This window comes from Lycorma delicatula, chromosome 11, assembly GCF_047948215.1.
Source record: "Lycorma delicatula isolate Av1 chromosome 11, ASM4794821v1, whole genome shotgun sequence".
NCBI classification, from domain to species: domain Eukaryota; kingdom Metazoa; phylum Arthropoda; class Insecta; order Hemiptera; family Fulgoridae; genus Lycorma; species Lycorma delicatula.
Genome location: NC_134465.1, coordinates 49,805,309 through 50,063,761, shown reverse-complemented (window position 1 = coordinate 50,063,761; position 258,453 = coordinate 49,805,309). Strand labels below are relative to the sequence as shown.

General features: G+C 29.3%; 4 protein-coding genes across 4 annotated transcripts; 3 read left to right on the top strand and 1 right to left on the bottom strand.

Moving 5' to 3' along the window:
* Positions 1 to 20,341: 20,341 nt before the first annotated feature.
* On the top strand, positions 20,342 to 160,452 carry LOC142332527 (uncharacterized). The gene is made up of 8 exons (XM_075378976.1): positions 20,342 to 20,525; positions 74,577 to 74,639; positions 84,996 to 85,086; positions 126,049 to 126,252; positions 130,256 to 130,397; positions 133,423 to 133,622; positions 135,294 to 135,446; positions 151,881 to 160,452. Exons 2-8 carry the CDS (start codon positions 74,606 to 74,608, stop codon positions 154,018 to 154,020), a joined length of 2,964 nt encoding a protein of 987 aa, XP_075235091.1. The 5' UTR covers positions 20,342 to 20,525; positions 74,577 to 74,605; the 3' UTR covers positions 154,021 to 160,452.
* Positions 160,453 to 174,053: 13,601 nt separating this feature from the next.
* On the bottom strand, positions 174,054 to 189,678 carry MCTS1 (malignant T-cell-amplified sequence 1 homolog). The gene is made up of 6 exons (XM_075378662.1): positions 189,527 to 189,678; positions 186,636 to 186,788; positions 183,426 to 183,526; positions 179,570 to 179,703; positions 176,301 to 176,368; positions 174,054 to 174,527 (listed from the first exon to the last, which is right to left on the bottom strand). Exons 1-6 carry the CDS (start codon positions 189,535 to 189,537, stop codon positions 174,446 to 174,448), a joined length of 549 nt encoding a protein of 182 aa, XP_075234777.1. The 5' UTR covers positions 189,538 to 189,678; the 3' UTR covers positions 174,054 to 174,445.
* Positions 189,679 to 191,379: 1,701 nt separating this feature from the next.
* IleRS (Isoleucyl-tRNA synthetase) lies at positions 191,380 to 246,510 on the top strand. The gene is made up of 22 exons (XM_075379106.1): positions 191,380 to 191,592; positions 197,585 to 197,741; positions 199,702 to 199,852; positions 202,455 to 202,643; positions 207,265 to 207,393; positions 209,470 to 209,612; positions 211,025 to 211,237; positions 211,717 to 211,907; positions 218,251 to 218,451; positions 218,543 to 218,740; positions 219,245 to 219,383; positions 221,617 to 221,793; positions 221,889 to 222,098; positions 226,274 to 226,455; positions 229,471 to 229,573; positions 231,505 to 231,723; positions 231,823 to 231,981; positions 233,299 to 233,580; positions 239,133 to 239,212; positions 240,743 to 240,866; positions 244,572 to 244,750; positions 246,156 to 246,510. Exons 1-22 carry the CDS (start codon positions 191,474 to 191,476, stop codon positions 246,334 to 246,336), a joined length of 3,726 nt encoding a protein of 1,241 aa, XP_075235221.1. The 5' UTR covers positions 191,380 to 191,473; the 3' UTR covers positions 246,337 to 246,510.
* A 6,250-nt stretch (positions 246,511 to 252,760) lies between these two features.
* Positions 252,761 to 253,796, top strand: lsn (vacuolar-sorting protein SNF8). Its single transcript, XM_075378831.1, has one exon. The coding sequence runs from the start codon at positions 252,886 to 252,888 to the stop codon at positions 253,633 to 253,635; it is 750 nt and encodes a 249-aa protein (XP_075234946.1). The 5' UTR covers positions 252,761 to 252,885; the 3' UTR covers positions 253,636 to 253,796.
* The last annotated feature ends 4,657 nt before the right edge of the window (positions 253,797 to 258,453 follow it).

The following is a 258,453-nucleotide window of genomic DNA, read 5'->3' as shown; positions in this document are numbered from 1 at the left end:
TACTTCAGGCTGCTTTATTGTGCATTTATCACTTAATAGATTTAATTTTTAATAAATTGTTAGTTGTTAATTGTTTTAATAAATAATAAGTCTCTGGGATTAGAATTAATAAGTTCTTATTTTAATATCTTAAGCCGATTCACATAAAATTTAATTCATTTAATTTTAAGTTAGTCGATTCACATAAAGTGTTACTGTAATGTATATTAAACATTTCTAAATATCTTCTAAAATAGCAAATTTGTATCTTAATTTTTAAATGTACCAAATTTAATTATTTTCCAAAGCAAATAAAAGGCATTGTGTTTTTCAGAAATCTCTTTTTGCTTATTATGAAGTTGCATAATAGCTTGAAATACTGATTAAAATGATCTAGTATTTGTTCTTTTTAAAACCCTTGTTTACTGGGAAAAATTGTTTGTACATATTTTGGTGCTATGATTTAAGAAAGATAAACATTGCTTCAACTCACCTTTTATCAGCATTTTGAACTGTTTTGCATCTCTATAACTAAAAAGATTTTTTGAAAATACAATAGACACATATTCAGAAATCAAGCTCTGTTTGTTTTGTCATAATATTTCATTATGGGTTTAATTAATTATAGTTCAGTTTTCAAATAAATGTTATGTCTATATTCTTATGGTTTGTATTTCATATATTTTAATATGTGCAAGTAATTTTTTTGTTTCACTTTTAGAAAGTAAGGGACTTATATTTTCTTTCGTTGTTTTTTTATACGATTCTGTGATTAATCATTAATTGATGGGTATGTATTATTGTTTTTTTTTAATTTAATGTTCTCTGTGATAATAAATGTTACCAGTTAGAAAAAACTATCTCTTTGTAATTATTTTTGTTTTATTTAGATGATAAATTAATTCAAAAATCTTTTTTTAATTTTTAACTCTGTGTTTGAGTATGCTACAAGTTGTATAATGTTAATAGAAGGAGTACTTGCATTCTTATTATTGCCACCCAAATGATGCCTTCATCTCACTATTAATTACTATGATCAATTAGGAATTGTTATAAGAATTGATTGCAATCTACTCAAAATAAATGATTGCATTAAAGTCCACATGTAATAGCATCATCTGTTTTTCTCACTTTGCTTCAATTAACTTTTCATAAGTTTTATTATTACATTAGTTTCTACTATGAGCTTTCCCAAAACTATTGTTCACTGTATGAATAAGGACATTTAACTCAATGAACACGAATGTAGATTTCATTTGAAGATGCCAAAGAAGACTAATTTTATAAAGTAAAAAGAATTAATAAAAGTAGATAAAAAAAGGAATTAATAAAAGAAAAAGAACAGAAAATCTGGTGGAAAAAATGATATCATCTTACTAAAATGATATTAATCGATTTTTGGCTTTTTGTTGAAGTATTATGTGTTTTAGCCAAAGTAAACTAATCCAGAATTTAACTTTATATGTGAATTGTATTTAAAATGTTAAAAGTACTATGAACTTAACAAAAACAAAATTACAAAGCAAACCAACTAAGCAACATTTCAAACTCTTAAAAAACAAAATCAACTGAAAAACCTTTAAAATAGCCTTTTTTTTATATGTTTCTATTTTAATTCCTAATCCAAATTTGATAGAATGTTTTGGATCAGTATAAATACAGTTTACACACACATGGACTGTACATACATTCTTTTTAGATTTTATGCACAATTGTGCAAACAGAAAGAGGTGGTTTCTTCAGTGATTCTACTTTCATTGAAACTAAAAACATGAACATTTATGCTAATCTGGACCTATACTTTATACAGAATCACAATGTTTTAGATAATTTTTTTTTTTTAGTGTGTTGCATCGAATGCCTAGTTGTTTTTTAAAATGTTTTATTTAAAGGGATTTGTTTACCTATATAAAAAACTAGTTGGTCTGTCTAGCCAGAACCTGGACCCTTAGGGCTCAAGTTAGCCCAGGCAAAGTGTGTTGCATCGAATGCCTAGTTGTTTTTTAAAATGTTTTATTTAAAGGGATTTGTTTACCTATATAAAAAACTAGTTGGTCTGTCTAGCCAGAACCTGGACCCTTAGGGCTCAAGTTAGCCCAGGCAAATCCTGGAGCCAATTCAGGGGCTCCTTGAGTCCAAGGGGCATACACTGTATGTTACCCTGATGGTTGTGAAGATATTACTGATAAATAATAATTATAGTATTCAGGCTTTATGGAAACCTGAAAAAGAAACTAAATTACAAAAGACAGAATAATAGTAACTATGTTAACTAAAGTTCACACCTGATAACAAAAAATTCATAACATATTTCTTTGTCGTGGTCTGCAGAAGTATAATAATGAAGTAAAAGGATTAATCCATTTTTTCATTAAGCAGTATCTTTAATTCACAACTTCACCCTTCTGAATGAATATTTTTTTATATTTTAACCTTCAAGGGAGTTAGGGCCTTTGTTGATAGCGTAAAACCTTCCCTGGGATAACAAGAATGTATCCTGGAAATTTGAAAGTAATTTGTTGGTTGGTTCGTGCATGATGCAATAACAAACAGGCAAACTTTGGAAATTGTTTGTATATATATATATATAAATAATTGTGATCTATTAGATCAAAAGTATACCTTATGCATACAGAAGTTAGCCTTTAACCTAGTAACAAATAGCCCATTTGAATTTGAAGATTGGACAATTGTTTGCAGAGATATAAGAACATCCTATTCCACCCCCCAAAACAGTGCCCCAGGGGCACCCCATTTGAAGATGATTGGTCTAGCCTCACATGCAGTCCCCATGGGAGGGAAGTTATTGATAACAGAAATTTTTTAATATTATTTAACATAAATTTAATTCAATTATTTTTATATCATTCATTAGATTGATTCAAATCATTCTGTTCAGACCCAGATTGCACATTGGTAGAGACTCGCAGTTCATTAATTAAATTCATTAAAGTTTGTGCTTGAACTGGCAAATCACTGCTAATATATATATATATATATATATATATTGAAATATATCTAAAAAATTTCCTCAGCCAAGAAACATGGGTAAAAAAATTTGATTTCGATTGATAGAGTAGTTTTTTGATCATCCTGGACAAACAAAAACTCTCTTTCTCTTTAATAGTATAAATATTTGTGTATTTAGAATAAGAAAATACGGACTGAAGAAAGCATTTTTAAGGTGTTAGAAGATATTTACATTCTATACGTTGCTTATGAGATAAAAGTTTGAGTACAAAAATTGAAATAAAAAATTATACTACAGAAAATTAAAATAATCAAAAAAATATGAAGTAACTTTAACAGAAATTGAGAAAAAATATATGGCTTAAAACCGAATTTTGCTGTGAACATAAAGAAAATGCAGACTTCAAAGGAAGGTAGTAAAATTTTCCAAATGAGAATACCCACTAGTTTGGATATCAGCCACTATTATTTCAATAATCAAGGATTATGATTCATTATATCAACAAGGATTTATTATTCTGTAGGCAGTGTAAACATTGGCAAAATAAAAACCCAAAAAAATAAGTAATTTTTTTTTAAGTTTATTTGTTTTCATTTTGTTTTTTCATAATTTTACATGAGAAAAACTATGAATAGGAATATTTGCATGAAATTGCACCCACAGCCTACACAAAATAATTTGTCCTTACCTTGCAACTTTTCAAAGTATAATCTGTAAAGATCCAAGGCTGGCTAGAATTATTAATTTCTTCTCTTGAAAGTTAAAGGAATAAGTTGTCAGATTCCTCTCGATCAAAAGTATCATGAGGCAATTGTAGAATCTGCATTTCTGTGAAAAAAACTGTTAAGTACACACTTGCCAAAAGTTATATTTTAATTTTATTGAAATGCAAACCACCATAGTAATAAAACGAAATTCATTATGCCAAAAACATTTTCAATGATGCTACATGCTCTGTTCAGCCTATAATTAAACTACATTCCGCTGATGTACTCCCAGGGTTTGGTAAGGTTTCATAATGTTAACATCATCCATTATGAATATAGATGATACCTTGCTTGTTTTTGTCGAAAAGCTTTCACCAATCACAACTGCTATGTTACTTTCTGCGTTTTTTCATACAGTACTGGTGTATTTGAAGACACCATTATTTGAAATTCTGCCCTGACATCCAATATCAGCATATATAATTTTGTAGATTGTTTCTGCTAAAACGCTTGCTTGTTTCTAATTTGTTATATGCTTGCCAACCAGATCATTCCAGATCAGTGAGAAAATTCCATCTATTTGAAAATGTGTTATTTTTTCCATTCATTATTTATTGATGGTATCAGAAAAAAAAATTTAGTTTCAATCTGGTATTGCATCTATTTAAACAAGAAAAAGTGTTTTTATTTTTTATGAACATCTCAAGTGTATCCCCCGAAAAAAAAATAAGGGTAATTGAAATCAAGGTGAAGGTGGAAAAGTGTATACCGTAGTATACACTGACATATTCTCTGAAATATTGTTGCCCAGTGGCTTCGATGGCATGTGGCACTTAATAACCTTATAGTAGCCCGGAGAAGAGCGTTGTCATTGATTGGCTTCAACAACTCATTGTAACTAATAACCTTCTGGTAGCCCTGAAAAGGGCCGTTTTTATCATCAACGGCTCGTAATTTATAACCTTATATGATAGCCCTGAGAAGGACTGTTGTCATCGAATGGCTTTGAGACCTCATAATTTATAACGTTGTGATTAGAGCTGTCGGGTCCGGAAGCTAGTCTCCGGCGAAGTCAGGGAGTTGCGGCTCGTCTATTGACATTAGACCGGACTTCCTCTCAGCGGTAGTTGGGTCCCCACTACAGCATGGCAGTGGTGGCCCCCAGAGCCCCGCAGTGTCGGGTCGGCGTCGGTCGTCTTTCGCCAGTGTGGCCAAGCTGGTTCTTTCGCCAGCGTGGTTCTCCCCAATCGCTCCCACGCTGGGCCGGCTCCTGCTGCTGAGTCCGCCGGCCAGGGCGATTAAAGCCCTATGAGCTGGAGTGGGAAGGTAGCGTCGGTGTCCAGCGGCTCCCTCGGCGAGCCGGCCAGGCCTGGTGCTCCGGCGGGGATGTTGCATCCGCCGGGAGGTCCGACGTTGAGGCGGCCAGGGAATTTGTTCTTCTTGGTCTTCTCCAAGTGGGGGTTGATGATGAATTAAGAATTCATTCTCGTGTACGCACTTTTATTAGAGCCGCATTGGTGAGAGAACTGCGCGGCGTGAGTGACTCTTATATCAGCACGTACTTATATTGTGCTTCAGCTGACATCTGAGCTGCTACCGTTGTCGTTTGCCGATATTAAATTAGATATATATGTGATGACAACATATATAATTTTCGGTAATAAAATTACAATTTTTTTACTTTTCAAATTAAATAATTGTCAATTTTTCAGAAACCATACATCATAAAAATTATGCCAATATGAAATTACAAAATTCAAATTGTAAGTAGTTATTTTTAATTAATTTGAAACATTTATAGATTTTGCAAAACAAATTCAGGATTAAGTAAGTAAGAATAATGGGAAGTAAGTAATGGGAATATATTACTTATTTTGCCATGACAGTTGCACGAATGTACATCTACGATTGTTAAAACATTTCTTAGCTTTTTTTTCTGTTTAGCCTCCGGAACCAGTGTAAGGTATTACTTAAGAGGATGATATATAAGAGTGTAAATGAAGTGTAGTCTTGTACAGTCTCAGTTCGACCATTCCTGAGATGTGTGGTTAATTGAAACCCAACCACCAAAGAACACCGGTATCCATGATCTAGTATTCAAATCCGTATAAAAGTAACTAGGTACTAGTTACCTATAAAAGTAACTAGGATTTGAACCTTAGAACTCTCGACTTTGAAATCAGCTATTTGTGATGACGAGTTAAGCACTAGACCAGTTCGGTGGGCTACATTTCTGAGCTGCAGAAATGTAGCTCAGAAAAGCTGTAGAAAGGCACCCCATCATTTTTTAATATAAACAGGTGTATCAATATTTAAAAAAAAAATGCCATTACACAATTCGCCTTACGGAATGGAACTTAGTAATCGGGATCCCACTAAATTTAAACCAATCACAACTCTTTTCGCACCAATCATAGCACAGAAATATATCGACCTATCACAGCGCACTAAATGTCAACCAAACTACCATTCCTAGAATTTACTTTAATTACTTTGGCGTGTTTGAAATTTCTACTTTTTCTGTTTTGTCTCAGCAGTATCTATAATCAGATTTAAGGAAATGCCAGCTATAGCATATTAATTCTCAGATTTTAGTAATATAAATTACGATATGTAGTTAAATTCATAACGATCTAATAAAGGCTAATATTGAAGTAAAAAGATCCTTTGAATCAAGAATACGTTTTTTCAAGAATTTATTATAAAACCTGAAGATAATAAACAAAACCGACTACTTAAAATCATTACATTTAGTTATATACAATTCTTATAGATAGAGCTCACTAACCCACCGGGTTGATTTAGTGGTAAACATTTCTTTTCTAAGGTTCAAATCCTAGTAAAGGCAATTACTTTTATACGGATTTGAATGTTCTTTGATGTTTGGGTTTCAATTAGCCACACATCTCAGAAATGGTCGACCTGAGTATGTACAAGATTACACTTCATTTATATTCATACATATCATCCTCTGAAGAAATCTTGGACGGTGGTTCCGGAGGTTAAACAGAAAAAGATAGCGGTCACTATGTAATTTTACGTCGTTCGACTTAGAATGGAAACAACCAATTCCAATAACGATTATTTTCAACATAAAAAAAAATGTAGCAATATATATTTCACCAATCTCGGACAAAACGTTAAACACGCACTAAATTCTGTTGTTTTTTAACGATATCAGAATACGTTTTTTTTTCTGTTTAGCCTCCGGAATCGCCGTAAGGTATTACTTCAGAGGATGACATGCATGAATGTATGTAATGAAGTGTAGTCTTGTACAATCTCAGTTCGAATATTCCTGAGATGTGTGGTTAATTGAAACCCAACCACCAAAGAACACCAGTATTCACCGATCTAGTTATCAGATCCGTTTAAAAGTAACTGCCTTTACTAGGATTTGAATCTTAGAACTCTCGACTTCGAAATCAGACGATTTACGAAGACGCGTTCACCACTAGACCAACCTGATAGGTGATGAGAATAATAGCTTGGTTTTTTATCAGTGACTAACTGATAATGATACCATAAATGCTTGGAAATTTGGTAGTGTGTAAAATTCGTTTTGATGGTAAAAAGTTTATTCATATGTTTTTTATATTCAATAATCTCTTGATTTATATTTTTCTTGACAGCTTGCGTCATGCCTGGTAATTAATATTTAAAAGAAAAATAAAGCGGCCATTTTAAAAACTAAATTAAAGAAATAATATATATTTTTGCATTAGAGCACGTTCCGTGATTAACGTGCGTTGAAACGTATTGAATATTAAAATGTCTCCTTGAAAATATTGTAAACCGAAGGATTGAAATCGGAAAGTTACAGGACATAATGCATAAATTACTTTTTCCATGTGACAGTTTGAAAACATTCCAAAATTATAGTGTTATATTTTGTTTGTATTAGCAGACAAAGAATTTTAATGTTTTGATGTAAAATTGTACAAGTTTTTGCTAAGATGTCATCGTGCAAATTACTACGTCTACTATAAATAAATTTTTACTTAATGAGTTCTTGTTGACATTTTGCGTTATGACCTAAAATAATTTTAATTTAGGTTTGTACTTGGAACCAACAAAGAACATGCATGTAAAACATGTAATCGAATAAATTATACTAAAAAACATAATTTTTGGCACGTTTTAGTGTGTTCCTAATGTAACTTTGTATGCTGAATTCAAAAATGAAATCAGAATTTTTCCGTTATACATATTTTTAGGGAATTCAACTTATTTTTTAGGGATAATTTATGTACATAAAAATTGCTTTAAATGATTTCTAACAGAGTGGCAGGGTACAAACATAACATGATGGCAATAAGCTATATATGCATGATTCATTTAGTGCAGGTTTTGACACGTCAACACAGAGCAGTCTTCTGAATCGCACCGGTATTTTTAAACATTCGCTGTGTATTCATATGTTACGGTTTCATGGTTTTTTTTTTTTTTTTATTTACGGTTACTGAGAGTTTGATTTATTTAGGTTTTCAAAAAATTGCTACTGACAAATGATGCCGTAAAATAGCATTAACATGACGGCTAGTCTTAACACTTTTAAGCACTAGTCTTGTATTAACTAAAATAGATAAGACAAGTATAAAGTTCTTTCACTGCAAATACGAGGCTCGACTGGTAAATTTTGCTTATATATGCGTAGCATGGGAATGAAAAGAGGTATTGGAATGAATAAAACTTCAATACCTTAGCTACAAAATGCAGAATTTACTTTTCAATATAATCCACGTTTACACTGATAAAATGTTCAGTATTTAAAAAAAAATTAAGGTTCAAATACAAAGATAGAAGAATTGCTAACATTTACAGGAACCAAACAGCAACAGTAATAATTTAAGAACATAAGAAAGAAGCCGTAATAAGAAAGGGAGTGCGACAAGGATGTTCCCTATCCCCGTTACTTTTTAATCTTTACATAGAAAACTAGCACTTCTTGCCGAGAGTAAAAAAGATTTAGGAGAAATAATGAACACTATGGATGAAGTCCTACGCAAGAACTACCGCATGAAAATAAATAACACGAAAGTAATGAAATGTAGTAGAAAGAAGATGGACCACTGAATGTAAAAATAGGTAGAGAAAACATTACGGAGGTAGAAGAATTTTGTTATTTAGGAAGTAGAATTATTAAAGATGGACGAAGCAGGAGCGATGTAAAATGCCGAATAGTAAAGGTGAAACGAGCCTTCGGTCAGAAATATTATTTGTTTACATCAAAAATTAATTGGAACGTCAGGAAAACATTTTTGAAAGTATATGTTTGGAGCGTAGCGTTATATGGAAGTGAAACTTGGACGATCGCAGTACCTGAGAAGAAAAGATTAGACGCTTTTATAATGTGATGCTATAAGAGAATGTTAAAAATCAGATGGGTGGATAAAATGGCAAATGAAGAGGTGTTGCGGCAAATTGATGAAGAAAGAAGCATTTGGAAAAATATAGTTAAAAGAAGAGACATATTTTTAGATCATATATTAAGGCATCCTGGAATAGTCGCTTTAACATTCGAGGGACAGGTAGAAGGGACAAATTGTGCAGGCAGGTAACGTTTGGAATATGTAAAACAAATTGTTGGGGATGTAGGGGGTATTCCGAAATGAAACGATTAGTACTAGATAGGAAATCTTGGAGGGTTGCATCAAACCAGTCAAATGACTGAAGACAAAAAAAACGCTGATAAACGTTTTCCAACGTGTGACAAGTTTTTGTATTCCGTCACTGAAAAATTCTGGCGGTCTTTCTCGGATCGAAGTGGCCACATCTTCGTCGGTGGTATAACGATTACGTTTTAGATCCCTCTTGAGATGAGGGAAAAAGTGGAGGTCGCACGGAGCCAAATCAGGCGAGTATGGCAGATGCGGAATAGTATCAAACTTCAGCTTCCGGAGAGCCATCAGAGTGTTTGCGCGGTACTCATCGTGCACAGATTTTACGGTAACCCAATTACTTCATAATATTGCTTACTCGTTTTTTAGATATGCCTAATTGAATAGCGATGCGTTGATGGTTGATTTGTCGGTCACTTTGAAGCAAATCGTCCACCTCCTTTCGATGTTTCTCGTCATTCACAGAAACTGGTCGTCCGTTGCGAGGTGCGTCCTCAATTGTCGCTTTACCAACTTCACATTCGCGAAATTTCAACGCCCACCTATTCACAGTACTCCTGTCAACAGTTTTATTACCGTAAACCGCTTTTAAACGATGAAAAATATTCGTAGGATTCACATTTTTTGTTAAAAATTCGATCAGTGCACGCTGTTTTAACCGTGTTGACATATTGGTCGTACTCGATTCCATTTTAACTGTTACTGAAAACGAACTGGTAAACGGATTTCAACGCATTATCGCAGGTTTGTAGAGGGGGATTTTAGCTATCATGTGCTGTCACGCCCAACTCGATAGTACCTTTTGTCTCCGTGTAGCAGGCTAGTGTGTAAAATTTATCAGCCGAGCCTCATACCTTTGCTGTTCACAAACAAAACTACCACAACAGTCCATGAATGAAATTTAGTACATTTATCTCTTTCACTTATAGTCTAACAGTAACTCACCGAACCATTTCTTATTTTCCTGTACTGTAATTACTCGTGACGTCACCTTAATTTTGTCGAACTTAAGTCACTAGAAATTCGCTCCTTTACTGACCTCCTCGCAGAATACTCTTGCTTCAAACGCGCATAAAACTCTCGCTGACTCTTTTTTATTTAACCTCCGGGTCCACCGTTACGTACTGCTTCAGAGGATGAGATGAACGATTTGCAACGTGTGTGAAAATGCCATGCCTGACCGGGATTCGAACCCGGCACCTCCGGATGAAAGGCCGAGACGCTACCACTCGCGCCACGGAGGCCGGCTCTCTTGCTTACGTCTTGCTTAGACCGATTGTCAGCTGATCTTCCCCAGAGTATTTACACTCATATCTTTGTTACCTGCAGGATCAGACCCCAGTTGAACGTGACAATGATCGACCGAGCCATTTCTCATCCATTTCTACCCTGGTCTGGTTACTCTTTTCACGGAATAACATTTGTTTAGATTTGTCAGTGGGCATTATTACAAAGGACAATTATTAAATAGACCTTTTACTTTTACTAAAAGGGTTTCTTTTAGCTCCTTTCTGAATTCCTCTCATTATTATATTTTCTACTACTTTCTTCTTAATTGGTAGGTGTCCGTTACTGAGGTCCGTTATACCAGTCTTGTTACAATATGTTCTAATTTGATATTTGCAATACTTCCATCATATTTTTGTGATTGTAGATTTGCTCTGCCAAGCAGAGTTGTTTATTTTTCCTAAATCCACCCTGATGTTCACCTAGTTGAGGTTCAGCACGATTAAGAAGAGTTTTAAATAAATTTTGTATGTAATTTGCAAAAGCAAAATTCCCCTGTAGTTATTTGGGTCTGTATTGGATCCTTTATTGGGGTGGATGAGTGCAGTCTTCCACCCACTTGTTTGTACTTCATTTTATACAACTGTATTATACTATTTGAAAACACTTTTTCTAAACATTGTCAAATGTACTTAGGCTTTAATATAAAATTAAAAATTAAGATTTAATCTTTATAAATTGAATCCATACATCTTTATATAACTAAGTTAATAAAGATAAAAATATTAAAAATAGTGTACCATATAAACCTCGACAGTGAAACTTAGTTAACTCTAAACCATTCGTTCTCAAAGTGGGCAACAACGCCCTCTTTTGGGCGCTGGGGACCTTCAGGGGGGATTGTAGAAGGCCCACAGAAAAACGGGGGCGTTCAAGCGATCTAGGAAGGCGATGGCCGATTAAAAAAAAGGCAAAAATTATGTTTTCCTGATATTTCAAACTAAAATTAAATTACTGTTGTACAAACAAACAGATGTGTATGCCGCGTGACTTCCTTATACACTTATTAAATTACATATACACTTTTTTTTTTGTAAAAATTGAAAGTACATAAAATTTTATATCATTAATAACTTCTGATATTTTTCAATTTTTTATTTTATTGTTGAATTATTATTAATTGTAATTTTTTTTACAATCAGAGGTTAATAATTATTAATAAATCATTATATTTAAATTAAAAAAAAGGAGATGAAGTCAGATTTGAACCGATGTGCCTTTCCCTTGTAAGATCCAAATATTTCATTAATTAAAATTTTATTTGGGTATAACTCTGGAACCGATGAAAATAAGTACCACTTATGACATATCGTTGAAAAGCTCTCAATGATGGCTTATTACTGCAGTTAAGAAAAACTCCAAAATCAAATTGTTGGGATTTTGGAAACTTTTGGTCCAGTCGATTGCAATGAAAAGGGGAGGTGCACAACTAGATGTTACGACAGTCCTAAATCCAGAATTTCAACAACCTACGGCTAATCGTTTTTTGAATTATGCGAGATACGTACAGACGTCACGCCGAAACTAGTCAAAATGGATTCAGAGATAATAAAAATGCATATTTCCGTTGAAATCTGAAAACCGAAATTTTTTGCGATCACAATACTTTCTTTACTTCGTACAAGGAAATAAAAATTAAAGGGACACACCTATATTTTATGATTAAAAATGATTGTATTCAAACTACTTTAACTTTGCAAACCAAAAGGCTTAGAAAAATGAATAAATAAAAAATTAAAGCTTGAATACTCTATTTTTTGACAGTATACTTCAGATTTCAAAATCATCAAATTAAAAAAAAATTCCTTTCGGCACGCCGGAAGGTAGAGATAGATTTCACCGGTGCTAAGTAGGGAATAAAAAACATTTCCACCTTAAAGTTAAGAAAAACTTCAAATTTACTCAATACGACAATGGTTGCATGTGAAAAAAAGTTTCACATGTTTAGCATAGCCTATGACAACCCCCATCTTACAACATTTTCAGCAACATGTTGGTCATCCCTTGCCGTAAGAGTTGATCATATCAAAAATTGTTTCATACAAAAATTTTAGGTAATGATTAGAGGACTAATGACCCACTTTAAACCGATTCGATACTGTCCCTATTAAGGAAGGTTTGTCTTCCAAACCCCAAGGAGTAGTAAGAATTTTAAACGAATTCGATATTTTACTTAATAAAAAAGTTATAGTGATATTTTATTTTTTTCGAAAAAACCCCTAATTTCCATCCCTATGGTCCGATTTTGCCCATTAACGAACTCGACCGAGATTTTTGGTCATTATATTTTATATATCAATTTGAAAGTGATTGGCGCAAAATTACGGCAGTTATCGTGTCCACAAGAAATTGAAATATATATGTATATATACAGGGTCATTCACGGGAACCGGATGTTTTTAAAATAATCATAAAAAATTGAATATTTACTTTAAAAAAGTTTTATTGGTACTGAAACACTTGTTAAATCAAAGCATTTGTTACTTACTCATGAACGAAAAATTATGTCCGGCAAGTGATGTCCATTTTGGGCAATACATTGTTGTAGCCTTTCACAGTAACTGGCCTCAATTCTTTGCAGCATGTCTACATCAATCTGGGTAACGTGATGACGAATTGCGATCTTTAGGTCCTCCAATGTACGCGGTTTATTGCCGTACATACGCGATTTTAGAAACCCCCACAGAAAAAAATACAACTACTCAAGTCGGGGGACCGAGGGGCAAAGGAATGTCGCCGAATCTGGAAATGATCCGTCCCGGAAACAAGTTACGGAGAACAGCCATCGTTGCCCTCGCTGTGTGCGCTGTAGCTCCATCCTGCTGGAATAACACATTTTGAAAATCGATTCACCGGTTTCGTAACTCGGGGATGAAAAACGTATTCAACATCGCAATGTAACGATCAGCTGTTACAGTTACGGCAGCGTCATTTTCTTAAAAAAATATGGTCCAATAACACCGACCTTTCCTATTGCACACCAGACAGTCACCTTTGGGCTATGAAGTGGTCTCTGGTGCAGCTGATGCGGGTTTCTTTCTGCCCGATACCGGCAATTCTGTTTGTTGACGAAGCCATTCAGTTGAAAATGGGCTTCGTCACTCATTAACAATAACAAATTTTCATTTTCTTCAAAAACGGTAAGCATTTGTCGACAAAATTGTAATCGCTGCGTGAAATCTTGCTCGTTTAACTGCTGCACGACGGCTATCTTGTAAGGATGGAAATGCAGGTCTGTATGCAGAATTCGTCTTACCGTACTTGTGCTCATTTGAAGCGCTGCTGAATGACAAGAGCGGCGTGGGCTTCTGACAATGGCTTCCCTTACTCGTCCGATGTTCTCCGGAGTGCTAGTAGTTCGTCGGAGACCCGGTGGGGTTTTCTTCAATATTGAACCGCTTGTTCGAAGGTTGTTTACCCGTCGCAATATTGTGTTACGAGAAGAGACACTTGCATTAGGATGGATATTAAACTGACGGCGGAAATCTCGCTGAACAGCAGTTACGGATTCGTCATTTCGCACAAAACTGTCATACGCGTACAGGCGTTGGTCTAGCGTCCACGGCTCCATCTCAACGACTAAAATGTAAATGCTATGAACAAAGGAAACGTCAGACACCAGCCACGTGCCCCTCCCACCACGAACGCACGAGTACAACCCACTTCAAAAACATCCGGTTCCCGTGAATGACTGTATATATAAACTTTTGAACTGACGGTGGTTTTGGGGTCTAGGGATGTGAAACTCGAAATTTTACGAAGTCGAATCATGGTATCCATTACAATAGGTAGCTTTCTTATGAAATCTACCTAAAATCAGTGAGAATAAAAGTTTTAAAAATTTGAAACTTTTTCTTCGTGTTTGAACGGGCGTATGGGGGAATTATATTTCTGCATTAAAATCGTTTAAAAAAGCTTTTTAGCTTTAATTTCTTTTCTTTTTGTATGTCTACGATATTTCTGAACCGAAATATTCCGCTTTAAAGAGAAATTGCCAATTTTTTAAAGCGAAAGCAATTTTAATAAAGATACTTCCAAGTATGATTAAATATGCGTTTTAATTGTTCTCATTTAAAATGTAAGTTTCAACTTAGAAATATAATATGCCGCGTTTAAAAACAATAATCGCGATTGCCTTTTTCAAAAGAGCACATCTTAAAAACAGTAATTGTAGTTATTATTTTTAACAGATGGTAAATTTAAAAATTTTGGGGAACTCTAGAAAATTCTTGTTTCTGTATGGGCGGTGGGCAAAAAGTTTGAGAATCAATTCTCTAAACGGTGAATATTATTTAATATGTTAAAGAATGACTATAATTTATTTTTTTAAATTTGAACGATGTTCTACAGCAGTAATATATAAGCTTTGTATAGATATTTTTTAAAGAATTCAAGATTGTTTATTTATTCATATATTTTTTTTATCACTATAAATTATTGATACAAGGAAAATTGCATCATAAATTTGATCAACTGAGTTAAAAAGTTATTAGACTAAACAGTTACAATCAATTGAATGAAACTTGGTTCTGTAATGGTATAATAATTTTGTAAACTAGCTCTGTCGTAACCCACACTAGATTTATTATGCTGTAGTTAGTAATAGCACCGAGGGCAGCAGTTTAATTACTTCATATCTATAACTAACCAACATTGCGTTGTAATAGAAAAAAAAAACAGTAGTATTTCTGTTTGTCAGAGTAGTTACCAGAAAATATTCGCCATTTTTATTCCAATTCGGTAAAAAAATTATTCTTGTAAGATTATCGTTTTTAAAATAATATTTATTAAATTGCATTATATCATATTATTTATAAATAATTATAAAACCGATTATAGAGATTTCGATTATCCGGCGATAAATAGTTAATTTGTTTTATTTTATTTACGGTTTCATTCGATTGTTAAACATCGATTGCCTAATTATTTAATAAACCGAAATATATATAATCAAAAATTGATATCGAATACAAGAGTTGAACTCAAAAGGTAGCGGATTCAGTTTTAGATACAGTTTATTATGAATTGATCAGTGATCATTAGCAATAATTTTTACTACGTATATTTATAACTATTTTAATTACAAAAAAGAATATATGTATATCTTAAGTCATGTACCGCGTGATGTTTACTAAAACATTCCGAAGGAAACAAAAATAAATTATTACTACATCGTTAATATAATTAAAACTTTGATAAGATAAAATAATTTATAACCTGTTGCAAAAATTAGTGCACATAACCTTACTTATATAGGTAAATTTAACGTGATGGTTTTTCTTTAATTAAGCTATTTCATTTATCCGATGTATTTATAATGATGTAATATTTTATATTTTTGCACGAAAGCTTTTTGAATTTGATAACGTGTATATATATATATACTAGATTTTCAAAATATCAGTAATTAAAAAAGATGAATGATTAATTGTTTTTTAAGGATTCCACAACCCCTGACCGTGCCACCACGGACGTTCCCAGTGAAACGAGTGTCCAGAAATTCTAAGTGATTTACTTACCCTAAGGATTGTAAAACCCCTGATCATTTCATCAACTTCCAGTTGAGTGAAATGCTCGCCCTGAAAATAGCATCACTTGTCACCTTATATATATATATTTTTTAGGGATAATTTCACACCCTTCGGTATTCTAATTATACATCAAAATCCAGCATTCTCATGAGATTAACCTTTAATTAATTGAATGGGGCTTGAATTAAGAACAATGGATTTTTGTTAGGCAAGAGCTTTTTAGGAGCATACGGTAACCCACCGGCTTAGTCTAGTGGTGAACGCGTCTTCCGAAATCAGTTGATTTGGATGTCGAGAGTTCCAGCGTTCAAGTCCTAATAAAGTCATTTATTTTTATACGGATTTGAATACTAGATCGGGGATACCGGTGTTCTTTGGTGGCTGGGTTTCAATTAACAACACATCTTAGGAATAGTCGAACTGAGATTGTAAAAGATTACACTTCGTTTACAATCATGCATACATATCATCCTCCTCATTTATCTTCTGAAGTAATATCTGAACGGTAATTCCTGTAGGCTAAACAGGAAAAAGAAAGAAAGGAGCTAATGGAAACCATTATTCGCCGTAAGGCGAATTGTGTAATGGCATTTTTTTTTTAAATATTGATACACCTGTTTATATTAAAAAATGATGGGGTGCCTTTACTTCTGTAGCTCAGAAATGTAGCCCACCGAACTGGTCTAGTGCTTAACTCGTCATCACAAATAGCTGATTTCAAAGTCGAGAGTTCTAAGGTTCAAATCCTAGTTACTTTATACGGTATAGTTACTTTTATAGGTAACTAGTTACCTAGTTACTTTTATACGGATTTGAATACTAGATCGTGGATACCGGTGTTCTTTGATGGTTGGGTTTCAATTAACCACACATCTCAGGAATGGTCGAACTGAGACTGTACAAGACTATACTTCATTTACACTCATACATATCATCCTCTGAAGTATTATCTGAAAGGTAATTATCGGAGGCTAAACAAGAAAAAGAAAAAAAGGTGTCAAAATGTCAAGATCCGGTGAAAACTTCGTATGCTCAAACTGGACCGATTACTATAATTTGTTTTCTAGAAGTACGACGCTATCTAAACGGGAAAGTAAAAATTATCTTTATTACTTAATTTTTTTATAAATAAAATATTATATTTATTTTTCAAATTCCTGTTGTAATCCATTATAACACCTCAAAAGAGATAACTTCAGAGTACATGACACCTTGGATAAATTCTTTATTCTTTTTTTTTACTATAAAGATAACGTATACGTTTTTAATTTAGTTCAATAAAACAAAGAGGTTATCAGTTCGACCGGAATTTCTTTTCAAGCCGTAATCTTCAACAAATAGACCGACTTCAATCATTTTTTTTTTTAGTTTTAACATATTTTCCTCTGATAGCCCAGTTGTAAGATATTACGAATAATTTTAGTGGATGATTTTTTAACCAAAAATGAATCATTTACGAAAATGATTATGGAAGGTATCTCTTATCGTTTTAGATATCATTTCTTAATATCGTATTTTTATTGTTTTAATGCCATCATTGTGATATTTTAATTATTACAATGGGAAAATTAAAAAAAAAGAAATTAACTGAAAAATCCTTTTTTTTCAGCCTCCGGAACCACCCTTTGGTATTACTTTAGAGAATGAATTGAAATGACAATTTTGTAGCTTGTGAAAATGTCATGCCTGACCGGGATTCGAATTCAAGAATTCCGAATGAAAAATCGAAACGCTACCGTTCTGAAAAACTTAGGGTAAAACAAAAATATATATTCCTGTACTCCAAAGAGACTTAAATATACTAATTGTGTCTATTCCTTTTCATATTTTTATCAGGATATTTTATATTTTATCCAGGTTTCTTTCTTTCAGTTTTTATTATAAAAGTCTTTTTTATACGGTTAGATTTTTTATAATCATATCCGTATTTAAAAAAAAACAATATAACCAAAAAAAAAAAAAAAAATAAATAAATAAAATCTAAATGGTAATATAATAATTAATTTTCAATGTTACAACTTTCGACTTTTTGACACTTTCTCACTAAATTATAGTTTTTACTCTAATTAAATTTTCTAAAATCAATTCTGTTTGCTTATTTTTACTTCCTTGTACAAAGCAAAGTTATTGTGATCGCAAAAAATTTCGGTTTTCAGATTTCAACAGAAATATCCATTTTGATCATCCCTGAATCCAATTTGACTAGTTTCGGTGTAATATCTTTACGTACATATGTATCTCGCATAACTCAAAAACTATTAGCCGTAGAATGTTCACGTTATGGATTTAGAACTGTTGTAACATCTAGTTGTGCACCTTCCATTTTGATTACAATCAACTGGACCAAAAATGTCCAAAAAAACACAAAATCCAAAAAAATTAGATTAATAAGCCCTCATAGACGGCTTTTCAACGATTTTTTTTATTTGTTTAGCGTATGACACCAAAACACAACACCAATTACAGTCAAAAATTACAAACAAAGCTATAACAAATTAATATAAGCAACTGATTCTGGAGTCGCCATCAGGAAATCTTCAGAATTCCTTCATAAGCTGTTCTTCTGTGTTGTATTTAACAGTTTGATTTTCACCACACTCGCATAGGGGCGTCGGTGTTTTACCCTATTTTTACAGTAAATAGGCGCACTTTCCATGCTGTGTTCGTATTCTGTTTTTGCGTTGGCCATGTCTTACGTGGCAAGACAAAGCCCGGCAGCCTTTGAGTAATGGGATTTGGTTAATCTGCTTTGTGGTCCATTTTTGAGGCCAGGCGTCAGTTAGGTTAAATCCATCCTCTGTGGCAGCAATTGCTGTTATGATAGGTGGCTTTCTAGATCGAAGGCGACCACGATTGGCATCCTCAGTGTTCAACGATATATCATTCCTTAACGTAAGGGTTGGTCATATCAAAAATTGTGTCAAAGGTTTTAGATAATCTTTAGAGGACTGAGGACCACTTTAAAATGATTCGATACTGTCCTATTAAGTGAGGTATGATTTTTTTTTTGTCTTCGAAACCCCTTTTTTTCCACCCCCTGGGTCAATGATTGGTGATATGAAAAAACTTTACTTAGGTAGGTTTTAGGCTCTTATCCAAAAAATAGTAGGAACTTTAAACGAATTCGATATTTTACTTAATAAGAAAGTTATAGCGATATTTTGTTTTTTTTCCGAAATAGGCCTCCATTTCCACCCCTATAATTTGACTTTGGCCATTAACGAACTCGACCGAGATTTTGGGTCGTTATATTTTATGTATGAATTTGAAAGTGATTAGCACAAAATTACGGCAGTTATCGTCTCCACAAGAAAGTGAAGTATGTATATATATATATATATATATATATATATATATATATATATATATACACGAGCCCTCATTGAGAGCTTTTCAACGATGTATCATAGGTGGTACTTATTTTCATTGGTTCCATAATTATAGCCAAATAAAATTTTATTTAATAAAATATTTGGATCTTACAAGGGGAAGGCACATCGGTTCGAATTCGACTTAATTTCCTTTTTTTAACTTTTTTTAAAATTTAAATATGTTGATTTATTAATAATTATTAACCTGCGATTGTAAAAAATAATTACAATAAATAATAATTCAATAAAAGCAATAAAAAATCAGAAATTATTAGTGAAATAAAATTTTATGTACTTTTAAAAATGTGTATATGTAATTTAATAAACGTACAAGGAAGTCATGTGCTGTCCACATCAAATTTTTACGAAGTTAATTTTATTTACGATTATTTTCAAAATTAAAATAGGTCAAAATTATTGGTTTATTTTTTTATTATTTAATAAAATAAAAGAAACAAACTTTAAAGCATGCATAATGTTGTGTTGACACACGAAAGTATGTCAAATATATACGTATATTATACGCATTCCAATTAAATGATGATTTGACTTCATTATATATGAATATTTTGTTGAATTAGAAGTTTATTAGGGTAAGAATTAATAATCAGTTCCTTTCCTTGTATATTGTAAATTTATCAAATATTTAATTTATTTATATCTGCAACACAATACTACTACTAGATTAATTTATTTTTGATTATTTTCTTTATGGAATTATTATTATTAGTATATAAAATTATGTAATTTGTTTTCGTTTGCGGAATAAAAATGGCGGATAACATAGTTATGTACGTATATTGTTTCTTAGATGCAATACGTATTTATATCATATACACATTATTTTTTAATTTTATTAGAAAGAAAACAACAGCGCAACACCCGTATGTCCGTTCACGAGCAACGTGGATCATGAGGTGGGTCCCAGGCTATGCTAAATCGGTCCATCGGTGTCTGGAGGTGAAGGCGTAGCGTCGCCGTACCACACACGTTCGCGCTCGCCAGTAGCGTCTGATACATCTTACCCTTCTGTACACGTCTTATATCAGTCTATAATTGTAAGTAGTTTTTTATATAAATTATATTTTTAGTTATAATTGGAACTAGTAATTCTTATGTTTGTTTTAATTTTTAAAAAAATATATAAAAATAAAATAGTTTTTATTAGATTATAATTAAATTTAATTGAAATACTTCCTTAGTTTCTAAAGTATAAGGAAATATGATTTACGTCTATTTTATATATATATATAGACTACATATTTCAAATACCAGAAAGAAGAAAAAATGTCTTCATTGCATCCATAATTGGTTGAGGGTCAGATTCATTAAACAAAATGTAAATGTTTACAAATTTTTATTCTTTAAATAAATAAGTACATATTTATTTTATAGTACAGAAATTTCTACTTTAAAGGCTAAATATGTAGGCCAACCTTTGAAATGTTTCAATGCCACCTTTATTTGTTAGTATAATTTTTTTTTTTTATGTAGTAAAAATTAAATTATGGCTGCAGTATTTTTTTTAAATTTAAATTTTAAAAAATTGTAATGAATATGTATTTTATTTTGATTGCTAAAAAAAAAAAAAAATATATTTAATACCTTACATAGATTATATTATGAATGGACAGTCGAAAGTTGTAAGATTCAAATCCTAGTAAGGCAGTTACTTTTATATGGATTTGAATACTAGATCGTATATACAGGTCAATGTTCTTTGGTGGTTGCGGTTCAGTTAATCATACAACTCAGGAATGGTCGACCTGAGACTGTACTAGATTACACTTTATTTACATTCATACATATCATTGTGCGCCTATTTCCTTTATAAATGGGGTAAAACACCGACGCCCCTTTGTAAGTGTGGTGAAAATCAAACTGTTAAACACATCACAGAAGTTAGCCCTAGGACAGCTTATGAAGGGAATCCTGAAGATTTCCTGATGGCGACTTCAGAATCAGTAGCTTATATTAATTTGTTTGTAATTTTTTACTGTAATTGGTGTCGTGTTTTGGTGCCGTACGCTAAATAAATAAATATCATCCTCTGAGACTACACTTCATTTACATTCATACGTATTATCCTCTGAGGATAATATCTTTATTCATATTATCCTTTTACAGTGGTTCCGAAGGTTAAACATAAAAAAAGAGAGAGAGAGGAGGTGTAAGTTATTAAATTGATAAAAAAGAAATTAACCCAGCATTTGCCTGAATGGATCAAGGAAAACCGTGTTAAAACCTTGATCAGAGTATCACCACAAAGTTCACAATTAATTGTAAAAATAAAAAACAAAAATATATAAAGTATAAATATGTGAAATAATAATAAAGATAATAATAAATAAAATAATTATAAAATAGACAAGATTTCAGAATGCGTTAATAAAAATGATTTTAAGAATTTTCTACATAAAAATTAAATAAAGATACAAAACTCTGTCATACAAATATTGTTAATGTAAATGAAGGTTTTTAATTTTACTTAAAATAAATTTGTTGAAAGATGTTTTGGATGGTACAGTAATTTATTAAAAATGCCTACAAAAGCGTAATTAGGCTCATCATTGTAAACTGATACATTATCTTGTGATAGATGAAAACAGTTTTGTTATTTGATTTTGTAGAGTTAGATATTATGTTAAGATTAATTGACTATCATTTTTTCAAAGATTGCACATTCATAAATATAAACATATAATTAAATAATTTTTTTTCTTTTTGGAAATTTATAATTGTACAGTATTTAATAAATTTCAAGATCTTTATCAATATTATTTAATATTTAATTTGAATTTGAATTATTTTATCAAAATAGTATTGCTTGGGCATTTTTTTTTTTTTTTTTTTGCTATATTTAACCCATTTATTAGGTTTAGCGATTAACTCATTATCGCAAATCTATTGTTTAACAGCTGATGTTTGAAGTTGAAGGTTCTCAAGTTCATATCCTAGTAAAAGTTAGTTGTTTTTACATGGATTTGAATACTAGACAGTAAACACCTGTGTACTTTGGTGGCTGGGGTTCAATTAATCATACGTCACAGGAATGGTTAGCCTGAGTCTGTTCAAGACTACACCTCATTTACATGTTACACATATCATCATCTCATTGCACCCTGGAGGGGGGGAGGGTTGTTTGCTTATTGTTCACTAGTTGAACAGATTGCAATGTATACTTTACGGGAAAAAAAGAAAAAATATTATTATATTTAAATAATTATTTTTTTTAGAAAAAGGTGCTTCTCGGTTGAACCTGTATTTCATCAATAACCGTGATTTTGATGATTTTTTGTTTATTTTTTAAAATTAAAATGATAGTTCTACTGTAAGTTCTTATAGATAATTTTGGAAAATATATTTTAAGAAAAAATACGTAATCTTCTAAACAATTTAATCATTTCTTATTATTTTTTTGTTGTCATCATCAGTGTTTAAGTATTGATTTATTATAGTATAATTGAGTGAATGAATATTAATAAATCTTTATTTCCATTGTATAAAATATGACATAAAAAAGAATTACAATATATAATTATTAAACAAAATACCTGCTAAGAATAACGTGTGTGCTGATATAAGCCTTTTTTATAATATTAAAATATAAAAATTAAAATTATTTTTAAAATAGATAGTGGTAACTAAAAGTTCCTAATAAATAAATAAAGTTCTTACAAACAAAAACTTAAAAGTTAAAGATTGAGATAAATTAAAATTTTAACTTATTATCTTAAAAAAATAACAAAAAAAAAAACTGAACATAATACTATAACAAATGAACACCCGCACCTATGCATTAAAATTCAATAATTTAGATTTACTAATATCAAAAAGATACAAGAACATGAAGATGATGTAAATAATATTTATATTGTACACTTTTATGTTTAGTATATTGTATAAATTTGAAAAAAGTGAATTATTATTTCTGTTATGAAATAATAATTCACTAATAATAATTTAATACTATACTAACACTATACTGTTAACAATATAAAATAATACTACAAAATAATCTTAGTATTAATATTATGACTATAATTATACTTATAAATTTACCCTTCCTTAGTTTGGATTAGCTCCATTGCACGATTTTATGTAAAAAACTAAAACGTTATTAAGAATGAATTAGAATGTGTATGTATGTATTAGAATATGTTTCATTTAGACAGGATGACAAAAAATGTTTAGAATAGTGATTCCTACTCATTATTTGTTGTTATCCACTCATCTAATTCTTAAAGGAATTTTTTGTTCACTCTGCTATACATAAATTTAGCAGGAATAAAATTTATTAGTTTAGCAGACATATACATGAAATGTCTTCTGTGGACTGATAGGTCATTTTGAGGTATTATAAAGACGATACTAGATAGCCTCAGATTATGTGATAAATCACCAGTATTAAAGAGGTTTATGTTTTTATTAATATATAAAACAATGCTTTTGATGTAGAGTTGTCTCATTGTTAACAGGTAAAATTCCCAGAATAGGTAAGCTGTAGGGTAAAGTCTGGGCCTATTTAAGGCTGCTTTTATTAAGTGTTTTTGAAAGCACAAATTCTTTATTAAAGTGTACATTCCTTGCTCCCCTCCTAAACGTATTCCATACTGCAATATTGATTGGGCAAATGCCCGATGTAAAAATATACAAGTCTAGTGATGCTGTTATTCTTTAGTTTACTAATTAAGTAAATTGCTACTTAAAGATTAAGTGTTTAATTCTTTTGCACGTATTGTTAATGTACACATCCCATTATATATGGAAGCGTAATTGATTTCAATGTAATTTATATAAATTTACATTGAAATGAAAATTTCAATGTAAATTTTCATATAAAGTATTTTTATATGAAATTTAAAGAATTGGTTGGCTATTGATTTATGTTAATGTGCTTTAAAAAAAAATAAAATTCAAAAGACGTAAAATAAATAAACTTTTTTGATATTAATAAAAGTTAATACAACCCTAAGTTAAAAATATAATTCATATCAATTCATTCCTGAGAGTCTTACCTCATTACAACTAGTGGTTGGAGTCTATTTTCCCTAAATCTTGTTTTTCTAGATTCCTCTTTCTTATTTTTATGAAAACAAAAATTTCTCACTTTTTGTATTTCTTGTGAATTGTTTTTTTTTTATAAAGGGATAACTTTTTTTATCTGTTCATTTTTAAATTAAAGAGAATACTAGTTTAAAAAGTCTTTTAAAAAGTAAAAAATAATACTTTTACATTTCTTAAAATAATATATTTTTTTTTTAAATTGGCCCTAAATTATGGATTAATAAATAAATTATTTGTATTTCATTTTATTTTTTTTATTTATTTTTTTTTTAAATTTGATTGTATCAAAAAATGAAAATTAGTTTTATCAAATCGTGTGTAGAGAGATTGTATGGAATTTTTTATTTCCATGTAGAATTAAAATACTTTCTCCTCTTAATTTTTGGATTTTCTCTTCTTACCAATAATTAATAAAATAACCCTGGATATCTTAACACCTACTTGGATACTTCTTCTTGGATACTACTTCTTATATGAAAAAATATTTTGTTCACATCAGTACAAAATAATATGTTACTTAACTTATGCATAATATCAGGAATGGTTAGGTTTGTTATCTCACAAATAATAAAAGGAGTTGTCGTAATACTTGTCTGGAAAAAACAATTGAACTGTGGCAAAAACTATTAAAAAAATTTCATTAATGAAAGAGAAGAAATGTAAATCACTTAATTATACGTATCACATCTTGGTATTCGTCTTGCTGTTACATTTAAATTAGAAAAAAAAATTTAATTTAATTTAGAAAAAGTTTATAAAACTATGATATGAATAATGTACTACCAGATAATAAATTATTTAACAAATATTTATTTTTATTTTCTTATTTTTTACAAGTTATTATAATATTAAGTTTTACTTGTTTGGTGGATTTTTATGACCAGTTATTCTTCTAGTTACACTTGTTATAATAATTTGATAAAAGCAAAGTATAACATAGCTAAGGTCATTGACTTATGAAATAAATATATGTATATTGCTTTCTCCCATTCCTATTCATCTTGTTTTTCATCTAAAATTGAAGTATTTGTTGAAATTTTTCTGGCAAGAATTCAGTCAAAAAGAAGATTCTTGATTTTAAATTAATCTTTTAAAAAATCATAAACTTAAATTATTATTTCTTAATGGTCATCAATCTTGCTTCCCTCTCTCTTACTACACACACACACACACACACACACACACACACACACACACACACACACACACACACACACACACACACACACACACACACACACACACACACACACACACACACACACACACACACACACACACACACACACACACACACACACACACACACACACACACACACACACACACATGCATACACACACACACACACACACACACACACACACACACACACACACACACACACACACTCACTCACTCACTCACTCACAAAAAAAACCATTTCCTCACTAAATCCAAAAATTAAATTAAATTCTGATTACTGGTAACTGAAGTTTTAAATGACAACTGTTTCAAAACTTTTATATTTTTTTACAATAATATTTACTGATTTTACATGTTTGCATGATTTAGATAAAGATTTATTTTAGTCTCATAAATTTTTCAAGATTTATTCTGAAGATTTAGGTTACACAGTTTTTATGAGTACAATTTTATCCTAGAAATAATCATTTTTATTTTTTCATAAAAAATTTGTGGTTTTAACCAACTGCTACTCTGGTTGAGATATCCTAAACCTTAGAAATGAACTGTTGGGCATCTAACCTAAACTTTATTTTGGTTAGATAACAATTCTAATCAAAGTTCTTCAAAATTCCAATCAGGCAGTGGGTGTTCCAGTCTCTTGAAAGATCAATTTAGTTTCCCAAGAATAAAGTATTATGTTACTGATTAATTATTTTTCACCAACCTTCTCAATTTTGTGCTGCAACAAAGTGATTTTCTAAAGATCTACCTAAAAACAGTCTCAAACTTCCTTAAGGAAACTATTGCAGATTCCCAGTATTATGCAGAAATTTTGTATCTCTTCTTTAACGATAAATTCTGGTAACAATAGTTACTTGATTTCATAAGAAATAAAATTAAACAATATTATTTTACTTTGAAGTAACTGTGTAAATTGCTTAGCTCAACATCATTATTTTGACCTCCTTGACAAAGTGGTAGTGTCCAGTCTTTCATCCAAAAGGTTCCAAATTTAAATCCTGCACAGCTTGGGATTTTTCATGTATTTAAAAAAAATGTATCTTTCATAAATGATTGTAATTGCATGGTTAGCCACTTTTAAATTAAATAAATAAATTAATCACAAAATATTTATTATGCATACATATGTTGTTATCTTAAATGTATTGTCTCTTGGGGTTCATTTATAAAGCCAGAACAAATTTTCAAAATTCATAAATGATCCATCAGACCATTATTTGGCATCTATAAATATGAATCAAATAGATTGATCAATACTAAATTAAAATAGTAATTTATTCCTAGGCAATAATAAGGTTTCTGTCCATTAAGCCTCACAACAAAATTTCATAGAACTTTATTTTCATAGAACTCACACAAAACTTTGAAATATAAGAAAGGGTTCCTTTTTGTTATTATTAATAAATTCTTTTTCTTTTGATTAGATTCTTTTACATCTTGTTGCATTTTCTTTCCTCTTTTCCACTTTTTCTGTTGTTTCCACTATTTTTCATCTTCCGTAAATTTTTTTACAGAAGATTTTACTCGTCAGCAAATTTTCTGAAGGTATTTGTTTTTTCCATTTCGTTTAATTTGAAATCCCCATTGTTTTTTGAAACTACTTTATACCTATTATTATTTTTTCCAATCTTTATTTAGTTTTTCTAGGTCTTCGTTTATTGCTGGTGCCAACCTATTTTTGTTTTTCTATCTTTATAATAGTTAAATAATTGTTTTGTAAGTTTATTACCACTCATTTCATAAATATGATCAAAAATCCTCATTCTTGTTTTACACATTTCCGTTTCTAAATCTCTTAATTCTTGGTAAATTTTTTTGTTAGATTTTAGCCATTCTTTTTGGTAAGAAAAAAGATTTCTTTTATTAAAATTTCATAAACACTCATTTACATATAAGACTTCTGGGCAGATTACAGTTTGTAGTGTTGTAGTTTAGCTGTTTAGCTAAAGAATTCCTTATTGTAAACATTCACCATCAGTATATGTTTCCATTTTACAAACCTACTTTAATTCCTTCTTTTTCGAGTACAGTTGGTGTTATTATCTCCCCAAGATATTTAAATTTGTCTACTTTATGTATTTTTGTCCCTTTTCAAAGACTATTTCTTCTATTCAGTTTTTATCATCAGTTATAAATTCTATTTTTACATAGGATATTTCTAAACCTATTTTTTGCTGTTTTCTGCCAATAAATGTACTTTTAATTTTCCTTCTTCTATATTTGTGGTTAGGATAACTACATCATCTGTGAAGGCTAAATGATTAATGGCTAATTTCTTTTTTGTGTTCCTAAATGTACTAGATTCTGAGATTTGATTTTTAACCAGTTCTTTATTCCATTTTGTAATTACTTTATCTAAGGCAGTGTTGTATAGAATTGGGGAGATTCTATCACCCTACCTGTTTTTATCTCAAATGTTTTCGTCAATTCTCCAAGTAGTTTAATTTTTATATTTGGTGTTTATTAGTGTTTGTTTAATCATGCTATACTTTTCTTATCTATTTCTGCTTCTTCTACTGCTTTAAATAACATTTTATGATGTATGGAATAGTAGGCTTTTTTAATATCTACAGAACTGCAACATATTTTTTACTATTTTTGATAAGATAATTTATATACTGAAATTTGTTCAGCGCAAAACTTCTAGGGTGAAAACCCCGGAAGTCCTGCACTGAACAAACCATACTCTCTTAAATAATTCTCAACTTTGTTTTATTCTGTTTTGTTAGTGTTAATAAATTAACTGGGGAACAGAAAAGATTTTTTTTTGTCTTGGGAAGAAAAATATGTGATTCTGATAGTAGTTTTTCTCCTGAATTCAAATATGATATTGTTTTTTTTCCATTACCCAAGGTTTTTGGAGAGACCGGCAATTTACAATTTCAAATATTTTAATACTTTCTGCATTCTTAACTACACAATATTCAAACATTTGACTCACCTAGAAAGTAAGAAATGACAATATTCTGCTATGTTTCACCTATGGAGAGCCCTCTTGATGGTCCAACAATAATCGGCCAGCATATTAGGATTCCATTAACCTTGATACCTCTTTTCTGTAACTGGAATCTCCTGATGAAAGTGTTTTTCATGCTCATTGCTCACTACACCAAGATCTTCTGGAAAGAAATCTAGGTGCGAGTGCTGGAATTGTACTTTTAAGGATATATTACAACCAAAATTTTTATAAGATGTTATAAAATCGTTGACAATATCTTGGTAATTTTCCGCCTTTCGATTTCCCAAAAAAACTGAGTAACATTTTTGAATGCTTGCCTAACTGCTTTCTCCAATGGATTCATCAATAGTTCCTCAAACTTTTCATCATGCATTAGTGATCATATTTGTGGACCCACAAATATTCCTTCTTTAATTTTTGCATTACTAATTTTAGGAAACTTCTGTTTTAAGTACATGAAACCTGGAATAATGTCCATGGCTGTGACGAAAGTCTTCATTAATCCTACTTTGATTTTTAACTGTGGTAGATACACATTTTTAGGATTATACAGTGGGTCATGTCTCATACTTTTCTGTTCAGGAATGATTAATTCGCGTTTAGGCCATTCTTTTTTAATGAGATGGTTTTTTCTGTCCCTACTATCCCATTCACACAAAAAACAACAGTACTTTGTATAACCAAGAGTAAGTGCAATTACCTTCAAATCATCACAAATATTCCATTCATCCACTGCATGTTGATGCTTTTCCAATATAAATTTAAAGATTTCATCTGTTTCTTTCATACTAGCAAAGTGTGCCACAGATACTGATGGGAATTTATTGCCATTATGCAGAAGCACAGCTTTTAAACTAACTTTACAGGAATCAATGAACAAGCACCATTCTGTTGGGTTATGTTCATTGCAAGATGTCTCCATAAGAGAAGAAATGTCATTACAAAACAGTAAACCATTTTCTTCAGAAAAATAGTCTTTAAATTCAGAATGACGATTACAATAAGTACATATCTTTTTATTCTTTTGAAGGAGATTTCATCCTTTTAACTGGGAAACAAGCATTTCAGACTATTGTTTGGATAACTTTAAATCTCAAATGAGATTGTTAAGATTTTCTTGGGTCAGTAAATGAGGCCCAGATGAACTGCTTTGTTCAAAAGTTGTATCACCAGAATGTGTTTCTTTTTCTTCCATCAGACGCTGAGCTCTCTTCATCTAATGTCACATTTTTCTGAGGCTTTGGTATGGGCAATTCTTCGCAGTGTGAAACTGATCTCAGTGCAGATTACAAGTTAGAGTACACCATTGTAAGTTTTGATTTTGTCATAATCCCTTTAATGTTTGTTAAGCAGAAATAACAGTCAGAGTAGTGATCCTTGGGTTCCCTCCAAATCATAGGGATAGTAAATGGCATGTGGCATGTGCCATTTTTCCATGCAGTGAGAAGCCTAAAGCATGATAAACAACACCCAGGTCCTTGTTTGGTCCCTGACATTTACACCCAAAATAAAGTTCATAACACTTTTTTACTAATGTAGAGTAAGGTTTCGCATTTGGAACTTGAGTGCCACTTCACCACATACATAACAAAAATTGTTATGTTGTATCTCACAACTGGCATCGTTCTGATGAATGTATGTTACACTAGATCATGTTTGTACATGTCTACTACACATGTCTGAACTGTACAACAGTAGCAATGCTACTCTTTGAGTTAGCCGATTCGGTTCCATCATATTTAGAATACTTGACATTGGACAAAAAGACAAAAAAACTTTTTAAAGTATTTAAAAAAATTAAAATAACAAAAAAACTGTGGATGATAGAGAAATTCTGAATACTTATTTGAAAACAGGATAAAAAACTGCATTAAGTACACCTACTGGTACTCGTGAGACAAAAATCATGTTGACCAGTGTTATTAATTCATTAAAAAAAAATTTCAATCTCTTTAAAATAAAATTATTTCTTTTCCTTAATAGAAGCCTTAATATTACTTCATTGATAGGTTTAAAAAAATAATACTATTTAAAAAGAAGGAAACCCCGAATTTAATTTACCTTTATGTATACAATTAATTTATATTTAAACAATTTCCTATTGCTTTCTAAATTGTTATTTTATTGCAATTATTTTATGCTGACTTCAATGGTAGAATGGTAGTGTATCTCTTTCAACCAAAGGTTCTTAGATTCAAGTCCTGATCAGGCACAACATTTTTTTTAGACATTAAAAACTCATTATCATCATCAGTAGGTGTTTTAGGGCTTTAGCATGATGCTGAATAAATAGATTTGTTTAGTATCTTCATATATTTGATTTTTTATTATTGTATATATGTTTATTTCTTATAATATTTGAATTGATTTTAACTACTTCTACAAAATTACAATTTTACCACGATTTACATTTATCCATTCAGGTAAATACGGAGGGAAGTTTATCTACGCTCTAGTATACCTATATGTCTATGAGCTACATAGTATATATTGTACTATAAATTGTTCTGATAAACACTCAACCCAGAATATTAAATCTTTTAAAATATAGAAATTATTATTCATAAGTAATGTGTAAGTAATAAATAAATGTTGATCGTGGAATAAGTCCATGTTTCCTGTATATATTAACTACATTCTCCCTATCGAAGGCAAAAGAATGTTGAGAAAAAAATTTGAAGAATTTTTGCTACTATTATTTTTGGCCTGGTCAAGAAAAAGTATATTTATTTTAGTTATTGTGATAACCGAGAGAATGGTTTATTAATAGCTTGATATGATTTATAATTTTCATACATTCTTTAATCTTACCCGTTATTATGCATTTATTAAAAAATCAGTATTATTTATCTATAACAAATATATTATGATGAATAATTATTATGTGTTAACAAAGGACAAATTTATTTGAATGTTTTTTATTTTTCCTATTTGTTTAATGTAAAACTAATTATACATAGCTGAATTTCAATAATTGTTTTGAGTTTATGATAATTTTTGATTTTTAAAATAAAAAACAAACAATTCGGTTAACTACCAATATATTCTAAATATAATATAATATCTTAATAAAATGCAAAGTATCAGCATTTTTTCTTAATTATTATGTTTATGTATATATAATCCAGAGTAAAATGCTGACTTTATCATTGATTTTTTAGTAGAATAAATTACTGTTAGAATGTAGTTTTAATATTATTAAATTATTAATTAAAATTTACGTTTCATATTTCCTTGAGAATTTTTTTCTATACTTTGCTATATATTTAAATGTTTGTGTGTTAAAATTTTTCTCAATAATATCTATCTGTTGTGTTAAACTACAAATTTTGTTTTGCTACCAAGACGTATTTAGTAATTAAGCAGTAATGATTTTAATCATAAAGCGTCATAGGGATTCCTCATCAGTAGGTAATAATCTTTATTTATACTTAAACTATTTTGTGATATATTTTAATTTTATTATCTATATATATAAAAATGAATGTTTGTCTGTATGTCTCTTATGCCTTCGTAAACCGTTTACCCGACTGCAGTGAAACTTTGGTGAGTTGTGCGCACGCCCGCAAAGGTTTCAGAATTAATCTGGACCCGCTAGGTAGCGCTGGGATCGAGATATTGCGAAAAATTGTATTTATTGTACGATTTGGCTCATATTCAGAATATGTGTTACTTATATGGAAAGTAATACCTCTGCAAAAAATGGACATGCTAGATGGCGCTGGGGTTGAGATATTTTGAAAAATTGCATTTATGGTCTGATTTGGCTCATATTCAAATTATATTATTAATTACGTGAAAATAAATATTTTTGCGAAAAATGGACTCGCTAGGTGGCACTGGTGTCGAGATAATTACGAAACAAATATATAAACTGTCTTTCTTCTTCTATGTATATAAAAGGCAATGTTTTTTAATGTTCGCTATAGAAAAAACTACTTGACCGATTTACGTGCGAGAAAAGGGGAAATTGGAAACAGGGATAATAGAAAAACGGAAATGTGATGGGGAAAGGGGAGGAGAAATGGAAAAGGAGATAAAGGGAAAAGAAACAGGGGAAAACCGAGGAACGGGGAGGGGGAAAAAGGGAAAAGTGAAAGATTAAATTTTGTGAAGATCCGTAATGTTCAGTTTTTAATGTTTTATCAAACTTTCAATTTTGTTCATTTAATATATATATATATATATATATATATATAATATACTCAAATATAGCAATAGCGAAGCATTGCCGGGTCTGCTAGTTTGGCCTACTGATGTATTTTTTTTAGCTTTGTTGAATAACATAACAAAATGTGATAATGTTTTAAAATTATTATTAAATATTAAACAATACATATTACAAATTAATGGAAATTTCTCTTCCGATAACTTTTCATTGCTAATTATCATCTTCCTCAATGAAATATCCAAGAATATATAATGGATTATAAAATTTAAAAATAAAAGAAAATTCTACAAAAAAATTGGTTTAATGAATAAACACAGCATAGAATGTATTATTAAATTATCTACTTAAAAGTTTTTTAATATTTTTAAGACGGGGTGCCATTAACAATAATCTTATTATTATTTATAATTCCGTTGAAGAAGATTTTGTGAATTGTCACTGGAAAGGATTTTTAGAGGAAAAAATTCCAGTAATTTGAAAATAAGTTGTTTAATATTTAATAGTTTTTATATTAATCTAGTTGTTAAACCCCTTTTTCGCAAAATCAGCTGATTTTCAAAGTCGAGAATTCTAACGTTTGAGTTCTTGTCAAGGCAGTTGCTTTTGTACGGATTTGAATGCTAGACTGTGGATACCGATGTTCTATGGTGGTTGGGTTTCAATTAATCTCACATCTCAGGAGTAGTCAACCTGAGTCTATTCAAGACTACACATTTACTGTATCTTGACATTTACATGCCAGACTACGAACAAATGCCTTGGCACCTTTGAAGAGTACTGTTACTCTGTAACTTGGTATTACATAAATAAATATTAAGCATTTCTTGTTATTATAAAAACATCATCGGTTTAGTTTTTAAATGTATATGTAAATTCTTATTCCTAAATAATAAAATTTATCCTTAATACTTTTGGAATACCGTACAGTGAATTTTACATAGGACAAACATAGGATGTCTAATAAACAATCTTAAATTGATTGATGATTAAATTCTGAATATCATTATGGTATATGAAAAATAAGATTTAGTTCTTTGCATCAAGTGAATATATAATTAGTTACATGAATTAAAAAAAAAGAAATGATACTGTGAAAAAATAAAGTAGAAATAAAGTTTATTATTAATAAGCAGGTGACTAATCTGATAAGTATCAGTGAATGAAAACACTAATAATAATTTGTTATTAAATATTTTTTTAAATCATAAAATAATTATGTACTATTCCCTGCTTAGTAGAGGGAATGTATACAATCCATTATTTTTCAACAGGAATGTAATATTAAATTATTTCTTTTAAAATTATCTGCCACAGTCCTTATAGCTATAATGCTGTCATACATCTTTGGTACCAGTCATGTTGCTTTTTCTGAGACTAATGACGTTCACTAATCTGACATTCTCTGTGGTGGACAGAGTAAAGGTTCTGCTTGTAAGGTTGAGAACATGTCCTTCATTTTGGACAGCATGGTATTAATATGTTCGGTTTAGAAAAGATCATGATTGAAAACCAATTTGTTGCTCAAAAACCTTAAAAGCTCAAAAAGCATTCCAAAGTATAAAATATATCAATAAAAATGAAATAGAGTTATTTATTTATTTTAAATTGCAGTAACTACAGGTCTTCCTCCCAAATAATAATTACCCATGAGGTTTTTTTTTATAATGAGAAGAGACTTGTTTCATGAAAGGTAGAAGATGCTATCACTCTACCATTAAGGTTGTTGTAATCCATATTTAAATAACAAAAAAAGTGGTTGTATGAAGTATCAATGATGTAACTAGATGAAAATTATAAGTAATTAATATCGGTACAGAAAATGATAGAAATTAAAAAAAATTACATTAGCATTATCATGTAATAATTTGTCGACCAATGTAGTGGAATGGTAGTGTTTTTGTTTTTCATCCAGTAGGTACTGGGTTTGAATCCCATTCAGAATTGGTATCTTTTACATGCTACAAAAGTTCATCTCTTATTAATGGGTGTAATTTGGCAGTTGGCCTGCAGTTGTTTGAAAAAGAAAATAAATACTATAATAAAAATCAGTAATATTGAAACTTATAGGCATAATTTTATGTAGATTACAATAAACAATAAAGTATCTTTGATTTAATATTAATATTATTTTTAATAATCCTCTTCTATTAAAAGACTTGAATATAATAAACTGAAGAGGAGAAGCAGCATATCCTGCTGCAACTTGAATGTCATCATGTCATGTCAGAAAAGAAAACAGGATGTATAAATGCAACAATTGGAATGAAATAATTGTACTTCTTTATCTCGGCAGAAAATGATGAAAACATCTTGGTTCTAAGAAAAAAGTGATGGGGACAGTCTTCATGAGCCTGCATTGCTTCATTTTAACTAATTTACTTGAATAGGGTTAAAAAATAAAAAGTACTCATTATGTTCAGACATTGAAAAAAGCTGTCTACAAAGTTGTAGGACTTTTCCATCACGCAGCTAAAGCCATGTTTGAGAATGTACTACAACTGTAGGTTGTTTCTAATGTAACCACACATAACTTATTTTAATATATTTATCATCTTATTTAAATATAATATTCTTTTGTTTATTTAATTCAATGATTCTAACTTAAGTGTGCACACATATTTAATTCGCTTAAGTGTGGTGGTACTAGCTATGATGGTGGGCCCTAATGCAATTTCACAACTTATATAGAACAAATTTTGCTTGTACGGTTGGTATCTGGTGTAGCTGCAAGGCTTAACGCACCAGGTACCAAGTCAAATGGGTGATCAAGTTCGAGACCGAGCCAGACCGAGTTATTTTTTACACTTTAGATATATTACTCATTTATTTAATTCTACCGCACATCTGTGATGTCACCTGAAATGAATACAACAGCATTTTTTGGAGTGGGGATGTGATTTTGCAATATTTTTTTGCAGATATTGTTATTTTTTAATTGTTAACAAATGTGCCTAAGAAAAATATGACCTTAATTAGGTGAAATCTCCAGATACTGAGGGTGACTTTGCTCTACAGTCTCATCTCCTTAACATTTTAAGTTGAAAATTTAATGGCATCAGTCTATATGGCCCTTCATATATAGAAGTAATCTGACCAAGTTTGATCAAAATTGGCCCAGCAGTTCTGAAAATATAAGGTGATTTAGAGGCCAACAGTGAACACATATACATATTAACATCAACATCCAGAAAATTTCTATCTGGTTTTTTGGGTTTCTTAGGTGTCAAAATGTCAAGATCTGATGAAAACCACATATGGTCAAATCGAACCAATCGAATCAATCGAAGGGAAAAACCACTTTCCCTTCTAGAGCTATAGCTCATGCTGCAGCACTATCTAAATGGGAAAGTAAACGCATAAGAAAGTTATCAGAAAGAAAATAATGCATGCCCCCATATCTAAATATTTGTTTCGGATGAAACAAGACAATCTGGTTCAAATTTAAATTTTAGATTCATTCAAAGATACATTTGGAAGCAATATCTTTCATAATCATCAGTATCACTGATCGGCTCCACTTGATTGAAAGTAGTTAAAACATCTCATTGTAATTACTTCCATTGTAATCCTTAGCATCCTTCCTCACCTGTTTTTCTTTGCTTCGTCTCTTCCTTTCTTTAACCATAGTTCTGCTGCTCTACTATGGTTTAACCATTTTATATAACTAACATTTTAATTTGCTTTAAACAATTCTTTTGTTACATTACTTTCTCTTGGTCAAAAATGTGTTGCTTCTTGTAGTTTCTCATTTGTTGTAGTAAAAAATTAAAAAGAAATTTAATCGGTATAAAATTTTTAATTTTTATATAAAACATTTTATGATACTTTAATTTTTTTAAGTGTTATTATTTCCAAGGGACGTTCAGTCACATTTCATGCATAATGGTCTGCTATCAATATATCTTCTCTTCTCACTCACCATCCAGCTGGCATCTGTTCATTGCCACCAATTATTAGTAGTATTTCAGTACTATCTTGTTAACATGTTTGTAACAATAATAAATTTAGAAGCATTCTGAAAAATATGAATATCTTCTATATTATATAACATTTATTTTAGTTATAAAGTATTGCATACAATACTATATAATATATTCATTTTTTACTACTAATCTGTTTATTTATATTCTGTACATTATCTATTTTTGTTTATTAGTATGTTAAAATATATCCATATCAGCTAATCACGATGCATCTTGAAAAAAATTTATAAACATAGCTTCGATCAGATATATACAAGTACATTCACAAAAATAAATGCTCATCTGTCTACTCATTTATTTCTTGTCACTCTTCTAAAATTTCCATTATTAAGAACATCTTATCCAATTTTTATGATTCTTGCTGAATTATATTATACTTTATTTTTATATTATATTATAATTATATTTAATTTATATTAATTATATTATATTTTCCTGATTTAAAATTAAGCTAAATTTAAAAAGAATTTGATGGAGATATATCTATGATTTAAAAAAAAATATAATTCATAATCTGCATTAAGAAAGGAATTTATATAAGTTTATATTAAATATAATTATTTTAAATTTGTTTTTGTAAATCTTAACTAATCTACATCAATTAGCTAAGTTGGATTAATACTTACCTCCTAGTAAAAAGACATAAAACTACAGTTATTAAAAATTTCCCTGTAATTAAACAACTTTGTTCAAACCACTGGAATTGTCTTCCTTTTGGAATTATTAAGTACCTATTTCATGTGTCATATTTTGCTTGCTGATTTTTACTTTCCCATCTAGATAGTGCTGCTGTAACTTTAGAAGGGAAAGTTCTTTTTTATGTATTTAATTTATTATCATTTCATAGTATGTATATTTGAAATTATTAATTCATACTTTGATCAATTCCATTTCTTTATTTTATAAAATGGTTCTGTATTTTGTGGAAGTACTTTGAATCAGGATTTTACCATAGTTTCTCTAGATACAGCAAGACAAATGATACATTTGTCTCCTTTTATCTGTGTAATTGATGTTATCTGTAATAGTGTTTTATGATTCAGTCAAAATAAAATATTTGTTTTTTTGTAAAACAAATTGTTCCCATCGCCAGGTAAAGTCAGGAAATATAGACTTAATCAGGAAAAATTAGGAATTTTTGGAAAAATTGCCTGTTAGAGGTGGCTTTCCATTAACAAATCTCTTCTTGTGGAAAATTTTCATGAAGAGTAAATAATTTATCAACAAAAAATTTTTGATGCAATTGTCCTTCCCGCCAAGGCATTCTCTTTGCCCCCAAATGCTGGGGGCAAGGAGAATTTTTATTACAAAAAAAAATGCTCACTGCAATGAGAAGTTCTAGAAAATGATATGAAGAATGTCTTGTAGAAAAAAGAAAAACTTCTCTTTAGAAGAACAGAGTAGAGCCCTGAAAGAAAAATGCAAGCAGAAATGAAAAAAACTGGAGGAAGAAAGGGAAACGTTGAGAGTTACAATCTTAGCAGAAGAACAGATAGCCACCAAAATTAAACTTTTAGAAAAGGGCTAACCATTAGGAACCTAAAAACACTGAAGAAAAATTGCCCAGTTTTTTATATGTACATTATATACATTCGTAGTGAGATCTCATAATATTATTTTGGTATAGATTAGAATAATAATAACAAAATAAATTGGTCAGGAAAACTCGGAAAAAAATTTTTTCCTGAGTTTTCCCAATTTTCCAATTCAATGCAAACCCTGTATGTAGATGATACTGTACTGTAGACCTTCCTAACCCACCGAGTTGGTCTAGTGGTGAACGCATCTTCCCAGATCAGCTGATTTGGAAGTTTAAAGTTCCAGTGTTCAAGTCCTAGTAAAGTCAGTTATTTTTACATGGATTTGAATACTAGATTGTGGATACTGATGTTCTTTGGTGGTTGGGTTTCAATTAACCACACATCTCAGGAATGGTCGAACTGAGACTGTACAAGACTACACTTCATTTACACTCATACATATCATCCTCTGAAGTATTATCTGAACGGTAATTACCAGAGGCTAAACAGGAAAAAGAAAGGTCAGTGTAGACCTCCCTAAAATATCATAGGTTGACTTGTTTTAAGCTGCAATTGAGCCTTATGTTTGAAAAAACTACAATGGTATTTTGATTAAAAAAGTATAGCTGATATTTTAATAAAATATATAATGTATAAATATTAAAAGTTACTTATACATTTTAAAATAATTAAGTCTCAAAAAACTATAAAGGATGGATAGTAAAAAAGCAGAAAAGCATTCTTAAAATCTTTTATAGCCTTTTTAATCCAGAAAATAGTAAAACGAAAATTATTTTTATCTGTTTATTAAAATAACAACCCCCAATGATATTAAAATATAAACATTAACTTTTATTGAAGAATTTTGGCATTGACATAAATATTCTTTTCGTAAAGAAAAGGTTGACCTAATAATTTTTGTAAAAAATTTTATTTTCTTTATTTAAAAAAAAAAAATTGTAATGTCAAATTATGATGGAATAAAGTTAAAATTTGATTATGATTGTTTTTAAAGCATTATTTATTTTGCTTTAACTTTGACCATCATAAACAAAATAATGGAGTTTTGTCTGTTTAACCCCATTTTGTTTATATTTCTCTTCTAAAATAGACATCATGTGGTAGTGATATGATAGGGTAATATATATGAATGTGTCCTTAATCTATTTTAAACTCTCCATGTGTTTGTTCCAGTTTCTCTCGTTCAGTTATTAACTAATCAGTATTCTAAAGAATTTTTTTCTTCTTTTTATCTTGCATTATGATGATGGTAATGAACTTCAATTACCTAAATCTTTATTATAAATAAAATTCTGATGTGATGATTACATAATTTAAAAAAAAAATTAATTAATAATATATTATAAATAATATTAAAATGACAAGTCATTATTTTCTGGTTAATTATATTTTTTTTTAAATTTATTTTTTATTCCTAATGTGTACATTACAATCAGTTCATCTTGTGAATATAAGCAACCTTTGTGGCCTAATTAGATTAGAATGATTTGAATGACTTGTAAACGAGGTGTATTGTACTACTGATCGCAGTTAATTATATTTCTTGTTAACTAAATTAAACATAATTATATTTATAAGTTAACCTACTTTTAATTCTATTGACTGCACTAAAAAAAAAGAATCAATAATTGTATATACGAGTATGTTTGTCTTACTCCACCTGAACTTATTGATTTTGGTGATTCATTTTTTATTATTTAGAAGTTTTAGTTATCCCACTGTAAGTATTTATCTAATAACTTGGCTGAAAGACATGTTAAATGAAAAATTATATTCTAAATAGTTGATTTTCATTTTCATCTTTACTGTTCTGGTTGTATAGTTATACTGTAAAGTTGTGTAATATACTTATAAGGGGAAAAGTATGCTTCTGATAATTTTCCTCTTCAAATTTGATCCAGATCAAGTTGTGTCTGGGTCAAAGTTTGCATGTCAGGATTATTTCAGATCTTTATCTAATAAAAAAAAACAATTTCTTGCATTGAAAAATTCTTGAAGGATGTATATACAAATACCTACAAAGGGCCCTAAGAAAGTTTTATAATATGATGAATGGATCATCAAAGGCTAAACAAGTTAGCACTTGTTTAGACAGTCTCAACCTGCACTATAGCTGCTTTAGTCACTCTCTCAGTGGCATTTGCTTTTTAGCTATGTTAGTGAAAAGAGATAGTGATGTTGTCATGGTCGAAAACTGCATACCAGAAACGTTTGCACTTGGGTTAATTTTTTATCAATGTTTAGAGGAAATGCTTGCTGTGCTTGGAGAGAATTGTTCTCATCGTACAGCAATATTTATGTAATACCAAAAGTTTGAAAGAAGAAATTTTGGCCTTGAGAACTTTCCAAGGTCAGGTCAACTGTCTTCGTCCGTGACGTAGAGGAACAACAATGCTACAGTACGAAAAATGCTTTAGACAGATAGGTGTGTGACCTACTATTAAATAAAGGTGTCCTTGAGTATTAATATACCAGCAGTTTGTGCTGCTCAACAAAATCACCTTCAAGTTAGAAAGCTTTGTACCCTTTGGATACTGCATAACTTGACCGAAAATCAAATGACATATGTTTTGTAGTTCCATGAAAAAAAGAAAAAGTTTGAAAATGGGAAATTTCCCTTTCTGAACAGTATTGTGACAGGTGATGAAACTTGGCTGTACTATTATGATGTCTCAACCATGGTTCAGAACAAAGCATGGGTATTCGAAAATGAGGAGATCTTTGTGGTTGTCTGAAAATTCAGATTAGTGAAGAAGAGAATGGTGGCCGTATTTTTTAGTGTAAGAGAAATTTTAGAGCAAGTTATGTAAAGTTATTAGCAAGTTATTATCACAGATATAATGAGGAATGTCTCCTTGAAGTTGTTGAAGCTCTCAAGAAGCTGCGCCCAAACTCAAGGATCGACACATGGTTTTTTTCACCACAATAATGCTCCAGTGTACCTCTCCAATGATTGCTCTGATTATTAGGCCAGCATTCGCATAGAACTGTTACAGCACCCTCTCTACAGTCCTGACCTTGCTCCATGTAACTTTGTGCTATTCCCCAGATGAAGATCAGACTGAAAGGGAATGAATGATGATGTCCTAAGGGCTTGAGACGATGAGTGTGGCCAGATAACCTATGAAACATGGCAGGGTTTCTTTTAAGACTGGCTTCAAATATTGTAGAAGTGTATAATGTGTGGTGGATATTATTTTGAAAAATTATAAAAAATAATTCATGTCTCTAGACTGGATGCTTTAGATAAAATTTGACATCATGATTTCTGTGCATGGGACATTAGTAAATTAATGAGTTCTGATTACTAAGTTGCAGGACTGTTTGTGTAGTTATTAGAATAGATTATTAGTTTAAGTCCCTCACTTTCTGACCATCCTTCATTCTTATATTATGATTCTGTTTTATAAAATAAAATAAAATAAATTGTTGTAATGATATCTAGAACAATATCATTTTTATATTCAAAGTATTATAAAAATTCAAGAAAATTAGTTTGAAAACTTATTAAATATTGCTACATTCTAGAGATCCTTTGTTTACACTTGTAGTAGTCTTTAAATTGTTCCTCTTCTTTGATTTTGTTATTTTTATCAAACACAGGATTTTCACTTTCATGTTTCTTGCATTTTTTTTTTTTTTAATAATTATTTATAAAAGCTTGTATAAAGCCTACGTGTTTTTTATACTGATATTTTTAAAAAAATTATATAAATTAAATTGCTGATCTCCATGGGAGAATGGTAACATCTTGGTTTTTCATCTGGAGGTCCTGGGTTCGAATCCCAATCAGCCATGGCATTTCTCACATGCCACAAAATTCTATTTCTGTATCCCACGCACAAGCTTCAAGCTTATGTGCGTTAATTATGAAATAAAAAATAAAAAATTAAATTTAATAAAACTGCACCAACAATTTTTTTTTAAAGTGGAATTTAATTGCTTATTTCTACGATCACCTATCGTAAACTGAACTCGATTTTTGGCCTAACAAAATGACTTTTACCATCTCTTCTTCCTGTCTGCTACACTATTTACATCTCCTTCTATCAATCGGAGCACATTTGGTTGTCTCAGCAGTCCAGTTATCTGGAATAATAATCTAGCTTGAACATGCTCTGCTTAGCTCAACCTTCTACATTTGATTTTGGCAACAACATCAAGATCTGTATGTAATTTTCTGATTTGTCTGTTTTTCTTCTTTGCTATATACATCACGGACCAAAATATATATATTTTTTAAAATCTTTTTTTTTTCACTTTCATACTAAATTTTGAAAGCTTTATGGCAGTATTTCAGTATTTCTCTGTTACAGGTGTGTACTCCAAGATTCAAATTGCATACTTTTATCTCCTATATATTTTTAAGTTGCCTTGATAGCTGACATTCTATTTTATTCATTAAGATAGAATCTATGTATTAATTATACTAATTGTACATTTGTATAAGTCTGTAGTATTAATTTATGGATTTACCTAACTAATTTCAAGAATTTAACTTACATTTTATCATATAAAACTGAATATAATTCTTTTCATATTATTTTATAAAAAAATATAAGTTTTTATTTATTTATATTAGTTAACTTGTTATTTAGAAAAATTAGGTGAAACATAAATAAATTAATTTAACAGAAGAGTGTTTTTATTAATTATGTAAATATATTACAGGAATAAGTCTAAGAAAAATAGTGGGTATTTATTCAGCATTTCAATACTTAAGTAGGTTTAATTCATATGTTTATCTTGGCATGTTTTCAAATATATATACACACATATATATATATATATATATATATATATATATATATATATATATATATATTCTATAATTTGTTAAAATTGTAATGTTCTTTAATGTGAAATATTTTTTACATTCCTCGCATATTATAAAAAGGGGAAAAGTTTGGTAATCGTACCAAAGTCAGCTGATTGCAAATCAGATGATTTCGAAGTCGAAAGTTTTAAGGTTCAAATCCTAGTAAAGGCAGTTACTTTTATACAGATTTGAATACTACATTGTAGATACCAGTGTTCTTTGGTGGTTGGGTCTCAATTGTCGTTGGGTTTCTATTAAACACACATTTCAGGAATGGTTGACCTGAGTATGTACAAGATTACACATCATTTACATTTGTACATATCATCCTCATTCGTTCTCTGAAATAATACCTTATGGTGATGCCAGAGGTTAAACAGAAAAAGAAGAAAAGAAGAGGGAAGGTAAATTATGTTAATGCTTGTGGATGCATGTGTGGATGTAAGCAAAATGAGGTGAAAAACAGCTGCATATGAGTAAAATGATGTCTGGGTTAATAATTCAGGAATGACTGAACTAAAAATCATCATATTCAACATAGTATATATATATATATATATATGTGTGTGTGTGTGCACACACATGTGTATGCATTGGGAATTAAATATTGCTATTATTATTTGGAGTTTGTCTTAAAGGGATATGGTAGTACGGAAAGGTTGGTGATAGGGTGGGGATATTCCATATTGGTGGGAAAGTTTAATAATGCTCTTGTTTTTTCTTAATTTTTTTTACCATCTACAGTTATTTATTTCATTATTGTAACTGTTAATTTATTTTTATAAATATAAATATTGTGTTTATTTATATAAAAGTACAAGAATATGGTAGTGGAATATATTATCGTTGTTCATGGTTCGACCAGGATATTTAGAAACTAACAACTTAAATTTCTTATAAATTCAATTTATTACTCTAACGATACATAAACAAAATAGATAATAAAAATGGTAATAATAATAATAATAATAGTAATTACAATAAATAGATATAACATACAAAATAGTAAAATAAAAAGCACTTGTTTTGTTTAGTGACAATTAAACTATAAAAACCAGAATACAGTCCAGTTTACTAAAAACATTATAATGTCCGCTAATATTAATACCTAAAATTGCAACGTAACTCTAGAAAAGTCTAAATTTCATACAATTCAATTTCTACAAATATTATTACTTTTACTGTTTAAAATAGAACTTTTCTACACTTTATGAATGAGTTCTCTCATGACTCTTCAAGTGAACTTTATTGTCACTTTCACTCTGTTTACAAATAACTTCCTGCATTCACCCACTGTTTGCAATGGAATGCTTATGATGTACTCTTCATTCATTACCACACGCTTACTGATATCGCCAAACTCAAGCTTGCAAAACTACTCTGATATTTTTTATCACGACTATTCCAAACACAGCCTTGTAGAACTACTGACTTTCTCTACTAGTCCCTGGCAGTATTAGTCTCTTCTTGCCTGCAGAACCAGTATCTGCCTCATCTCTTGACTGTTGAAGCGTAATAATTTTCATTACCTATGTCCGTACATTTTCCCATAAATTCTTATTCCAATCCAGTAATCCTTCTGGTCGAACAATAGCTTCTAGTGGTGCCATTATCTGTATTACAAAGAACAGATCTTCAGACGGACCTGTCAGTCTGAGAAAAGAATTTGTTCCTTCTGGATTCTTCTTTTCATTATTATTTTCTCATTCTTTTTTCTTAATTGAAAGAAATCCATTACCCTGATTCATTATACTTGAGCTGTTACAATATATATATAGTAAAATTGTTGACAACTGGTTTGTGATTCACATGAGGCAAAATGTTGAGATATTTCTTTTGAAACTAGAAAAGAAAGTTTTTACTTTCAGAAAAAATTGCCTTTAACAGTCAGTCCTGTATTATAATAACTGAGGTTTCTTTTTATACATTTAGTTTAATCACTTTTATGAAATGATTGTGTAAATTTAGAGTTTCATTAAAACTAAAGTAAGGTAATGTAAATTGCTGGTGTTTGATATTCATATGGTTTATCTTAAAATTAGCAAAAAAGAAGAATAAGAAATTGTTTTTTAATTCTCTGTTAATACAGTTTGTGGTTATCTTTATGATTTTTAATGCATTTTTTCTTTTTTTACTTTACCAGTTTTTTATAGTTATTCTGTGCAGCTATATAGTAAACTATATATGGGAAGTATACTAATGGGGTAATTTTTTTTTTAATCAGGATATTGCAAATCTTTATGTTTCATAATTTCCTCTGACCAAAAAAGCATGATTTTAGCATAGAAAAATTTATTATTAAACCAATTTGGATGAAATTTGGCAGAATAATTTTTGCACAGAGCATTGATGTTATTTAACTTTGGTCACAATTTGTTAAAGGGCCAGGCAAATAAAGACCTTATAAGTTCCTTATTTTAAAATTTAATTGAACGATTGGTAAAATTTTTCACATAATTTAATGACCCTTAAGTAAGTAAGATACTTTCCGTTGGTGTTTGGTCATATTCAAACCCTATAAAGATATGGAGAAACTGTTTTTTTTTGTTGTTTCTGGACTCAAATTCAAATCTTGTATTGAATTCCATTACATTAGTATGTCATTTTGGTTATATATTTGGATTACTTCAATCTGAAGTAGAACATAATAAGCCTAATTTTTTCCCCTTTTTTTTCATCAGTTATCCTTTGGTTTGAATAACAGATTTTTATGAAATTTTATGCAATTGCTTTAGAATATGGGTCATTGATGCCATTTAATTACAATTAGTCAACGGGTTGGAAAGAAATATTTACCATGAGTCCTGGGTATCTCAAAATTTTACTCAGAGTAGAACAATTTTTTTAATATATTTCTTTACTTATATACTTTGATGTTCTACTTAATTTTCCTTCCTTTCCAAGTAATAATCTGTCAACAGTGAAGCCCTCAGTAGCTTGAGTGCATAACTTAATGGCTAAAAAACTGGCAAAAATAATTAAAAATTATCTTTTTTCAGTTTGCATTTAATTTCCGTAGTATGATCGACAGTATGTATTCATTAGCATCAATGAATGAAAGTAAAAAGATTTTGTATTTTACAGTAATTTAGATCCATTGTAAAAAAAAGTAATACAATTACTAGTTATCACCTATATAGACTGGCAAATAATAAATCAATTAAAATAATAAAAATTATTATTATATATTATTTGTAGATTCCAATACTGATTTTTAGAACTTTTAAATTTTCATGCTTCATTTCTCCTATCATTAACAACAATAAAGTTTACAAATTACTTGTTATATTTATACATACTTATAATCATGTTAATGGAACATATTTTAATACATTTATATGACGAGTTTTTGATGGAACAAAACGTCATTCGTTTATTTGTCATCTCCAAAAACAGTAGTAGAATTATAAAATAAGATTGTAAGATTTATATAAAAATAATAATAATTTTAATTTAAAAAAATTGATTTTTATTAAAACATTTGGTAAAATAAAATCATATCAGTTTGTACTATTGTTATACTGGCCCTGAATTATTATAATGTAATCTTAACCCATCAAAAACAAGAGCAGTATATTAAATGCTCCTTCCTCTCATTATCACTTGATTATTTGTATCTAACCACTGAAAAATTGTTTATTTTTTAATTTCTTAAATTTTTTAGGTATTAATGATGATAACCATGAGAAAAATAGCATGGTCTATAGCATAGCTTTATTATACTGCCACGCCATGACTGTAAAAGTAGCCAAAGATGAGATATCTGTACTCTATAAATAATTATTACGAGTTGCACTTAACGTAGCGTATAATTGTTTTATGCATAAAATTCGTAAAATTGTCTTTTTTTTCCTTTTTTTATTCTCAATGTTTCCTTCCAATATTAAATAAACTAACAATGAATTATTTAATGTATCTCTATATATATATTATATATATATATTATTTTACTAAAATCAATCCTTTCAAGACCCATATCACCTCTGTACTAATAAATATATAATGTAAATCAACTTGATCCACCTAAATACAAAATTGAGAAATATCTTAAACCTTATTTTGTTGTTTTTCTACAAGAGTACTTTCGCAGGGTCCCGCATCATCAGTTACATATAAAAAATTTTAATTTAAATTTTCAATTTTTAATTTTAATATGGTTTATGTTTAATATGTAATTATAAAAAAAATCTTTTACATACAGCTGATAATGCAAGATCCCACAAAAGTATTCTTGTAGAAAAACAACAAAATAGGGTAAGATATTTCTTAATTCTATACTTGGGTGGATCAAGATGATTCACATTATGTGTACATATACACACATGGTATATATATATATATATAGGTGTTTCTAAATTTCTAAAATGGTGGGCTGGCTATACTTTTTCGGATTCTACTTGTAAAACTAAACAAAAAATATTCTTAGGAAAAATGGTAATTTCTTCTTTGTTCTCTCCCTGTTTGCCACTTTGTAATTTTTGTATAAAAATGTTTCTCAAGTTCAGATAGAGGAATCACATTAATATTTGGTAAGCACCTTGGTAAAAATGTTTTAAAATTAGCAAAAAATCAGGACTTAAATACCTTTGCAAATTATAAAATGGCAGCCATGTTTATTTTCCAATCCATTATCTATATATATAAAAATGAATGTTTGTCTGTCTGTATCTCTCTTATGCCTTCCTAAACCGTTCATCCGATAGCGATGAAACTTTGGGGAATGGTTGGACGCATGCCAGGGAAGGTTTCTGAATTAGTTTGGACCCGCTAGGTGGTGCTGGCATTGAGATATTTCAAAAAATTGTATTTATGGTCCAATTTGCCTCATATTCAGAATACATGTTACTTACATGGAAAGAATTATCTCTGCAAAAAATGAACTCGCTAAATGGCGCTGGGGTTGAGATATTTAGAAAAATTATATTTATAGACCGATTTGGTTCATATTCAGAATATGAATATTAATTATGTGAAAAGAAATATTTTTGCAAGAACTATACCTGCTAGGTGGGGCCGGTGTTGAGATATTTACCAAACAAACAAATATACAAACAGACTTTTTTATTCTATATATATATATATATATATAATATATATATAATAAAAGGCATGTTCGTATGTGTGTCCGCTAAAGACCAAAAAACTAATGGACCGATTTACACGCAGGCAAAAGGGAAAAAGGGGAAAACAGGAAGAATAAAAAGAAAACTGGGAGAGGGGTTAGGGAGAAGGGTGAAAGGGAGAAGTTGGAAAGAGAAAAAGGGAAGGAGAATTAGTGAAAGGTAAAATTTGTGAAGTTCAGTTTTTAATTTTTTTATTAAATTTTCAATTGTGTTCATTTAAACTCTCTCTCTCTCTCTCTCTCTCTCTCTATATATATATATATATATATATATATATATAGCAATAGCGAAGCATTGCCGGGTCTGCTAGTATCTCTATAAATATTAGTTTTTTCAAAATGTATGTTTTATAAAATATTAAGCCTATTATTTTGAACAAAATTACATTTTATGTTTTTAAATCTATTATCAAACAGCTGTCAAGACGGGAAATTGGTGTAATTTTGTGTCTCTTTTCATCTCCTCCACTTTACGTTCAATTTAATTAAATATTAATTGTTCTTATCTACTGTTAATTCTAGTACTGTAAATTAGTATAAAATTAAGTAATAATTTTCTCACAGTAATAGACCTAATAATCTGATAATCTTACGTTAATTGTTGTAGAACATTAGGTGTATTTTTTTTAATAAACAATTAACAATTATTAAAAGTTATAAAGATGAAAAGCACAAAGAATATGTTATGATTAATGCTGCGTTCCAATATTATTATGATTATGGTATGCAACCATAAAAATTCCTTATATTAACTGATCTTTAACATATCATATTTCAAATACCTCTTATTGAGACTCCATTATTCATATTATTATCTAATTCAATAGTTTTTGTACTATTATAATAAATAACAACCAATTATCTGGCCAATTAAGTGCAGTTTTTAGCATGCATGTTTCTAAATTAGTCGGTCTCAGGTTTGATTGCTGGCAAATGTTCTTTTCATTTACCATTCCATTCTTCATATCTTCCCTGTTAAATTACATGTAGAAGTATGTTCAAGGATCTTATAATGAATAAATAAATAATAATTCAAGGGAAAATTAATTTTAAAAAAATAAACAATTTTAAAAAATTGAATTTTTAAAATAACTTATCAAACTTCTGTTTCAAATTTTTATGTCATACAGTATATGCTGATTTGAGCAATTTCTATATAGTTAAAATTTGTGAAGCTCGTAACTATTCAGTCTAGAAAATACTTTTCATTAGAAATAATTTGGGTTTCCTCTTCCTTTTATTAAAGATAAAAAGATAATTGGCCAAAATGTACCATTCATTTATAATTGGATTTTTACCAATTTAGATATCTATTTTTTGTGGCTTTTAAAAATATATGTAGATGCAATTTTGCTATACATACCATTTTTTAGCAGTAAAGTAAACTATTGTTTGGCAAAAATTTTGTTTATTTATTACTTTTTGATTATGTGTGTATTGTTGTGTGTGTGTGTGTGTGTGTGCATTATAGGTGCAAAAATGTAAATTATAGACTATATATATATTTTTAGAAGTTTAAATACCATTCTAAAATGATTCATTAAATTTTTTCCTTGTCTTTTTCCTTAAATAAAACTGTTTGAAGAGTCAAGGTCTATGATGAAACATTTAAATGAATACACACATATATACATAACTTACACACTAACATACAAATATATATGCCTATTAATACATGTACACAAGCATCATAGTGGTGTTCGATTCAAGGTTCAGTTTGACAATTGTTGCTGAATAAGAAAAAGAAGAACAACAAAGAATTAGAGAACGGAAGTGCTCACTGTTGCCAATGTTTCAGTGCCAATTACTTGACAAACATCTACCTTCTTTTACTTTTCTTCCTTTAATTAATCTATCTTATATATTATATATATATATATATATATATATATATATATATATATACATAAAAGAATAATATAACATATATGTATGTGTGTGTACAGCTGCAGTTTTAGCTTCCTTTTAATTTGTTTTATATTATGTAATGTGTATCTATGTTTATATTTATACTTTTTATGTTTTTATTTTCATGTTATGTAACATCATATTTCAAAATTATAAATAATTTTTAAAAATAAAACCGTTCTTGTTTAAAAATAATTAAACTTGTCTAATATAATTTTAAAAAACATTAACAGTTTAGTTGTGAGAGATTCTACTGATATATTTCATCATTTTTTTTTAAATGATACTTTGAATTAGGTATGCTTTGATTTATAAGGTTAATAAATCTTTTAACATTCATCTCATTTTTTTCACAAAAGTGTTTATTCAAGACATTTTGAGAAATAAGAAAAAGAAAAAAAAAATTCTCTCTCTCTCTCGGTGTGTGTGTGTGTGTGTTAATATATACACACACTTGTGTGCACTTGTGCACACTTGTCCATATTGACAGTAAAATAATGAATGAATTTATATAGAACTCTAGATAAAGTTCTTATTTTCAAGATAATTTTTTTTTTAAGTTTGTGCACATTTGTCTGATGATTTTGTTGTCACTAAGGGTTTATGGCAGGGCTGTTGTATTTCCCCAGTGTTATTTAAGATTTATTTGCAGAAGGTGCTTAAATATTGCATTCGTAGTTGTGGTCAAATGGGAGTTCTGATGGAAGAAATCTATATTTGCAATTTATTGTTTGCAGATGATAAAGTTATTTTGGCAGAGGATAAGGATGATATTTTGTATATGATGGAGAGCTTAATTACTGAATACAGGAAATAGGGACTGAAATTAATATAGAAAAGACACAGTATATGGTGGTCGGAGGAAAGGAAGAGGATTTAGAAAAATCGTTAGGAAGTATTGTAATCATGAAAAATATCGGTTTTCAGATTTCAACGGATTTCAATCTGTTTTGATCATCCCTGAATCCACTTTTACTAGTTTTGGCGTGACATCTGTACGTATCTCCCATAACTCAAAAATAATTAGCCATAGAATGTTGAAATTTTGAATTTAGGACTGTTGCAACATCTAGTTGTGCACCTCCCCTTTTGATTGCAATCAACTTGACCAGAAATGTTCAAAAAAGCCCAAAATCAAAAAATTTAAGATTTTGGACTTTTTCTTAACTGCAGTAGTAAGCTCTCATTAATAGATTTTCAATAATGTATCATAAGTGGTACTTATTTTCGTTGGTTTGAGAGTTATAGCCAAATAAAATTTTAATTAATGAAATATTTGGATCTTACAAGGGGAAGGCATATAGGTTGGAATCAAACTTCATATACATATATTTTATTTTAACTATTTTATTTTTAATTTTAATATATTGATTTATTAATAATTATTAACCTCTGATTATATAAAAAACAATTTAAAAAAATATTTAAAAAATCAGAAGTTATTAGTGAAATAAAATTTTATGTACTTTTCATTTAAAAAAAAAAAATGTGTTTATATAATTTAATAAGTGTACAAGGAAGTTATGTGTTATCCACATCAGATTTTTTTCTTAAGGATCCAATTTAATACAGACATTTTTTTCCTACAATGAATTTTACAGGATTAATTCAGTAAGAATACAAAACACAATAAAGAATTCTATTTAAAAATAAGTTGTGATACATGTTGTTCATCACATCTCTTTCGTTGAGATCTAATATATAAATGGTTTGAAAAAAAGATATTAGCTCAACATAATTATGTTTAGACATAGAGTTGTATATAGAAAAAAGTCTTATATTGAAATATAAAAGAAATTTCATGTAGTAGGAAAATGATCGAATGAAAGTTTAAGTTTGACAGAATGTGTTTTGATTTGATTTTTTGGATAAAGATTTTGTACAGATGTATATGTAGTGAATAAAAATGATCTTATATTAAAATAAAAATGAAACTATGTAGAAGGGAAATGTTCGAATCAAAGTGTAATCCACAAAGTATTGCCAACTATAAATTCTTACTTGCTCATAAATAATCTTTTTTGTAAAAAAAAAGAATAATCACTAATTTTGAAAATAAATTTGGAGGAAAATTTCTGTTTTGAAAAAGCATGATTGTATGTATGAACATTGTTCAACATAAGTATTAAATAAATCATGAAAAATACTTGATGGGATGTGTTTTATATATATATATATGTCTATGCATAAAATTTTAAGGCATAAAATTCATCAAATTTCTACATCAGTTTCATTGAAATCTAGATATGCATGTTAAAATTTGAAGAAAATTGATTGAGTCGTTCTTGACTGATAAGGATCAGTTAATCTCAGTCAGACCACTTCTGAAATTCGAATATTTTTAGATTAATAACTGTGGGACTATGATACGCTCCAGTAAAAAAACAAGAATGGTGATTGAAAAACTGTTTTGCACATAAAATTAAATTTTTATTCAGGATTCTTAAACACAATTCATATATACAAAATCATTCTTATTTATTTAATAAAATAAATTTGAAGGAAAAACCCTATTTTAAAGATTGTAGAGGTAGTGTCTCTCTGTCAAGTTAACATACTTGCCAGAGGAGGTGCTAACGATGCCCCTTGATAGATTAATTTAAATAATAAACCTAAGCCTAGCCAAATTCTAACTAAAGTGAATAGTTGGTAGGTCATATATTGAGCCAGCAGGGTTAGTTAATTTGACCCACCGGGTTGGTCTAGTGGTGAACGCGTCTTCCCAAATCAGCTGATTTGGAAGTCGAGAGTTCCAGCGTTCAAATCCTAGTAAAGCCAGCTATTTTTACACGGATTTGAATACTAGATTGTGGATACCGGTGTTCTTTGGTGGTTGGGTTTCAATTAACCACACATCTCAGGAATGGTCGAACTGAGAATGTACAAGACTACACTTCATTTACACTCATACATATCATCCTCATTCATCCTCTGAAGAATTATCTAAACGGTAGTTACCGGAGGCTAAACAGGAAAGAAAGAAGGAAGGGTTAGTTAATTTAGTAATAGAATGTAGTGTAGAAGTAAAAAACCGTAGGAGGGGAGTTGCAAGGTTAGATACATAAAGAAAAAATAAAAAATAAATACTTTATTCAGAATGCAGTGTAATTTTATATTACAAAAGACTACGTCAAGAATAGTAGATTTGCTATTGTATGTATAACAGTGAGGAACTGTTTCAGAATTTTTTTGAAAGAATCAGTGAAAACTGCAGCACAACCTTGATCAGAGCCAGTATCACAAAATATGCAATTAATAATAAGTGAAAAGTGGAAAACATTGATTCATACATCCCTCTTCCAAGCTTGCTAGACATATTGGTGACTGGAAATGTCAATGGATGGGGAAAAACACAAAATGTTATTTGCAGCTCATATGACATGTGGGTAAGATAAGGTTAGTCAGTGCCCTAACTAGGTAAAAGCTAATACTGTATTCGTCAAGAATCATGTGCAATTGCACTCAACAGATAAAGTGAGTAGCAAGGTCAACCTAATAGGTTTAGACTTAATTGTTGTTTATTTTGACATTGTTGACTTTCGTGCGGTTGTGTAACGTTGTGTTTTACTGCTTCGGCGAAGTTCTAAATGGCAGATTTTAAAGAGCAAAGTACCTGCATCAAATTTTGCTTCATGCTTAAAAAAACCGGTGCAGAAACCCATCGTATGCTTGTGGAAGCATTTGGTGACAATCCTATGAGTAAAAGTACAACCTTTTTGCGGTACAAACGATTCAAAGATGGACGAACGACAGTCGATGACGATGAGCGTTCAGGAAGACCATCAACAAGCGCAACACCGGAAAACATCGCGAAAGTGCGAGAGGCTATTGTTGCAGATTGTAGACAAACAATCCATGATGTTTGTGCAATCGTACAAATGTCATATAGGTCCGTGCAACGCATCTTGTCGGACAATTTGAACATAAAACGCATTGCTGCAAAATTCGTATCGAGACTGTTGAACAGCGACCAGAAACAAAATCGCGTAGCTGTCTTAGTGAATTGAAAAAATCAGCAAGACATGATCCTAACTTCATCTCCAACATCATAACCGGTGATGAGAAATGGGTGTACGTGTATGATCCTGAAACTAAGCAGCAATCGTTGCAGTGGATGTTGTCAAGTTCAACGCGGCCAACAAAAGCATGCCAAGTTCGCAGCAACGTGAAGTCTATGATGATTGTTTTTTTCGACATCAAAGGCATTAATCATAAGGAATTTGTTCCTCTTGGTCAAACTGTCAATGGGATGTTTTATTGTGAGGTTTTGAAACAGTTACATGAAAGCATTAGACCCAAACGTTCAGATCTGTGGGGGTAAAAACAGCTGGGCATTTTCACACACGCTACAAATCATTCATCTCATCCTCTGAAGTAATGCTTAACTGTGGACTCGGAAGTTAAAAAAAAAAAAAACAACAGCTGGGTTCTGCACCATGACAACGCGCCCGCGCACATATCGCTAACCGTTCGGAATTTCTTTGCTCCCCACCCACCCTATTCGCCTGACCTTGCTCCGTGCGACTTTTTTCTCTTTCCAAAAATAAAATTTAACGTTTTAACACAATTGAGGAGATTCAGGAAGAAACGCAGAACGTGCTTCGAACACTTACACCTCTAGACTTACAGGGATGCATGGAATCATGGGAAAAACGCTGGGATCACTGTATCAATGCCCAAGGAGACAGTGGAAATTATAAGTTATGGCAAGCTATTTTATTTTTATGGTAAAATTCCCCGAACTTTTGGGTTTCACCTCGTATTTCTGTATTCATTGAATGGAGGACAAAATTCAGATTTGAAAAATTTTTTTAATAAATATTATTTAAATATTCATAAACAGAATTATTACATTTTAAATAAATGAGTAGGAGGATTTTTTAAACGGTTTGATAATTTAATAAAAACTTAATACAGAAGCACACCACAAGTTAACATAATGTTAACTTGTGTTGTTATTTTTTTAAGAATAAGTGACTATTTTATTTAAAGAAAAAAACTGCACATTCATAAATTTAGCACACTTATAAACATTATAAATTAATATTTTTAATTTTGTAATTATCGAAGACATGATTCATATTTATTATTTCTGATTCATATTTCTGTTCTCAGTCCCTTGTGTGGAACCTGGTCTTTGACGGATTTCTGGGATTGACATTCCCAGATGGGGTCATGGCCCAGGCTTTCACCAATGACTGTCTCCCATTAGTTCATGGTAACTCACGATGGCAGCTAGAAGATCGAGTGCAGATGGCTTTGTTAACTGCAGAGGGCTGGATAGACTTCCAAAATTTAAAGATTTCTGTACCCAAGACGAAGTACATGCTTCTCAAGGGTGCAGACAAATTATCATACAGTCAGAACCCCCACATTAAGTATAAAGTCTGTGTAATCAGCCGAGTTAGAGTTCATAAGTACCTAGGTATTTTGTTGGATGATAAGTTGCTGTTTAGCAACCACATTAAGCAAGTAGTGGTGGATGCAGTCTCAGTGATGCACAAACTTGGAAAGACTATGGATTGTTGGACCATCAAATGTACATGGTATACCGAGGTGTCTTTGAAAGCATGACCTCTTACGCAGTGCCCATTTGGACGCATAGGTTGGATATGAATAGAGCACTTCATCAAAATTGAAGGAGTGTCCAGCGCAGGGCCTTAATTGTATGTACTGGTGTTTTTAAAACAATCTCCTACAAGGCTACCATCGTATTGGGAAAGGCTCTCCTAATCGATTTAGTGGTGAAAGTTTAGGAAGCCAAGTGGAAATTGTGAAAAGGTCGGGAGGCCGAGGTATTTGGGATGTGGTTTCGAGTCGAACCAGTACCAGAGCAGAACGGTGATCACAATGCAGCCGATCTAAATTTCATTCAATTGCATATATCCCACCTGTAGAAAAGGCTGCAGAGCCTCACTATGGGTGCATGGCAGCTGGAATGGCACACTGCGACTAAGGGAAGATCCTTGCATAAATTTATACAGGATCTGGGGGATGGTATGCCTCAAGCTCGTTTTTAAGGGCAACGGGTGACCAGGTGCTCACTGACCATGTTAATTTAAACCAATATCTGTTTCGGTTCCAACTGGCAGCTAATTAGCTGTGCATCTGCTGGGATGCCTAGTCAAATAAATACCTGATGTTTGACTGCCCTGCTCTTGGGGGGGGCCAGAGACCGGGCCATCCTAGAACTTAGAGGTTAAGGGGAAACGTGGCCACTCACAAGCGATGAGTCAATGTGGCGAGAGCTGCATTGTCGGACTGTGTGGGAATTCCTTGATGTGGTTGCTTTGTCAATCGACATCAGTAGTCTACCTAAGGGAAAAGACTCTTACTGCACTGCTGTGGGAAGCTAACCTAGAGATATATATAGCTGACCACCAGCTAATTAAGGCTCCAAGTGCTTTAATATGGTGGATAGGTACTTGCTGGCATTCAGCAACCTAGGCATGGCAGCGAATTGCTGTCTTGACGAAATAAATTGTAATTTATGGATGTCATATGTATTTTTAGTAGTTGACATGGTGCGCCTACCCATTTTAGCAAATATATGACAAGTGAGCAGTTGGGATATGTAAGCCGGTGGTGTCTGGCACCGTGCTTAGTCCGCTTATGCTGTTAGGTAAGCTGTAGAAGCTATTTAGGATACTGGTCGCTAAACTGTTTGAAGCTCAGTAGCCATTTCTGGCACAGACGTTTGGTCGTATACTTTAGGGCGACTGAATGGGGTGGTGGTGGAAGAAATGCCAAGCAACAACCAATTGAATATGCAGAAAATGTAGGTTTATCTGATTAGTAACTTTATATAAAAATCTAATCAACAAAGTAATATTGTTTTTTTTTTAAAGAAATTACTTTAATATAATTTAAAATAAATTGGTTAGAAATATTTTTTAGATCAATTTCTAAATTATTTAAACATAAAAATTCATTCGTATTAAGGTCCTTTCTCTTAACCTGAAGTAATTTTCTGTTTAATGTAAAAATAAATTTCTTATACCTGGAAATATTTTAATTTTTACTTTCCTGGTGAATATAGCTAGAATATCTGTATTAAAGAGTAAAGTATAGTGATATCAAAAATGGTGTACTGGAGTTTTGCAAATATTTAATTATTTTTTAGGATCCAACTAGTTTACCAGACCAGAAACACATATATTGGTATGTACGTGGGTCTGAACTGATTTTCTTCAAATTTTGCTCAAATATTTCTATATATGGGGCATTAATCATATTAATTCTTTTTCAAAATTTGTTAAGAGGTGGAGGATATTGTGAAAACCGCAATTTTGATTTTCCTCAGAGGCATTTTAGAGAAAATTTTATTAAAGAAATTGTCTTTACTACAATGGATTTATAAATAATCCCAAGAAGACTTTTCAAAAAATTCAACCACCCCCTACCCTTAAAATTAAAATATATGTTTTTCCTCTTATGTTCTATCTCCCATTTGTTTAAATAATTTTCAGAAATTTTTTCAATAATTTTCAAAACACATATGCTTCATATAGAGAGCTATCAAGAAATGCCTACAAGTTTTAAAAAATAGACCTAAAATGTAGAAAATTTTTTGAAAAATAAAATTTTTTTTTATGCTTTGTTGAAGGGAAATTAGATTTAAAGAAAAATTTACTTAAGCAGATTTGATGAGCTTAACCTATTTATGAATATTTTTAGAAAAGTTTTTCTTAAAACTTATTCTCTACCTCTAAAAAATATATTTTTGTTTTTTGGCCCTAACCCATTTAATTTTAATTATAAAAAAAATTTTTTATATATTACTTCATCACGTTAAAGGTATTAAAATTAAAGTAGCTAGTAGCTTTGGCACCTACTTTATATTCTAGAACCAAAATAGAAGTAATTTTTTTCATTACTTTCATAAAAGTTATACTGTTATAGTTGACTAGCATGGCTGGGAAAGTCATGCAATACTTTGCCAGCTTTTTTTACTTTATTAAAATTGAATTTAAATTAATAATCTTTATTGGTATCAAACACAAGTCTTATAGATCTTTTTTATATCCTGAAAATTCACTCTGACTTTCAACTATCTTCACAGTATAATTATTATATTTGAGACAGAAGAATACATAGGCCTAATAAATATTTAACTGGCTTAATAATTGATTAAAACACTTCAAAGTGAAACAATAAGTTTTGATCTCATCACAAAGGAAACTAATTTGATCATCCCACAAAAATGTTCATTTAATAGGATCCCAAAAATTTTTAAATGTGGACAACAGTAATACTATTTTTACTTAGCAGGAATAACATTCATGTAATCAGCATTAGTACATCTATTTGACAACTACATTGCAATGATGTTATTCATATTTAAGGCTAAAGTAGTTATTATTCATTTATTGAATAATTTTTTCAATTTTTATGGCAAAATTTTATTATTCTGCTGAAGGATTATCTTCCGGTTTAGTTATACCAGGGAGGTATCAGACCATGGAGGAGCTGCCCAGACCAGATCATGGGTCTCAAGCTAATAATGGATTATAACAGGAAAATAAACAGAGACATGGTAATAACATTTGTAGATTTCAAGAAAGCTTAAGACTGCATCCACAGAGAATCCCTACTAAAAATTCTAAGACACCCTGGAATGTATGCCAAATTAATAAACATGATAAAACTTACCCCCACAAACATTAAGTTGAAAGTAAAATTCAGAGGTGAGCTCTTGGAACCATTTGAGATCAAAACAGAACTGTACCAAGGCGATGGACTCTTACCGCTATTATTAAACTGCACTCTAGAAATGGTAATGAAGGAATGACTCAAAAAATGCCCTCTAAAAGTAAAAATAGGTCGAAAAATCAAAACAACTGTCTTGGTTTCACCAACCACTTGGCATTGCCAACAAATGACATCGACGAAGCTAAATCACAGATGTTAGAACTTCAAAAGATTGTAAATAAAATTGGCCTCTATATAATATCGTTTGAAAAGACAGAAATTATTCCCCAAAAACCAACACGATTAAAAGAAGTAAACATAAACAGTAATAATATCAAAATAGTAACCCAATTTAATTACCTTGGAGAAATAATAACAAAAACTGAAATGAAAAAAACCACAATCCAAATAAGAAGAAACAAACTAAGTAAGCTCAAAAATTAACCTGATACACTTACAATAAAAAATTCCTATCAATAAATGCAAAAATAAGACACTACAACACAGTTAAAAACCAGAAACCACTATGCAGCAGAAACACTTTTCCCGCTGAAAAAACAATCAAAGACAGACAGACTAGAAAATCTAAAGAAGAATCAGAAGAACCTGTATCAATAAGAAGTATCAGAAAGACGGGAAGTGGTGGATTGTGTCCAACAGAATCGTATTCGAAGAGTTAGAACCCATCACTGATACCATGCATAAGAGAAGACTAGGATTGTTTGGATATATCATAAGGATGCAAGATTCAAGACCTTTGAAACAGATAGTACAGTAAAATCTTGACTCGAAAAACACCAGACAGGATGCAGATGGATCAGAGAATCTGAAGGAAATTGGCCTTACACCAGAAGACACCACAGATAAGAGAAAATTAAACAAGAAAATCAAGAACAAAAACACTCACTTTATACTCTCTTTAACTCACTTTAACTCTCACAAGAAAAAACTTACAAAACAAACATTTTCAACACTAGAAAGAGCACGAAGATCAAACGTATGAAAATGTGCTGGGAGGACCACAAGGCCCAAACAGTTCCATCAAAGAGACTTGGATAATGGACTGACTAAAGTGTTTCTATGCCATCATAAAAGATAATAATAGATGTCATTTTTTTGTAGTAGTAAGGTAGCTAACTAAACTTTTTCATGGTTTTACTCAAAGGTAGTCCACCGATATTTAAAATCTGAGTTGTCTCCAAAGGACATTTAAGAATGAAAACTGAATTTATCTCATTTGTCAATAGTTAATTTTTTTACATCAATTAGTACTTATAAAATCTCAGTTTTTCATCCTTTAAGTTATCTATCTGTTCCTGGACTTTTGGATGTGCTGTCTAATAAAATTTATAATTTTTCTGTTGATTCTACATACGCAGATTTTTAATTATTACATTGCAGTCATTACAATTTAATTCAGATTAATGAAAGTTGCGCATCAATAGGTTTCTTATACGATTCTTCAATTAGATTTTCATTTACATCCTAATTATAATGTATCTCCTTTTTTATTTATAAAATGGACAATAAACAAATTTAAATATTTTAAAATAATAGTTTAGAATATAAGTATTGTTGGCAGTGGTTATAAGTTCTAATTTACAGCATAACTTAACTTCGATGTCACATTCTTGGCATGATACTTATATACAAAAACATACTTACATATACATACAGATTTATACATATATATTATACTGTATACATAAGTTTAAGACGCACATACAAGGCGGTTGAGGGAGAAATTATTTATTTATTTATCTTTCTAGCTTATATTCAAGGTCTAAATTATTAAAACTGATCATAAAGAAAAAAATATGAATAAACATTTGAATGAATGAAAATACTAAATATATTAATGATTTAAAGGTGAAAAAGGTGAAAAATATTGTTCTGTTAATGTATATGCTTTGTTTTTATATTTATGATATTTACTGTGTGACATCTGCATCTGTTTCTTTGTTTAATATAACTGCTTATTTAATTTGTATAACCCTAGGAATTTTAAGGTGTGTAATAACATTTAGAAGCCCGTACAATAACTGACAGACGTAAGACACAAATACAACAAAATAGATTAGTTTAGTAATTTTTCTATGTTAACTTTAATAAGATGAGTACTTAATTTAAAACTCAGATAATTGTAGTGACAAGTGGTATAATTATTATTAAGAATTTAAACTTTTGTCATGGGAAACCAAACCAAATTCTATTATAAAATGTTTTTAAAAAACTTACCTATAATCATCTTCATTGATTGTGCTGTTGTTTTCATAGTGCTGTTAGCTGATGTTACTGCTAGTCGTTTTTTTGAATACATGTATTAAGATTGTGGTTAATTGAGCGTGGATTTGAATTATGTCGATTTCATATAGTGTTGTTTACATATTTCATAATGTTGAAGTGTATCATACTGTTTAAGAGTGTGTGTTTATATATCTGTTGTGTATCAAGGCTGTTTTACTAATGTCAGTATAATTTTCTTTTATTAAATTAAAAAAAAAAACAATGTAGAAATTTCTTTGTATTAATTCATGAAGCTGTTGAATATATATTGTTATTACATTGATATAAATTAATTTAATAAAAAGAGATTTAACAAATTTTAAAAGAGGTAAAGAAGGGATTTTCACTTGTTTTTAAAAAGCTACTAGGAAAAAGGCTACTAGGTAACATTTAGGTGGTTTATGTTTTATTACTCATGAGTTTTGTTAAATGTTTCTACCAACTGTAACTAAATAAAGTTCATGAATTTAGCGTACTAACAGCAAAAATTTTAACAACGAAAAGCTTTAAAATCCTGAACATTTTTAGCTGTTGTTGTGATTTTAAGTTGTGATTTTTTAACACAGCTGTAACCCCAATGTTTTCTTTTTTATTCTCAAAACACAAATATAATTTTAGATAAATCGTTTGTATCAAGAAGTATAAATTGTTCAAACAAATGAATTGTTCATGCGCTTCATTCATTGTAAAAATATGGGCATGTACAGCAAACAAACCAACGTACAGTGTTTTTTATCAGAGAAAAAGATTAAACAGAATAATAAAATAATTCATTAAAAAAATTTAACATTAGTAAGAGTAAAACACACATTATGCACGGATAAAAAAAAAATATAAAAAAAAATCAAAGACAAATGATTCCTAACCTATAGAAAAATTTTTTTTTCTGAATGTCACTTCTTGTAAGATTTATAATATGAGTTGATTTATAAACATAGTATCCAGTCTTAAGTATGAATAATGTTAATTGAAATAAATTTTTAAAAAGCTGCCAAAGAGTTGTATAACCTTGTTTTGCTGGGAAAGTTATAGAACTCTGGCTATTAAGAGCTTTGTCATCAACAGACTACTACTTAAAAGGAAAGTTAAGTGTAATTATGAAAGTATATTAATATGTAGATAAGGAATTATTATACTCTGTATAGAAAATTGTAAGATACAGAACCCATGATAACCATATTTCCCCCTGCTCTTGACTGATTGTAGCCAAAATTAAATGGCATCAACGATCCATATTCACAAGTCAGTTGTAAAAATATTTCACATAAATTGGTAAATCCAGTCTAACGAAAACAAGCAAAAACTGACAAAAAACCTAAAAATCAGGCTTATTCCCCCCCCTCCCCCTATGAATAAAACTGCCCAAATACATATCCAAAATGTTATACTAATGAAATGGAATATAAGGATGTGACTTTAAGGCCCAGAGTTGTCAAAAAAGAAAAAAGAGTTTATTTCCCCCACCCCTTTGTTTTAATAAAATTGTTAACATCATCAGAAAGTATTTTAGTTATCTAAGGGTTATTAAATTATGTGAAAAAATTTACCTAACTTTTGAATGGGATTTTATTTTGTTATGGGACCCATAAGGTTCATATTTCCTTGCCCCCTTGATCAATTGTGACCAAAATTAAATAAAATCAATGCCCCAAACAATCATTGTAATCATTGTCTCAAATTTTAATCAACTCAATCCTTCCAGTTTAAAGATATGAAGCAAAGGACAGGCCAAGATATGTGTGTACATATATATATATATATATCCTTCTGGAATTTTACATGCTACAATTGTGTATTTTAGTCAACGGGAGGGTCGTGATATGACAAGATCTACATAAATCCTGACATACAAAATATGATCTGATTAGCATTAATTCCCAAATATAGTATAGTCAGGTAAATAATAAAATTTTTATCTAAGTTAAATCAATGCGTATTTTATAAAAAATTTAAAACTAAGTAAACAAAACATGTATTTTTTATTTTTTTCATTAACATTAAAAAAAGAACTGAAATAAAATAGTTCTATTATAAAAATACAAAAAGTCCATATAAAATCATCCTAAAAAAAAATAAAATTGTGAGATCAAACCTGGTCATTTGCCAAGAATTGCCATAAATCTTACAGCATTATAAGTGTTGGAGAGAAAAATATGATTTTTTTAATTTTATCAACCACTTCAAAATACAAATAGTTAAGTGTCATGTTTCGTTCATAACACCCATAACACTATAAAACTTATGGCAGTATTTGGCAGGTACCCAAGTTTAATCTCGCAATTTTTTATTTTAATGATTTCTTGGTAGCAACTTTTTGTAACATGAGTTGGTTTTTTTTTTTAATATGTATTTTTAATATTATATATAATTAAATCAACATATATTTTTTTTCTACATCCTCTTTCTTGCCTATTATATTTTATCATATTTTGATTTTGGGATATTCTCTTATTACTCTGTATGAAATGATTTATTAACCTTACTACTCATCCAATAACAGAATTATGGACAAATTTATGCTTAAAACATTTCTAAAAATTGAATAATTACAACAGTAAAAAAAATAAAATCATTAGATCATCCAAACAGTTCCTGATTTTAAACAAGCATCGCTACAAACAGACATTTGTAGTTATATATAAAAATTATAATGTTTTTGGAAAAGTTAGTATTAGTAATTCAAATCCATCTCTTTAAAAAAAAAAAAACAGCATCAACTAAACATTTTATGTAGGCCAAAGTACATGAAGGAATATACTCTATGACATTGGTTTTTCTGAGAAGGCAGGAAAATGTTTAGAAATAAAATCATCAGTTGTAATGATTGTTGTGGATATGCAGTGAAGTAGAGAAAAATACAATTTCTGGTAAGGTAGTTGATAATTACAAAGAAATAAGAGAAAATTCTTTGATATTAAAGCTAAAATGTATTATTAGTTGAGTTGGAAATTAAAAACCTTTACTAGGAGAAGATGTAACCAATGACGGAAATATGAGGAAGACGTATTAGAAATTAGAAAAATTATTAAATGAAATCTTGGATGAAGAAATTAATGATAATTTCATTGGAGACTAAACATCTAAATTTCACAGAACTATGAAAGACTTAAAAATTAAACTGGGCTTCATAGTTTATCATCTGAATTAATATTCCGTGGCATCTGAGAAAAGAGAAAGTGAATAAGATTTACAGATTAGTATACAAAATTTATGAAACTGGAGAAATATTCTCAGATTTTGAGAAAGAGTTTAATTGTTATTATACATTTGAATAGATAGAACAATAAAATTAATAATTGAACAAATTGAATAATTGTTATTATACAATTGAATAAAGAAACAAGAACAGGGAAATCTGAGAATTATTACACAATCAGTTTAATATGTAAAAAAGTAGTGTTCAAAAAGTGATGCAGCCTTATGGGAAAATGAGTAAGTTACAATAGTTGTTGAAAGTGGCCTCCGTTATGTAATTCACATAATTGAATACAATGTTGCATGCTTTTAAACACATGTAACATTTATTGAGGAATTGCAGTGATACATCAATTTCAAATTCACTCTGCAATTAAGGAATGGTATAAGGATGAGTTTTGTAAGCAGCATCCTTAAGGTATCCCCACAAGAAAAAATCAGGAGACCAAAGAGGCCACAACCCCTTCGAAATCACTTGTTCATGAAAACACTAATGCAAGAAAGTCATAGTGTTGTTGGCTGTATGAGCTATAGCATTAATCTGCTAAAACCACGTATACTCTAGCCACAGTTATCTGCGGTATACTCTACCACAGTAGAGTAACCGTGTATACTCTGCAGGTATCATGTTTACAGATTGTTACACCATCTGTATGTAATGCTCACTGTTCACTCTGCCATGAAAGAATGTCATGGAGATTCGTCTATGTGATATTGCACACCAAATGTCCACTTTTTGTCTGTGGAGAGGAGACTCGTCCAGCGATGTGGATTTTCCATACATCAATTAAGTGAATCCCGTGCATTCACATATCCATCAAATGGAACTATCCTCATCAGAGCAAAACCAATAGTTGTGTTTGTTCTTATCTGGCACTACAGATGACATGAACTAGCTATATGTTTTGCCAAGTCTGCAGGTAACAACTCGTGAACAACACGAATTCTGTATGGATGCATCTTTAAACACCTGTGCAATGCCATATGGGCACTATCAATGTAGAGATAATGAGACAATGGTGGTCTCCCCATTAGATAGATTAGTTTACATTAGATTAGATAGGGATCAGACAGACTTCTTGGGACTAACAGAATATGCAGGTTGCACATTGATCAAATTTTCTGGATCATCTGCCACATTCCCTGTCTCTTGGAACTTATTGTACAGCTGTATGATGAAGGAGGACTTGTTTGGTGCATACACACCATACTTTTCTGTGAAGGCATTCTGAGTCCGGGCATAACTGGCACATCTAATGTATTGGGAAACACTGATTATTTTCTGCTGCATTGTGTTACCCATTTTACCTCAATTAAGTCTGCAACAAAAGAAGGAAATGTTCTTCCATAAGGTTGCATTACTTTTTGAATACTCTGTATTACAATAGGGTAAAAGATGTTGTAGAATGAATACTTGATCAGAGAATCTTGATTAGTACAAGGGAGCTCATTCCGATTGGTTTTAGAAAGCAGTGTTAAAAAATTCAAAGTCATCTAAATTACATTTTTAGGTGTACAAAGAATTTAAAAATTAAAAAAAAAATTGGATTGAAATGTAGAGAAAAGACTTAAATAGAATCTGAGCAGCACTTGGGATGCAGTGATAAGAGTAGAAGACAAAGAAAGACGACTTCTGATTTCAGAAAGAAGTAAGCAAGGATGTTATCTGTCCCTATTACATTTCAACATTAATATAGAAGCAATTCAGTAGTTGAAAGATAAATCTTTGATAGTAGAATAACTAGCCTAAGGAGAAAGTATAGAAATGTTAAAGAGTTTCCAAAAACATTATCCTTTTGGAAAAATAAATTTGAAGAAATTCTAAATTTCTGATGTATTGCTACAAAAGAAATTCAGTTTAAAAATAAATAAAAGGAATAATTGTCATCTGTCAAATGTGACAAAAAGGAGGATGAATTAAAAATTAAACATTAAGATAGAGAATCATAATATATCATACCCACTCTCATATGGGTGGATTTTGTTATTTAACTAGTATGTCAAACATTTTGACATCAATCTGACCAGAAACTTTTTTATGCTCCTATATTCATGAATCATAAAACCATAACATACCTTGGTTATCATTAATTTTTCAGAAATATTATTAGATATAATTTTCCAAAATGCCAAAATTAGATCATTCACATAATAAAAAATTTCAGGAGTTGTCACTGTTGAAGGATTCCTTAAACTTGCTTCATCTTCATTCTCAAAATCTCTAGCCTAAAATTTTAGCACAGTACTTGTTTATAATTGAGTGTGATGGACAGTCATAATTTAATGATTGGAATATTACTCACAAATTTCTTTCAGATTTTCTTCAGAAGGAACAAGAACCTAATGATGTACTTCAGAAACTAAAAATGCTATACTCTACACTGATTCTTCTATCAAAGATCTAAAAAAAAATTACTATTTGTCTCACAAATATTAACTATTTATTAAACTATGGGGAAGTTGAGTCACACCAGGAACTTGTAGTATATCCTTATGTTGTAATATGTATGTTAAGGAGTAGATCTTTATTAGTTTCAGATTAACCAAAAAACATTATCATTAATGAATAATATATCATTAGTAACGCCAACTAGAAGTAATTTTATCTTTAACACCAATTGATCAGTAAATTATGTAGTTGTGTAAATAAATATTCTGATTATATTTTATGATAGTTGTTTAAAACTATCAATATTTAAAATGTGAAACCAAATCAAATTTATTAATTTCATAAAGTTTTTTAAACTAATGATACAGCACATTCATTCATTATTATGGCCATCTTCAGCGGTTGGTATTTCTGTTCTTACATTAGCGCATCTCATCCGTTGGTGTTAAGTGTTGATGATTTTTTTATTAAGGCAAACGTATTTAGAATGTGGTTAAAAATTTGTTGGATTTGAACTGTGTTTGCTCATTTAGAATGCAATTACTTTGTGTTTGTATAATTAATTATCTTCAAGTTTGTTTAAATATATGGTTTTTTTTAATGTTTTGGTTGAATTCCATCAATATTTTTTTCAATATTCATAGGCTCTGATTTATATATCAAGGGCGTTACATTTTTTATTATATATTATTTTTAAGAATGATGTTTATTCTTTATCAGATTACTGTGATATGATTGATTAATTTAACGGTACTTTGGAAGTCTCCAGGGATACTTGTGCAGTTTTGTTGATTTTGGCCCATACACTACATCACTTTTCCATGTAGAGTGTATTGTATCTTATATCTTTGGATCAATAAGCCAGATGTTAATTATTTATTTTTGTATTCCCAAAGCAAAAGATGGTTTACACCCAATTACACTTACGTTGCCATAGATGAATTTTTGTAGCTTATGAAAATGTTAAGCGTAATTGGGACTTGAACTGAGAATTTTTAGGATGAAAACAAAGTCACAAACACTCACCATGTAGGTTGGTGGAGTGGTAGAATCTAACAATAGAATGGTGCTCTGGTAAGAGCATTGAGAAATTATTTGGTTAGCATAAAGATTTAACAAATCCAACTTTTCCTGTCTATTTACTGTCCGAGTAGGCAAACACTAATCCTCAACAACATTCTAACAAACATTATAAAAACTAGTGAAGTGAATTTTAAATAAATATATAACTGCATAATTATTATATGGCAGGATTATTAATAAAATAGAACTTTTTAAAGTTTATTAATATTGTTAATTGTTGCTGCTCAACAGAACTTGCGTGTGGCATAACTATTATTATAGCTTCTTACTTTTATCATTTTCGTTTACAACTTCCACCTGTTGTTCATTGTGATTCTTTTATATAACAAAAAAAAAAATTCCTGATCAGTAATCTATACTGTATTATAAAAATTAGTAACAGTGTTAAAGGGAATTAAAGAAGATATAGAAATTAAATAATATTAATAATAATACTATAAAAAAGAAAAAACTATGGATAAACAATTTTGACTGGTTGCCATTTCTTGGTAGTGTTGAAGCATTTTTATTGTTGTTATTATTTTGGTCGGTGTTGCTTGGCCTTTGGCCATTGCTAGTAGACACCATCGTAGAATAATTTCCACTGATACCAACTTAACAAATAAAATTAATAGTTACAATATTACCAATTGCAAATTGTAATTTTTTAAAATACATTTATTCGTTTTAAAAATATTTGTTTTTATATTGGAATGTACCAAGATTTAAGGATTTATTATAAAAATTAATTCATAGGCTTTTGTTTTTTATTGATCAAAAAATTTTTTCAACTTGATAATTCTTATGTATTTCTGGGTGTTAACCTCTGTACCATTCTAAGGTACATTATAAAAACTAATGAAGTGAATTTTAAATAAATTTGTAACTGCATCATTGTTATACGGTAGGATTATTAATAAAATACAACCTTTTAAATGTAAATTAAGGTCATATTTGATATCAAACTTTTCTCCATCACGTAAGGATTTTCACAAAAAGGTTTCAAAATTTTTTTTAAATATAAAAAGCAATTTTTAATTAAATTAAAAATTTATAAGTGATATGAAAAACAAAATTACTTAAAAACTAATGAAAACGCAGTAAAATACTATCTATTGCCCTAAAAGTCCTTATAAAATCTTTTTCTTTTTGTTTTATACTACTTTTGGTGCTTTTTCTTCTATGGTGTCGCAGCAGATGCTACTTTTTTAACATCCAACAGTAATCAGTATAATGGTCATGTTCCATCTTCCTTTGGTATCTTCTTTCCATTTCTTTCATGTCTTGGTGGAATCTTCCTCCCTGCTCCTCACTGCACCAAGATTCTCAGGAAAGCAGTCAAGGTGTGAATCTAGAAAATTTGTTGCCAAGAAACTTTTTAACTGTATCTTTGAATGCTTTCCAAGCTTGTTTTTCTGCTTCCTCAATTTTAGATTCAAATATTTTATCTTTCATAAACTTCCTTATATCCAGCCCAACAAAAACATCATCGTTTATCCTTGTTTCTGATAAACCTGGAAACTAACTGAAAAGATACTTGGAATATTCTCTGATTAATTCATTGTGATTAATTGGAGTTCACTGATTAATTCATTAACCATAGTTTAATATGTAACGAAGGAAGCAAAACCTTTGCTTTTCTCTACTAAACCTTCTCTTTCAATGTTTTTCATACCAACTTTTAAAGTTTGTCTTAGTGGCATTCTTTTTTATTATAGTGCTACTTTCTATCACAACTACACCATTCATACAAAGAAATGGATATTTGTTAAGACCACTTTGTTGTCCAAGTAACAAAGAAAACACCTATTCAATTGTCACAAATTGCCCAATCTTGATCCTTATATGGAAGTTTAATTAAAAGTAAATCAAGATTTTCTAACACTCTTTCGTATGAACTGAGTATCCCACTGGTAAAGAAGCAAACTTACTTCAATTGTACAAAATATTGCCTTAAGACTCCTTTTCAACGAATCAATGAATAGTCAACATTCAGATATCTTGCAGTCAATGCGGAATTGTTCCATGAGTCCAGGTACATCATTACAGTAAACTAATGCATCTTCTTGAGAAAAATATTAAACAAAGTCTTTTTCTTTGTTCCTAAAACAGTAAAAAGTAGTGCCAGGAGCTAACAAACATTTTTCCTTCAACTTTCAACCTAAAAGTTCAACAAGGTCCTTAGGAAGGTTTAAGCCCCTTACCGCTAATCACTTAATTTGGATTGCTTTAACAGTTCTGGTTTATCATTTCCAGGATCATAATCATCATCCAGTTCATTACCACAGGTCTGTGAAACCATTTCTTCCTATATCACCTAATTTTCTGGTGGTAAAAGAACAAGTAATTCTGGTCCATGAAGTATTGAAGGTTTGAATTTCTGTTTTTTTTTTTTGTTTTTTTTTAACTGAATCCCTGTATTACACATGAACAAAAGTAATAATCAGTGCTATGATTGGTTGGTCTCTCCAACTAATAGGCACTCCAAAGTGGAAAAACTATTTTTTTTCTTTGTGACTACTGGCAAAGCTCTTCAACACACACACTAAACAAACCTTATGAGGACCCAAAGATTTATTTTGGTCTCCTAATTTCACACTAACATATGCAAAATATACTTTTTTTTTAACAAATTCTATAATGTTTCTTTCTTGTTTTGTGACATTAAATTTTCCACAAATAAAGCAAAAAGAGTTAGGTACGTTGACACAGCCCCTTAACATAGTCATTATAATTTAATTTAATAAAACTTGTAAAATATAAGTATAGTTACATGGTAAAAATAAGTACATAAAAAAATTATAATATAAGTTGAATGAATAAAATTGTTACAAACTAATAGAACAAAAACGCACACCACAGTTGTAAAAAAGGTATTTTTTTTTTTTTTAGAGTAGCTAATGGTGGTGGAGGGGAGGTAGACTCTGTGTAATAGGAAAATGATCAGACATGTAGTAACAAGAAAGTGGCTGTTTGTACAGTTATGTTGTATATTTATTACTGTTTTTAATTTCTTTATCATAAATTCACTATTTTTTTATTTAAAATATTAACTTCTTGCATTTTCGTATGTAAAAACAATTATGACTGTTTATTTAAACAACAGTGTTACAAAATGTTCCTTTATAATAGGCTGACATCAATAAATAGAACAAAAAAATAACAAATGTTGAAAAAACCTTACGCGATGGAATTTTAAAAATTTCTTTACCTTTTCAGTGCCAAAAAATCTATTGAAATAATTAAATAGATTCCAGACATTTTACCATTGCAAACCAGTGTTATCATTTAAAATCTAAATATCATTTTATCAAATAGTTAACATTAATTATACACACACACACACACACACACACACACACACACACACACACACACACACACACACACACACACACACACACACACACACACACACACACACACACACACACACACACACACACACACACACACACACACACACACACACACACACACACACACACACACACACACACATATACACATACACACACACACATATATATATATATATATATATATATATATATATATATATATATATATATATATATTTGTTTCATTGAAATTAATCGTTAATATTCATATTATACCTCATTACTGTTAAATTATATTTAGATTCTATTAAATAAACCACTTAGTACAAAACATTAAATTAAACATATCTTAATTTTTCATGAAAATACTTTCGCGGATCCTGCATTCTCAGTCATGATTGAAATAATTCTTTATTACATAATAAAAATTTAAAAATAATGATGAAAATTGCCTATTAATTTAAGGATAAAATAAATTAATACGCAATTTTCTTTATTTTAGTATTCTTATTTTTAAATTTTTATTATGCAATAACGGAATTATCTCAACCATGACTGAGGATGCGGAATCCTGCAAAAGCAGTTTCACGAAAAATTAAGGTAAGATATGTCTTACAAGCTCATTCAACATGTAAAAATAAAGAAAAACGTACATGTAAACATCGGTCCGGAAACACTTCGTTAACTAGTTACGGCTGGCGAAAAATTTCGCCCAGATTTCATCTCCTCCAGTGAAATGAAGCTATACAGAAATTCTCGGGACGCAAAAATGTAACTTAATTTGATGATTTCATGAGAAATTCGAGCTGACAAATTGAAAAAAATAAGTCCGTGAATTGTACCTTCAGTGGTTTTTTAGAAAAATGCAAAAACGGTTGTCAAAAAACGCACTTTTTTACGTTTGTCTTGTAATTACTTTGTTAATTGCTAATAAACTGATAAAACTCTTTAATAAAGACTTGAAGTAAATTTAATTTTAAACAGAATAGTATATAAATAAAGAGCAGGGGAATAACAGTTGATAAAATGGACTTTTATTTAGAGTAATATAAAGCTAAATTTAACGAGAAAATGATTTTTAACGATAACTGATTTATTTTTGAAAACTAGGGAAAAATGATAAAAAACAGTCAATGTGGTATTAAAAATTAATAAAAGAAGTTTCAAAATAAATTATTTCATACTGGATAGTACTGGATCATCGATCGTAGCGATGTATTTAAGTTCTTTTAAAAACCAATGATTCTTGTTTAAATCAAATTAAAATAAGGAATAATTTTTATTTAAAAAGTTGGCAATACAATAACAGCTGTCCAACAGATAAGTTTTTTGAATATTTGTGTTGTTTTGTAAGCTTACAATCGAGTTTCAGTTCATTAGTGCAATTTTCCTGTTAGTATAAGTAGATGGCGTACTGCATTTCTTTTTTTTCTGTTTTAGCCTCCGGGAATTACCGTTCAGATATTACTTCAGAGGGTGATATGTATGAGTGTAAATGAAGTGAATGGTCAAACTGAGATACTGAATATACTGATTCCTGACCAGTTTGAGTTTTTGAGTTCAGTTTTAAGTTTTGATTCCTGAGATGTAAGGTTAATTGAAACCCAACCACCAAAGAACACCGGTATTAACGATCTAGTATTCAAATCCGTATAAAAGTAACTGCCTTTACTGGGGCTTGAACGCTGGAACTCTCAACTTCCAAATCAGCTGATTTGGAAAGACGCGTTCTCAACTAGACCAACCCGATGGGTTGTACTGCATAACCCTTTTGAATCTGGTTGGTTATTAAAGTAATGTTTATTTATGGTGTGTGTGAAGGCAGTGCTATGGCTGCTGTTGAAGATTGTCGACAACGTTATCCTAATCGCACGATTCCAAATCCAAGAACTATTAGTGCAGCATTTCTAATGTTACGGGAAACAGGATCTCTTCCTAGCAGTAATCGTATCCCTTATGACCGTCCTCTCCAGTATGATGTTAATGTCGATGAAAACATTATTGTTGCTATGCAGCGTAATCCCAGTGTCATTACATGTAAGTTTATGTCTTTCTAACTGGTTGAGAATTTCACAACTAAAGTAAGGATACTTAATAATAACAGCCTTTATCCGTATCATAAACAAAAAGTACAACAAAATTCTTGACGTTCTACAGTTGGTTAAAAGTATTTATGTTTTGGTGGTTTTTATTCCATATATATACATCAGAAAGTTATGGTAAAACCACAACTTGTATTCTTAATACATAATTGGGAAATTTTCTGTATGATCTTTTTAAGAACTATGATCTAGTCTCTTCCTTGGTGTATTGATTTCTAAATAGTAAAACCATGGAATGAGATTGGATCACGGTCCTGAAAAGATCTTATGAAAATATATTTCCAGTTATTTAGAAAGTAAATTCTGATTTTTTGTTTTTTTAAAAGTATGAACATCAGGTTGTTATGCTGCTGCCATTTTAATTTATAAGAATACTTTGTAATTAAAACATGTCAGTTTTTTGTTTGTGAAAACCTAGGTACAAGATTTAATTAATCACAAATAAATGCTATAAATATACTCATTGGTATATCCCTTAATTGGTAATAGTTATTATCATTAGTTGGTGATCATTATCATTAGTTGATTTCAATCAGCAAACAAATATAAAATTCTTAGGGACTTATAAACATATTTTGAAATAAAAATTTACTTTAATATGTAAATCTTCACTCCTAAGATATTTAGTTATGTTTTAAATATATGGTCTAAGATATAATTTCATTTTACATTCTAAAATATTAGATCGTTTTTTTAATCCCCAAATGAAATTATGATTGGAGAATTTTATTCCTTTTACATTGGACTTACTACATGATCACTGCCCAAGACTCTATTGGAAGTTTGCCACTGGGATTGTGCAAAGAAAGAAAGATGTAAATATGAGCAGTTCATTCTTTTTATCTTTATCTACTAATGAGACGCAGTGTTACTATAGGATAATTGTCCCCTCAAATAGGGAAAAAATATATGAATATTTTTTCCCTATTTGGGTAGATGATTTGATTTTGGGTCACCTTCCATCTTGGTTCCATCAGTTTACATGCTGGTGCTTTCTAATAGCCGTCAGAGTAGCTGCTTCTATTGGGGTTAAGTGGGATGGTAACTGCTTTATACCTGAGCAACTACTGGCCAAGAACTCAGTTTTTTTAATTTAAAGATGCACAAAAAGTCAAACTGGCAAATAAGTTATGTACTGGGTAAAGGTAGGTTTTTTAGTAAAGTACATTCTAATATGTATTTGCTGTTGGGAATGTAAAATTCACAGTTCATATTCTGACCTAATCCCTGTTACATTAAGTTGTTAAAACTGTATATATATTTATAATTTTTATTTTTGTTTCAGATTGTATCCCAAAAAAATAATTATATAAAATGATAAAAGTGGATGAAAATGATCCTGTTGGTGGTAAGTTAATATATTTATATAGTTATTTTAAGTTATTGATCAATTCATTGTTGAAACAAAAATATTGAGTTGTATGACTTTTTTGTTGTTAGAACATTATATTGTTTTTTCTTTTATTGTGATCTCAGATATATATTTTCAATTTATTTTAAGGAAGAAATTGAATGAATACTATAAGTGAAAAATTATCAGACCCTTGCCAGAAATTGTATCCAAGAGTAGCTAATTTAGTATTGATGTGGTGAGAACTTGCATTGTCTGGCTGCAAAACAAAGTATGGAAAAAAGTTTTTCCGTTCAAAATTTTTTAATATTTCAAATAAAAGTTGCAGTTGTCTTTGTCCAGATTTATTGATTAAATTTCTGATGATATAATAATTTCTGTACTTTGTTTTAATGCATAACTTTTTCCCATAGTTTAGGTGGTTACTTGTATGCAAAGTGACAACAAAATTGGTTACTTGTAAATAATTTTAAATCATTTGTGTTAAAAAACCTTATATTATGAATTAGAAATAATACCATTTTTGCAATATTCTCTTTGTACAATCAGTAATGAAAATTTATAATGTTTTAAAGACAGGTAAACCAACTAAAAATTCATATTTTACAGTAGCTTTTTATTTTCAAAATAACTTTTGTGATCTTCATTGTTTCTGAAAGATTGTGGTTGAAATAATATAAATATGCGATAAGAAGTCATCAAGTATAAGCCTTTTTTAGTTTGTGATTAAAAGGTAATAGTTTTTTAACATTTCTAGTATTTTCTAAAGATAAAGACGAGCTGGAATACCAAATTTAAAAAAAGTTCATGTTACCAGCATCAGTTTTTTTAATAAATATAATTATAGATTAATCCTGCTGTGGTATATATGATATATATAATGCCAATCTCCATGTGTCATTTTTCACTCGCTACACAATTTATCTATCAATAACTATTATTGGTCATCAGTTTGTTATTGCTGTATGGATTAATAAATTTTATATATATATATATATATCTATATATATCTTGAAAAGAGTTTCTACATGTGATTTCTAAAACAGTTTTGATATCTGTAGATTACATTTCCTTGGTAAATTCTATTTGCTCCTTTAGTCTTTCATTTTTACATAGCTTCATTAAAAAAAGCCTGTACCAAAAAAGTTTTTAAAAAAATGTTTAATTTTACTTTAAATTTTTACATTTTTAGAAGTTAATGTCAAATCAAAAAACAAATAACCTTTCACAACTTCCTAATTCTTAATTTAAATTTTAAGTTAAAATTTCATTAAAAGAAGAATCAAATGGTCATTATTTTTTTATTTTTTGTATGGTTATTTTAAGTTTATTTTATTCTTTGAGGGTTATTTTGTATATTATTTTAATTAAAACCATTTTTCAAAAAAAAGCCTAAGAAGACTTTCCTGAATTAATATTCTTCTTATTATTATTATTATTACTATTACTGTTAATTATATTTCCTAAGTGATTTAAGAGTTTTGAATAGGACTTTCATTATAATTAATAATTTTCACTATTTTATAAGTTAATTATTGTATATTAAAATTACATAAGTCTTTAAGAGATTATTTTTTTTGTTATAAAGTTCCCTTAGGTCATGTAACCAGTATTTGGTGGCCGATCAAATCAGTCCTCACATATTATGTTAATCATAATTTATAGTTTTATACGACGTTAGTTCATTTTCAGTACCTGTTATAGTTAAAAAGTTATACATTTTTCTAATTTTAAATTGGCACAAATAACTTTGTTATGGTTTTAATAAATCTCTATTGGGTTCCTACATATGCTAAGATAATATAATTTATTTACCTTATGGTATTTTTTATGTGGTTTTATGTTATAAATAAACTTAATGTGGTTTTACGGCATTTTTTCCAATTATTAAAAAGTTAGTTTTACCACCATTTTGGGTGGGGTCTTATACTTGATTTACGAAATGGATGTTTATATATTTTATGCAGTTAGTAAATCATACATTACTGTGTTTGAACCAACTAGATAGCTTACACCATTTTATAATGATTGTTACAAAATTTTAATTTTGGTGGCCATTTTGAGGTGATCTGACAGCCAATCATAACCATTCGTGTATTTCTGTAATCCTCTAACAATGCTCAGTCCGAATCGAAAATCACAATCCAAGACAAAATGTGTACACACACATATTGAATTCAGCAATGAATTGTTTGTTCATTGAAAATATCTACAATAAAACCTCTTGCCCATATGAAAAAAATAATTTTAAGAAAAGTTTTTACAAAGGCAAGAACATTAGTGTTGATAAAGGTAAAAAAATGAAAGGAATGTGAAAAAATGATGTTAAAAGACTTCTGCCATGGATGAGCTAAGGCCCTGCAGTAAATGGAAACATGTATCAGATTTTAATTTAAGTTTCAATAAAAATATTTGTAAGAAAAAACCTTGGAATATTAGATTGACATAAGTTTAAATATTATTGTACTATAACAATCCATTATTAAGGAAAAAAAGGAAAGTGTCATTAAATCATCTAAGTAAATAATAGATATTTAATAGATTTTTTCACAAAAAAAAGTCTTCCACTTAAGTTTTCAACAAAAACATAAATTTGAAACATCAGAGGAGTGAGCTTCTTCTATATAATAAAAAACAAGAATCATTGAAATTGGTCCATTTAGTGAAGAGTATGGCTTGAATATCCAACAAACAAAAAAATAATTTTAAATTGCAAACATTACCTTTTATTGCGCCAGTTAAAAAAATTATCAATGTGTAGTTTTCAAAATTAGATTTTGGTAGTGCATATCTTTAACTTCTTATGTTCTTTTGATTTTGGGATCAGTAGCCAAAATTGCTAGCAGAATGCAGTTCACCCAGCCAATTGAAATTACAGCCAGAATTAATTAACTGCAGTACTGTACAAGAATTTACTAATTCAAGATAAACACTGCTTCAGTTGTTGAAATTTCTTTCTTATTTATTTCATTTTTTTCTTTTTTGTTTAAATGGTACTTCTTGATATAAACAAGAGCTTGTGAAACTGTCAAGTTGTACCAAAATTTTGTTTATTGTGTCTTACCTTAGACCAACCATTTTAATTCTTTTTCATGACCAGTCTGTTTGTTTCCTTGTGGGGGGGGGGGGAGGAAGAAGGATTTTACAAATTTATTATCGACCAAAAAGTTATTAAACAGCATTAAAACATGAAGAGTTCTCATTAACGTTTTGAAAGTATGAAATATTAGAACTTTAAAAACTATATACTGTATATAGCATGTAGTAGAATATGTACTAAATATTTTAAAAACAATTAGAACTTTAAAAAATATGTAATTATAACTTTTCCGCTAAAGTGTTGTCCAATCAACAAACAGTATACATTCATAAGTAGTAAAATCAAAAATTAAATTTTAAATTACAAATTCATTGAATGATCTCATCATAGATAAGATTAAGCTTTTATAATTCTTTAGAGAAAGTCAGTAGGGGACAGTTGGAAATAATGTAGACCATACTTTGTCTGTTGCACCATTGACAACTACCATAACTTTCAAACGTAAAACAACTCCAAAACAATTTGTTTCTGTAATAATAATTTATTTTTAAAAATGAGCTGGTGGAATTTTTTAAATTTGTTCCTTTTTTAAATATTTATCACTAAAACCCCTGAACATAATACGAATAGAGTCATTTTTGCTTCAAATTTGAAATTATATATGGTAGATATCAAAACCATAACGATTTTAGATATCTGATATAAGACAGAATTACCTCTGAAAAATGGCATAGCCAATTTCAAGAATTAAATAATTCTTTACCAGGCTTCTAAAGGAGGGTGAGGTGGTTTCTTTTTAATGAGGAATGAGGTAGTTTCTTTTTACATTCTTCACTGTTATTGTTTTTTCACAATGAACTGAATATAATGTGGTGCTTCAGAATGGCAAGCCAACCTAAATACAATTTATATTTATTCCGACAAGTGACATCTTTTCATTATGTTCATCACAGGTAATAAACTTTATTACTCAAAGAAATTGCATCTCTGACTGTTATTTCTTGAATCTAGAGCTTTTGTATGCATCACAGCCATTAGAAAGAGTTGGATAATAAGACAAGTGCAATATAATAATCTAATCCTTTCTGTTATGAGACAATTTTTTTTTTGTGATATTATCCTGATCAGATTTTTCCATGAATTTGCTCGATTCCTGCAGATATTAGAACAGTTTCTTCTTTACACTATAGTAGTAGCATTTTTATACTTTCTTGAGATGATCTCTGTAATGCATGATTATGCATTAATTAAAAATAATAATGATTTCTTTTATATATAAAATATACTTTGCTATTTAAAATAATAACAGTTAAAAAAAAAAATTATTAATTAATAATGTGACTGGCATGTAGTGAATACTTTATTATTACTTTATTAATTAAAAAAGACTAGGTTAAGATGTTTGAAGCAATGATTGCTGTAATTATGGTTGGAATGTAGCTTGACCTGTTGTAGACTAATATAAGACAGATTCTGGATTTATTTTTAGCATGAGACAGTTTCTTCAGCCAACATTGCTTAAAGGAAAGATTACTAAAAAAGTTTACTATAAACTAATTGCTAAATACAGTTTTATACATATTATATTATAATATATCAAAATATATTTTTTATTTATTGTTTTTTTTTCTTTTACATTCTTTCATTTTATTTATGTCTCTGTTTTATCTTTTTTTTTTATTTCATTGCCTTATTTAATTTCTATTTTTAATCAGTTACTGTTATATATAAAAGGAAACTTATCTTCTAAATCCACCAGTGTAAACAATTTAGTAATTAATGTTATCAAGATCACTAATTTTAAAATAATTTTCCTTGAACTTTTTTTAAAGGTCTATAGCAACACTATGATCAAGAACAAACTGATGTAATTAAATCTGATTCCTTCTCTCTTTCTTTCTTTCTTTCTCATTTTACTCTCATCATCCTTCTGTAACAACATTGTTTTATTTAAATTTAAGTACTGTTGTTCAGTCATCAATTATGTTTTAAAAATACATAATTGTCTTTATTCTAATTTTTACTTTCCTGGAGAATATAACTAGAATAGCTATGTTAAGAGGAAATTGTGGTGATTATGTCAAAAATGAGTTATCAGGTTTTTTACTAATCTGTACATTTTAGGGTCCAACTAGAGATTTATACTAAAACAAACATATGTATTTATGCATATATACATTATACATTTTGCGTTATAATTGCTAAGTAAATTATTTTACACAATGGTAATTTTATAACAATTATCATTCTGGTTAGTTTTATCAGAGGAATGATTCTGTTATATCAATGTTTTCGCCGTATCAAGATAATAAAAATAACATGTAGTTTCCATTATGTTCTTCATCATTCTTAATATCTCATTTTATGAGAGCATAACAGAAATGTTCTTAAGAGCAGTGCTTCATAAGTTGTAAAGAAATTTTCTGTAAGCATATTTCTATAGGATTTTTTTTCTTTGCCTTGACCTTATCCAATTTCATTTCAGGTCACTCACTTAGTTCTCTTATGCTATTCTGTCCTTTCTTTAACAATTTTAGGATTTATTTTCATTGTTGCCATACCTTTTTCTATGGTTCTACTCTATGGCACCTACATTGCCACGGTCTCTTTACCTCTTCTATTGTAAAAACTGTTCTTGTCATATGGTCATCACCTCAAAGCATTAAACGGCTGTACCATTATAGGTAATATTTCTAAGTTTATTTTATATTAGCATGACTGTGAAAGATTCTCAGATGTATTAATTTCCGATCTTGTCCAACCTGTTTACTCTGTAGTATCAGACATAGGCACCTGTGTGTAGTATACAATTTTTTGTTTATTTCTTTTTATATTGCCTAACACTAATCCATAGTGAAGAGTTGGCTGTACTTCTCATTCATGTGTTCCTTTAATTCGAACGGGTAATCTTTTGTCACATTGTACTCCACACAAAGATCTTCATTTGAGCCAACCTGTTTTGGTCCTATTGACTGTATCCTTATCGATACTTGATGTTGAAGTTATTATAAATCTTTTGTCAAGCATACTGTCTTCAATACATCGACTATTGCTAGTAGTTGGGATGCAGACAGTAACTCTTTTGTTTGCTTACTTTAAGTCATCTATGTTCCAATATATCACACCAGATTAAATCATGTTGTACTTCAGATAGGTAGTCCACTGTATGAACTATGCCATCGTTATATAATAATGAAACAAAACGAACGTTTTTGTTGTTTCTTTTTCTTTTAAGCAAAAATTTAAATTATATTTTATCATATTAATTTACGAGAGAGTAACTTGTACATTCTAGGTGTTATTTAACTAAGAAAAAATTGTTAGATTTTTATCTAAGCAAATGAAAAAAGAATTAGTGGGTGGAAGGAAGAGATAAAGAGACAGAGATATTAGGTACAAACATAAGTAAAATAAAATTAATAGCAGTAAGGAACATAGCTACATACACTATTTATAGTGCCAGAATGAATTTCACAACTAAACTGAAATAAAAATTTATTTTCTTTCGTAACTAATTCTGTATTTTGCAAAATGTTTTTATATTTTCTCTTTTACAATATGCTTAGGGTTTATTTTGTATAAATATGGCAAATTGCCAAATATATATTATGCCTATGTATGTATTTTATATATAACTAACTACTCACCACATTTGTAGTCCCATATATACTTATATTTTTTTACATAAATCTGTATGTAAAATTTTCATTATTTAAACAAAAAAAAAAAAATATTTTGGCTACTTAGTTGCTGTTTGGTTAAAAAGTATCTATAGCTAACATTTTACAGTTTTAAAACTAGGACGTTTTGGGCTAATAGTTATGAGTGTACTGAAGCTGTGACCTACTCAATATAAATAATGAACTACATTAGTAAGCTTGCAAATAATAAACATGATTATTCCATATTAGTCCCTTGGGCTGCAAAAAATTAAAAAGTTATAAATAAATTTTAATTTATATTTAATGAATAATTTAAAATAATAGAATAATAATAAATTATTATTTATAATAATAATAAATTATTATTTATAATAATAATAATTTTTTTATTCATATTGTAGTATAATTAAACATAAAATCAAGAATAGTCGATGAGCTTTTTGATGGATAATAAAAATAAACTACTTTAATAAATGTTTGGAAGGATCATGAAGAAAAATATGAAATGATTATAAAACATATTAAAATTATAACTATATAAAGTAATATATGATGCAACTATATGAAAATAGTGAAGAACTAACACAGTACAAAATAACCAAATAATTTTGAAGGTGTTAATTAATAAATATTTGTGTACATATTCCGATCTCGATGATGCAGTAGTAGCATCTGAGGCTTTCATCTAGGGGTCCTGGGTTTGAACCCCAGTCAGGCATATGTCATTTTTCATATGCTACAAAATTCCATTTCCATATTCCCACGTTTAAACTTCTCTATAAGATTATGGTGAATTAATCCATCAAGTAAAAAGGAAAAAAGTAAATGTTTAATGAGTACGAAGGAAATTCAGACGTATCTTGATTAGTATTAGTAAGTAAAATAAAATTTCCAATCTCTGTGGCAGAGTGGTAACATCTTTGCCTTTTATATAGAGATGAGTTTGAGCACGTTATTTAGAGATTGAATTTTTCACTTGTTACAAAATTCATTACCATCCTTCACCAGCTGTTGTTAAATGTAATCCTGTTATATAAATAAATAGGTGAATTTTTAAAATGTTCATCAACATAATTTTGTTTTTTTTTTGTTATAGTTTAATTTTAAAATATTAAATTAGTCAATAGATCTTTTAAATCATTATGTAACTTTTAAAAATAAAATTTAATAATATCATTTCTTGTAATGGTAAAGTATTATGATGTCTAATATAATAGTGGTGTCATTTATTTTAATACAAAGAAATATTGTTGGATTTTTTTTTTCATATAGCATAGGTTGCATATTTCTATGGATATATGAATTGTGTTTAAAAATCCTGAATAAAAATGCAATCTTTTGCGCAAAACAGTTTTTCGATTAGTATTTTTTTTTTTTTAAAAGCTTTTATTTAACTCGCTTTAGGAATAATCAAATCTTGCAACTGCTATATCTTTTGATCTATCGTATGAAAATCAATGAAATTTGGTACACGTATGTAACTTCGATGACAATACAGCACTACGGTGTCGGAATTTGATATGACTCGCCCCCCACGCGCTACCCCTACGCTAAATTCATGCATTTAGTTGAAAATTTTCATTTCTCATGAACTATCGTATGAAAATGATTGAAATTTGGTACACATATGTAACTTTGATATGTAAAAATAAATATTTTTACTTTTTTTTAATCTTAAAAAAAAATACAAAAAAAATTACATAAATGTATTTGATTACATATAAAAAATTATTTTAAAAAAAATATTTTATTTAACTAATATTAATATTAACATTAATAAAAAAGGAAACAAATTAGAAAAACCCTCTAAAAAGTAAAAAAATAAGAATTAAATCAAATTGAGAATTTTAAACAAAAAAATATAATATATTAACAAATATAAAAATGCACTGAAAAGTAAAAAATAAATAAATAAATGTAATAATTATTAAATTTTAAAATTAAAAGTAATTAAAATATTTAGTTAAATAAAAGCATGATCTGTTTTTATAACAATGTTTTCAAATAAGTATTGTTGTAAAAATAAATGTTATTGTTTTAAATAAATTATAAAAATTGCGCCACGCTTTTATTTAACCAAATATTTTCATTACTTTTATTTTAAAATTTAATAATTATTACATTTATTTATTTTTTATTTATTAGATATTTATATAATTTGTTTTTTACTTTTCAGTGGATTTTTATATTTGTTAATATATTTAAATTATTTAATTGGTGATATTTGTTTATTCTTTCATTTTGGATGAATTTTTATCCATTTTTTTATTTTCAAAATTTTGTAAAAATGAAATTAACATAGAATTAAATGAATATATATAATGTATTTAATTCTAAAAAATAATTATATATATATATATATATATATATATATATATATATATATATATATATATATATATATTAATTAAATATGTATATTAGAATACTGATTAATAGTGTACATATTTGTAAGTGAAATGTATAAGAGTATAAGAGCCCATACATATATACATGCAAGTAAGATTGTTATCTCATAGTAGACTACAACAAATTTATGCCCTTTACATCTCATAAACCAGAGACAGATATATAAATTCTCTATCAAAATAAATTTTTACAGAAGATTTCAGCACATGGAAGGTTTTAGTTAATATTTAGCAGTAAATTTGTCAAAGTAGAATAACATAATGTACTAGAAAGTATTATTTTTTTTCTTTTTTTTTGTAAAATTGTAAATGATTAATGAAAGATATAAAAAACAGATTGTCTGAAGCAAAATTATATTTATGCAGAAAATAAGCCAACTAGTATCAAATATATATACATAAATATTTATACAGAAAAAAGAAAGAAATTCCTATAAATATTTGTATTAAATGTAGCAGTAGCCAAAAAATGGATCGTAGAAAAGACATAAAGAAATGAATAAACCCTTTTGCATTATAATTTTACTGAAAGATGTTGAAATTAGGTATGCATAAAGTTTGAAACTTAATGTATTTTGAACTAGAGCTCTAATAAAGGTAATAAAAGAGAGAAATTTGTTGCAGAATTATGTAAATTATTGATTTATGTTAATAAAATGTATATTAACATAATATCCAAGTTAAGTTTATTTCATTACAAAAGGAAGTGTAGTGAATAAAAACTGTAGAGTAAGACTGAAATGTAAAAGCTAATAGCTGAGTATGTAGACTACTAATTATTAAATGAAAAGATAAAGCTAAAAGATAAAGATTATTAAATGATCAAGCTAATCAAAATGATAAAAAAACAAAAAAAAAATGTTGCACACAAAAAGAAAAATTTACCTTTAGAATGTTAATACTAAAAACCCAATGAATTTTTAAAATATGAAATTTAATCAACAAATAATAAACAAATCAAATGCACTCACTCTTCAGTTGCACATAAAAAAAGAGTATTTTTAACACTAGCATTAGCTCTAACAATGAAAGAGACAGGATTTTATTAAAGATTATAAAAACATTTTGTAGAAACATTAACATAATTAAAAAAATGTGTAGTTTGTTTCATTATTATAGTACTTTTTTTTTAATTATCCATGATTTCTTTTCACAACTATCACAGAATTAATAATTTATTATAATATATATATATATATATATATATATATATATATATAATTTTTTTTTTAATTTTTTTCAGAACTGCAACCAAGTTTCCCTTATAGAGATGTATCAATTAAAAGAAATGTTGATATGAAAGAATATTACGACCTTGAAACTGAAATTGGAAGGTAAGTTAAGATTTATTTTAGAATTAGATTTTTATTTAATTTTTTTATTAAAATAAATTTGTACAGTAATAAAAAAATTAACTCATTCCTAAAATTACTTGATGTTAGCAATTCTACTCAAATCTTGATTGGTATTATAAAATAATCTATATTCTGGACAAATAAATGTCATCTTTAAATTAAACATCAATACATAATTTTTTAAATTGTTTAAAACTATCAAAATTTTTAATGATAAACTGAAGTAATTTTAATGAATACAACATTTTCAAAACTCATATCATAATATATATTTTCAGTTACTTTTTCGGTCTTTTGCAAAGTCTAGTGCTGCTAGTGTTAGGTTAGGTAGGTTTTTTAAAATTCAATTAGTATACCATCGCTGTATGTTTATATATTTTATAATGTTCAAGGGTTTTAAGATGTAGAAAACCATGTCTTTTTTGTGTTTGTACAGAATATCAAGACTTTTGTTGATGTGAGAGTAGGAGATCTATCCTCCTTTCCCTGGTAGACCAGACCGGAGTTCATAGTTGAAATCAGACTAGGAGTTTTAACTGTAAAGTTGAGTTTACTTAGGGAACTAGGAATAAATTCTGTACTGTGAGCAACATTTCTTGTGATATGTTATTTACTAAATTGCCTCGAATATTATGAGACATTTACTCACAGTAGCTCAATTTAAATGTAGAACTAGGCGCAGGGTTCGTGCTTCCACGAACTTTATTAGCTAGTTCAGAGGGCAATGAAGTAGGACAGTCAAGATGTCCGAAAGACGCCTACAGCGAAGGTGAAGGTCGAGTCATAATTCATTGATGTAATTGTTTAACTAGGCATTTAACATCGGTGGCATCCCGACGAGGCCTGGTTTACTACTGTGAGATGTAAAAAATTAGAGGGTCAAAAGACGACCTCCGTTAAAGCCCATTGTGGCTAGGAAAGAAGGGGGTGATGGCAACCGTAATCATCACAAGGCAGGTGTCTTCCCCTACAGGGGTTGGGTTGTTGATGTTGATGGATAAAAACATTGGAAGTTTGGTATAAAATTGCCTATATTTTCATATTAACCAAGTTGGTTGATATACGAGGTGTGTGAGAAAAGTAATGAGGCTGACTATTTTACTTACCAAAGTTTTTATTTTTTTCAAACAATATTATTCCCTTCAAAGTAGTTCCCTTGGGCAGGTATACACCGGCGGAATCGTTGTTCCCACTCCTGATAGCAGCACTGGAAGGCTTCAACTGGTAGGGCTTTTAATTGGTCGGTCACAGTCTTTTGAATATTCTCGAGTTCCAAAATGACATCCTTTTAAGACACGTTTCAATTTCAGGAAAAGTAAAAAGTCACAAGGACTCAAATCAGGTGAATAGAGGGGTTGAGGAACCGTACAAATGGGTTTTGAGGTCAAAAATTCCCTGATGGAAATGGCTGTGTGACACGCGACATTGTCATGATGAAGGATCCACTTGTCTGCAATGTCTGGTCTCACACGAATCACTCTTTTCTTGAGCCTTTCAAGGACACCTTTGTAATACACTTGGTTGATAGTTTGTCCTGGAGAAACAAATTCTTTATGCACGATACCCCTACTGTTAAAAAAGCAAATTAGCATGGTTTTGATCTTTGATTTGCTCATTCAACATTTTTTTGGTCAAGGAGATGACGGAGTATGCCACTCTTCACTTTGTCACTTTGTTTCAAAGTGACAAAGTACTCACATATCCAGGATTCATCACTTGTGATCACACGATTGAAGAATTCTTGGTCATTGTCAATCCTCTCAAGAAAATCAACGCACACATTTCTTAGATTGTCCTTCTGTTCTGTTGTGAGGTTTTTTGGCACCGATTTCGCACAAACCTTTCGCATGTTCAAATTGTCTGTCAAAATTTGATTACATGACGAATACATTTAAGCGTTTTAAGTGAATAAGCGTTTATTCACTCATCATCCTTATTGTAAAAAGACCGTCTGATCTCACAAGAACCTTCACACGCTCAACGTTTTTGTCAGATTTTAAAGTTGAAGGTCTCCCTGAGCGAGGTTGATCTTCAATGTGTTCTCGGCTTTCTAAAAATGATTTGTGCCAGCAGAAAACTTGTGTTCTTGATAAGCAATGTTCCCCATAGGTCTGTTTCAACTTTTCAATGGTCACACTCGCGGATTCCCCAAGTTTAACACAAAACTTGATTGCACAACATTGCTCTAAATTCCGATGCTCCATTTTCATAACACACAACTGATGGCGCTGTCAAAAATAATGTGTTGGCTGAACAGAGTTGAAAATCATACTGATCATGTGGAAGGGATGAAAACACCGGTCTAGCACAGACCAGTAGACACAGCATTGCCTTGCCAGATCGCTTGCAGTGTTACCAATCTCATTACTTTTCTCACACACCTCGTATTTAATCATATTGTATTTTCTATCAAGTGATACTTTTTTTTTATTTTGTCTTGTATTTTATCTAGATGTTGTCATTGTATTTGTGGGCAAATATTGGTACATAAACTTATGCTCAGTGTTTTATTACATCATGTATTTAATACTTGGCACTTACAAAACTATGCATGTTTGGGTGTTAGAACATGAGTAACGAAGCTTCGTGTTTTTGTTGTGTGGAGGGATTATTTGGGTTACAGATAAGTCTATTGAGTACAAAGCGTTCTCTACATGTATTTTAATGGTGTGTTCTATTTTAGATATGTTTGAGAAAGTACGTATTAAAAAGTTGATTGTGGTGTAATTTCTTGATAGATGAGAGGAATACGTAACATTTTCTTTGTTATTTATTAATTTCTACTATTGCATAACATTTTATGACCTAAAATACAGTAGGCAGCTTGTTATAAGTGTAAACAAAATACAATACGTAAAATAAAATTAAGACAAGCAAGAGTGTACAAAAAATATTTCAAAATATAGTCATTAAATGAAAAAACATGAAAACCTTCACTAGGTCAGTACATCAACCACAATACAGAACATCAAACCCAATAAAACTTTTTACTAGTAATTAACTTAAAAATATAACTAGGTGCATATTAATTTTTGCTTTTCTCTTAAAAACAATTTTGGCAGACATTTTTTGAAATCATTGATGAAATTATTTTTTTATATTTAGAATAAGCTTATTTATAATAATTTATACCCGCATAACAAGCGAGTTTTTCAAAAGCAGCAGTTCTGTACAGTCAAAATAAAAATTCCTCCAGTGGTTGTTATTTTAGTAATTTATGAATTCAGAAAAATATCTAAATTTGGGTGGATTGGACTAACAAGATATAATTATATTATAAAAATAAATAGTTACAAAATGCTTTATGTTTAAATGTCTATGTTTCAATGCTTGTATGAATGTGTTGTGGATAGAAATGATTAATGACATGAACAATCTTTTTTTTTGTATTCTGAATACTTTCTGACTGTCAACGGATGAACCCAAAAAAATTGGGGTTATGTTTGCTTTGTGCAGAAATACAGTCGTATTCTTATTTTAAATGTACTGATGGCAATTTAATATTCTGTATGCGTGTTTCTCATTGTGTAATATTGAGTATTTTCAAAATATTTATATTATGGATAAACCCATTGCAAGTCTAGTTAAGTGAAGTACTTTTCATTGGATGTAATGTAATTTTTTTAATAGCTTTTATGAAGGTTTCAGTTCCAGTAATACAAATTGGGAGTATTGTTTTACCCATATTGTTTGTTGATGGTTTCTTGTGTAGGTACATTAGAATTACATCAAAGAATAAAAGTACTGATTATCTATGTTGTTATTGTTATCCATAATTTGTTATACATTTGTTATAAATGAGTAATTTTCAAGTGTTCAGTATGAAGTAATGGTTCTACGAGGGTTATTTTTTTTTCAAGGTCCAATCGATTGCAAAATAATAACCCGTGCAAAAATTGGATGACCCTTTGCGCATATGTGTTGCGCAGTGTCTCTAGTATGGCCTTCAATCACGCCGCGTCATTTCGCTTAGTTCTGAACACGCAGCTAGCACGTAAACATGTCTACAACAATATTATCTCCTGCCAAGTGTGAAGTGCATGCGGTAATTCGATTTCTTCAGGCTGAAGGTGTAATACAGCTGAAATTCATAGACGAATAAGTAATGTATACGGTGAAACTTCAATGAGTGACAGCGAAGTGTGACAATGGTGCAGGAACTTTAAAGCAGGACGTACAGATGTTCATGATGCAGGCGGTCAGGAAAGGAAGCGAGTGTAAACCGATGATCTCGTAAAGTAAGTAGATGAGGCAATTCGAGAAAATCGTTGGTTCACAATTTCTGTATTGAGTGATTCGTTTCCTGAAATTTCAAGGTCAGCTCTCTACACCATTGTGAGTGAAAGACTTCAGTACTGCAAACTATGTGCGAGATGGGTTCCCAAGATGCTGCCTGACCATCACAAAACAATGAGAATGGACGCCTCCCTAACGTTTCTCCAGTGCTACCACAATGAAGGAGAAGATTTTTTGAACAAGATTGTCACAGGGGAAAAGACATGGGTCAATTTCGAAAGCGAAGAAATAAAAGAACAATCCAAACAGTGGATGCATTCTCATTCTCCCAGTAAACCAGCCCGAACTTGGTTCCATCTGATTTTCACCTCTTTGCTCACATGAAACACTGGCTAGGAGGACAACATTTTGGCACAGACATTGAACTGCAAACAAGCGTAGAAACATGGCTGAAAACACAGGCGGCTCGGTTCTATGATGAGGGTATTGGAAAGTGGGTACCATGCTACAACAAATGTCTAAATCGAAGTGGCGTCTATGTAGAGAAATAGCGTAACTATGTAAGTACTTGTTACAAATAAAAAATTTTTTATTTTCACTGTGTTTTTAATTTCGTCATTGATCTGACCTTGAAAAAAAATAACCCTTGTATATATGTCTTAATACTTGTTATAGTTTGGCTGCAATGTAGTTGATAGGTTAATTTGTATATCTGGTTTGTATATTTTGAATTATGCTTTTCTTGAAGTTGATGCTGGGTATATTTGTAATTAATACGGTTATTTTAGTTATTAATTTTATTATTTCTTAACTTGATCATTACCAGAGATTTTGATGTAGAATCAGATCTTAGTTCATTTATGCTGTTTTTGTCGTTTATGTATTCTGATATTCTTTATGTAATGTATCATTATTCATTATTATTAAGTTTCTTTAAACTTTTAAGCTACATTATGTGTGATTGTTTTGTATTCAAATAATGTAAGCTAAAAGGTCAAAGACAGGAAGTACAGACAATTCCTTGGCCAAAAATCAAGTAAAAGAATTGAATCCGTGTTCACTTTGACAATTCTAAAACTTCTTAGTCATTAAAACGTTCAAGATTGAAAGAACAATTTATAATGTATCTATTATTTATTTATATAAACCAATTGCTAAATTTAAAAAAAATATTCAAATAGATGAATTAAGAAAAGTTTACCGGTAAATAATATATTGCATTTAACAAATATACTGATTAAATTTTGGATTTGTTATGGCCCCCAAAATATCCCCTTTTGTTACTATATGTGGTATATGTATGTCTATATGTTTGTTTACGTGTCATTAACATAATGTTTGTGAGCAGTGTGATACAACGTAAAGTTACATCCAAAAATTACATTAGCCATTCTTAAGAATAACAAGCACTGTATGCTTAAAAAAGTGAGGTGTGAAGTGGTTTCTTGGTGTCGTCTTCAGAAGCCTAATAGCTTATCGCACATCAGCATGCCAAACACAATGTGATATAGGTGTTTTTAACCCTATGCCTTTATTCTTTCACTATAGGGATTGGCTACATAGTGAACATCATTGTTTTTAGAGAGAACAGTTTTGATTTGTGGACTTATACGTCAGATGTTTTACTTGCAGTTCATTTATAAGAACAGATGGTATAAAGCAATAAATTAATTATCCATTTCTAAAGTAAATGAAGCAATCAATTATATCACATTACATTATCGTTATTTAGAAGAGGAACTTTTGTTGCTATACATTTTTAAATTATAATATAAATTAGAAATTAAATGAAATTATAAATAAAGAAAAAATCTAAAAAGAAAAAATATTCTTATCAACATTTGACTTGGCAGATTATATTTAAAAACAAAACAAGAATTATACTGAAGGAATATCATCATCACTTATTAGAAATGAATTAGATAAAAAAAAAAAAAAAAAAAAATAGATTACAAATATTACAGGAAAGAAGATTGACAGCTAACAAGTTTCCATATAAATAGCGTACCCTAAGAGGTGTAGGCTGACTTAAAGGACCGATTCAGGACATAAAAATAGACAAAAAGATTAAAGTGGACAGATGCCCTGTTTTCCCTCATTTTTCTTCTCTCCACCATTTTGTGTTTTTTTCAGTAAAAATATATACTTTAAGAATGGCTTGCAATATTTTATGAAATTTGGTATTCATGTACCCAGCTTCTTCTAAAAAATTAAAAAAGTTTGAAAATTTTTTCTTTGAAAATTCTAAAATGGGTGGTCATTCAAATTTTTTAAACATTAATTTCTTCAAAATTTTATAAAATTATATTTTATCCTACAAAATCCTATTTAGCCTACAAAATGACACCTCAATCTTTGATAAATAGCTGAAATGACTGAAATACTAGATCATAAAAATTATGTGGTCTGACAATTTTTTATCTGTTTTCACTTTCTTCACTAATTGAATTAAAAATTAATAATAATTTCTTTTATTAATAAGTAAAAAAGCTGAAACACTGTTTCTGATACACGGCTTACACACATAACTTAATTAAAAATATTTATAATTTTATTTAAATATATTATTTTTTCGTTTATTTAATTTTGTGATTTTAACTAAAGTCTGTGCGTGCATACCGTATTTAATTTGCACGGATGTGGTGTTACTAGCGGCGATGGTCGGCACTATCTTTTTTTTCTGTTTAGCCTTCGGGAATTATCGTTCAGTTATTATTTCAGAGGATGATATGTATGAGTGTAGATGAAATGTAGTCTTGTATAGTCTCAGTTCGACCATTCCTGAGATGTGTGGTTAATTGAAACCCAACCACCAAAGAACACCGGTATCCATGATCTAGTATTCAAATCTGTATAAAAGTAACTGCCTTTACTAGGACTTGAACGTTGGAACTCTCGACTTCCAAATCAGCTGATTTGGGCAGATGTGTTCACCACTAGACCAACCCAGTGGATCAAGGTCGGCACTATCTAAACTAATGTAATTTCACACTTACATAGAACAAATTTTTCTTGTACACTCGGTAGACCGGTGTAGCAAAGAGGCTTAACATACCAGGTATGGAGTCAACCGAGTGATTGAGTTCAAGATTCGACCACACCAAGTTACTTTTTTACATTTTAAATATTATTCATTTATTTAATTCTTCTTTTTATTTATTTTGATATCCAGAATCAGTCCCTTAAGTTTAGCCAACACCTTCCAGGTGTACTCTTTGCAAAGTATTTATATGATAAATCTGGGAGTCGTAAACATATTTAAGCTGAAGACTTAGACCCATTTTATACAAGTTATAGTGTTCATATTTTTATATTTCTAATGCTTACAGTATATCTGTTCAACTAATGAACAATAAGCAATCCTTCCTCGACGGTCCAATGAGATGATGATATTAATGAATGTAAATGAGATGTACTCTTGTACAGACTCCGTATAAAAGAACCAACCTTAACTAGGATTTAAACCTCAGAACCTTCAACTTTAAAAATCAACTGTTATTATGAGGATGAGTTAACTACACCAGCCCACTGGGTGTTGCGTTAACTTGAAGCAAATATTTTAATAATTTGTGTAAAACGTATTAAATCAAATTAAATAATTATTTATATACTCATATTTAAATTTATTTAATTCTAGAATGAAGGTTGACATCTATGCTATATTTTATAAAGTAAATTAATAAAAATCAAAATAATAATGAATTTATGATGATGGTCAATCATGAAATGAATAAAATTAAATTATCCATTTAATAGAAATGAATTAAAAGTGGTGGTTATCAAAATAAGAGTTAGAAGGAGGGGTCGTTGTCCAACATATCTACTTAAAAAATTGCTACTTGTGAAATTGTAAAAAAATATTTTTGTGCCATTATTGTGCGGGGATTACGACCATTTTTCTTTATTTTTTAATGCTTAATATTTTTACTTTTTATTAAATATTTATTTAACCTTAGTTTACTTTAGTTCTAGGCAAGTGGTTGAGCATTTCCTTTTTGTTACCCATCTAATAAGTCACCCGTTGTTATTCTTGATGTGATTTATATAATATGTAATTATGATATAATCTGAATTAAGTTATTATTTTATTTATATGAGTACAGTTTTTTTTCTCTACTTAGTAGCATGTTTATTTTTTATTCTTATTTAAAGCCATTTAATTATTTATTCTCTTTGTAAATAGGCGTGATTTCATTGCGTTTATAATTAGATTAACGTACTAATACATCTGGTATGCAGAGTTGAAATACTTTACTTAGTCATACTGTAATGCACTATTTGTTACACAAATAAAATTGAAGTCTTATATGTATATATAAGCACAAATCTATTTATCCTGATTTTTATAATCAAAACTCATTCTGGCCGGTTGTAAGAAATATTTAACAATATTTTTGAAAAAAATTAATGAACGGAAATATAAAAATAGCTTCCGTATGAGTCTTTTGCACTCAGTTTAACCATAAATCAACAACGCTCTGTTTCAAGTTAATCTTGGTTAATGAATTTTCTGAACGTGATTAATTTATTTCGCAATGAACATTACTCTGCTGTACTGTAAGCCAGACTTGAGTAAGAATAAACAAATTATGGGTTTTAATTTTTTTTTAAAAACAGCCCAAAGATAAATCACTGAGGTTAAAAAACCTCTTATAAATCTATATAAATAAAAATTTAAATGTTAGTTCGTTAAAAATCTTAAATTTCCTAAATTTCTTCAGCGATTGCTTTGAAATTTTGACACAAAATTGCATTCGAATACGCGCGTGTTTTTATGTACCTACTATTTATTTACCTAAGATATCACACCTGTGACAGGTAAAAACATGCTTTTTTTACAAAAAAAACAGCGCTATCTGTTGGACGTAAAAGCAACACACGCTATATTAAATATTTTTCGATTCCATTTCAATATTCCCGATATGTGTGTCCGCTATAGACTAAAAAACTACTGGACCGATTTACGCGCGGGGAAAAAGGGAGAAAGGGAAAATCAAAAAGATAAAAAGGGAAGAAGGGAAAAAATAAAAAAAGGGGAAAACGGGAAAAATGAAAAACGGGAAAGGGAAAAGAGGAAGAGAAAAATGAAAAACCGGAAAGAGAAGTGGGGGTAGAAAGGGAAAAGGGAAGGAAATGGGGGAAAGAGAGAATGAGAAGGGGAAGGGGAAAATGTAATGTGGTAAAAGGAAAATGGAGAAAAGGGGGAAGGGAAAAGGGAAAGGTTACATTTTGTGAAGTTTCGTAATGTTCATTTTGTTAATGCTTTATCAAACTTTCAATTGTATTCATTTAATCTGTATATATATATATATATATATATATATATATATATATATATATATATATATATATATATATATATATATATATATATATATATATATATATATATATATATATATACTCAAATCTAGCAATAACGAAGCATTCCCGGTCTGTTTATATATATTTATTTATTTCACTTTTTTGTGAATACGATAACTGCTGTAATTTTGCACTAATCACTTTCAAATTGTTCCCTAAAAAAAACTCAACCCAAAATCCCGATCGAGTTCGTTAACGGCCAAAATCGGACCAGTGTGGTAGAAATAGGATGGCTTTTTCGTAAAAAAAACAAAATATATACTATAACCTTTTTATTAAGTAAAATATCGAATTCGTTTAAAGTTCCTATGATTCGTTGGATAAGAGCCTAAAACTTATGTAAGTAAAGTTTTTTGATATCACTAACCATTAGTTAAGAGGGTGGAAAAAACGGGGTTTTGAAGACATCTCCCTTAATAGGCACAGTATCGAATCGGTTTAAGGTGGTCGTTAATCCTTTAAACGTTACCTAAAACTTTTGTCTGAAACAATTTTTAATATAACCAACCCTTACGGCAAGTTGATACTGCTCTAACAATTCAATTTCGTAAATCTTGAAGGGTAAGGGCTTAATAGGTAAACCTATCGGGTTGGTCTAGTGGTTAACTCGTAATCGCAAATCAGCTGATTTCGAAGTTGGGTGTTCTAAGGTTCAAATCCTAGCAAAGGCAAGAATAACATTTTTACGGATCTGAATACTAGATAGTGGACACCAGTGTTCTTTGGTGGTTGGGATTCAATTAACTACACACCGTGGGAATGGTTGACCTGAGACTGTACAAGACTACACTTCATTTAAATTCATACATATCATCCTCTGAAGTAATACCTTGCGGTAGTTCCGGAGGCTAAACAGAAAAAAAGGATAATAACCCTGAAGTAAAAGGTTACATATATATATTTCTTGTTTTTTATATTCTAATGTCGACATATTACAAAATAGAATCATAAACGAGTGTTTCTGTTTAAAGTAATAAAAAATATTATTACAATTGCTATTTAAAAATTAAAGAGATAAAACATTTCATTTAATAAAACGTAATAATATTAAAAATGCCTATCTTATAAAAACAAAATTTATAAAAAAATACGAATAATACTCGTGTTAATATTATATTATAATACATTAGGAATAGGATAGGGCAGCTTACACTTTAATAACAACGCATCAATTTATATTTAAATGACTTGAAAATAATGATGTGGTATTTAATAATGATCCATCACCCTATATTTAAATAAGTTGAAAATAATCACGTGGTATTTAATAATTAAATGTCCGATGTTTATTCTAATATAAACGAGATCATGGCTTTAAATGGACATTTATTCAAAATCAGTAAAAGATCTTTAATAATTAAAAATAAACTGTTGTTTTTATTTTTATACAAAATATGTATTTTTCAAACCGAATGAATTATCCAATTTTAAGGTGTTGTAAATGGGTAACCCCCCAAATTAAAAAATAGTTTATTTCTGTATGTTTTTGGGCAATTTTAATGTTTTACGTAGATTTTATTATAAGAAAGCTACCTATTGTAACGGGTACCATGAACCACTTCCGCAAAATTTCGTAAAATAGATGTACTAATTTTTACAACTAGATTTTATTATTTTAAGTATTAACATTTGTTAAAAATAAATTTAAGAATTTTGTCTTCAGTTATTTGACTGGTTTGATGCAGCTCTCCAAGATTCCCTATCTAGTGCTAGTCGTTTCATTTCGGTATACTCCCTACATCCTACATCCCTAACAATTTGTTTTACATATTCCAAAAGTTGCCTGCCTACACATTTTTTTCCTTCTACCTGTCCCTCCAATATTAAAGCGACTATTCCAGGATGCCTTAGTATGTGGCCTATAAGTCTGTCTCTTCTTTTAACTATATGATTCAAAATGCTTCTTTCTTCATCTATTTGCCACAACACCTCTTCATTTGTCACTTTATCCACCCGTCTGATTTTTAACATTCTCCTATAGCACCGCATTTCAAAAGCTTCTAATCTTTTCTTCTCAGATATTCTGATTGTCCAAGCCTCACTTCCAGATAAAGCGACACTCCAAACATATACTTTCAAAAATTTTTTCCTGACATTTAAATTAATTTTTGATGTAAACAAATTATATTTCTGACTAAAGGCTCGTTTCGCTTGTGCTATTCGGCATTTTATATAGCTCCTGCTTCGTCCATCTTTAGTAATTCTACTTCCCAAATAACAAAATTCTTCTACCTCCATAATCTTTTCTCTTCCTATTTTCACATTCAGTGGTCCATCTTTGTTATTTATAATACATTTCATTACTTTTGTTTTGTTCTTGTTTATTTTCATGCGATAGTTCTTGCGTAGGACTTCATCTATCCCATTCATTGTTTCTTCTAAATCCTTTTTACTCTCGGCTAGAATTACTATATCATTAGTAAATCGTAGCATCTTTATCTTTTAACCTTGCACTGTTACTCCGAATCTAAATTGTTCTTTAACATCATTAACTGGTAGTTCAATTTAAGAATTAACATTTTGATAATATTTGTATTAACTTTGTGAACCGTAACCCAACGTACTAAAATTAAAATTATGATTTATATAAGACAATTGGTTTCATTCAGTGAAATAATCTGGAGGAAAGTGAATTAGGTTGGACAGGTGTACTATTTCTTGCCAAGACATAAATATTATAAAAGTTTGTTGACAGACGCTAACTGTTCTTTAATCTCAATGGTTTAGAAAATTACTTCTGTCACTTATGCTACAGTATATACATATTTATTACGTATTTATATTAATATAAAAGTGTAGGACCAGTTTGTCGTATAAATAGATAGACGTTGCATTACAATAGAATATTAAAAAAAAAAATATTCACAACTTGTTTTTAGACAAATTTTTTAATCGATTTTAAAAATTCATATAAACATGCTTCCCAGGTTTTAATCCACATACGCAATTCCTTTCCTTTTTATGTGTTAAAGCAAGCAGAACCGATTAATGCATCTATTTTTAAGGTTTTAGGAAACCTTTGAGTGGTCAGTTTTTTTTTTTGTCTTCAGTCAGTTGACTGGTTTGATGCAGCTCTCCAAGATTCCCTATCTAGTGCTAGTCGTTTCATTTCAGTATACCCTCTACATCCTACATCCCTAACAATTTGTTTTACATATTCCAAACGTGGCCTCCCTACACAATATTTTCCTTCTACCTGTCCTTCCAATATTAAAGCGACTATTCCAGGATGCCTTAGTATGTGGCCTATAAGTCTGTCTCTTCTTTTAACTATATTTTTCCAAATTCTTCTTTCTTCATCTATTTGTCGCAATACCTCCATTTGTCACTTTATCCACCCATATGATTTTTAACATTCTCCTATAGCACCACATTTCAAAAGCTTCTAATCTTTTCTTCTCAGATACTCCGATGGAAAATAAATAAATTATGAATTTTCGTCGCCAAATGTGTGTGTATTTTATTTATCATAGCTACTATATTCCGTATTTAGTAATTTAGTTTCTTTTTCCGGTTTCTTTAAAGCCTGAATTCTTTAATTGTTATTTATCAGTATTATTCTCACAATCATGAGAATAACGAACAGTGCAGGAGTCCAGGGAGCGGAGCCTTCTGGGCAGACGGAATTAGTGACCGAACGAGCTCTGCGGATGTCCAAGGCTTCGTCCCTCTGCAACACGGGAATGCCGAGCGAAGCGAGCTCTGCGGTCCTGAGGTAGAGCCCTGGGAGGCCCCGAGGAGCTTCTGAGTTGGCTCCGGGGTTCGCTTGAACCTTGAGGGTCCAGGTTCTGGCTTGACGGACCGGCTAGTAATTAATAAATTCACTAACCCGCCGGGTTAGTCTAGTGGTTAAACTCATCGTCGCATAATCAGATGATTTTTGAAGTCAAGAATTCTAAGGTTCGAGTCCTTGTAAAGGCAATTGCTTTTGTATGGATTTGAATACTAGACTGTGGATACCGATGTTCTTTGGTGGTTGGGTTTCAATTAACCGCACGTTTCAGGAGTGGTCGACCTGAGTCTGTTCACGACTGCCAGTACAATTAATGTTAACCAGTATGTTTACACTTACATTAGTAGCTACAGGCCTAGCAAATCGGTAGCAATAATTACATTTGCCTATACACACACCCACACACACACACACACACCCAGATCTGGCAGCAGCTAAAACTGGTTGAAATAATAACTTCATCTGTCTAAACTGATTGTGCTACAAAAATCGATATTTTTGAGTATAACAATTTAAATAGATTTTTTTTTTAATTAGTATAATCGATACTTTAATAAGCATAATTCAAATTGTTTCACTGTATACTAATTATATCGGTGGAATAAAGTTGGCGCCAAATTATTGCGATTGTACGTTATTATTGCTGTAATTACGTTGTTGTATCTTATTTACGTCTCATCTCTTACTGCGTTTTATTAATTCAAAATTCATTGTTTTTTTTCTGAATCTTTATCTACGTCACAACGATTATTTAAACTCTATATTTACATATGTATGTTCTATTTTAAATTTCGTTCACTATCACTTTAATGTTTCTGTTTTACACTGGTATTATTAGAACGTTCTATAACGTATTTATTAGCCGAACAAGTCAACATAACATCTGGAATGAACGGTTCATCGATTGATTGACGTAACGCATACGATTTTATTGAACGATATAATGTGCGTAAAGCTTTACTAGTTCACGCATATGGCGTCATAGTTCCATTGTTCAATAAATCAATAAACTACTCGAATTCCAGGTTTTTTTTTAATAATAACAATAATAATATATTGTTACATAAATCCTTCATTATATAATTAACTGGAATTTCTTTTCCATTTTTATTTATTTTATGAATGTAAAAAAAGAATTACAAATAAACTAAAACTGATTTTATATGAAAACACTTTCTTTTTTTTTTGATCTCATTGGATCAATTTAGTTAATTTTTTGTCCGTTTTCTTTCGACTTTGTTGGTTCGTTGTTTCTGTCAATGTTTCTTCATATTCTCGGGCCTTGTTCTTTTTTGCTCGTCCGTAATCTTCACATTTGTGGACACGTTGTTCATGCTAAAATATTTTTTGTTTAAAATTTCTTTAGTTTTCGGTTTATCTGTTGCTTCTTCGATTCTCAGTACAATCTCTTCTAGGTCTTTTGTAATTTTCGTAATATATCTTCGCCAGATTTCACACTAAGCGCTCTGGTGGTTACAGGTTGTTTTAACAACCGATTCTACGGCATTCTGCGTTTGGGAAATTCTAAGTTTTTGTTGGACCGTAGGCTCAATAAGATTAGTGACATTTGATGGCACTTTAATAACGCCGCTACATAATTTCCCTATTTGGGTGTGGATTTAGGATTATCAATTAAATATTCTTTCATCTACAAACTTTTTAACTTCTGCTAATCGATAATTAAAATCGATTAAATAATTAACTTCTGTTAATCGATCGAAAAACTAGATCTTAAAAATATTTTTATTATTCTTTATTTTTAAGTAGAGTTCTTAAGAAAGCTACCTATTGTAATGGGGAATCGACTTCCGGATAATTTCGATATATCTTCGCGTTTCATATCTCCCAGACCCCAAATCCACTGTCAGTTCAAAAGTTTATATATATATATATCACTTTCTTGTAGATACGTTAACTGCCGTAAATTTCCGCCATTCACTTTCAAATTTATACATTAAATATAACGACCCAAATTCTTGGTCGAGTTTTTTATTGGGAAAAATCGACCATTTCGAAAAAAAAGAAAATATCGGTGTAACTTTCGTATTAAGTAAAATATCGATTTTAAGATATCACCTTTTTTTTTAATTTTGCTCTTATACAATAAATCAAAATTTAAAGAATTGAAAACCGTATTATTTTTTAATGTAATTGTTGTTATTTGCATAATTTTTTTTAAACCTTATTAATTATGGCTGAAGGTTACGTAAATAAGGTTGTTAAAATAAATTTAGAAAAACTTCAAGAATAATTTTTTTTTTATAAAGGAAGTTTTTCAGTTTCTTTTTATCATTTTTTGTACGTTTTTGATTTTTGTTTACATGTGAAAGCTGTAGGAAATTTACAGAGCTGTAAAATTAAGAAATTTTTTGTTCAATTTTTCCCCTTTTTTTTAGTAATATACAAGCTATATCATTAACAATTTATATTTTCGGTCAATCTTAGTTGAAAATTAAAAATCCAATTTATAACTTGTCCTGGTTTCAATTTCAACGGATTTATTTGACATTACGGTTTATTGGGTATAATTTTGTTACCATTGTGAGATAATATTTATCGTAAAGTTTCTTTTTGCAGAATTAACTTTACGGTGAAGAATATGTGTAGATGTATACAGTAATGGGTCTGGAATTTATAACCGTAAAAATAAGAATACTTTTGACTTTATACAGTATATGGAACGTTGCCACCTTTACAGACTAAAAACATTCAAAATTTATTACTGCGTAACATTTTACCAAAGTTATTTATTTATTTTTCAAATAACTATATACCGATTTGTTTGTTTATCGTAAAATAATTTACATCTCCTGTTGTGTATAATATATAAAATTATCGCTACTTTAATAATTAAAATTAAAGTTGTTATGTTTTGTATTATATATAATACTTACTTAAATAATTTACAAAAATATTTTTCGTTAAATTATATTTATTGTATACAAGGTCAAACGTCCTCTTTCGAAGAATATTTATAAATAAATGCATATTTACTGTATGTATATATTAGCAGTTTTAACATCAAAAAGCCACCCACATGTTTTGTTACGTTCCTGTTGCATTCATTACTGAAAGAGGAATTGACGACACTGAAAAACAGGAACGGCTTTTTGTTACGTCAAATATATTTCAGTGACGTCATTTCCACTCTACATGTTCTCGTTTCTTTGCCATTCACACATAGTGAAAAATATGCGTGAAGTATAGATATCTATATTTATTCTACGTAAATTTGTAGTTGGAATAACACTGTTTTGTGTGTGTGTGTGTGTGTCTAACTCGTGGACGAACTTGTTCCAAATGTCAACCGAAAATACTTTTAACAAACAAAAGTAAATTGGCAAATTATATTTTATATTTAAATATTTTGTTAGTGAAGTTTTCTGTTTGCTCATTTTATATCGCTCGTTTAAAAATAAAAAAATAAAATATTTTATTACGCTTTTACTCAAATCCAACTGTAAATCTAAAAATAAATTTTATAGTAAATAGAAAAATATTTTTTTATACTTTTGAAAACGTTAATGGATTGTTTGATAAAGTAAATTTGTTGTATATTAGAAATCATGCAAACATTTAAAAAATTGTTTATAAATAATATTACTGAATTCTAAATTTAGGTGTAACAACAAATTCTATTTGTTAAATAGTTATCATCACTAGATGAAGAGAAAAAACACACGTATATAATAATAATAATAATCAATAAATAAATTGAAACATAAAATAGAAGTCATAATTAACAATATTTCTAAAATACTATAGTACGATGCGTGATTTCTACGGACATGTTCAACTGGTGAAAAAAAAGAAGAAAATTTATATAAAAAAAACACTTCGTAAGTGAGTGTCATCGGGCGAAAGATTTCGTCCTGATTTCTGCGCCTTCGATAAAATTAAGCCAGACTATAATTCTTGTTCAAATCCTAGTAAAGGCAGTTTTACTTTTATACGGATTTGAATACTAAACGTGGATACCGGTGTTCTTTGATGGTTGGGTTTCAATTAACCACATATCTCAGAAATGGTCGATCTGAGACTGTACATGACTACACTTCACTTACACTCATTCATATCATCCTCAATCGTCCTTTGAAGTAATACCTGACGGTGATTCCCGGAGGCTAAACAGGAAAAAAAGACTTATTAACATGTAATAATTCTTGGGACCAAAATTTAGTGGTTTTATATGAAATTTCACCTGAAAAATTGAAAAAAAAAAAAGTTTCGGAACTGTAATTTTAGTAGTTTTTGTGTAATCCGAAGTAAAAGACTAAAGACTGAGATCGAAAAACACTATTTTATGTTTGGCTAAAATAACATTTTTAAATGGGTAATAAATACATAAAAAATATAAATAAAACTTGTAGAGAATTTAATTCTAAGTAAAATGGTATGAAAAACGATCAGAAAACTATATACAAACGTAAGAATTTTGAAGATTATTAAAAACAAAACATATAATTTTTTTTCTTGGGAGCATAACGAAGTGTCGTTATCACCGCCCGGACACGATATTTATATTGCAAATAAATAAATGTTAAAAATTGGCAATAAAAAATTAATTTAAAACTAAAACCCAGCGATGTAAAAATACATCGTAAATGGTAAACGCCTGTAATATTTGCTTAAAGTGAAATAAAACCACAAAGAAATATTACATTGTTAATCTTAATTAAAACAATCAAATTACCATCTGCTGTAAGGTGAATGGAATAAATAGCTCAAACACACTACAGAAAACTCAAATATTTGAATATAATTAACCCATTTAATATTTCATTATATTAGTTCGCATGTTAGTCCCTAGTTTAAACTCACAGCGCAATGCCGCGTGACACAATCCACAAAGATGTGATGTACAGTTAATTGTCAGTCGTAGCGAGCACAAACGGTTGCATAAGTTTGAGTTGTCAGATATCCGTGAGTGATATCCGTGGTATCCGTGTGCCCTTTAATAGGGCACAATAGACCCCATTAAAGGGCAAAGTATGGTGATTGGGTTTTTTTGTGCACGTCTTTACGTTTTAGGGTCCAACTAGTTCATCTAGACTTCTAGATGATGCCGGCCACCGTGGTGCGAGTGGTAGCGTCTCGGCCTTTTATCCGGAGGTCCCGGATTCGAATCCCGGTCAGGCATGGTATTTTCACACACGCTACAAATCATTCATATCTCATCCTTTGAGGCAATACCTAATGGTGGACCTTGAGGTTAAACACAAAAAAAAAAAACCTTCTAGACAAATAAGCATGTGCGTGTGCGTACGTATGTCTGTCACACTGCTTTTCCCTTATATCCCTTAAATCAAACCGTTTTTCTTGAAATTTGGGTCAAATATTTCTGTATATATGAGTCAAAATTCTTTCAGAGGCTGGGGATATCGCAAAAAAACAATTTCGATTTTCTTCACAGTCATTTTAGAGAAAACTTTATTAAATCAAATTTGTTACCTACGATGCACATATAAAAAATCAAAAAAAGGTTTCAAAAAATCAACCCCCATCTCTTAAAATTGAGTTATATGGTTAGTTTTTGTTTTTATTTGCTCTAACTCCATTTGGTTTTAATATTTAGAACTTTTTTTCTTGGTATTTTATAATACATCATCTATAGGGCTATCAAAAAATGTCTACAATTTTGCAAAATGGTAAATCCTGGACCTTAAACATAAAGTTTTATGAAAATATTTTAGGTTCTTGTTTTAGCCTTTATTGGAGGGGGTGTTAGATTTAGAGAAAAATTACTTTAGAAAATTTGTTAAATCTTAACCTATATACGAATATTTTTAGAAGAATTTAAAAAAAATTTATTCCCCACCTTTTCGTCTTTAATAATTTGACTGGTTTGATGCAGCTCTCCAAGATTCTCTATCTAATGCCAGTCGTTTAATTTCAATATACCCCTACATATACATTCCTAACAATTTGTTTTACATATTCCAAACTTTGCCTACCTGCACAATTTTTCCCTTCTACCTGTCCCTCCAATGTTAAAGCAAATATTCCAGGATACCTTAATATGTGGCCTATAAGTCTGTCCCTTCTTTTAACTATATTTTTCCAAATGCTTTTTTCTTCATCAATTTGCCGCAACACCTCTTTATTTGTCAGTTTATCCAACTATCTGATTTTTAACATTCTCCTATATCATCGCATTTCAAAAGCTTCTAATCTTTTCTTCTCAGGTACTCTGATCGTCCAAGTTTCACTTCCATATAAAGAAAGCTACACTCCAAACATATACCTTCAAAAATGTTTTCCTCACGATTAAATTAATTTCTGATATAAGCAAATTATATTTCTGACTGAAAGCTCATTTCACCTCTTCCATTCGGCATTTTATATTGTTCCTGCTTCGTCCATGTTTAGTAATTCTACCTCCCAAATAAAAAAAATTCTTCTACCTCCATAATCTTTTCCCTTCCTATTTTTTTATTCAGTGGTCCATCTACATTATTTCTATTACATTTCATTACTTTCATTTTGTTCTTGTTTATTTTCATGCGATAGTTCTTGCGTAGGACTTCATCTATGCCGTTCATTGTTTTTTCTAAATCCTTTTTACTCTCGGCTAGAATTACTATATCATCAGAAAATCATAGCATCTTTATCTTTACACCATGTACTGTTACTCTGGATCTAAATTGTTCTTTAAAATCATTAACTGCTAGTTCTATGTAAAGATTAAAAAGTAATGGGAATAGGGAACATCCTTGTCAGACTCCCTTTCTTATTACAGTTTCTTTCTTACGTTCTTCAATTATTATTGTTGCTGTTTGGTTCCTGTAAATGTTAGCAATTGTTCTTCTATCTCTGTATTTGAACTCTAATTTTTTTTAAATGCTGAACATTTTATTCCAGTCTACATTATCGAATGCCTTTTCTAAGTTTATAAATGCCAAGTATGTTGGTTTTTTCTTTAATCTTCCTTCTGCTATTAATCTGAGGCCTAAAATTGCTTCCCTTGTCCCTATACGTTTTCTGAAACCAAATTGGTCTTCTCCTAACTCTTCTTCCACTCTCCTCTCAATTCTTCTGTGCAGAATTCTAGTTAAGATTTTTGATGCGTGATTAGTTAAGTTAATTGTTTTGTATTTTTCACATTTATTTGCTCCTGCTTTCTTTGGTATCATGACAATATCATTCTTTTTGAAATTAGACAGAACTTCCCTTTTTTCGTAAATATTACACATCAGTTTGTATTATCTATCTATCGCCTCCTCACCTGCAGTGCACAGTAATTCTGCAGATATCCAGTCTATCCCAGGAGCCTTTCTGTCATTCAAATCTTTTAATGCTCTCTTAAATTCAGATCTCATTATTGTATTTCCCGTTTCATCTTCTTTGACTTCCTCTGTAACACCAGTTTCTAATTTATTTCCTCCATATAACTCTTCAATGTATTCCACCCATCTATTGACCTTTTCTTTCATATTATAAATCGTTATACCATCTTTGTTTACCACAATATTAGATTTTAATTTATGTACTAGAAAATTCTCCTTAACTTTCCTGTATGCTCCGTCTTAAAAAAAAAGTCCGTATACTCCTTCCCATCTTTAAAAATACAATATCTGTTGTTTTTGTTTTTAGCTCTCTTTTATCTTTTTCATCTTCCTCATTTTCTTTCTCCTTATATTTACTCATTCAATGGAAGTTGTCAAGATTCCACTTTCTCTAACACATGTCTAATCGAGTTCCTCTTTTTTCATTTACTTCCTGTATAGATCCTTCTTTAATCCTGTTGATTTCTTCCTCATTCCTCACTTTATCTGTCCATTTTACTTTCCTCGTCCATCTCCAAATCCAAATCTCAAAATAATTGGAAAATATTTATACAGTTTAAATGAAAAATGTTTAAGAAATATTGAATAGTTAAGTAGGTTTAGAATGAAAAGTCTTCCAAAATTACTATTTGGTTATTTTAATTTTAAATGTTTCTACGTTTTTTTATAAGAAAACAAAACTAATATGAAATATACAATCTACTCATAATTAAAATATTAAAAAAATCATTTTTGAATTAAAAGTTTATGAATTATAGCTGTATACTTTGGATTGCATAAAATTCCACTCGTATTAGTATATTTTTATATCTGAAAATACTAAACCTGGAATTTACCTTGGGTAAATTTTGCTGCTAGGAAATTAAACAATTTATTTAAAAAAAAAAACAAAAAACAACCAAACAGTTAGTAGATAAAAATAATACGATGCTATTAAATTGCACTTTCACTTGTAAGAAATTCTTTATTTTATTTTATGTAAACATGTTAAAGTTATCTTTATTTATTTATATTTTATGATGCCAGATACATTATTTAAATATATACTCTTGTTTTCTCTTAAAATTTAAATGTTCTGCTTAAAATTAAAACTTTTAATTTTATTAATTTAAAAAAAAAGAAAGCACTATAAATAAAGTTATTACTGGATGAGTTAATATAAAATATTAGACTTTCTTATAAAAATTCAAACTGTTTTGATTTCTTGAGCCAACTTTGTTAATTGTTGATTTATTACGTTCAAACAGGTTGTATTAAAACATGTCATAAAATATTTAGTACTGCATTTTCTGCGATCAAGTTTGTTTTATTTATAGAATATTGAATACTGTTACATTTATAAAATTAACATGAAGCATTTTATTATGTTATATTTAAAAGGTAAATGACAGAATTAAAATAAATTTAACTTACAAATTACCAATTTTAACTGTATAAGAAAATTATAAAATTTAATGATAACGGTTATGAAGTAAAAAAAAATCAAGACACCATTATATTTGTGGAATAAATAAGTGAAAATTATCCAGAATATTCTATTAGCATCTTAAAAATAGTGTAATTCAAAGATCTGCAGTAGTTGATTATTAAGATTGCATTTATTGATTTATACACATTCCACATGTCTTAAATGATAGTGTAGCTTTGTTGATTTGATGCCTGTACCTAGCTGCATCCCTTGCTAATGTTTGATTATACCTGTATTGCTTATGTTAAAGTGTACATTTATCTGTTTGTTAATTTACTGTTACTAAAATTAATGCGTTATCTTCTTGAAGTCTAAAGCATAGTTATAAAGTAGTCTTAGTGTTTTGAGCAAGATAAATTGCCCAATCTACTCTAATATATGGCTTTTTCGCTCCTTTTTCTTATTTTTAATAGCTTCTTCGTATTATTTTTTTGTAAATATAATTCTTATCCTGCTAGATTTCTTGTGATAAAGCCGCTGGGATTTTTATTTTCAATTTGCAGAAGTATTCTGTTAAAATTTATTGATGTGTTCTGTCCCTAACTTTCTTACAGTTGTAATGATCCATGGTAAACAATTAAAAATTTCACTAGCCTGAGTCATTTACTTTGAAAGTTGTTTTCACTTGTTTAGTAAGCATTACTGTGACTGTGTAGTGACAGGTTGGTATGTATAACATTGCTGGTCACGTGGGTAGACTTCTCATTAGTAATAATGATAGAATTTTTGTTGCTCATAAGTGAAATTTTGGGAATTTTATTAGATGAAACGTTCTCCTGGAATGATCTAATCGATTTTTTTTACAATAAAATCAAACTGTACTTGAGAATGAGTTTTCAAGATACAAAAATGGACCAACAGATCATTGTTTGGCACCCGAGAGTATGAATCATGTCGATTAATATTAGAAAATTAAAAATATTATTTTATACTTTTGTTTATGATTGTGCAATCTTTGCTAAAAAAATTACCATGTATTCGTTTAAAAAATGTTTTTTGAATTAATCCCCTTTTCAAGGAAGTATTGTTGTAATCACAAGAAATTTCGGTTTTCAGATTTCAACGGAAATATCCATCCATTTTGACCATTCCTGAATCCATCTTGACTAGTTTCGGCATGATGTCAGTACATATGTATGAGTCTCGCATAACTCACAAGCGATTAGCCATAGAATGCTGAAATTTTGGATTTACAACTGTTGTAACATCTAGTTGTGCACCTCCCCTTTTGATTGCAATCAACTAGACCAAAAGTGTCCAAAAAAAACCCAAAATAAAAAAAAATTGAATTAACCAATGATAAATCATAAGTGGTACTTATTTTTATTAATTTTTTTCCAAAATTATTGCCAAGTAAAATTTTAATTAACGAAATATTTGGATCTTACAAGGGAAGGCACATCGGTTTGAATCCAACTTCATTTCCTTATTTTTTATTTTATTTAAATATATTGATTTATTAATTACTATTAACCTGTGACTGAAAAAAAACTATTAAAAAGTCAGAAGTTATTAGTGAAATAAAATTTTTTGTACTTTTCATTTTAATTCAGCAATTTTTACAGAGGTTAATAATTATTAATAAATCAAAATATTTAAATTTAAATAAAATTAAAAAAAATATATGCATATGAAGTTGGATTTGAACCGATGTGTGCATGGTTACGGATCTGACATTTTCATTATACCACATAACTACTTGAGCAATGTAAAATAAAATTAATATATAAACTAATATAAAATGCTGATATGAACACCACAAAAAAATGTGATGCAATGTGCTATCCACTTCAATTCAATTGTGTAGCTGTACACTTTATTAAAGAGTTGGAGGATTGTATCTCACTTTCAAATGAAATAAGTTTGAATGAAGTGCAGAAAAAAATGTATGTATGTAACCAACCCTTACTACATTTTATCTAACAAAAGATTAGCCACTACAGACACAAAAACTTTTATGAAAAACTGCTGCTCATATTTCATGTAATGACAGAGGATCTTAATTTAAAATCAGGAAATACATTTGGCTGTAACTCTGTCACAAATAGAATAATCAGACAAATTCTTGAATGGTTGACTTAAAACTGACCTTCTCCTTTTGCTTCATTAATTAAACTTTTGTCTTTTCTGCAATGATGATTTTTAATTAAACCTTTTTATATGCCTTGAAGGGCAATGGCTCCATTACCCCATCACATGAATTTACGCATGCCAATTACCAACTACATAACCGATTTCCTACTAATCAAATAGTATACCTGTACCCCTCGTGAAAATTTTATTAAATAATTTATAGTTTGGATGATTCCATAGATGAATAAATGTCTATTTTTAGGAAGCTTAATATCTTGGTTTGGCATTTTTATTCATTATATATAGATGAACTTGAAAGCTCATTCAATGGTAGGTAGTTTGTTTGGTCTAATAAGGAAATGAATGTGTTACTTATAACAATCTAAAATAATAGTCATTTACTTTTTAACAGAAATAAATTTGAATTAAAAAAGGAAATTAGTCGGTGTTAATTTGATACTTTAAATACTGTCCGAATCGTATAATATTTAATTTCTTGTCTAACAGTGAGGAAGGTTATATCAAGGTTTAATAATGCACTACTTATGACTGTGGTGTATTCATGGGATTATTGCCAGTTGAAACTATAAAATGTATAACTGTATTGGCTTCTTTTATGTGGAAATGTTCCAATTATACAACAGGTCAACAATGTCTTATATGATACTGCTTGGGATCAATATACTTTTTGAATAATACGTTACTTAATATATATAATTACTTGATACAAACTTGTTCAATTTGTTATGTATATGTTTGCTTATTTTAATTTTTTATCGTCATTTTAACACTGTTTTGAGTAGGTTATACACCTTTAAATGATGTCAACCAGTTAATATTACGTATAAAAAAAAGAATTAAAAATAAAAACACCTGATCAAAAATTGGTAATGAATTTTTAATTATTTATTTCAACTAGTTAAAAATTTTTTGTTAGCTGGATTTTACACATGAACGTTGAGTACAATTGAAAATATTTTGAATGCTATTTTTTTTTTCTAGAATTTTATATTTTTTTTAACTTCAATACATGAGGTAAGATCATTTCCAATCTAGGTATTTTTAGATATGAGATATGGAAAAATGTATTGAAAATTGTATACTACGTTTTTATACAATGTAGCATACTTTATGATTAGTTCTTGTTCTTTATTTGAATAAAAACAAATTAAAAATATACTCAGTTTCGAGATTTTATTAGTGTCATTGTAAAATAAAGTAAATTTAATAGATTGAAATAAAGCTCAAATTTAATTAAATGGTATAGTGTTAGTTTAATTTATTTGACCTGTATGGTGGATATATCCTGTTGTTATTTGCAGCAATCTAATTTTATTCAAGCAATTCTTTATATTTTGAAGGTGTTTATTAAACAATATTTGAATTTTTTTTTGTCTTCAATCATTTGACTGGTTTGATGCAGCTCTCCAAGATTCCCTATCTAGTGCTAGTCGTTTCATTTCGGTATACCCCCTACATCCTACATCCCTAACAATTTGTTTTACATATTCCAAACGTGGCCTGCCTACACAATTTTTTCCTTCTACCTGTCCCTCCAATATTAAAGCGACTATTCCAGGATGCCTTAATATGTGGCCTATAAGTCTTGTCTCTTCTTTTAACTATATTTTTCAAAATGCTTCTTTCTTCATCTATTTGCCGCAATACCTCTTTATTTGTCACTTTATCCACCCATCTGATTTTTAACATTCTCCTATAGCACCACATTTCAAAAGCTTCTAATCTTTTCTTCTCAGATACTCCGATTGTCCAAGTTTCACATTCATATAAAGCGACGCTCCAAACATATACTTTCAAAAATCTTTTCCTGACATTTAAATTAATTTGTGATGTAAATAAATTATATTTCTGACTGAAGGCTTGTTTCGCCTGTACTATTCAGCATTTTATATCGCTCCTGCTTCGTCCATCTTTAGTAATTCTACTTCCCAAATAAAAAAAATTCTTCTACCTGCATAATCTTTTCTCCTCCTATTTTCATATTCAGCGGTCCATCTTTGTTATTTCTACTACATTTCATTACTTTCGTTTTGTTCTTGTTTATTTTCATGTGGTAGTTCTTTCGTACGACTTCATCCATGCCATTCATTGTTTCTTCTAAATCTTTTTTACTCTCTGCTAGAATTACTATATCATTAGTAAATCGTAGTATCTTTATCTTTTCACCTTGTACTGTTAGTCCGAATCTATATTGTTCTTTAACATTATTAACTGCTAGTTCCATGTAAAGATTGAAAAGTAACGGGGATAGGGAACATCCTTGTCAGACTCCCTTTCTTATAACGGCTTCTTTCTTATGTTCTTCAATTATTACTATTGCTGTTTGGTTCCAGTAAATGTTAGCAATTGTTCTTCTATCTCTGTATTTGAACCCTAAATATTTGAGTAAATTACCTATATTAGGTAGTAAACTATCTCAGTCAGAGACAGTTCATCTGTGAATTGATCATACATTTTGTAACCTCTTCATTAACTTCACCCTTTTAGCCTTTGATAAATGTTGTGGGCCTTCATACTTCAACTAGCCAGTAATTTTGCCACTTGTTTATTGAAATTTACCTCGAATACTCTAACAGGTAGAGTTACTTCTCTAGACTTTGTTCGTATCTGGGTGTTAAATAAAAGCCGAATTATTGTACTAACCGAATTTAATTTGATAAAGCTAAGCATTTTATCTTTCCAGAATTCTAATTTAATGTTTTTTTTTATGGATTTGTACACTTTTGTTTTGTTGTTTTTTTAATCTCCGGGACCACCGTTAAGTACTACCTCGGAGAATGAGATGTATGACAATTTTTTGTAGCGTTTTAAAATGCCATGCCTGACCAAGATTCGAACCCAGGACCTCTGAATGAAAGGCTGAGACACTGCACTGTCAAAAAAGTCCCGGGAGTTGTTAAATAAAACGCACAATTTTTATTTATTCACCAAAATTTATTTTGTCGCCTACAAAATAGATCCCATTTGATGCAACACACTATGCCAGTGTTTTTCCAGTCTTCGGAACACTTTTTATAAGCGCTTACCGGTATGGCCTTCAGTTCCTTTCACGAATTTTGCTTTATGGCTTCAATCGAGTCAAAACGGGTACCCAGGAGCGGTAATTTTAACTTCGGGAACAGACAGAAGCCATACAGGGTCACCAGATCTGGTGAATACGGTGGTTGATCGATGTTATTTATTGCGTTTTTCGCCTTAAATTCGGTCACACAATTGTCACTTTTGCGATGGCGCATTATCATCATGAAAAATCCTCGAATTTTTCTTCCATAAATCTGGCCGTTTCTGACGGATTTTCTCACGTAGACGCTTCATTACGGCCAAATAGAATTCTTTATTGGCCGTCTGTCCCTCTGGAATGAATTCGTGATTCACCAAACCATGAGCATCGAAGAAAACAATGGATATCACCTTTACTTTTGAGCGACTTTGACGTACTTTTTTCGGTTTCGACTAGTCTTTTGTGCCCCATTCTGATGACTGTTGACTTGTTTGCATGACAGACTCGTATACCCATGTCTTGTCACCAGTTATGATGCGTGCCATGAATGTGAGATCAAAACGGGCGCGATCGAGTATGTCTAAAGAGACCTGCTCTCGGTACTGTTTTAGAAAAAAGTTGAGCTCTTTTGGAACAAGCCGTACGGGGACGCGTCTCGTGCCCAAAATATCTATTAAAATCGAACGAACAGACTCGTGAGAGATGTTAAGGTCACGAGCTATCTCTCTTAAGCTGGTATGACGATTATCGAGCACAATTTCCTTCCGTTCTTCGATGTTTTCATCTGTTAAAGAGGTCGAAGATCATTCAGAACGAGGCATGTCTTCGACGATCTCTCGGCCCAACTTGAATGCTTTGTACCACTCGTAAGCACATGTTTTTGATAAAACAAATTCACAATAAGCCGTTTTGTAACATCTTTAGCTAGTCGGACCACGAAATTCCGTTCGCAACACAATATTTAAGGCAAACTCTTTGCTCAATAATTTTGTTCACTGTAAAAATCGTGATACACTACTGAAATGGACTAATTCAACCAGCTGGTGCTACAACAAACTGGTGGACAGATCATGCTCATTTTGGGCATAGTAATTAAGTAGTGCTACCATCTTACGGAAAAAAATAATTTAATTATTAGCTTGGCCTAATACAAATTCCCAGTATGTTTTTGACAGAATATATGTATGTTGTTGTTTGCAGTTGATCAGTCATTGTAGCATCAGATTGGTTTGATATCATCTGTATGATAAGAAAATTGATGAAAACTTTTATTAAGTGGGGTTTGAAGATAATTTTCGTAAGACGAAGTATCTAGTGGGGGGGTGCAAAAGGAGATGACTTGACTATAGATGGGATTATCATCAAGGCATGTGAAGTAAGGGTTGGCCCTATATTATCATAAGAAGGAAATAGTGTAAAAAATATAAATCATCATATAGCTTTGGAGCAGTGGAATTCTTTGTGGTGGTCTGAAGGGATATGGAAAGCAACTAATTGTAGGTTGTACAAGAGTGTTAGTTATTAAGAACAGTTTATCGTACGGATCAGAAGCTTGGGAAATTAGAAAAAGAGATGAGGGAAGGTTGTTGGCTGTGGAGATGAATGTGTTGTACAGGAGTTGTGGAGTTTCTAGAATGTGGTGTATGGGAAATGAGATCAGAAGAAGAATCTGAACAACTGGTACAGTGATATTAATGTTTTGAAGGGAAGAAGACTACAATGGTACAGGTATGTTCAGAGAGTGGAGGAGTATATATAGCCTAGGAGGATGTTGAAATGGACTCCAGCAGTGAGGAGGAAACGTGGACGATTTCAAAGCAGTGGATGTCTGGAGTGATGGTGACTATGGAGAGAAGAAATTTGGAGTTGGAAAGTTGGCGGGATAGAAGAGTTTGACAATTAGGATGTGAGAGACGGCCTTTATAACTGTAAAAACTCAGCTAGAAGAAATATTAAAATTCTAAATTATAAAAATAATTCAGTCAGAAGAAGTAACTACTTGAGAAATTTTCATCAGTATTTTTACTGTTTGATGTATTTCAACATTTCTTCCTATTCTGTGGCAGTATTTTAATTCTAAAATGCTAATACTGTAATTATTTTATTTACGTATTGCACCCTTGATCTTTCCCTACAGTTTTTAACTAATACATATTCACTTTTTTTTTAGATAATTTCTAAACCATATAAGCTCAAGAAAGATATTCCTTTCCATTTATTTCTTTCCCACTCTGTACCACTGTTTTTTATTTTATTTTTTAAACAAATTCTTAAGAATGATAACATGATGGATATTATTTATATGATTTCTTGTGAGAGCTTTATATATATATATGTGTGTGTTTCTATTTGAAAAAAGTAGGAAAACATAATGATTGATTTGTTTATTTAGTCAGTTGCAAGTCAGGAGACATATTCGATTCGTCAGTGTGCATAAAAATAGTACAACAGACCTTTAAAACTGTTAGAAAGATTAAATTAAAAAATAATAACATATATTCTATGAGTGATTTATTGTACTTTTGTTATTTCTTTTATTAATATTTAATAAAAAAAATATTATTACGTAATAGAGAAAAGAGATATGTAGATAAAAATATTATTAAACTTTATCGTCCATACTAGAGGATATTGATACATCTATATCATTGCATCAACATAGCAAAGGGAAAGGAGAAACAAGAGAATGAAAGAAAGAGAGAGAGAAAATGGGAGAGAGTTTAGCTCAGAATGACGAAGTTCTGGACTGAAATAGATTCCATTGCTAGTTCACAAACAAAACTATGTATACGTTATATCTCTGAAACAGACGTGAAATGCTGTGAAGCAAGTATGCGCACGTGTGTGTGTGTGTGTGTGTGTGTGTGTGTGTGTGTGTGTGTGTGTGTGTGTAAGCTTGCCAACTATTCTATCCTTTTAGCAATGAAGTTCTTAATTTCTTTTCCTTTCTTTTATTATTTTTTATGTCTCTATTGCTGTTTTTTTCTTTTTTTTAATTCTTTGTTGTTTTTTTAATTACTTTTATTCACCCTTCATTTTTTTAAACATCTATTATACATTTTTTTTTATTTGATCAACAATTCAAATTCAATGGTGTGTAATATCTCATGTAATAGTAATAATTTAAAATGAAGTAAGCAATAATGCATTGTGCATTTAAGTACTTGTGTATAAATTTTTTTTATTGCATTTTTAACGATCATTTTGTTCTATTCAAATTGCATGTTATTCATTAAGATGTGCTCATCATTACAATAATTATTAGCACTATTTGATTTATCCTTTTAATTTTACATTTTAATTATGCAACTAAAATGTTAATGATGATTAAAAATTACATGTAAATCATCTCTTATATTGAAAAATTATGTAATGTTTTTTCATCATTACATGTTTTAATAAACAATATATACTAATTAAATCAAATCTAAAATCCCACAAACAAAGTAAATAAGGAATAGTGTATATATTTACAAAGTAATCAACACATGGACAGAAATTTTATTTATTTTTTTTATCGTTATCCAAAATGAAAAACATATTATTTATATGATCAGCATGACAAAGACTCACTTTTAAAATACAAAACTCTTTCTTCTAAGGACCTTTCATAATTAATTAGCAGCAGTTTGTTATGTTTTCCATTTAGTAAGTTAACTTTTGTAAAAATCTTATTTATCGTACAATTGTGTTGAGATTTTGTTTTTTTTGTGCTAAATGTAAATAGGTATGTTGTGATTATATCTTTTCATATGTGTCCTGTTTTTATAAGTTGATTTGCAGAATGTTATTCGTTTGTGTGTCCTGACTGCATTTATCCTTATATCTATGGTCTTCAGACAACCAGTACATTTGATATGTAGTCCTTAGTGCAATGACTCCAGTATAATTTGTATACCAGTGTGTGCTGCAGTACCTTTACATGTAATCTTGTATATTTTGTTTTTTAACTTTCTTTTGTGAAAATATTGGACATTTGGTATAACTGTTGCAGGGGTAGATCCAGCAACTGAATTTGGGGGGGGGGCATTTGCGACAAGGGATCACATTTTCCTACTCCTTTCTAATTGGGTTGGGTATATAATATTTCATACTTTTATTGGATACATACTATATTATGAAAACTATTTTTAAAACGAAAAAATCATTTAACCAATCATTATTATTGATTTAAAAAAGGCAAAAAGGGATGGTTTTGTCCAAAAACTTTAAAGTGCCTAAGTTTCTTCAACTTTATTTCGATTTACAAAAACCTAAGCAGTTAGTTATTCAAAGTGACCCTCACGGGGGATTCCAGAAGCTAAATTAACTTTAAACTTGGACTGCATAGTCCTAACAACTTTAATCAAAACTGCCTTGCAAACAATCAAAATCATTTAATAATATAAGACTGGATAAAAAATAAGATGAAGATTTAATTTAAATTAAGTTGATTTTTATTTGTTTATTCATTTCAATATTTATAATTAATCCATTACAATCCAAAATATTATACATTATATTTTATACAATAACAATAATAATAATACAATAATTTATTTACAAAGTAAATCAGATGGGTGGATAAAGTGACAAATGAAGAGGTGTTGCGGCAAATAGATGAAAAAAGAAGCAGTTGGAAAAATATAGCTAAAAGAAGAGAGACTTGTAGGCCATATATTAAGGCATCCTGGAATAGTCACTTTAATATTGGAAGGACAGGTAGAAGGATAAAATTGTGTAGGCAGGCCACGTTTGGAATATATAAATCAAATTGTTAGGGATGTAGGATGTAGGAGGTATACCGAAATGAAACGACTAGCACTAGATAGGGAATCTTGGAGAGGTGCATCAAACCAGTCAAATGACAAGACAAAAAAAAAACAAAGTAAATTCATCTCAGTGATTACAAATCTTAGCATACTGTTTGATAATGCAATCTTTATCAATTTACATGTCATTATGAATGTGTATTAAAACACGTGACGTCAGCCTCTTGATTACCTATTAAGAAAAAAAAGATATATTAACGTTAATTACAGTGTTGCAACTGGTTATTTTGTCAGTACAGTATTGGTAAAATGTTTCAATACTTTTCAAATTGGTTTTCAAAATGTAAGGCCTTCGGGCCTTTTGGTGGCCATGGGCCCCCCTTCATCTGTCATGAACTGTTATCAGTTAATAATATAATATTATGTTACTAATATTGTTATTTATGAGAAGTTATCTCTAAAGTAAAGACCGTTTCATTGTAAAAACATTTATTCTCAAAACTTTATAAATAATTTTTATTTCTCTTAAACTACATACCATATACTATTTCTCTTATAATCTTCACATGAATTAAGTCACTTATCATAGCGATACACCACCTCGTCATATTCTTCTGCCTCCAGTTCATTTAGCCACTGATTAACTGCATTTTTAAGTTCATCTTCACCCGCAAATTGCTTACCACCCAAAAATACGATCACCTGATGGGTGATCGTAAATTTCCCATCCAATTGTTCTCAGTAAATCACGGACCCACAATATGTGGACGTGCATTATTGTGTAGCAGGACGACGCCGTCGGCAGCCTCTCAGGTCGCCGATTTTGATTGCGCGACGTAAATTACGTATAATTTCGCAGTAGGCTTCTGCATTTATAGTCGTTCCACGCGGCATGAAATCAATCAGCAGTATGCCAAACCGATCCCAAAAGATTGTGGCCATCAGTTTGCGTCAAATGGTGGCTTGACCCTTGTCGATCTGGTTGATAGTTGAGGGTGACGCCATTCACTTGACTGCCGTTTTCTCTCAGGCGTGTAATACGAAATCTCATCGCCGGTAACGGTCTAATTAAGAAACTCATCACCTTTTTCTGTGTAGCGCATCAAAAATTCCAAAGCAGATCCCATTCGGATTTTTTTGTGACGTTCGTTAAGACGTGAGGCACCCAGCGTCCACAAACCTTTCTGAAGTCAAAACGCTCATGAACAATGCGACCGATAACAGCTCTTGAAATATCAGGAAAGAGAAGGACCAGATTGGAAATCGTTGAACGACGATCTTTCCTGATTTCATCATCGACGCGTTTCAACAAGTCCTCGGTGATTATCGAAGGCCTCCCCGAATGTTCTTCATCGTGCACATTAATTCTGTTATTTCTAAATCTTTTACACCATTTTAGCTCGTTTCTTTCATTTATTACATTATCACCGTTCACAGCAACCAACTGCCTATGCATTTCAGCGACGATTTTGAACCGACGATTTTCTCGAATTGCCCGTCCACTCGCTCAACGAGATCATCGGTTGACACTCGCTTCCTTCCCTGACCGCCTGCATCATGAACATCTGTACGTTCTGCTTTAAAGTTCCTGCCCAATTGTTGCACTTTGCATTCACTCATTGAAGTTTCACCGTACACATTACTTATTCGTCGATGAATTTCAGCCGCATTACACCCCTCAGCCTGAAGAAATCGAATTACCGCACGCACTTCGCACTTGGCGGGAGATGCTATTGTTGTAGACATGTTTACGTGCTAGCTGCATGTTCAGAACTAAACGAAGTGACGCGGCGTGATTGAAGTCCATACTAGAGACGCTGCGCAACACATATGCGCAAAGGATCATCCGATTTTTGGGCGGGTTTTTATTTCGTGACCAATCGGACCTTGAAAAAAAATAGCCCTCGTATTATCAGAATATCCAGCCAAAATCTTTAACCAATTCTAATCCATTCTTTTTAACTTCTACAAATCTTCACCTTTTTTCCTAGTGGTTTAATTTTTATACCGTTGAAGATATAGTACTCTGAAATTTCTGTCCAACATTTCTATTGTTCTGCTAAAAATAATATTTAATGATTTAATTTCACTATTGGTTATGGATGAAAAATGCAGAAAGACTGCTTTCTTAGTGTATCATAAACTATACTTAAAATTGTAAGAGATATTGAAGATTTTGTAGCTTCCAATACAATTTGATTTACCGATCAAGCATCCCTTGTGACTTGGTTACCAAACAGTTTAGTTGGTTAACCAGACAGTTTAAAAACTTTGTAACTGTTGGAATGAAAGTAAGAGAAGTTAAAAGAATTTTCTTACATAAATGAAATTCTTACATATTTTGATGCAAATACTGTTTTGAACTACACCACTGCTAGTCATATACTAAAGCCCCATACATTTCCAACATTCTGTTTTTTTTTAACCTCCTGGTCCACCATTAAGTATTGCTTTAGAGGATGAGATGAATGATTTATAGCGTACGTTTAAATTAATTAATTTTATAATTTAGTTAATTTTTTTTAATAACTCATTTTCTTGAAACATAATATTTTGCTACCAATAATCTGTATTAGTTATTTTATAAAATAACTAAACCACGAAGTATTTTTATTATAATATTTTTTTTAAATAATAACTACTTATGAAGATCCACAAGACAAATTTTAAAAAGAATGCTCTTTATTTTACATAAATATATACAAAATAAAGTGTCTTAACTGACTCATTAATGCATAGCTGAAACCAATTAGCCTAGCAAAGTGAATTTTGGGGGTACATTATTTTTATAATATAGGCACCATTAAAGAATGGTTTTGAAAAAACTTCGTTTATAACAGAGTGAAAAGGGGGGCAAATTTTTTTTTTATAATTCCATATCTCATGACCTGGAGGTGTTAAGATGTGAAAATTGTTATGTAGTCTCTTCTTTAAAAACAAATTGACATGTGTTTCACAATATTTTGAAAAATCCAATTTGGTAGGGCGAGGGAGTGAACCCAAAATTTTGTATGAAAATACTAAATCTAAATAATATGTAATGAATATTACTTGTATTCGAGGAGACGACTCCAGTCCACTTTCTCCATCATTGTATCATTCAGATTTAAATGTGAAATATTATTACTTTGTCACTCAATTAAGATTTTGACAAATTTGAGCGTGAATTGACCAGTTTGTCAATATGCTCAAAAACCATCAATCTTTATATTATATTACAATTTTAAAATAAATATTTTATTTAAATCATAATCAATTATAGATTAAGATTTATGAGTACAGTTCACAATAGGAATAGTAGTTGAGCTCGTATTTTGGCAATAAAAAGGAAAAACTCCAACATTTATCTGGAAGAATCAAGAGACTGGAAAAATTGTGATTATAGTTGCATTGTTTAGAATAAATAAAAAATAAAAGTAATTAATTTTTAATACATCCACTTTAATAAATTAAAATATTAATTTAAAAAAATAACTGTGTGAAGATAATGTATAATAGAAAATTTGGATAGTGGAAAAGTCAATTTTAAGACATTAATTACAAAATTTTTAAGTGTATGTTAAATATCTATGCTGGAAATTCAGTGTTTTGTAATTAGTCTGTTTTTCATACAAGATCTGTTTTAGGTAGATTTCATAAGAAAGCTACCTATTGTAATGGGTACCATGATTCGACTATCTTCGCATTTCACACCCCCAGAACCCAAAACCATCGTCATCGTCAGCTTAATATTTATTTATTAATAAATATTAATTTATTTATATATAAATTTATGTATGTATATATATATATATATCTATCTCACTTTCTTGTGGACATGATAACTGCTGTAATTTTGCGCCAATCACTTTCATATTTTTCCTTAAAAATAACTCGTCCAAAAATCTCAATCGAGTTCATTAACAGCGAAAATCAGACCATGGAGGTGGAAATGGGTGGGGCTTTTTCAAAAAACAAAATATCAGTATAACTTTCTTATTAAGTATAATATCGAATTTGTTTAAACTTCCTACTATTCTTTCGATAAGGGCCTAAAACTTATGTAAGTAAAGTTTTTGATATCACCAACCATTTGCCCAGAAGGTACAAAAAAATGGGTGTTTTGAAGACAAAAAAAATCATACCTCTGTTAATAGGCACAGTATTGAATCGGTTTAAAGTGGTCGTCAGTCCTCTAAATATTACCTAAAACCTTTGTCTGAAACAATTTTTAATATGACCTACCCTTACGGCAAAGGATGACCAAAATGTTGCTGGAATTTTAGGATAGGGCTTGTCGTATGCTAAACGTGTGAAACTTTTTTCACCTGTAACCATTGTTGTAATGACTAAATTTGAAGTTTTTTTTAACTTTTAAGGTGGAAGTCTTTTTTATTCCCTAATTAGCACCAGTGAAATCGACCTCCATCTTTCAGTGTGCCAAAAGGGATCTTTTTGTATTCAGAACTGACAATTAGTCTGTTTTTATACAAGGAAATCCTTAAAATAATTTTAAATACGAGTAAATTGATCAGAAGATTGTTTTAGATATGTAGATAATTTACAAAAAATATATATTTATGTAATAAAAAAAGATAGAAAATGAAGCGTAGTGAGGTCCTTTTTGTAATCCAATATATGATACTTTATAATGTGAAATAGCTGAGTTAACTGTTTTATGCTAGTGAATATTATTATATTTTTAAGGAATAAGTGACTATTTTTTATCAGGAAAGATTGCTCGTTCATATATATATAAATTAAAAATTGTTTAATTTATTAAAAATCTCTGTCGTACTTCTTGGCATCAAATAAAATTCTTTGTATGTTTTTGTATCTTGAAACCAAGTGACTTTTTCAACTAGCTCTGAGATGTAATATTTTATTTTAGATGAAAATATACAGAGGTATTGTAACAATTTAAATTATGTCATGTTTAATGATTGATTATATTACTTCAGAAAGAAATAAAAAAATTAGTTTATAATTTTTTTTCTAAGATTACTATGTTTATTTTTCCATTTGTTCTTATCAAATTTTTATTAAGTTTTTCCTGGCTTTGTTTAGAAGTGCACTATTTTATTATTTCTTTTTTTTCTAAATTCATCTTTTGATGTTTGATTTGAATTTTAAAAAGTCTATTTTTATTAATTATTACAATAATAATTTTAAATCATTTTATTACTACTCATCTCAAGTGCAGATAGAACAGGAATAATATTATTTAATTTTAAAAATAAAAATAAACAAGGATTTTTTAAACTATTAATTAGAATAGTATACGTTATTTCTTGTTTAGCTGTGTTTCTTGTTTATTAAAACCGAATGGTTTGTCGTTACGGTCGTAGTATGTGGGCGACACGGTCAGCAGTGATTTCTTGGAACGTAATAGAGCATTGACCATTCCTAACTACCTAACTAAAACTTAACTAACTAGCTATTTTACTTTACACAGTTTGTAATCTAAAAATAGTTAAGCGTTCAAGTGATCTACTCATCAACTGTTTTACATTATATAACGGCGATGCATTATTATTTCATTTAAAACTTACCCATATGTATGTATGCTGTTTTATAGTGATATAAAATCTTGACTATAATTTTTTTTTAAATAAAATTAATTAGAACATTAATGTTGTTTGGTGTTTTACAATTGCACTCAAGTCTCTAGTTTTTGTTTTATGCGACTCCCAGATATGAATTAAGTATCGTTGGATAGCTTCATAGGTATATAGAGTTCCTCCCTACCAAACTCCATTAAAGAGCAACTGCCCAGAAGCTCCACCCTGGCACCACCGATGGAATCAAGATGGTTAATCTAATTCCCATGATGTTATTCCAATAAAGAAAGAATAAACAGTAAAAAAAGGAGAAATAAGAGGAAGCAATAATCAACCCGCAGAAATCAGGGTAGTTTTCTATCTTTCTTAGGACCAAAATTTAAACATAGTAATAATATTGTTACATTACTGCATTTCATAAATTCTAAAGAGAATAATTTTTATTTTCCCAGCCCTATAATTAAATTGTATAACTATACAATATATTATATTAGGAAAAGTATGGTAAATAGGCAAATTTTAAATGTCTGGATTTTTGTAGAATTTGATGTTTCATGACCCTTTCTGTAATCAAAAAATACAATTTTATTTTGTTTTCTGTTGATGTGTTTTTTGTATGATATCTTAAGATGAATAGACTGATTTGAATGAGTTCTAGCACAATAATTTTTGTATATGGGTCTTTGATGCCATTTAATTATAGTTATAATTGATCATGGGAGTAGGGAGATATGGTTCATAGGCCGTAATTCTTAAAATTTTATCCAAAGCGTAGAATAATTTTTTTACATACTTCTTTATTTGATCCTTAAGTTTTTTTGTTGATTATTTCACCACATAAAGTAGAAACTTGTGTATGGAAATATGGGATGGAAATTTTGTAGCACATGAAGTGCGTATGATTGGGATAAAAACCTGGGACTTTCCGGATGAAAGAATGAGACATTACCACTCTGCTATGGAGTTCAGTGGACATTTTTTAATGTTCTCTTAATTTTTTTCTTAACTATTACTTTGACGAGAGCAAAGCCCTCAGTGGCTAGAGTTGCATAATTTTTTTTTATTAACAGTTTTAAATTGGTAATGAATCAGCTTCTTGACTAAAATTCCAAATCATTCAGTATTTTTCATTTAAGAACTTTTTAGTAAAAATTAATTTTAATTTTTAAAAGAATATATCTATGTTTTTGTTCATGTTGGTCAGTGATAAAAATTACTTAACGTGATCAACTTTTTAAATGACAAATTGATCCAAATTATAAATATTGTATAAATCTTTTTAAAACTTATAAGAGTTTCAATCATTTTTGTAACCGTCTTTGGTACACGTGTTGCCATTTTCACCCTATTGTCAGTTGATATTACTGCTGATAATTTTTTTTACTTAATAGTCCCTGAAATGTTTAAACTCTATTGCTCTGATAGCATGGTGTAGACAGACACAGTGATGCATCAATCTTACCCGGTTGACCATCTCCAAATATCATCAAATTTTTGGTGGAGGCCCCCATGTTTTAAAATGTTATTTCACCAAATTGCAGCTCTTTATCTGCGGTTGGTGATTTTTTGTGGCCTCTTGAAAAATGGGTACTTATGTATAGTTTGTGGACACATGTAAAAATTGTTATCCAACAATTTTGACAGCAATAATAAAGATACAGATTCAAATTTTGGTACTGTTGGTTAACTTTTTATGCTGTATCCGAATATGTTAGTCACAAGTTTTTTTGGATCCTGGTTTTGAGATATAGCAGCTGAAATTGAGCCAAAAACTTTTTGCAACATTGTGGAAGTCAAAGTTTGAACTTTGACTTTCAAGTTTTTTTTTGTTGAGCAGAAAAAAGGATCACATTTTAATGTATTATGATACATATTAACACATAATAAAAGTGTACTAAAACACATATATACACATATACATATACATATATAATTCATATTCTAGCCAATGTTTGTCCATATTTTAAGTGCTGAAAAGAAAAAAAACAGCAATAAAATCAAAGTGATGCCTGGTGGATGAAAAGAGTAGTACCAGTTATTAAACAAGCGTGTTGAAGTGTTATAATATAAATTTTAAAAATCTATTTCATAAATTTGGTTCATTTTATCATAAAAATGCTGGTTATTTCAAGTAGTTTTAGAATGATATTTTACTTCATTAACCCCTATGGGTAGAGATGTTGTTTCACAACAGAACATTTTTTTGTTGTTTTATACTGCCTATCTTAGTAGATCTAAGTATCAGTAGATATTATGGCTAAGTTCTATATAATGCACCTGGGTCCTTGCAGTTTGCTGTTTCTGAGAATAAGGATATTCAAAACAGAATTAATATTTGTAGGAAGGAAAGTGTAATTTTTTGGACTATTATGTGCATATTGATGTACTACAGTACATTTGGCTCAATATAAAAAAGGCAACAGAAAACTCTCACCTTTCGTCAGTATTTTATTTAATCTGGAATGATTCTCTTACTCTTAAGAACAATTAATACATTTCAGGTGCAACTATGTTCTTATCAAACATCTACAACTGTTAACAGTTGTAAAAAACTAATAGAAAAATATACAATTAATAGAAATAACCAAATAAAGAGTATAGGCCATATACTAAGGCACCCTGGAATAGACGCTTTAATATTGGAAGGACAGGTAGAAGGAAAAAATTGTGTAGGCAGGCCACGTTTGGAATATGTAAAACAAATTGTTAGGGATATAGGATGTAGGGGGTATATACCGAAATGAAATGACTAGCACTAGATAGGAAATCTTGGAGAGCTGCATCAAACCAGTCAGATGACTGAAGACAAAAAAAAAAGCTTCTGCAAGTAGGTTGAATTATAATTTGAGCTGCATTGTGGTTTGATTCCATAACTTTCATGATGACACTTAGTGTAATAAAAGTTTATCCTTTCTTCTGAAAGCAGAATAAAAAATAATTGTAAAATGTATTTTTTTTTAAATTTAAACTTAATATTATTTTTATTACAATAAAATTGATATATTCATAAATTTAAATATATGTACAAAAAAAAACAAAACAGAACCCTAGGATTGTAACTTTTCAAATGGATGCACTTCAAAATGTAATAGAATTTTGAATTTCCTGTTTCATGAGCTGTTTTCTGAACTGAGTTCCTTCCTTATTCATAGTCTTCCTGATTGCTACAATAGACATCTTGAACAGTTTCATCTTATTCACATTTATTCATAATATGAATAATTATGAGTCTGATCTGTTTAAAGCTTCCTTCTAAACAGTCGTTTCATTTCATTTATATTATTCACACTTCCAGTACACCACTTTAATTTTCTTTTAATTTAAAATCAGTCAACATTTTAAAACAATTTTATCTGAAAAAAAAAGAAAATTAAAAAGAATTATGGATTGTAGTAGTCAATATATATCTTTTGTGACACCAATGTATAGATTAAATCATTAATATGATGTTTTTCATTTTATTTTCAGAGGTAAATTTGGAACAGTATACAGATGTAAAGAGAAAAGCACCGGATTAACACTTGCTGCAAAATTTGTAGGTATTGCTAGAAGACAAGATAGAAGAAATGTTGAGAGAGAAGTAGAAATAATGCGTACATTACAACATCCTAGATTAATCCAACTTTATGATGCATTTGAAACAAATAATGTTATGTGTGTAATCCAAGAACTGTAAGTTACATCACATTTTATTAATATTTATTACATTCATTATCAATTTATTAATAGTATTATTATTATTGTTTTGAAATTATTTGTCCTTAGCCTTTAATTAACTTACTAATGCTGTTAGTTTTACTCTGTTTATATTTGACTTTCTCAATATTATTTATGGCTTGTAATTTGTTTTTTTATCATTTCTATATGTATTATGTTGTCACCTTTTTTAATTTCCTGGCAGTTATAATACAAGTATAAACTATAACAAGAAGAAAATCTTGCCAAAAAAATTAACATTTTTGGTTTCTTGGACTTAGAGCATCTTGAAACATCAAAGAATTCAAAAAGAGGGAAATAAGTTCTGTATATCTAGTTTAATAAATTATTGTTCGCTGAACTGAAAATCTTCAAATTTGGCATGATGGCTTATACATAAAGAGATTTAATGTTATTAAATTTTGGAATTGGGATCTCAAAGGGTTGGTTGGATAGACGGGGTAAGGGATCACACCTTAGGTTGAGCTGGACTTAAATGATAATCTATTAGTAGAGTTTTGAGCTTTTTTTTAAATAAAAGATGAGAATTCATGTTATAAATTTTTTTTTCCAAAATACTCCCCAATTAAAAATTAATTATTTAATGAAACACTCCAAAAGTATAATTTTTTAATTGTTTTTTATTTATATTATTTGTGTCTGTTGTATTTAATTTTCCTTCTTGAAGTTATCACAACAAAGTGGTGAAAAAGATACATCTTGCCATAAGATTCTTCATGATTTAAATTTGAAACCATATTATGTAACAATATGCAATAACTTAAGCAAACAGATAAACCAAAATGTCTTAATTATTGCTTCTTAAAAACTTTGTCGATGGACAGATAAACCTGATGCTGTATTTCATGTCAGATAAGGCATGGTTTCATTTTAAATGGATCGCACAACACCAGATATTAGATGACTGAAAATTCTCACCAGATGTTTGGGCGTCCATTTCACAATGAGAAAATTGGTATTTTGTGTGTTTTTTGTAATCGTACAGTGGGGCCAATATTTTGTAACCAGACTGTCAGCACATAAGTGTACGTACAATTTTTGATTCTAAGCTCAGTTAATAGAGTACAACTTCTTACAACAGGACGAAGCAATGTGTCACACATCAAAAGTTTCACTACCACATGTTCATGTGGGTTTTACAAAAGAATGTACTGTCAGCAGGAGATGGCCTCCGCATTCCCCTGATTTGTCTAGTTGTGATTTTTTCTTTCCGAGCTGTTTAAAGGACAGAGTTTATAAATCAAATCCCCACACTTTGTTGAACTGAAGGTGAACGTTCAACAAGAAATCAATAACATTGACAACAATGTTTTGCATCAGGTGATTCTCATTAATTGAGCACAACACTAGGCTTTTGCTAATGTAAATACAGAATCTAATTTAATTCACTTTACATTTTCATTTCATTGATAAAATGTTACTTGTCACAATTGTGTTTTGTGTGTAACAGTTTGGTTTTAAGTTTCTCACCCTGTAATATTTCCTCGAACTATTCCCCTGTTATTGCTGCATCACAATAATTATTTCCTATAAAACCCTTTCCTAATCCTAATTAGCATATATTACCATAAATATAATGATTATTGATCTTACACAAAGCAAAAGACACTCCTCAAAATGACATCCTTAAGAATAACAAGTATCCTATGCCAGTATCTAAAGAAAGCAATAAGTGAAGTGGTTTTTTTTGTTAATAATTACCACCTACACTGAATAAATAATGACAATATATCAGCATACTAAGCCTACCGAAAAGAAAGGTGATATTCAGCCATAAAAGCGACATCTTCATTTAGTTCATCATGGGACTGGCTATATAATGAACCCCACTACTCTCAGATTAAGCGACATTGACCTGTACCTCTTATACCATAAATGTTTTTAATGTATCATAGCCATAAGAAAGACCAAGAGAGATTGCATAAAGCAACAGATTAACAAACTGTTGTAAAATAAAGCATATTACACTGTTTCAACTAAGCAGAGAAAAGTTAAACCTTACAAAAGATTGTTTCCTGCATATAATACAACAGTGAGAAAAATAGAGTTAACATTACTATAAAGATTTCATATAAATGTATGAAGTAAAAACAATAAAATTTTGGATTACCTGCCAGTGACAAATATAAATAATGAAAATTGGCATGTAGTTATTTTTGTTATATTTTTTAAATGACTCAATGAGTTAACCTGCATACATTGCAACCTACATGAAATTTATTTTGCTACTAGTCATTATTATATATAATTATATTATTATTATTCATTATATTAATAATAGTTTATATAAAAATGACTATTCGTAAAAGAATCATTCAAAATGATTAACAGTAGATTTTTTTATGAATAATTCAATGATGAAAGTTTTGAATCATTGAGTTATTCTAATCCAAGAAGCAATTTATTAAATTTTATTAAAAAAAAAATCAATTAAAATCATTGTTAATAGTTAGCATATATTTTTATATAATGAGTTATTCAAAAATGACTACACAATTTTAAAAGCAGATGAAAAATTTACTGAAATAATTTACAGATTCAGTTGAAGTCTCATTTTATAAAAAAACACAGAGTTTGTCACCCAACATTCACTTTGGTTCGATATGGTTTCCATTTGTAATGTTACGTAAGTCCCACTTGAAGTTGATTTCATTCCAGACTGTAGACAGCAAGTCAGGCCTTACCGCTGCAGCTGCAACATTAATTCAAAGTCATATCTGAACAAGATCAGCAGGAAAAAGCCGATCTTTAATGTAGCCCCACAAGAAAGAATCTAGTGAGGTCAAATCTGGGGAGCAAAGTGGCCATGCATTGGGCCTTCATGTCCAGTCTAACTACCTGCGAATCAAGTATCAAGAAAATTTTGAACTTGTAGGCGGTAGTGAGGTGGTACCCCATCTTGCTGATAGTAATGGCGTCCACCATTTATTTTTTGGCCCAGTGTAGCCTTTTCTTCTTCATGGCATCTGTAAGAAGTTGTTTTCTTATAGGCAGGCCTTCATGCCGTGTGACTGGTTTCCAGAAATCTTCTGTGTACAGTAGAATTGTAAACTTTCATACCGACTAATTCTAAGTCTTTTTATAAATCAAAACTATTTTTCTGAGGATTAATTCTACTTATTCTACATAAAATACCATCATCTTTTAATGTGATTTTATGTTTTCTTTCACAATGACCTTTTCGTTGGGGTGAAATTGTACTCACCTGAATATTTTGTCTAATTATCGTATTAACAATACTTAGACTAACCTTATGCTCTGCTGCTATCTGTATTTGAGTCATATATTATCTTCCATCTTTTCTTAGGAGTTAAATCTATATTGCTACATTTCTAAATTTGTTTATAAAATCACAAGATCACTTACACTAGAAGAAACTATAATAAAATAGGTAAACTATACACATAACCTCTCAAAACGAACAAGATATTTTACTTGAAATAGAGGAAAACAGCTGTATTACATCTGGAATCAGTGATACAATGTTACTAACTAAAAATTACCTCTTTGTTCTCATTAATTTGCACATGTCATTGATTTCTCTATCATGTAATTGTCAGTGCTCATTGTTGTGAAAAAGAAGATTTATAAGAATTTCATTGATTTGTATGATTTAGTAAATATAAAGGAAAATTCTGTCACCTTTTTCCAGGATATTTAGCACTTTCTTCTAGAATTTACTTAATATAAAGTCGTGTGATAATAATCATGAAGTAAAATTGTGTTAAGTTATATGAGATTAATTATGTAGTTACTGCATGAATAAATAAATAAATGAACCTGATATTTGTGTGTGAGAATATAAAATTAAATTAAAAATTTGTTACTAATGTCATGTTTGCAAATATGGGTTTCTACTTTGAAAATTTGGTGTAATAGTTGCCTCCTTAATAAATCGTAGTTTATTTTACTATATGTATATTTTTTACTGCCTAAAGATTAAAACTGATTGTTTCAGTATTGAAGGAGGGGAATTATTCGAGAGAGTAATTGATGATGATTTCATATTGACTGAAAAAGCGTGTACAGTATTTATGAGACAAATATGTGAAGGTGTTGAATTTGTTCACTCACAAAATATCCTTCATCTTGATCTCAAAGTAAGTATTTAATAATAAATTTCATTTCAATTTTATCCTAAAATGTAAACTTTTAAGCTTTTACTTCTCAAAAAATTAGTTCAACCCCCTTCTTTTTTCATTTCTATAATAAACATTTTTTTCATTTTTTAGACTTCAACAAATTTTTTTTGATTTTTTATTTGGCGAGAAACAATATATAGTCACATTTAAAAAATGGATAATTTGGAATCAATATAACCTTTATTAGTATAAATAATTTGATTTAGGTGTAATATGAGAACAGCTGATTCAGTTGAGAAATAAACTTATGTGGTTACAGAAAACCTCTATTCCAAAGCCATAGAGTTTATCATATCTAGTCTGTCTTTTGTAAATGATTCAATAATTGAATATGAGAAAAAATATACTTGCTTCAAAATTTAATTTAACTCTTAATATTCAATAACACTTTCATTTCCCAGTTTTCGACAATTTTTTCAATTTTTGTTTTGAATATTACTATTTACTGTTGTAACATTATTAGATCCTGGGAAAAACAGTTATACATATAACTTAATGGTTACTTTTATTCCTTGAAGTGGTTAAGGGAAACAATCTGTTTGACTTATCGCCACTGAATATTATGATAATTTAAGAAAATTTCATCTGCTAATTTATCTAAAAATATTTGAAATAACATTAAAAATATGTTGAATATTTTCCATCTTATAATAGGATTATGTGCAATTCATTAATCTTTTTCCTCTTTCATTTTTCTAAAATATCTAATTTTATGTAAAATTGCTTTTTGTTTATGGGGCAAAGGATAGTTAAATATTAAAGGATATTAAATATTTTATATTTCTTATAGGCCTTCGTATGGTCTCTTCCAATCACAATCACCTACTATAATTTACATACATCAACTATCAACTTAACTGATTTATGGAAGCGTGATCCCGCATCTTCCTCTAACTAGAAGGTTTCACACAAAACTCTTCTTATATCTAACTTCAATCAAAAGATGCACTTTCCTACAGATTCAGTTTACTCAGTCCTCTTGATTAACTTAAAAATCAAGAAACTAATTCCCAAATTTAATAAACTTATAATGAAAATACACCCTATCTCTCTCTGCTCTGGTCCGCTTTCAGAAGTTAGATCAATGCCTACACCCTCCCACACTGCAGCTCCATCACAGAGTTCACCACACATCCATTCTCATCCTAACAGTGAATATCTCAGCTAACCATGGCTTGAAGCCAAAACACCTATCTTGGTGAAATAAGCACCTAGACTGGTTCCTAGCCATCTGGGTTGGAATTATAGCACTAACTATCATCTCGTCACAAAGATAAAGTTTTAATATTAATATTTAATATAAAATATTTTTTTTAGTTGCTTTTTTTTTAATCAGCTAGTCAGAAGTCAATTTTGTAACAGGCTTATATAAAAATATTACATGAAGTCATTACTTTTGAATGAACAAGTTAACCTGAATATATAATAATAAATGATTCCTATTGACAAACTCTTAAAGATCTTATTTTTGTATCAAGTTTGCATGTATTTGTATCTAATACATGATACAATTTTTATTTTTGATATTTGATCAAAAAATTATGTGAACTGTAATCTCTATTAAAATCTCTATATTTTCTCCTTCAAACTAGTTCTGCAGAAATTTAACACACTTAAGCCAATGTTTCTTTTAAACATTTGTCGAAAGCATTTTTTTGTCTTAAATTCATGTAGCGATTTTTTTTCTTTATTTCATCTGTCAAAATCATTGCTCTTTTAATGAACTCTTAATCAATCGGAACAATAAAAAGTCGCAGGTTGCCTTGTTGGAGAATTTGGAGGCTGCAGCATCAGTACAGTGGTATTGTCAACTAAATATTCAATATGAATATTTAGTCGAATATTAATAGAGCTGGAACATTATTGTGGTGCACAATTTCTAATTATTTGTCTAAATTTGTGTTAGTTATCTTCAAATTGTCTCATGTCATTCTGTGTACTTTATTCCGTATTTAATGCAATCCTTTTTTCCATCATTGAAAATAATGATTATTTCTATCATTTACAATGATAAAAAAAGGAACAAATAAATATAAATAAATAATGATGGATAAAGGAACAAATAAATTGCGACTCACAATAAAATAGTAATCTATGTGTGGCTGCCAAATTTCACTATCCTGCTAATGCTGAAAATTATGATATACATAACACTATATGCTATCACATCCCACATATGTGTTTCCCATATGCTATCACATCTAACACATGGAAAAAAGATGATCTCTGACATAGTACAGAGAATTAAAAAATTCTCATAATTTTTTGGTTACACCTGATTCATAAAGAATAATACACAGAATAACGCAGAATAGAAGATGATTTTTTATGTCCTATTTTCCGCTTATGTTACTTAGTTTTTATGTTCTGCGTTCATCTTAGTGCAATTATTAACTTACTTGTTTTTTATCGTTGTAATATCAGGCGTGCTAAACAATTGTTTTAATAAGACTGATGATATAATAGGGGATTATCCCTGCATGGCCAGACCCTTGTCAGGAATCAAACTCAAAACCAGCTGATCTAATAGTCAAAGTAGTTATAACCCACCAGGTTGGTCTAGTGGTGAACGTGTCTTCCCAAATCAGCTAATTTGGAAGTCGAGAGTTTCAGTGTTCAAGTCCTAGTAAAGCCAGTTATTTTTACACGGATTTGAATACTAGATCATGGATACCGATGTTCTTTGGTGGTTGGGTTTCAATTAACCACACATCTCAGGAACGGTACTGAGAATGTACAGGACTACACTTCATTTACACTCATACATATCATTCTCTGTAGTATTATCTGAACGGTAGTTACCGGAGGCTAAACAGGAAAAAGAAAGAAGTCAAAGTAGTTATGTGGTGTAAGTCAGCACACGAAAATTTACATTTACAGACCATGCATCATTGTGTTATTATTCTTCTTTTATATAGTTACAATTAAAATTAGATTTTTATTTATTTGTTGTTTACTTTTATTTATTTGTTTTATTTTTTAGCCTGAGAATATTCTTTGTTTAACCAAAACAGGAAATAGAATTAAAATAATTGATTTTGGTTTAGCAAGAAAATTTGAACCAGATAAAAAATTACAAGTGCTTTTTGGAACGCCTGAATTTGTTGCTCCAGAAGTTGTAAATTTTGAACAAATTGGTTTCGGTACAGATATGTGGTCTGTTGGTGTCATATGCTATGTATTGTAAGTATTTAACTGATTGTATTACTCATCAAAGTTTAGAAAGCATACCACGTAAATGTTTAAATGTGCATAGTATGTGATAGATGTGCAACACATAAATGTAACACTATTAGGGTATCTGAAGTAGTACTGATGTTGTTAACAGTACAGTGGAGGGATAATGTACCACCACAGTATGTCGTAATTAGGTAAAAGCCAGTCGCTGGTTCAGCAGTCATCCCCATCCTGCACATCAACTGTGCTTTCAAAACTCTGATGAACAGTACTTTATGTAGTATGATCTTTTTAATTTATTCATAACACAATTCAGTCACTTTCGTAGCCAGATAATAAGTAAAACTACAAATGCAACTGAAAGTATTATGATGTGAATCCATAATTGTGTCCATCAACTGTTGTTTCAGTTAATTTTTTTTATATTCTTGTCATTTACTAAGTCCCAAGATTAAATTTAATGGAATCAGACTTAAAATAACAAATTTATATTTTGAAGCAATCCTTAAAAAATTATTAAAGTTTAAGTTGTTGCTATCCATATATATATATATATATATATATATAGAGAGAGAGAGAGAGAGAGAGAGAGAATATATCGGTATGTTTTAACGAAGTATATTAACAAAACTTTAAAAATACTTTCTTCAGTTAAATATAGAAAAATTAAATTTAGTAAATGCTCTTAACATCTTGAAACGATCTAGTTTTCAATTAAAAATTACCACACCTCAAGCCCCCATGAAGATTGTAAATGGTAAGGATAGGGTTAGGGTTGTGACATATTTTAAAAGCTATTAAAAGTACCTTTTCTAAAGGGCGTTAAACAATGGTGTGAAAACGTAAGGTTACAGCAATCTTAACCAAAATTACAACCATCTAATATTGTTACAACTAGTTTCAAAAGTGGCTTATTACCTCAAAGTAAAATATATTATTTTGTGACAAAAGCACATTTGCTAAATTTTTTTCAGTGTTTCACAACAATTTTTTTTTTTGTTTGACGATATCACCATATAAGCTAGAAGCTTGTCCATGTGATATGGAAATGTAATTATGTAGTGTATGAAAAATGCCATGCCTGACTGGGATTCAAACCTGGGACCTTTGGATGAAAGGCTGAGACACTACCACTCCACTACAGAGATCAGCAATGAATTACTTATGTTGCAGTGTAGATCACTTTTGAAACTAACTGTAAAAACATTTGCTAGTAGAATGAGCTCAGAAATTGGTGGTAACACAACGTGAATCGCTCTGTAAAGTACAAAATTGTTGTAATATGAAACATGATTTTATTTTCATTTCTTTTTTGTAAAACATGATATATTCTTGTATATATATATATATATATATATATATATATATATATTCTTGTACTCAACACAGTTCTGCTCATAATGAAAAATTTATTTAGGTTATGAAATTCTGTTAATTCATATTATATTAATGTTTATTATTAATAATTTAATTAACTTAAGATATTGGTCAATAAAGTATCTTTATATCTATCTGTACATACACTTTTGTAGAAATTTAAAAAAGAACTATAATGATCAATAGACTAGTTAGTTAAGTAAATGGTTCCTGTTGGAATTTCAAGAAGAATTGTTTTAAACATTTACCTTTATTTTAAACTAAAATTGAACTATTTTTTATTTATTATTAAACTTTCAGATTATCAGGATTATCACCATTTATGGGTGAAACAGATGTAGAAACAATGGCAAATGTTACAATAGCACAGTATGATTTTGATGATGAAGCATTTGATGACATATCAGATGATGCTAAAAATTTTATCACAAAACTATTAATGAAAAATAAAGAGTAAGTATTAAAATTGTTTATTTTTTATCTATTTTCACATTCATTATGCATATGTATATTCTGTATATATCATCTTAGATTGTTTTTAATTTCACTCCTACAACTGTCAGTAGTTAGAAGAACCCATTTAAGAAAATTATGTAAGAAAATATGTGGTTTAAATTATCTTGTTTCTTTTACCTAGCAGATTCATTCATTATTGCATATCATCAAACATTTACTACATTGTCTAACACGTATTCTGACTAACAATTATTATAATATATTGAAATGGATTATGTAACAATTTTTAATTGTAATTACACGTTACATTATATATTAAATAACTGGATGATTTCAGGAATGTTAATTTACTGGATAAACAGGTGCCAGGCTGGCTCAATTAGTTTTTAATAAATACTAATTCTTGATTTCTTTTTTTTATTAAGGTTAAAATGGGATATCCAATAATTTATATAAAGTTTTATGCGGATAACATTTACCATTCATTCAGTTCAGAGATTTTTCTAACCTCTGCAAACTATCCAAGACAATTTATAGTTAGATATAAACAACCATTTATATTGATAAAAGATAATATAGGCTGTATATAGTATAAATTACATAAATAAATCTGTATTTGTTTGTGAGTATATTTATAAAATAGGCCACTAAATTATTTTTGTAGTAAAGTTAAGTGTATAAATGTATTTATATGAAAAATACTGAATTAACAAGTGTTCCTTACGCTTCCATTGAATGTGTTATATGAAGTAGAACACATCGACAAGATTCCAAAAGATGTTTTTCACAATAATTTTTGATTGCATAAATATGTTTTGCTAAAAAATTTTCCCCAGAAAGTAAAACATGAAAACCGTTGTTACAAGATTGGAGATCCCCCATCTGAAATTATTAAATATTTTTATATGAATTTCACCAAGATTTATCGTAAACTAGTAAATTACATTAAAAAAAGCTTCCTAAAAATAGATGGAATGCCCACTCACTCCACGTTGGAAATGAAAATGTGAACTTCCAATAGAATTTATTTTAAATTTTATTTTTGCCCGTTGAAGTTATTGTTACAATTCATCCCGCATACAAATTAAAACACTTTTCACCTAACATACTTGGGTTAAGTAAAACTTTTGTTTTTATAAATGCATCCTTATGAGAAAATCTATTTCTTGTCTAGAGGGCCATGCTCTTGTAAATATTTTAAATGTAGAATGCTAAAATCTAATTTGCTATGCCTAGTTGAAGTACGTTAATTTTTTAGTTTGAATAAAATAGATTTTGTATTCATACATAAACCTACACAAACAGAAAAAAGTAGACACTATTCTAGAAAACGTAATGATATCTTTTTCAATCTTACATGAAATGCAAAAGTAAGATGAAAATAAAATATGTTCTTAACAAATTAGAGACAGAATTTAATTAAATATATGTACAACCCTAGCTAAACAAAAAATTATGTCATCTGCCTACTGTTTAAAAATGTAAAATAATATTTTTTATTATTATTTTAAGAATAGTTGATCTGGCTTTTATAAACGAGTCAAAATAAAATGCAATCCTTTTTAAAAATTTCATTTATTGGAATCATCTTGCAAAATATTATTTAATTATCAAATCAAAATATTAACAAATAAAAAACGATTTTATAAAAATTAAAGCTTAGTTTTAATCGTATCCCTCATCCACTAATGGAGTTTTCTCAATAAATTAGACTTAAACCCTCACCAAAGGGAGTGGCTATATGAAATCAGACTAAATATATTATAAAGAGGATCCACCAAAAAATTTCAGAAGAAAATCCTGATATGTTACGTTTAGAAACACAAATTTGTGTTACTGATTTATGTGGGATATCAGTTCACATGATGCAAAAAATTGTAACAAAAAAATAAACTTGGTGAAAATCAAAGTTTCACTATACCAAGAAAATCTCAAAAAAAAATAAAGAAAAAGTTAGTATCAATGATTTTCAAAAATGTGCATTAAGGAACATTGTATACAATTTTCATGTATGCCATAAAAAAATTATCAACGTTAGTGATTTTAAAAAAGAAATTAAAGATTTGGATTTTGAATTTACACGTGAAACATTCACAAAAGTTTTATGGAATATAGGTTTTAGGAGGAAAAAGACTGCTGATAACAGAAAATTGTTAGCGGTAAAACATGATATATGTTTAAAACATGTAAATTATTTACAGAGGAATTGAAACGATGGTCGAGCAATTATTTTTTCTGACGAATTCTACATTCATTCAACTTGCACAAAAAGTTCTGGTCGGACTGATGACTCTGCTCGTGGTTACAAGAAACCTATATCGAAAGGACAGATTGATAATGTAAAACTGGAGAAGTCCCTAATGGTCTTTTAACATTCAAATTGGGTCAGAAACAAGGTGATTACCGTGACAACATGAGTACCGATAACCATGAAAAATGGCTGAAAACAAAATCGATTCCAAATCTTCCACCTTGTTCAGTTTTAATTTACAACAACGCATCTTACCATTATAAAAACTTATATCTGGTTCCGAACTCAAATTGTAGAAAGTAAGTGCTATTAGAATGGTTACAAACTAGAAATATTCCTTGCTTATCACAGATGTTAAAAGTCCAACTTTATTGATCGGTGAAGTTAAATAGTGTGCTACAAATAATTTTTATTTTGACAAAATATTGAAATATTATGGTCACAGTGTTTTATGACTGTCATCGTGCCATCCTGAACTTAACCTGATTGAACTGATTTGAACGAGAGTAAAGATTCAGGTAGCTGAAAATTATATTTTACCTCGGAAAAATATTGGTGAAGTTAAGCAAATGGCAGAACAAGGATTTTCTGAATTAACAGCTAAAAACTTGAAATTATGTTGCAATTATGCTTTAAAATTTTAAAAAGCGTATTCAGAGACGGATGTGGTTGCAGATATGCAAACTGAAAATTTTATTATAGTGACTAATGATAGCAATAATTGTGCCGATGAGTCTGAGATATTAGATAGTGATGATACAGTTATTAATGTAATTGATGATGGTATGGATGGAGTTGAGCCACTTCACTGCCTAAAATAAAACATGGTTTATTAAAAAACAAAATAGTACAGTATTATCTATCTGATTAATACTATCCTATTTTTCTTTTCAGAAAAATGGCATTGAGAATTTAAAAAAAAATAGTTTAAAAATAAAAAAATAAATAAAAAAAATATAAAAATAAATAAATAAAAAAAAATGCAAAAAGAAAATTTTGTGAAAAATAACAAACAGCATGCCTAGTTTTTTCATTTTTCATTCATCACATATGTGAATTAAGTGCACTGATGGATTGTATACCTGCGTGCGGGCATAAGCGTTCATATATATACACCACAGATCCAGTCTTTCACCTGTCTAGCATTCCATACCCATGCTGCATGGTGGCCATGCTAAGTTAAATTTGCTCTACTCTACAGATTCTTTAATTTTTAAAAAAACAATAAAGAGAAAAATTCATTAATTATATTCGGTTAACCAAAGAATTATAGTGAATATGTTGTAGTGTTTCTGAGAGAAAAACTAATAATAACTAAGATTTACTCCTCTTTATCTAAGTATCATTATAAAGATATAACAAATTCTTTTAGAATACAGTTAACGTGTTATTTTTCAATAAATATTGGTTCATTGGTTAAAATTTGATCAATTAAAAAATCATTCTAACCGAAAAATGTATAAAGTGTGCTGTGTGTATTGTAGATTTGTTTTTTCTATTACACATGTTGCTGGATTTCTTAGTACATCTCTAAAGTTCCAACCCTGTATTTCATTAACTACTTATTTCTTACAATTTGACTGAAAATTGATGTATAAAAATTATTATTTAATAATTGTTTGATATTATATCAAGAAATTGTTTATGTGTTATTATTATAAAATTGATTAACTAAAAATGTCATAAATAATAAAAATTAAAAGTAAAATATGTTTATTTTCTTCAGGGGCATATTTTATTTAAATATTAAAAACCATTTAAAATTATGTGGAAATTATTCTTCCTTTTTTGAGAAATAAGAGATCCTTTTTTGGAGATAATTATGTAACTCCTTCTTCAACAGTTAGCAGTTAAGTGGTGCTATATGATTAGCTCCAAAATGAACTTAGTTACTTGAGAGCGCTTTCTGGAATTCCTTTCTCCTGTTTCAATGGAGTTATCAGGATCATTCCACTGAATACGGAATTACATAATTAGATCTCAAAAAGATCCTTTAATAGACAATTTCCATATAATATGAAAGCAAATGGTTTTTTTTAATTTTATCATATCGTGTGCCAATAAAAGTATTATCATATGCCGATCTCCATAGTGGAGTAATAGTGCCTCTGCCTTTCATCTGGAGGTGCTGGGTTTGAATCCCGGTCAGACATGGTATTTTTCACATACTAAAAATGCATTATTATCCATCATAGTAATTCTTATTGGTCAACAGAGCCTGTTGTTGTTATTAATGAATGAATTAATAAATATCAGTTTTTGTCTTGTTGATCAATAATTTTTTTAAGTCTGGTACAAATGTTTTCTAAATGTTTGCCTCAATATAACATTATAATGCTGCCATTCAATACTTAAAGCTATTGACAGCATACAGTTTTGTTGTTAAGATTTTTTTTTTAATTTGTTCATTAATGTTTTGTTTAATTAATACAAATTGTATCGCATTCTCTGCATTAAATGTAAACCTTTGTTAAAATTGTGTAAATTTAAAGTAATTATATATAATTAATATTTAACAATATTAGTTTATAGATGATTAATGTTTAATGTTATCAATAGTTTTTTTTATGTTTGTTTTTTATGATTCTGATCTAAACTTTTACAATTGATATCTTTAAACAATGTTTATTTATTTTATCATTATATTTTTAATTTGGTTTCTTAAATTATTCCATGGATTAATAATTTACAAATTAATAAATGAAAATAATATTAATAACAAAAAAAAAATAATAATAATTGGGGTAAAGACCCTTTCTATGCTTTCTAATTATTTCCTTTTTCATATTTAATTTAGTTTTCTTTTTTTTTACTTTATATTTTGTTTTATCTTTAAGCATTTTGTAACATTTTTGCTTTTAGTTTTAAACTAATTAGTTTATTGCAAAATGTTTGATTTCTCTTCATTAAAATAAAATGTATATTTTTTGTATAATGTTAATTAATGTACATTTAATTAACTTTATTTAAATGTTTGAGTGCAGTAGTTTTTTTTAGTTGTTGAGTAGTTTAACGAGTAGAATAATTTAATTTTGTGTTGTTTTATATTTCTTCGTATTATATAATGTATCTCTCCAATAAAAAAGCATGGTGCATTGGTTTGTTTGTTGTATATGCTCACATTTTTATTTTGAATAAGTGTACAAACGATTTATCTAAAATTATATTTGTTTTTGGCGTTACAAAAGGAAAACATTGGGGTTAGAGCTGCGTTAAAAAATCACAACACAAAAAACAGCTAAAAATGTTCAGATATTGAAGCTTTTTGTTGTAAAAGTTTTTGTTATTGTTAGTATGCTAAATTCATGAACGTTATTTAGTTACAATTGTCAAAAAATTTAACGAAATCATGTGTAACAAAACATAAACCATGTAAAATTTTTGTGGCAAGTCAGGCTCGTCTTCTTTTTAGTATTTAATATTTCATATATTTAGTGTTATAGAATAACTCTTTATGTTGATATAAAAATATGCATGATTTAAAATTAATAAATTTTCTGCTGTATCATCTGTAATATATTACAAGAGCTCCCTGGCTCCCCTTATCAGCACCCTGATAAGGAGTATCAAGTTAAATATTTTTTTTATGCATTTTTTTTTTGTTTGGGGCTGAAAAACGCCTGTGCGTTATCATTGCCCGGAATTTTCTTTAATAAAAAGGTAAAATAACTCTAAAATAATAAAACGTATAAGGTTTAAAATTAATATAAATCATATAATAAAAATTTATTAAAACAAAAGTCAAAAAATTGAAATAAAACTCAAAATTAATATCGCAGACGGAGTCTTTAAAATATAAAAGTTAAAATAATAGAAAAAAGAAACTATATAAAACTTACCCAATTCCAATATGTTGTGCAAAAGGCTCCCTTCTCAGGTAATAAAATTAAAGACATAGAACCAAAAAAATCAAAATTGAAAGTAAAGGAAAAAAATTATCAAAAACTTTTCTAGCATAAAAATAATATTAAATTTTTTGCAGTAACCTGGTACTACGCAAAAACAGAAACATCCGGTTCAAAATTTTGTTATTATTGTACAAGATACCACGGATGTTTCTAGGTAGGTTTAATTTACTACGCAATGCCATATAACATATGGAGTCTATGAGAATGTGGTCCAAACAGTCATGCGGCAGTTGCATCGTGTGCATAGGGGTGCGTGTCCTCCTGACATTAGGCACTCATGTGTGATCCTTGTATGTCCTATCCGCAATCGGCAGAGGACTACTTCCTTTTAAATATTGGATCTCCAGAGAATAATATATGTACTTGTGTATGCATCCACATGTATGTCTTTTTTCTACTTCACACATTCAGTCTGCAGACAGTTATTTAAAAAATAAACAATTTTAACTTATCATTATGTTTATGAATGTACAATTTTTACTAAAAAGTATAGTCACTTATTCTTAAATAAATAACAATATTTACCTCTATCAAACCAAACAACAGAACTGTTTTTGTGTAATTCAATACACAAAAAAGCTTACAAGAAAGGGTCTTATTATGTTTCTGTTTATATTTTTAATAAATTACTGAACTATTTAAAACAATTGTCTCTCAGCTTATTTAAATGCAATTAAAAATTTTCATATACAGAATTACTATTACTGTACGAATAAAAATAATAATAAAAAAAAGAAAATGCCAGAATTTGAAACTATCAGTGGCCAACCTCCACAGCAGAGTGGTAGCATCTTGGCCTTTCGTCCGAAGGTCCTAGGTTTGAGTTCTGGTCAGGCATAGCATTTTTCTCTAAATAATACTAATTCAAATACTGTTCAAAAACCCTGAACGTTTTGAGTTTAACAAATACATAAATATGTGCTCAAATAATTTTCATTAACGCTTTCTGAATTGTGATTTATTTTGTAATTATTTCTTATATTTAGTATCTTCTTTATTTTAACATTACTTCATGTGTTTATATATCAAATAATTATTTTGAACTTTAGTTATATCTAATTTTTATCTTATAATTAATTATGTGTCTTATGATGCTGCTCAGACTTAGTTTTACCAAGGTTTCCTTGATTCATCCAGGCAGTGCTGGAGTAACTCCTTTTTTTCATCTGTGAAGTAGCATATCAACCTGTTCCTGGAATTATCTATATAATGTATTATGAGTATCAATAATAATGAAATATTCATTTATTTATAACAAAACATTTTTGCTATTGTTATATGCTATTTTTATAATTTTTTTACAAAAATGTGAAATATTGTAAATTCATTCTCTTAGCACACCAACTTCTGGGTATTACATTATATTTTCTTTGTGATTTATAATCATCAGTAGTTTGTAATTAATATATTTTTCTTATAAACAAAAATACCCTAATTAATTCAGATATTTGATTAATCTACTGTACTTCAATTATTGTAATAATTGAAATTAAGAATCACTGGCTGTACTTCCACAGCAGAGTGGTAGCATCTTGGCCTTTCGTCCGAAGGTCCTAGGTTTGAGTTCTGGTCAGGCATAGCATTTTTCAAACATTAAAAAATTCGATTGGGCAAAAAGAACAAAGCAATGAATGTCTGTGGTCTTATAAAAAAAGAATCAGTACATTTAAATTCTCATTCTACTTAATAGAAAATGAAAAGTTCTATGTTGAAATATTGCCAGAATTTGAAAGATCTTTCAATAAATTGATATGAAGTATGCACATAATTGCAGGCTCTGTAATTCCCTGTGAATAATAGTATGGCAAGCAAACATTATATGAGCCTATACATGTATAGGACTGATCTTTACCATCCACTTAGATTGTACCTGCTGAGTTCAGTTATCCGTGTTAGTAGTAAACTTGACAAATGAAGCTGTTATCTCAGTGGGCCATTAATTATTTTTCTGTTACCCACATGTCAGCCACAAATCAACAGTTTTTCTTCCCCTCCCCCCCCCCCCACCACTTGCTTGCATTCCCAGTTGCCAATTAAAGTTCAATATGTCTGTCTGAGAGATGCATGAATCAACCCTTCCCACGTAAAGTAAGATTTGATGTCAGAAACAATGAATATTTTTGTTAGGTCAGACGATGGTATAGAGCAGAGCCAATTAATTCAAGCCTCAATAAGTTGTAGTGAGAGTTTTGATGTTATCTCCATATCACTAAGAATTAACAGCTGACAAAATCTGTTTGGTGATGTTGCCGAATAAGTTTTTAAACAGAAAAACTGCAGCTTCCAAATTTAGTACCTTGTTAAGTACTTTGAAACTTTATCCAATGACTTATATTTTAGGATATTGTTTTAGGTTGGAAATTTATCTGCTGACATTCACTTAAAACTAACTGATTTCTTTAAAGATTAAATTAAATCATTCACAAATATATTATCATTTTTTATAAAATTTTTCAGAGCTGTGTTTCAAATAATATCACAATATTTTACATTGAAGAGATTTGTTTATGTAACTTTTTTCATTCTTGTTATTTGTTTTACACACAGGTTTAAGTCAGCCAAATTATGAAACATGATCCCTAAACAGGTGTACAAAAATACATTAGAGCACTGCTAGTGCATTATTGAAACACATAACTTACTGAAATTTTTAAGAACTGTTTAGCAAGCATGAAAATCTGTAATAATATCCAAATTTTGATTATTAAGCTATTTTTAGGAAATAATTAAAAATAAATATTAATACAAAAATAAAGCATGAAGAAAAACAAAAAATAATAATAATAAATCGTTAAAGAAAAACCAACACTTGTGAAATACTACTGCAATTACTATTCCTAATTAAAAAAAAAAAATTGAATATTAAATAATAAAACTTTGCTCTGTATAGTAACTGTCTTTACTAGGATTTCAGTTCTAAGGTTCAAATCCTAGTAAAGGCAATTACTTTTATATGGATTTGAATACTAGATCATGGATACTGGTGTTCTTTGGTGGTTGGGTTTCAATTGGTCACACATCTCAGGAATGGTCAACCTGAGACTGTGCAAGACTACACTCCATTTACACTCATACATATCATCCTCTGAAGTAATACCTTATGGTGGTTCCAGAGGCTAAACAGAAAAAAAGAGGTCTGTAGAGTCTAATAAGATGAAAAAAAGCTTAGTTTAAAATAGTTTACATTTACTACATTGATCATAATGCTCTGTTTCATTCAACTTATTTTATTAAATCAAGGATAAAATCAAGTTTATCTATAGTTGAAACGTCATAGAAATATTTCCTATATTAAATAATATATAAAATTCAATAAATAAAATTTAAATACATTGAATATTAAATGTTAAATGAATTTTTTTTACGAAGATTATCACATACATTTGTTTAATAATTTTAGACTTTAAAAGATCGAAAAGAATATGTGTCTCATTATTATTTAATAGTACATTATTTACTCTTTAATTCCAAATAAAATTAATTTCTCAACTACCTAAATCCTGTTTATTACAGTTGTTTTTAAAATTTTAATTTCTAATAAATTTATTTTTGAATTTTTTCCAATCACTTTGGTAACATCTGATTTTTTTGTCTTCTGCTTTAGAATGAGCCAAATCGTCATAAACTCTAGTTTTAATTTTTTAATTTGCCATATGTACTAAATTACAATTATAGGCTTTAAAAATTATTCAACAAATGCCTGCCCTTTCTTTTTTTTGTAGTTTTACTTATTAGCATTTCTGAAAATAAAGGCCAGTTTTCTAAATGTAATCAAAAGAACATACAAGTTGTTATATAGCTGTACAAGTAGAAATATAAGTTATATTTCTTTTAAAATAATTTTTACATGTTGCTGTACAGTGGGAAGTTTTACTGAATGAAGACAGTATATGTTTCCCATTGATAGGGATACATTAATTTATCACTTTATCTATTATCTATTCTTGTAACTGCAATATATTATACAAATTATCTGAGTTATAATACATACCATAGTAGTATGTTTTACTTTCTCTGAAAGTAATGATGTTCAATATACCCACTCCTTGTTATGATCAGAGTGGAGATGTAGCACTGATTATCACTTGCATTTCTGTTAGCTTGTCATGTTGATATGCAACAACGATTTGGTTCAATAAATTAGACAATGGGAAACCATTTTATTCATTACTTTCTTTAATAAGCCTGGTACAGGATGCTTATTATTCTTGGGATTGCCTCAGTTATTTTTGGAAATGGCCTTATATTTTGTCAGTTGCTTAAAATCATTATGGTTATAGCATTTAGCTGAGTATGAAAATTAGTAAGCGTGTTTTATACAGATTTTTTTAAATAGCTTTATTTGTAACTTCATGATTGCATAACAACTAAAATGAAAATTAATAGGATTTTCATTCAGCTAACTACCATTTATTTTTTTAACAGTTCTTAAGTTTTTCTTTATTGTTATTCTATTTCAATATCCATTTAGCACAAGTTTTTGTTTGAATTCTGTTAACACTGTTTTTCATAACATGGTTGAATGCAGAAAGATGTATTTTTATTTCTCCAAGTAACAATAGTCTGATGCCCAAGTTTAATTACGTATGACAGATGAAATTCATAATATATAAAAGATTTTAAGCCTGACCAAGATTGAAATCCAGATCAAAGACAACCCATTGGGTTGGTCTAGTGGTGAACTCGTCATCACAAATCATCTGATTTCAAAGTTAAAAGTTCTAAGGTTCAAATCCTAGTAAAAGCAGTTACTTTTATATCGATTTGAATACTAGGTCATGGATGCAGGTGTTCTTTGGTGGTTAACCAAATTCTATGGAACGGTTAACCTGAGACTGTACAAGACTGAACTTCATTTACATTCATACGTATCATCCTTATTCATCCTCTAAAGTAATACCTTATGGTGGTTTCGGAGGCTAAACAGAAAAAGAGATATGAAAGAAGGAGGAACTATCATTCTACCATGAAGCCGTTACTTAAATTTACAGACATCACTTATATCCATAATTTTACTTTTTTACTTGCACTGCATTAAACTTAAAACCTTGGATTAAGATTTAAAGCTATTCTATAAAATCATTAGTAGGATAATGTAGCCATCCTCCACCAAAAAACCTTACAATAATCTTAATCTATGTGATGAAAGTCAACTTTAGTGAAAGTATAACAAACTAGTATTGAGTGTATGGGTTGTAAAATATACCAGTGTAAGTAAACAGAGTTCCATTATTACACATAACAATAAAATAAAAAATAAAAATTAGGGACCACATATTTATACAAAAAGAACAAGAAACAAAAGCTGTAAATGAAATGTACTTCAGTTAAACGTTGCTTATTACATCAGAAATTGACAAACGGATGAGTAATCTTTTATTTGTGTTACATGAACCCCCAAGAGTTTGAAGTTAGAAGATATCATGCTATAAAAATGTTTGCAAATTCCTCTTCCTAACATTGAAATTCAATACGATTAAAACAAAAATAATTAATATAAAACATATTACAGAATGTATTAAGAATTATATTGTATTACATGTATTAGAATCATTAAGAAAAAGATAATTAATTTTTCTTTATTCAAAAATGAAAAGTCATATCAAAAAGTTGTATTAACTCAAGGCCATCTCAAGGCCAACTCAAGGCTCAAGGTTGTTTAACTCAAGGCCATCTCTTATAATTATTCTTGCATTATCAACAACATAAAAAATAAAAATTCCTGGTATATTAAATGTGACAGTTTTCTAACAAAGTAACTAACTACATTATACTTTATAAAAAAAATTATTCTTTCTTAATAACAATTCTTAGAGATAAATTACAACAGATAATATAAAAAAGTTCAATTTTATTAATTGTGACATTGAGAAATGGTTTCGATAATGAGATTTCACCATGAACATAATTTTTTTATATTAATGTTTAGTTAAGATAAAAGATATTTTATCAGAACATTTATAGCATGTAATTTATTATATATTCATAATCCATTTTAAAAAACTCTTTAATATTTTTTGTTGACTAAGTTTGTTATTTATACTTGTATTTGGTTTTCAATTTATTTATATATGAAAAGTCTCTGTAATTATGAAAGAAATTAAACCAAATTTATTTAAATATTGTATAGACAGTAGTGATTGAAAGTATTTTTTGTCTTCACTCATTTGACTGGTTTGATGCAGCTGTCCAAGATTCCTTATCTAGTGCTAGTCGTTTCATTTCGGTATACCCCTTACATCCTACATCCCTAACAACTTGTTTTACATATTCCAAACGTGGCCTGCCTACACAATTTTTTCCTTCTACCTGTCCCTCCAATATTAAAGCGACTATTCCAGGATGCCTTAATATGTGGCCTATAAGTCTTGTCTCTTCTTTTAGCTATATTTTTCCAAATGCTTCTTTCTTCATCTATTTGCTGTAACACTTCTTCATTTGTCACTTTATCCACCCATCTGATTTTTAATATTCTCCTGTAGCACCGCATTTCAAATGCTTCTAATCTTTTCTTCTCAGATACTCCGATCGTCCAAGTTTCACTTCCATATAAAGTGACGCTCCAAACATATACTTTCAAAAATCTTTTCCTGACATTTAAATTAATTTTTCATGTAAACAAATTATATTTCTGACTGAAGGCTCATTTCGCCTGTGCTATTCGGCATTTTATATCGCTCCTGCTTCGTCAATCTTTAGTAATTCTACTTCCCAAATAACAAAGTTCTTCTACCTCCTATTCTTTATATCTTTATATCTTTTCTCCTCCTATTTTCACATTCAGTAGTCCATCTTTGTTATTTTGGTTGTTTTTTGTCAATAAAAAATAAATATTCACCAAGCTATTATTCTCCTTAACATCAATTGTTTGATTTAAAAAATAACTCCTCATTGGGCTTAAGCTGAAAAATTTATTTATCAATTGTTTATTTCCTAATTCACAGTCCCTGGAATGGACACAGTTATTCCTTTAGGAATCTGTCATGCTCTCTTGACTACTCTCTGCTGTCACTCTTCTACAAGGTCTCCTGAATTCTTCATCCCATCTGTATTGGTTTTTCCCCTACTCCTCGTGATCTGGCTCAGATACCAATTTAATACTTTCATTGTCCACCCCTCTTTTTACTTACTTTATTTTAACTCTCAATTTTTTTTTTTCAGTAATTTTTTTCATGTTTGTCCTCAAATCTTGCATCTTTAATTCAACATACTTCCTGACATTGCCTACTGATGAAATTTTGCACAGTTACTAAGGTTGGGTAACAACACAATACTCGGCAATTACTTTTGCAAACATTAAAAGCATGCAAGAATTAAAATCAAAATTCAATTATTGATTTATTCTTCTGCTGTTTTTTAACAGTTGTTTTTCATAAATTCAGTTGTTTTTCACTGTTAGTAAAAGAAAAATTAGTATAAGTCCAGATCAAAGTTACATCCAATGTTTTAATTACTTTTTAGATACAATGATTGAAGCTGAGAAATCTTTTATTAAGATAAATAATAATTATTATTATAATAAATAAAAGAAATATTTATGATTGATTAAGTGCATTTAAACTCTTTTTTTTCTATTCCTGCACAGTGAACAGTTGTTCATGTGAACAGTTTTTTTTTCTATTCCTGCATTCCTGTTCATACACACTTTAGTATTTTTTTTTTTGTCTTCAGTCATTTGACTGGTTTGATGCAGCTCTCCACACTTTAGTATAAGATCGATTAAATAATTACTGAAACAAAATAGCAAACAGAAAAAAACACTCAAGAATTATTTAGAAAAAGGAAACAACTTATCGCTAAATACACAATAATTTTAAATTATAACAGTAAAAATATTTTAGGTATAGATTTTTAATTTTTGTATACTGTTAATTTAAATGCATTTTTTTCTGCATATGTATGAGTATATATATATATACATTGCATCCACATGCATTCTCAGTCTCTTGTCTTACTGAGTGGATGTATACATTTATTTAAGGTTCTGATTTTTTTAATATTGAATTTTTTAAATTTATTAATAATAAGTAAAAATAACATTAATATGTTTTTATCAGTTCACTAAAAAGTTTTATGTATATGATTTCTTTGCATGTTTTGTTATTTCTTTATTGATTTTTTAAAAATTATGTTAATTTTATTACTCTTTTATTTTTATTTAAATTTGCAATAATAAGAAATACATTGCTTAAAAACAAAAAAATAACAGTTATTTACAGCTCAAGATATCTTTAGTTATATCAATTTTTTTATTTCATTATTACCAGTTTCAGTTTATAATCATCTTTAGACAATTTTACTTAATTTCTTCAGAAGATTTTTATGGTTATACAGATGTTCAAAAAGTGACAAATCCGTATGGGAAAATGAGTAAGTTATAATAGTTGTTGAAAGTGGGCTCCATTATGCGATTCATATAATTAAATATGACGTTGAATGCTGTTAAACACATCTAACATTTACTGAGTTGCAGTGACACACAGTTCAATTGTGCAATTCAGTAATGGTGTGAGGATGAGTTTTGTAAGCAGTATCTTTAAGGTATCACCACAAGAATAATTCAGAAGGGAATAAATCAGGAGACTGAGAGGGTAACAACCCCTTCGAAATCACTTCCAAGTGATCCAAGAAAGTCATAGTGTTGTTGACTGTATGAGCCGTAGCATTGTCCTGATGAAACCACATGTATTCTAGCCAGTCTTCAGGTATAGTATTTACAGATTGTTTCACCATCTATATATAGCACTCACTGTTCACTGTGTCATGCAAAAATGTTATGAAGATTCGCCTACATGACATTGCACACCAAACACTCACTTTTAGTCTGTGCAGCTGATGTGGATTTTCTGCACACCAAATGTAAGAATTCTGTGCATCCACATATCCATCAAGGTGGAACCATGCCTAAACCAATCAAGGCGAAACCAATCATAGAATTCTTCCCTGTCTGACATTACAGATGACATGAATCACTGACATAAAGCTACACTTTTTCCAGTATCTGCAAGTAACAACTTGTGAACACGAATTCTGTGCAGATGCATTTTTAAACACTTGCGCAATGCCATTTGGGCACTACCGATGGAGAGATAGACTACTGGCTAGATAGGCGTCGCACAGACTTCTTGGAACTAATAGAATATGCAGCTTGCATGTCAATCAACTTTTCTGGTGTTAGCACTTTCATTCAACCACTTTTGGCTGCATCTGCCACATTCCCTGTCTCTTGGTACTTGTCGTACAGTCACTTGATTGTGAATTTGTTTGGTGCATCCACAGCACACTTTTTTGTGTAGGCATAACTGGTACATCTAATATATTGGGAAACAATGAATATTCTGTTGCATTGTGCAACCCATTTTTCCACAATTTTCCTTAGTTAAACGTGTAATGAAAGAAGAAAACATTCTTCTATAAGGTTGCATTACTTTTTGAACGCTCTGTATATAAATGTGTCAAACTACAACTTCACAACGTTTAAAGCTAACTTATTTATCAAATAATGTGGTACAACATTATTTGAAGAATGACATCAAGACATTAAAGATCATAATAAATGTTATTTACTTAAGAACAGTTTTAAAGAAAATAGGTTTTAAAACTAAACCAACCCAATGGCAGTGTGATATCATCTTTCCCATTTAATTAGAAGGTTCTAAATTCAATCTCAGTCTAGCGTGGCATTTTTTACAGATTACAAAACTTATTTCTTATCATTAAATAAAGAAAACCATAATGTAATTGAATGTAAGCCTGTAATTTATTAGAGTAAACCAAATACATCTAACTTGCAGGTATATAATCTAGATCATCAGGTGGGTTTTATAAGTAACTTATTGATGAGAAATATTTTACCAACATGGAATTAAAAGATTATAGTAAAATTATTGAAAAATTGAGTTTCATAAAAATTTAATTATATTTGTATTTAAAATATATCCCGACTTTCTGAATGAACAAGATTAGAAAAATGAGGTTATACTGAATTATATAGTTATGAAAAAAGAATGTAGAATTGTCTGTAGAAGATTTTAAATTAAAAATATAGTAATGAAGTGAAATAGTGCATAGATTATAAAACACTTCCAATTATACGTAAAAAATAAGTAATTCATTTAAAAAATTCTTCACACAGCAACAGTAAAGCTGTGTATACTTACTCTTTCATACCAAAAAGAGTAGATTTTTATTAACAATGCATGATTTAAAAGTCTTATTCTTTTTTTTCTATTACTTTTGCATATTAACAAGGGTCTTTCTCCAATATTTCAGGCATCGTCTAACAGCAACTGAATGTCTATCACATGTCTGGTTGCGGCGGAAACCTCCACCTCCACCACCACCGCAGCAGCCGCAGTTACTACAGAATATTCAACCTAATCTACAGCAAACAAATGATTTACTTGATAATACTAAAGAAAATTTACGTGATTTTGTCGATCGGTGGTCAGAAAATAATGTTAGCCCATCTAAAGTAATATCGGTACCTAATAACGAACCCTTAAAACAAATTATTATTAATCAACCATTATTTGTAAATGATATTAATAAAACTTTAAATTTAATTAAAAGTGATAATAATAATGACACTTCAGTTGTAAAAATGGACATTGAAAGTAATCCTACTAATATAAATACAGAGGCTACTCAAATTAATAATAATGAAAGTCAACCTGGAAAAAAATTAAAATTAGATACTTCGATTAGTAATAATTCAAATCATATTTCAACTAGTGATAATAATACTACTTCAGCTACAAGAGTATCAACTAACGTGAAATTTGATACAATAAATAAAGATATTTCTCTTAATAAATCACAACCAACATCACCAGTGGGAACAATACCAAAAACAACATTAAATAATTCAAAAATAAAATCAAATACTAATGAATATACTGGTGTAATTAAAGATTTATCAGCAGATTCATCTGCTTTACGATTTCCTACAGAATTAAATAATGAAATAACAAAAAATCCTTCGTTAGATCAAAAAGTAGATGTAAAACAACTGATATTAGATTCAAAAGAAGAGTCATTGAACAATAACAATGATAATTTATCAACATCATCTGATGTTTTTAAACCGATACAACAATTACCACCACTTGATCCTGTTAAAAATATTAATAAATCTAATAGCGGTGGGATGTTATTAAATAAAACAACTGATAAAAAATTTGATATTGATATAAATAAACTACTACCACCCCAAATACCTGTTGCTAGTGGTCAAAAACCAAAATTTACACATCAGTTTAGTGTACCTAATGATTTAAGTAAATGTACATTAAACAAAAATATACCAACAACTGATAACATAAAACAACCAAAAGAAAATAGTAATTTTATTAATAATAGTGCTAATAAATTAAGTAAAGAAAATAATTCTTCAAGAAGTGATATTAAAAATAGTTTGAATCAAACTGGCGATAGCAATAAAGAATCTGATTTTAAATTTAATAAAACATTAAATAAACATGTACCACCTAAAATACATGGTATCGTTTTAGGACAGTCAAATGATAATGAAACTAATGATTCGGTTTCATCTGTATCAGATAAAAAAGGACCTAAAGTTATAACACATAAAATAATTGTTGAAGGAAGATCAGAACCGGTTGTTCCACAATCGGTCTCATCATCTTTTGTAAATAATAAAGAAAATAAAAAGAATGATAATAGAATACCTAAACCGTTGTCTAAATCACAAACATCAAGTAAATTAGAATTAAAAGATAGTTCAAATGATTTTAAAAATAGACCATTTTTTAATAAATTTTTAGAAAATGATCGTTTTGATCGGCGTGGTTCTGATATTTCATGTTTTTTACATAATTCTGAAAATTTGGAAAGAATTAATTTTGCTGACGAAATTAAAAAATTGTCATCAAGATTATTTCAAATGGGTAATAGTAATAATAACAATAATAATAATAGTAATACAACAAGCGAAGGATCTGAAAATGATATTATTCATCATCAAATACCACTAACGTCGTACAGAAATGATCCGATCGGTAAATTTTTAGCAAATCATGGTGTTGTAACAAGAAGACCAAAATATAGAGTATCATATTTAAATCGTGATGTACCGATCGGTTCACCACCACCACCTAGTAATCTTTTTTATCATTTATCACATTCAAATAGCGATAACTGGTCAGACAATCAAACACATTCAGCACCACAAAGTCCGAGTGTATCACCAGAAAGAGAAACAGGAAATTTAACAAAAGAAGTAATATTAAGATTATTTGATAAATCAAATGCGAATAGCCCATCTGCGTTAAAAAAACAAGAGGATGAACAGCATTCAACAATAAGTTCTATTGATTCACTAGCATCTTATTTTAAAACAAATAATGAAACCAAAAAGAATATACCTCCTGTTGGAACAACACTAAAATAATTACCATTACTATTATTATTTTATACATATATTATTGTACATATGTTATATATTAATAATATATATTGTTAAAAATAGTTTTTAATGTTATCTTTCTGGATAATATAAGTACAAATTAGATTTATAATTATTAATTATTGTAGTTTAGTAATGTTTATTAATAATTAATTAATTTTATGTAAAATTAAAGATATATCTAATTTTTTATTTTCTGGTACGGTAGGGACAGCTTCTGTCAATGGTTAATTGCAGCCAAGTATTTTTTTTAGGTATATATATATATATATATATATATATATGTATGGAGTATACTGCTCTTATAATTTTGTTATAAAAAAAGTCATATGTTTGTATTGTATAATACTGTGGTTGAAAAGCTTTCTGATGAGAACTTTCATTTTACAACAGCTATTTGTGATGTGGCCAGTAAATTAAATAAATTTATTAAACATAATATTAAATCCTCTTTATTAAACTCATGTAAGAGATTCTTTTATCATCTTTATTAATATCTTTTACTAAATATTAAATATTTAATCCACTGAAATAGTAAAATGATGACACTCACCTGGATAGTATATACTTTGTTGTTTCTTACATCATTAATCTATTTTTAGAAAATATAAATATTAAAACAATTTAATCAGAAGCTTGTAAAAAAGTAAAACTCTGTCTAACCATGTCAATAGACTGAATGGTGATTAAAATAAGATTAGTTAAAAAGTTTTATTTTTAATAAGGTTATCGCAGTTAATTTAAACATATGTATTTTTAAAAACCATTCTGATAAAGTCGCAATATTTGTTTAATAATATTTCCCAATATTTACTCTGGCAAGAATGCATACCTTTTTGTACCTTAATAAAAGCAGTTATGTTATATAGTTTAATGTCAGCTTTGTTTAAATACAGTGGAAAAGAGTACTTTAATTGATTGCTTTACACTATATACATCATTCTTTCTTATGACTGTAATACATATTTGAGGTATAAGCAGTACTTATCAGAATAGTTTTTTCTGTTAGTAATAATGTTCACTGTACAACCAATACGTGCAGTAAAAAGATAAGTATTAATTAGAGCTGAATATTATTTGCATTTCATTCGATTTAAACCATATATCTGCTTAATAAAGAAGGTAACTCGAAATCACTTCTGTCGTAATAAGACTGACATAAAATACTTGTTATTGGAAATGGCTATGCTACTTTCTAGTGATGTGTCGGAAAATGTCAGTTTGACTAAACTGTTGTTTCTCAGAAAAAAATGAACGAACTGTTTCACTTTGGTACAAACTGTTTTTTTTTCCTCTCCATAGTAATAGTGCATAGCAAACACACTGAATCGCCAAACAGAGCAGTCAGCTCACTCTAATAAACATTAAAAAAAAACAAACAAAGTGAATTATCACATATGCGCATATATTAAGACCTATATATTATATTAAACAACTAAATGTTAACTGCTAAGATTGAACAGTTTCAAAAACCACATAAATCATATCCATAAAAATATTGTAGTATTAAAGTACAGAATAAAAGTGTTATAGAACTGTCAAATCTTGTGATAAAATAATATATTGTATCAGCTGGCGTCAACCATAACATTCTGCAGCATAAGCCAATGCATAAAGAAAAATATTAAAATGAAACTGTGTAATAATCAGTCATGAACATGAACAAAATTATAAGTCAACCTGTTTTTTTCCCAACAGTTTGTTTTCCTTTGGCAGAAATAACAGAAACACCCACGTCTATTACTTTCATAGTGAAGTGTATTTCATATCAGTTCACCCAAATTGATGATAACATCTAACAACAAAACACTACCCATGCCAGTCTTTCTCGTAATAATAACAAATATAACACTTAAGGTACATAAAATTATCAAACAGAGTTGTTTTCATCGAGATTAATGATAGTGCGCTGTATATTGAGTCATTTCATATAAGTAAACATAGTGAAAATGCCACATATAAAGCTGAATATCACCTCCAGTTTGGAAAGCCAGGATTTAATATGGTGATTTGTAACAGCATATTTGGTTAACTAAAGAAGGTCAAATCAAAGTTTTTCATTTTCCAAAATTAAGCGTGACATAGAGTGCTTGTTATTCATGAGAATGTTTATACTATTTTTGAGTGTGATTTGTGGCTTATATCGTCACCTCACCTACAATCATTGTACTTAATACATAGTTTAAAAGAAGGTTTTTTTTTATTCTAGAATCTACATACTGACATAACATAGTGATCATTCAAAAATAAACTGTATTGATGTTGTTTTACCTAAGTGATCTGTGTAAAATAGTTTATTAAATGTAAATTTAACTGTTTGCATTTTATATTTACTTCACATTGTCATGTAAATTTCAAGGTACTTTCCTATAGGTAATTAACTGGTATCAATACAACTGAATTTGATTCAGATACAAATGGTTACATTACATACATACGTTCTGTTATAAGTATGACATATGTATTTGCTTAATTTATACTTTAACAGGTAAATAGAATAATCACAACCAGTACAGTAAAAAGAAAATTTAAGGATAATTTTATTTCATTTTGAAAAAAGAAAACATTTTCGAGATCAGTCTTTATAAATTATATGTAAAAATGATTTAAAACTATTTTATTATTTTTTTAGTACTATAAATAATTTTATGAATACAATGTATGTTTTATATTTATTAAAGAAATATATGCCACAGACAATATTGTAGTGATAATTTATCATTCAAATTTGATTATTATAAAACGTATTTCATACATTTGAAGCATGTGCTTCATCAGTTAGTTATAAATTTACATGAGAATTAATTGATAAAGATATCTAACACTTATGCATATATTAATGTATTTAAATAAATTTTTAAAAACAAATATGATAATAAAATTCTTGCACAGTTCTGTACAAGACAGACATTTTGTTTTTTCACTATTTCGCAGTCAGAAACGCACTGATCTTCAGAGTACAGCACACTCATGCATTCTATTAACGAGTACACCCTACACACAAGCATCAAGTTTAAACTCACTCATTGCATAAGTGCATATGAAAAATATACCAATACAAAAATAGTCAACATAACCTCAAATTGAAGATATGACTATCTGTTTTGACATTAAATTGAGCATAATTGAAGAATGACTCAACCAATCTTAATCAAATTTTCACATGCACAACTTCAGATACATTACTACAACACATCTAAATTTCAGTGAAATTGTTGTAATGGAGATTATTGAGCTAAAAATGTTGTAATAAGGACGTTACATTTTAAGTGAATGGCATACCTCAAAATATAAAGAAAATTCAATTTCACCCCCCCCCCCCTCAATTCTTACGTGCAACTGAAAGTAATACCGTATTTTTCTTTGAAATGTCTGTAAAAATTAAGTGTATTCCAGTTTTGTAAATATTTAGTTACTATATGTATTGGCCAGTATTTGTGAACAATTTTATTTATTATTTTGTATTTGTTTATTTCTTGCATTTTATTTGTATTTATTTTTAACTATTTTAAAATACATTATTCTTAATCGTTACATAATCTTATAAATTCATTGTTATTTAAGTTTACAATTAACTGATGATAAAGCATAAGTTTCAGAACAGATTTTAGAATTTAAAATTAATTGTAATACTTCTAGACTTAAAGTGTAAATAGTAAAATGTTGTATAATTTATACATTTTTATTAATTGTTATGTATTAATATACATCAATAATTTATAAATACAATTATATACATACATACATTGTAATGTATTTATACGTAATTATAATATATTCGTACATAATTATAATAATGTATGATGAAATCAATTGTAATGAATGCTATTTTGACATGTGTCCAGCTTTGAGGTATCTGACTGCTTTTTGGTATTGTGTAACAAAGTAGATAAATATTTCATTGATAGTATTTTTATTATTATAATTTATATATACAATATCCAATGCTTCTATGGATGTCATATCATTTCTATTTTTTTAAGATGTGCTGTAATTAATGAATTTATCATATTAACGTAATTTTTTTTTCTATCTATTAAAATTTTTAGTAGAACATAAAATATTTAATCCTGTAATAAAAAAAGATATTTTCATTTTTTTCATAGATCTTTCCATAATAATAACCAGGGGTGCACTGATGTTTGAACGCCATTCTGGCACTGCTTTTTTAAAAGAAATAGATAATTATCACTTTCACATAAATTTTTTTTTAACTTAAAGCTGATAAAAATATAACCTAAATTATAAAAAATAGCAGATTGCACAAAAATGGTCCTTCCTTTTGAATATCCAAAGGCAAATAGTGTCAAAATAAGTTGCTAAAAATCTTATTCATGAAAAAAAGTTAAACATTTGACTTGAACAGTCAAATTTTTCTTCTTCTCACTGTAGGCATCGAAATGAATGTGTTTTTTTTTTTAATTTATGAAATTGTCTTGTAGCTACCTGTGTCTGTGGACTATATTTTTGAAGTCTGCTGCAGTACCAAATCAGACATTTCATTAGTGGAAAATTTATGAGTACACCCCTGATAATAACATATAAAAGATCCCAAAAGTATTTTTTCTTCAAATATAAAGACTTTATTTTAAAAACTCCCAGGTTTCAAATGCAATTTTACAAATTAAAAAACATAAATAATTTTTTTTTATTTCGTAATGTGTACATTGCAATCTGTTCAGTGAACAGATTGTAAGTGAATATTATAGTGAACAGTAAGCAACCAACCACCACGGTCCAATAAGATGAGGATAATATGTATGACATGCAAATTAGGTGTACTCATTTCAGGCCAACCATTCCTGAGACTTGTGGTTAACTGAACCCCAACCAACAAAGTACACCAGTATCCACTGTCTATTATTCAAATCCATATAAAACCAATTAACTTTTACTAAAATTTGAACCTCAGAACCTTCGACTTTGAAAAGCAGTTGTTAAACAAGTGATTTGCAACAAGTTAACCACTAGACCAGCAGCTCGGTGGGCTAAATAAATAATTGAACAGATATTGTAAAGGTTGTACTTTAAAATTCTTTTTATTGTTGCGTCTTTTTGTAGTTTGTTGTTTAGTCATTTTTTTTATATAACAGTCATGAGGCTCTGTGGACATCCCAGTAATATTCAATTACTTGTCATGTCCTTACCACCATGTTATTACGGTTGCTAGTCTGCAATTATCCTCTTTTACAAATGATCTCCTTTGAATAGATCATGTTTTTCATGTACTTCCACTTAAAATAATTAAAGGATGAAATGTCTGAATTTAATGACTGGCATATTATTAACTTTATTCTTTCAGTCCATCTGTTTAGAATGCAGCGTTTCAACTGGCGCAGATAATTACTGTTACTTATTTATTTATTTAGTTTCACATGGATTAACAAAATTTAATCATAAGAAAATAGAAATAGTCATTCAATAGAAATTGAACGGACACATAAACTAGTCAAATATTTTTGTATTCTACAAAATGATTTCTCAATTAAAAAAGCAATTCTTTTTACTGAACTTGATCATAGAATTCATCTGTGTTTTTTTTTTGGCTGGTGGAAAATTGTTAAAAAGTTTACAGACTAAATAGTTTGCATCTTTCTTGAATAAAGTTAAGTTACGTTTTTGGATAAAATAAGGCTTTGTTAATTGTTTTATATGAATTCCAATGATGTTCATTAAAAAAAAATATAGTCATTAAATTTGATCTAAGCACGAAAATAATTCATGTAAATTAATTAATGTCAAAGCTAAAATTATGCTTGATAATTCCCTACAAAAGTATTATATTTTTAATTTTTTAACAATCTAATATAATTTGTTTTCTTTTTTGATAAAGATATTCATTCACATTAATATAAATATTAGTATTTTTTTTTATTAACACCTATTTTCAGATAATTAATATTTAATTAAACATATTTTTTAAGAAATATATGTAAGTATATCTTTCTTAATATGGTTTTCAAACCATACAAAAAAACCATATGGTTGTCATTATGTTGTTTCATGGTTTTCTGTTATATATTCACCTGTGAATATATCACCTCGTTCAAACTTCTTTAAAATATTTTAATGTAAAAATATTTACAAATTTTTAAAATTTTATTTTTATTGTAAAAATTTTGATTTTATTTACATTTTAATTATAAAATTTTATTATACCATGAAATAACATTAATGAAAAAGAAATTATATTAAACATATATATAATGATTAATTTTTTAAAATCATTTTTTAACAATATAATAATGATAGTTAGTATTATTATTATTATTTATGCTTTATCCAGAGAGATAACATTGGTTTGTATGATAAATAAATGTTTTTAATACAATTTAAAATAATTTATACAATGTTAAAATGTAAATTTTATAAAAAAAAGTTATGGTGATATGAATAAATAATGTTTATATAAATAAACTATTACCTATGTTTTTAGTATAAAATATTGCAATGTACTCTTATTTAATAGAGCAAAGTAAAAAGTTTAGTACATAAGTTTAGCCTGTATTTAATTTAACAGGCCTGTAATAGTTTTTCTATTAATACAATGTATTCCTAAACTAATGATGGAGTTTTAAACCATGACAGAAACCTGAAGTATATGTCACAATGAAGAGAAACTCCAAGAATATTATCTGTTCAGTAAATTTTGGATATGCTCCTTTCATTGTCTGCAAACATCAAGGCGATATTCAGCCTCTTAGCATACATGATAGAGAATATCTAGAGTCTCTGAACAGCAAATTCTTTTGTTATTACATAACCCTGCAAATAAAAATCCATAAGGGTAAAATCTGGAAACCATGGAGGCCAGGCCTCTTCTCATATCCATGTCTGACCCATCGCTGGAGAAATATTTTGTTTAAGCAATCCTGCATGAATGTGACAAAATGTGAAGGAACTTTGTCTAACTGGAGAATGGAATTTTTTTATATTTAAGGCACTCCATATCCTTTTAACATTTATAGGAAGTTGTTTCTTCCTGTTTTTTTCAGCAAAAAGAAGGAACCATTAACTTTGTGTCATACAATTTTACATCATAAACTAACTTTTGGGCTGTCGCATCAACGTTTCATATTACATTCAGAATCATTACCGCATGTCATATGAGGTTGAGTAGTACTCTATATTCAAACATTATGCTAGGATATCTACAGTTAATTCCATTCATTTTATTTTGTCCTGTGGATAGATTTTATGTAAAACTTGAATTTTATAATCACATGAGTTCTGAAAATGGAATATGTCCAAAATATGTCAGCATATCATTTAATTATGATGAAGCTAAGAAAGATAGATAATTGGACTCATATAAAAATTATGATGACTTTAATAGAAGAAAAATATATATATTTAATTTTATAACCAGTAAAACCTTTATTACATTAATCTTTCAATGCTAATTGAATGATAACGAGTAAAATTTTATAAAAGTTAAAATAACAATCACTTAGTCTGCTTTTTTTAATGTGAACAGTTAGTTTTTTGGAACACCTAACTATATAACACTTCTGCCCTGATTTTCTTCAGCAATGCAAATAACCTTTTCACTTAACTTTAACAATCTCATCAAACACTGATGACCATCCTGGAGGTGATTGCTTTGTAGGCTACCTATTTCTCTGAGTTATTTATCCTATTAGCAAATGTTGTTATCGTGAGGTAGTTATTCATTAAACAGTGGTAGCTTTAAGCAGTCCTTCATTTTTCTGTGGTAGTTCTTTGTATGACAATATTCTCACCTAACAATTGTAACTGGCTCAAACTTAGGAAACCACAAAACACACTGAACCTTCCTCTGCACCATAATCTTGTTGACTAAAAAGTTTAATACAACTATCAATCTTGTAACCATAGTGCATACTACAACTTTTTCATGTAACACAAAAACTTAGATCATTTTATTACATTTTGACATGTACTTCATGTCTATGTCAAGAGCTTTGTTCCAAAACTCTGACTATTAAACCCCATCATTATTTTATGGACACATTGTATTAAGCAATAGAATATGTATGAGTGGTTCGACGAGATCAGTAACTTCATTACATAAATTTAATAAGTTTGTTCTCCAGTATTTTTAGTAAATAAAAGTATCTGTCACAGGTTGCCGTTGAATTTTAAAAAGACGAATTGTATGATACTGAGCAAAATTAAAGAGCAAGATAATGGCCTTTTTGTTTGGGTTAGGATACTGTTTGAAGAATTATTATCCTCCAAACATAAATAAATAAGATGTAGAAAAACCAGACCAGCGTTTCTTGAAATGAGAAATAGCTTATGTAGCAACACAGCTTAAACTAGCATCTCAAATGGTTCAGTGTTATATTCTCTTCCCTGTTGGTTTGTAGTGTTGAGTTTTAGATTTTATCATAAGCATCATTAAAACAGATAAAAGATTTTGAAATATTAACTTTCAAACCGTATGCAAATTTTCAGCAATGTAGTTACCAGCTTTTTTATTATGGGCCCTAACAAGAGTTACTTAGAAAAAATAGTAAATGTTTATGGAAAAATAAAAAAAAGTAATTACAAAATTTAATTCTTTGTTGGAATTGTACATTTACTCAAGAGAAGAATGTAAAACATAATTTTTATTAATTGTGTATTACCAATGCGGCTGAAACTACATTCACATTACATTATAGGATTTGGTAATGTAAGCGCTACATTAATCTATGTAGAACACGAATATATTAAGATTTTAAATCCATCTTGATTCATACAAAAGAAAAAAATAGTTTGTTAAGGCATAACCTTATTGTGATTACCATATCTCAAGCAAATAGTTAAATAAATTACATGAAGTTATTTAAGTTAGGTTAAAAAAAAAAAAATTGTAAAAAGATCCAAATTGATGATTAATCAATCTACATAAAAATTCTTGTTTTGTAATAGAGCAAAAATTGTGTTAATCTGTTGAATAGCTTTCATAATTTTTGAGCGATGCACGTATTGTTTAACTTATTTGCTTTATATGAATGATAGGAGAACTCAACAATATGTCCAACAGTCCTTGACATGAATGTATTATAAGATATTTTGACAGAAATCATCTGATATTATAAAAATCTCTGGTTAATAACAAATCATTTTTTTTTTTTTTATAAATTATTACACCTAGTTACAATTAACGTAGTTTTTTTTTTTAATTACAAAATCAATTCTTTAGCAAGGGGCAAATACCAAACCTGACTAGGATAAAAATCTGCAACCTTCATATAAAAGATCAAAATAGTATACTATTCTCCACCATGGAGGTCAACAGTATAAGTGATCTCTTGCAGATTTTGTTATAAAGAGAGAGACAGTGGTTTTTTGTTTTTTTTTTTATTAACCCACATTTTAAAGAAAAATTAACAAAAAAATAATAACACTAAATTCAAAAATTTACTTAGTAAAAAATAATATTATTCAATTTTTCTTTAAATTTCCACTTTTTGAAGTCGGCACCAAATTATGTTTAGTGTGTTTTTAAATCAATTTTTAATAATTCTCTACTAATGACTGAATTTAAAAAGTAACATTTGAGCAATAAAATAATTAACAACTTTAGAAGATAAAAATAATAAGCAGGAATTTTTTTTCACTTTTTAAGCAGCCAACTCATGTCATTTTAAAAACAAAGTTGTTGAATCACATTCCTTTGGCTGTTTCATCTTCTTACATTTTTTTTTTTACAAAACATTTATTTATTTCTTTAAATTTTCTCTTATCGAGTTAAAACACAGTTTATAACGTATTATTTCACAATAGAAAGAACATACAATAATTTTGTTTTGCATTATCTGTCTCAATCTTTCTTAAGTTTGTGAACATGTAAAGAACCTGAGGTGTTTTATTTCTCTGTTTAGCCTCTGGAACCACCATAAGGTATTACTTCAGAGGATGAATGAGGATGATATGTATGAATGTAAATGGAGTGTAGCCTTGTACAGTCTCAGGTTAACCATTCCTGAGATATGCAGTTAACTGAAATCCAACCAGCGAAGATGTCATATCCAAAATCTAGTATTCAAATCCTTATAAAAGTAACTGCCTTTACTAAAATTTGATTCTTAGAACTCTCAACTTTGAAATCAGCTGATTTGTAATGACTAGTTCACTACTACAGCAACCCAGTGGGTAAAAAATCCTGAGGTAAAAGACGCACCAATCACTATTGCTTTTCCTGAAATTATTGAAGTTTACTGTACAGTTATTTCTTGTGATGACAGAATGAATGTGGCACTTGTAATCCTAAATGGCATTTGTACTTTGGGGGGCTTGGCAGCTGATGTAACTATGTATTTGGCTCAATGAAGAAAGCAAAGGAAACAACTTTATTTTTAACTTTTCAAAGTTACTCGTGTCTCATGTCAGATTAACATGAGACATGTCTCATGTTAATCTGACATGTGACATAACAATTACAATTTTAGCACTTTAACATAAAACAAATGCCTCAGTATGCAATCTTAGTTATCACCTATGAAGTTGGCAGATGAATTCATCTGCCTTTGAACTACAATTACATTTTTTTTTATCAAACATAACTTTAAAAGTGTCATACTTAACATAATTTTAAAACTTTAATCCTGTTCATTACAGTTCAACCAATCACTTAAATTGTTAGTGTTGCAACTTTTAAATCAAGCCATATCTTTTGAGATTTAAATCTAATTATTATTTAATTAACTAATTTAATTATATAATTTTATTTAATGATTAGTGTGCTATTGCCTTTTTCAATATTTGCTTGTGCTTTTGTAGTGGATAATCTTCAAAGATAAGAGTTGAGCACAGATACTGTTTAAACAATCAGCATCATTTGTTTAGACATATCCACAGTAAAGAATACAGATAATTTTTTTTTTTACAAAGAGGTTAACTTTAGATACTTGCAGTAAACAATTGCACAAAAAATGTATTTTTTAAACCACTGAATTCCTTTTCAAAAAGAAAAAAATGTTTTCAATATTTGCATAACCAGTCATCCACTTGACTGATATTCGAATAACTTACATTTTAATTATTTGAGGCAAATAATTCTTAATTATTTGCCTCATGTCATACAGGGTAGTATGATCAATCTAGTGTTTGATTTTTCCTGTAAAAATAGCATTAAAAAGAAAGTTAAATTATAAATTTGCAATAATCAATTTATGTGTCTTTATTTGAATTATTATTTTTGTTTTTAGCGATCGTCTGTCAGCAACAAAGGCAATCCATCATCCATGGTTAGTTGATAATAATACAGAAATGGCACTTAATAAATCAAAATTAAAACGTTATGTTATTAAAAAAAGATGGATCAAAGCTGTTAACACAATTATAGCATTAACAAGAATGGGTGCAAAACTTGAAAGAGAGTAATTTTATTCATCACTTAATAAGTCTGCATTTAATAGTTTTAGAACAACAAAAAGAACTGTCAATAAACCAGTATTATATGTTAATACATTATATATATATATATTATTTATTACAGAAATAATATGATTTCAGTAAAAATGTTTTATGAAATATTGATATAAATTTGGCAGAGATATAATCTGGTTTCTCTATTGCTTCAGTAACAAATAAACATTGCCAGATTCTGTTTCAGATATTTTGATGCAGCGTAAATGTTTAAACTTTACAGATATTTTTTTGAAGTATCTAAAAAAAGTTTTTTATAGAAGTCATTAAAGAACATAAAATATTTAGTTCTTACTAAAGAAGGATTTTATATAATAACCACATTATGTTGAGTTAAATCATTGTAAAAACTAATAATACATATAAATACCTGAACTTACCGTACTAATCATATACATAGTCTTCTTAGCATTTGAATCCTTTAATGACTAACGCTGTGGTCCTTTTACAAGTGAAAGAAGGACTATTCCTTACAACTATGTATTTATTGAAATGTTATATTGCAGAAGGATGTTAAAAATTAAATAGGAAAATGAAGTTGAAATAAAAAGACATAAAATAATAATATATTAATAAAGTTTTGTGAAAAATAAAAGAGTTATTAAAGATTTAGAAAACGGTAGATAAGACTCATAACCAAATAGATGCTTGAAATTCATTGCCACAATGCAGAAAGTACAGAAATGGATCCAGTAAGGCCATTCATGAAATTTCCAGATAATACTTGTAACAGTGGAAGCAAAACAAAAGAGCAAATATATTACTTCTTAACAGGAACATTATTATGTCTAATGCTTCTTTCTTAATTACTAATATGCCTAACCATAGATTTTAAGAATTCTGAAATGATCATCAATTTTATTATATGCTTACAAATAATGGCATATACTTCAACTCGATCTATCAAATCATACTAAATTCTGTAAGTTGCTACTATTGAAGATTATTTCAAGTCATATTCATCCTTCACAAGCAAAATTCAAGTACAATCTTCTCTACTAATCCTATGTCTATGAAAAACAAAAAAAATCATGTCATGTATCATCCTGATGATTCTATATATCTTAGTTGAGCAACTAATGAAATCTGTGAAAAACAAATTGTTGATTGTAATAATCAAGTACGATTCTTTAAGCTAGGATATGATCAGATGTAACATAATATGAAATAAAATTGATAGAATTGTATACAGCTATAAATTGAAGGAAAAGAAAAGCTATGGAATATTTTTCATATGATTATGAGTTGTAAGTTAGTATTAATTATAAAAAATGATTTAAACATAATATTCATTAGATAATAGAAAAGTCAGCCCTTATAATCGAATATGATAATTCAATTTGGCCTCTATTCCCATACGTCATACAATTTATAGCAGATAAAAAAATAATTACAAAGAAATAAAACTAGCATTATATTCCAAGAAACTAACCTTTTTATTATACTACTAATACAAACTAAACAAAAAAATAAATGCAGTAGTTGCAATAACTAAGCATAAAAAAAAAATTATTCTGGAATAGAGCCCTTTCAGCACACTTCCAACTACCTTGACATTTAAACACACAAAACTTTGAAAAAAGAAGATAATAACCTAATTAAACAAGAAGAATAATGTTTTTATTGAGCAAGACTGTGCTTTAATCATCTTTATCTGATAAACACGTCTCTACTATAAGTTTACTATTATAACTTTTTAGGGAACTGTAATACATATTTTTAAATATTTGACCACTATTAGATATCTCCCAATTTAATTGCCTTAGTAGCCACATTGTCAAAAACACAGGTTCAATAAGAAATTAAATATATTTTATATTTGGTTTAACTAAACCTCAAAATATTTTATAAACTATCCCCCTCGGGGGATGAATAGGCTTTACTTATTCATCCCTATACAGGGTGATTCAGGAGGATAGGGTAATACTCTGACAACTCATTCTAGAGGCTAAAAATAAGAAAAAAGTTCATATAAACATAGGTCCAAAAACACTTTGTTAGCGAGTTATACAGGGTGAAAGATTTCTCCCGAGTTTCAGTTCCTCCGGGTAAATTAAGGCTTTCTGAAATTCTGGGAAGGTCAATTAAGGGGCAAATTCAATTGTTTCTTATGGTTTTTGAGCTGGGAAATTGAAAAAAAAAGGTCCGAGAACTGCATCTCTCTTAATTTCTAAGATATCCCATGTAAAACGCCAAAAATAGGATCAAAAAACACATTTTTTTTACGTTTGACGTACAATAACGTTGTTAAATTGGCAATAAATCATACATTTTTTAAACATAAATTGTAGAGAATTTAATTATAAGAAGATTGATGTAAATAATTAATTTACCCGGAGGAACTGAAACTCGGGCAAAATCTTTCACCCTGTATAACTCGCTAACGAACCGTTTTCGGACCTATGTTTATATTAACTTTTTTCTTATTTTTAGCCTGTGAATGAGTTGTCAAAGTATTGCCCTATCCTCCTGAATCACTCTGTATGTTTATAATAACATTTTTTTAATATTTTGATATTAAAAACTTTATTCTTGCTTTAGTAGTTATATTTTTCCTACTCACTTCTTTCAGAGTAAACAATTCTCTTATGAGGTTGTTCCAATTATTGTAACTCTCCATCACAAAGCAAATAATTGTGCTCTTGAATATGGAAATAGTGAACCTGCCAGTGATAAGGAACTGCCAATATTTTACTACAGGTTTGTTATGATATTGGCCTCAACATTCATCACTAAAAGATGTGTAACTTTAATAGAAGATGACAAGATATTAACATTCAAATCAGGGATTACTTCATTGCATCCAGATATAGCTGTACATTCAAACCTAGTATACGTAGTGCTTTTATCATCTAATATACACATCAAATACGTAACGCCATAACTGTTGAGAGTGCAGTGGTTGGCAGTTGCTTATAAAGCATTTTTGAAAGTTGAAACATATTGCATCAAATAAATGGTGAGTTGACGTTGATGGGTAGTTCAAAACAACCCATCTCTTACTCTTTAAATTCAACTCCTTTCTTAAAATAATCGACAATTTTATCATATGATTTAACCTTGATAAAATGTGCCATTGGGGCTATCATGAAATACACACATATAACTATACGTTAAGAATCAAATGAAATAAAATATGGAGTACCATACTTTGTGCAATTATGGAGTTGGATTCCTATTGAATTATCCTATTCAATTTATTTTCTTGACTTCTTCCTCCAAATCATTGTTAATATATATTCCAAATTGTAGTTCCATTAAATATCTAAACATGAACTAAAATAAAAATTTACTTTAATCATATTTATGCAGATTACATTTAATAAAAATGTTTTCATCGGAATGAATTCTCTAATAAATTTTTAAGAGACAATTTAGTTATGTTGATGTATAGTTTGTAGTATTCGCTCTGTTTAATGTGTTCTTTTTTATACTTACATATACAATTAACTAGAATTAAGGTTTGATTTTTTCCTTTTCTTATATAGAATATTCATTATACAATATTAATTCCAAAGAATAATATAACATAACATTTCCATTTTTATTTATGATTATTCTAATTTTACTTCAATATAATATTAATTTGTAAAAATAAAGACATTATTTATTTAAATAATAATTAATCATAAAAATTCTTATTAATATTTATAAATTAAAATGTTATAATAAAATAAATGTTATTCCTTCTAACGTTGTCATTGGATTATTTTCCTATTCTGATTAGATAGTTACAGAAGTAATCTGTGAGGGCGGTGAATGTTTAGAGTAATCTGCTTTATTGAAGAGTGAATCTGTGTTGTCACTGGTTTATTTGCCAATTCTGATTAGATAGTTGCAGAAGTAATCTGTTATGGTGGTGAGTGGTATTCCAATTTAATTCAACGAACTACTGAACTACTCGCTATAAATAAGGCTCTAAATATCATTAACCCTACATATAGAAACATTCTTATTTGCAGTGACTCATGTAGTGCTCTCCAGGCGTTAGAAAACTTTTATTCCAAACATCCTGTCGTCATTGAAATTTACAGTGCAATCGCTGAGTTAGGTAATCGCAACACAGAAGTAAGTTTTTGTTGGGTTCCTAGCCACCTAGGGATTCCAGGTAACGAACAAGCAGATTATGCTGCCAAAGAAGTGTGCATTCAACTTCCTTTCACTACCCGAGTTACTACCTTTGATTTTGTTAATCGTGTAAAACAATCACTGAGAGCAGGGTGGCAAAGTGACTGGGCGACTACTGTCGATAATAAACTCCGACGGATTAAAGATTCAGTGTTGCCATGGAACTCCTCTTGCAGGAAAACTCGTCGTGAAGAAGTGGTCCTCTGCCGGTTACGGATAGGACATACAAGGATCACACACGAGAGCCTAATGTCAGGAGGAATCGCACACGATGCAACTGCCGCATGACTGTGCACCACATTCTCGTAGACTGCACATGTTATGTGGCGTTGCATCATAAATTTAATCTACCTAGAAACATTCGTGATATCTTGTACAATAATAACAACATTTTTAACCGAATGTTTCTGTTTTTGATAGTTCCATGTTAGTGCAAAAAATTTATTATCATTTTTATTTTTATGCTAGAAGAGTTTTTCATAATTTTTAACCTTTACTTTCAATTTTGATTTTTTTGGTTCTATGTCTTTAATTTTATTATCTGAGAAAGGAGCCTTTTGCACAACCTATCAGAATTAGGTAAGTTTTACATAGTTTCTTTTTCTATTATTTTAACTTTTATATTTTAAAGACTCCGTCTGCGATATTGGTTTTGAGTTTTACTCACACTTCTGTTAACTGACTAATGAAGTTTGTTAAAACTGCACAATAATGATCACTATTAATTGTATTATCAAAAAAGACTGAACCCACAATGCATGTTCTACTCACACCGACCAAATTTCAATTTTCACTTTGTGTAATTCATGGAGATTACTTGTCAACCACAGTCATGTATTTTACAATACACTATTGGCTTCATCTGTAAAAAATGTATGTCGAGGATACCTACAGCATTTTGGTCAATAAAACATTTAAACCATTGACAATTTAGTTTTTTGGCATGATCTGTAGGTTTCAGTTCTTGAACACACATTAATTACTTTGTAAAGAAAAAGTTTCAGATCTTTTCTTACAGCTTTGTGTGTGGTAACAAGTCTGATGTCTTAATGCTGTGCTAATTTACACATTCATTTTGATAGAATTTCAGCCATAGCATCCAAAATATCAAGCAGCTTCTGTTCATTTAGTTTAGGTGGTGTTCCATTTCGATCAGTGTTTTCAACAGAAGCTGTTGCCCGAAATTTTTGATAAGTGTTCAAATTGCATTGTGACTAGGAACTAGAGTATATGGAAATTTTTCAGAAAACTTAAGTTTCACTAAATCAATACACTTGTCACCACCTTTACAAAAGATGTGTTCAATGAGAAAAATGTTTCCTCTATGAAAAGAACCATTATGTTTGATGCAACTACCGATTCTGATAAATGAAATGAAATATGTTCAATCATAATTCAACAACTGACATCTTGGTTTATTACTGAGCAACATCCAACAAACGAACACAGCAACCACCCTAATGCCAAAATAACAGAATTCACCACATAATTCTAACACATACTGCACAGCAACTTTCCAAACGCAGTGTACTTTTGCAGGATCCTGCATCCTCAGTCATGATTAAATTATTTAATTAAACTGTATATTAAAACATTAAAAATATTAAATTAAACCATGCACTTGGTGTAATGTTTATTATGATACTGTATTAAATAATTACTGAATCATGACTGAGGATGAGGAATCCGGCAATCTACATTCATGATAAAGGTAAGATATGTCTTACCTCAATATTCTGTAGTAGGTGGTTTATATTACAAAAATTTTAAACATAATTTAACACAGTACAGAGGAATAATAAAAATCTTAAAAAAATGAATTTCAGTAAAATATATATATATATATATATTAATATTGTGCCACCACATAAATGACAGAGTAGTGAATCCCATGCTGTTGCTTTATGTGGAATTTGACCAGTCTTTACTGTTAATGTGTGCTCTAAGTCTGAATCAACAAAGTTATATTTATGTGTAACAACAGAAAGCTTAGAAGTGGCCAGTGGCTGGACCTACTGCACTTGTGTACACATTCTGATGCTGATAGCCTTGTTCTTCATTGCAGTTGTATGCTTTCCATTCATCTGCTATACTGATGGTACCTTTTTTTTAACCTCCTGGACCACCATTAGGTATTACTTCAGAGCATGAGATGAATGAAAATTTTTGTAGTGTGTGAAAATACCATGCCTGACCAGGATTCAAATCCAGGACCTCCAGATGAAAGGCTGGGATGCTACCACTCGTGCCACGGAGGCTGGCATAATGATACTACCTGGGTGGGAGAATGTATTCTTTTATAAAGGATAGTTGTGCTTCTGATCTGTTTTCTATGCATTCATTTGTTTCAATACTTCATGAAATGTATGGAAATTCCATTTCAAGAACACTAATTGTCAAGTCTCAGTTTACTTAAACTTTTACATTTTTATTTATTATCTTTTTGAATTCAAGGCATTGCACTCCTATTTCATCATAAATATGTATAGACTTTCATTAAAGTCACAACAGTAGTGCCTAACCTTTCATTCATTCATTACTACAAGCTTATAAATTTCACAATGAATTCTCCAAGTATTACAACCACCATTCAACCATTTACACTGAGAAATGAAATCACTCCAGATTTAACTAGCAGGAATGTTTATTGTCACAGTCATATTAAACAATGTCAACAGTACACTAAACAGCAATACTGCTGACAAGATGGCCATCAAATAGCTAAGGGGTTTAAGCTTTTGTGGGTGTGAATTTTGAAAAATTCATCTTATTTTTGAAATGACACACTTCTTGAAATGTAAAAAATGTCAAGCATGACTGGGATTGAGTCAAGTACCTACTGGATCCTACCACTTCACCAAGAAGTTACATAAAATATAACTCCTACTAATACAGGGTGTCCCATATAAAACGCAACCCAACCTTATATTGGTAGGTATTGAAATAATAAAAAGGCATGTGTAAATGTAAATGTAATTTTTATTATTACCACCCATTACCTTACATATAGAGTAAAAGTTGGAAGTGACCACCATCTTCTTTAATACAAGCTTCAATTCTTTTTACAGCGTTTCTTGCAACTTTTTGTGGCTGAATATTTAATACAGCTTGTTCAATATTGACTTTCAATTGTTCAAGAGTTCGTGGTTTGTTGCTGTAGGCTTTTTCTTTGAGGCAACCCCGTAGAAAAAAATCCGCCGCAGTCAAATCTGGAAATCTTGGTGACCACAAGCCTCGACCGATAACACGATTACTAAAGAATTCCTCGATGAAATCGGAAGTTGAACCTGTGTAGTGCGATGTCGCACCGTCATGTTGTAGCCGACAGTGTCTGTCTTCCTCTTCCAAGAGTGCGATGAACTGAAATAAAATATCCTGATATTAATGATATTAATGTTGTACTCGAAAAAAATAGGGCCGATTATTTTCTTCCGCGATATCGCGCACCACAAGCCCTAATTCTGCGGATGTAATTGTTTTTCGTGATAAACGTGGGGATTTTCAGCGCTCCAAATTCTACTGTTTTGGCTGGTTACGTAGCCATCCAAATGAAACCGTGCTTCATTTGTGAAAAATAACGAATCCGTAAATTCCCTCACGCAGAAATCGATGGAACCGTTGACAATATTGTAGCCATTTTTCTTAGTCGGGCTCAAGAAGTCGATGAACCGCTTGAATGCAATAAGGTCGTAATTGTAATCGTTTGGTCGCCCGATGAACAGTTGATTTGGACAAATTAGTTTCAGCAGACAAACGTCTGATTGATTTATTTGGCGAGGCGAGTAATCGGTCTTTGATTTCAGTGACTGTATCTGTATTCAACACTGACGCAGATCTTTCGTGTTCCTTGTTATTAACAGAACCAGTCTCTCTAAATTTTGCAACTAACCTTAATACTGATGTTTTGTTAGGTGCTGGTTTATCTGGGTACGTATGGTGAAACAAATCTTGCACTGCAACCGCTGATTTCGTACTGAAGTTCGACTGAACAATGAAAACACGTTCATCTAGCGAAAACACCATCTTGTCTCTAGCAATACACTGAACGTTACGATTGCATTGTTGTTACTATCGGTAGTGTTCTACCGCGTCGCCGCGATGTTGGACGAGTCCATTTCAGTAACGAGTAGGGGAGTAAGCTTGACTTTTGAAATTTCATGGATGGGTTGCGTTTTATATGAGACACCTTGTATAAATATATATTTCCAGTCTTAATAAGGTATTTTTATATCTTTTTATTTATATATAGTGTACTATGTATTTAATTTTTTTAAAATCACTTCAATGATGCAGGTCTGAAGATGATGGCCAGCCATCAAAAGTCCCTTTCAATGTTGAAAAAAGAATTTAGGTGAATCTGTTTTACTACTTAAATGTATAAACATGTATAAAAATGTAATATAATGTCATACAGATTATCTCTGTCAAATACACAAAATAAAGAAGGTTTTTAATAATGTTTTAATACGGCTTAAAAGAAAAAAAAACAATTAAAAATTAAAATCTAGCCTTTATTATTCATACAAATAAATAATATTTACTGTAAGCATTACTTTTTTACAAAATAAAAAAAAATGCTTTTTTATGTTATATATAGTAACAAAAAATAAAGAAATAAAAGACGAAACATTGAAATACAATGATAAAATTCAATAATTCAAGGTAAACAAACAATAATGTGTTTCTGATCAGTATAATAATAATTTAAAATACTGATTATAACATTACAATAAATACAAAAAAAAAGCACACTGTAATATTTTATTACATATAACATGCATTAAAGGAGGCACCTTTGTTTTTTTTTTCTTGGGCACGTTTAAATTTGTGCAGTAAATAGTATTTATTAACCATTAAATAAAATGTCTGTAAATTGTAATAATCACTTAATTGGTTTCATTTGCCATAAACCATCATTCAGATAATGAATATTTTCTATACCAATTCCTTTATTAACTCTGGCTCTGAAACAGCAACAGAATAAGGCATTTAATTTAAAATACCAATGTTAAAAACAATTTTACATTAAAATTTTCTATTAAATTTTTTACTCTACATACAACAAATTAATTTGAAAAGACTTCTTTCTTTCAATGGAGATACTGAAAAAGTATTTATTGGAACATATCTTGACCGTATCATGATGTCCTTTGCACAATCAATATGGAAAAGTATTTGAAAGATGACATAATTAAAAAATAAACATAAGGTGTATGTATATATATATATATTTTAACACAATGAGTAGTATTAAAGTATACAAACTGCTTCATATTTCAAAACTGAGAAAAACTAGGAGATAGAAACAAGGGCAGATCTACGTAGTTATAAAATTACCATTTTATGGTATGTTTGAAATTTTTGTCTGCCAAATATTTGGATGTGGCATATTGAATCAAACCTTTTTTTTAATTCAAAGCTGGACATGTAATACATAATTTTCATGTAAAATTATTACAAGAAAGACAATGTTTAAAACTCTTTCTCGATAAATACCTTCATTTTCGAGTTATAATCAATCAAATTTGCAAAAACGGAAAAATTGCAATAGTAATAAACCAAGAGAAAATTCCTTGCAGTAACTTATTTTGTATTACCTTCAGAATTACATCCAATAACAAACTTTAAACGGTTAATGTTGGAATTAATGGTCTAAACTCTAATAATAACAGCCTTAACAATAACAAATAACACTAATAATAATATACAATAACTAACAATTTGCAATATTACTACAAATTAAATGGCTGAATTATATATTATTATCTTTAATTATCACAATATTTAATTTTAAAATTTAATAAAATGTTTTCGATCCAAAATTAGTTAACCCTTTGCAGGAGGATACCTGTACTTATGCTGGAAGGCGGAAACCCATATATGAGTCTCTGAATAAGACCGGTTATTTGTCTACATGTAGTTACATATATAAATTCCAAGAGATGGCAGGAGATATTCTTTCAATCATTCTGAAGTGGAAATTCCTGATGCAACGTGATTGGGAACAATTTTACTTCTGTTATATGATGAGTTCAATGACCGTGCGTATGTAACAAGATATATGCATTTTTTTCGTGTTTTTGCTCTTTTTTAAGAAATTTGTTTACAAATTGCTTCTTCCAAAATTTTGTTTTCATCTTGTTTCGTTTGAATTCAAACAAAATTTTTGATACAAAAATTCAGAAGGAAATAAATAAAAATATTTATATTATAATAAAACCATATTATATTATTCCCTGCCTAGGAGCACACTTCAAAATTGTTATTATTATATTACCATCAATGTTACTATTATTATTCAGTATGCTTTACATGAACTCAATGTAAAACAACCAAAATCATCACCTATAGTTTGCAAATTCTAGTGCACTCAGCGAGAGTTGTGCTGTTTTCACGTAAACTTTGTCTCACGAGATAACTAAACAGGGTTCCTTAACAAGATTAGTGGCAAAATTCAGCAAAAACACAAGTTATATGTTGTTTTTATGCATGAATGCATGTTTTAAGTTTTAAATAGTTTTTGCATGAACTTTTTTTTTTGAAAATGTCTTCTGCCTACAGCCATAAAACCCATGAAGGGTTAATACAATAAATTTTGAAAAATTTATTTTACATTTACCTACAATATTTATTCAAGTTATTATTCAATTATACTGCAAATATTCCATACATTTTATTTAGAATTTACTAAATTGATTTAATCTATTTTCTATAAATTAAATTAATAATAAACATACATATCATCTGTCGATAGTGCAGTCGTCCCTACTGCTAAAGCGTGTTGTTTTCCTTCTGCCATAACCGCCTAAAATTCTATTAAGGAAACTCACAATGCTCTTTTATAAAAAATTGATGTAATAGACAAATAAAAATATATATTATACAAAGTGATCAGAAAGAAGGATGTTCATATTTTTTTTTTTGTCTTCAGTCATTTGACTGTTTTGATGCAGCTCTCCAAGATTCCCTATCTAGTGCTAGTCGTTTCATTTCAGTATACCCTCTACATCCTACATCCCCAAAAATTTGTTTTACATACTCCAAACGTGGCCTGCCTACACAATTTTTCCCTTCTACCTGTCCTTCCAATATTAAAGCGACTATTCCAGGATGCCTTAGTATGTGGCCTATAAGTTTGTTTCTTCTTTTAACTATATTTTTTCAAATGCTACTTTCTTCATCTATTTGCCGCAATACCTCTTCATTTGTCACTTTATCCACCCATCTGATTTTTAACATTCTCCTATAGCACCACATTTCAAAAGCTTCTAATCTTTTCTTCTCAGATACTCCGATTGTCCAAGTTTCACTTCCATATAAAGCGACACTCCAAACATACACTTTCAAAAATCTTTTCCTGACATTTAAATTCATTTTTGATGTAAACAAATTATATTTCTTACTGAAGGCTTGTTTAGCTTGTGCTATTCGGCATTTTATATCGCTCCTGCTTCGTTCATCTTTAGTAATTTTACTTCCCAAATAACAAAATTCTTCTACCTCCATAATCTTTTCTCCTCCTATTTTCACATTCAGTGGTCCATCTTTGTTATTTCTACTACATTTCATTACTTTTGTTTTGTTCTTGTTTATTTTCATGCGATAGTTTGTATGTTCATATTAAATTGTTTAATCTTACACAAGAGATGCAAATATTTTGCATCTCTAAACAAAAGGACTGCACACTGATATTATGGCAACGGAAGATTAGTTCAGCAGAAGAAAAATATTCAGATCAATAATAAAGTTACCAAGAGATAATGAAATGAAATTTTACATTGAAAAAAAAAGTCAATTATGAATGATAGTGATAAAGATACTACGAATATAAATGTGATAAAACTGACCTAATTACTTCACTGACCTAATGACTTCATTACTTCTATAAATATGATACAACTGACCTAACTGGCCTTATTACTTCGACTGGTTAAGTATCTGTTCTGAAATTCTTTAAACCACCTCTTTTTAGATCTATCAAAAGTTCTAGTGCCATATGGAAACTGTTACATTTTTCTCTGTAGTACAGTATTTGTTATTAATTTTAAATGGCATCGACTATTTAACATTAGCTAGGGCTTGTTGCAAACCACAATAATTTTGTCCTTGACGGGTCTCCAGAGAGGTAATGCATTTTCAGCGGTGAGGGTATGTGTTTGTTCTGTTGTTTTTTCATTGTCATAGTGTGTTTGTTACTGTGCCTGTATGAATATATTATTTAGTTTCGTTGAAACATTGTGTTATATTTACAAAAATTATCGGCATTGTTATACTTTTTACATTCTCTGTTATTTACAGATCCTGATTGTTTAGATTACAATAAGTTTAACATAGAATAGTATTATAATTTCAATTTATGATCATGAAAGGTAAACGTAATGATGTATGCAAGAAAAAAATTGAAATGCGTAAACTTATCCACAGCCAGACAGCAGAAGTCATGTTTAATGTTTTTAACTTTATGACAAAGGAGGCACAAAGTGGGCCGATCCTTCTTACACAAGTTCAGAAACATGTGACAAACATGTAGCTTGAAACCAAGCTATAAGAATTACATTCACTAGTGTTCAAAAATTTTAAACGGAACAAAAACTAATCTCAATAAAAACTTTAGCACTCGTTGGCACTTTAAAACTATAATGTCTCTGGATAACTCTGAAAAGTGTCATTTGTGAAATGATTTATAATTTTCCCATTGATAAAGGTGAACACGTTACTTTTCAATCAGTACTACCAGTTGTAAAAGAGAAAATCAATTTTCAAGGAAGCTTTTGGCCTTATGGTGCATTATCATAGACATTGGGTTCAAATGGGAAAAAACTGCAGATAGCAGGAAAATTTGAAAATCAGGAACTGAGGCTATGTTGCACTGAACTGTTACAGAGTACCAAAACCGAAGCAGACCTATAATTTACTTGAATCCTTTATACATGCCAGTCATATCAAACTGATATTGTAAAGTAAGTGCTCTGACTGCAACCTTGCTGCTCCGATTTCTAAAGGCAACCATGCTTGCATTGTTCATACCAGCTCTGAAAATGGTTTTGTCAAGAACATGCTTCTTATATTTAAATCTAGTATCAAAACAGGAGATTACCACACTATGAATTCTGTTAATTACAAGTGGTGGGTAAAACAGCTATTAATTCCTAATCTTCCCTCTAACTCAGGAATCACCATAGATAATATTTTATAACATGATGTGCATCTGAACCATACTCCAAATTCAGACATGCGCAAATCAGATGGCTTATATAAAATAACATGTCATTTACTAGTACATTGTTGAAATCAGGACTGCACTATAATAAAACTACATAAACTGCAAGAAATATTATGTAAAATCTATTCAGTTTTAGCCAAGAAAGATCACAATGTTTTCAGACTGCCTCATTCTCTGGAATTAAATCCAACTGAAGAAATTTGAACTGTTTTAAAAAATGTTAATTTTAAATTAGATGATGCTATTTTGCATTAATTGAAAACGAACAAATTCAATTAAGAATTCTGAATGCAAATTAAAGTGTGACTATGTCAAAAAAATATTAACATATTAGTCTCGACCTCAAATACACTACTACATGATTTCTGGATGTTGAGAAGAAAACAAAGAATGATAAATGAGCTGTTCAGTTTCTGAAGATGGTTTCACAACAGTACTTACTAAAATCTAGCAAGTGAGGAATATGAGGTATTAAGTATGTGGTTTGTGAGGGTATTTTTACGTTATAAAACACTTTTTGCAATATAAAAGAAGGGAAGATAATTTATGAAATAAAAAAATGAAGTGATATGAGAAAGATTTAAATGAAATGTTATTAAAAAGAAATGAAATGTAAGACACAACTCTTAATAGAGATCTCATTTAGAACAGAAAATCCTCCATCATGACAAAACAATTCTTCTGTACACAAAATCTCTTATTTGAATTTCTCCGTTCTTTATAAAACTCCAGTAAATAGAAAAAAAATACGGATAAGATTTGAAAAAAAAAATAAAAGGATACAACAATTGTTCCTTTATCAACAGTGGTCATTATCGCACCAGGCGACGTCAATCCTGGACACATAATATTAGCACCACTTAATACAAATCTTATAGCTCCTTTATCGACTTGTTCCCATGGCAAAAAGAATGGATCTGAAACACATAAAATTATTCAGTAACAAATTTCTTGCACATAATCTGACCTTTTATTTTAAAAAATATAACGGACAATTTTATAATTCATAACTGCTAATTTCTCCACATACATAAAAATTTTATACAATGTCATTCTTCTGAATGTAAAATAAAATAAAGTAATCCGAAAAATGAAATGTTAATTTTAGGTAAACTATTATTATATCTTTTTAGAAAGAAATAATTTAATTGAAGTACATTTTTTTGAGCATTATTATTTTATTTTAACATTTTTTGCAGGTTTTTTTTAGTGTTGGTTTAAAATTTTTTTAAAAATTAAGAAAATGATAAAAGTTTTATTTATTCAAAGATATTTTCTCTTTAATATTATAAATTAATTTACAATAATACTAATTGGTCAGGACTCGCTTCTTCATCCTTCCTGTCTAGCCAGTCTTGGATCCCCACTGAAATCATTATCCTCATTGATATGAGAATAATACTGATAAATAACAAAGCCTGAAAAGCTTTCTTTTCTCAGTTTCTTTCATTCTTGATATTCCTTTAGATTCCCCTTTCCATTAACTTGAATACCTTATATCTCAGGAAGGGGTCAAGCTAGAGCTGAAAATCAGGATGTGCTATAAAATTCATAGTCTATTATTTTTATGTAAAAAAAAAAAAAAATTAAAAATCCTATTAGGTTGTCACTGAGAGGAAAAATTTACACCTTCACCCATACTAGGGTCTCAATCTATGGCTTAAAAACTTCCCTGGGATAACACAAATGCATCCTGAAAATCTGAAAGCAATCAGTGTTAGTTCTTGCATGATGATGTTGCAAACAGGCAAAACTACCACAAACTTTCACCATTATACATTAGATTTAGCACTTATAAGAGAAATGCCAAGAATGGTTAGTCTGGTGAAGTTCTTGGGACAAAATTAAAATAGTTGACATTTTATTAGACTAAAAAAATTATGGGAAGATTATCAAAGATTAAGGAGGGATGGACCAAGAGTAAAATAAGAGAGAAAATGTAATAGGATTAAAAAATACATCATAGTTGAAATATTTGACCCTGTAAACTTAGGTCGTATGTTTGAAAAGATAATCAGAAGTTAAATTGATAACAGTCAACAAACTGAATTTTAATACATTCATGGTTCTGCAAATTGTAAATATAAGTGATTTATCAAATGAAGTAAGATCTTTATAACATAGCTTTGCTCTCTGGAAGTTTGACATTTGCATTTGTTCAATCATAACTTGTTCTTTTATCCTTGAAAGTAAGCAAGCACACCAAGAGAAGATTAGTGGATGGACAAACACCTAAAAGCACATTTAACCCAATTTGACAGGTTTTAAACAGATCTAGTTTTTTTTATATAAGTTTAATGTGAAAATTCTTAAATCAGCAGAAGCAAACTTAGGCGGAATAAAGAGAACTGGTAGAAAACCTTGGGTTTCAGACGATATATTGCAGCTGATGGATGAACGTAGAAAATATAAGAATGCTAGTGATGAAGAAAGTAAAAGGAACTATCGGCAATTAAGAAATGCTATAAACAGGAAGTGCAAACTGGCGAAAGAAGAGTGGATTAAAGAAAAGTGTTCAGAAGTGGAAAGAGAAATGAACATTGGTAAAATAGACGGAGCATACAGGAAAGTTAAGGAAAATTTTGGGGTACATAAATTAAAATGTAATAATGTGTTAAACAAAGATGGTACACCAATATATAATACGAAAGGTAAAGTCGATAGATGGGTGGAATATATTGAAGAGTTATACGGAGGAAATGAATTAGAAAATGGTGTTATAGAGGAAGAAGAGGAAGTTGAGGAGGATGAAATGGGAGAAACAATACTGAGATCTGAATTTAAGAGAGCATTAAAAGATTTAAATGGCAGAAAGGCTCCTGGAATAGACGGAATACCTGTAGAATTACTGCGCAGTGCAGGTGAGGAAGCGATTGATAGATTATACAAACTGGTGTGTAATATTTATGAAAATGGGGAATTTCCATCAGACTTCAAAAAAAGTGTTATAGTTATGATACCAAAGAAAGCAGGGGCAGATAAATGTGAAGAATACAGAACAATTAGTTTAACTAGTCATGCATCAAAAATCTTAACTAGAATTTTATACAGAAGAATTGAGAGGAGAGTGGAAGAAGTGTTAGGAGAAGACCAATTTGGTTTCAGGAAAAGTATAGGGACAAGGGAAGCAATTTTAGGCCTCAGATTAATAGTAGAAGGAAGATTAAAGAAAAACAAACCAACATACTTGGCGTTTATAGACCTAGAAAAGGCTTTCGATAACGTAGACTGGAATAAAATGTTCAGCATTTTAAAAAAATTAGGGTTCAAATACAGAGATAGAAGAACAATTGCTAACATGTACAGGAACCAAACAGCAACAATAACAATTGAAGAACAGAAGAAAGAAGCCCTAATAAGAAAGGGAGTCCGACAAGGATGTTCCCTATCGCCGTTACTTTTTAATCTTTACATGGAACTAGCAGTTAATGATGTTAAAGAACAATTTAGATTCGGAGTAACAGTACAAGGTGAAAAGATAAAGATGCTACGATTTGCTGATGATATAGTAATTCTAGCCGAGAGTAAAAAGGATTTAGAAGAAACAATGAACGGCATAGATGAAGTCCTACGCAAAAACTATTGCATGAAAATAAACAAGAACAAAACAAAAGTAATGAAATGTAGTAGAAATAACAATGATGGACCACTGAATGTGAAAATAGGAGGAGAAAAGATTATGGATGTAGAAGAATTTTGTTATTTGGGAAGTAAAATTACTAAAGATGGACGAAGCAGGAGCGATATAAAATGCCGAATAGCACAAGCTAAACGAGCCTTCAGTAAGAAATATAATTTGTTTACATCAAAAATGAATTTAAATGTCAGGAAAAGATTTTTGAAAGTGTATGTTTGGAGTGTCGCTTTATATGGAAGTGAAACTTGGACAATCGGAGTATCTGAGAAGAAAAGATTAGAAGCTTTTGAAATGTGGTGCTATAGGAGAATGTTAAAAATCAGATGGGTGGATAAAGTGACAAATGAAGAGGTATTGCGGCAAATAGATGAAGAAAGTAGCATTTGGAAAAATATAGTTAAAAGAAGAAACAGACTTATAGGCCACATACTAAGGCATCCTGGAATAGTCGCTTTAATATTGGAAGGACAGGTAGAAGGGAAAAATTGTGTAGGCAGGCCACGTTTGGAGTATGTAAAACAAATTGTTGGGGATGTAGGATGTAGAGGGTATACTGAAATGAAACGACTAGCACTAGATAGGGAATCTTGGAGAGCTGCATCAAACCAGTCGAATGACTGAAGACAAAAAAAAAAAAAAAAAAGTGAAAATTACTAGATAAGTTACAAGTAGCAGATACTACTTCAATTCAACTTTTTTCTCATTTTCTTAACCCAGGGTCACTAAAGCAATTATATTGATATGTATATGATATTGATTTTATATCAACTGAATGATTTAGATTAATAATTTGTTAATGTGTATATAGATTTTTATAAAAATTGGTCAATTGTTTTGGAATTATAGGGACATCAGCAACATACAAACCTCCTTTTGAAGTAGTCTTGTAAAAAGTTCTAATAATAATTACACACACACATGCATGCACACAAATTAAATACAATAATCTTAATAATTTCTTATAGTGATGTTCTTTAAACAACTAAATAAATCATTGCTTACATTTATGTAATAACCTAAGCGTAGGCATCCATGGACCTTCTCTATGTCTAAAAAACAAAAGTTCACCACCTCCATTAACTATTATCTCAATGTGATCATGACTGGAAAAAAGAGAATATATAAATAAGTAAAGCAAAAATAAATTCAGTTCCAGTTACTGAAATAGGAGTTTATATAAAATTTACTTAATCAGGCGCTTGGATTACACTTTGTAAATCGATTAAAAAGGATACAGTTCTCTAAAATGTTTAAAGAACATCCATAATTTGTCACTTTCATGAGCATTTGAGTAATGAAATAATATAGGATAAAATTAAAGATAACAGAAATCATGAATATAGCCTATTATGAAAATTTCACACACTGGAAAAAGCGAATAATCATTAAATAATCACTAAATATAAAAAACAAATTATTTTTACACACACAAAAATTATTTTTGCACCAATAAAAATGGAAGCTGGTGCATTAAATGGGGTTGAGATGATTTTCAATAATCTCCAGAAATACTGTATTTCACGACTGTATTAATTTTTTTCTATTTTCCAGCAATTCATGTTTACAACCATAAAAAATGCTTAAATCCACAAATAATAATTTTCTTTTCCAGATCTATATCTGATATCATATTTCTCATACACATGAAAGCTCTCTAAGTTTGTGCCCATTTTTATTGACATCTGTGTTACTTAGTCAGTTTATTTTAATTCTGCTACCTCAAAAACTTTCCCTATGTTAATATCTAATACCTATTGTGCTTCTGTCACTAACACAATGACAAAAAGAAAAATATTGTTTGTTTTGTTTTTCCTTTTAATTTATTAGTTGTTACTTATGAAGAAACCCTATTTTCTTTTACACTTAACAGTATTTTTAAACATTTTTATGGCAATGTGAAGAATGTAATACTATCAATTTTTGATTACATCATTATACATTGTATATAAACAAAGTGCATAACAAATATATTAGCCAGTAATAAAATTTGCTATGCAATGTTGATATTAAGAAATTATAAATAAAAATTACAGCGAAATGAAATAGACTATACTCAATTTTAATTTTTTTTATAAGAGTAGTTAGACATACATTTTTTCACCCACAGAGAAGTGGCAAATTACAGTAGTTATATAGTATATAAAATAAATTAACAGTATTAGGAGAAAATTAAATTACTGAAATAAGTACTTCTAAATTTACATTTTTAAAAACATTTAAAAAATATTCCTTGACTAAGAATTAGCAACTTTAATTTGCTATAATCTTTAGAAAAAATACGAAGGACAATCAGAAAGTAAGTTACACCACCTCTATGAAACAAACACATATTTATAAGACTATTTTTTTGTTACTGATCAAAAAACTACATATTTTTATCTATTTTTCAACATAAGTTCTAAACACTTTCACACCTTGTAACAAGTTTTTCATTTCCACTCTCATAAAAATTTCGTCAATTTCCTTCAACCATTAAAGGGGACCGCTTCCTTAAGTTCATCATCATTAGTGAAGCACTTCCCTCCCAGGTCTCGCTTGAGAGGACCAAACAGGTGGTAGTCGCAGAGTGCTAGGTCAGGGCTGTTAGGCAGACGAGACCACATTTACCATTTGGATTTTTACAGTAATTCCTTTGTCACATAAGGCTGAATGAGGAGTACCATTGTCATGAAGAAAAACAACCCCATTGCTCAATCTTCCAGGTTTTCGATCTTTAATTATGCAATTTGTTTAAAGTCTCACAGTAAGATTCGGCATTGATTGCTGCTCCTCAGGGTGTAAATTCACTGTAAACAATTCCCTCAGAATTGAAAAAGACTGTCAGCATAGCCTTTCAAACATGTGGGGAGATGTTTTCACTTTTTTTGGGTGTGGTGAATTTTTCATTCATGTGATGCTCGTTTAGTCTCAGGAGTGTAATGAAGCACCCAGCTCTCATCCCCTGTGATGATTTGTTTCAAAAACTGTGGACCTCCTGGAATAACACTGAAGAAAAGAAAGAGCAGATGCAAAACATTGATGTTTGTGGTTGTCGGTCAACAGATATGGCACCCATCGTGTACACACCTTACAGTGGTAAACAAGTTGATTGTGAATAATTGCAAACACACTATCATAACTGATGTTAAGTTCAGTTGCAATTTCTCTAATTTTAATGAGCTGGTTATTCAACTTCATTTCATTCACATGTACCACGTTACCCTCGTGTTTGCAGTTGAAGGACGCCAAGCACGCAGTTCGTCACTCACATTTGTTCTTCTGTTTCTGAACATTTGGCATCATTTTGTGATCATCAGGCATGACATTGCATTCAAACCATATACCTCAACAATTGAAATTTTTTGCCCACAAAAATCGGACTACTGAATGCACTTCTATGCTAGATGAAACCTCTAGAGGACACGCTATATTGACAATACTACAGATGTACTGAATGTTGTACAGAATTGCTGCTGGGGGGAGTGTGAAGATAACAATGCAACCAGTGCTGCCACCACAAGACATTAATATATCCCTTTCAGTTCAAGAACATGACAAGGGTGTAACTTACTTTTTGATCCATCTCTCATATATTAAGTTCCAGTAACTGGAACAAAAAAATATAAAACAGTTAGCAAGAGTACAGAATTTAATAATGCTTTTTAGTTATGATTATTGTTATTTCATAAAAGTGCTTTCAAGGGTTTCACTCATCATCAGTTAATAAAACTTTTTCTTTTTTAAAAAAAAAACTTACTTATCAAAACCGCCTTACATAACAGCACATTTCTATAATTTAAATAAAAATTCAAATAATTTTAATACAGTACTGTATGAGTAGATAGCCACATAAAAAAGGTTTTATTTTTTATTTTTATGACAACATATTTAAATATGTTTAAAATGTTAAATTTAATGGGTGATTTTTTAAAAAGAAAACATTTTATTAACTGATGATGAGGGAAACCCTTAAAAGAGATTTTATGAAATAATGATAAGCATAAGGTAAGAAGCATTACGGAACTCTGTACTCTTGGTGGTAAATTGTTTTATACTTTTGTCTTTGCATAATTAGTACAGAGGGGAATATCGGCAAATACAATAAAAAAAATAATAACTGATTTTGCCAAGTTAAGTATATATATTTGTTTATATTTTAACAAATATAAATACATTTTTTAAAAAACATAACAGAAACTAAAATCATACATTGACATAATAAGTATACCTTACCATTTGACAAGACGAAATGTATCTTTTTTTGGTAATATAGCATCTATGTAATTTTCTAATGTAGGAAACTGTTCTAGTAATTTATTTCTTATTCCTTTTTGTACAGATGATTTTAACTGTTGTACACCAGAAACACTTTCCTTTTCATCAAACCTAAAATTTTTAATTATCAAGTAATTAAATAAAATAATACAAACCATGTACACAAAACTAAAAAAAATGTGTAATTTATTAATAAAATGTAGAACTTCCACTGAAAAAATGGAGTATAAGATGAACACACCAAAATTGTTATGTACAAAGCTTGGAAGAATTAACAAGTCGAGCAAATATAAGTACTTGGGTGAAGTTATTCAACCAAATAGAAGGGACGAACAACCAAACATCGTCAGGTTTTACAAGTAAGCATTTTTCTTTTACCTATTTGGAGAATTGTATTGAAAAACCCACAGAGATAGATGAAGTATCTGCTTTACTGTGGACTGTTAACAGTCTAGAGCAAATAACTATTGTCAAAATGTATAATTTTTTATTTGTCAATCTAAATTGATTACATTTAAACCAAATTTCAAAACAATATCTTCCACTGAACAGTATGATAAAACAAGATATCACTTTAGAATTACTCAAAAGCTTGCTTTCAAAATAATGGAAATGTTTACACTTTGAAAGGTACACTGGAAAAAGAAAAAAAACCTTTATTAGGCCCATTTTGAAAGCGAGTCATTGTAATTTATTATCTAGCAAAATCTGAGTATCCAGATATTAGCAGATTTAAAAATAATGGGAATATAAATGTAGTTGTTTATTTTAAACAGAGTTAAAAGTTTGTATTAAAATCTGAAGACTACATCAAATTGCTTTAGCTTCATTTTATAGGTGAATTGGGTAAGATATTTCCATTTCTGTAAAACACCAATTTAAGTGAGACATATGAACTATTTATAGGTTATTTAATTTTTATATGGACTTGAATACTAAATTGTGGATACGTGTTATGTGGTGGTTAGATTTCAATTGATCACACAGGAATGGTCGACCTGAGACTGTAGTAGACTACACTTCATTTACATTCACATATATCCTCATTCAACCTTTGAAGTAACACCTTACAGCAAATCCAGAGGCTAACAGAAAAAGAGAGAAGTTATTAAAAATATCTATTTTATTAATCTGAAAACCTCAAAAAATGATCTATTTTAAAACAAATATCACATGCACCTTTTACCAAAAAAATGTACGTTTTATAAATTATCTGCCACATTTATCAAGTTTTATTTAAAACTACAATTAAAAATAAGACTAATACTTTAATGAACTCATCCAAAATATATATATATATATATATATATCAGCTTGAAATACTTGCAAAAATTAAACCAGTAAAAGTTACATAAACAAAAATAAAAGATACTTATCAGTTGCTATTCTAGCTATAAATATATATATATATATATATATATATATAATAAATTAAAAATAAATTACATACATGGGAACATAAATGAAGAATAAGTTTAAGGCTATGTTTGTATGTGCATACATGTACAGAGTTAGTAATAAAATGTTACAAAATCAGTCTCAAACACAGTAATGAAACGATTAAAAAGAAAAGGAGCACATTGATATTGAAAGAATTAATAGCATTTAAGAATACAGATGACATAATTCCTTAGTAAGTTTTTGTAGGGATTGAGAACAAGCGAAGGTATTGTGCTATCCAACATTTTACTTAATATCTTAAAAGAAATGGAAATTTATGATTGTTCACCACAAATGGGACTGAAAAGATACTAATTCTTTTTTGTAGATGTAAAAGTTAATACTTTAAGATTGCCACTGTAAATAAAAATGCACAAAAGTAAACAAGAACCAAGAATAAATTGAGTCGTTACATTCTTTCTTCTTTAAGTCAGTGGGCAAAACCTGGCAACTATATTCTCAGACTTCTTAAAATTCAATTTCTTTTCTTTCTTTAAGTAAAAAAAATATATAATCCTCTTCAACCATATTTTTCTGAAATAACCAATACTGGTTCAAGTAACTACTGCAAATACATATAGTCAGAAGTTTAAAGTGTAGCCCTAAATGATGGACATCACATCTATTACCCCTTTCACTTTTTATCATTTCATATCAAGGGAGTTAATTCTTTCAAAATGGTAAAATCAGTCAATACACCATATGTTGACTAATCACTTTGTACAATTGCTTCTAATTAGGTAAACACAGTTTCATATAACTTTTCTCATTTATTTAAAAAAATATGAGATTCATGTAAATATTTATTCATTAAAATAATTATTTTAATTATTAGCAGTAACTTTAAGATGCTTATGATATTAGTTCCATCAAACAAAATAAATAAAACTCATTCTAGTCACTATGTGGTATTACTTAAATGATTGCATTTAGAATAATGTGTTATTAAAGGTTAAACATTTTGTATTAAAACTATATATAGTACACATGTTAGGAGAAAAAATAGGTCCCGGCAAATGATATATTACCACATTCTACACGAATGTATTAAAAGGTATTCTAAGACTTTTTTAAGAGGTTTTAAAAAGTTAAATGGAAACCATTTTTTACGGACGTATTCAGTATCCATTACGGGAGGCATGTGTCCAATTAAAGTTTATAAAAATGCGACAGAACGATGAAATGCCGAACCTAAGTAATACGATGTTATCGTCGTCTAATAATTAAAACTATATACTAGAAAAACTAATAATATTCCATAATCAATATTCTGGTATCTTATTTTCATAAGTTTTAAAATAAAATGTCCAAAACTGACAAATACACACGTTAGTCATACATTCAGTGAACAGGTTATGAAGCTAACCTACAATTTTTACATCTTAATTGACTAAAAAACAAAAACTCACTTTTTAAACATCTTTCCTAAATCTAGTTATTAAATATTTTATACACGTAAACACAAAAAACCAACCCAAGTCTAAAAAAACTTAACCAATTTGAAACAAAATGCTGCAATCAAGAGAGTGAATGAAACCAGATTTCATTCACAGGTGTGACAACAGCAAATTGTAAATATTTATTGCATCTCGTAGTGACTTACAATTTAATACTTAATTTACTGATATGTTATAGAAAATATAATATCTTGGAAAGTGTTGAATTTACCTCAGTAAAAAAGAAATTATCAAATACATGGAATAAAATTGCAGTAAGTCTAAACAGCGCAAAAAAAATTGAGCTCATATACTCAGTTTGCATTGTAGTTTTCATGTTTAATTCTTTTTTAATAAGTTTTTAAAGTAAATTACAATATAATTCATTTTGAAGGTGAAAGTTGTCAAGATTTAACCTGTCATTGCTAGCTTTCGCTCTAAAGCTTGATTCTGACTATTTTTAAAGTAAAAGTTACTTCACTAACCAGATAAAATTTTCACAATATTTAATATTTCGGCTAGGATTATCATAATTCATTTGATTTTATTTTCTGAACTTCCAAGTAGAAAATAAGCACTCAGAGTGGTTATTTTAGGACTAAGAGTGCTAAAATTAGTTTTGAGGATGGAGTTTACTCCGAAACGCGTCAACTACAAATGTTAGAGTGACAAAGTTAGGAAGGGTAAAAAACAACACACAGCTCAATTAAAAGTTCATCATATGAAGTTTTTATAACTTTGAAACATAAAACTGTGTACTGTAGCTAACTTAGAAGCCGTTCTATAATATTTTTTGTTTGTTTAATAACCGACGTTATGAATACCAAAATTGTGCTTTTCAGTTTGATTTATTGCACAAAGCAAGAAATTCTATATAGATAATTATTAATATTTTATATCTCTCTGCATTAAATAGAACCCATACTACATATAAACCAACTCAGTGTTTGAATTGAGTAGCCACATGAAATAATAATTACATTATTAAAATAAAAGGAAGTGAAATGAAAACACCAATGTATGACTGAAATCTAAATTGGTATTACAGCCACGTTTGGTTCAAGTACATGAGAAGGCATTAAAAATACTATTTTAAAGGTCTCCCGCACATTAAATATAATTATTCTGTTAATTGGGAAAATTTGCAATCACAGAGTACTCATTAATGATTGCTTTACTGTGAGTTCTAAATTAATTTATAAAAAAGGCAGCACACCATATTATGTTGAGTTGTCTTCTTCTATAATGCTCACATTTAATAAACGATAGCGATCCAAGATAAAAAAAAAATGATTTGGTATTAACAGATTTGAAAGATACGTAATATGTGTTGATAATAATGTATTCGTAATGTGTATATTTACTAAATTGTAAATGTTTTTTGAGTATGTCCTAATTTCGTGATTTCCCGATTCGAATAAACCGCTTTCGGTAAGAATGTGTAAATCAACAGTGTTAGTCACTGAAAGCTACCTAAGCGCAGCATAAATATTTGACTTAAATTAAAATCATGGTTATGGTTAAATCTGGTTCGGAAAGCCTTTAAAATTAAATTTTTTTGTTATTTTAAGCGCTGATTGTCAGTGACTGCAAAATCTTTGAACTTCGTATTTTGTTTAATTTTATCAAAGATCCATGGGAAAAATAAATAAATATCTGGATACTAGTTAGGAAACCATTTAATGTCAAAATATATAGTTATTATTGAGTTACTTAATTACAATTAATTGTAAAAAATTTGAATATTTTATACCGACTACAGCGCTATCTATAGCTTAAAATGTAAACGTAAATTTACAGCTGATTGTAGGTTATTTATCAGCTTTACACCTGTCTGTCTTCTTCGCTTTTACCCGGTGCGAACTGTGATGAGGGTTTAGTTATGCATCAGTTGTTTAGATTTTAAACTGTTACAACAAAATGGTTCAGCCTGTTCCAGAAACTATTGATTTTCCTAAAGAAGAGGAAAAAATTTTAAAACTTTGGAAAGATAATAATGTATTCAAAGAATGTTTAAAACAATCCAAAGGAAAACCGAGGTAGGCCAATCTAAATCGTATACTCATGTCTATGTATCTTTTTTTTTACATAACGCTCCATTTAATTATGGAAAATATTAATTATGTATTTTAAGATCTTTAGGGTTTTTGTTCGTGATTTCATTAAAAGACTATTTCCGATTAAGATAATACATTTTGGCACGTGGTTTTTATTTTTCTGACGTGACTTGTAACAATTTTGAATGATGCAATATGTATGACAGTTAATCCTTAAAGTATGTGAACCGTGTATAATTGTTTACATTATAAACAAATTGTTTTAAGATTAATAAAAATAATATATTGGTGGTGACGAGTCTATTTTAAACACTAAATAGCGTTTTTACTTAACATTTAAAATCATATTTCTTTTTTTACAGATAAATGTTTGGTGGGGCCCAATTAACACACTAAATGAAAAGGGTTTTTACTTAATATTTAGAAACATGAGTAGTATTTTAACAAGTAAATGGTGGTGATGTTGAGATTAATTTACACACTAAATAAATGAGGTTTTTATTTAACATTTAGAAACACCTGTAATGTTTAACAAATAAATGTTGGTGGTCATGACACTAATTAACACACTATATACATGGAGTTTTTACGTAACATTTAGAAACATATTTAGTAGTTTTAGAGATAAATGTTGGTTGTCGGAGTAGTTAACATACTACATAGTGTTTTTACTTAATATTTAATAATGTATTTCCTTTTTTAAAAATCAATGTTGGTGGTGGGAGTAATTAACACACGAAATAATAGCGGTATTTACTTAACATTTAGAAACATCGCTTAGGTTTTAACAAATAATTGTTGGTGGTGGTGAGATGAATTATCACACTAAATAGAGATTTTACTAAATATTTAACAATATATTTAGTTTTTTTACAAATATATGTTGATGGTGGGACTAATTAACACACTAAATAAAAGGGGTTTTTACTTAACATTTAGATCCACTGTAATGTTTTAACAAATAAATGCTTATGGTGGTAAGACTAACTAACACACTACATAACGTTTTTACGTAATATTTAATAATATAATTAGTTTTTTTACAAATAAATGTCGGTGGTGGGACTAATTAATATACTAAATAAAAGGTATTTTTATTTACCATTCAGAAGCACCATTAATGTTTTAACAAATAAATGTTTGTGGTGGTGAGACAAATTTACTACACACAAAATAAAGGGCGTTTTTACGTAACATATAAACTTATACTTATTTTTTTTTTATAAATAAATGTTGTTTGTTGTGAGACTAATTAACACAGTAATTAAAAAAGGTTTTTAATTAACATTTAGAATCATCATTTTTGGTTTTAACAAATGAGTGGTGTTGGTGTTGGGACTAATTAACGCACCAAATATTACGGGTTTTTACTTAACATTTAAAAACATATTTAATGATTTAACAAATAATTGTTGGTAGTGGGACTAATTAACACCCAAAATAAAACGCTGTTTTACTTCACGTTTAGAAACGTCATTTATATATTAACAAGTAACTGTTGTTGGTGGTGGGACCAATTAATACACCAAATAAAACAGGTTTTTATTGAACTTTTATTAACATCTTTAATGTTTAACCAAATAAATGTTGGTGGTGGTGTTACTAATTAACACATTATTTAGAGTTTTTACTTGATATTTAATAATATAATTAGTTTTTTTACAAATAAATGTCGGTGGTGGGACTAATTAACATTTAGAAACATTATTAATATTTTACAAATAAATGTTTGTGGTGGTGATATTAATTAACATACTAAATAAAAGGATTTTTTCGTTAACATTTAGAAACATCATTTATATTTTAACTAATAAATATTGGTGGTGGTAAGACTATTTTAAACACTAAATAGAGTTTTTACTTAACAGTTAAAATCATATTTCTTTTTTTACAGATAAATGTTTGGTGGGGCCCAAATAACACACTAAATGAAAAGGGTTTTTACTTAATATTTAGAAACATCAGTAGTATTTTAACAAGTAAATGGTGGCGATGTTGAGATTAATTTACACACTAAATAAATGAGGTTTTTATTTAACATTTAGAAACACCTGTAATGTTTAACAAATAAATGTTGGTGGTCATGACACTAATTAACACACTATATACATGGAGTTTTTACGTAACATTTAGAAACATATTTAGTAGTTTTAGAGATAAACGTTGGTTGTCGGAGTAGTTAACATACTACATAGTGTTTTTACTTAATATTTAATAATATATTTCCTTTTTTAAAAATCAATGTTGGTGGTGGGAGTAATTAACACACGAAATAATAGCGGTATTTACTTAACATTTAGAAACATCGCTTAGGTTTTAACAAATAATTGTTGGTGGTGGTGAGATGAATTATCACACTAAATAGAGATTTTACTAAATATTTAACAATATATTTAGTTTTTTTACAAATATATGTTGATGGTGGGACTAATTAACACACTAAATAAAAGGGGTTTTTACTTAACATTTAGATCCACTGTAATGTATTAACAAATAAATGCTTATGGTGGTAAGACTAACTAACACACTACATAAAGTTTTTTACGTAATATTTAATAATATAATTAGTTTTTTTACAAATAAATGTCGGTGGTGGGACTAATTAATATACTAAATTACTACTACTTTTTTATTTACTAATTAACACAGTAAATAAAAAAGGTTTTTAATTAACATTTAGAATCATCATTTTTGGTTTTAACAAATGAGTGGTGTTGGTGTTGGGACTAATTAACGCACCAAATATTACGGGTTTTTACTTAACATTTAAAAACATATTTAATGATTTAACAAATAATTGTTGGTAGTGGGACTAATTAACACCCAAAATAAAACGCTGTTTTACTTTACATTTAGAAACGTCATTTATATATTAACAAGTAACTGTTGTTGGTGGTGGGACTAATTAATACACCAAATAAAACAGGTTTTTATTGAACATTTATTAACATCTTTAATGTTTAACCAAGTAAATTTTGGTGGTGGTGTTACTAATTAACACATTATTTAGAGTTTTTACTTGATATTTAATAATATATTTAGCTTTTTGCTAATAAATGTTCGTGGTGGAACTAATTAACATTTAGAAACATCATTAATATTTTAACTAATAAATGTTGGTGGTGATGAGACTATTTTAAACACTAAATAGAGTTTTTACTTAACAGTTAAAATCATATTTCTTTTTTTACAGATAAATGTTTGGTGGGGCCCAATTAACACACTAAATGAAAAGGGTTTTTACTTAATATTTAGAAACATGAGTAGTATTTTAACAAGTAAATGGTGGTGATGTTGAGATTAATTTACACACTAAATAAATGAGGTTTTTATTTAACATTTAGAAACACCTGTAATGTTTAACAAATAAATGTTGGTGGTCATGACACTAATTAACACACCATATACATGGAGTTTTTTACGTAACATTTAGAAACATATTTAGTAGTTTTAGAGATTAATGTTGGTTGTCGGAGTAGTTAACATACTACATAGTGTTTTTACTTAATATTTAATAATATATTTCCTTTTTTAAAAATCAATGTTGGTGGTGGGAGTAATTAACACACGAAATAATAGCGGTATTTACTTAACATTTAGAAACATCAGTTAGATTTTAACAAATAATTGTTGGTGGTGGTGAGATGAATTATCACACTAAATAGAGATTTTACTAAATATTTAACAATATATTTAGTTTTTTTACAAATATATGTTGATGGTGGGACTAATTAACACACTAAATAAAAGGTGTTTTTACTTAACATTTAGATCCACTGTAATGTTTTAACAAATAAATGCTTATGGTGGTAAGACTAACTAACACACTACATAAAGTTTTTACGTAATATTTAATAATATAAATTAGTTTTTTTACAAATAAATGTCGGTGGTTGGACTGATTAATATACTAAATAAAAGGTATTTTTATTTACCATTCAGAAACATCATTAATGTTTTAACAAATAAATGTTTGTGGTGGTGAGACTAATTTACTACACACAAAATAAAGGGCGTTTTTACGTAACATATAAACCTATACTTATTTTTTTTTTATAAATAAATGTTGTTTGTTGTGAGACTAATTAACACAGTAAATAAAAAAGGTTTTTAATTAACATTTAGAATCATCATTTTTGGTTTTAACAAATGAGTGGTGTTGGTGTTGGGATTAATTAACGCACCAAATATTAAGGGTTTTTACTTAACATTTAAAAACATATTTAATGATTTAACAAATAATTGTTGGTAGTGGGACTAATTAACACCCAAAATAAAACGCTGTTTTACTTCACATTTAGAAACGTCATTTATATATTAACAAGTAACTGTTGTTGGTGGTGGGACCAATTAATACACCAAATAAAACAGGTTTTTATTGAACATTTATTAACATCTTTAATGTTTAACCAAATAAATGTTGGTGGTGGTGTTACTAATTAACACATTATTTAGAGTTTTTACTTGATATTTAATAATATATTTAGTTTTTTACCAATAAATGTTGGTGGTGGAACTAATTAACATTTAGAAACATCATTAATATTCTACAAATAAATGTTTGTGGTGGTGATACTAATTAACATACTAAATATAAGGATTTTTTCGTTAACATTTAGAAACATCATTAATATTTTAACTAATAAATATTGGTGGTGATGAGACTATTTTAAACACTAAATAGCGTTTTTACTTAACATTTAAAATCATATTTCTTTTTTTACAGATAAATGATTGGTGGGGCCCATTAACACACTAAATGAAAAGGGTTTTTACTTAATATTTAGAAACATCAGTAGTATTTTAACAAGTAAATGGTGGTGATGTTGAGATTAATTTACACACTAAATAAATGAGGTTTTTATTTAACATTTAGAAACACCTGTAATGTTTAACAAATAAATGTTGGTGGTCATGACACTAATTAACACACTATATACATGGAGTTTTTTACGTAACATTTAGAAACATATTTAGTAGTTTTAGAGATAAATGTTGGTTGTCGGAGTAGTTAACATACTACATAGTGTTTTTACTTAATATTTAATAATATATTTCCTTTTTAAAAAATCAATGTTTGTGGTGGGTGTAATTAACACACGAAATAATAGCGGTATTTACTTAACATTTAGAAACATCAGTTAGGTATTAACAAATAATTGTTGGTGGTGGTGAGATGAATTATCACACTAAATAGAGATTTTACTAAATATTTAACAATATATTTAGTTTTTTTACAAATATATGTTGATGGTGGGACTAATTAACTCAATAAATAACAGGGGTTTTTAGTTAACATTTAGAAGCATCATTAATGTCACAAATAAATGTTGTTGGTGGTGAGTCTAATTTACACACTAAATAGAATTTTTATTTAAAATGTAAATTATATTTATTTTTTTTTACAAATAAATTTTTTTTTTTTGTGGTGGGACCTATTAATACACTAAACAAAAGGTGTTTTTACTTTATATTTAGAAACATCTGTAATGGTTTAAGAAATGGTGGTGGTGGTGGTGAGATTAATTAGCACACCAAATAAAGAGAGTTTGTACTTAACATTTAAAAGTCTATGTATTTTTTTTAGAAATAAATTGTGGTGGTTTTGAGACTAATTAACACATTAAATAAAAGGTTTTTTTTATTATGTAGAAACATCATTTATATTTTAACAAATAAATTTTGGTGGCGTTGTAACTAATTGACACACTCAGTAAAAGAGGTTTTTACTTAACATTTAGTAATATTTGTAATGTGATTTATAAATGTTGTTTGGGTGAAAGTAAATGACAAACTAAATAATGGGAGTTTTTTTTGACATTTAAAAGCATCTTTAATGTTTTAACTGCAGCATACTCGTAAAAATAAGACGAACTTATAGATGCTCTAAAATAATAATAATCTCATTACAACTAATAATAAGATTATTATTTCTTATACAGTTCTTTAATAAAATTGTTACATTTTGTTTCAGATACTCGTTCTATGATGGTCCCCCATTTGCAACCGGTCTTCCTCATTATGGTCACATTTTAGCTGGTGCAATTAAAGATGTTGTTACAAGATATGCCCATCAAAATGGTTTTCATGTTGAAAGAAGATTTGGATGGGATTGTCATGGATTACCTGTTGTAAGTTGATGCAATGTCTGTTACTGGTAAGTTTATGTTTTAACTGTAAAAATTAAGAAGGGAACAACTTTCATTTTATTAACTTCATCTGTAAGTTAACATACCATTTTTTTCTTTATGAAGTCCTTGATGAATTTGCCAGTTTCTTTTTGTTTTAATAGGAAGTGATCATATGCTGTTTATGTACTACTCAAGTGGGCAGGGAAAAAATAGTATTCATTAGGTTTGTTACATATTTCTCTGAGGTCTAACTTATTCTGTTCAGTTTTGTTAGAACTGAATATCAGAACAAACATGGCTATTATTCCCAGCTATTAAGGTATGAATTTCTATTATTCATAACATATTATTGTCTACATTGATTAAAAGACAAACCGCTGATGTAGAAGTGTTCTAAATTCTGAGATTTTAGATTTTAGAAGTGTTCTAAAATTTAGCAGTATTTGGAGATTGACTTACTCTATATTTGATGCCACTTCAGTAGACTCGCTAGACAAATGGTTGTGGCATATTCACGTCCAATACAGAAAAAGAGATCTTCCAGCAACCCCTATCCGACTGAATCGGGGAGTATAAGAGAGCCTGTTAATAATTTAGTGCCTTCTCTTTTTTCATGATATTTACTGCAGAACTATTGTATTCATTGCAAGTTCATCAAAGAAGTTTTTTACTGTCATTGAATTTCTGCCACAAACAAATCTGGGTTTTTAAATGAAAGAAATATTTTTTCTTGATGAACATATCTGCTCTTAGTGCTGTTTATTTCTTGGCATCTCTTTACTCTATGCAGTTCTCATGTATTATTGGCCGAGAGAGTGAGAAAACCTGGTAGTATTTTTGCCAGCTCAGAATTAAATCAATATCAATTTGGTAGTCTTAAGACCTTTCAAATTGTTAGGTTCAATAAAGATAATTATTAAAGTACTATGAAATAAATTTTAACATGAAAAACTGTGACTTAAAAACTCAAAGAAATCTGATAAGGTAGTCCCTGCGTCCTCCCATCAATGTTTGATAATAACCATGGAACTGTCTTTTGAAAATGTGACTGTTTCTGGCTTCTATTTTTCATATTTATAAAGTGTGAAGCTGTGTTTCATTTTATCTGATTTCAAGAATAAAGGCATTAAAAATAAAGTATTTAGCATTAGTTACGCCACTTTTCCATTGTCCTATTTTAGTGAACCCGATATGTCACCAGTATAATGCCAGAAATTTTACTGATGTCCATTAAAAATAATTAATTTATATAAGCAGCCAAATCTTTCTTTTACTTCGTTGTAAATGAAAACATTCTTATCCAAATTTTTTCCATCTAAAAAAATTGACGATGTATAGAAAAATTAATGCTAATCATCTTTTTAAGATCAGTTCATCAACCTTTTAGAGCAGTGGTTTCCAAACTTATCCGAGTCATGGCGCCCTACCCTAAGGAAAAGTATGACTACTCGTAAGTGTGAGATAAAAATAAATAAAACTATATCTTCATTATTTTTTTACTTTATTAACATAAATTAATAACTATAAATGTCTTGGTTTAATTAATTATGAAGCTTTTTAAATATTTTGTTGTGCCCCTGTGAAGAGGCTGCAGCTTTTCAGGGCGCCACAGTGCACAGTTTGGGAATCACTGTTTTAGAGTATTTGTAATTTGCATAAACTAAAATTCAAATCACTCGCAGCATTTTCATTGTAAAATGTACACATCTGAAAATGAATACCAGCTGTTTTCAAGTTTCTTATACTTAAAGTCAAGTAATACTGTATACTTCACAATATATTCTTAAACATTTTAAATATCCTGATGCACATAAACTTCTTCACATGTGGTGCTGAAGTTGTTACTTGTAAATATGCTTATATAATATTCTTCTAGTCATAGTTGTTAATCATCACTGTTTAATCAGAATAGTTTTTTTTTATAATTCTTGTATTACATAAATATTGTTTTAATTAACAGGAATTTGAAATCGATAAAACATTGGGAATTAAAGGTCCAGATGATGTTGCAAAAATGGGTATTGCTTCTTACAATAACGAATGTAGGAAAATTGTTATGAGATATGCTACCGAGTGGGAAACTATTGTTGGACGTATTGGACGTTGGATAGGTATGCTAAAATTTTTTTAGTGCTTATTTTTCTTAATATATTAGGTCTGCCGTCGCCTTTTAAGTTTTAACAAAAAAAATCAAAGAAAAAAGTCTTATGATACAAATCGTTTTATTGTTTCTCAAAATATTTGCCTTTAAGATTTATACACTTTTGCATGCGTTGGAACCAATTCTCGAAACATTTTTTTCCACTCTGAAGTTGGTACCTCAAAAACACTGTTTTGGAAGGATTCATTAGCTACTTGAGGTGATGAAAATCGTTGTCCGCGCATTTTTTTTTTACTTTATGGAGCAAAAAGAAGTTAGGCGATAAATCAGGTGAATGCAGGCAATCGTACATTAATTCATTGTTTTTCTCCATCAAATAAATAGTTATTTGATATGCTGTGCAAGAGCTAGCATTGTCATGAAGAATGATAGTACATTTTTGGTTGTTTTTTTCTGGTTTCATTGTTGTTTTAACAAATTGTTGTACACCATTATTCAGCATTAACTTTTCTTTGACCCTCTAAAGTAATGGTTGCTACATGTTCAGTAAAACTGAACAAACAAGCAATCATTTTCTTGTAAGTGCTTTACAAACTAACGACTTTTGTTGGATTCACTTCATCTTGGAACATTCAAACAGTTGATTGTTGCTTAGTTTTCAGCTTGTACAAATATATCCGTTTTATCTCCTGTTATTATGTTGTATACGAATTTTGAATTTCTTCAGTCAAATTTTTTTTAATGTTTTCTTACACTGATTGACATAAGCTGTTTTTGAGCTTTGGTCAAATTATGTAGAATCCATTGACAACAGATCTTTTTCACAGCTAAATATTTATGTTCTGTAATCTTCGATATGCCTAAGGATGCTTCTATCGCAAGGTAAGTTGTGCTGATCGTGCTCAATCATGTTGTGCCCTGCATTGATATTTTTTGGAACAACTGATTTTGGTTGACTTTCATGAAATTCATCGCCGATAGAAGCACAACCATGACTAAATTCTGCAGACTGACTGTAAAGTCTTTTCTGATGGTGATTTATTACCGAAAGTTGAATGAAATGATTTGAGGCTTTGTTCTTGCTTGTTAGGCCCATACTATAATTGTAAAAAATCATCCAATGAAAACCTACATGTGAGATTTCCATTTTTTCACAAATTTTTTTTTTTTTAACACTGATTGAAAAACAAATTAATCGGCCGATTTCTGAGATGCCACTGTTGTAACAATAAAATAAGTCAAATGTTACATCCGTAGTGTCACATCTCAATACCGTCATCTACTGGTCGTTTGTTAAAACTTTAAGGCAACGTCTGTATGTAAGCTCTTTAAATATTTTCATTGGGTTGTTAAAAGATTTAAATTTAAAGATATGCATGCAGTTCTTAGTTATTCAAGGAATGGCTGAAATGTAATGCACAGTCGCTCATAACTTGCAGATAAAAATAAATAAATAAATAAATACAATAGAAGTACATTTTATAAAAACTTAATCTACTTTTCTAAGTCACAATTTACAGCTACACATTTCTCCGAACGATTAATCACTTTATTCATTCTGTTAATTAGGAATTCTGTTGTTCTTTCTTTAATCCACAACCTTACTGCTTTTTCAGTTTATCGCTTGTGGTGAAATGAGTATCCTTAACATCCTCCTTAATTACTAAAACAAGTGAAAATTGCAGGGGACCAAAACTGGTAACTGTAGAGGGTGTGAAATAGGTTCAAATTTCAACTTCACAAAAGTCTTTGTGGTGACACACCTTGTGTGTGACTGAGCATTATTATAAAATTATCAACTCCCATCAGTGAAGTCTGAGAAACTCACAGATGTACAGTCGATCCGGCTTCTGTTAAATCATTCACGTACATGTGTTTGGAATCCCAGAACACTGTTAGAGAATTTTTTTACAGATTTTTTTCATTATTGTGAACTGTAGTCCTGATTTCATGTTATGCTGTTTTTGTTCTGATCATAATGATGCACTCAAGTTTCATCTCCCGTCACAATATTGAAAAGGAAGCCTTGTCATCTCCCTTATCATGATAACATCTCAGAAGGGGTTCACAATGTTCCTCTCATTGTTTGTTCTTTTCTATGAGTTTGCATGGCACCCACTGCAAACAGATTTTACATTTACCCAGTTATTCAATACTTTGTAATGTTTATTCTTTTGATTTGCCTGTCTGAGTGGTGATACATTGTTGAGTCATCATGCAATTGAATCAATTTATCCACCTCTTTTTGGTACTTCTCATTTGTCTCAGAAACTGGTTGGCTGCTGCAAAGTTCATCTCCAATATTATATTAGCTTTACTATTTTCCGATGCACAAAATTTTTTATTCATTTTTTCTGCTGAAAAATTTAATCACTGCATGTATTATGTGCATTGATGTTTGCAGGTGTTCTTGACGCCGTAACAATGGCAACTGACAGAAAATGAGTAGGTGTGATCAACAAGTTTTGGAATTTTAGTATTGTTGAGAATGAAATTACTTCTACCTACTGTTTTATGCGACATTTTGTTCTTCTATAAAATTTCAACGTACTTTACATTAAATTAGTTTATTTTTTAAAAATAATTATTCTGATTAATTTTTTTGTTTTTAGATTTTGAGAATGATTATAAAACATTATATCCATGGTATATGGAAAGTATTTGGTGGGTTTTTTCTGAACTTTGGAATAAAGGCTTGGTATATAGAGGAGTTAAGGTAATGCCTTTTTCAACAGCATGTAGTACACCTTTATCTAATTTTGAATCAGGCCAGAATTTTAAAGAAGTTGTTGATCCAAGCGGTAAGTTTTGTTTATTCCTCTCTTGTTTTGAGAAGTAATTTTTACTAGTTGTAACAATATAAAGAAATCCCACATGAGACAGTAATTAGAAAATGTAATAAAGAGTAATTAGAACACTAATGTATAAGTTGCAAACCTACAGAGCTAAATTAAATGTTGGTAACTTTACTCATGAGGATACACGTGTTGATAATTAATTATTTTTACAGTTTTGTTTGCATGTAGTTTCTTTTTTCATTAATTAGGGCTGTCCACAATTAAGTTTGGGATTTTTTAAAAATATTTTTCATTCATTTACATATTTATGATAAATGAAATACAAAATACAATGTTACAAATAAAAACAAAATTTATAAATTTTATTCACTTATTATTCTTTTCTAATATAAATAATTATTTTTGTAATAGAAGATATGGTACTTACGTATTAATGCTAAGCAGTTACAGCTTTATTTAAAAACAAAGTAGTCAATCGGATTTCGGTGGAAAATGGGCCAATATAGAGTTTAATTAATATAGGTTCAAAACAGTCTCTTTATTAATTTTAATAAATGGTTATTTATATTTATTTATTATATAAATATAATTTAACCAAACTTAACCTACGCTCGCTTCGCTCGCTAACCTTGACTAATTAACAGGAGTGTTTTGATTAATATTTAAATAATAAATAATTGCAATAATTACTGAATTTATTAAATAAATACTCAAAAAATTACGATGTTAATTAGTCACTAAGGTTAGAGAGCGAAGCGAGCATAGGTTAAGTTTGGTTAAATTATATTTATAAAATAAAATAAATAAATATAAATAACCATTTATTAAAATTAATAAAGAGACTGTTCATTTTCCACTGAAATCCAATTGACTATTTTGTTTTTAAATAAAGCTGTTGCTGCGGTGGCGTTAATACGTAAGTACCGAAGATATTTTATCATCTTCCTTAAACCATTTAAATAGATAAGGGAGTCCATTAGGTTACTCTTAGAAGGTGGCCTAAGGACATATCCACCTTCATATATCTGGGGAAGGCATGTGAATGTGTATGATAGAACAAAATGGTAATGAAATTGAAAGGAAAACTGGAATGAAAGTAAAGAAAAACAACATATACAACCTCTGCAAGAATCGAGGACTAACAATAAAGAGTTGAAGAAAATAAGGAAAGATAAACTGATGCAAGATGCATTGAAAGAAGGACAGAGTCTTCATACGACAGGCCAATGAGGACAGTAGTAAAAGCAGAAAGAAAAGAATAGCATACTTTGAATTCTTATGTTAAAAGAGGATTTTGAAAATTAATTGGGTTGATAAAATATAAAACAGAAGATAAGTAGACAAAGAGAGAAATCTTGGCAAAAAGTTTGAAAGAGTAAGTTGTTTGATAGTAACTGTGGAGAGATGACAAAAAGATAAAAAATTTTAAATCGATTAACCAAGCAAGTGGAATGTAATAGTTACGTTGAGGTTAAAAGATTAACTCAAAACAGAAAGTAATAGAGAATAACATCAAACAAGTTCAAATCACTAATGACAAAAAAAGTTTTTGAAAATTTTATATCAGAAAAATGGTGTAGTGTTTTAATAACATTGATTTTACATTGTGTATTAATATATTAAAGAAGTGATGCGAATGCTGAAACTCAACAATCTTGACACTATCAGCAAGTAAATTATGAATGAAAAAAAAAATGGGCTGACTGCTACTTTGATATAACTGTTACCATGTGGATCTGTTAATATCTGAAAATATATTATATTGAATCTGTTAACAAAAATTACTGAGTTTTTTCCAAGATTATTGACAAGTGCTAGTATTTCTTGATTTACTAGTTTAAATAATGTACGACTTCCTAGTTGGTAAAAAAATATATTTATAAGATTAAATTCATTTTTATGCTTAAAACACTGTTCAGATTATGATTGTATGAGAAATTAATTTTATTTTTGTGTGCTTTTATTTTTTATTAGCTTTCCCATACTCAAGGTGTACAAAAGTATTATCAGTTGTACCAAAACAAAATACTTTAAAATAATAAAATAAAAATAAGCTATCATGTAATTTATTTGTCAAGCACGGGGCACCACTCTAAAGATGCTTGATGCAGTCCATCATTCATTCATTTGCCTTGTCGTGGGCGCTTTTCACTCAAGCCCCGTGGTAGTCTGTTGGTGGCCAGTGGTGAGCCATCTCTTTGGATTAGATGAAAGTAATTATGTGCTCCTATTTGACTTGGATTGAAGCAAAACCTTTGATGTGGTAGGTATTCTCCAACCAACTTGTTAATCTATACCAGGAACAGCCAGTAACTATTATTGCTCCATTAGGCAGCAGATCTCAGCATTTTTTCTCAGCTCTAAATATTCAATTACCTCTAGTCCTTACTGTTGCTTCATGTTACCTCCTTGGTGGCCTTCTCTCGTTAATTACTGTTTTGATCTTTGTCAGCGTAATAAAGAGAATACAAATTTTTGTGAAACAAATTTTATAATATTGTAAATAACGTGAATCCTGATGTTACAGTTTATATGGATAGCTCTAAAAACATTAATTCTTTTGGGCTTTTGAGGTAGGCATCAGAACATACATGTTTGGCCTCCACAGCATCACCAGTATTTTTGTTATGGAGCTTTTTGCTATTAATAAGGCCTTAAGTATAATTAGCCTAACATTTCGACATGTACATGTTTCCTTGGATTCCATGAGTGCATTACAGGTGATTAGTGATGTATACTCCAGACACCCTGTTGTTTGTGAGATTCAGAGTGCTATTTCACAAATGACTAGACATATAACAGTGAGCTTCTGCTGGATCCCCAGACATGTAGAAATTTCAGGCAATGAGCATGCACATAGTGCAGCAAAAGAGGCTTGTTTTCAGTCTACTTTACCAATTCCATTGCTTCTAATGGATGTTGTCTGTTTCCTGTAGAGGGTAGTTCATGATGAGTGGCAAAGTGAATGGGATGCTACCCATTCACTTACAATAACAATAAACTTAGAACAGTAAACTTCACCCAGTTAAGAACACTATTACCATGGAGCTCTTTGTGTAGAAATAACTGTCAAGAGGAGGTTACTATCTGCTGTTTATGAATAGGGCACACTAGGCTCGCTCATGGATATCTGCTGATGTAAACGAATGAACCCCTTTGTGCTCAATGCGACTGCCAACTAACAGTGCACTACATCCTTGTGGATTGTATTTGTTATGCGGCATTGCGCTACAAGTTTAACCTAGGGGCTAATGAAAATGTTATCTTATGTTTTAAGGTTTTTTGGCCATGCGTTTACATTCAAGTATTTGAATTATTGTAGTGTTTCAGGTATTCATACTAATTGCAGATGGTTATTGTATTACTTTAATTGGGCTATATAATGTGATACATCCTTGATTATTACAAAAAATATATTGTGTCTGAGTGATGATAATGCGGAAGTGTTTTTTGTCCTGAAAAAAAAAAAACTGAAAACAAAACTGCCAACTATCGCTTGATTAAATAAAAACAATTGTGGAATATAATTGTTAAAAAATTGAAAAACCTGAAAAGAGCACGGGGTTGCTCTCTAAACACACATCAACTATTTGCCCTGGTCTTCTAATCATAGGCAAGCTTTTAATCTTATACTTGAAGAAAATGATTTAAGTAATCTTTCCCCATGTTTAACTGATTAGACAATTTTAATCAACGCTGCTTAGAAAAATTAAGAGGTCTAATATTGTTGTGTAATTATTCATTAATTTGAGGCATACTTATTTTTTAAGTATAAAGTGTCTTCATGAATATAGATTGAAATTATAGCTTACTTTTTTTTTATGGAAGGCTAAATATTTGTTTTCAGGTCAAAATTGAAACGGTTTACCATAACGGTTTCCTTTCGTTTAAAAATTTCATATGTCAAAATAATTCTCAAAACTGAAAACTTAATTATGTATAAAAGAATAACAGCAAAAAAATTACTTTAACTTAAATTTGTTGAAATAAGATGTTAAATCAAATTTAATAAATCAGAGTTTCTTTTAAAAATTATTTCATTACATTATTTTACAGTGTTCGGTTTTTACAAAAGTTTTGTAATTTTGAATAATTTTCATCGCTGACCATGTTGGAAAAATATAATAAAACAAAAAGTTATAAGTTTCACTGTTTTAATTAATTGTGAAAGTTTTTTTATTTTTTTGAATAGCCTAGAAAAATTAACTTAGAAGAGGCAAGGTAGTCGTCGTAATTAAATTTCTATTAGTGAAGGCTTTAATATCTATCTGATACCAGTTTGCCTTATCCGCTTACAGTTTCTATCTGATTTTTAAAAAGGTATTCATAATCTCTGGTTTATTACTTTGTAAAAAAATCTGAAAACGTGGTCCCACTTTTTAATAATTATTATAAAATTGGTGTAGGCATAGGCTTTGAATCTTAACTTGATTAAAATATTCTCTCATTGTGCTGCTTATGGTATATTCCTTCATTATTATTTTTCCTTCCTCTAATCTGGATTTCAATTTTTGTTTAGCCATTATTCTTACTTTATTGATAATATTCTATGCTATCTTATTTGTATGTAATATTTTTATATTTTCTTTATGTTCACTTTATATGTATTTTTTTCCTTTTACAGTGATTGTTACATTTCCTTTAGTTAATGATCCTGAAACATCATTTATTGCATGGACGACAACTCCATGGACATTGCCAAGTAATCTTGCTTTGTGCGTCCATCCTAGTTCTACATATTTAAAAATCAAAGGTAATGTATTACTTTGTTTTTTTTTAATAACTCTAGATAAGATTTTGCATATGCATGTGATAGTAAGATGAATAAACGCTAAAAAATGTGCCAGACCTGATTTGGAAGTTAAAATCCCTGGGATCTTTTATCAGTTGGTTTTTAAGGTAAGCTTTAAAGCAGGAAGTTTTAAGTAGTTTAGAAAATTTTTATTGTTTTTCTATTTATTTGTAATAAAAAACTATGGCTAGCTTTAAAATATTCAGTGCCATCTCTGTGAGACGATTCTTTTGGTGCTTAGGTTATAATAATAAGCATTTTGCTATGAGAAGTATTTTAGATCCAGTAACCTGTATAGTAATATGCATTACTACAGAGTGATTTTTCAGTTCTGTTACCCAATTTTAAATGTAAGAAAGGGAAATTTAGGAGGAATAAAAAATGTATTTGTTACTTACAAAAGAGATTTAATAAAAAGTTATTATTTACATAATTGTTAAAGAATATGCTCAAAATGCCCACCCCTTGCGGTTATACATGCACGGACTCTTTTCAACATATTAGCAGAAACCTTTTTCACATTGGAAATATTCGTGATTAAGTCTGTAATATTGACTAAGTTCATCAATAGTGTGAGGATTGTTTTTGAAGGCCTCGGACTTAATATAACCCTACAAAAAGCATTCAGGAGATGTGAAGTCTGGGAACCGTGGAGGTCATAAGCCCTTACTTATTATTCGAGCATCAAAGAACTCTTACAGAAAATCCACGGTTTCTCGAAACGTGTGGCATGTAGCGCCATCTTACTGAAACCAGCAATACCATTCTTGAGATTCCAGGAGGGACACAAATTGGCGCACAATATTCCTGTATACTTCACCATTTACTGTCTGTTTGAAGAATATGTCCGACTATACGATGACGAGATATCGCACACCACATACCAGTTTTTTCAGGATGCAAAGATTTGTCTTGTAAAGTGCTAGGATTTTCAACCGCCCAAATTCGACAGTTTTGACTGTTCACATAACCATCGAGATGGATCCAAGTTTCATCACTAAAGAACATTGTGTTTCTAAATTTGATTCAGTTATCGTTTACGAGAGACCTAAACCAACGGCAATATTGCAATCGCTTGTTTAAATCTGGAGACTGAAGCTCTTGGACTAATCGTACGTAATACGGATACAATTTCAATTTTTTAGCAGCTTTCTGAACATTTGAATATGACAAACCAACTTGCGTGGAAAGTTTTCGTAAACTTTTCCGTGGAGAATTGAGCAATCTTGTTTCATATTCTCTAAAACGTCATCTGTCAAGCGAGTTGGTTGACCGCTACATTTTCTGTCGCAAACACTACCTGTCTCTCAAAATCGGTTTGCTAGCCTAGAAATTGACATTTTTTCTGGCGAAGGAACACCAACAAATTTAATTTGAAATTATTCCTTTACTCTCGCGTACGATTTCGTAGCAAAATATTGTTCAAGAATGAAAACTCGTTCTATGGTAAAAGACATTCTGTTCGAAACACGACCGGAAACGGCACAAACGTTTATACAGCTCAAGGAGAATCAACTCACACTGCCATATCTATACCGGTTGAGTAGCGCTACCAACTTTGTGTCACAAAACAAAATTTCTCTTAGAAAAAAATTACCAGAAATTAACAATTGGGTAACAGGACTAAAAAATCACTCTGTATAAAAGAAATGCATATGTAGTACAAGTACAGTAATATAACCTAATGTGTTAGTACAAAATACTAACTAGAGTAATCACATAGGTGAATATGTCACCTGCCTATATTGTTTATGAATAATCATTATTACATAATTAAATTTTTTTATACTAAATTATTGGTTATTTATTTGTTTCCAATTAAAAAGTTTTTTGCAAAATACAACAAATATAGAGGAGAAATTATTCTTTGATTATACTATGTTTTAATATTGAATTATTTTTTTTATTGTGACAGCCTGATTCTAGTTAAAATAAATATTCGTATGTGAAAACATAACACGTTTTTAAATTATTATTTAATGATATTAACTTATTGTTTGTAATTAATAGTTCATATATTTTTTTTTTTTTTTACAGATAAGAATGATAAACATTACATTGTTATGGAAGCAAGAGTTGATTCTGTTTTTAAAAAGGAGGATTATGTTATTGTTGAAAAATTTGTGGGGAAAAAATTGGAAGGAACTCAATATGTTCCTATATTTCCATATTTTAAACATGTTAGTTTTTTAAATATTAATTTTATATTTATTTACTATAATGTAAAGATATTAAAAAGCTTACATTATTACTTGGTTTTTCTCCTGTTAAAATCTGTATAATCCAATCTTTTTAGTTGTTAAGTATAGTAAACTAGATACATAGTAATTATAGTAATTCATTTAAAAAATGGAACCTATAAAAACCCCAGTTAACAACAAGCATTTTAAAATTAAAATGTATCTTCAGTTCTATCAAAAGGATAAATAGTTTTTTTTTCATTAAGAAAGAAGAAAACCATATAATTTTATGATGATAGGTTTTGTTATCTGCAGACGACTGTATAAGTTCGTAATCATTAAATGTTGTAATATTTTGTTCATATTAATTTTTCACTATGGTAAAATTTTTTAAAAATAAAAGTTGATTTTTAGTTCCACTTGTGTATGCTGTTTCAGCTTTTCTAGTGTTTCCTTGACCTGCCTTCCATCTCTCTCTCTCTCCCACTTTATTGATGCGTAATTAGTATCCTGTTAGGAATATTTATTATATTTTTCTTACTTGATATTTCCATCTTTCCTTTTAAGTTACAGATTTTATATTTAAATTTATTAACGTTTTCATTGCACCCTAAGACTTCTTAAGAAGTTTGTTTCAGTGGCCTGAATAACATGTAAAAAAAAAATTTTCTCTTGGTATCATAAAATTTTCACACTTGTGTAACGTAATAGTAGGTATTTCTGTGATCCTGTATAATCTAAATATATTTTAATTTTTGGCCATCTACCTTAAATTCTTCTTTATAACGATAAATAGTTACAAAAATTTTTATTTTTATTGTGAACATTTTCATCCATTATAAAAAAGAGAGTACATCTAAATAATTGAAAGATGGCAACATATGTCGCTTTGTATAAATTTTGTTCTTTTACATTCCAGTGTGCATTACATTTTAGCCGCACCTCATAATATGATGTCAAGAACAAGGAATATATGATGTCAAGGAAGTGTTAGTTGATGACAATTTAAAACATCATAATTATATTATGAAAAGTAACATGTCGTAATTAAATGCCATTTAAGAGTGTTTTTAACCAGAAATTTATCAATGTAAACATTTGTTGGAGCTACTACATGAAGGTACAGGAATTACTACTGTATGTAGGAGGTAAAAGTAGAAGCAAATGTTGAGGTATTTTTATTTTAATGCTCTTAACTTTTAAACAGACCTTTTATTTCACAGTTAGAAACCTAAAATATGTAAAAATTTAAAGTATAATTACATGGTTTTATGATAAATATTTAAATTCATTTATTACATAATTTAGTGCATATATTAATTAATCTATATTACTAGTGGTCATATCATCATAAATAAATGTAATCGCTTGTACTTTTTTTATCAGTTCAATCATTTACAATTTGTTTATAGATAACTACCGGATTTAGAGTACTTGCTGATAACTACGTTACAGAAGATTGCGGTACTGGTATTGTCCAAACTGCACCATATTTTGGTGAAGATGATTACAGAGTTTGCTTAAATTCTGGTGTAATTACTCGAGATCAAGAGCTGATTTGTCCTGTTGATGCAAGTGGTAGATTTACAGAACCTGTTGCTGATTTCTTAGGAATGTATGTTAAGGTATGTTTTTTCAATCTTAAAAATTAAAAAATATGTTAATAAATTTTTTGGGTGTTAAATTAGAAAAGTGTTTGGCACAAGAGTTGATAAGTTAGTACAAAATGAAATGATTGAAATTATAATTGTGATAGAATTTAAAATTTCAAAGATTGTTATCTTTGAATGTACTCTGAATTCATAAACATTCATTGTGAAATTTCCTGAATATCATAGAATATTCTGTTCATAACAGTAAAATGCTTATTATCAACAAATAAGTTCATAACTGAACTTCCTATTAGAATTTCTGTGAACTAAAATTCATGAAGGAACTGATTTAATTATTGAATGTTGATAATTCATGTTTTAAGTTTGTATATTGAATACAATTTTTGAATTCTCAGACAGTATTGAAAATGCCAAATGGGTAATATTTTTTTGTAGGAAATTCATTACATTTTCAAAGTTTTAATTAAAAAATTTTTTTCTACTCTTTGCAGGATGCAGATAAAGAAATTATAAAGTATTTAAAGAATGCTGATAGATTGGTCAATGCTAGTACTATAAAACATAGTTACCCATTTTGTTGGAGATCAGAAACACCACTTATATATAAAGCTGTACCGTCATGGTTCATCAGGGTTGAACACATGAATCAAGAACTTCTAAAAAGCAATCAAGACACTTATTGGTTAGTTCTTAAGCATTATTTAAATATCATCTATAAAGAATTATGTTCTTGAAATTTGTAAATTGACTGTCACTCAAAGTTATGTTGTAAGATCCATTGTGACCATAGAAAGCCCTAATTATTTTGTTATTTATGTATAAAGTTATGCTTTTTAATTGATAATTTACATAAAATAATATTTTAGTAGTATAAAAATATATAGAAATTTTTCCCACTCTGTTTATCTAATACAACTTTTTGATTCAAAGCCTGTAGATAGCTCATTCCTTATTTGTAAAATTTTACATTCCAAGATTACCAGGCCAGAATTTAGTATTAATTAGAACTTGATAGCAAAATGTGGTGGCCTGCAAACATTATTGAGGAGCTATTAATGTTAAATTATAATTGGTTTGGCTAGGTCTCAACAAATTGTCTTATCTCCTTCATGGGAAGGTAAACTTTTATTCTCTGTGCCATTCCAATATATAGTTTAGTAATTAGTTTTGTGGCCTGCAGATAATTTATTACAACTATGAGTGTCATTCAATAATTAAACAGACAAAACATTTTTAGTGAAGGAAACTGTTAATGCAGGCAAATGGAACTTTTGTAAATGTTAGTTGGCAACCTCGCGAAGAGTGTTTGATTAATATTTGTGCAAACATAACCTCTAAAGGCTTAGTTACGAAGGTGTGTCCGTTGGAAGAAAGTACTTTTGAAGAACAGCATTCTGTGATCCGATTTTTACTTTCAGAAAGTGTAGAACCATGAGAAATACTCTCTCAGATGAACAAACAATATGACAATAGTTGCATGACCTGTGAGATTTTTACGTGTGGGTGGAAAGGTTTAAAAGTGGTCACAAAAGCTTGACCGGCAAGTACTGCTCCGGGCATCCGGTAACAGTGTCAATTTCAGTGTTAGATTCTCATATTGATTCACTTATCCAAGAAGATCGACAACATACAGTTGAAAAAATTGCTGAAAAATGTTGATTAAGTGTTGGCACAACTCATTCCATCATTCAGAACAAACTAAACTATCGTAAGACTTGTGTAGGGTGGGTTCCCAGAGAGCTTACCATTCATCACAAAGCCGAGAGATTTCACATTTGCACTGAACTCGATAATTGTTTCAATAACGAAGATGATGCATTTTTGGACAGGATTTTAACCTTTGATGAAACTTGGATACATCATTTTGAACCAGAGTCCAAGCGTCAAAGCATGCTGTGGAAATACCCTGGATCGCCTGACTGTAAGAAATTAAAAATGCAACCATCAGCTGGTAAGATCATGTTAACCATCTTTTGGAGTGCCCATGGTCTGATTTTCTCACACTATTTGGAGGAACAATGCACTATCAACAGCCTATATTACTCAGCCGTGATTTAGAATGAAGTCGAGCCCACATTGAAGAGGAACTGTCCAGGATGGCAGAGGAAAGGCATGCTTCTTCTTCAAGACAATGCTCAACCTCATATGGCACAACTAATGCTGTAAACTATTGGAAAAGTGGGTTGGGAGCTCCTACCTCATCCTTACAGTCCTGACCTTGCCCCTTTGGATTTTTATCCGTTTGGTCCAATGAAAGAAGCTTTGCGTGGCATCAAGTTCAATGACAAAGATGGGTAAAGAAAAAAGTACAAAACTGGCTTTGTGATCTAGGTAAAGAATTCTTCGCTGAGGGAACTTGTAAAAAGATGGGACAAATTCAGAGAAGTTGGTGGGTATTACGTGAAGAAGTAGACAAAAATATTGTATTTATGTAATAAATGATTTTTTATGTACAGCTGTTTATCTGTTTAGTTATTGAATGACCCTCATATCCATAAGTTACCAAAATTTTTATATCATACATATATATAAAGTAATTATTAAATTTAAAATGAATGAGATATATTTTTTTATAGATCTGCTAGGTAAAATAATCTACAAATTATGAAACAGGTATATTGTTTTTTAAAAATTCATAATTGCTTTGTAAAAAAGAGCTAGTGAAAATATTTTTTTAATTTGGATTTAATGATACTTAGAGAATATTTTTACAGTCCTTGGAAGCAGAAGATGAGTTTCTAACTGTAAAAATGAAACTTGATTCCATTACCACCAACCAAAAATGAAAATCCCTGCAAGGAATAGTGCTGTGGTACCTTATCACCACAATAAATTTATATACACAACCATCAGTGAGAAAGGTTACCCTTTTTTTTTGTAAGTAACAAGGGTTTAGGTTAGAACAGTACCAGGTCAAAGGAGGCAGTGTCATGTATACAGAATTTGTCAAGAATTGCCTGCCTCTGGTAATCGTATCCAAATTATGTGAACTTCATATTACAGGAATTATGTTGCAATATGACAGTGTTCAATCTCATAATGGTATTTACAAACAACTAATAGTTGTTACAAACAACTAAGATCTGCCTTTTGAATATTTCTTAAATTCACTATATTTGCTGGATGATGCTTCAAGTTACTTTCATATTTATGGATTATACAAAAAGATGAATGGGAGATAAATGTTTCAGGTCCAACAAAGAAATGAAGCATGTAGTAGTGTATGCAAGAGTGCCTGCCTACATTCTTAGACAAGATTTTTTTCTAGAGTTGTCCTTGCACTTTTGAATTATTGGTATGCAGTACGAGTATTTGAACGCTTGTGTTGGACACTATGGAGATTATGTAGCAAAATGAGTAATTGTTTGCCTTTCTTATTCAATAAATTAAAAGATAAAAAATATTTAACTCCTTTATTTGTTTTACAGTGTAAATAATTTTCAGTTAAAAAGCTATAATTTCAATGGTAAATATTTTCTGTTGTACTTCTAGTTAAATTTTCCATTTCTTTTGAAATTGGTGATTTTTAAGATTTTCCTCAACACTCTTATTTTCTGTATTATATTAATACTTTTATCATTGTTTTTAGCTAAAATTATCTCATTGATTGTAACAACAAATTAAGCTTTCCTTTCTGAATTTTTCAGATTACAAGTCTGTTCATATTTATTCTCATTGTACATCAAGATTCTTTCCTCTGTTTACCTATTAATGTCTTCAAAATTTCAATGCCTCTAGCCCATTTTCCTCTTTTCACTTTGTGTCTAAATTCGCATTCATACAAAAATATGTTTAAAGTGTGAAAGTTTACCCAGATGATTCTTTATGTCTTTATCTCCATTAAATGTCATAATAACTATTTCTTTCTAATTAAACCTTTCTGTAGTTATTGTCATTCTGTATTTTTTATTTAATTTTTAGTTGCTTTACTGCTTTACTCTCCATTTTTAATGTTGCCGTGCACCAGTTCATTGTCTCCTGTCGTAATATTTTTGTTTTCTTAGTTTTCATTATCATTCCATATTCTGTCGTAATGTTTTGTAATTCTGAAATCATGTTGAATATTTTGTACTTCATCTCTTAAAAACCCTTCTTTGAAGGTAATACATTTTATTTCTTGTTACAGTGATTCCTTCATTGACTTCTAATTCATTTTTGACAATAACTTCCTACATATTTATTCAAGAAAAATGGAGATGAGCAGTGTAACCTTGCCATATTTTTCTTACTATATTAATTAATTCTGTTTGTAAATCCTGTTTTTTCATAGGGGTCAATCCATTTGAAGTGTTCCAAAAAAACATAAGCTGGTTGCTTGACCAATTCAAAAAAAAAATTGAAACTTGTTTCCTATTGAAACAAAAACCTATTTATTCTCAAGGTAAAAGATTGGTCCAGTGGTTTAGTTACCTATCTCTTCTTTCTATGAGAAAATTACCAATAAAGTTGAACGTGATAAAACTGTGAAATTTCACTTTGTGTAGTTTTTTCAAGAGGCAGGGATGACATACACAGTTTGAATTATTTTTTTATATTTAGGTATATGTAAAAGTAGTTTTACCATAAATAATATTAATGATTAATATACTTACCCCTAAATTTTTATGAATTTTTGAAAACTGATTTTTTTTAAATTCAAATTTTGACTTCAAGTTACTTTGAATAAAAATCTGGTGATAAAAATCTCAAATTTGCACAACATAGTGTTTTTGTAGATGTTAATTGCAAATAAAAAGGTTTTTTGTTTATTGTACTAATAAAAAAGTTATAACCTCTCAAAAATTATGAAAAACCTGTTGAAAGCGATACCATTTTGACTCTCTAAATAAGTGCTCCAAGAGGGTTCTTGTCTTCTTTGCACTTTACATTTTTTAAGAATTTTTTTTGCATTTAGCCCTAATGTTGTTGAAGTTGATGTTTTCAATATTTTTAAAATATTTTTTTTTTTTGTTATTAATGATAGGTCATATTAATGAATAACAGTAACCTAATACAATTTTTATTCAAAAATGTTGTATTACCCAAAATGAGATTTGAGTAGCCCACATCTTTTTTCAAGAATTCATTTTTATTTTTATACTAGCAGACTTGGGGCAATGCTTTGCTTTTGCTAGATTTGTGTATACACAGTAGGTTTGAAAAGTTCCGAACTAAATCTCTGTAGTCTATACCAGTAGCACCATCTCAACCAAGGAACTATGTAAAGTGATAATTTTAATCCTATCTTCTTTAGAAGCAAGAACATATTATTCTTTTAGGTTTAAAATAAGATCATCATATTCATCTGAAGAAAATTGAACTGTATTTTCATTTTCAGAAACTTTAGTCAAAACACAATTCAAGATTCTTTTTTAATTTTTCAGATACCTTATTTATTTTAAATTTTAATGCTGATGGCCTTTGATCCGTGGTTAATTTTTCCAATTTTGATGGAGGTGATACACCCAAAATATTACAAGCAGCATCCAATTGTTCAATATTGTGATGTGGGGCAATGTATTGCTCTTGGTCTTTGCATTCATATAGTTTTTTGTTCTGCTGAGAAAAAGTACTTTTGAAACAGTTAACACAAAGAGACTTTCCAGGAACTAAATGTAGATTTGGGAAAATGTGTTCTTTAAGAGCTTGCTCTAATGCTATTTGTCTTAAGATTTTCTTAACTGTTTTTCTATGAATTCTCAAAAGGTCACAACAGAACTGCCCATACAAGTGACTGGATTTTGACAAAAACCTTTTTTCATGATATTTACAAACACAAGTGACATCTGAATTACAATAAAAAAATAAGTTGGTTTTCATCACTAAATTCACAAATTTTAATGAGTTCTTCTGGCATTGTACCATACACTGTTGTATGACACTCTTCATTCACATAAATTCCTATGGAACATGGTTCTTCCATTGTTTTATGTGATATTACTTGAAAATAATGTAAATATTTAACTGATTTTAAAAATTTCAAATGTAATATTATTAAGTAAAACTTATTAAACACTTCCAAACACAGGATGAAATTTTAGACACTGTTAAGATGTGAACAAGTTACTGACTTAATGTCAGAATGACCAGTCTGTAACTGCAAAGCTAAATGATGCAACAAGCATAAAGGAGCATGTTGCAACATGCATTTTCCTGACGACTGCAAATGAGTAATAAGTATAAAAATATTAAACTGCCGAGAAGACAAGAAACCCCCTTGGAGCACTTAAAATTGTGAGTCAAAATGGTATTACTTTTAATAGCTTTTTCATGATTTTTGAGAGGATATAACTTTAAGTGCAGTACACAAGAAACATTTTTATTTGCCATAAAAATCTACAAAAACACTAAGTTGTGCAAATTTGAGATTTTTATCACCATCAGAGTTATTTGAAGCCAAAATTTGAATTTGTTTAAAAAATTAGTTTTAAAAAATTTAGGGGTAAGTATATCACCATTAATATTATTTATGGTAAAACTGCTATCATAAATAAATATAAAAAAATAATTCAAACTGTATATGCCATCCCTGCCTCTTGAAAAAAATTACTAAAAATGAAATTTCACTGTTTTTTCATTTCAATTTTATTGGTAATTTCTCATAGAAAGAAAAGAGATGGGTAAATGAACCACAATATCAATCTTTTACCTTGAGAAAATACGAATAAATTGGGTTTTGTTTCATCCTTCCAGGACCAATAGGTTTCTAGTTATGATTTTTTCCATAAACCCTTACAATCACAAAAATAGGTTTGTGCACCATAACAAAAATGTTCGCTACAGGTAAACTGTTTAAATAAAATGTAAAAAAAAAATAATAGTTTGTAAGGTCCTAAGACATGTAGGAAACAAATGGGTAAGTTTCAATTTTGTTTGAATTGGTCAAGCAACCACCCCTGCTTGAGTCACTTCAAATGGATTGACTCGTAGCTGTTTTCTGTTGCGTGTACAATTCTTTAATTAATTTTCGACCTTTCCAGTCTATTTGGCTTTAGTATTTCCATTAGTTTATTTTATTTGATACTGTTAAATGCTTTCTGTTGTAGGGTACCGGATTTTGTAAAAGAAAAACGATTTGGTAATTGGTTAAGAGATGCAAGAGATTGGGCTATTAGCCGTAACAGGTATTGGGGTACACCGATACCACTATGGATGTCAGATGATGGTGAAGAAATTGTTTGTGTCTCCAGCATGGCCCATTTGAAGGCTCGTACTGGTTTTGATGTTACTGATCTGCATAGAGAAAGGTAAATTGATTTTTATATTTTGATTTTTATGAAATATTAAAATTGTTTAATTAATATACCTGTCTTAGTGATTCATTCATTTTCTTTTTAGTATCGATCACTTGACTATACCTTCACTACGTCCTGGACATCCTCCGCTACGTCGAGTTACTGAAGTTTTTGACTGTTGGTTTGAATCCGGTGCTATGCCTTATGCACAACTTCATTTTCCATTTGAAAACAGAAGGGATTTTGATGATAGATTTCCTGCTGATTTTATTGCTGAAGGAATTGATCAGACTAGAGGATGGTAAGTTTTTTGTTTTAGATATTGTAATATAAAAATAAATATTATTGTATTGATATTCAAATATAAGCAGAAATGTTTATAAAATTAATTATTTATAAAGATTTTCAGTAGATCTAATTAGAGCGTTTAGAGTTTCATTTAGAATAGATTGAATTATTATTAAAGATATTGTTTAACATTTTGGCTAAGTAAAATCATGTTTAGCTTGTTAAATCTTTTTTGAAATATCATTATATTTTATTAAAATTTAGTCATATTATAAGGTACAAATATTTAAAGGTAATTGCTAACAACCTTATAGTTAAACAGTTTATTTTATTGCTAATAATAAACTGTATTGCCCAGGGTCTTGAGCAATACAGTTAAACTATCCTAATCTATCCCGATCGGAAACAAATCTATATATGAATTTATCATGATCATTCTTTTTCTTCCTTCTCTGTAACTTATACTTAGTTCTTTTTCTTTTGGTGGAGAGTTGAATTTTGATTTTTTTGTTTTCAGGTTTTATACACTTCTTGTTATATCAACTGCATTATTTAAAAAGCCTCCATTCAAAAATTTAATTGCTAATGGACTTGTTTTAGCATCAGATGGTCAAAAAATGTCTAAAAGAAAGAAAAATTATCCTGATCCAATGGAAGTAAGTATAAATCTTGGAAAAATTTCCATTTTATTCTCCTTCTAATATTATGTTTTATAAATGGATAGTAGTTCAATAATAATTATTGTATAAGAATACATCATATATTATGAGGATCATTAAATTGTTAAAGAACGATTGAATGATACACAGTGTAGAAAAACTGATATTGTTTGATGTTCAGGTTGGCTCTCCTGACATAGTAAATATCAGTTATCCAAAAAGAATTTTCATTATTATTACCTCTTGTTAATTTCAGAATGTTGAAATATGTACTATGGATGAACAGCGTGATGTAATAAGATTTTTATTTTCAGAAGGTCTAAAACCAGCCAAAATTTACTTGCAGACATTAAAACAGTACGGTAAAAAGTGTACTAACTATACTACGTTTTATAAGTGGATCAAACAGTTTAATTGGGCAAAGTATCACTGATTTTCATAGTTGCAGAATTCCTGTGAAAGTTTTCACTTACACTGCAAGATTGCGTTAATGATCTTATTCTCAAGGACAGACTGATAAAAATTTGGGAAATCGCTGAAATTTATAATTCGAATATAGGCACTGTTCATTCCATTATTCGTGATATGTTGAATTACCTCTAAACATGTTCAAAGTGGGTTTCAAGACGATGGACTCAAAATTTCAAAGACATTTGAATTCGCATTTGTGTAAAATTTAAACGATGGTTTTTTGTGGAAGGCAATTGCTTTTGTAGCTCTTATAATAACTTTTGCAAAACTTGTATTCATCATTTTGAACTGAAATCTAAATGGTCAGAGTAGAGAATAGAAACAACCACGTTCGCTTGCTATTAAAAAATTCTATATCTACGCATCAGTTGGTGTTGTAATAGTGTTTTAGGACTAAACAAGCCCAGTTTATTGTGATTATTTGGAAGAACAATGTTTAATCAACAGCAGGTACTATTTTATGAAATGCTAAAAAATAAAGTAAAACCTAAAATAAGATGGAAACATCCAGGTTCTCTCTCAAAAAGATTAATTTTTTTGCATGATAATGCTCATACCTATACCAGTCAAAAAATTCTGAAAGCTACTCAAAAGTTAGGTTGAGAGTTGTTAGATAAATCGACCTTACAGTCCTGATCTTCACCATTAGATGTTTTTTGGTTGGTCTTAAAGAGTTTGTGACACCAAATTCAGCAACAATGTGTAGAACTAAAATGCAGTGTAAGAATGGTTCAAACGTAAAGATGAACAATTCTTTATTAGTGGAATAAGAGGGCTCACTGAAAGATAGGACAAATGCCTAAATGTAACCTGGAATTATATTTAAAAATAATGGATTTTACTGTCTTTCTTATAGCTTTGATTAATATAAATCTTTCAAATTTCATCGATCAGAGGGTCTGTGCGTACTAATATCCATTTTACAACTAACTAGTTCTGTAATGCCCTACGGTAAATAGACAGAAAGTATTGATTGAATATTATTGTACTTCAGAGAATATGACATTGTTATACAATAATATTTTTGACTGTGAAGAAGACAAAAGAGAAATAATTTCACTCCGTACTTTTTCATGTAAGCCTGTCTTGGAATGGTTTTTATTCCTGGAAATTGCTCTGTAGTTTATAACATTAAATTCTGTCCCATATGTAATTACCTAAAACCTTTAGGTTTCAGCAGCTAACGTAATTATATATACACAACTTTTCTCAGAATGTTTTTTATATTGAAGTAAAATTTTCTTTTATTAATCTGATTAATGTAATCAACATAACCAGAAAAATTGTTTACTTTTAAGTGATATTTTCTAAATAAATAATGGATTTAAAAAATAAATAAAACAAGTTAAATATGATTAAAAATATAAACATTCTTAATGTGTCAAAACCTGTTAAATTTTAAAACTTCAAAGATTTGGTTGAAATAAAACCAATACACACACACACACACACACACACACACACACACACACAGAGAGAGAGAGAGAGAGAGAGAGAGAGAGAGAGAGAGAGAGAGAGAGAGAGAGAGAGAGAGAGAGAGAGAGTGTATTGCCCTGAAATATAAGTATGAAATATTGTTCAGGTATATTCAGGTATCCATTAGCTTTGAATAAATTAAACCTTACAAAGGTATCATTTTTGTTTTGATGGGTAAGCTTTTCATTTTTGGCATTTATCATTTAATGTCTATTACAGTTTTATTTAATTTTAAGATTCTTTTATCAGTAATAAAATAATATAAATTTAAATTTTTTTACAGGTTGTTAATAAATTTGGTGCTGATGCCTTAAGATTGTATCTGGTCAATTCACCAGTTGTTAGAGCAGAGAATCTACGTTTCAAGGAAGAAGGAGTGCGTGATGTTTTAAAAGACGTATTTTTACCTTGGTATAATGCTTATAGATTCCTCATACAAAATATTGAACGATACAACAGGGTTAGTATTTTCTTATCTCTCATTTTAAAAACAAAAATTTAATCTTTATTATTTTTTTATCCAGTAATTTTTTTTTGTTATATTTCCTTTTGCAGGAAGAAGAAGGAACATTTGTGTTTGATGAAGACAAAGTTGGATCTAAGAATCTTATGGATAAATGGATTTTATCATTTACTCAATCTTTGTTAAGTTTTGTTAGAAGAGAAATGGCTGCTTATAGATTATACTCTGTTGTACCACGTCTTGTCCAGTTTATTGATAATCTAACAAATTGGTATGTTAGAATGAATCGAAGACGTTTGAAGGTATGTTATTGTTTTAATACTAATCTAGATAATTATAAATAATTTGACAATTTAAATTTATTTTATTGCTTGAATATTTTTTGTTGACTATTATGATCATTAACAAACACCAACAACATTCAGAGAAACTGTACTTTGTATCATTTTAGTGATTGTGAGAACTAGTTTATTAGATGTGACTGTGGGCATTGTTTAATAATAATAGGATTTATCTTCACTTTTTTCAATTTCTGGCATGCTAATTTCTAGGTGATTAGGTTTTGTGAAACCATTAGTTTTTATGGAATTATAATTTTCCTTGATTCAGAGGCAAAATATAAAATTTTAGCTTTTATATAATCCTTTAATTTTTCTGTTATTTTAAAAGATTGTCAACTACATCAAACATTTTATTTATTCAGAACTCACTGTTCTTTGTGAATAATCCCTGTGGAATATAGTTTTACTTTCATGGTCTTGCCTAGGATTTATATAATTCACGTAAATGTAATTTAAAACTACAAGATACATTATTGAAACAAACTTATATAGCAAAGATGAACCTACTTATAATTACTATAATATGGCATAAGTTAATTTAATACAACCATGTCTATGACGTAGATTATGATTTGGGTAGTGGTAGTACAGTTGAAAAAGAATTTTTTTTTCTTATGTTAACAGTAATGTATTTTTTAATGTTATGATTCTTTTTGATTTTGTAGTTTGTTCATATAATATTTTGTTGTTGGGGCAACAGTTAAGCAACAGTATTATAATTAAAAGTGGTTATGAATACAGTTTAAAAAATTTATTAAAAATAGTTTAATAAGAAAGTCATAAAAACGCTTACTGATCCAATGCAGATGATAATAGGAAGGAAACATACTAACTAGTTTTGAAAATAAAGATATGCTACATTTGTCTTTTGTAAGAGTGATAAAAATAGTTAAATAAAATTGCTGTCAACCACCGTATCTAGATCTAAACAGTAGTGAACTTTTTCAGTTTTTTTTTTCATTTAGAAAGTGTATAAAAGTGTACTTTTTTTTTCCAGAGTAAAATCAATTTAAAAAAAACTGACACAATTGTAGGACTTTTCTGTCATGCAGCTATTTATAAATTTAGTATATTAATGACATTGAAAAAATCCCGTGTTATAATTACAAAATAATGTTTGCTTGAGGTTAAAACAGCAAGTTTCAAATCTGGTGTTATGAAAAAAATCTTCTATTTTAACAACTTTAAATAGTAAAATTGTTTTCTGCACCCTTGAAAATGTATAAATTGATACCTCACATGGTCATGTTTGTTACTGTTTGCACGAACCCCAAAGTGGGAGTCAAAGTTCTATTTTATAATTTTTTTTAAGTAGTCTTGATTACCATAAAAAAGGGAAAAAGAAGAAATTTATAAAATGCATAACTTTTGGTGGGGTTGTGGCTTCCAATTTAGTAAAGATTAACTTATATGTGTAATTAGACAACAATAGAAGAAACCACTATAAAATACAACCATCATAGCAATCACAACAAAGCTTTAAAGTTTAGAGCATTTTTTGGAGTGGGGTTGCGATTTTGCTATACATTTTTTGCAGATATTGTTATGTTTTAATAGTTAACATATGTGCCTAAGAAAAGTATGACCTACGCAGCTACACCAGCGTCCATTACACAGCCAGAAAGTGACCATATGGTGTGCTATGTCATCTTACGGTGTTATAGGCCCTTATATTTTTGAGGATGACAACGGTCTTGCGATTACAGTGATGTCAGCTCGTTACGTAGCCGTGCTCGAAACCTTTGTTGTGGAACAACAAAAGAGATTTCCACCGATTCTTAACACAGCCTGGTTTCAACAAGACAGAGCAACGTCACATACTGCACGAATATCGATGGCAGCTGTACACCGATTGTTTGGACAACGTGTCATTTCATGAAATAGTGACATAGATGGCCTCCCAGATCGCCGCCTGATCTCTCAGCTTGCGATTACTTTTTGTGGGGTCACCTTAAAAGCAAAGTGTTCCATAGTAGACCTGCTACAACGGAGGAACTGAAGGCAAAGATAAAGATCCGAGAAGCATGTGTGGAAATTCCAGTTGAGATGTTAACGTCAAACCATGAACAATTTAACGAAGAGACTTCGTGAGTGTTTATGTAGAAGAGGTCACCTGTAAGATGTCCATCTTTAAAAAATAAACTAAAATGTATTTATCCTAAAATGGCAACATTTGTATAATTACATGAAATAAAATTCATTTTCTAAAAAAAAATTTTCATTAACGTTATTTAATTTTTTAAATTTCCCGTTTCTTTGAATCACTCTGCATATACTCTAATTTTTAAAGAAATAAAAATATTACTATGATCTATTATGATGAAAAAACTATAAAAATTACTTTTTAAAAATTTCTTTAGTATTAAGTGATAACATTTGTTTTTTCCATGAAATTTATTATGATGTACATAAAAAGTTACAAAACATAATTTTACAAGATGTTATCCAGAAAATAAGTTTTGAAAAATAAACTATTTAGAAAAATCAAGAATATACAAAAACTGTTTATTGCTCTTTGAAATACAAACCTATTTTTCTACATTGTTCCTGCTATTGTTGAGACACTTATTCATAGTACAGTGCTAAAAGTTATATCCCTTTATCATAGAATGATGAGGCTGAAATGCAAGCCACTTATTAACAACAAGATTGACTGCCATTATCACAGAACTGTTTGCTAGAAAGGAAGACTTTAAGACACAGAAGCAACACGATAATCACTTGGTACAAGATGTAGACTGTACAGAGAGTGGTTGAACTATTTCCGGCCAAAGATCATGAGGAGACATTGCGTTGCAGCAGCAGTTTGTGGGCAGGTATCGTGTGAACTGACATGATGACCCAAGTAAGCAAGCTGTGTTGCTTGCTCTCGGGTCAAAACACAAGAGCAAGACATTGGATTGAATGACTCAAATTTTTCACATTTCACAATAGAATCTCTATTGATTATGCAGGCTTAAGGAAAAAAGTCTACTAGCAAAACCTTTTGTTCCAAAACAATGTGCACCTGAACTTCAAAGTGGAAAACATTGACTTTCATTTTGTCTTTCTACAGTGACATTATCTAGAAACAACTTATTTTCTGAATATATCTCGTACTAAAATTTATGTTTATAGCATATTTAATAAAAATTTATAAAACAAACCGATACTTTTCCAGTCCACTATGGATATTAAACAGTGGTGTACTGGTAAAAATTTGTAGTACCAAAGTGTTTCATTTATTAGAAGTGTCAAGGTCCCAGGAGTTTGACTTTTACTCTTTGTCTTGCTGTACCACAGCTGTCTGAGATTTTCTGATATAACTGTTATGTTGAACAGTATTTGAATCTCATGTGACAGAAATCATTGGATTTAAATCGTATTATTATATTGCTATTTGGTACTTACATATTAACGCCACCACAGCTATAGCTTTATTTAAAAACAAAGTAGTCAATCGGATTTCGGTGGAAAATGGGCTGATGTAGAGTTTAACATAGATTCAAAACAGTCTCTTTATTTATTTTATAAATATAATTTAACCAAACTTAACGTACGCTCGCTTCACTCGCTAACCTTGACTAATTAACACCGTAATTTTTTGAGTATTTATTTAATAATTCAGTAATTATTGTTATTTAAATAATAAATAATTGCAAATTTATTTAAATAATAAATAAAATAAAGAAATATAAATAACCATTTCTTAAAATTAATAGACTCAATAAAATAAATACTCAATTTTAAATAAAGCTGTAGCTGCGGTGGCGTTAATACGTAAGTACCTGCTATTTTAATCAGTATCATTTATATATTTGAGATGTGCTAGAGGAGATATTGTTAAAAATATATAATTCCATGTGTACTAAATAATCCAATTTTCTCATAACTTTTTATACTGAATATATTTAATACGATATGAAGATGTCTTCATATCTTGTCTTTATATGTCTTCATAAGTTTTTTCTGAATACATATTTCATAAGATTATGGTTTTTTTATGTCTACAAAAAATCCCAGTTCTTCTTTGCAGTTTATTATATCATTAGATGGTTACTTTGTGTATATTTTATTGTGTTTAGAAAAATTAAAAATTTTTCTTTTCTAGAAACCTTTATCATGTTTATTGTTACTGTGTTTTGTTTAACTATTAGGGAGAAGGTGGTATGGAAGATTGTAATCAAGCTTTAAGCACTCTTGCTAGTGTCTTATTTGCTATGGTAAGAATAATGGCGCCTTATACTCCATTCCTTACTGAATTAATGTATCAGAATTTACGACATCTCACTGTTAAACCAGAAATGAGTGTACACTGTTTAATGATGCCGCATCCAAGGTATGTTTTTAAAAATATTTTAGTTAATTTGTGTCATCTGTAGTTACAAAAATTATTTTAAATATTTTTATTCAGTTTTTATTTAAAATTTAATAGGTATATGAAAACACTGTCTATATGAAAAAAGTCATTCACAAGAGGCAAAAAGGTTTTGAAATGTAATCTGATAAAAATAAGAAAAGTGATACAGAGAATGGTTATATATTATGACTCAGGTCTTCTAGAATGTCAGAATATATATTGTTTTGTTTGTATTTTAATAAAACCAAGAAAGAGGCGCAAAGAAATGATATAGAGAGGCTGTTAATAAAATTAGCCAAATTTCCTGGAATGCCAGAATATATATAATTTTTTTTTCTCTAAATTTTCCAACTAACCCTTATTTAAATTTTTATGTAAAAATACTACAGGCTGTACATAATTAATGTAAATATAATTTATCTATATAATTATATTTTACCGAAATTAATTTTTTTAAGTTTCATAATAGCTTCAGAGTCTGCCACGGCGTGCCTCTGCAGCTAGGCGCTCCAGGCAGGTTGCTGCTCTGATTGATATCTTCCATTTACAAAAGAGTCACTTCCAGCACATCTGTAACTATATCTTTTAAAGATTGCACTCACTCAACATTTTCATCAAGATAAATAATATATGTATGCAAATTCACTCGCTATGAGAGCTGAAAGCTTAAATATAAATTAAATTAATTTATTTATTTTATATATTATATTCAATTTACGAAACAATTTATCATAATATGAAACTAACTTCCAACAAAATATCAATGTATTCTAAATAGATAATCAATAGTAATCAATAGTATTTTCACTATCGATTTAGTTTTATCGAAAATAGTTATGTTTTAAGATCTGCTATGATATTGAATGAATGAATTAGCAGGTAGTAAAATTGATTCATTTATTTTATAATTATTATTGTTTACAAACATTTAAGAAAAAATCTTATGATTTTTTGACAGGCAGTATGTTCAATCATGTTAGCATGTTCTTATTTTTACTCTTATTTGTTGGTATGCTTCTACTATTGTTTTTTAAACGTTTAAGAAAAAAAATCATGATTTTTTTTTTTCTACAGATATACAAATGTCCTTTAGTAGGGTAGAATTATTCGTTTGTATTGTTAAATTATATTTAGATTGTATTAAATCACCTAGTACAGAATATTGAGGTAAGACATATCTTACCTTAATTTTATCAAGAAAGTACTTTTTCAGGATCCTGCATCCTCAGTCCTGAGGATCCACATCCTCATCCTCATGACTGAGGATGCAGGATCCTGCAAAAGTACTATTGATTTTTGTAATAATTTTAAGTGTGAACTACTATGTGTATATCTTAATTTTTCCAAGGTTGACGCTTGTTACCCTAGTAAATAGAACTTGTTAACCTCACATGATATCCAATTGCTAAAAATGTAGTCTATAGATCACGGATTCTGTATAATGTTTATTGATTGTGGTTGTGAAAAAGTATATATTTTTATTCTTTTGAATTAATACTTGATGAAAGATTGATTAGTTTTATTTTCCTGCATAAACTTTCAATCGGAACAAAAAGACACATGATTCTAAAATTATTTTATTTAATCATAATATAAAAAAATTAACCAATATAAAGAGGTGATCTTGACAGTTAATGAAAAGCTCTGAATTTTTTTTTTCTCTAAAAAATAATAAATATATATTTAAAACAGTAATTAAAAAAAAGTATTTTAATAATATTTAAAAAATTAAATGTATTTAAAGCATAGATGTCAAGGTGAACTAAGTTATTTTAAGTTAATGGAAATGTTTAAAGTGTTGTTCTCCCATTTCAAATTTGTGATAGGATTTAACCACTGAATTAGATTTTTTTTTCTATAATAAAATTATGTTCAAATATCTGAAATCAGCTGGGTTTTCAGTCAGAAGCTGAAGGTGGATATGGTGGTCATTTGTAATTTAAGAAAGTACCTTGACTAATGATTGCATAGAGCAAAAAAATGCAAAGCAGCAAATTAAGCGAACGTAGTATAGCATTCATTCAGGTAAAGTTCAGTTGAAGTAGTCTCAGAGCATACTAAGAAGGGATACCCCATCTTGCTGCCAATCATAGCAATAGCTAATGTCAACATAAGGTTGTTTTAGTTGCTCAGTTATATCTATACTAACCTTAGAACGTCTATAGGAGTGAATCGCCTGTTACATTTCCATTGAAGAATTAAGATACCAACATTCCTTTTTTTTATGACCCCACACTTGAGTATTTACTTTAGACTAATAAACACTATTATCATTTAACTAGGCGTTGAATTTGTGATATGCTTAATCAGATTGTATTACTCAAGCTAGATAAATGAAGAGCTGCTGCACAACAAGTAATAAATACCTCATAAAATTCTTCCCTACTGTAAAAATCATCTTTATAAAATACATGAAAAAAAATCTTAGCTGACAACAGTTAAAATTTAAATATTTTAGAATCTTTAACAATTCTGTTTTGGGTATTTCCAGCCAAACGCAAGTGTTTGTGGCACAACTTATTTGTGGCAAAGACATCACGCAACTTGTTTGTTTCCATCTGATCATAGAACATCTCTAATGCCTCCTATATGTTCAAATTTTATGTCCAGTTTCCAAAAAAATGGAAGGTTAACTGTGAAGAATTAGGAATTCTTCTGGCAGTAGAATCATTATTTTTTCATTAACATTGAGGCATTAAAACTTAATTCCATTATTTTCAGTACAGATACAAAAATGAATAGAATAAAAATTAAATAGTAATTATATTATCTGATCATTGTTAAATTAAAAACCAAAAATTCTCTCTAAAATTGAAATCTGTCTACAAAGAAAACTGGTCTTAAACTTGCTGTTTACATTGATGATTAGAATAAATTTATTTAAATGTTAGGGTTTGCCTTGTACATACTCCCTTTGTGGCTTAGATTCTGTAGAAATCAGAGATGTGTGCTCTTTTTTTTTTAATCTGCACTACACTTTTTCTGTTATTACAGACAGTCATTAATTGATGAAGCAATCGAAAGAGCTGTAACACGAATGCAAAGCATTATTGAACTTGGCCGGGTTATCCGTGACAGAAAGACTATTCCAATTAAGGTATTTTAAAACATTTTTTCTCTATTATTTTAACATTCTTATTTATCTATAGTAGTTAATTATTTCTTTTGTGAAAAATACTAAATTAATTTTTAAATGATATCCCCTCAATGTGTTGCCTGCAGTCTAGTAATAATTTTATTTTCCTGGTTGTGTGAGGAAACTAATTTAAATAAGGCCTGCTAAAAATAAGATTATGCATTATTACTCAAATGAGTTCCATATATTTATATTTCTTTTTTTTAAGGGATGTACCACTATCAGTATCTGTTAAAAACTGTTGCATTAGTGTTATTACTTTCTTTGCTGCGTATCTTATACCATAAAAAATTGTGATCAGCATGCTAACATTTATTAACATGTAATATCCAGTAACTGTGATTTTTTTTTTTTGATGTGTATGTTTGTGTACATATTGTATAGATAACTCGACTTGCTTTTTGCAGATGATATGAGAATGCTGATATTTTGTCTTTAAAACTTGGAGAAAATACAGTTTGACTGATAATCTCTTAATTCATCTGATCTCTGTTGACATTTGTCTCTTAATGTTTTGTATTGTTAACTCTGATGCTATTTTTCTTTTCTGAACATTGAGAGTTTCTTAAGCACTTTTCTTTGGTTTATAACAAAAAATAAATGGTGATCATCGGCAATAGAAGGGATTCTAAAAACACCATCAACCATTTGGAACTGCAGTTTTTATAAGTAATTGTATTGACACAACCCTAATTTGTTTTGTCATTAATAATTATTTTTTCATTGTGATGTTAGATCACAACTGGGTTAATCAGTGCCTTGAACTGTTCATCAACATTGTTGTTCAGTTGATCATAATTTTTTAATTATCACCTATGCGAGTTATTTCTTTAATACCAAAAATAATTAGTCATATAAAAGCGACTAAAATTTATTTTCTTGCATTTGAAAAAAATGCATAAAATGAAAAAAAAAACCAGTAGGAATTATATTTAATGAACAAGTAAAATGTGAACACTCTGACTGCCTTAATCAGTTTAATTTTAATTTTTTTTAAATTTACAGTTAACATTTAAATATGGGTATAAATATAGTTTCATTATATACCAGCAGGTTGTAGTAATAATTTTTTTTTTTTTTCAGTAACTTGATATATATATATATATATATATATATATATATATATATATAAAACTTTAAAGTTTTAATTATTTTTTTAATTCTTTTATTATTTTTTAAGATTCTTTCTGAGGAAGCTGAGATCTCTGCAGAAGTACTCAAAAAAAAATTAACAAATTATTAAAAAAAAGAAATATTTAATAAATTTTGATAAAATAATTATATTTGCTGCTAACGTACAATTTTTTAACCTAATAATATTATTAAGTAATGCTATGTTGGATCTATCTACTCAAAATTTCAGACTGTGAAAATTATGAACAGTAATCCTATATGAAGATTTGATATGATTTTTGTGATTTATAAATGTTGTTCAATAATTAAAGATACAAACTTCCAGTGGTCTTCTGCTATGATGAAAATAGATGACATTTGTTCTGTCTGTTTTAAACTGCTTGATCTACTTAAATATTTACACAGTTAATACTTGTTTTACTATATTGTTTTAACTTTGCTAGTGAATTTTAGCTGGTTTTACATGTTCAGAAAATAAAAATTTTGTCCTTACGTTTCCACAGTAGCGTTTCAAGCAGAGCCAACATTTTGAAATAAAAGAGCTTATTATAATTGAAATTTTTTTTGAATAACTGTTATTTTCTACATCAAGGGTGTCAACTTGAACATCAGATAGTTTCAATATATTCTGTGCAATAGCTTTTCCATTGTTGTTATTTGTCTCTTAATTATTAAATAACCATCGTATTATTCTACTAAAAAATGCATTTTTATTCAGTTTATTGCATTAATATGTAATTTGTTATGTTTTATTTCAGTATCCATTGCCTGAAGTTGTTGTTATTTTAAATAATGAAGAAAGTATTGCTGATGTTGTATCTCTACAAGGTTACATATTAGAAGAGTTAAATGTCCGTAAAGTTACTATTACCGCTGATAAATTAAAGTATGGTGTTTCATTACGCGCTGAACCCGATCATAAAACACTGGGTGCTCGTCTTAAATCTGCTTTTAAGCCTGTAATGGCTGCTATTAAGGTGTGTTTAAATATTTTCACATTTTACATTATATTATGTGTACACTATTATTGTTATTTATCAACAGTTATGACTTTATTTTTATTTTTTGTATTATAGGAATTGTCTGATGAACAGTTACAAGAAATGCAAAAGACAGGAACACTTGAAGTGTTGGGTCATGTATTAGAACCATCTGATATACGTATTATGTTCAGTTTCACTGGTCCTGCTGCTTCAGAATTGGCGCAACGTTATGAAGCTCATTGTGATAATGATGTAAGCATTATTGTAAACTTAAGTTGGTTTATTCTATTTATTTTCAGCAGTGATATAGATAATTAATTTTGCTTAGTATACTAAAAGTTTCAAAATATGAATCGTATACTCTCTACTACCAGACTGGGGTGTTCAGTGAGCATAATTACTCAGTAAAAGCAACTTTCTCTACAACTCTGGCTATACTAAGAACTTTGTTCTCAACATACTACTACTTGAAGGAAAATTAAAGTATACAAGTAAAGAATTTTGTAAACAAATTATTTTACTGTTCGAGTAAAATTTTGAGGTATAGGACCCACAATGACCTTATCAGTGACCTATATTCCAAAGTCATTAAACAAAATTTCATAAAAAATAAATTAATTCAATCTCAAGATATTAAGTAAAATGATAGAAAAAGCAAAAAAAAACTTATCCTCCGTCGCTGAATGAAAATATTGTAACAGAATCATCTGATTAATGCAGAATATGACTTGTTCAACGATAAAAAAAGAAACAGGATTTTTGTCCCTAACCTTCTAAATGGGGTTGAATAAGACCCCATTTAACTTTCTGTTAATACTTTCTGAACACCTTCAGAAAGTATTCTAGCCATATAGTATTCTAGTCCATAATAGTATTGTAGTTCATAGACCCGTTATGATCAAAATTAAATAGCATCAGTGCCCCATATACAGAATTGTTCCAGGCTGATCTATTCACCCACAGGGTTGTTCTAGTGGTGAATTCATCATCATAAATCAGTTGATTTTGAAGTCAAGATTTCTAAGGTTCAACTCTTAGTTAAGGCAGTTACTTTTATTTGAATACTAGATCATGGATACTGGCGTTCTTTGGTGGTTGGGTTTCAATTAATCACACATCTTAGGAATGGTCAACTTGAGACTGTGCAAGACTACACTTCATTTACATTCATACGTATTATCCTCTGAAGTAATTAATACCTTATGTTGGTTCTGGAGGCTAAACAGAAAAAGAAAGAGATGATCACATACAGAGAGAGTATGATTGTGTACATCTTTCTGGAGTTTTTCAATGCTAATATTGTGTTTTTTTGGCTAAAAAGGTTTAAAAAATGCAAAAATACTGAATGCAACGTTTGATCCAATTAGCATACTTCATAAGTATACTGTACTATAAAGTGTAACTATATAACTAGAATAGTTATTTATAAATAATTAACATTTTTACAAAGGGCTTTTTTTCAATTTACTTTGTTAATATGTTAGCTGTTCTTTTTTATAATTCCTACTTATAAAATAAATTTTTTATTTATTTTAAAAATTATGTTTTTTTTCTTTTATTTTTTGATAGGTGTTAGTATTACTCGATATTACACCTGATGAAGAGATGCAGAGTGAAGGTATTGCTAGAGAAGTAATTAATCGTGTACAGAAATTAAGAAAGAAGGCGCATCTTGTTCCAAGTGATTCTATTACTGTGTATTATAACATATCACCACCTGAAAGTAATTTAGCGAAAATTACTCAAAATTATAAACAATTTATTGAAACAACAATTAAAGCTTCTTTAGTTGAAATGTCCAATTCAGATAATGGTTTACCGGATAAAACTATTATACAAGAAGTACAGCAGGTAAGTTATACTTTTTATCCTGTAATATCATTGGTTATTTATATTTTTGTTCATTGTATATTACCGATTTAATGAAAGATTTTATTTGTTAACCTTCTGTCAGGTGCATTTGATCACCTGACCGCTTGGTGGTGTTGGCACCTGGCACTCCTAGTAGCTGCATGTTCATGCAACCTTCGCACGTTTGCCTTGACCTTCACTATGGGAAGTTGTTCAGAGAAGCTTATTGCATCCAAATTCGTCCAGTTTTGAAGGTATGTATTTTCAAAATACTTAAAATCTACTGTAAAAATCATTTATTTAATCATTTTATGAAAATAGTTAGATATATCAGTTGGCTTATGTGGCACATTGCGTCTGAACATGTAATAATTTCTTGTTCCATTCATTTGTTCCAGACTTTTTGCAAATATGTCCTACATAGTTTACAGTTTGAACAACCCAACGGATGTAGAAAATATAGTGGGTTTCCAAATGAATGATGACAAAAATCCAACCTTGAAAATTTTGGAGAGGAAAATGACATTGCTTCTGAGGATGAGGTAGAAGAATGCGATGATTCTGAATCAGAAGAGGGAGGGGATACTGATGAAGACAATGATTCTGCTACAGGCACCAGTGTTTTTTTTTTTTTTTGGGGGGGGGAAATATGCCAAGTGGAATCAAAATCCACCTCTGAGAAGTATGCATAGAGGATTTCACAACTTGATTACTCACTTAGCCAGAGTCAAAGGAAATGAGAGAGTTGCTAAGACTGCTGTTGATTATTGCAATTGTTTGTTTACTGAAGAAATGTTAGACGTGGTAGTATGGTATACCAACCAGTTCATAGAAACCATCAGGGACAAACAGAGAGAGGGACATCAAACTTATGGATGTTATTGAGCTTTTATTAGGTTGTTGTATCAAGCAGGAGGATACTGAGGAAGTTGGCAAAGTCTCAAGGAACTTTGGGGGAAAGACGGTGACAGCTTTGAAAAATTTGAGCTTTTGATGAATATCAAACGGTTCAAAACACTGATTTGTTGTTTTTGCTTTGAATACTGAAACACCAGACAAGAAAGAAAAAAAATTAGATTGGCTTGCTCCAGTTCATGAAATTTTCCATAGATTTGTGCAAAGCTGCCAGGAGAGCTAGATTCCTAAGGATAATTTTACAATTGTTGAAATGCTTCCTGGTTTTTGAAGAAACTGCCCTTTTCAGCAGTACATACCATCGAAACCTAACAAATGTAGTATCAAATGTCTTGCCCTCATTGATGCAGAAATGTATTATACATATAATACGAAAATTTTTGTCTTTCTCTATCAGCAATAGGCCAAGTGAAGTAGTGAAAAGTATGCCTGAGCCCTTATTTGGATGCTACATAACAGCTAATAATTGATTTACTGATATGGATCTCGTTGATTACATGTAAAAGAAGACAGTATCCTATGTCAGGATGTCAGAAAAAAGATACCTGCCTCCTGAATTTGTAGCCACTAAAGGAAGAGTTCACTAGTTTGTTTGGCTTCAGTGATGGAAAGACTTTGGTGTCGTATGTTCTAAATCCAAACAAGAATATGATTCTCATGTTTACGCTTCATAATGACATCATCAGTCCTGACTCCGAAGAAAAAAAAACCTGATGTTATTGCATTGTATAATTCAACAAAAGGAAATGTTGATACTGTATACAAAACATGTGCTTCATTCAGTGTGTCCTGATATATCAAGTGTTTGTAAATGTTAACATTTTTCACGATGCCTGGTATTAACCATTGATTTACCACGGTAATGATTTAGAACCACTGTGCAGAAGTTTGTTTCTGAAAAGATTGGTCCATGAACTGGCAACTGGGAAGATAAGCCGAAAAAGTTAAAAAACTATTGGAATGCCGACTGACCTCTAAAATAAGCTGAAAAGATTTTGACCTCCTTCCCAGGAAGAAGAAAATTGTCTTTCGCCACCCCCTAAAAGAAAACTATGCCCAACATGCACCAGCGAAACCGATTTGAGAAGGGTGACAAATCATGAATGCAAGAAATGCTCCTATCTGCTTATCCCATCCAAATATGGTGTGCGATCAGTGCTTTACTGGAGAAGGGGCAGACCCCCTCCCTCTTGAAAGATTATTGAATAGATATTAATTCTGTGAATGTTTTTAAACTATTTTGTAACTTTACTTTTTTTACTTTATGATTTTACGACTTTACTGTATTTTCACTATTTGATTGTAGGTTATAAATTTCATTAAAATTTCTTTGACTAGTTTTTTTGCAGAAACTTTTGTATTTTTTTTTTTGACATCCCTAATATTCATCACTTGGTCTTTGTATAAAAGAACTTAATTAAAGTTTTATTACATTTTTTTGAATGTGTGCCCATCAAGCACATTGCACTTGAACTCAACGGTTAACACATTGCGTCTGACAGAAGGTTAATGTCTGACATCCTTCTCAAGTAATAGTTTATTATTTATATGTAACATTGAGATAAAGTAAATTCAATTATTAGTACCACACCTTTTATCTGATAATTATTACTAACATATGTTTTACATAAAAAAAAGTATATACATTTCAAATACATGTTTTCATTTAAAAACACATTTGATGAGCATGTTGAAAAGTAGTGATTTAATTCAGTGACTTATTTAACTCAGTAAAACATTTTTTTTTAATATAAATAACTTTTGTAGAACAATTTTAATAAAAAACAATGTTAAACACATTTATGACTACATGAAATGAAACTTTTTTGCGTTTTCTTAGTAATTTGTTTGATTGATTTTATAATAAAATCATTGTAGATTGGATTTTATGAAATTATATTGAATTTTATGAGTAAAGCCTGGCTTAATCTGGTAGGGTTCTCAGACAGATTGTTTTCAGTTTTTTGTTTGTAGTCTTTATAACATTTTCTATCATTGTTTTGCAGTTGTACATAGTACTAATATCTTTTGGAAACACCTTTTACTCCCAGTTGATCTTCAGTTTGTCTGAATCATCCACCTTTGATAGAGTGTTATAGACATCAAATTATTCCTTTTTCTTGTGTACCGTATCTATTGCAAGCTAACATATATTCTTATATTCTGTTTTACTTTTTCAATGGTAATAATTATGCAGGTTGTCCCGGGATATCAGATAAAGATCATGTGGACAAATGCCCCATTTCGCATAATTTTTCCTCTGTCCTCCAATTTGTGTTATTTCAATAAATTTATTTATCTTAAGAATAGATTGAGACGTTTTAATGAAATTTGTGTATAAATATCCGACAACAGCTACAAAATAAATAAGATGTTGTCTTGTACAAATTAATGTGAACAAAAGTATATTTTCAAAAATAATTAAATTTGTTACTTATAAAGAATGTGCAGTGTTTATTACAGTATTTTTTAGTATTTAATATTTCCTCTTCTTCGCTCTTTAATAAACATTTCAATTTTTTTAGGCATTGAATGTATGAGTTTTTTTACATATTAATTTCTTGATCGTAAAACCACACCTTTATCACAGCACAAATCAACTCTTTGGTAATGCTATCCATTTTTCTCAGTCTTTTCTTCAAATTTTCCACAAATTTTCAATCGGGTTCAGGTTTGGAGAATTTCCAGGCCAGTCCAAACACTGAATCCCTTTTTGAGACATGAAAAGCTTAACTTTCTTTGATGAGCGGCTGGGGCCAAATCTTGTTGAAAAACTGCTTTTTGACTCCAAGTAAATCTGTAAGTTTTTGAAGTCTGGCAGGGCCTTATTTTCCAATAACGGGATGTACATTTTGCTGTTCCAGTTACGAGTACTAAAGTTTTAGTTCCAAAGTAGCTGAAGCATCCTCAAAACATATTTAAAGAATGCTTTACAACTTGTTTGATGTGTTTTGGCGAAACTGCTCATCACTTCTTCGCACATGTGACACCCTTATGCCCTGAACTAGAAAATGACTTTCATCAGAGGAAAGGACTTTTCTCAAAATCTAAACACTAGTTTTTGTACTTTTTTGGCCAAAGAAGCTTTTTATTTCATCATAATGTAAGAAGTTTTCTTATAGGCCTTCGTGCCTTGTGACCACTTTCCAGAAGTCTTCTGCATTCAGTAAAATTGTAAATTTTCACACCAACTGATTGTAAGTCTTTTTGTAACTTAAAACTATTTTTCTGAGGATTAATTTTACTAATTCAAAGTAAAGTAGCATCATCGTTTAAGGTGGTTTTACGTTTTCTTCCTCAGCGACCTTTTCGTTCAGATGAAATTGTACCTATTTCAAGATTTTGTTTAATTATCTTATTAACTACACCTAGATTAACCTTCTACTCGGTATTGCGGCAAATAGATGAAGAAAGAAGCATTTGGAAAAATATAGTTAAAAGAAGAGGACAGACTTATAGGCCACATACTAAGGCATCCTGGAATAGTCGCTTTGATATTGGAAGGACAGGTAGAAGGGAAAAATTGTGTAGGCAGTTCATGTTTGGAATATGTAAAACAAATTGTTAGGGATGTAGGATGTAGGTGTAGAGGGTATACTGAAATGAAACGACTAGCACTGGATAGGGAATCTTGGAGAGCTGCATCAAACCAGTCAAATGACTGAAGACAAAAAAAAAATAAAAGAGTATGTTCATTGAGTGTTATTATCTTCCTTCTTTCATTAGTTGTTAAATCTATACTGCTACATTACTAAATTTATTAACAAAATCACAAAAAGAACCCTTACACTAAAAGAAACCAAAATAAAATGGGTAAGCAATACACATAACCTCTCCAAAAAATTTTCAGGCAAGACTTGAAATTTAGGGAAATATCTGGAATCACTGATACAACATAACTATCTAAAAATTACTTTGTGTTCACATTAATTTATACGAACCTGTAGTTGCAAAAATATTTCTCTGCATTGAGCAATAGCAGAGTTGTTTTTGTTTCATGCTTGCTCAGCTTACGTAGAATATGTTATTCGACTTACTGAAGGAAATTCATACATTCATTTACTGTGATTATTTTCTAATTGAAAATAACCATAATAAAATTGCTATGTAATTATTACAACTGCTGATTGGATAATTTAATGATTACTTACAACAAAATTGTTTTAGGGAAGTGACATTTTGTGGGTAGTGTAGCAGTCTTATTAGAATAGTGAATATCAGCAATAGTAGTAACAGTAAATTATTACGCAAAAATCATCGGAAAAATAAAGTGTTGACCAAAATTTTGACTACTCATATACTATTGAATATTGCGCATTGCAATTTGTGTCAATTTCTCAGCTGTGTTAGCCTATAAGGCAGACCACATATATTGTGTGTATATTATATTATCTTTATTTTTTGTTTCTGGTATGTTTTTGTATATTAAAATATTAATTACAATAATAATGTGATACGATTAAAAAATAGATCTGCCTCTGGATCAGTGTATAATTTTAAGCCTGCAGTCAATGTGTTTATAATTAAAATAAAAAATTGGAAAAATCTCAATAATATATTTCAAACTGTTCAAAAAAATATTATTTTCTTAAGTATTGTTTTATTTGAGAGTTATTGTTTTTCGTTTTCTTTTCTAGTTAAAAGGAGCTACTCTTAAACTTATTATTACAGGTAATTTATCCAGTAATAATACGTCAGAACTGTTACCTTACTGCAGGTATGTTTATTTTATATATGTATATGCATAATTATAATTTTTTATTTCTTGTTTTACTGATTTCTTTTACATTTTTCAAGTAAGTTAATGATTTTCTTTGCATATCATCTAGTTTACATTATTATTTTGTAAGATTAGTTTAGTTTTTTATGTCTGATAAAAAAAAAAATAAAAGAACTACTTGAAGAATGTGAATTTTAACTACCCATTTTATTTTTAATTGGGTATAAACAACAAACGCAGTTAACAGTGATTTGAGCATAATGGCACATAATAGCTGTTGTTAAAATATATAACAGTTTTTTGTTTTTTCTTTTCTTTTTACGGTGCTCTTTCTCTACCCATCACTTAGAAATTTCTAATGCTTCTTATTTAGTTTGAAAGTTCTTTGCCAGTTTCTTAATTTTTACCCTATTTTCTTTCATCACTTTTCATTTCTTCATTTTCTGTGTTCTGCAACTTATTAACATCTTCCACATTTGTCTTATTCATTAGAAATAGTTGTATTTAAAGCAAGGCTGAATCCATTCCAGTTTCTGGGTTCATTTGGATCTGTTATGTTTGAATCCATCTGTATATATATATATATATATTTTTTTTTAAAGAAGGTGACTTCTTAAAACAGTTCATATCCTTTTATGTTTTAAAAATTATATTGTTGGCATCTTTAAAAAAAAAAGTACCTTTATCAGAGTCGCATTGAAGTATATAATTTTGATTTATACTCATTTATCCTTTTAAAATTTTGGTATAAAAACATGACATTTTTTTTCATGTTTAAAACTTAATTTTATCTCTTCATACTTATCTGATAAAATTTTGAAGCTAAGCAACACTGTTCTTTAAGGAAGAAAATTTGTGGTAGGTTTTTAGTTTTTTTGAGGAAAAGGAATTTTTGTTGCACATGTATTTAAGTTGTTTAAAAACATTATAAAAACACCCTGATCTCTGAGGTATTCTGCTGCCAAGAGGAGAAGATGGTAGAGGCTTTGAAGTTTTCTCTGAATGTGTTTATTTTTCTTGTATTGCGATTCCTTCAAGAGTAGATTATCCTTTTTCATGTTTTTTTATATTTGTTCACATCTTTATTATTGGTTCTGTAGGTGTAGAAATTATTCTAAGGATGCTGAAATCTCTAGATCCATAGCAGTACCTATTTGGAAAAAGCTGCCTGTGATTCAGGAGACTTTGTTTTCTATTAGATTTCATAGGCTATAATTTCTGACTGAATTATAATACTAGTTTTTAAAAATACTTTTATTCATAGATACTAAAATTTAAAATCCCTATATCTGAATTAATAAATGTAGAAATTTCCATGTTGTATTTAAAACATTTTGTCAGTTGAATGCTCCAGAATCCTTATAATAGTATTTACCGGCATACACAATAATTAACCAAAAGAAATTTATTAATAGTGTTATATAAGTAATAACCAGATAAATGGGATGTAATTATTGATATGTATATTGATTATTGATTTGTTAATTGAGAATGTTTATTTTATTTTTAATACTGTATTTTTTTTAGATATATTAGAGCATGCTTAAAATCAATTGAACCTGGTTATAGTGTTACCAGTAATTCTGGTTTCATATTATTAGAAAATCCCGTTGGCGAGAATGTAATTACTTTACCTCAGTTGTGTGAAGAGGTTAGTAAAATGAATTAATTTGAATTTTTTTATATGATAATTTTTTATGCACTTATTGTTTATTATAAAAGAAATAATCCTCTTTCATTGATATGACGTTCTTTTTTTATCATGATGAAATTTCCAGATATACTATATTGGATGTCATTGTAACATTTCATACAATCTGAGTAGTATTGTATATTTGTCTTATGAGACAAAACTGAAACACTTATAGTTCAGATTATTGTAAAGATTACTGTTACTTAATGTCTGAATACAAAAAATGTAATTTGTGAGCAATTGTCTTAATTTTAACAACATTTAAGTAAAAATAATTATAAAAACAGTAGAAACAAAAGCAAAGAGTTAAAAAAATAAATATTGTAGGAAGATTAACTGTCAAAATTTATTTTACAAATTTAACCCCTTAACAGTTTTTTATTCTAGTGGAAAATCATATTATGCTTTTTTTCACTAAACCTTTGTTATTTTGGCCAATTTTTTTTTATACGTATTTTTTATCTATGCAGTGAAATATGACAAAAAACTAAGGACCTATTTACGTACTTTTTTATCATACAGTGTAAAAAATATTTAAAAGTTTAGATATATTACTATAATTTTCACATGATGTACAGACAATTTTGTATTAATAAATATCACTTACTATACCTAATTGTCATATAAGTAATATTGTAAAACACTAGTAAGTAATTCAAATAATAATACAAAGATCATTTACTTACATAAAAAACTATTAAAGTTAGGGTATAATAAACAACTCTGTTGGTTCTTATTTACGTACGGTCACATCCGCAGACACTATCAGTTGGAAATAAAAATATGACTGAAAATTATGAGAAAATAATAATAAAATTATGAAAACAATAAATAACAAAAAGAAATAATAAGACAATACAAATGCAATTTAAGAAACTATCATAATCAAATGCACGGTAACAGCTATTCAGAAGAATATGAAACAAGACGTATAGAATAGAGAACCGATAGATATTCTACTAGCAGCACTTCACTGCTAAATTAGAGTAAAAATGGAATTAGACTCACTTACATTACAGTAGTTTGTCAAAAATGTAATAAAACAGGTCAATTAATAATGAATTATTTCATCAGAGGCACTTTTCAGCAAAAAAATGGATGATGAGTTATTATGTATATTTTATATATATATATGTATTATTATGAGTTGTTATTATTTACTCATACTGATGAGTTATCTCATCTGTTTTCAGGGTGTTTTATTTTAATTTCCCCAGGCGATTTAATTGTAAACTACATATAATACAAAAAAATTACCTAAACAAAAGTTACTCAGATTGGGGAGGGCAACACGTCATGGTGACCTTGATTCTTTGAAGTTCCTCTTAATTTTGAGTTTTTTTTAAATTCAGAAATTTATTCTAGATTTATTTGCTAAATACATTCCTGCCAGACATTGTTAAATAAACATATTTAGTTAGTTCGCCTTCAGTTTACTTATAAAAAAATGCTTACTTTTTTAATAGATCATTTTTACGTCCTTAAGGATGGTTGTTACATTTAGATTCCTCTGTTCAAGTTATTATTATTTGAATTTAACTCATATGTATCATCATTAAAAAACTAGTTCTTAGTCCTCTTCTTTAAAAAATTGCCTCAAAAATTGTCCATCTGATTTAATTTTCTACTCTTATTCTTTTCCGATCAAGCTTATTACTTTGAAATAGTCACTTTTTTCAATGTGCATTATTTACAGAAAAATTCAGTTATTCCAGGAAGAGTATAAAAAGAGAATAAGATTTATACACAAATAAAAGTATTTTTTTTTTTTTTTTTATAGATTCTAACATAATCTGACTGGTAATTTATTAAAATTAATTTTTATTACGACTTTTTTTAAAAAAAAAAACAAGAAAGAAGCTTAGTAAAGATAATAAAATAATATTTTTGTATACTGTTATATATCAAAACACAGTGTCTCTCTCATTTGGAAGGTTCTGAGTTAAAATCCTAATCAGGTTTGGAATTTTTCACACGCTCACAGAATTCATCTATCATCATCAGTAACTGTAAATAGTTTTAAGAAAAGGTTGTACTTATCAAACAAGGTTTATTAATCTCAATCAATGAGGGTTGAAGAATTTTAAATAAAAAAATATTGTAACATTTAAGAATTTTAAATAAAAAAATATTGTAACATTTTATTGATTATTATAGTATTAATAATACTTTAATGTGATCAGTTTTTAATTTCAAAGGAAAGCACACAACAAATAACAAATATCAGAAAAAAGTCTTTTTTTTTGTATAAATTAAATTTCCACTTACCAATAATTTTTTTTCCATCTTGTTAAGGGAAGTGACCATTCTTAAGTATTGCCAACTTTGTTCAAATGATAAGATAAAGTTTTTGTTAAAACATATCTGTTTTAAAAATTAACATTTTGAGAATGATGAATAAATTAAGTATGTGTATAATAAATACATTAATACTGAAAATTAGTAGAAACCCATTTTTATATGGACGGGTGTATGGCAAACAAGTTAACCCAGTGGACATGCTGTATTGGGCTACAGTTTTTGAAAAGGTTAACAATACTTTCATTTCTTATTTAGTCAAGAAATATAACAAAAAGTAATTAAAATAAAAATAGGTACTGTTTTTGATTAGTAGTAATATGTAGTATTTATCAATCTGTGTAATATATTTTTATTATATAGACAACAAACAAATTTATATATATTCATATAATGAAACTGTTAAATCATATTAATATGTGTTAAGAGATTTCAAGGTTTACAGATTTTATTATTCATACTCTTCTTGTTTAGCATAATTATTTAACAAAAAGTTATATTCTTTTTTTATTTACATTTACTTGATATCTCACAAAATTAAATTAAATTGGAAATATGAAATTCATACATATTTTTTTTTTGCTTTTCTACATAAATACCAAAATGCGATTCACATCTGCCGAAGCAGTAAGTGATATTATTCAATGCATTTAGAACTTTCCAACCAATGAATGTTTTTTATTTAAATGTTTTTTTAACTTCATCAATTGATGATATCCCTCTTGAGATGTTTATTTAACTTTACAAATAATGTCAGATGGGGAGAGATCAGAGAGCTTAAATAAAGTCATGGTTTCCACTGGTCTGATTTCAAAAAAAGATGTTATGATTTCTGTAAAATACAGTCTGCATTGTCATGTTAGAAATGATTCAGTATTAAAGCTCGCCTGGACACGTCCTTCTGAGCGACCAAAAAATTTCTGAAAATTTTTTACCAATGATAATTGATAGTTCCTTGCTCAAAAATATTAGCAAGAATAACATCTGTAGAGAATTTTATTGCTCAATGTCATCTGTTTTCTATTAAAAGGTTCATAAAATATGGATGATAAGCCATTATTAAACATTTCAAATCAATGTGAAACGTACATCCCGGATGTTCATAACATCAATCTATGTGTTATTAATGTTTTGAATATCTCAAAATAGATTTAATTTTTGACACCTCCAAATTAATAGTCGCATACTAATTTTAATATATGATGCAATCTTATTTTTTCGAATTATATTTTCCTCCACTTCTTGGCCAAGAAGATTCAAACCATATTTTGGATGCAGTTTTAAAATGAGCATTACCCTTCAAACATCTTATGGAAGTTTTAATTTTTATTAATAATAAAAATATTATTTGTTCTTTTTTTTCAGGTAAAAGTCTTGTTCGGTTTACAAAGTAGTACAATTATATTATGTGATGCAAAAGGTGAGCCATTAACAGAAGCTTCATTATTGAATCTGCATTCTAGCACTATATATGTTTGGCCAAAGAATAAAGTAATTGAAAATAAACAAATTGAAAAACAGCAAACAAATGGACATATTTGCCAGTATGTATCTATATTTATTTGTCTTAAGATTATTAATTGGTATAATGTAATGTTGAGGTAACACTAAAGATTTATTTGGAGTGTTTCAGAAAGGGTTTAGTATCTTGTCTTCCATCCAGGAAATTGACAGTCTGAAACCAAGCCGGATCATTTTTAATTTTATGCCACCAGCTACTCAGTTTTGTTTTCCATCCTCATCCAATAATAATATATTTGCTGGTCCATACCTAATCATTCTAATTAACAATATATATTAGCTTGTTGAATAATTGTTTCTATTTTTGCTTTCCTGTTTTACAGGAACTCAACATTTAAAAATTGAGTGAAACTCAAGAAAAACTCAACCAATCTTCATCAAATTTTCACATATACAACTTCAGATACACTACTATAGCATATCTAAATTTCCATGAAATCGATGTAGTAGTTTTGTAGATTTTCAATCCATAAAATTTTATACATAGGCCTAAAAATAAATTATACATAAGGAAACCCCAACTTCCCAACTTGTGTATGGCATTTTTCTAATTTTCTTAAATGTAAAGAAAATTAATTTTTTCCCACTCTCATCTTGTGACTGAAAGTAATACTATATTTTTCTTTGAAAAGTCTATAAAAAATCAGTGTTACAAAATAGCAGCATAACAATAATTTTCCATGTATATCGATGTTTAATTTTAATCGCTCCAGGTGATTTTTTCATAAACTACACACAATACAAAAAAATGACCTAAACAATAGTTACACAGATTGGAGGAGGACACCTCGTCATGGTGACTTTGTGTTTGAAGTTGACCTTGACTACTATTTCAAGGTTAATACAAATTTTTTAAAAGGAACGATCTGTTTTTGACTCTACCAATAAAAAGAGCAGATAATTTCATATTGAAATATGTGGTCACACATATGACCTTGGACCATTCAGAGATAGTGTTATACGATATTGTAAAGCGATTTTTATGCTCTTTCCTATAGTTTGCAAGATAAATGGTCTGCAATAAATATTTCAGGAATATTGTATGACGTGTAACTCACAACTTTATCTCCGATTGTTAGCTGTATGACCCTCAAAAAAGGTCCAAGGTCATATGTGTGACTTCATATTTCAGTGTAAATTTTCTGCTCTTTTTGACAAAAATAGGCCATTCCATTTGAAAAAATCACGTTAACATTGAAATAATCATTAAGGTCAAATACAAGCTCACCTTGAGGTATCCTCTCTCCAATCTATGCAACTTTTGTTTACGTAATTTTTTTGTATTGTGTGAAGTTTATGAGAAAATTGCCTGGGGTGATTAAAATTAAATACTCTGTATACTTGCTTCTGAGTATTTTTTTTAAATTCTGGGTACATAACCTTTGGACAATTTTTTTATGATATAATACATGTACAATTTTTTTTCAGATTTGTTAATCTTGAATTTGGAGTAAAAAAAGGAACATTACTAATGGAAAATCCAGAAGGAGTATTATTTGAGTTAAAAGAAGATGAAATACAGAATCGTGTTGGAACAATTTTCCAATTAAAAAACAGAAAATTAAAAATCTCATATGAGAGAGATGGTGTTTATGTTATTTCAACGTAAAAGCTATCTTAACTTATTAAAACTGTGACTTAATAATATTGTTTATTGTATTAAAAAAAAATTAATGAAATAGTTAAAAAGCAAACGTAACTTATTTATTTTTTAGAAAATTGTTTTCTTTTTTGTATCATTTATTGTTTTTTGAAACAAAAATACACTTCATCTTCTTAAATAGTTGTTTCTTTTTGGTTTTATTTTAACTGTTTACACTCATCCTTTAGTACAACTACATAGAAAGAGATACATTGAAGAAAGAAATATGGTAGAAATAAAATTTTATATGGAATATTTGAGAATCATTTACAAAATGTGAAAATCTATAACTGGAATTAATTGTTAATTGGCATCAGTTGATATAAAAAGTAATTATAAATATAAGAGCTAAACATAAGGTAAAATAAAATAGAGGAAGACATGAATAAAAAAGAGTAAGATGCCAGGCCCAGTTATAAATATTTGAACAGCATAAACCTGTCGAAGCAGTTACAGCCTCTTTACTGTAGGCTTCATAACATGCTTTGCGATTAGATTTGTTAAGTTACACAATTAGAATATTCATTCCTAGATTTAAAATTTTATTCTTGTGTGATTGAATAGAAAATCTATCCATTAAATTGTTTATAAATTTGTTAAAAACTAGTGATTTTAATGGAAAAGTTATTTAACACCTTAGAATAGTAGAGAGACTGATACAAAAATTTCTCAGCAGCAAATTGAACAATTATTCAAGAATGATAACAAATTGTTTTACAGGGTGGATCTGCAGCTTATATTATGAGAATATCAACTGTAATTTTATCATATAATAATGATAAATTTTTTTCTTAGGCCTCCAAGTAGTAAAACTAAAATTCCTTCTAATGTAACATTGAACCACGCTACAGTATATTGAGTTAACCTTGTATCTTTTCATCATTATTTTTTCTTAAAGCAAATTTTTCCTCAACTAATTCTTTTTTTAACAATATCAGATCTGCGAGCAACTTAAGTTCATTAGTGTTTCATTCAAACTATTCATCCATATTTTCATTTTGTTCATTTTTTAGTTGTTTTTTTATTGTTGCCGAAAAAGTTTCAATTGGATTTAAGTTTGGGGAATTGCGTGGCCATGAGAGCACTTGGTTTCATTTTTCAAAAACTTTTTCCAGTTTTTTGGCAATATGGTACGGTGCCAAATCATGTTGAAACATTCTGTTGCCTTGTGGGGATTTATTTTGAAGTTGTGTAACAACCCTTTGCTTCAGAATTTGATACATCCATCAGTTTTCAATATACCATTTACTGGAAGTACTGAACAAGGGCCTTCAAATGTGAATCTGCCCCAAAATATTTATTTCTGGGGATGTTTAACTGATTGTTGAATATGAGCCAGTAATGTATTTTTGTCCGATGCTTTTTTATCGTATGGAATTCTTACTCCTGAACATAAAAATGAAGTCACATTTTTGAAGTCGTAAAACATTTTTCCACTTTTCTTTTGGTCCAGTTAACATGTACTTTGGCCCACGAGAGCCTTTTTTTTGCACATTGCTGATGTTAAAAGCTGCCGACTAGCTTTCCATCCAACATCAAACATATGCTATGTGTAAATCTGTTCCATTGGCTGCTAATTCTTGATTTAAGTCCACAGCAAATAACTTTGGATCAACTTTACTTTATCTCACTAATAACTAATCCTGTGTTGGAGTAGTTTTTCTTTTACGAATGCATTTCACTTTCGTTTGAGGTGAGAAAGAATCAGTTTCCTTAAATTTTAAAATAGTATTTTTAACTGGGGACTGTCCCCAGTCCAATATAACACTTAGAAGCTACTTTTTGTTGTGCCATATTGGTATGTTTAGAAAGAGAAATTATGTTTGAATACTTTCTTGGAATTATGTCCATTATTATATATTCAAGACATACAGAACAAAAAATATTATTTTGTAATAAAAAATAAAATCTTCACATTACACAGATAATGTAAAGAATGGGTGTAATCAAACAGTGTATCCACAATATAGAAATAAACAACAAATTCCTTGTTTTGGATTATTTTGCACACTTCTGTAGACGTAACATTGTTGATCATATGGATAGAATTCCCATTAATGATAGTGCTAATATTTCTGTAGCCCACAAATTGAAATCTCTGGATGTTTACATGACAAATTCTTGTAGGATGATCAAATTTTTTTTACTTGTAATAAACAGAAGCCTTACCGTTTTGCTGTGAAACACCTGAACAAAATGCTAAGCTTATCATCATTATTAAATATTTATTAGGCCTACATATATTCTCATCTCTTTGGAGTCTCTTTGAAGTTAGCTGCAATGGGGCTTTCAGATCATAATTTGGCAGCCGTGGAGTATGAATGGTGTAGACCAACATTTCTCAACCTGGGGGTCATAGTGATATGAAAGGGGAGGGTCATGAAATTAGCCTACAATTTTACATGTAAATATAATGAAATCATTTTATGAGAAAAAAATTTTTTTCTTAATTTTAAAAGTTTAAAATAAACATTTTACTTACATTTACAAGTACACTTGTAAAGAAAATAAATTAACATGATGGTTGCGTTTGTTTTCATTTAAAAGTTACTTCATGCTTGGATCTATGTTAGAAACACAAAAATAAATTGTTTTCAAGTTATAAAAGACAATTCCTATATGTAATTTTTAGTGCAACCATAGATGAAAAACCCTTTTCACAAAGATTATACATGACAAAAGGGATTAATATTTTCAATGCTTTTGTGACTCAATTTCCATATTCACTTAGGCATGCAAGCCAAAACATACCTAAATCTTCAGATATGAATTGTAGTTGTAATGTTTTACGTTATTTAATGAGAAAGTTTACAGGTGAAAAAGCATACTTGATTCTTGTTGACAAAACTGAAGGCCAGCATGTTAACCATTACACCAATTTATCAACCAATTAGTATATTGATTAATAATTATTGTGCACTTAATATTATTACATTAGAGGAATATCTAAGGTGGGCCTTTTGGGAAAAACACTGAAAAATGAAGGCTGAGATGGCCCATACTTGTAGAGCAAATGATTGTCTTCAATAGAGAAAGACAGATTAGATGGAATAACATGCAAGGGACCTGTGAGAGAGAAAGAATGAGTGGGAGGTTGAAGAAGCCTAGAATAAAAAGGAATTGTCTTGTAGGATCAAAAATTGTAATTTTTGATTCTATAAAACTTATGATAAAGCAAAGGTAAAGAAAGATAATTTTAAATTCAATTCTGAAGATAATACTAGCATTATATAAAACATTAAACTTTTCAGTTGAATTCTTGACTTAATGGTAAAGTTCATACGTGCCCATTCCTAGAATTTTGTGATAAATTAACTACAGAGTCCAATGAGAAGGGCAGTTAATTAATCCATGGCTTAACCCTAAAATTTTATTCTTAATTCACACTTTCTACTTACACTAGTTACTCCAGAGGTGTGGAAGAAATCAGATTTTAAAAAATGTTTACCGTCTTATTCTTTGTCATTAATGTTATGTTTTAAATGTTTATTTGATAAAACTGTCCATCAAGATGATTCAGTCAGTACATGAAGTCTTAATATTTCTATAGATTGTTTTCTTTTCCTGCTGACTTCAGTTCATAGTTATTGAGGGATATATGTTATATATTCGTGTTAAATATATTTAATCCTTGAAATTCAAAAATCAAATTTAAGTAATAAATTTAATATCACCAGTAATCATACATGTATAATACAAGATATGAGTAACTTAAAACCAAGCCGTGCTAATGCAAACTGTAATTATTTTAGTGCCACCTTTAACGCTGTTACTACTAGTGCCACCCACTATTGGTTGTATATGGTAGTACTTTCGTTATAAATTGTAAACTGTTAATGCTTCAGTGCATAGTTTTGTTGTTTTTATTTGTGTTTTTCTGAAATACCTTATTTGATTTGAGGAAAGGGTTGCTATAGTGGAAGCTTGCATGCATTCTGGATCCTTTCAAGAAACATCATATATTCGCAGAATAATTTCCGATTGCCAGTATACCAGCAAAGAGTAGGTAGCATACATGATTTGGTTAAAAAATGGTCTACAACTTGGTTGAATTCAAATGCAAAACTAAATAAATATTTTGTTATGACTCCATAGTCAATATTCAAACAAAAATTTCATTCATTAAGTATTACTTGTCGCAACTGTGTCTATAGTGATTCAGTTTTAAGTTACTCATGTGGTACAATAGATACCACTCTACCGATTCACAACTGCTCATTCTAATGACCTCCTTAAATGATTGACAGGTCACAGCAAAATGAGATATTTATAACTACCTATTTATATATTTTTGCAATAGTATTTTAAATTATTTTCATTACTTTTGTGACCCAAAACTCACCTTATCTTATCTATATGTTCTTGTATTCCAATATCGACGTAACTGTTTCACTCTTAATCTGTCATTTGTCTTTGCAAATGGATTGTCAATATTTTTATGCCAAAACACAGTATTGTTTTTAACAGTGAACATTTAATCTTTTTAGATACCTATTTTCTTATGCTGTCATTTCATACTTTCTTTGTGAATTTTTTATATAAAATTTATTTCAACATTTGGTTAAAGGTAATGCCCATGTTTTATGCTATTAAAAAGAGTCTGTTACTATTTTACATTGCTTTTTTGTCATCATCTTCATCAAATAAATAACTAGCTTTTAGGCATATAAGATTTTCTAGTCACATAGTGGAATAAAAAAGAAATTCAAGGAAAATGAGATACATTAGAAAAAAACCACGACATCTTGAAACTTAGAAAATCAGGTAATGGTTGGAAAATAAATGAAATAGGCACAAAATATAAATTCATTTGCAAATGATATCTTAAAAACCAGGACAATTATATGAAAAAACCTCTATGAGATCCTGTTGAAGAAAATAAAATAAAACCTTATAACAGTCCCATAACATAAACAGAAATAAATGTGACTACCAACATCACAGAATAACTACCAAATTTAATCAACTTATGCTTTCTTAATGTGTCATATATCTTTGCAAATGGATTGTCAGTATTTGAAGAGTTAAAGTAACAGCTATTACCACATATATGCCTAATTTAAATCAGCAGGCGAACACAGTAGCAACGATGTAAGCTGGCACACAGTATATGTACGCGCTGATACAAGCATCACTCCCACCATAGCGGCACTGCAGCCCCACCACTCTCAGGCTCCAATAAAAGAGCGTGCACGAGAGTGAATTTTCAATTCATCATCAACCACCACCTGGAGAAGACCAAGAAGAAGAAGACGAAAGAAGTTCCCTGGCCGCCTCAACATGGTACCTTCTGGTGGATGCCAACATCTCAGGGCTACCATAGGGTTAGTGACTGCAATGAGCTGTTGAAGCCAATCTATGACAAAACTGTTTTTTTCAGGGCTACGATAAGGTTAGTAAGTGCCACCTGCCATCGAAGCCATTTGGCGACACAGCAATGATGGAAAAGTATTCTGTCAGCAAAGGATTGTGTAACTTATGCCATCATAGATGTTAAAAGTTTAAGAAAAAATGTTTAAAAACCATACAACTATATTTTTTTTACATAATAGAGAGGGATATAGGATTTATTTAATTTACAGGTTTATTTTAATTTAAATACAGGATTTGTTTGGATGATTTAATTTCATCTAAAAAATGTTTTAAAGGAAAATCCTTCAGCAAGTTAGTCTCCAGTGGTATATCTGTGTGGTGGTGCTAAGGGCTCAATTTATGGCTTCCAGATTTACTATTGGTATTTTTGGAAATCTATTTTATTTTGTTTAAATCTGTCACTCACCTGAATTTTTAATGAACATGTGGCTTTCTACAGTTTAGTATTTCCAATTACATATTCAAATATAGTTTCATATTCTTAATGTATTATTTTAAAATATGTTTTTTGTTTTGTCTTTTTCTTAGCACCAATTGTAAGTAATTGAAAAGAAAATATTCAAGTAATTTGATGTAAATTTATTTTGGGATAGATTGGATTTGTATGAATCTCCTCCATATTTATGTAAATATAAATAATATAATATAATTGGTATAATCTTAGCTAATATATACTTCAAAAAACTTTAAACTCAATGATAGTATAGGGTTAGCTACCCTATAAAGCTGTACATAAGTTTTTTATATCACTTTTATTTGATATCCCACTTTCTCAAATAATTTTGTGTTTCCAAACTATTATCATAAAACAAAAAAATCATTGTATTGGTTTAAGCTGATAGTTTCTTTTATTTTGGTAAACAGTATGAAGCCAGTTTGTAAGGCTGAATTTAAAAAAAATACACCATTTAATCGTAAATATTATTTTTATAATTGCCGCCAATTACTAACGGAGTGCGTTATGTGGTACATTTTAGTTTGTACTTGTATCTTCACAGAATTACGGTAGGTTGCAGTGCAGTAGACACTAATGATTGATTCCTGAATATGGTTAGGTTAAATGCTATTACACTTAACCTAGTTTGTTTCAAAAGTATTGTGCAGGTTTTTATTTTTCTGTAGTGTAGTTTGAAAACTATAAAAATGAGACGTCGTGCTGGTATAGGAGCAATTCAAAAACAGAAACTTGAACAAGAAAAATACAAAGATAAAGGTACAGAACTTCAAGAAAATCAGCTGGAACAAATGTCAAAACAACTTGAAGTTTTTAGAATTAACTTAGAAGAATTTGCTGCCAAACATAAAAATGAAATAAAGAAAAATGCTACTTTTCGGCGTCAATTTCAAGAAATGTGTGCTTCTATTGGAGTCGATCCTTTAGCTTCAGGTAAAGGATTTTGGTCAGTGTTAGGTATAGGTGATTTTTATTATGAATTAAGTGTCCAAATAGTAGAAGTATGTTTAGCAACTAATGATAAAAATGGTGGTTTAATAACGTTAGATGAGTTAAGGCAAAGACTGATTAAAGCTCGTGGCCGAAGTAAACAACATCAAGAAATTACTATCGATGATTTATTATGTGCTGCGAAAAAATTACGAATTTTTGGAAGTGGTTTTTCAATAGTACCTATAGGAAAAGGACAATATCTAGTGCAGTCAATTCCTGGAGAATTAAGCATGGATCACACTGCCGTATTACAACAAACTGCCAACCTAGGCATGGGTTATATATCTGCTAGCATTTTACAAAAAGAATTAAAATGGGAAGCGGGTAGATGTCAAAAAGCGATCGATCATATGGTAAAAGAAGGGCTGTGTTGGGTTGATGAACAGAACACTATAGAAAAATTATATTGGTTTTCAAGTATGTTTGCTGAATGTGTTAGTGCTTGATTAGATTTCTTTGATATTTCATTTAAGTTTTACTCCGTTATTTACAGTTGCTATGTATACAATTATGTGATTTATTGCCTTGCATTTTTTAAATACTATATTTTACCTGTATATCAATAAATTTTTTATTAATATTACTGTAATGGTTGTATAATTATAAATTAAAATATCCTATTTTTGATACTGTTGCTAGTGCGATATGAAAATTTTATAACATTCATGTTTTGTGATAGTGTTGTTATATAACATCAGCTTTGTAACTATTATGATTTATAGACATATGTTATAAAGTTCTAATGGGATTAAATAGATGCATACTCCTCTCTCTGTCATACACAAAGATGTATAAACACAACATATAATTAAAGAAACAGTATAGGTCTCAACATTTTTCTACATAAGTAAAGTAATTAATAAATGGAAAATATAGATTTCTTTGCATTTTTTCTTTTTTTAAAAAATATTGGAAATTATATAATTATAATTAAGTATGTGTTATACTACTTGTAGATTATATTTTTAAGTGGCCCATTGATAAATTCATTTTTTTGGTTTTAACTTGAAAAAATGATCCTGCAGCAACTCTGATAAGAAATACCAATGTTAATATTATGCATTGAAATATGATTATTCTAAATTACATAATAAACAACTTTATTATTATTACTTTAAGTAAATGGTATTCAAATTTGTTTGGTATTCAAACTTTGTACACATTAATTTGGATATACTCTATATTAGTGACTTAATTTAACTTGCGCATCGCTCAACAAGCAAGTTGGGCCATGAATATTTTAAGTATTGCTTATGAGTAGTTAATATTTTCTATGTTGAAATTAAGTGTTCAAAATTCATTAATAATAATATGGAGTTCAATCCTGAGTTTTTGAAAGTTCTTCAGTAAAAATTCAAGTTATAAAAGATTGATAGGAGTTTATTTCAGTATCAGTTTTATTTTGCAGAGAATCTGTTCATATTAGAAATTGTTCAGCTATTATTATTATTGTTAAAATTTAAATTGATCTGAAAATGCTAGATGATGTAAGAAAGTTTTTAATTATTAAACTAAATTAAAAAACTACCCTTTTCCAAATTAATGGACTTGTTTGTTACAGAGATTTTTAAGAATTAATTAGCTGCTATCTCAGTAATTTTTCGTTTTATGTCCCCACCTTTTTTCTTTTTTTTCACATAAAAATTACTTAATATAGCATGTTATATAATAATTGATGAATAAAATATTAGAGAAAACACTGTGCTGACCATTTATTAAAAACCCCCAAAAAAGGTAGGTGATCCAGGAATTATGGTAGAAATAGACAAGTCCTCAAAATGTACAATAGAAGCAGAATTCTTACAAATGAATGGGTATTTCCAGGGAAATTATAAATATAATCTAACCAAACTTAACCTAAATTTGGTTATATTATATTTATAATTATAAGCAGTAATGCTTATATTTTTAATATGTTAGTATGGAGAATGTTTAAAATGACGGGTGTAAAACGCAGCATATGTTAGTGTGTTTTCTGTAATGCTATTATTGAGTTATATGTATGCTATATTAAGTAATTCTTATGTGAAAAAATGCAAAAAAAGTACTACTATCTCAATTAAGTATATAGCATCAACTTTGTCAATAAAAGTAGGAAATCTCTTAGTATATAATCAGATGATAATCTCGGTCATTGTTTCTTCATTTAGTTATTTTTTATTGTATTAGTATCCATTCGAGCATTGAGAGCTTGGTTTTTATATCTGTGTAAAATTTATGTCCGACTTATCTTTATTTTTATGACTTGAAAAGCCTGTTCTGTTATGTGCAGTGTTTATACGTGTATCATTTGAATATCTGGGTTATATACACCCTCCAATTGATTGTATTTAGTAGAATCAATGGATTGTACTTAAATGCATATTTCATTATTTTGATATGTTCGTCCTGCCTTTGTCTTTTTTTTCTAAAGCAACATGGTAATTACAATTATTTATTATTTAAATAATCAAATTGCAATAATTACTGAATTTATTAAATACTCAAAAAATTACGTTGTTAATTAGACAAGGTTAACGAGCGAAGCAAATGTAGGTTAAGTTTGGTTAAATTATATTTATAAAATAAATAAATATAAATAACCATTTATATTCTGTCTTGAATCTGTTTCGGCCCATTTTCCGCCAAAATCCGATTGACTACTACTTTGTTTTTAAATAAAGCTGCGGTGGTGTTAATACATAAGTACCATTTTTTATTTTATCCTATGAAGTTTGTTTTCTATGGTTGATAAGCTATTAATCTATGCTAGTTGTTTTATGGAAATGTGGATTTTAGTGTAGTTGTGGTCAACGATGAATAAATTTTTATTTTGATCGCAATTTAAAATATGTTATATAGATCATGTCAATATAAGATAAATTATAAATATAAAAACATGAAATAATGTTAAGTTAAATATATTAATTATAAAAAGAATTATTATAAAATAATTTGCAGTTAGAAATTCAGCTATTGAAAATTATTTAAGCATAAAGCATATAGCATATATTTACATATTAATGCAAGGATTTTGTATTGTGTGCGCATGCACGCGCGCGGTTGTGTTTCTCATTGTTGTTCATTGTCTAATAAGGAACCATTTTTAGTTTTAAAGGAATATTTCAGATGAAAGACTAAAAATGTATCAGAAAATCAAAGCAAATTACTTCATATATGATCCAAACCGATCAATGTTTTCCCTTATGATTAATCTCATAAATGAAGTATTATTGTTATTACTTTTGAAAATACAGTATACTAAGCATTTAAAAAGATCTATACAAAATATTATTCTTAGTTTATTACTTTGATGTTATTAAACTCCTACTGTAGACTATATAGTTATTCTCAACAAAAAATTGAGCCTGTTCGCAGGCTTTGAAGTTGAAATGGAGATACTCGACCCCTGTTCAGCAAGAAAGCGAGGCACTGGGGCTGAAATTAAACTTTGGAGAAACAAAAGTTATGATAGTTGAGCTATGGCGGGAAATTTTCAGCGGGATATGAATCAGGTCGCCAGCTCTCAGACGTGAGAGGAGTCACTCAGAGAAGAAGTTAAAAAATTAAAAATTAAGATTTACACTTATAACAAAAAATACACAAATGTATGAGTAATTTTTTAATAATTCCAAATTTTAATTTTTAAAAATATTTTTGTCTGAAATATTTTAATATGAAATTAAATCCTTAAAATAAAATATTTTTAACGCATTAAACTCTTTTTGCTAACAAAAAAAAAAATCTAAAAGTATTAATATATAGGTTAAGCGTAAGTATATTTTTTCTAGATCTTAAACCCCCCTAAATAAAGGCATTTATTTAATTTATTTAGGTGGAGAAACTAATTTAAATTTATTTATTTAGGGGTCTATAATTAAAAAAAATATTGTAGTAATTTCTTGATATTTGAAGAATAAACGTTCAAAAAATGTTTGAAAAATATTTAAAGGAGACGCAAATAGAACAGAAGAAAAAAACCATATATTTCAACTATAAGAGATGGGGGTTGTTTTTGAAAAAAGATTTGTTTGTATTATTTACATATACATTGTATGTAATTAATTCGCTTTAATAAATATTTTTATAAAATGTCTGAAGAAAATCAAAATTTTTGTTTTCACGATATACCCGTTCCCAAATTTTTAACAAAAAATGAATATGATCATTGCTCCATATATAAAAACATTTGAGCCAAATTTGAAGAAAATCGGTTTGGTTAATACTGAAAATAAAGCCAAAATGAGTGCAACATACATATGTTCTTTTTTTGGTCTAGATGACTCGTTAAGACTGTAAACATAAAGATTTGCAGAAAAATCTAACATCTTATTTTGGATGCAATCTGAATACTTTCACCCTTTAATGATACTGTATAATAAAATCCATTAATGATCATTTCGGTGAAGTAACAAGCTTCATATAAAAACCATAAAGCAACTTTTAAAAACAAATCTCCGCATATTCTACTTTAATTACTGTTCATATATTATCGACAATCATTTATGCAGACAATTAAGGAAATTGAGTTAAGCATGTAAAAAGAAGGTTGTTGAACTTTGATATGTGCAAAATAAATAGTGACAAAAAATGATAAAATTTACTTCTTTATAACTGAAAAATTAAGATTAAGTTATTATATTATAATTATTTTAAAATTTTTTCAGGTAGTTTTGCTGTAATCAACAAACAGAAGACAAATACCCTTACAGAGTGATCAGTGGTAGTGATCCTTTCAGTAATCTAATCGTAACCGAAATAAATATTGTATTATACATTGTTGTACTACAACTAAAGATAATTTTATTATCCTTATTAATACAGGTGATATCCCTTTAAAAGAAATGATAAAACATAATATTCATGTTGCTACACGTGCTTCAGCGATAAAGATGTTAAATCTCTTGCTCAGCAATTAAAATATAGTCAGGTTACTAGCATAGAGCTTAAGGATAATATCTAGCTGAAATTCAAAAATGTAGTCAAATTACTGAAGTAAATCTTAGTGAAAATAACATTGGAAATAAAAGTGTTGAAGTTCTTGCCCAACATCTACACGGTAGTCGAGTTACTGAATTGAATATTAGTAGAAATAACATCAGATATAAAGGTGTTAAATCTCTTGCACTGCATCTAGAAGATAATTGTGTATCTAAGGTGAATCTTAGTAAAAATTACAACAGAAATGAAGGTGCTGTATAACTTGTACCACATCTGAAATGTAGTCATGTTACTTACCTGAATCTTAGTTCTAATAACATTATATATAGAGGTGCTATATTTCT

Excerpts from the sequence above, each read along its gene's own strand:
- lsn (XM_075378831.1), top strand. The coding sequence starts at position 252,886 with ATGAGACGTCGTGCTGGTATAGGAGCAATTCAAAAACAGAAACTTGAA.
- MCTS1 (XM_075378662.1), bottom strand. Across the intron at positions 183,527-186,635 it reads ACATTTCGTCTTGTCAAATG|TCATGATCACATTGAGATAA; the intron begins GTAAGGTATACT and ends TCTTTTTTCCAG. Across the intron at positions 179,704-183,425 it reads GCTTAGGTTATTACATAAAT|ATCCATTCTTTTTGCCATGG; the intron begins GTAAGCAATGAT and ends TATGTGTTTCAG.
- LOC142332527 (XM_075378976.1), top strand. The coding sequence starts at position 74,606 with ATGATAAAAGTGGATGAAAATGATCCTGTTGGTG. Across the intron at positions 85,087-126,048 it reads CTTGAAACTGAAATTGGAAG|AGGTAAATTTGGAACAGTAT; the intron begins GTAAGTTAAGAT and ends TTTTATTTTCAG. Across the intron at positions 126,253-130,255 it reads ATGTGTGTAATCCAAGAACT|TATTGAAGGAGGGGAATTAT; the intron begins GTAAGTTACATC and ends TGATTGTTTCAG.
- IleRS (XM_075379106.1), top strand. The coding sequence starts at position 191,474 with ATGGTTCAGCCTGTTCCAGAAACTATTGATTTTCCTAAAGAAGAGGAA. Across the intron at positions 207,394-209,469 it reads TACATATTTAAAAATCAAAG|ATAAGAATGATAAACATTAC; the intron begins GTAATGTATTAC and ends TTTTTTTTACAG. Across the intron at positions 211,238-211,716 it reads TCTTAGGAATGTATGTTAAG|GATGCAGATAAAGAAATTAT; the intron begins GTATGTTTTTTC and ends TACTCTTTGCAG.